Genomic DNA, 252,958 nt, shown 5'->3' on the forward strand with positions numbered 1-252,958 from the left:
AAAGGCATCCTCTGGCAACCCTATGAGGCTACACAGCACTTAAGTAGAGACTGGGAAACAGGTGGCATTTTCAGCTTGGAAGTCTGTGTTGGTGTTGTTTTGTTTTTTTGGTTTCTCTGTGTAGCCATGGCTGTCCTGGAGCTAGCTCTGTAGACCAGGCTGGTTTTGAACTCGAGATCAAAGCCCTGCCTGCCTCTGCCTTGCTGCCAGCTTGGAAGTTCTAACAGCCGATCCAACAGAGCAGCAGATAGCTATGCTGATCTCCACCACACCACTGAACACATTGTACCACAGAACACCATTGTACCACAGACAAGGGAGTCACCCTTACCAATGAGTGCTGCAAGGTGGGGATCCAGCTCAACACAGAACCTATTTGACTGCTAAGACACGGCCATAAAGAGTAGGTTCTGGCCCATGAGGGAAGCCCCTTTACTGGAGTCGGGAGCCAGATAGCAGGAGTACTAAGCACAGTAGGTGCCGAGCAAGAGAAAGCTGTGACAGTGTCTGGCTTGGTGGTGCACGCCTTTATCTCAGCAGAGCAGAGGCAGGAGGATCTCTGTCATCAAGATCAGCCTGGCCTACACAGTGAGTTTCAGAACAGCCAAGGCCACAGAATGAGACCCTGACTCAAAAACTCAACTCCTACTCCCCATGCCCTGAAAAGGCAGCAGCACTAAAGATTGCCACAGACTTGCTACTAACCCGAGGGTGAAAACACAGAGCCTCACATCGGGAGAATGACAGTTTCACAAATATAATACGCCAGGACACATTCTTGATTCCATGTATACAGGCCCACCCTTGTCACTGTAAGGAAGCCCTGATATTTTAGACAGAGTCTCCTTGTGTAGCCTAGGCTGGCCTTGAACTTGTGGCCATCTTCCTACTTCTGCCTCCTGATCACTGGGGTCACAGGTGTATGTCCCCATACCTGGCATTCCTGAATTCTTAATCTGTCAGTTTAAAAATAACCATCCTGTCCACCTAGAGAGCCTGTGCCTGGGTGGACACCATGCAGAGAGTGCTCGGAGCACAGGGCTGCAACGACCAAAGGAAGGGGTTTAGAAGTCTTCCCTCTCCTCTCCTGGCCTTCATCCCGAGTGCTGGAGAGCCAGCCCCTGGCTTCATAGCCACACCTATAATCCCACCCAAGTTTGTGGATTTTCTGACCGTGCTGTATGTGCCTTGACACACTCCTCCTGTGCTCCCCGGAGAGGACTGGGGCGACTTACCAGATTTGGATCTTCCGTGGGCAGCACTCGAGGCAATGGTGAGAGACTGGGGCTTTACAGGATCACCTGGGAGAGGAAACCCGCCAGTACTGGGAACCTGGATATAAGGACCCACAGCAGCGACCCGGCCGGATGTGCTCAGGGGTGACTGTGGTGATGATGTCCCATTCACACGGTTCAGCTGCAACGAGAATGAAACCAAGTCAAGATGAATTCAGTGAGAGACAGGCTGGGAAAGAGGGAATCACTCAGCTTAGAAGCTGAGTATAAGCTGGGAAGCCCCTTGTCTGAAAGACCAGCATGGCGAAGGGGAGTGAGCCTTCGGAGAACTTGACTTACGCTCAACACCTGCCCACTGGTGAGCACTGACAATCAAAAGCTGCGTGATACTAGCACAAGCTCTATAACCCGAGGACTGCCTCCCTTCACTCAGGGATGAGAGCCCCTGCTGTATGGACACCCGAGGACTGCCTCCCTTCACTCAGGGATGAGAGCCCCTGCAGTATGGACACCCGAGGACTGCCTCCCTTCACTCAGGGATGAGAGCCCCTGCTGTATGGACACCCGAGGACTGCCTCCCTTCACTCAGGGATGAGAGCCCCTGCTGTATGGACACCCGAGGACTGCCTCCCTTCACTCAGGGATGAGAGCCCCTGCTGTATGGACACCCGAGGACTGCCTCCCTTCACTCAGGGATGAGAGCCCCCTGTTGTATGCACAGATAAGCCTGCTTGTTCCCTGAGCATGCCTTCAAATCCTGTCACTTACTGTGCAGTCTCAGGCTAGTAACTTAGCCTCTCTGAGCCTCTGTGTCTGAATCTATAATTAGGATGAGAGCTACCGTAAGGATGCAGGGCAAGTGTTCAGGTGACACTCCAGTCCTGATAGGGACTCTGTATTTCTGAGAGAAGTTCTGCTTTTGTAAGAAAAGGTACAACTAAGCAGAAGTCACCCACCATGTGATACTGACCAAGATCAAAAGCAAGTCCAGCAGGATCCTAACTAGAGGACCACAGGCTCCTTATGGCTCCTTGCTAGGAAGGTTCTAAGTAGGGAAGCACAGATTCCTAACTGTGCACTTGACTCCACATGCTGGGAAAGGTTCAAGACCTTCACAAATGCTGAGAAGTATGGTGGAGCTCTTCCAGGAGAGCCACGGCTCTGCAAAAACACAGTCTTTCTCAAGATCCCTGAGACAGAATAACTTCTCTAGAAGCTATTTGTGCTCTTTCATTTTCAATCGTGTGTGTGTGTGTGTGTGTGTGTGTGTGTGTAAACATGTCACACAGCACATATGTAGAGGTCAGGGACAATTACTATAGGAATTGGTTCTTTGAGTCCACTGTACTCTGTGGGTCCTAGACTTGAACTTGTGTTGTCGGGCTTGGTGAAACATATCAGTCCTGTGATGGTTTGTTTTGTTTCCCCTTTGTTTGGGATGGTGGTGGTGTAGTTTCGTGCATCTTGGCTAAGCCACGGTACACAGATAGGTGCTCAAACAGTAATTAGGTAAGATTAACACTTAATCGACTCTGAGGCAGATGGCACTCTGTAAGATGGGTGGGTCTCACGCAGCCAGTGCAATGCCTTGAGAAAAACTGAGGTCCTCCAGAAAGAGGGGACTCTAGCAGCCAGCCTGGTACTTAAGCTCCCAGGTTCTCTGCGCCATGGGCGTCAGAGCTGCCGGCCTTATCAACACATAGGCCGGGCTGGAGAACTAACTGCCTTACAGGAGAGTACTGGCCGCTTTGCCAGTGAATCTGGATTTGATTCCCAGCATTCATGTTCAGTCCCAGAGAATCCGACACCGTCTTCTGGCCTCTGTGGGCACTGTGAGCATATGGCACAGACGTACATAGAATAAAAATCTGAAGCAGAAAGAACCCAATTCCTGAAGGTGTTTTCTTGTCCTCTTTCCCTCCCTTCTTTCTCCTTCTCCTCTCTGAATAACTCTCCCCACCACACAATCTTGCCTCTCATGGCTTCTGTGTTGTTAACCTTGAGAGAAAAACATCATCTGAAACTGTGGTTACTAAGTTACTGACCTGGGAACTCAGGTTTAACAAACAGGGCAGCTCTATGAGAACCACTGTTAAAGCCCAGTTCCTGTTTGCCACCTCCTTCAAATCCACCCGAAGTATGACGCCCACGCCCACCTCCTCAGAGTATCGGGGTCTGTCCCCTATCCGACTGGCTCAGTGTGCACATGGAGACTCAGGGCAGGGGAGATGCCTGGCGGGTGGGCACCTGCCCTGCTCTCCAACGTGAGGGCAGACTGCATGGCTCCTCCCTCAGCCCTAGGTGCCCATGACATCTGACGGTTGGGTGTGACATCCAGTTAGACACAGGGCACAGTGCTTGTTCTCACTCACACACTGAGAGGCAAAGAAGGTGAAGGACAGGCAGACCCTGGACCATGGTACAGCAAGTCGCTGTGTCTGAACTAAGCAGAAGACTAGAACCATTAGCAACTGTCAACTCTGGAGAACAGGGAAGACTACCAAATCCCTGTGAATATTCCTGTACTACTTCAGCTTTTGCTCAAAGTACTTACTATCTTTGAAATTTAGAATAGCAAGTATTTTTGAAAATGTAACTCTATATAGCATTTTTTTTTCTTATTTTTTGGAGCTGGGACTGAACTCAGGGCCTTGCGCTTGCTAGGCAAGAGCTCTACCACTGAGCTAAATCCCCAACCCCTCTATATAGCATTTTGATCAAGGTTGTTGTTTAGACATGATTTCCCCAGACTGGCCTCTAATTTACAAATCTCCTGCGTGCACCTCCTGAGAATTTCCACTCAGTATGTAGCAGTAGGTCCAGCAACAACTGGGGACATTCAGATGAAGCCCGCATGGCGGCTTAGCTCACAACCGCCTGCTCTTGCACGTGCCTGGATTTTCTTGCCGTAAAGGCGCTCACGAAGCTCGCTGATCCGCTTATCCATCATGGCCACCTCCATGTTGCGCTTGTTCAGGAGCTCCTTCTGCTGCTGGAGCTTGGAATTCTGCTCCTGATTAAGCTGGTTACGAATCTGCAAAGCAGAAAACACAAATCAACAGTTGCATTGGCTACGCCCTGTTGGGTGTCCAGTAGGTGGATCCTACATGGGTTCCACATGTGAGTCATTGTGTCTGTCCAGGGCCAGACTGCCCTGGCCACAGCATGGCGGTCATTCACACAGCCGCAAGGTACTCAGGCTCCATCAATCCAAACGACAAAGACTTTAAAAAGTGTAATCCCCGCTGGCTCAGTGGCACATGGAGACTCAGACATTCTAGAAAGCAGCCGTCAAGAGCTTTCAAGAACTGCATGTGCAGACGCACACCTTTGATCCCAGCACTCTGGAGGCAGAGGCAGGTGACTGACTTCCAGGTCACCTAGGCTACACAGTGAGATATCGTCTCCAAATTAAAATAAAAGTAATAAAACAAGAGGAGCTCCTGGTAGACAATTCATTTGTTTTTCAAAACTTAGCAACAGACCCGTGACCTTCCAGCAAAAGCCGTGATAAAGTGGCTGGTGAAGAAGGGTCTGAGGTCACTGGAAACACAAGCCAAACTGATAGTGACTAAGGCAGGGAAGGGAGCTCAGGCCTGCAATCCTAACACTAGGGGACAGAAGCAGGAGGACCTGGAATTTCAGGCTACCCTTGGCTACTTGCACACTAAGTTCTGGGCCTACACCGACCGTGTGAAACCCGTTCTCAATAAAGAAACGAACGAGCGCTTATAGTCTGTAGCCATTTCTGAGTGTACACTTGATTCTGCTGTGTAAGGAATGGGCAGTATAGAGCATTTTTAATCCCAGTACTTGGGAGGCAGGGGCAGCTGGATCTCTGTGAGTAGAGTCCTCCTGGTCTACAGAGAGTTCCAGGACAGTCAGGAAACACAGAGAAATCCGTCTCAAAAATATACCCTCCCCCAAAAACAACAACAACAACAACAACAAAAAACACCCCAAAGATTTTGTTCTATAAAATCACTCAAACAAAAGTGACTACAGTATTTCCCCTTCTCCCACACAGCAGATGCTGACCGCCAGGGTGCATTCAGTGTCACGGCTCCACTGACAGGTCTGCTTATGCTGATCGAGAAAACGATCGAGAACACAGTGCAGAGGTGAACTGGCCATTATGTGATGGCCAGGCCATTTCCATAATGACATAAGTTACAAATGCATAGGAACTAATTCCAAAATTCCTGGCTAAGGATAAATACATTTGCTGTGGTAAAGTAGTCCCTTTATTCGGGCTATACACTATTAGGGACAGCAAGGAAAGCTTACACGACAACCTCAGATCACTTAGTATTTTCTGTTTCTTGTTGGGCTGTTGTGACTTAGCTGTTTTGATAGGCAGTTATGGATGTCAGAGAAGAGAATGACAATTTTACATTTCTACTTTGGAGAATATTCAATTCCAAATTTTGATTCCTGGCAGAGTAATCTAGAAGCACAAGACTCTGTGCCTTTCAGTATTTATTGTGTTTTCCAACGAGAGCCCCCCACCCCCAAGTTGTTTCAGAAAACAGAATTTATAGATAGAATGTTTATTTTAATAAAGTGGAGTACTTTCTAAAGTAAAAACTATATTTATATTAGTTAAAATGTCAAATTCCTAGCCAGACATGGTATCACATGCCTTTAGTCCCAGCAGAGGCAGGGAGGCAGAGGCGGGTCCATCTCTGAGTTCCAGGCCAGCCTGGTCTACAAAGTGAGTTCCACGATATCCCAGGACTACACAGACAGACTCTGTGCTAAAAACAAACAGAAGGATGGAAAGAAGGGAGGGAGGAAGGAGGAAGAGTAGCCAAAAGAAAGGTCAATTCCCACTTCCAGGGAGATAAAGAAGGAGAAGGGGATGGAGGGAGGGGGAAGGAGTTGGCTTTGTGCTTGTGTCTGCAGAGACCACCTACCGCTGTGGCAGGCACCTCACGGGGAGCCAGTGCAGAGTAGCTTCTGTTTGCCTGAGTTCTGTTGCCGGGGACTGAACCCAGGGCCTGATAAATAATGGCAGGCAAGAACTCCACCACTGACCAACATCTCAGTCTCTGTTTCTTGAGACAGGATCTTACATATACGCAGATTGCCCATGTTCTTCTTGCCCAATTATGGACCAAAAATATGACAAACATCTTCAACTAGTCATCCTCCTCAAAGCTCATGCAGGACAAGGGCCAACAGCACTCTCTGAGTCCTGGGGCAGCCCCTGCAGCAGCTCTATCAGAATCCAGGAGGCACACCCCAGGGCACTGAATGAGGAACTTCAGCTATGGAAGTGACGGGAGGGTCACAAAGACAACCCTTAAGTCTAAGTATAGTGCTTACTTTGCTGACAGTCCTAGCCTAGCAAAGCTAGGAACTGAATGTGGGTCTTCTGCAAAAACAGTGAGTGCTTAAAAGCTCTGAACCATTTCTCCAAGGCCGGGAGGTAGAAATGTTGAAGGCTGAAATCTGACTGTTTTGTCTCCCCCTAAGTAAATCCAAAGCCCAAGCCTGCACCGAGAAGGTACTAGGAGTGAGCCTTTGGGGGTATTTACATGTAGGTGAGTCAGAACTACTATGAGGGTAGGATCTATGGATCTGTTTCCAGGCTCTGAACACCCACGACATCCTAAGGACTAAGTCAGAAGGAGAATATCTGTATTTAACCATCCCAGAACCGGGCTCTTACCTGCAGCTCTTGGTAGAGTCGTTTTAACTCCACTGCTGCTGGCCCTGTCAACCTGCCGTTGTATGACTGGAACCCATTCAGCTTTCCTTTCTTTAAATCTTCTAGTTGCTGACTGAGCTGATCGACTCGTAAGATGGCAGTCTGAACTTCCTGCTTCTTTTCCTGGAACATGGCGCTGAACCTTTCAATCTCAGCAGCTGTCATTACCAAAAGAGAAAGATGGTTATTTAAAGGACATACTCTGTTTTCATTTCTAGTCATTACATGCAATTCTGGTATTATTTAGTGCAAGCCTTGGATTAAAGAATATGCGTAAAAATAAAGTAATAAAGTTATATGTATAACCCAAAACAAGAGTTTTCCCTTCCAAGAGCCAGGGATGAAGGACTCTGGAACTAGATTTACTGTGCAGGAGTAACACCCAACGGGCTTTGAAATCCATGATGTGACTAGTCACAAAGTCAGTAACTATGCTCCTATTAGTAACTGAATACTCTTTCGGGGTATCAGTTCAAGAGCTAGTTTGGTCAAAACACTTAGAATCCGAGAGAGCAAGATAAAAGCTTTGTTGTGAGGGTCTTACCTATTGCTGTACCATTGAACGGGCATTAGCTCAACTGAGAGACAAACAGCACAAGCCCAGAGTCCACAGAAGCACCTGTGTGGCGTAACTGACCATTTGCTGGGATGAGGCCCTACTGCATGGTCTCTGCCTCTCACGGGCTGGGATTACAGGTATGTGCCACCATGCCTGGCTGTATGGTCATTTTAATGCATGGATGGAATTTAAGTAGTCAAACAAAACCAGACTACTCATTATAGCCCCTGGAGCAACCTGACACCGATCCATCACCACCATACCCCAAAGGGCCAGAGCTATTCCAAGACAAACCCAATGTCATAGATATGCAAAAATCACCATAGTTTATCAAATTTTAAGTTCGAGGAGACAGATGTGAACCTCCTGATTAACCAATACACATTTATCAAATTAGATTTATATTCTTCAGAACCCAGGAAACTGAATTCAAACAATACCATCCTAGAACACAATCTCATTTGGACTTCATCAGCTTTTTTCGGAGCAGAATATAGAGTTAAAGATGGCAGTTAACCCAGTGAGCTCCTTCCCTTTTGCTGCAGGTGAGAGTTCAGAATGTGTACGATGGCATCTGGTTGACACTGGGACTGCCAAGCCACTGGCCTGTCTGCCTTGCCCTATCCCGGGTGTGGGGCGCAGAGGCCCGTGCAGCACATACACAGATTGCCATTCATGATTTTGCTGTAGTCCACTTGTCCTCTCATGGCCCGGATCTTCTTCAGCTTGTTCTCCTGGGCTTCCACTCGTTCCTTCAGTTTCTGAAGCTTCTCATTCTCAGAAATGGACTGCTGCTGGCGGCGCTCCTGTTGCTTTAGGAAATGTAAACGCTGTTCCTAATAAAGAATGAAAAATCTAAGCTTTGCAAGTGGAAACTTGTGATTGCCTTTATACAGTAAAAACAAACAAAAAGCCTGAATGGACTCTACAGCATCCCTACTGAAGAACTCTGGAGCAGTCAGACCACACAAGCTGACGTTCCTGGACGTCCCTATGTGTGAGACAGTCTGAGCTGAGGGATCCCTAAGGCAGACCTGACTGATCTGCACGTCCAGCTCATCCTGGGGTCTCTGCCGAAGAAAGGGACTTAGGTCTGCTCCCACATTTCCCTCTGCATACACAGTGTCTGTCAAGTCCCACCAGCCTTGCTCCTGCTGTCTGCTTAGGGATCCCGACACTACAAAGTCCTTCAAGGATCCCAACTCAAGTTCCTAAATGGCCGAGTGTCCTACAGGGAAAGAAGGTCGAGAGATGAACCTTCGATCTGTACCTCACACTAGGCAATCAAGGGACCGTTTGCTTTCTTCATGGTGCCTTAAATGGTGAAACGTTTTAGAGAATAACAACCCTACAGTCAAATGCATGCAACACTTCTCACTAGTTTCTCTCCTCCTCATGTGAAAACATGCCTTAAAAGTGAGTCAGCAGTAAGTGTGTGGGGTCCCTCTGTGCACACAGCACCTGAGAGAGAAGAGGCTTACGCATGAATCCACAGGCTCTACTCACTACATTAGAGTACACTAAGGCGCAGAAATTCATGCTCAAGTATTTCAGACTGAACATTAACTTGTTATATTGTATAAAGAATCTACAAAGTTCTCTTCATTATGTGTGTGTGTGTGTGTGTGTGTGTGTATGTGTGTGTATGTATATGTGTGTGTGTATATGTGTGTGTGTATGTATGTATATGTGTGTGTGTGTGTGTGTGTGTGTGTGTGTGTATGCAAGAGCCCACAGAGGCCAGGAAAGGCACAGATCCTCTAGAGCTGGAGTTACAGGCAGCTGTGCGCTGTCTGATGGATGCTGGGAGATGAATGTGGGCCTCTGGGAAACAGCAGTTACCCTCACCTGCTCAGTTCTCTCTCCAGTCTACAGTACTGGGTTTTCTTTTTTATTCTTGAGGTCCAATAAGCTTTGAGACAACTCATTTTACAATGTGTGAGTATAAGTGGGTGGGTCCATGTGTGCCTTATGTGCAAGTAAAGGTCAGAGGAAAACCCACAGGATCCGGCTCTCCTTCGCCATCTGCATCCCAGAGACGGAGCTCAGGTCATCAGGAGGAGTTGTCTTGTTGGCCATCTTATTAAAGATGTATTTTCAAGACAGTACAATCAGTTCTCACTTACATAAAGCAGTCAGAACAGTGAACGAAACATTCAGTAAGTGAGAAAGACTAGACTAGTCACTTGCTGACTGAGTAACTCTACAGAGAGGACAGACAGGTCAGCCAGATGGGTAAGGCACTGATCCCCAAACCTAAACCTCGCTCCTCTCTTGGGACCCAGATGGTGGAAGGAGAGAAACAACTCAAGAATCTGTCCTTTCCCTCCACCTATGCCATGGCACGCATGCCACCAACACCTAAACACACATATAAAAGAGAAACACAAAATAGAGGCAATAAGCTAAGCTAGAATGTTCAGAGCCCTTTTGTTCTCTGAGAAAGGGATTCTCTGTGTAGCCCTGGCTGTCTTGGAACTTGACTCATAGATAAAGCTAACCTTGAACTCAGAGATCTGCCTGCCTCTGCCTCTGCCTCTCTGCCTCTCTGCCTCTGCCCCCCTTTCCCCCCTCTGCCTTTCTGCCTCTGCCCCCCTTTCCCCCCTCTGTCCCTCTCTGCCCCTGCCCCTGCCCCTGCCCCTCCCCCTGCCCCTGCCCCTGCCCCTGCCCCTGCCCCTGCCCCTGCCCCTGCCCCTGCCCCTAGAATACTGGAACTAAAGGTCAGCTGTTCAGGGGATTTCTTTAAAGTAGATTCATACACTTTAAAACATTTTTCAGCATGAATAGCCCCCATGAGGGATGGGTAGAAGCTCTGATTTTTTTCTAGTTGATTTTCAAAGCCTGATTAGACCATGATTTAGAAAAATCCCCAAACCCACTTTTGGGGTTTACCCACAAAAGCAGGACTTGGGGTAACAATGCCCTACACTGTAATAGCTCAGCATGCTCCATGTGGGAAAGCACTGGCGAGCCCTCTGTTACCCGGCTCTCAGTCTTCCAGGCTCTGCCAGAGCTGTCATCAGACTGCCAGTCTCCTCCAGGACAGTAAACCTACTACATGGCGGAGACCACACCAGGGACATTGCCACATTCTCTCTGCCATTCGGTTCGATCAGTCACTTCCCACTCTGTACGGCATGTGTACCGAAGGTTCTGATGCAACTCCAACATGGAGGGTCAGGCACGCGTGCCACTGCAGACGCGACAACACACACTGCTCACTGTCCTGTCACAGCCCCATCTCACCCATGACGGTCACCTCAACCTTAACGGCTGAAACCCACACTGTGAATTACGTCTCCTTGACTGTACCTTGGCAACCAGCATTTGCTGCTGACTCTCAATCTGCTGCTGCTGCCTGGCCGCCATGTCTTGAAGTTCTGAGAGGGTAAGTTCAACACGTGGGTTCCCAACCTGTAGAGAACAAGAGCACTCACTGGTACGTATCAGCCGCCTTCTGCGGAACGACCTTTCTCAGTGCCAGAATTCACACACAGCTCAGGTCTAGATAGGTGCCCAAAGAATTGGAAGAATAAAACTTAGTTTTTTCTGGACAAGAATTTATCTTATCTGGTAACTACTTTTATTAAAGGTAAATAACAAGTATATTTTTCTAAATACTATTTTTCTAATGCATAAATCTCAGATACTATATTTAATAAAAACTTAGTATTACACGACATTTGCCAGTGTGCGTAACTGAAGCTCCTCTGGTTTGAGGAGGGATTTATCAGGTTTTGTCTGGATTTATCAGGTGTATCTGAGCAAAGGAGGTGGCAAACAGTTAAAGACAACCGGAAGAGTAAACGTACAGACGACCCCACCCCCATTCACTCTCACCTGCTCTAGAGAAACTGAAACACAGATAGATTCCAAAATGCCAATATTCACTAAGAACCTTCTGTATGGCCCACCTGACAGACAGTGCATGTGATTGGCCCCACAGAGAAGGAAGAGGTGGAGCGCAGAACTGGCCGTGTACCCTTCCCACACGGGTGGGCAGGCCTCAGAGTGCTCACCAGGCAGCTGCCAGAGGCACTCCACCTCACGGGTGGGAAAGCAAGGGTGCAGCCAGCCTGCACTCTTACCCTTCACACAGAACACAGCTCACTAAGCCCCACCACAGGCAAGACGCCATCTCTCAGATGTGCTCCAGGCACTGTGCACATATCCTTCACATCTACGAGCTGGGTGTGAGGACCCAGGAGAGGGCCGTGGGAGAGGGAAGGATGGGTCCCAAGGAGGTAGCCCATAGAAGCAGCGGAGTTCCAGTCGAAAGGTCTGGTCTTCCTCTGAGCCCTTCCCTTCTAGCCAGGAAGGCTGTATTGTATGGCACCCCTCGGACCCTCACTACCTACTTCCTACTTGTACATTTACACACACACACACACACACACACACACACACACACACACACACACACACACGTGATCCCCTTTAACTTTTTAACCTCTTACGATTGTCTGTCTAATTTTGGAATTTGATCTTATGTGTATGACTCTTATGCCTGTCTGTCTGTCTGTGCATCCCACAGAGGCCCAAGGAGTCACAGAGTTGTGAGCAGCCGTGTGGGGGCTGGAACTGAATCTGGGTCCTCTGAAACAACAGGCTCTTAACTGCTGTGCCGTCTCTCCGGTTCCAGCCCAAATTCTACCAGCTCTGTCTCTTCCTAAGCTCTTAGGATTATCTGAGCTAACTTTAAGCTCCAGAAACAGACTCAAACCAAGAATTGTTCAACATTCTTATCTGAATATTATTCTTTTTTTATAAAGATTTATTTATTTTACATATGTAAGTATACTGTAGCTGTCTTCAGATACCCCAGAAGAAGGCATCGGATTCCATTACAGATGGTTGTGAGCCACCATGTGGTTGCTGGGATTTGAACTCAGGACCTCTGGAAGAGCAGTCAGTGCTCTTAACCGCTGAGCCATCTCTCCAGCCCTCTGAATATTATTCTTTTATCTAAAGATCCTGATGGAGCAATGTGGAGCCAGTCTCTTTAAAATTAGATATTTTACATTAATTAGTTAATTAATTAATTAGCACACATGCCATGGGCAGTCAGGATAATTTAAAGAGGCAGCTCTTTCCTTCCCACGTGCAGATGGAAGACGCTTTCCTCAAGCTCCTTTGCCCTCTAAGTCATCTTGCCAGTCCATAAAAATTAGGTACTTAAAGCTGTCAAGTGACAGAAGCTTCCTTCTTAACATAAGCATGTTCTACCAAAAATAAAGTTCCCCTGTACAGGCTCTGAAGAGCAAAATCAGCAGCTTCACTTAGTTGTGGACCTGCGCCCTACAGCACTGACTTGCCAGGCAGGATGTGCTTATTGGATCATACTGCAGACGGTCACAGGGCCATCCACTGCTTTCTGACTGGAGCTGAGGCCTGCTCTGTGGAGCGAGTTCATGCCTGCTATTTATAGCTTAGTCATAGGCCCTAGAGGATAAGCTAATACTGCTGTCTTGCTAATAGACATCCTGTGACCATCACCCTGCCTTCTAAATACTTAGGTTTATGCCCAGAGGTCTTCTCTCTCTCTCTCTTTCTTTTTTTTTTTTTTGAGGCGGGCTTCTCTGGGTAGTCCTGGCTGTCCTGGAACTTCCCCTGTAGGTCAGGCTGGCTTTGAACACACAGAGATGCACCTGCCTCTGTTGGTATTAAAGGCATGCGCCACCAACGCCTGGCCCCTTTTCTCCTTTTAAGTTTTGCCAGGCAATTCCTTCACAACAGCAGAGAATAAAACAATGCAGTCCCCAAAGCATCGCTTCCCTACATTCACCAGTCCTATTAAAAAAAGGCGATATTCTGCTGTTATCATTTTAGATATAAAAACCCACTGGTAGTTTACCCACCCAAGGGTAGAACTCTGAGCTGTGCGTGGGGCTCGGACACTCAGACCGACCTTTGGCAGTGTTTGGATCTTAGTGCTTCTGAGCTGTGCGTGGGGCTCGGACACTCAGACTGGCCTTTGGCAGTGTTTATCTTAGTGCTTCTGCTGTACTGGGCACAAAGTCTGTCTCCTGACTTGAAGCTCTCTTGTCTTGGCAACCCTATCCTAAAGATATGTTGTTGTTCTTGAAGTCCATGCTGAGTGCAACCTACCCACAGGACAAAGCACACAGAAGAACGTCTAAAGGACAGGTCTTCGCCTCACACCCGCAGGCTACCCCTCCTGTGGCTGCTGCTTTCCTTTCCCAGCCAAAGCGGCAGACATACACTGTTCCCACAGAAACACGTTTTCCATTGTGTCTCACATGTATGAAAACTGTTTTGTACTGAGGGACTGTTAAGATCCGAAAGCACATAGACAGGGAGGCAGACCGAGTCTAGATGATGGAGACGGTGAACTTGCTGGGCACTGCCTTCGGACTGTCCTGCAGATTCAAGATCAGATCAGGACATCTTACCAAAGCTATGGACCCGTCAGCCTCCCTGTTTTGGTTCAAACTGAGCAACCCTAAACTGAGGCAGGCAGACCTCCTTCAGAGACCCTGACAACTCCCAGTCCCCGAGGAGAGGCTGGGAGTGTGTAGTGTACTCACTCTCCCCTTAAGACCTTTCTTTTAGCGCATCTGCTGTCTGCTGTGTCTGAGGTCTGCCATTACCACTGCTGTTACCTGTGTGGTTCAGATTTTTCCTGCCTTTTAATCCTTAACTGGCAGAGAAGACAAACCCAATCAAGTCCCCTAGACAGTGACAGGAACTGTTTCAAGAAGACATTTAATCTAATGTGTGGTGAGCTCTAGTTGTCCCCAGAGTTGGCACACCTATACCTCAGTTTCAATTTATGCCAAATCTGCTCCCCTCCATCTCTGCAGAAGCCTCTGACCACTCCCCGGCCACCCCTGATGACACTCTGATGCAGCTAACTGAGCCACTGCTTACGTACTTTGGAACCTTGCTCGACTTCTGCTGTACTTAAAAAAAAAAAGATTTGGGCTGGAGAGATGGCTCAGCAGTTAAGAGCACTGCCTGCTCTTTCAAAGGTCCTGAGTTCAATGCCCTCTTCTGGTGTGTCTGAAGACAGCAACAGTGTCAGTCTACTCATGACATAAAAGAATACCTAAAGTAAAAATTAGTTTTTAAAAACATTTATTTATTATATATAAGTACACTGTAGCTGTCTTCAGATACACCAGAAGAGGGCATCAGATCCCATTACAGATGGTTGTGAGCTGCCATGTGGTTGCTGGGAATTGAACTCAGGACCTCGGGAAGAGCAGTCAGTGCTCTTAACCGCTGAGCCATCTCTCCAGCCCTCTGCTGTATTTTTCTACAACTGTTTTTTGTTTATATTTCTTTCTTCAAAACAACCTGGGAAATCTGAGCAGAAGTTTAGAAGTTACCTTCACCAAACATCTTGTGTTATGTGTCTGCCAAGCTAAAACAAGCAACGTAGGGTTGGTTTAAAAAGAATAAATTGAGAAATTCTAAGTTTGACTGGTAACTTAGAGCTTCTGAGTAATTCTTTAAACTGCACATTTTATACATTTTCATGCATGGACAACTCACAATAAAAACAAACAAAACCAAAAGAGGGGCTGAAGAGATGGCTCAGAAATTGGAAGCCCTTGTTCTTGTAGAAGACCTGGACTTAGTTCCCAGCGCTTACACGGTGGCTCACAACCGTTTGTAACTCTGGCTCCAGAGGATCGGATGCCCTCTTCTGGCCTCCATGAGCGTCAGGCACACATGTGGTGCACAAGCATACATGCATGCAAACCACTCATACACATAAAGCAATACAAAGGTATAGAGAGAATGTGAGCTAGACAGTCCACCCCCAGTGAGGACACCTATTATCCCAGCACACAGACCTCTATGAGTCGTTCTAGACAGCCCACCCCCAGTGAGGACACCTATCATCCCAGCACACAGACCTCTATGAGTCGTTCTAGACAGCCCACCCCCAGTGAGGACACCTATCATCCCAGCACACAGACCTCTATGAGTCGTTCTAGACAGCCCACCCCCAGTGAGGACACCTATTATCCCAGCACACAGACCTCTATGAGTCGTTCTAGACAGCCCACCCCCAGTGAGGACACCTATTATCCCAGCACACAGACCTCTATGAGTCGTTCTAGACAGCCCACTCCCAGTGAGGACACCTATATGCCAGCACACAGACCTCTATGAGTCGTTCTAGACAGCCCACCCCCAGTGAGGACACCTATCATCCCAGCACACAGACCTCTATGAGTCGTTCTAGACAGCCCACCCCCAGTGAGGACACCTATATGCCAGCACACAGACCTCTATGAGTCGTTCTAGGACAGTCAGGGCCGCACAGAAGGCCCTGCCGCAAAAACTCCGTACATATTGATTCTAATGAGAACCATAAGCAAAGTACCAGGCAAGGGAAATATTTCCAAGATCAGAGCTGACAGGACACCCAGGATTACACTCGTGGTAACCATCTAAATACAAGATCAAACATTTTAAATTTCTAGTTACTTTATTTTACGAATGTGAGTGTTTTCCCATTCTTAGAAGCGTCACTGAGTGAAGAGAGCCACCAACAGAGCCCTGGCCACGAAAGAAAGCCAAAACCCACCTTTGCCCTCAGGCTTTGCTCATCTTGGACATGGCGCCCTAGCATGGAGCCATTCTCACTCACTGCACAAAGAGTGGCTTCTCACTCAGGAGCACAGTGCTGTTTGTCAGCTCTGCAGATTACAGCACCTCCACGCCCACCCAGCAGTGCATCTGGGTTCCCACCACATCAAGCTTGTGCGTTCAAATGATTTTAGTTTGTATTTTCCTGAACATTAATGATGTTGACCACAATTCCATGTACTTAACAGGCCATTCGTGTATCTCCTTTGGTGCAGCCATGCCCGATTTTTAAAAACTAGGTTATTTCCCCTAACCAAGAAGCTATTTGCAATCGACACCCCCTGGCAAAGGAAGTCAGTTTTCTCCAACGGCGTCCCTTACTGGATATATCAACAGCTCTACAGGACGGGGTGCCCTGCAAACACAGTAAAAACTGCCGTGGATTTTGGTGGACTTTGTTTCACTTTGGCATTTTTGTCTTATTTTTTTGTTTGTTTTGTGGGTTTTTTCCTGTTTGTTAAGAGAGAGAATAAGAGAGTGCAAAGTCAGGTGGGCAGGATCTGGGAGGAGCTGGGGAGGGGAAAAAAGTGATAAAAATGTATAAAATTTTGAAATAAAAATAAAAACATGAATAAAAATTATTCAGTTTTCAGAGTTCTTTATATCTGTAGTACATAAGTTATTTGTCAAGCATATGAGTCTCAAGTATTTCCCCCTGGACTTTGTCTTTTTTTTTTTTTTTGTTATAATTATCAAGACCACCTCTATGCACTAAACAACCAGACAAAGCTGAGGACAGCTCACTGGCTGAACGTGTCTCTAAAGAACGAAAACGCGACACAGAGCAACAGAAATGTGAGAGCCAAGGAGAACAAAACAAGGTGGGAACCTAATCAAGACCTGGGAGGCAAAGGGGAGGAATTACTAAGAGAAGCTGATCCTCACAGCAGTAAGTCTGACAAAGTCAGAATAAAGTCATATGGCCTCACTCATAAACAGCGGACTATTTATTCCTAATTTCATTAAGTCCCAAAGCCACTAAATGCAAGTCAAGAGATTCCTGACACCACAGACTGTCCACCCACACGACGCAGGTGTTAAGCGGAGCATCAACACCCATGCAGAAGCGGCTGGGGACAGATGCTACCAAGCAAAGCCTGAGCCAGAAGTGACCTGGATGAGCGACCCAGTCAGCTGTGACAGGAACTGCAGGCAAGGGGGAGAAATAACAGGCATCTACCCACAAGAGGGCAGACTAAGCACAAGCTGCCGCAGAGGCAGGTAAACCCTGGCCTGGCCCCACCTCTATGCTCCTGCTACATCTCTATGCAGTAGCTAACGTCTAGGTTACTTTCCTCGACAAGTGTCATCTGACATGCACGAGCATGTCCTCAGTACCACACAGAAAATGAACACCGAGTGACCACACTAGTAACTGCTTCCACAGTCAATCTTGGCATCAATATTCAAGTGATCAAGTGTCAGGCAACTTAGGTGAAAGGAGAGTGTGTTTTTATCAAATGATAAAACAATGCAAAGGAATGAATTTGGATTTCTACCTATACCATACCCAAAAATTAACTCAAAATAGATCACAGACCTAGATCTGAGCTGCACTTGTAACAGCTAGAAGAGACAGACTGTACTAGCCTTGCAGCGTGCTGGACATATGTGAGTGCATAGGAGGTGGCTTTCTCAGCAGGGCTGGCTGAGGACATCCAGGACTCTACCAAGAACACGCTTTTCCATGCACTGTGTCCTTTCAAAGTGAGTCATACGTGCGAGCACTTTATGGAATCAAAGAGCCCATGATCGTCAGAGCCCCACACAGGGCACACAAGAGAGTAAACCAAGTATCTTTACAGCACAGTCAGCCAGCACCAAGACCAGCCTGTCTGTCTTGGTGTCTGTCCTGGTGACTTGCAGGCTGTAGAGAGAACTTCCCCAGCCCTTGCCTGAGCAGCCATGGGCATGACTCACAGCAGTTCAGTTCCTGCTGACTCCAACCCACGCGGCCTGTCTCCCTCACGGCTGCTATGCGGTCTGCTCCTTTTAGTCTCAGCTCACAAGCCGAACATCTAAGATGCAACTGCTCCATCCGGGTCACAGAAATCGTGGGGAAAACATTTCTAACATCTTGTTAATTTAAAAACACAGCTGGGGGCTGGGGAGACGGCTCAGCGGTTAGCGCACCGACTGCTCTTCCAGAGGTCCTGAGTTCAAATCCCAGCAACCACACGGTGGCTCACAACCATCTGTAATGGGATCTGATGCCCTCTTCTGGTGTGTCTGAACAGCTACAGTTTACTTATATATAATAAATGAATAAATCTTTAAAAAAATAAAAGTTTTTAAAAAAAGAATAAAAAGATTTATTAAAAAAATGCAGGTGAAAGTGCTCTGGAGACAATGCAGGGCTTTACACGGCCATGCAGGGCGGGTTAAAGGCGGGCAGGTGCTCGTTGTCAAGTCACAGACCGCCTATCGAGTCACAGACCGCCTTTGATGTGACGCTTGCAGCAGTTAGCCTTTTACACAGGGTCTCAGACCGTCCTCTAGTCACAAGCACTTATAAAGCTTACAACACACTTTTTAAAAAGTTATTTTATTTTTTATTTTACTCTGTGTGTCTGAGTGTTTTGTCTGCTTGTATGTCTGTGCACCACATGAATGCAGTTCCCTCAGAAGCCAGAAGAGCTGTGGATCCCCTGGAACTGGAGTTACAGATGGTTGCTAGCCTCCATGGGTGGTGGGAATTGAACCTAGATCCTAAGGAAAAGCAGCCAGTGGGTTTCAGGGATTGAACTCAGGTTGTCAGTCTTGGAGGCTGATGTCCTTACCTGTTGAAAATCCTTTTGAGTTCTAAGATTGATCATAATCTGAGCCCCAGGGATGGTAACGTAAATGAATGATAGATGGGATAATCTCCCCATAGGGCAGAAGCACAGAACTGACTCCCTGAGTTGTCCTCTGGCCTCCACATACTCTTATAGTGTGCACACCCGCGCGCGCACACACACACACACACACACACACACACACACACACACACAGAAACAGTCACATAAGAAATGTTTTAGAGCCACTTCACAGAATCACAATTACACCAAGCATCCACCCATCCATCCATCCATCCATCCATCATCTATCCATCTATTCTGAGACAGTCTCACTATACAGCCCAAGGTAGCTGAGAGCTTTACTGTGTAGCCTAGGATGAGCTTGAACTCAGACCATCTGCCTGCTACTTCCCAGGTGCTTGAAATGCAGGCCTGTGCTGCCATATCGAGCTGTGTCAGGAAATCCTAGAGTACGAGATGCCAGGTGTGGTACAGGCCTGTAAAACCAGTGCTCGGGAGATGAAAACAGGAGGAGCAGGAGGTGAGTGAAGATCATTCTTGGTTATATAGCAAGTTTGAGGTAAACCTGGGATACAGTGAGGCCTTGTCACAAAAGTAGGGTAAGAATGAATATGAAAGAGAGAGGGACAGAGGGAGGGAGGGAGGAAGGGAGGAAGGGAGGTTGGAAGAAACACAGAGACAGATAAGAAAGATTACAGACACACAGACAGATTGACTTCCTGAAACAGTTAAGAGGTCTCTGCATAACTCCTCCAGATTTAGAATTAAAAAAAGTTAGATGAGGACTGTGAAGTGATTGTTAGAGACTGGAGTGTAAGGAAGAGGAACATCCACCTTAACGCCGGCACATCTATGAGTGACAAATGAAATACGACATTGAAACCAAATAGAAAAAATTATGGGGCTGTGAAAATGGCTTGGTGGGTAAAGCACTTGCCACAGTGTGAGGACTTGAGTTTGAGCCCTCAGAACCCACACAAAAGCTAGTCTATGTAGAGCACAGCTGTAACCCCAGAGTTTCCTACAGAGAGCTAGGAGGGAGACAGGAGGATCCTGGGAAGCTGGCAGGCTAGCCTGCTGTATGCAGCAGGGGACGACAGAATAAAGACCAACACCTATAGCTGTCTTCTGACCTGTACAAATACGTATATGTATTGTGCACACACCACACATGTACTTACACACGTGTGCATGCACACACACATTTTGTCTAATAACAAACTAGAAATCTGTCTCTGTGGTAGTCTGAATGAGCATGGCTTCCCCACAGCTTCATTTATTTGAATGCTGGGTCCCTAGCTGGTGAAATGCTTTGGGAAGGATGAGAAGGTGTGGTCTTGTGGAAGGAGGTGTGACCTTGTTAGAGAAGTATGTCATTGGGGGTGGGCTTTAGGGTTTCAAAAGCCATTGCTAGGTGTGGTCCTACTCTCTCTGCCTCTAATTTGCAGGTCAGGAAGCAAGCTCTTAGCTAGTGCTCCAGCCACATGCTGCCACCATGCTCCTACCTTGATGGTCATGGACAGCCTCTAAAATTGTAAGCAAGCCCTCAAATAAATACTTTCTTTTGTAAGTTGCCTTCATTATGATGTCTCTTCACAACAGAAAAGTAACTAAGGCAGGTTCTACGATGGCTATCTATAAAACTTAACGGAACTATTACTGAGTTATTTCCCTGCTCCCTCTCTCGCCTCAGGTCTGTCTCTGTCTCAGACTCACAGAGAGCCACCTGTTTCTGCCTCTCAGTATCTCTATCTGAAGGGTGTACCACCATGCAGGGCTTCTCTCTTTCTCAAGACAGGTTCTCATCTATCCCAGATGGCTTTGAACTCACAGTACAGCCAAGGATGATCTTGAACTAATAACCCTCCTGTCTTTACCTCCTTGCTGCTGAAGTTATAGGCATATGACACCATTTTTGGCTTGTATGGTGGTAGAGATGGAACCAAGAACTTTATACATGCTAGGCAAATACTCTTAACAACTGAACTACAGCCTAGAACACTCTACTGACAAAGTCTAAAATGGTAACTACTGAGAATTCAAGTATATAATTATTGTCGACCTGACAATCTAAGCTATATACTGCTTAAAATTTAGAAAGAAGGAAACGATGGACTAGGAGGCTACTATCCTTTTTTTTTTTTTTTTTTTTGGTTCTTTTTTTCGGAGCTGAGGACCGAACCCAGGGCCTTGTGCTTCCTAGGCAAGCGCTCTACCACTGAGCTAAATCCCCAACCCCGCTACTATCCTTCTTTTACAAAGATGGGCATCATGTGATTCAAACAAGTTCAAAGAAGCAGAGATTTGGGGCTGGAGTGATGGCTCATCAATTAAGAGCACTTCCTGCTCTTGCAGGGGACCTGAATTTGGATCCCAATACTCACATGACAGCTAACGATTGTCTGAAACTTCGGTTTCAGGGGATCCAGAGCCCTCCTCTGGTGTCCACAGGCACTGGTCATGCACATGGTGCACATATATAGATAGATACATATATGCAGGCAAATCACTTATACATAAAATTGAGTCTTAGGAGGAAGAGGAGGCAGCGGAGGGGGCAATTCAGATTAGATCTCCCTTATCGAAAAGCTCAAAATCCAACACTTCCTAAAGTTGTAACATTACTTTAGGATTAGAGATAGTCGATCGATGAAGCCTAGGCAAGTATTTCCAATCTGAGAAGCCATGAGATCCGAAACCCTCTGAATAAGCGACTCTCAAACTGTGCATTCACAGCACAAAAACTGCATGTCAGTAACCTGCTGGAAGGGGAGAGGCAGCTGTAGCCAGTGTGCAAACCGTGCAGCAGTGTACAGCCAGGCCCCCTCTGGCCTTCTCGGCCAGGCCCCCTCTGGCCTTCTTACCATAATCACCAGCATCTAACAAGACCACACACACCTGCCCAAGGTTGAATGTCTAGTTAGTTGTAGAGCAGAAAGAAATAAACTAATCCTCTAGTCTTAAAATATTTGAAAAAGTTAAAACTAAAACCTCCAAAGATCAGGCTTAAATGTTCCCTATCCCCTCGTTCTCTCGATGCATGCAGTATTCCTAAGAACACGTGACGTAACAGCAACATCAAACCAACCGCCCAATGCCACAGAGTGCTGAGGGAGCCCCTCCTCTCCCTTCAACTGCTCAGACACGATCTCCCTCCACCTACCCTGTCCCTGGATCCTGGCACTAATCGGAGCATCAGCACCACAGAGATGGGGCCAGATGCTCCACCCAATGCTTTGTTTCAGTGCTGGGAAGGCAGACACAGGCCGACCTGTGCTCCCTGACTAGCCAGCTCAGCCTACTTGGAAACTTCCAGGCCAGTTAGAGATCTCAAAACCAAGGTGGACAGGTCCTCAGGAACACTGCAGTTGTCGTCTGACTTCCCTAGGCTCACGAACTCAAGTACCTGCATACACACAGGACCAGTACACACATACAGAACCAATTCACTTAGTCCCCACGACTTACCCCATTTTCAGTGTGCTTCTCTCCAGGAACATTCATAACGTTTCTCTGCGTTCTCTGCTCTTGGCTCTGACGGGCACCTAAAGAGATGAGAGGATGAAGCACACTGTGATAGTTCTTCCACTGTTAACTGGGTCAGAAACACCTCAAAAAAACACTGTGTGTCTAGGAAGGGGGATTGAGAAAGGTTTGACCGAGGTGGGAAGCCCGGGAAGACGCTCCCCGAAGGCCAGCACGCATGTTCTGCTTCCTGAGTGTGAGCAGTGCCTCACTCCTGACGCCACAGCCGGAGCAGCTCTCCCACCACGATGGACAGCTGTCATTTTCAACGGTAAGCCACAGGAAACATTGTCAGCTATCTTCTGGATTTTTATTTTATATTTTTGAGAGTTTCAAGGATAAGTACTAAACTTACTTCTAGATTTCAAACAATTGTCACCATTATTGTTTTTCTGAGACGAGGTCATGCTGTGTGGGCCTACACACGAGGGCAGTACTCATGAGGCCAGGAGAGGGAGGGCACTGGGGCCCTTGGAACTGGAGCTACAGGCAGTTGCTGCCTGGGTGTGGGGATGAATTCAGGTCCTCTGTAGAACAGTATGTGCTCTTATGCACTGAGAGGACTCTCCAGTCCCAAAAACATTTTTTGTCTTTTTTCAATTTTTTTTTATTTTCAAAAACATTTTTTATCTTATGTGCGCCCTTGGCCATGAGCACGCTCACTGCGAGTGTTCAGGGTCCAGAAGACCAGGGTTTCTCAGCAATGTACCTGATCTTTATTCTGGGAACTGAACTCAGGTCCTCTGGAACAAGAGCTGTTGAGTCATCTCTTTGGCTCTCGGCTATTATCCCCCCACCAGAAAAGAGAAAATAATAACAAATACGACTACCAACCCTTCGGTTTTTCACTTATTTGCATATTTATCAACAGTAAGTATAAAGTACCAGGCCAAGAAGTCCAAGACAGCACAGCTAAAAATGTTTTCCAATCAGTCTTTGCGTGTGTCGCTTCTTGAATTTTAATTACAAACGCACACGCGTCCTCAAGCATGAAATTGACTTGTTATCAAGTGTTTTAACTGGGGCTGGACAGGCAGGTCTGTGTTTATGAGCCCTGGCTGCTCTTCTGGAGACTCTGGGTTTAATTTCCCAACACCCACATGGTGGATCATAGACCTTGGTAACTACAAGTCCCAGGGGATCTGACACTCTTCTAATTCAGAAAGCACGGACACGTATGTGATGCAGACACAGATGTCGGCAAACATCCATACACATAAATAAGTAAATAAGATAAATATAAAAACAAACAAACAAACAAACAAAACAAACTGCGCTTTAAGTACTAGGCATGGTGGTACCTGCCTTTAAGTCCAATACTCAGAGACAGAGACAGGCGGATCTCTAGGAGTTTGAGGCCAGCCTGATCTACATATTAAGTTCCAGGCCAGCCAAGGCTACAGAGTGAAGCCTTGTCTCAAAAAACAACAAAAAAAGAGAACGTGTCAGGAGCTACCTAGGAAAGGCTAAAGACACGTGAGTGCGTTTCTGGAGATGCCCACTGTTCTGCATGGCTGTGGTGGGTGAGCTCTGAGATGTGGGTCCTCAGAGACTTCATCCCAGGACTGCTCCTTGCTGCCGATTTGCCCTTCCTGTTATTACAGCCTAAGGATGCCTGGGCATGAGCCACCCTACTGAGCAAATTCCCTGCAGATCAGCATGGAGATGAACTTTCGTGAATGAATGCTGTTTAGATAAATTAATGATTTTACAGAATTCCTGATTTGATTCAAATTTTAAGAAGAAAATTTAAGGAGATGGTTTTAGTTGTTTTGCCAGAAAGATGTAAATCAAGAATAGAGTGTCCTGGGGTTGGGGATTTAGCTCAGTGGTAGAGCGCTTACCTAGCATGCGCAAGGCCCTGGGTTCAGTCCCCAGCTCCGAAAAAAAAAAAAAAAAAGAAAAAAAAAAAAGAATAGAATGTCCTCCTCCCCCACCACCCCGTAGAACAGTAAGTAAAGGCTGCATAATAAGGAACACAATGAGTTTTCACAATTGCACTAAGAAGAGAAACAGGCTTGGGACAGACTTGTGATCAAGGAAAAACATTCATTCTAGGACAGGTCCAAGGATGAGGCCACAGGTGTGCACTATGAAAAAACTAGGCCACATGAAACTGTTGCTCTGAACTGATAATGAGCTTACAGAATCTTGAACTCAGTATCTACATCCTTCAGCGACTCCCCTTCTGTGTAACATTTCATCTGTGAGGTAACTTTATAAAGAACGTTTTCTGAGAAGGTATAAAAAGGCCAGATAAGAGTGTGGCATTTGGGGCTCAGCCCCATTCAACAAATGTATATATCTGTCTATATGTATGTATATACATACATATGTAGGTATATGTGTATGTATGCATGTAAGTATGCATGAACACTTGGAATTGATGAGGTGTTTGGCCTGACCAGAGTGTGTGTGTGTGTGTGTGTGTGTGTGAGAGAGAGAGAGAGAGAGAGAGAGAGAGAGAGAGAGAGAGAGAGTGTGCGCGCGCACGCGCATCTGTATCAACGATTTTCTTTCATTTACTTTCTTTTCTCTCTGGCTCATAAAAAGTTAATGAGTTCCAACGCTCTTGCCTGGCCAGTGAGCCCCTGAGTCAGAGGGAAAAGAAACCAGGGTTAATTAGTACAGTACAGTAAGAGAAAAGAATCCAGCACATATTAGCACAGAACATCAGGTTTCCTCTACTGAACACAAGTCCAGGCCTGGGCACAGGTGTCTTTAGTATTAGAGCTGCAGAGCACTTTACCATGTGGACATCCTGTAGCTCACAGTCCCTCGAGGTACAACGTGAGCCTCATTTTGTATAGATTCAGGAACAGCTTGAACGTAGAACTTCCACAGGAAGACTGTTGGGTTGAAAGGCCTTGTGCTCTTTTGTTTAAGATTAATTCATTTTATGTGTTCTGCATACAGGAATGTATGTAATTATGTATGTGCTTTGTGTTTAAGGAGGTTTTAAGAAAGCATAAGATTCCCAAGAACTGAAGTTAGAGATGGTTGTGAACCACCAGCCAGTGCTCAGAACCAAACTCAAGTTCACTGCAAGAAAGCCAGTGCTCTTAGCTGATGAGCCATCTCTCTCTGGCCCAGCTTTGTGCTTTGCCTACATGTATGTATGTATGTATGTATGTATGTATGTATGTATATATGTATGTATAAATGTGTGTGTGTATGCATGTGTGTGTGTGCGTGTACGTACGTACTTCTTTAGAAACAGGGTCTCTTGCTTCTCTACTAAACTTTCTTTTCATATAAATCTCTAAGACTTCCTACCTGGGAATGAAAATATACCCATCGATGTTGTCAGGATGCTTACTGCCATCGGTTTTTCTTTTCTTTCCGTTGTTTATTTTTTTGTTGTTTTGTTTTGTTGTTGCTGTAAGTGGTAATGGTGTTTTACTGTTTTTTGAGTTTTTTTGAGGGGGACAGTTCAAGACAGGGCTTCTCTGAGTACCTCTGGCTGCCCCCAAACTTACAGAGATCCCCCACCTCTGCCTCCTGAGGGCTGGGATTACAGGCATGAGCCTCCATGCCTGGCTGGTTTGTTTGGTTTTGTTTGTTTTGAAGACAGGGATTCACTATGTAGCCTTGGCTGGTCTGGAGCTCAGAGATCCACCTGCCAGGTCTCTTGAGTGCTGGGATTAAAGGTGTGTACCGCCATGCCTCGCTTTGTTTTTAAGTAGCATACTTGCTTGTCTTTATGGTATGATGTGATACTGAGAAAGGCCTGGTCCACTCTAAAATTAGAAACATCTCTCATAACCTTTTTATTACTTCAAGGTTTAATTTTAAAAACTGAACATTTGACACATGTGGTATTTATTAATATTAATACCTTCATACACTGCATGCCTACACATTATCATACCCAGTGCATCATCTTACCCACAATGCCCTGTGAGAAAGCGAGAGCCGGTGCCTACAGCTGTGACACACTCAAGTCTGCATCACAGAGGTCAAGGGCACGGGAATGCACATTCTCTGTCCTGACAATTTTGAGTCTTTTCTAAAATTAACGAATATGACCAAAGTTAAGAATTGAGGGAGGTTTTAGAAAGCATTTACCAACCTTGTTCACTGCTCTCAGTTGGAGAATCCTCATGGCGAAGAAAAAATTTTACCTCTTCCCTGCGAGGCCCCCACTTCTGTAGGTGCTCATACATCATGTGGTCACAGGGGATGGGACGCTCTAGGAGAAAAGACTACAGTTCACTCCAGAAACAAAGACAGGGACACCGTCAGTGCAGACCCCACGCTTGCTCTCCCACACTTGTCTCACTCCCCTCCCCCCCACGAATCCAAGAACATTACAAGCATCACTCTTTACTTTAATAAACAAGTAGAATTAATGAGAAATGAAGGACAACGGGGCAACGTACAAACACAATAATGCACAGCAAAGGAACTCCAGCATCCAAGAGGGGACAGTGCCCCGACTGCATCTCTGTCTCACTAGCTCTGTTTCCAATGAGGCTGCTGTGGGCCTTGGGTACTGCAATCTGCTCCTCTGTAGCACCACTGTTTTGGTTTTGTCTGAGGGCTGAACTCGGGGCCTCACATAAACAGGCAAGCAGTCTAACACTGAGCTAAATCCCCAACCCCCATATTATCTTTTTAAAAGACTCCTTTTATGTGTATGTGTCTAAGTATAGGCATGGGCAGGGGTACTCAGGTACCCATGGAGGCTGGAAAAGGGAACCGGATCCTCTAAAGCTGGAGTTAGAAGGAAGTTGTCAGCAACCTAACATGGGTGCCAGGAACTGAACACTGGGCTTCTGCAAAAGCAGCAAGCATTCCTAATTACTGAGAAATAATCTCTCAAGTTCCCACATCATATCTCTCAAAAATGTTTTATTCTGAAATATTAATAATTTTAAACTATTACATGCCATGTCTATACTCCCATCACTTGGGAGGCAGAGCTAAGAAGACAGCAAGTTTCAAGTCAGCCTTATGAATAGGTAGGTCCTGTCAGCCTGGGCTACCTAGTGAGATACTTTGTCAAGAGATTTTAGTCCACACTGTAGAATAACTGCCAAGGCAGTACTACATACCTTTATCTGAGTCTCCCTAATGTAGAGCTTTCAAAACCAAGCAGTTCGCACTGGCAGACCACTGTAGATTACTGGCTCTATCTGGATTTCAGCAGCTTCTCGCTAACACTTCCTTCCTGTATAGAATCTCATCCATGAGAGCATATGCAACTCCCTGGTCTCAGCACACACACACACACAACTACAAATAATTAAAAATATGAAACTTTCAAAGAATAAAGAGTATTTAACAATAACCTGTCTCTAAGAGTTGGGTACACATTTCCTTTGGACACCTCACACTCGTGGACGATGACTCTCTCGCTGCCCACCTCAGTTACCGGGCATATTTCCTCTAAGCATCACTTTCATATGCCGTTCCTATTTGAGATCTGCACAGCCGCTTTCTAGCTCCCTACGCTCCAGGACCTGTGTGCAGTGGATTTCTTCCTTGTCTTCTAGGTTCAACCCCTCTTTATTGTCTTGTTAGCTCTTACTTTGTCTTTTCAAGATGAGGTCTCATGCAGGTCCTAGGCTGGCCTCAAACTATGTGGAAGAAGGTAACCTTGAACTCCTGATCCTCCTGCCTTCACCTCAAGTGCCAGAATTATAGGAGACAGGCATGCACTAACACACCCAGCTTAAATTTCTTCTTTAATCATATTATCTTTGAGAATTTTCTCTGCCTGCTTGCTAACAAGTCTTTTAATATAAGAGCCAGGATTTTACCATTTTCAGTTTAATACTGTTTGTGGAGGACTTACCACATACGCCACATGCCATCTTCCTGATGTTATTAGGACAGAAAAGGGTTGTTGAACAGAAGCTGACGTATAGCTCTTTGGTAGAGTGTATACTGAGCATTTGTAAGGTCCTAAGTTCCATCCCCAGCACCATAAAATACAACATGACACACACCAAAAACAAAAACGTTAAAAACGGTTGCTGATGGGCCAACAAGATGAGTCAGGTGCTTGGCACCAAGTGTGACTCGAGTCTGATCCACAGAACCCCCATTACAGAAGGCTAGGACTCACAAGTACACACCACTGAGCTATCCCACTCACGGTTTCCTTTACATGAGCTGCCTTCTACCACAGATAACTGGAGCCACAGCAGTGTTTCCAACTGAGCCCCGAGCTGTATGTGGCTAGCACCGGACAGCCTGACATACCACTTCCTCTCCACACTTCGGCCAGGTGGCAGCCGCCCTCTCCAGGTTCCTTGCAGAATTCTACGACATCTCGACAGGTGGTTTCAGGTGTTATAGGAACTTCTGTTAAAATCTGTTCATTGTTGCTCAAGAACACGGTTAATATCATCTGTAGAGAAAAGATTAATAGCACAATTTAGGCTCCTCGTATAAAGAGCTTTCTACTTTAAACTTCCTGCTAGCAGACACAGCTCAGGCTGGAGAGATGGCCCAGTGGTCAAGAGCACTCCCAGCTCCCACACACCAGCTTCCAGCTGTCCGTAACTCCAGCCCCAGGGAACTCAATGCTCTCCTCAGCACTTCTGTGGGCACTGGCATGTGTGTTACACACACATACACATATAAAATTAGTTTTAAAAATCTAAAAAGGAAAACCATCACATAGTAGAGTGGTGAGAGAGCTAAGTAGAGAAGACCGCTGCCAAGCCAACAGCCAAAATCCAGCCTGAGTCTGACTGGGGACCGCAAGGTAAAAGGACGGACTCCAACATGGTCCTCTGACCGCCCTCATATCTGCACCCCAGGACATACACGCCCACACCAGCACCTCTCCCCCAGTACAAGTTAACTAAGCAAATAAAAAAACACACAATGCAAAGATAGAAACGAACAAGCTGACATCTCATAATCAACCCCATTTAAAAAGGAAAAAAAAAAAAAAGACGCAATGCTTCAAAACCAAGTAGGAAAAAGGCTACATTGTAAGTGAATGTTTCCCATGGGGGGGTGGGAACTGGACTCATTCTCTATCTCATGCATTGACAAAAGTCTCTTTTAGATCAAATGTTTCATTTTATTTTATTTTATCCACCCCCCCCCACCTGAGGACCGAACCCAGGGCCTTGTGCTTGGCAAGTGCTCTACCACTGAGCTAAATTCTGTATGTTTCCCCATACAGATTTCTTTGCGAAATCTCTTCGTTCCAAATGGGATGCACTTGTAGCAAAACTACATTTCAAGATATAGACCCAGGAAGCTTTTCCCATACAGAATGGCACTTTCTCGTCTTATTCTTTTCCTTCCAAGCCGGACGCTTTGTAGCAAGCTCACTTTTCAAGATAAATACACAGAAGCCTTTCCCAACCCCTCATTTTACTTTTAAATTAATATTTCTCTGCATGTGTGTGTTATGAATCTTTTTTTTTCTTTTTTTTTTTTTCCAGAGCTGGGGACCGAACCCAGGGCCTTGCGCGTGCTAGGCAAGCGCTCTACCACTGAGCTAAATCCCCAACCCCGTGTGTTATGAATCTTAATGTAAATACCTGATATGCAGGATATCTGATATGTGTCCCCCAAAGGGCCCATGACCCTCAGGTTGAGAACCTCTGCCCAGAAAACATTCCAAGGTTTTTTCATTAATCCTTCATCGACGTTCAGAAACAAGGGGGAGCAGGTATGGTGGTGCACATCTTTAATTTTAGCCATCTGGAGGCAGGGGCTCTGTGAGTTTGAGGTCAGTCCAGTCTATACTGCACATTTCAGGCCAGTCAGGGCCACACAGTAAAACTCTTGTCTCAACATCAAACACCAAGGCCAAGAGGACCTCTGGCAAATCGTCATGGAGAATAATCAGGGCACGGTAGCACACTTGCGGCTCCAGCACTGCAGAGGCAACAACTCCTGAACACTGGGGCTGTTGACCAAGCAACAGACTACATCTCTAAAAGCAAAGTGGCAGGGGTGGTGGTCCACACCTTTAGTCCCAGTCCCCAGGTGGCCAAGTGTGGTGGCACACGCCTTTAGTCCCAGTACTCACGCAGAGACAGAGGCAGAGGCAAAAGAACTTGTAAGCGTTCCAGGCCTGCCAGGACTGCACAGGGAGAGCCTGTGCAAACTACAAACAACAACAATTTAAAAGACGTAAAGAGGGCTGGAGGGATGGCTCAGCGGTTAAGAGCACTCTTCTAGAGGTCCTGAGTTCAATTCCCAGCAACCACATGGTGGCTCACAACCATCTGTAAAGAGATCCGATGCCCTCTTCTGGTGTGTCTGAAGACAGCCACAGTGTACTTGTATATAATAAATGAATAAATCTTAAAAAAAAAAAAGTAAAGATTGGACAGCACCTCAAAGAGCACCCCCTGGGTTCCCCTCCACACACACACACATGTATCCAAACACATGAATATACACAGCATATGCACCCCACACACAAACATACTTGACATACACATGAACATACATGTGCACAGACACAAAAATAGAAGTAGTATCTATAATCAAAAGACAGATACTATAAGTGTTAACAAGGATGTGGAAAATAGGAACCCTGCACACTCGTGGTGGACGTGTAGTGGTGTGGCTATTCTTAACAATGACGACACAGCAGTTTCTTACGATATGAGGCACAGATTAACCATGTGGTCCAGCAGTACCACTTCTCAGTATCCGCTGGGGGAAGTAACATCTGTCCTCACAAAGCACTCCACAGAAATGTTCATGGCGTCTTTGTTCATTCATAACAACTAAAGAAACAACTCTATCTTACAGAAGAAACAGTCTATCACCTATCAATAAAGAAAATGTCTTCCGTCACACAGACTATTGTTGGATAAATTCTGACCACATTATACAAGTGGAAGAGGCCAGAAACCAAACCAAACCAAAACAAAACCAACCAACCAAACAACCCCCAAAACAAAACCCAAAACAAGGCACACATAATGTATGACCCTGCTTATGTCTACAGCCATCGACTCTGCTGAGGTGAGAAGACTGGCTGCCGGGGTTGGACTGGATAGAGAAAGAGACAGAGTGCTCTAAGTGACGACAGGCTGTGGCTGTGGTTCTGCAGCTTTCTACCTGTGCTGAGGATTACTACACTGTTCACTTAAAGTTCACTTATTTATTTTTTGAGACAGGTTTTCACTATGTGCACGAGATTGGCTTCAAACTCAAGAGATCCACCTGCCTCTGATGGCATTGAAGGCCACCAAATATCTGGCTTAAAACAAGCAAAGTTTATGGCACATAAACTGTACCTCAGAAGCTGTTTTTATAAAGTGGACACTAGGGTTAGAGAGATGGCTCAGAGGTTAAGAGCACTGACTGCTCTTCTAGTGGTCCTGAGTTCAAATCCCAGCAACCACATGGTAGCTCACGACCATCTGTAATGGATCTGATGTGCTCTTCTGCTGTGTCTGAAGTTAGTTATAGTGTATATAATAAAGGCTTGATAAAAACCATTTTAAAAAAAGAAAGTGGACTTGACTTTCCGAAAGGGAACTCAATTCTTAGGTAGCACAAACCCCTGACTGAGACTCAAGCTCTCTCCCTAGTTGTGCGCTGACTTTGCTGACGCTGATGGGAAGGGCTTTCCTTCACCGCTGCCTCTCAGTTCCCGGAAGGAGCCTGGCAGACTCTGAGGAGGTTTCTTTTAGGGCAATGGCTCTGACTCTGCTCTGAGGAAGCTTTAGCTCTGTCCTACTTTCACTTCCTATGGAAAAGGAACTGCAGGATAGCAAAGATAAATGACCTGGAAGAATTTAGTATGTTTAATACGAAATTTTAGCTAGTGATAAGTAAGAAGCTCACAGAAACCATGGAAAGGATCCATCAAGGTGGGTACAGACAGCCATTTTGAAAGACCCTTAGCTCTTCCGTGCACCGGAGGACTGACTCTAAGCTCCTTCTGGGTCTGACATGTTATGTTACATCTCCGTGTACTTAAAATACCAGAAGTGTAGGCTGGAGATGGCTCAGTGGTTAAGAATATTGGGTGCTCTGGGGGTTGGGGATTTAGCTCAGTGGTAGAGCGCTTGCCTAGGAAGCGCAAGGCCCTGGGTTCGGTCCCCAGCTCCGGAAAAAAAAAAAAAGGATTGGGTGCTCTTGCAGAGGACCTGGGGTGAAGTCTCAGCACCCACATGGCATTTAACAACAGTCTGTGAAACTCCAGTACCAGGATATCCAACACCCTGTACTGGCCCTCTGAAGCCTCCTGCACATACATGGTACACATGCATACATACATGCAGGGAAACACTCATATACATAAAGTAAATAATGCTAAGAGATAAGAAGACAATATACTCAGTCTCTGGTCACATCACCACTGTCACTGCTGGAGCTCCGACCTCTGCAAAGCAGCCTGACTGGAGTCCGCTGCAGCTCGGCCATTAGGTACATTACTTCATCTACATAAACACTGCTCTGATGCTGGACTGGACCACTCCACTCAGCTCCTCAGAGCTGTGACAGCCCCTCCTGGCACTTACCAGAGCTCTCCCTCACCTGCCTGTCTAAAGGAGCCCCGTCTGTTATCTGACTCGTTCCCAGCTCAGGGAGCTGTTCAAATGCTTGTTTCATTTCCCGAGATCAGAGATCCCGGTCAGCCTTAGCTGTGTATCAGTATCTGGATCAGCACCAGACATAGGGCATGGACTACATAAGTCCCCACATTCTATGACTTTGAAGGACTTTTGAATCCCAAAGAATACATGTTTGTCTGACTTTTTATCTTCAAGATTTCTTCCCAAAAAAGATAAGAGAATCTTTACCCCTTTACCCATTGACTTAGTCCACATAACAGAAGGCAAGTATTATTGTGGAAGTCGGAAACCATGATTAATGTAAGAACATAATTCTTGGCAGATTCCTTCATAGCTAAACATCGGGATGCCTCCAGTCAAACCCCCTCCTCCCACAAGGTGGCGCTGTATGGCAATGGGGAGCAATGCCACCTTCAGAGGAAAATAACTCTAAACAAGAGGTAAGTTAGATGTGGCAATGCACTCAAGAAGTTGAGGCAGAAGGATCAGGAGTTCAAGGCTGGCCCCGACTCCATAGAGAATTTGAATCTAGCCTAGGCTACAAGAGTTCCATTTCATTTTTTAAAATAGATATAATTATAATTGGAAATTGATCACGTTTTAAAGGAAGAGTTGGCTTTAATAGAGTGATGAAAAAATGTCAAAATAAATACATCCTTAAGCCTGACAAATGCATATTAATTCCAAGCCTGGGGATTGTAGTTCAAAGGCAGGCTGATCTCCTGAGTTTGAGGAGCACCTGGTCTACAGAGCAAGTTGCAGACAGCCAGGGCTACAAAGAGAAGCCCTGTCTCAAAAAACACCACCACCACAACAACAAAAATCCTAAAAAGAAAATTAAAAGTCACATCTCAGACTGAGAAGATATCTGCAAAGTGTACAGGTTTCGAAGGACTTGTATCCTGAAACACAGACATCTCTTAACATTCAGTATGGGCACACTTCCAAAGGGGCGAACGACGTGAACACACACACATCCGAGCAGAGCTGACCTGTGAACGGCATCAACACCAGTCACAGGGAGCAGCATCAGAACAACGACACACTAGTCACTGTCCGTCAATCAGGTAAATGGCCCTCAAGAGTCTTGCCAACTCTGCTGTCACTGTTTCATTTATGGCCACAGGGCAAAAGGAACTAAGCACTAGAAAAGGCCATAGCCACTTTGGAAGACAGTACTAACTTTTAACAAAACAGGGATCCAGTCTAGCACTTAGAAGCTGATGATGTAGGAGGAGTGCTACAAGTTCAAGACTAGCCTGGACTCCACAGTTAAGTGTCAGGCCTGTCTAGGTACAGTGTGTCAAGGCCCATCCTAGGTACAGTGTCTCAAAACCTCTCCTCAGACACAAAAGACCACTTTTACCAGATGATGTTTATTTCCACACAAATGCTTTTAACAGTTCTCAGAAGTGCCGGAAATTTGGAAACAACCAAGATGCCATTAGTAGAGGAATGAATCAACAAACTATGACCTATTCAGACAGTGAAATACTATTCAGCAATAAAAGGATATATGCCATCAAACCAGAAAAAGACATGGACCTCTAACTATAAGCTGCTGGGTAAACTGGTCTGAAAGGCTATGTACACACTGAAGGGTTCCAACTCTATGAGATTCTAGAAAAGCAAAACAATAGAGTCAGGACCAGCTACAGGGTTGCAAGGGGCAACACGCTATTCTGAATGACACCAGAAGTATGGCACATTACACATCAGTCAGAACCCACAGAACCATCAAGAGTAAAGCACACATATATGCCAAGGACCTCAGTCAACCAAAACATGTCAACCCTGGTCCATCATTGTGACAGATGGACCGCAATGACAGTTAACAGGTGCTAGGTCTAAGGTGGGAGAAACAGGAAGCAGGGGAGGAAAATTTTGTTTCTGTTCCATTTTTCGTATACCTAAAATTGCTGTATTTAACTTATGGTATTTAACTTAAAATAACAATAGTATCCTGTAGCTTCAAGAGTTCGTGCAGACATGTGTGTGGTGTGTGTGTGTGTGTGTGTGTGTGTGTGTGTGTGTGTGTGTGTGTGGCAGAGGAGGGGTATATATAAGAACTGAGTCACTTAATAAATGTGACCCGTGTGGCCCATGGTCCAATACTTAGGGAAGTGTCAGGATGGTCCTATGAGCTCCAACAGTATAAACTAAAGGAAGGGTCGCTGCACTACAAAGTCCGTGTCCTCACTCGTTTCCAATCTCCTTAGTACAGTGCCAAGGGCTTTTCACATTCTTAATTTCTGTGCTTTCTCTGTGAAGACAGTTACTAGTTTTGACTTTACAGATTAGAAAAGGGGCTTAGAGAGGTTAAATAATGGGTTCAAGCCACGGAGCCCACAAAACTAGAGAGAGAACTTAATTCACTCTGCCTGACTCCAAAGCTAAGACACTCTGAACCCGTTCTCCAAACCAATTCCCTAGTGCTTCAAAATGAAAACAGAGAAAAGAAAAATCAGTGAAAGTTTTAATAAATAGTATCTTAATTGTATAATCTTTCATTGTTTGTTTACATTTCAATTAGCCAGGTTATACCTAGTGTTTTTATTCAAAAGTATCAATTGCAAACTGAGAGTTTTTTCCCATGTAATCGCTATACTGTGGAAGTAAGAACAAAGAATCATGGCATCTCCCCCAAGTAACCACAACAAAGGAATCGAAAAATTACTTGGCCTAAACCATACAAACTTTCTAATTAAATGTTCTTGGTTTTTCAAAAATTTCCATTAGGTATATACCAATAATTCTCAGGATAAGACTTCCTTGTCCTACACACTGATAAAACTCAAGAGAACTTATTCCTAATGCTTTTGTTGACACTAAAGACTGGGTCTCTATGCTGCCCAGGACGTCTCTGTCTTACTGGCAAAATCGACCCTCCTACCTTGACATTCTGAGAGGCAGACACCACAGGCAAGTACCCTAAGCCCAGCTCTGTGGCTATTGTGATGGTGCAGGGGACGGGATCAGGGCTTCCTGGGCTCGCAAACGTACTATCATTCTATCTACCCTGTCCCATATGCATTTTTATCTGTGTCACTCATACACTGAAGAACTACATATGTACATTTCATATAAGCCTGAACTCACACTATCATTTAAAACAGCCAAAAATAGAAATAGCCCAAGTTTACAAAGATAATTTAAATGTTTCCTTATATCTCTGTGTCTGACCCTGTGTGTGCATGCCTATGGAGGCCAGAAGGCAGGGACTGACTGATCCCATGGAGCAGGAATTAAAGGCAGCTGTGAGCCACCAGATGTGGGTATCATCTTCCTGAAGAGCAGTGAGCACTTTTAACTGCTGAGCCGTTTCTCCAGGCCCAAACTTATAAATGCCGAGGAACATGGAATATACTCTGAACTTAGATTACTACCTGGGCAGAAAAAGAAGTGAAGTGACTGTTACAGCACAAACGACCCTTGGAAAGAGAGCAAATAAAGTCAGATACAAACTGGCTGGTGGCAGTGGGGCACACCTCTGATGCCAGCACTTAGGAGGCAGGCGGGGCTCTTGAGTTGCCAGCCTGGGCTACAGACTGAGTTCCAGGACAGCCAGGGCTACCCTGAGAAACACTGCCTCAGAAAACAAAAATGAACAAAAAAAGAATAAGTCTATTCACATGAAATGCCTGGAGCAAACAACCCATAAAGACAGGAAGCAGACTAGTGCTTGCAGGAGCTGCCAGGATGAGAAGTAGCAACTGATAATTGCTAAGAAAATGGTCTTTTGGGGGAAATGAAGACACTAAACAGTTAGAAAGTCATAAGGATTGTACAACTGTGGATATTTATTAAAGCCCAGAACTATGTGATTATGTATCAACAAAACGTATTAAGACATCAGTTATGCCAATTTGATCTATTGGTATTCTTCCTCGATGAAGCGCCTTTCCCTATTATAACAGGGCATTGTACCACAGGCTCATGATCCCAGCAATCAGGAAACTAAGGCAAGGAGACTCCTGAGTTGAGGCCAGTCCAGGCTACACAGCTAGACTTTTCCTCAAACAACTAATTGTATTAATTATTTTTGTCTTTTTCTTCCTTCCTGGTAATATAACCTTATAGCAACACAAATCCTGCTCTGTCGTGTCTATAAACACAAAGACTCACATTAATCCTTTGGTTAGCAGGAACCCAGGGCTTAAAACAAAGACAGTTAGCTAAGGATACTCCTCAGAGGTGGAAACAAAGACAGTTAGCTAAGGATACTCCTCAGAGGTGGAAACAAAGACAGTTAGCTAAGGATACTCCTCAGAGGTGGAAACAAAGACAGTTAGCTAAGGATACTCCTCAGAGGTGGAAACAAAGACAGTTAGCTAAGGATACTCCTCAGAGGTGGAAACAAAGACAGTTAGCTAAGGATACTCCTCAGAGGTGGAATGCAGGACTGGTAGGCATGGAGGCATGGAGGCATGGAGGCCTACCACAAAAAAAAAAAAAAATTAGGAACCTTGAAGAATAATTTTTATAGAATCTGGTATATCACAGCAACACACAGATAGCATAAGTTCTAGAAGAAAAGTAAACCCAAAAAAACCCTCACCTCATCCCTTATTTTACAAGAGACTGCTAACTCTGTCCTTCAGGTGTGCACTGGCTCTTGAAAGTTGTACCACTTTGGATTTGCTTTATAAAGGTGTGAGTTACTGTTTTTAAATATTTCCCATCTTAAGAAACTCAGCAGGAGCACAGTGGAGCACATGTGTCAGTGCTGGGACACTTGTCTGTTGACATAGGAAATACCCAAGCAGATGACCTGGAGGTCCAACTACACTGGGAGCTACCGTGATAAGACACCATGAAATAAGGCAGACACACTGTTGTCAGAGTGGCCTGGGTAGTTTCACCTAATTAAGTGTGTTCTACAGGGACAGCCAGTGTGAGCAACCTTCAATGGCAGCTATGAACAGGGCCAAGAAAACAACTGGGAAAACAAAGACTGAACAGGAATTTACCAGGTACATTTGTGGCATGTGTTATATTAAAAGAGGAGACTGAAAAGATGGTTCAGGGGTTTAAGAACACTGGCTGTTCTTCCAGAAGATTTGGGCTGGATTCCCGACACCTACACTGCTCACAACATCCAGGGGATGCGATGACCTCTTCTGGCTCCCTCAGGCACTGCATAGACACAGCACACCAGCTTACATACAGGCAAGACACTCATGCAAAGAAAAAAAAAAAAAGAGCAAAAAGACAAGGAGCAGCAAGAGAGGTGGCCTTACATAAGCCTAATTATCACCTTTAACAGTAAAACCTGAGCCAGGCGGTGGTGGTGCACACCTTTAATCCCAGCACTTGGGAAGCAGAGACAGGCAGACATCTGAGTTTGAAGCCAGTCTGTTCTACAGAGCTAGTTCCAGGGCAGCCCTACACAGAGAAACAGGTCTTGGACAAAAACAAAACAACGAAAACACAAACGAACAAAACCAACTAACCAAACAAAAGCCCCAAGGACGTTAGCCGTTTACTAGTGTTAAAAAGCCATGCATTATCCCAGTGCTTACTGAAGGGTAGGTCTTCTTTTCTCACTGCGCTACATCATCAACTCTCCTAACAACTTTCTCGGCCAGTTTCTGGGGAGATCCATTCTACAGGTAGGCCGGACTGTCCAAAGCCACAAGAGAAGAACCAGAGAGCAGGAGCTAAGCCAGAGTTGGCTGCAGAGCACACGCTTCTGCTTGAGTTGTTCTGAAACTACATGACCATGGAGTCACGATCACTTCAGAACCCAATTAGACAAGTTCCTCATGTCCATGAAGCTGTACACTGTTTTACACAAAAGTTAGCAGATAGGAACATAAAGCCAAACTTCTCTAAATGAAAGAACTCACTTCATACATATAATATGCATGTAGCTTTGGAAAAAAAACACATTTTAAGTGTGACTATAAACAGTCAACGAGTAGAAGCATCAAAAATGAAAGCCCATGCTGCTTCAGACAAACTTCCTATTTAACAACAGCCATGAGAGTATCTTTGGTGCCTACAGACTCTAGCAAGGCTCCACCATCATGTCTTCAGTCTCGACAAGCTGCCCAGTCTGGCCTAGACATTGTACTCCTACCTCAGGCCCCGAAGCTGCTGGGAATACAGGCTTGTGCCCAACCAAGCAAGGGAATGGACCTGATCTGAGCCCTAAGGTCCTTATAAACCCATGCTAATTGGACATGGTGGTGCAAGCTTTTAATCCCACACGTAAGATGCAGAGGTAAGGAGATTGCTATGAGTTCAACAAAAATTCATGCATACTTGTGGAATTTTATCCTCATTCCTTTCAGTCTAATTTAATAAAACATACAGCTAATTTGAGTTTTCATCTCATTACACGGCTATAATCTTCCAAACAAGCTGCATCCTGAATGGTTAACTGCTGGATGTTGGTAGCCATCCTGGTGCCATCAACTGAGATAACAACTTGCCCCTCGGGGGTTGGGGATTTAGCTCAGTGGTAGAGCGCTTGCCTAGCAAGCGCAAGGCCCTGGGTTCGGTCCCCAGCTCCGAAAAAAAGAAAAAAAAAAAAAGGTCAGTAGAACCTCAGAGCCCAGGCATGGTGGTGTGTGCCCATAATCCCAACATGCAGGAGAAGGTGTTCAAAGCCAGTCTGGGCTACAGAAGACTCTGTTCTCTCACCAAAGTGAAATGCCTCACTGAAGAGGGTGACAGTAAACCTTGACTACAGTCTGAAAGAAGAGCACACAGAGGAGAAAGTGTAGCAGCCCTGAGGCAGAATGAAGGCCAGGCAAGAGTAAGATCCCTGAGGAGTCTACCTTGGCTGGAGCAGAAAACTCAGAAGAGAGAGGAAGATGGGCAGTAAGACGCTTGCCAGGCATTCCTAAGAGCCCGGTGGGAAGCCAGAAGGATGCTAAGACCAGCACATTTTGATAGACATCTCCCAGCTCATTCCAGCTGCTGTGCTGAGAACAGACCCATGCAGAACAAGCACAAATACAGTAACTCCTCAATAATCAACTAGTGTAAGAATCCAAGCAGAGCGCCAGGGTGCAGCAAGAGAAAGCAGCTGGAGAGACTGTGAAGGATGCTCTGACAACCTTGCTAATTGGCACAGATGTGGATTTAAAGAAAAGAGGGATGCGACAGGGCTTTAGTACTTTGGCTGCCAAGTCCCCAAAGCTGTCCCTTTCTTGCCCTAGCTGAACACCATGCTGTTTGGTTTTCCACCCAATGTCCTTCCAGAAAATGTGTTAAAATTATTTATCTATTATCGTTTGTATATACGTGTGTGAGGTGGCACTTCAGTGTTCGCCTACATGTAGGTCAGAGTACAATTCTGGGGAGTTGTAGCAAGCGATTTACCCCCTGGGTTACTCCCCCAGAGAGCAGGAGGGAACTGATGCCTTCCAGCTGTCCTTTGACTTACATACATGCTGTAGCAACTGAAAATGCACATGTGCACACACACAAATACAGTAACTAAATTTAAAATTATTATCACTTTATAAACAGAAATGTGAGAGCAGTTTTTGAAGGTTTTTTTTTTTTTCTTTTCTTTTTTTTCGGAGCTGGGGACCGAACCCAGGGCCTTGCGCTTGCTAGGCAAGCGTTCTACCACTGAGCTAAATCCTCAACCCCGTTTTTGAAGGTTCTTATGTTTCCTTCAAGTACCACAGCTAATTGTAACAGCTCAGAAAGGCTACCTTTGCTCCACTGAAGCCAACTGCTGGTAGGCTCTGACTAGCCGAGTGCCTGCCAGCGGTATAGAGCTTAACGACTAGGGAAGGGAGTGAGAGAGAGGGTAGCAAACCCTGCTTCAGCCCACTAAAGGGCTGCCCAGAGAAGCAAGAAAGGCTTACAGCTGTAAAAACGCCCTTCCTTTCCCATCACCCCAAGGTCAAGTCGCTCCTCTCTGAGTTATAATATATAACTCAGAGAAATCCTGCCACGCCTGGTGACAGACAGCACAAGCTGAAGAGGCGTGAGCTAAGGCCACCTTCCCTTGGTCTTATCTCTTTCTCAACAGTTTGTCTCTTCTGATCTCAAAAACAGTTCCTGTGCTATGATTGGCTCAGTACCCAGGATGTTCTCATAAGGATCCATATTCCAGCACAAAAATAAAGGTAGCATTCATACTAGCCCACTAAAAGGAGCGCACATTTTCAGCAGCAAATTTGAGACTATAGTATCTAGATGCTTCACTTTCTTTTCTTTTTTTCTTTCTTTTTCTTTGAGCTGAGGACCGAACCCAGGGCCTTGCGCTTGCTAGGCAAGCGCTCTACCGCTGAGCTAAATCCCCAACCCTGATGCTTCACTTTTTTTTTCCGCTATTCATTTTTTTTTTATTTATTTAATACTTAATAATAATTCTTTGGTTTCCGGGCAAACATCCCCCTCCCCCCTCCCCTTCCTTATGGGTGTTCCCCTCCCAACCCTCCCCCATTGCCGCCCTCCCCCCAACAGTCTAGTTCACTGGGGGTTCAGTCTTAGCAGGACCCAGGGCTTCCCCTTCCACTGGTGCTCTTACTAGGATATTCATTGCTACCTATGAGGTCAGAGTCCAGGGTCAGTCTATGTATAGTCTTTAGGTAGTGGCTTAGTCCCTGGAAGCTCTGGTTGCTTGGCATTGTTGTACATATGGGGTCTCGAGCCCCTTCAAGCTCTTCCAGTTCTTTCTCTGATTCCTTCAACGGGGGTCCTATTCTCAGTTCAGTGGTTTGCTGCTGGCATTCGCTTCTGTATTTGCTGTATTCTGGCTGTGTCTCTCAGGAGCGATCTACATCCGGCTCCTGTCGGTGATGCTTCACTTTCTTAAAACAGTGTTTTATGTGTAAAAGAAGAAACTTTTTTTTTTTTTGTAATTTGAGTTAGTGATCAAGTGATTGCTTCCTTCTCGACCCTTTTAAAGGTGTTCAATTCAACAAAGAAACAGTCTGAGGATTTAAATATAAACGCTTAGCTCTGCCATCAGATGTCAGAGCCAGACTAGCAACTATCTAACCAACACCCAGTCCTCAGTTTACAGATGAGGGGACAGAAACCCCGCCAGAGATCAACAAACTTTTCAGTAATAAACCAAGACTGAAATCTAGGTGCTTTGATTCTCAGCATAGCAAGCTGTTTCCTTTCTACATTTAGAGACTTAAATTACTCACTTCTTATATGCTAAAGCCTGTGAAATGTCTAGCACAAAAGCCCGGCATATAATATTATGTCAAGATGGGCCAGTGGCATGAACCTGTAGTCTCAGCACTAGGGAGGCAGAGGCAGGGCTCTGAGAGTTCTAGGTTACCCAGGGCCACATAGTGAGCCCATAAAAATAAAATAAAATAAACTAGAGAGGGAGAGAGGGGAAGGTAGGGAGGGTGGATGGAGGGGGGGTGGAGACACTACCTAGGTTTGATTCCCAACACCTGCATGGCAGTCCATAACTGTAAACTCCAGCTCTAAAGGATCTGCCATCCTCTTCTGGCCTCCACAGTCATTCCATGAATGTGGTGCAGAGATGCATGCAGAAATACCCATATACAGAAACATTTTCTTAAAAAGTTAAAGGTCACATTGGGCTCCAAGCAAGTCCCACAGTGAACAGAGCACTTGAGTGTGAGCCTCATCCCACAGTGAACAGAGCTAACTGTCCTGAAGCTTGGTCTCTGCCCTCCATATGCCTGTGCTCTCTCACACATACAAAATAAAAACCTGTCTCCCAGACTTCCTTAATGTGAAGGGAACAGGGCTCTATTTATGACATGCTGGAAAATGAGGCAGATCACATCAGCTCTCTCTTTTTTTTTTTTTTTTTTTTTCTTTTTTTTTTTTCGGAGCTGGGGACCGAACCCAGGGCCTTGCGCTTCCTAGGCAAGCGCTCCACATCAGCTCTTTTTAAAGGGAAATGTAAGCTTGAGGGGCTTGGGGCCCACTCTGGAACAGACTCTAAAGCTAAACACGGCTCCCCAAAGCCTATGATATGACACTGGTGGGCCTAGGTCCCAAGTAGCTTTAAAAACTTTAAAAAATCTTTATGTGTATGGATAACTGAACCAGGCACTCTTGTAAGATCAGCAACTGCTCTTAACTGCTGAGCCATCTCTCCAACCCTGTAAGATCTTTTAAGACAGGTACGACTTGGTAGGCCATTCAACCTCTCCAAGATAAAAATGGGCACCGTTGCTCTCCAAGAGAATGGGGCAGGAGGGATGAAGGGAGAAAGAAAGGGCGTGTTCTTGTGTGCTTGGCACTCAGCTGAGCTCAGGGTGGCATCTGGCCTATGCCACATGAAGGCAGCTAAGACACACAGCCTTGTCCCCACCTGATAACCTACACTTGGGGAACCAATTGGTCTAGGAAACCATCACCCCAACAGCCATTTCTGCCGTCAAGGGCCACATGTAGTCAAGGAGTCTCCCCCTCAGCTCCATCTCCAGTCATAGCCGGTACTAGCGCTGATCCAGGGGGTCAGATCTACTGCCGAGCACTAGCCACACAGAATGTTTCGGCCTGGGGTAAGAGGTTTCCTTTTCTTTTCAAACAGCCATCTGTGGTAGTATATCCTTATGATCCCCACGCTCACAAGGCTGAGGTAAGTTATCATGGATCTGAGGCCACCCTGAGCTACATACTAAGAAGACAAAGGCTGGGGCTAGCTCAGTGGTACAATGGTTGCCTGGCATGTACAAGACCCTGTGTTCAATCTCAGGCACACAGATAAGTATGTAAACGATAAATCAATGATGAAAAACACATTGATTTGTACATAATGTTTTGAAAGTGGCGAACAGAGGAAATGAAGTTTCTTTCACTTTTCACATTCAGTACATATTTCTCAGACCTGTCCTGCACCATACAATGTTCTTTTTATTTTAAATTACGAGGGCACACGAAGGAGGATGTTTAGCATTTAGCTAATGATACCCCGTAGGCATGCTCCCATTGAGTACACAGCTCTACTCTGTTTAGGCTACGTACTCTTTCTCTATGTGACCACATGGTAATTCATCAACAGGCACTATGACTTTATTTCACAAATGAGGAAATGAGTTCCAGAAGGTTATATAATTTGCCTAAAGGTCACACAGCTAGTATGTGGCCCAGACAGGTTTGAAGCCTGACTCTCGAGACTGCACTCTCAAACACTCCCGCCCAGTCACGTCTGTTCTGCCTCTACCACCAGGCTGAGACGCATCGAGAAAGTCTGCGCCAACCACTGTGAGAGCACACAGTAAGTCAGGTATTTGCTCCATGACAGTTTTGGGTTACTAGATTCATCTGGACCACTCAAACCTCTCTCAATGCCCTGTGACAGTTGACACACAAACAAAATGTCTGGAAATATGGATCCAACAACTAGCATAGAACTGCCTTTCACATGGCCAAAGCAGAGCCTCTTGGCCTTCGTAATTAGCCTGACACCACCACCTCGGGAGGAGCCTCACCCGAAATGTTCTTACACTTTTTGCTTTTTGTGAGACAGGGTTTCTCTGTGTAGCACTGGCTCTCCTGGAACTCACTCTGTAGACCAGGTTGGCTTCAAACTCAGAGCTGCCTCCAGAGTGCTGGGATTAGAGGCGGGTGCCGCTGTGCTCAGCTGGTGTGCTTACACTCTTCCTCGTTTGCAGAAGTCTACCCTCCAACCAATCCTGGCAGGATTATCTGTGGTCAATCACTGTATAACAAGATCAAAAGCCAAACTGATAAACTTGTGTGACATTTTCTAATCACTAGTAAAATGCATGTAAGCTTAGACCACACCAGGACCTGTAATATTTCAATGTCTGCTTGAGGCCCCGGATAGGAACCCCCAGTTCAAACCCTATGCGTCACACTCGGTAGAGTGCCCCACTTTGATTTGGGCCCTCTCTAGCACAAGATGTCTTTGAATATTGGCCAATAACATCAAACTATTAGAGGCGAAATCTCATGTGTGTGTGTTTTATTTTTTGTTTTACCACATGATAGGGTTTATCTGTAGTCTTGGCTGTCCTAGAACTTGCTATGTGGGTCAGGCTGCCTTGAACGTGGAGACTGGCCTGCCTCTGCCTCCCGATTGCTGGGACTAAAGGAGTACAGCATCACTGCCTAGCAGGAACAATTTCTTGATATTAACAATTAGTTTAGTCACCTTAAAAAAAGTTGGCAATACAGAAAATTTTACTTTTCAATTTAGTCATGGAATGTAACTTCTTTTGACTTTAACATTAAAAACATGAGTAGGGGCAAGAGAGAAAGAAGGCTCAGCAGGTAAGAGCATTTGCTGCATTTACACAAGATCTGAGTTCTACTGTAGAGACAACCTCGTACAAACTGTGTGGGAGCACACTTGTCAATTAAAAACAAAACAACAACAACAAACCATGGCCAATGAGCTGAGGCAGGAAATAGGAGGGGGCATTCTAGCAAAGAGAAAGGAATTCTGGGAAAGAGTCAGGCATGGGAGATGCACCCCAAACTCTGCAGGAGACAGTGGCATAAACCTGAGGAGAGGTAACTAGCCATGTGGAAGACATAAAATAGAATAAACAGGTTAAATAAATTAGGAGTTAGTCAGGGAACGAGTCAAAGTGTATGACCTAAGCATTTATTCAGATATAATTAAGTCTCAGAGTTGTTATTTCTGGGAACAAAGAGGCCGGGTAGAAAACCTTGCAGTTACATTCAATTCCCAGCACCCATGTTGGGCAGCTCACCACCACCTATAATTCCAACTCCAGAGTCTTCTAGACTCCCTGGGTACCATATACACATCAACCCCAACAACACACACAAGAATAAATATTTCAGAAAACAATTTCAAAATAAAACATGAACAGCTACTATTGCTACTATCTATCTATCTATCCATCCATCCATCCATCCATCCATCCATCCATCCATCCATCTATTTGGTTTCCTGAGATGGGTTTTCTGTGTAGCCCTGGCTGTCCATCCATCCATCCATCCATCCATCTATCTGGTTTCCTGAGATGGGTTTTCTGTGTAGCCCTGGCTGTCCATCCATCCATCCATCCATCTATCTGGTTTCCTGAGATGGGTTTTCTGTGTAGCCCTGGCTGTCCATCCATCCATCCATCCATCCATCCATCTATCTGGTTTCCTGAGATGGGTTCTCTGTGTAGCCCTGGCTGTCCATCCATCCATCCATCCATCTATTTGGTTTCCTGAGATGGGTTCTCTGTGTAGCCCTGGTTGTCCATCCATCCATCCATCCATCCATCCATCCATCTATCTGGTTTCCTGAGATGGGTTCTCTGTGTAGCCCTGGCTGTCCATCCATCCATCCATCCATCTATTTGGTTTCCTGAGATGGGTTCTCTGTGTAGCCCTGGCTGTCCATCCATCCATCCATCCATCCATCCATCCATCCATCCATCCATCCATCCATCTATCTGGTTTCCTGAGATGGGTTTTCTGTGTAGCCCTGGCTGTCCATCCATCCATCCATCCATCCATCCATCTATCTGGTTTCCTGAGATGGGTTCTCTGTGTAGCCCTGGCTGTCCAGGAACTCACTCTGTAGACCAGGCTGGCTTCCAACACACAGAGATCCACCTGCCTCCCAAGTGCTGGAATTAAAGCTACGCACCACCATGCCCTGCTATTGCCACTTTTCATTTTATTTATATACATATTTTAACTTTTATTTTTACTTGTTGTGAGTTTCACATCATGCACCCCAGTTCTGCTCATCTCCCCATCCCCTCATATCTGCCCTTTGCCCTTGCAATTCCCCTCCCCCCACAAGGAAAACATACAAAGAAACAGCAGCAGCAACAGCAGCAAAGCCTAGAAGACATCTCACTGTGGAGGCCGCAGTGTGTCAGTGTGTCCCACACTACACCCCTCTGTCCACACGTCTTCACTTGCAAATGCTCACTGCAATGAGTCATGGGTCTGGTTCGAGATAGATCTCTGGCTTCTGTTACACCAATATTGGATCCTCACCAGGACTCCTCCGGGTCATCCCATCGCTGCCCTGTGTCATAGGCATCCTGTAGCTTTAGGTCAGCAGCACTGGCCCTTGCACACTTCCCAACCGTTCACAGATGATACAGATTCTGGGGTGGGCCTGGGTAAAAGCCAAGTAGGACAGCGCGCCAGCTCTCCCTTATCTGCACCACCAGGGCGAGCTCTCCAGCACTGCTCCGGCAGGGCCACCCAACACTGACATCAGCAGGAGCAGGGTGAGCTCTCTGGTTCTCATGCCCTTGAGCCTGCTTACTCTCACCTATGCTTCCACAGCCCACCCTCCCAAGTGCTGCAAAAAGAAGCCAAAAGAGGGCATTAGAGTCCCCAGGAAATGGAGTTAATCGCTGAACCCTCTCTCCAGCCTCTACTGTTACTTTTTTTTTAAAAGGAACTTTATTTTATTTATTATTTTTTAATTTTTATTTGTGTGAGTACACTGTAGCTGCCTTCAGACACACCAGAAGAGGGCATCAGATCTCATTACAGATGGTTGTGAGCCACCGTGTGGTTGCTGGGAATTGAACTCAGGACCTCTGGAAGAGCAGTCAGTGCTCTTAACCACTGAGCCATCTCTCTGGCCCTTACTGTTACTTTGAAAAGTCCCACTCTCTCTCCCCTCCAACTTAGGCATCTATTTCTGGACATTCTCCAAAAGGACAGGAAACCAACAGGACCATAGGCTTTCCTCTATTAACAGAGCTATCTGAAGTATATTCAGTTACACAGGTAAACACTCATATAAAAAGATTAAGATCCAGCTACCAAGTTTCTTGTCACTTCCTGCAAAGCTTACCATACAGTAGGAGGAAACATCAACACTCACACAAAACAAACTGCTACTTTGTATGTACCTAAGTTGGGTACATTTGCAGGATCACTCTCTATTCATTTAGGAAATGTTACTGAGTCCAACCTGGCCCCGAGCCAGACTCTGGACATACAAGGTCAGAAAGACTGGCCAAGCCTCACTTCCTCACTGGACCTGAGACCGAAGAGAACAGAGAACTACAATGTGGAGCTGCTAAGTGCCATGGATCCCGTGGGGAGGAGCCAGACTCCAGGATCAGAAAAGCCTTCCCAAAGGAAGCAACAAGTAGGCTGGGCAGGAAAGGAGTTAGCTGTGGACAGGAATGGGGGACTGGACAGGCAGTGCTCCAGTTGACAGAGAGCAAAGAGCAGAGCCAGGCGGCAAGGAGTCTGCCAAGATGGCCTTATTAGGCACAGCAGCAGTCTGGATACACGGACCAGACAATCAACCCCACCATGACATGGTTATCCACCCTGCCTGTCTCACTCTGCAAAACAACACAGGGCCTCTTCTTGGTCTTCCTGACAAATGGTCATCTTTTTACTCTCTGATTTATTTCTGTTATTCTCTTGTAAAACTCAAAATAACTTAGTGTGTTAAAATATACTAATTGAAAAAAATTTAAAAAATGAGAACTGGAAAGTCTCCCCAGACACAGTAGGGCTAATAAAGTATTTCAGAGAGAAAGAGTAGCTTAATTATAACCGTACTGGCAATTAAAATGTTGATTAAATCATCCCTTCAAATTTTTTCGTATACCTTAATTAGAATCCTAAATCATTTAATCATTAATTATACTATTCCTCTAGTTGTTGGGTAGACTCAAATGTTGCAGCAAACAAGAAAATTAGTTACCCAAAGACACCAATTAAAAAAATCCTTATAAAAGGATAATGCAACCTTTTCTTCACCTGTGAAAACTTGTTTTGTAAGCCCTTATCTAAAACAATCTCCAAAGCAAAGCCATCTGAACTGAACTGACTGAAAAGCACTAAGCGCTCTGGAGCAGGCCTTAGTGCTTGCGATGCCAGACCTGTGGGCGCTTCACAGTGCAGCAGCGCTTCTCTCAGTGCTCCCTAACTCCACAAGGTTAGTCTGCAGTGCTCCCCATTCATCAGGAGACCGGGACAGGGAAAGTAACTAACTGACCCAAGATCACATTGCTGGGACATGAGAATCTTCCCCCAAATACGTGTTCCCTCATTATTTCACTGTCCTGATTAACAGTCTACAAACATCAAAGCCAATGTTAGCAGTGGAAAGCAACTATAATATCAAAGCCCTTCCAGGCCCAGCATGGTGGTACACGCCTTCAATCCTGGCACTCAGGAAGTAGAGGTAGGTAGATCTCTGTGTGAGGCTAGCCTCGTCTACAAAGCAAGTTCCAGGTACAAAAGAAAAAAAGAGAGAGAGAAAAACCCAAAGCTCTTCCATCAAATCCTTGAGGAATTAAACTGCAGGACTAATAGCATTCTCTGTACAGTTAGGGTTTTAGCCCTTTTACCTAAACCACACATGGCCGCTGAGAACTTAAGAACGTGGTAACATGAATTGAGATAGATTTTATGTGTAAAATATGGTCTAGAATTTGAGACTCAGTCTAGGAATTTAACATATCACTAACACTTTAATTCTGGATGTTGAAATGCTTTGATGATAGAAAGGGTTAACTGTACTGAGTTGTCTGACTGCTCTGCTCAGCTCCTGGACATGAACAATTAGAGCCGCAGCTCCATCGTGTTCTACTGCACACAGCAATCTAAAGAGCATCAGCTCTAGACATCACTGACAAGGTTTCCTCTTTTCTGATGACTCAGGCATCATAAGGAGCTTTAACTATGCCCTGCGTGACCTGTAATCATGCCTCAGGTACTAACAAGTCAGGCTGCCTCGTAGACCTCAGATTATAGCCTCCTGGCGTGCTGAAGCCGTGCCACTGTATGACTTCCAGGCAGAGATGGAGCCCTGCAACTCTCTGTACCTAGCTCCCTAACCCTGGGAGGCTAGGTAAACTGCAGTGGTGCCACACAAGAGTGAAGATCCTAAGAGAGTTTAAAGAACTTTGACAACCATACTGATGGCTCAGTCGTCCTCTGTCTTTACTTCAAGAGACTCCTTTCTCCAGCTTTAACTGGAAGACACTCAGTCTACCTTAAAAGCTTCAATAGTAAATTTAGATTGAAGACGGAAGGTACTGTAGAGGGCAGTGGTGAACAGTGTGACTGCAACTCCCTGCCTCCACCGAACTGGACAATCACATGGTGACTTTACCTTACCACAGTAATATACTTACATTTAAAGATCTTCCCAGTTTCATGTTTTCCTCAGAATCCAATTCAAGCTCAGGCACTGGTCAGGGTTAGCCCTCAGACTCTAATCTCTGCCTAAGTTCTCAGCTCCTCCTCCTTCCTCTAGTCTCCTGCTCCAGTCACTTTTCCTTGTCATAAATTTCAATTCTGACCCTGGTCCTCTCTGACTTGCAAACTTTCCACTTGTCAGTCCTGCTCTATCCCCTCCACCTTTTTCCTCGCCCTTCTAGAACTATCTCTGACCTCCCACATCAATCAACACAGAAGGCTGGAAGACAGTGGTGGCCAGCACGCTCCCCCCACCCCCCAGCAGCTGGTACTTTGAATCTTTCAAGTGGCACTTCTGTTTACATCCTACAGGATGAGCTCATTCAAGCAGGGCCAGACCCTGCACATAATTAGTATATCCCAATGCTGTTGAGCTCATTCAGTAAACAGGACTTTCTGAAGGCCACTGGGGCCTTGCAATGTCCTCAGCACCGAGGACACAAAGGAAAACAGACTCCTGCCCTCCTCAGTGCCCAGAGATAAACACCAGGCAGGCACTGGCCTGAAGGAAGTAAAAGGCACAGTGTGGGAGGGGTGTTTCCTCTGAGGCTGTCTGGGAGGTGCCGGCTACCGGCTCCTATCAGAACCCTGGTGAACTGCACTAGTCTGGGTCTGAGTTGGTCTGAATATATTAGAACACTAGCCAAGGCAGGCAAGCTTTCATTTCTAACAGAAATGTTCTCTAACTATGTTCTCTGTGTTTTATCAGTTAGGTAGATGTTACAGTCTCATTCCAGCTCCCTCAGCAGGAAGAGCGGAAGCACACTGTGAGTGGAGTCTCAACTCTGTCCTATCTCCACAATGGCTCCTGGTTACAACAACAAACGTAAGAGCAAATGTTTACTGAGTGCTTATCATGAATGCTGATACTCCAGCACCTGACAACCACACAGCCATCTTAAGAAACGTGTCAGTCATTAAACCTATTCCAAAGGCGAGGAAGATAAGGCACAAAGATGTTACATTATTTATCCAAGGCCTCAGAAAAGTGAGTGGCAAAGCCAGAATCAGAAGCTACCATGGCACTGAGGCCAGCTTATAACCACCATGCTGTGTGGCTTTATACTAGTATTCCTCCAATCAGAATCTGCGGTAGGAGGATGCAAGTTCAAGGCCGGCCTGAAATATATAATATCTCATATACATATGATGAATACATATGAAATACATATGATATACACACATATATGATATATTTCATGTATATGACAGTGTGTGTGTGTGTGTGTGTGTGTGTGTGTGTGTGTGTGTGTGTGTCGAGCAGTACTTCAATACCAAGAAGAAAGCGCTCTATCCAGCCGATCTGGGAAACTTGGGTCAGTCATCTCAAGAACCTGTGTACACTAGGAAGTGCAAGGTGAGGTATTCAGTGCAGTGGAGATGCCCAGGGAGCAACACTCACGTCCAACACACAGCACTAAAAGCCACTGAATCTGAAAGGAAAGACTTGTTTACCCTGCATTTAGACCTTCAGATTTAAGAGTAAGATATTTCTGGAGCAGCGAACATCTCAAACAGCCCAAAGAAAACACATCGTCCTCACAGCCCTTTACACTAACTGCTTCGCTTATGCTCCATCCTGAAGGGAAGACAAATCCAGCTGCTGAAGCAGTAAGCCTGTTACCCTCAACTCCTGTCACTGTTCCTCCTCTTGCACACACACATGCACTCACATCCATACAAGCACTACACAAATACTCACACATGCACTCACTCACATGTACTCACTCACATGCACTCACACTCACATGCACTCACACACAAGCTCTCTCACTCACACACACTCACTCACACGCACTCACTCACATGCACTCACACTCACATGCACTCACACACAAGCTCTCTCACTCACACGCACTCACATGCACTCACTCACATGCACTCACTCACATGCACTCACACACAAAAACTCTCACGTGCACTCACACACATGCACTCACACTTACAAGCACTCATCTTGTACCCTATCAGATTACCTTTACTAGTAATTGAAACTTCTTCTGGACAGTCTGAATTAACTGGTCTCTTAACTGATCTTGTTACTTTCATTTTTTCCAAGGTATTTTCTTGATTATTACATTTTGTTTATTTCTGTATGGTAGGTGGGGAAGAGGTTGTGTGAGTGCCACACTACAACTGCGGAAGCTGGTTCTCTCCTTCACCGTGAGGGTGTTAGGGATCACACTCAGGTCTTCAGGTGTGGTGGCAAGTGCCTTTGTCCTCTAAGCCTTCTCACTTGGCACTTGGTTTCTTTTTCTCCTTCTCCACACACCTACCCTCCACTGGCTCCAGAATTACTCTTCTATAGTTTCCCAGCCTTTTATCTAAGATCAAATACAGCACATATCCTTCTACAGTGGAAACCTGATGGTTGCCGCACTTCCTGAAAGTCAAACCCTGCTCCTACAGGCACCCACATACACCCACAACGCGTTGACAATGCCCTGTAGTTCACGTCTTCCTTCCTTCAGCAAGTGTTTACAGAGTACCAACTACATACCAATTGCCAGATTAGGGAGCGGCCAAACAGAAAATAAAACAGAGTATTCCCGCTCTCCTCTCCTGAAAGGCAGAAACGGAGCCACACAAAACTGTTAAGAGCTGCAACTGTAGCAGGTACAAGTCGAGCATCCTATCCAAAATCTGAAGTCCAAAGTTCTTCAAAATCTAAAACTGAACATCAGTATGAAACACAAGTAAAAGACTCCACACCTGACCCATGTGACAGACCTGTCGAAATAGTGGAACATTAAAAATATTTACAGAACCTCCTTCAGTCTACAGGTATGATGCATATGGAACAACAAATCGTGTGTTTAAACATGAGCTCAATACCCAAGTCTTATATGTAGAGAAACATTCTAAGATCCAGGGGAACAGGAGCTAACTCTGAGATGCAGTCAGAGGCACTCAGATAAGGACACACACTCACTGCAGGACAAAGAAGAATTAGGTAAACTATTCTGAAAAGAGATGGCTGCCACAGTGCTGCCTTGTCACACTCTAAGGTCGCTGATTTACACACACTCGAAGTGGCATATAAAGAATATTCCCTCTCACTACAGAAGAACCACCACCCACACAAGTTGGATGGCGCAGCAGGTTTCTACTGCTACGATACAATGCCACATCCAAAACCAACTTAGGGAGGAACTGGTTTAGTTAGCTTAAAGTTTAGAGTCCATCATGAAGGGAAGCAAAGATAGGCACTCAAGGCAGGAACCTGTAGGCAGGAACTGAAGCAGAATATCACGGAGGAATGTTACTTATTGGCTTGGTTTCCACAGCCTGCTCAGCCTGCTTTCGAACTTATAAAACTCAGGAGCACCTGCCCAGGACTGGCACCATCCACAGTGGGCTGGGCCCTCACACATCAACTGTTATTAAGAAAATGCACTGTAGGGGTTGGGGATTTAGCTCAGTGGTAGAGCGCTTGCCTAGGAAGCCCAAGGCCCTGGGTTCAGTCCCCAGCTCCGAAAAAAAAGAACCAAAAAAAAAAAAAAAGAAAAAGAAAAAAGAAAAAAGAAAATGCACTGCTGACTTGCCTACAGGCCAATCTAATGGAGGCATTTTTTAAAATTGAGGTTCCCTTTTCCCAGATGTCCCTAGTTGTGTCTAGTTTGTAAGAACTGACCAGCACAGCAGGTAAAAATCACTCACTGTGTAAGCCGAGGACCTAAGTGTGATGCCCAGAGCCCACTGGATGGAATGACCCTGGAAAGTTGTCCTGACTGCTTCATGTGCACTGTGGCATTTACATACTACAGAATCTCTCATATTTTCATTCATTCATTCTCTCTCTCTCTCTCTCTCTCTCTCTCTCTCTCTCTCTCTCTCACACACACACACACACACACACACACACGCTCGCTCACTCACACATTCATACACTTTAAAAAAAAAGAAAACCACTACAGCAGGCTGTATGTATGCTTCTGAGCATTTACTATGTGCCAGGTACCTTTTATGTAAGTTAGGAGATCCTCCAATCCTAAACTGTTACTGTTATCTTTAATTTAAGGAATAAAGAATCCAGGCATGGTGGCACACACCCTTGATCCCAGCATTTAGGAGGTAGAGGCAGGAGAATTTCTGTGAGTTCAAGGTTTACCCAAGACCCCCACATGCTTTCCTAACACATAAAGTCACCTTAGCAATGCCTGAAGCTTAGAACTACGTCAGATACATTAAGGAGAGCCTGCCCCATTTCTTATAACAAGAATGTCGGGGTTGGGGATTTAGCTCAGTGGTAGAGTGCTTGCCTAGCAAGCGCAAGGCCCTGGGTTCGGTCCCCAGCTCCGAAAAAAGGAAAAGAAAAAAAAAATTGTCCCTCTCCCTTCACTGATGCTGAAGACACTACTACAGTTACATCACCCCCCACCTCTGCACCCCTCATGAACACCAGCACTTTTCCACCCACCCCCCACCCCCGTCTCTTCCCTCATTCACTTTGCTCCAATCACAGGTCTCCCTGTGTGTCCAGCATACTAGGCACACTCCCACTATGGGGTCTTTGCATCTGTTTGAGCTATGATGGCGACAATCATGGCATATGCTATCAATCACAGCTGTGCCAAATCTTCAGTTACCATTTCCTTTAAACATACCAAAGTACCAACAGCACCTTGCACTGAAGTATACACTCATATTTAAGATTTCATTTATTAATCTTAACAAAACTACTTCTCGTTTTTCAGGGCTTTCATTGTTCTTCATGATTTCAGGCCTTTCATTGTTCCTCATGATGTCACCACACATTCTTATTTTATAAAATCTAGTAGCAGCAGCTTTTGCTTATCAATTAGTATGTACAACAGTCAGAAAGCTATCTTTGCAGCAAAATAAAGCAAGGCAATCAAGCCAAGAAAGTGTCACAATAGAACCTGATTATACTACTTTTTGGGCCCCAGAAGCACACAGTCTGTGAAATAACTATGGCAACAGCGCTCCAAGGCACCATACCCCACCACACTTTGCTGAACAACCGTTCTCCATCTGGGCAAACACACAAAGATGCATGCTGACACCCAGTTATGTAACGTTAACATAATAGCCCAGTGGTATTTTAAGCTCTTGTCGTGTTTAAAGTCCTCAGTAACTACAAAGCGAATATGCGGCCACACACTGAAGGAGGCTAAGAAAAGGAAGACACAAACATAATGCAAGGCAGAGAAAACTACCACTCCTTACCAAGGACACTCGCCCTAGGAGTCTTTTAATGCCAGGCCCTACTTGACATAAGCATAAAAGAACGAACCTTTTTGCCAGATCCCATTTAGCGGCACCTCTGGCAACATGCTTTGACTACGGCAATCTCCCTGGTTTCTGGCAAAAGGACCAGGAGCAGAGGTGTCTGAGTCAGATCCTTTGTCTTTAGACCTTGCCTCGCCACGTAGCTTGGAGAACTTGGCCAAGTTTCTTTACCTCTTAAGGCTCACTTTGCACACAGACAGCACACAGCAGAGCACACGAGGACAAACACCACTTGCTGAGAGCTCACTCTCACCAAACTCAATCGTAGGAAGCCACAGAGCTGCGAAGATTCTGGCCTGAAGTGGAGCCTGGAGAAGAAAGAGTTCTCCTCTTAAACTCTGTTGCATGTGCAGAAAAACCACACTGGTAGCTTTTATACAAAACATTTTTGGCCCAGTGAAGTGGGGCTTAGTGGTTCAGAAATGCATTATGTTTAGGTGATCTTGTATGTCTGATTCTATCTGGGGGGACTTGAGCGTTATTTACTTAGAGTATAAAGTCAGGCTTATTGAGCAATCAACTAAATGTGCCAGCATCACACACCCGAGTCCTCCCGTCTGCTCCATCGCACCTCCTTGACCTCCTTGACTCTTGCCATGCAAGAGTTAGGATGCCTAGGTCTTTATGTGGACAAAATGAATGTCGGCTTCAGGGAAGTTTCTGCTCTAAACCAACTACCAGGCCAACCACAAATGCTTGGAAATTACCAGCTCATTGGACATATGAGAGGCTAAGGTCACAAGCCATTATAAGTCAAAAGGTCACAACATTACCAAGTAGGGAGTTAGAATCCAAGTCTCTCACATTTACTATTCAGTGCTGTGTCGCCCGTGGGACAGTTGGTGGTTTATAAGAGACCTACTCTGTATCTTAAAATATTTCTACGTAAGGGAAAGAAACATTGAAAACCTGCAATGTTTGTTTAATAAATGCTAACTACCACAAGTGAGCGCTACCCATACCTTACAGTGAGCATGCTCAAAGGGCTCCAAGGGCGCATTCAGTGGAACCAGGTGGTCAGACGGGACAGTCAGGTGGAGGTTAAGGAGCGCCAGCATGACCATCACCACCGAAGCATCCTCCTCACACAGAACACACTTCAAAGCTGCATCACTTCCTGCTAGCCTCCTTTTGGAAGGGGAGAGCAGCCTCAGTCCCACTCCCTTGGTGTGTTCTATCCTCCAAAAGCTCTGCCAGCTCCCAAATGTCACTCTTTTCACAAGCATCTGCTCCGCAGTGTAGGTCAGGCTTCCCGTTTTCAACTAAAATTTTTATTTCCACTCAATTTGTCTAGATATGGCCTCGGTATTATCAGCCCAATTGGGTCCTGTGGCATTCTTTAAATACCCTCTTTCCCTTAGGCACACTAAGTTTTTGCTGTTTTTAACTTCTATGTGTGTTTGCCTTTATGTATGTCTGTGTATCACATTCATGTCTGGTGACCACAGAGGTCAGAAAAAGGTGCTGAATACTCTAGAACTGGGGTTTCAGTTGAGAGCCTCTACTTGGGTGCTGGGGCTCAAACCTGGTCCTCTGGAGCAAAAGCTAGTGCTCATAACAGATAAACCATCTCTCCGGCATCTTAGGCAAACATCTTGTGGGGGCAGTGGTAGAAAATGATTTTCTTTTTGTTTTCCTGAAAATAATTTTTCATACAGCATATTTTGATGGTGTCTCTCCTCCCCCAATTCCTCTCATTCCCCCTCCCTATCCATCCAACTTCGTTCTTTTTCTTTCAGACACAGACACAAGCAGAAGTCCACGAAAACACCATTGAGTTCATTTTGTATTAACTACTTCTGAGCATGGGACCTGCCCTGAAGTGTCACTGATACACCCAATGAGATTTCGTCCCTTTGCTAATGGTCATCAACTGCAGGTGGCTTGTCTGTTAGGGGTAAACCCTATGTCTCCACTTGCCCTTCTCAGTGCTGGGACCCTGTTGGGTTTGTGTTTACGTGGGTCTTACTGTCTCAGTTTCTATGTACATCAGGCCTGTAGTTTCTGGAAGACACCTTTTCCTGGTGTTATCTATCTCCTATGGCTCTTAGAATCTGTCTGTCTCCTCCTCCACATAGATCCCTGAGCCCTGAGGAGAAGGGTTTGACAAAACATCCCATTTAGGACTGGGTGCTCTTGTGTTGTTCTCTCTGCACACTCCCCAGTGTGGGCCTCTGTGCTCTCATCCACTACTGCAAATACAAGCGTCTCTGATGCAGGCTGAGTGCAGCCCTGACTTATGGCTATCACAGCATGCCATTTGGAGTCAGTTTTTGCTATGTTCCTTTAACAGAATAGCTTGTGAGCTGTCTAGCCTTAGGTTCTCAGCCACATTAGCAGTGTTAGGTATGGGCTTCACCTCATGGAAAGTGGCTGGTTACACTCCAAACATCTGTGCCACTGTTAGACCTGTAGATCTTGCAGGAGGGTCACTGTCATAGGTCTTGGGGACTGTAGCTAGGTACAGTAGCATGCAGAGCACCTTCCAGTTCCCTGAATGCTAGCCAGCAGGGGCAAAGCTTCTCATCAGGTATCGGCTCAACCGCTCCGCGCTCTAGAGCATTAGTGTTGCCTTCAGTGAGGGGCCCTACCACCATCGAGTAGTAGAGAGGAACCAATAGCCTTGGCAGCAGCCTATGACGTTTGGGGTTTCCGTGGAACTGCTTCCCCAACAACTAAACAAGATGTACCCACTGCTGGAACTGGAGTTACTTGGTGGCATAAGAGATCTAGTTGGGGCACTGTCTCCCCTATTATTTGGTGACTCTATTTAGAGTTCTTTCATATATGTGTATATTTCAGGAAGATTTTAAGAGTAGGTTCCCATGTGGTTTTTGAAATGGCCTTTAGTGTTAGTGGTCTCTCTCCATATTCCCTTCTTGACCCTCCTCTGCCTTCCCTCTCTCTAATCCTACTCTTCTAGTTTCCTGTCTTCCCACAACACTACACTCTAGTCCCCTTCCCTGGGGGAGCCTTTCCTCCTTCCATAGGCACCTGACTCTGTGGACTGCAGCACACATTGAAAGCTCCAGGTATAAGAGAAAACGTGAAATGTTTGTCTTTTGATATCTGGGTTACTTCATTTGGGATTTTTTTTTTTTAGCTCCATCCATTTACCTGCAGTTTTCAGAAAATAATTTTCCTTAACAGCTAAGTAAAAGTCCACTGTGTAAATGTCCGCAATGCATCCATTCATCAGCTGATGGGTACCTAGGCTGTCTCCAGTCGGGTTATTAGGAGTGGAGCAGCAGTGAACGTGACCGAGTGAGGCTGTGTAGTCCTCTGAGGTTATTAGGGAAAACATCTCTAAAGGGTCATCCATTGACAGAGAAGTAGTAATTAATGACGGGAACATAATATAACTCGTTTATAAGGGAAATTTTCAAATCCAACTTTAAAAAGAGGACGTTGCCAGGTGTCGTGTTACACTCCTTCAGTCCCAGGGTTCAGGAAGCAGGAGCAATCTCTGAGTTTGAGGCTATCCTGGTCTACAAAGCGAGTTCTATGCCAGCCAAGGCTACATGGTGAGACTTTTGTTTCAAAACAAACATCCCCCCCCACACACACACACAAAGTAGAAAGTCACAGTACTTTTTTTTAAGTTTTATTTTCTGACACAAGGTCTCTTGATGTAGCTCTGACAGACTTGGAACTATGTAGGCCAGTGTTGCCTTGAACTCACAGAGATTCTCCACTTCCACCTCCCAAGTGCAGGGATTAAAAGTGTGTGCCATCACATCAGCCCAAAGTCTTGGGACTTTACACAAACGAACAGATGTCTTTTACAAAGACTCTGTCTGATGGGAACTTGGCCACTCTTCACTGATTTTCAGCAGCTGAGATCCGGTGCAGTACACAACCATCTGGTCAGTTAAAAGTCACCAGAGACCATCAATACACCTGTAAGTCTCAAATCTGCATTGCCCAACCTGTTAACCACTACCTACCTATAGGGGACAATGTATCAGTCCACTTGAAGTGTATCAGTCCACTGGAAGTATGCTGTAAATGTATAGTTTCAAGGGATTCACACAAAGTTTAATTTAAAAAAAGGAACTTAGGAGGCAGAAACAGGCGGGTCTCTGAGTTTAGAGAACCTTCTAATCTAAAAGAACAGCCGAGGCTACACAGAAAGACTATCTTGAAAACAACAATATAAAGTCTACCATCATATTGATGACTTAAGGGGTCACTTTTTAAAACTATAGTTCAGGTGACCAGTGAGATGGTTCAGTGGGTGAAGGCATTGCTATCAAGCCTGACAACCTGAGTTTGATCCCAGAGACCCATCTGGTGGAAGGAGAGAACCTTCTTCTGTAAGTTATCTTCTGACCTGCATACTTAATGGTGGTACTGTGCATATACAATAAATAAATGTAATTTTAAAAGTATAATTCAGATAAACACAGTTAACAAAAGGGTATGAAGAGAAATATTTTGGTAATTTTTATAGGACCTAGGATATCTTATACTGCATTTAATCCCAATGGGTATTACATTTTATCTGACAGTCCTGCTGCTTTTTACAACCACAGAATAAGAACCGATCTTTCTTTGATTATTCACGGTGATGATCCACATCAAATATACAATAAAGCCAGAAAAATCACATCTATACTTTGGATACATAGTGTAAGATATCATTAAGAAAGAAAGATGTGTTCTTAAAAGTTGTATTAAATTTACAATCTCCACCTGTGTTAACAGAGGAAGGACTCAATCATACAAGTAGTATCTTTAAAGGTAAAGAAAACACAAAATAAAAGACATAAAAGAGGGATTAAGAAAAACACCATCGGGGTTGGGGATTTAGCTCAGTGGTAGAGCGCTTGCCTAGGAAGCGCAAGGCCCTGGGTTCAATCCCCAGCTCCGAAAAAAAGAACCAAAAAAAAAAAAAAAAAAAAAAAAAAAAAGAAAAACACCATCGGTTTCTCAAAGTCTCTTTAAACAAAAGCAGTTTTAAACTAATAAAAGATCTGCTTTAAAAAGCACTATTTGAGTTTTTAAAGTAAACATCCCATTCTGCTAAACAAACATTTTAAAAACAAAATTTGTTATTGTAGACTGGCAACTCCAATTGCATGGATAGAAGTAAAAATGTCTGAGCCACCATATGGAAAAGTAACCCAAGGTTCCTAACAGGACATTTATAATTAAACACCATACAATGAATCATAAAAACCTGCCAAACATTTGATAATCTTCAATATTATTATAGTGTGGGTGCATTGTCACGGTAACTTTCAGGACTTCACTGAAACGGCTTTCAAAATTCCAAAATACCACAATACCATCTCGACATTCAGCCAGTAAGAAAAAGGAGGAAATAAGGTATATCCTGTAGAGATTAAAATGACAAACTGAAAACCCAAATCTATATTTAAAATGTAGTACGGCATGGCATTCTGCTTAGCACTTCTTCAAAAACGTCCTGGTTGATCTTTAGGATCATACTTCAAATACTGATGAGTTCTTATCCCCATTTTAGAGGTAATTCAGGCTCAACTCTGTCAAGGACACAATGCTTAAAAGTTCCAGAACAATCGTTTGACCCCCAGCTCTGATGCTCACTTAATGCTCTTTCCACTAACAGACAAACGGTTAAAAACATGTTTAGAACTCAACAAGCCTAACACCAAAGGATTTAAGGATCAAGTAGGTCAAACCTTAAAACTCTAAAAACACCAGGGGTTGGAATCAGCTCAAAAGGGGGGAGAAGAGATTACCAAGAAACAGGCAATTATTTCAAGGGGGGAGGTGGCTTATAAACTAATCAGCTGGGTGCAGCATTGCAGAACGACAGTATTCAAGTAAAAACGCAGAGAGACATATTTCCCCCGTTTCACGTAGGCTTCAAATTTTTTCCCCTGTGGATCTGGGATATATAAACTCAGTGGTAAAGCACTGGCCTAGCCCTGCAAAGCCCAGGTTTGATCCCCAGCACTTCAAAGAGAAACGAACAACAAAAAAAGCATTGTGTGTTACTTTATTAGTCTGAGATTTTTACTGAGTAGGCACTCAAAAAACAAGACGTCCAACTGGGTGCAACCTATGTCACGTTTTGTTTTTTTTAAACATCAATTAACGTATATACTTCACAAAAAGCCCACTTTAAAGAAATGAGAATTCGGCGTCCACCGCGGCTTGTATCGCACGCAGGTAAAGGAAAAGGCAGGGAAGGTGGCAACCCCAAAGACGAACGTCTTCCTAGCCAAAAGCATCCTCAAGAGCAGGACAAAGGCTCCAGCGACACACAACCCGCTCAACCTTAAGGGCACAGGGACATCACGCCAGGTGGAGCAAATGTACCCACGGGGAAGCCTCGACAAGGAGACTCCTAAGATGGCTCTCTCAATCCACGCACGGCGTGCGTTCCACCCAGTGCAGGGGAAACGTGAATTCCGAGCGTGCGAACACCGCACCCGGGTGTCGCCGCGAGGAAACCGAGGCACGGGTCGCTGGCCCGGAGGGGCCGTCCGTATGCGCTGCAGCCCCGGGGCAGCCGACAGCCCCGCGGAGGCCGCTCGCCCGGTCCGCGACCCCGCCCACGCTCGCCCGCCTGCTGACAGCCGCCGCCCCCACCTGCCCCTGCGCCCGCCCGCCCTGCGCGCCCGCCCGCCGCTTCCTCTCTGCCCGGCCCGCCTCGTGCGGGCGCCGGGGAACGCGGCGCCGCCGCCCGCACCCACCGGCATCATCGCGGCGCCGTCCGCCGCGCCCGCGCCGCCTGACAGGACGCCTCTCCGGCCGCCTCACAGGCCGCGCACCCGCTGCGGCGCCCTGCGGCCCGGCTGCGGCGAGGCGGCAGCTGCGGAGAGCCGCGCAGCTCTCACTCGTCCTGTCGCGCCGCCCCGCGAGCCGCGTCGCCGTCCCTCAGCCGCCACCGCCGCCTCTGCTGAAACCGGCCGCCTTCCGCCACCCACTCGGCTCACCCCCGCAGGCTGCGGAGGCCCCGCCCTACGCGTCGCTCCCCCACCCGCCTACGCCACCCATGATTGGTCCGGTGGGGGAGGCGGGATAAAAGGGCGGGGCCTCTCCGCCGCGGCCAGGTGAGAGCGCGCTCGTGCGCGTCTGCGCTCTAGGAGGCGGGGGGAGGGGCGCGCTGCGGACGCCGGCCCCGCCCCCTCTCCTGCATACCAGCTAAGGGGGCGTTGGGGCTCCGAGGGACCTCCGAACCTGGAGTCTATGAGACTTCGGCTCAGAGTCACTTCGGACGAATAGGGAAGGGCAGAGAGGAAAGGGCGGCTGGGTCCGGCCCAGAGTCGCAATCGGAGAAGACTCGAACCTCAAGATCCGAGAGGCCAGTGGCGAGCTGGCTACAGACCAACTCTGACCGTAACATACCGCCCCTCATGTGTCCAGAGCTATGTAAGGCCACGGGCCAAAGCTATGAGGTGGGCACAGGGTGTCCCCGACGTGTCTACATCAGCCGATTGCAGACTGCTCAGTGCCCCGGGCCGAGCCGCAGGGACTTGGGTCTCTGCCCAGCTTCCACCGCGGACTGAGCCATTGAAACCTTCCTGGACAAGACACAGGCTCTGAGCCTCAGCCCTTCACATGATCCATCCCACGACTAAAGAAAGGGCCCATCCCGACCTGTGTCAGTATCCTTGGAGATCCAGCTGGAACGTCCCAGGGTAGGGTCCAGTCTGCAGCTTCAGGGCCCAGGTCTGTCTTCAGAACGTTGCTTCCTTTGTCATTCTTCCCTCCAGCCTGGGAGCCTTCGCGACAGAGGCTAGAGCAGGCCCCAGAGCAGACCCTCAGCAGAGGCTGCCGGGTGGGCAGGCACCCTTTCTGAGTACTCCAGGTTGCGCCATTTGCCTGAACTCTGACAGATGAGACGCAGCGGCTGATGAACTGCACCGGACTTAAACTTCCATGAGATTCCAGAAACATGAAGACCCGCTGGGTGGCCCCAAACACAGAAAGGGTAGATCACCTTGGGAAGTACCCAAGCTCTGGAGAGGGCAGCAGTTGTTGATCAGGGGCAGTGGATAGCCTGTCTGGTTAGCTGAGTGGCGGGAGGCTGCTGCTAAGTGGGGGCAGAGGGAGGGAGGAGGCCAGAGTTACACCAGCCCCCTTATGGGCAGCCACGCCTGCGCTTAAGAGGCCACGGGGGTTAGTGATTGAGAGCGTGGACTTTCCAGTTGAACAGACTCGGTTCCACGCCACTGCTTCTGACACACCCTCGCTGTGTGCTCTTAGGCGAGCACATCTCTGTCATAGGATGTGGTAGGATAATAGTACCTCTCTGGAGGAAGCTCAGGTGTGATGGATGAATACTTCCTGAAGTTTGTGGCATGTGCCAGCTGCCCTGTGAGTTCTGTAGTTACTTATCGTTAGAAAGCAGGCTTGGTGTGAAAATGTCCCCAGGGTTCTAAGGCTGAATACATATGGACCATGAATAGTCAGTCAGTGACACATCCTTTCTGGGAGCAGGATTCTGAGAGAGGAGGAAGTTCGGGGAATGAGTGATTTTTACACCAGATGTCAAGAGACCTGGGCCCCGATTCCAGCTCTGCTCCATTTCCTGCAAGGTCTCAGGTACCTCATACCCTGGGCCTTGCATTTCCCTTCTGAAGCAGAAGGCGGGTTAGAGTCTGAACCTCTGGGCCCTTCCAGTCCTGATGTACTAATGTCCACATGCTGGGTAGGGGGATATGCTGACCCACTTAGGCCGGACAAAAGACAAGCCCAGAAAACTGTTAACTCACTCTCCTAAGAGCATCTTGACTACAGGTAGGTCTGTTTTTGCACAGATTTGATCTCCAGAACCCATGTGGCTGCTCACAACTCTCTGTAACTCAGTTCCAAGGGACAATACCCTTTTCTGTCCTTTTCGGGCGGGCACACAGACATATACAGAAAAACAAATCTAAAGTTTTATTTATCTATGTGTAAGGTCTGTGTTACTGATGCACACATGCATACATTTATGTATAAGGTCTGTGAGTGTAGATGCACGCATTCATACATTTATGTATAAGGACTGTGTGCATTGATGCACACACACATACATTTGTGTATAAGATCTGTATTACTGATGCACACACACATACATTTTATGTATAAGGTCTGTGAGTGTAGATGCACACATGCATACATTTATGTATAAGGTCTGTGAGTGTAGATGCACGCATTCATACATTTATGTATAAGGACTGTGTGCATTGATGCACACACACACATACATTTGTGTATAAGATCTGTATTACTGATGCACACACACATACATTTTATGTATAAGGTCTGTGAGTGTAGATGCATACATGCATACATTTATGTATAAGGTCTGTGTGTGTGGATGCACACATGCATACATTTATGTATAAGGTCTGCAAGTGTAGATGCACACATGCATACATTTATGTATAAGGACTGTGTGCATTGATGCACACACACATACATTTGTGTATAAGATCTGTATTACTGATGCACACACACATACATTTTATGTATAAGGTCTGTGAGTGTAGATGCACGCATGCATACATTTATGTATAAGGTCTGTGTGTGTGGATGCACACATGCATACATTTATGTATAAGGTCTGCGAGTGTGGATGCACACATGCATACATTTATGTATAAGGTCTGTGTGTGTGGATGCACACATCCATACATTTATGTATAAGGTCTGTGTGTGTGGATGCACACATGCATACATTTTATGTATAGGGTCTGTGGGTATTGATGCATACATACATACATTTTACGTATAAGGTCTGTGAGTGTAGATGCACGCATGCATACACTTGTGTATAAGGTCTGTATTACTGATGCACACACACATAAGGTCTGTGTGTGTGGATGCACACACACATACATTTTTTCTAGAGGAACCTTCTGGGTCCTCTAGAAAAGCAGCAATTGAGGACTCTTCCGCCATGCTGCCGCCTTCCGTGGCACCTGCGAAGTTGTGATGCTGAAGCTCCTTGTAGGTCGCTGTGCTTGGCCTCTACTAGACTCCTGTGTGGTTCCACAATGCCTAAGAAAGCCGGTGCAACAAGCAAGGGTAAAAACCAAACCAAGGAACCAGAGACACCACCTCCCCCTACAGGGCCTGTAGCAACTGATTCTAAAGGCTTTGTCACCATAGCCATCCATGCCAAACCCGGCTCCAAACAGAATGCTGTGACAGATCTGAACACCGAGGCGGTTGGCGTGGCCATCGCGGCACCTCCGTCTGAGGGAGAGGCCAATGCGGAGCTCTGTCGGTACCTTTCCAAGGTCTTGGACCTCAGGAAGAGTGACGTGGTTCTGGACAAGGGCGGTAAATCTCGGGAAAAGGTGGTGAAGCTCTTGGCCTCTACAACTCCAGAGGAGGTCTTGGAGAAGCTGAGAACAGAAGCTGAAAAAAAATAAAGGCGAGAAATGGTGTGTACTTCCTTGTGGGCTCTCATGAGAGTAGCGGGGCCACGCAGGAAAATGTACATCGGTGCCTGGCCATGGAGAGAGGAATACATAGATGAAGTCAGACTAAATGAAAGGAGAAAATATAAATCTACAGACTCTCAAATCCCTCACTGTGGGAGCTGGGGAGACAGCTCAGTGGTGAAGAGCGTTTGCCGCTCTTCCGGGGATTCGGCTCAGCTCCCAGCACTGACACTGGAGGGCTCACACAAACTCCGGTTCCAGGATGTCGCCATTCTTTTCCTGGCCCCTGAGGCCACTGCAGACCTGTAGTTCATACATGTGCATTCCAGGCACACACACTAAGTAAACCTTTAAATCCCTGAGTGCAGACAGCCTGGAATATATCACTCTAACTTCATGGGATTACAACGGACCAGCTACTGTCCACGATGGAGCTCCTGATCTGCAGGCATTGGGAGATGAGCTGAAGATCACCGCACAGAGGATGACGGGAAACCAACTCCCCGGACTCCAAGTGAAGTGCTTCTAGCCTCGTAGCTCCCCACAGTGTTTCTGGAGTCCTGGGGTCTTCTGATCCTGTTTACAACTGGGAAAACCTTTTGTACTGCTTCTATTTTAAGGTTTTTTTAAATGCAAAAGTGTTTACTTTTTATCTTCTAATGATCATATAGAACATTTTGTGGAAAAGTAAATAATCATGGAGACGTGTAACTTATTGTCAGTTACTTTCAGAACCTTGTAAACTTTCAAATCTAGAAGTTCTTAGGAGTCTCCAAAGATCTTAAAAGAGTCAAGAGGTGTCTAGAGCAATGACCAGCAGTTAAGAGTGCTTACGCTCTTGGAGAGGACATGAGTTCAATTCCCAGCAACCCAACATGGAATGACTCACAACTGCCTGTAACTCCAGTTTCAAGAGATCCAATGCCTCTGGTCCGAGGGCACCCACACCCATGTATGCATACACAGACACATACCTGCAGAGATAGAGACAGACACATACATAATTGAAAATAACTTAACAAATAAAAAAATTGATAAAGAAAAAAAAAAAAAAGAAAAGAAAAGCAGCAATTACCCGTAACCGCTGAGCCATTTCTCCAGCACCCAAGCCTTTTACCTTTACCTGCAGAACTTATGGGCACAGTGTCTTCCAGGATTGCCTCCAGGCAGTATTTACCAGGCCAGGTTGGACAGCATGTCCTTTTGGTCCCAAAAGTCACACTAGTGTTCAAGTCCCATCTTCTTGTACCTCAAAAAAGACGTTTATAGTTGCCACCCTCTTCCCCCAGACTTTAGCATCCGCCAAGCTGCAACCATTTCCCACAGCACCTGGAACACACACACAGATTCACCACAAACCCTTTAGCATTTCCCATTATCTACACCAGGATCGGTTCATCAGAAGCCCCCCAGAATCACATTAATGGTAGATTGCAGGCATTGGGGGTTATAAGGTGTCCATATTGTTTAGAGATGTGTCCCAGCACGTGTGAGAGGTCTAGGCTACAGTTGGGTGTCAGAGGGACAGAACAAGGCAGTGAGGAGCAGCTGAGCTGTAACTGGTAAATTCTCAGTTCGTCTTAAGTCGGGGTGATGAGTCTGTGGGGTGTGCTGTACTCTCCTCTGTTCCGTACCTTTCTAGTATTGTGTACTAAAAATGGTTAAGTATCCTTCAAAGCAAATTAAAACTCCCTTGAGGAAAATTAGCATATACTCACATTTGCATAATGAAATTCAGGGAGGGTTCCACCGAACAGGAAGAATACAGGAATGCCTGCAGGTGAGGATGGGGACTGGGCATACCAGGGACAGATATAAGTCACACTTGGCACAATTAGGTGGCTTTTGTTTTTTTTTTGTTTTTGTTTTTGTTTTTTTTTTTTTTGGTTCTTTTTTTCAGAGCTGGGGACCGAACCCAGGGCCTTGCGCTTCCTAGGCAAGCGCTCTACCACTGAGCTAAATCCCCAACCCCGGCTTTTGTTTTTTAACTAAGTCTTATTTTCAGAACAGTTTTAGAGTTGAATATTTACACCACCTTTGCAGCCGCTCTCACACTTACAGGGTTTGCATTCCAATAAGCACGCCGACATGGAACATGTCATATGGGGAAGGTGTAGTCCGTGTACCTGTAAGCTATCGCCTCAGCGGTAATCAATAGATCCCCAGAGTACCACTTCCTGGTGATCGCACAGCTGACTGGGAGTTACGACTCTCCGGTTGTCCCAAGTCATTGCAATGTACCGATCCCAACACTAACTGCCCACACAAAGATCAAAGTCCAAAATGTGAAATATGGTTCCGACTGAGCTCACATCTCTCTTGCACCACCATAAACAGCCTTCAGTGAAGCCGCTGTAAGGTGTGGCCCTCTGTAGACTTTTCCTGCCCAGTTTCCTCTAATTATCACTATTATTCTGAGGGCGTGTCCATGTCTGTGTGAGTGCCTGTGGTATGTGAGAATGTGAAGTCCCATGGCTGATGTTGGGTATCAGCCTCAGTTGCTCCCCACCTTATTGCTCCTAATTATTTTTAAATTTTATTTTATGTGCATGGGTGTTCCCCCTCCATGTAGGTCTGCGCACGCATGTGTGGCTGTGCCCGTGGAAACCAGAAGAAGGCACGAGATCCTCAGACCTGGCGTTACAGATGGTTGTGAGCCATCAGGTGGGTGCTTTGACTTGAACCCAGGTCCTCTGGAAGAGCTCCTACCTGCTGAGTGGTCCCTCTAGTCTCCCATTTTAGTTTCTGAGACAAGGACTGGGACTGGGTCTGAAGCTCATTGGTTCTAATAGACTAGCTGGCCGTCAAGGGTCTGCCTGCCTCTGTCTCCCCAACACTGTGGCTGCAGGCGTATGAGTCTGTGCTGGCTTGGTTTACTTGGTTTTTGGTTTTGTTTTGTCTGTCCTGGAACTCACTCTGTCCACCATGGTGACTTTGAACTCAGAGATCCTCCTGCTTCTGCCTCCTGAGTCCTGCTGGGATTAAAGGTGTGTGTCACCACAGCCAGGCTCTGTGTCCTGGTTTTTACCTAGGTGTCCTAGTTTGCTTTCTGCTAACAGCCCGAAAAGTGTTTATTTCTGCTTAAAACCTTTTGAGTCCACCATGATGGGAAGTCAAGGCAGGAACTTAAACAAGAACCTGGAGGCAGGAACTAAAGCAGAGGCCATGGAGGAGTGCTGCATAGACTTACTCTCCATGGCTTGCTCAGCTTTCTTGTATGCTTCAGGGTCACTTGCCCAAGGTAGGGACCACCCACAGTGGGCTGGGCTCTCCCACATCAGTTAATAATCAAGAAAATGCTCACAGGCCAATCTGAGGGTCTTTTTCTCAACCGAGGTTTGTTCTTCCCACATGGCTCTAACCTGGGTCAAGTTAACAAAAGACTAATCGGGGCACGTTCTGTAGAAGGTTCCTCTTTGGCATGTATGAGATGTTTTTTTTTTTTTTCTCATGATCAGACTGAATTAGGGGTTTATTTCAAAGGAAGATCGTAGAAGCGGCTGCCACTCTTGTCATGTGATAGCAGGGCATAGACTGTCACCAAAATTTAGCCTTGGATGAGTTCATTTTTATCACTTGGTTGCCATGACATTTTGTTTGATTTTTTTTTTTTGAGTCAAACTGCATAGTAAGATAAATATTTTAAAAATTTAAGACATGCATAGCTTACTGTGGTTACCATGGGAAATACCACATACAGAACTGAGTAACTTAGACAGCAGAAATAGGCAGAAATAGTTTGAGAGGCTGGAAGTCCAAAGTCAAATTTAAAAGATGAAATCCAAGGCAGGGTGGGTTCTCCAAGGCCTACCTGTGGTCTTGCCAAAGGCTGACACTAGCTGTCTCTTCTAGAGTCTTCTGTGTGTTCACGTGCGTGTTACTTCTCTCTTTTTATAGGATGCCAGTCATAGTTGGACTGGGGCCCAGCCACAGAACCTCATTTAGCCTTAATTTCCTCGTCTTGCAACCACAGCCACATTCTGAGGTGTATTAAGGTGAGGACTTTTGTATCTGACTTGGGGGTAGGCACAGTGGAACTCATAAGACCTTTCTAAGCACAACCTCTTTGGGGGAGGTATTTTATTTTTTATTTTTGTCTTTTTTAAATTGGATTTTAAAAATTTATTTACATTTCAAATGTTATCTTCTTTCCCGGTTTCTTGTCCATAAGTTTCCTATCCCCTCCCCTTCCCCCTTCTCCTATAAGGGTGTTCCCCCACCCATCTACCCACCCCTTCCCACCTCCCAACTCTGACATTCCCCAACAATGGGGGGTCAAGCCTTGGCAGTACCAAGGGCTTCTCCTCCTATTGGGCCCAACAAGGCCATCCTCTGCTATATATGCAGCTGGAGCCATGGGTCAGTGCCTGGGAGACCTAGTTGGTTGGCATTCTTGTTCTTATGGGGTTGCAAGCCCCTTCAGCTTCTTTAATCCTTTCTATAACCCCTCCAATGTGGACCCTGTTCTCAGTTCTATGGTTGTCTGTGAGCATCCGCCTCTGTATTTGTCATGCTCTGGCAGAGCCTCTCAGGAGACAGCTATATCAGGCTCCTGTCAGCATGCACTTCTTGGCATCCCCAATAATGACTGGGTTTGGTGGCTGCATGTATATGGGCTGGATCCCCAGGTCGGGCAGGCTCTGAATGGCCGGTCCTTCAGTCTCTGCTTCAAACTGTCTCTGTATCTCCTCCTATGAATATTTTTGTTTCCCCTTCTAAGAAGGGGAAGAAGCATCCGCACTTTAGTCATCCTTCTTCTTGAGCTTCCTGTGGTCTGTAGATTGTATCTTGGGTAATCCGAGCTTTTGGGCTAATATCCACTTATCAGTGAGTGCATACCATGGGTGTGTTTTTGTGATTGGGTTACCTCACTAGTTCAGCTCTTCCCATTCCTCTCCCGTGACCCAGCAGTCCACAAGTGGCTACCCCATGCCCTCCCCCTTTCCTTTCCCAAGGAGACAGGCCCAAGATCATCTACCTCCCCGTGTGACCTAGCACGTGGCCAAGTCTCTGTCAGACCTCCCTTCCAGCTTCTGAGGGTAGATCTCACTCACTTTCCCAGACTGCTGACCTCAGGGTCACCCCATCATGACCTCCCTTAGACATGCCAACGTCCCCTTCCCTCCCAGGGCCCAAGAAGCCAATTCAGTCAACACGTGTCCTATGAGCTAGGCCCCAGTGGCCTAACTTCAAACAGGATAGATGAGGTTCTTGTCCTCACAGAGTGCATATTCCTGTCAGGGGAGAAGATGTTAAATGCTGGCAAATGTGCTTTAAAGTTATAAAACCAGATAATGTGACAGAGATGGCTGTTCTGCCAGTAGAAAGTAGCATCCGAGTCGGTAGCTGAATTCCTTCGACATAGCCTTGTGAAGTTCCAGTTGAGGAGGAGGGGGTGTGTAGTCAGGGCTGGGGAGCTCTATGGAGGGTCTGTGGAGCATGGTGAGCTCAGGTTTAAGTGTGTGGCCCAGTCTGGATGTGTCCTGAGGAGATTCCAAAGGAGTAGAGAGACCAGATTTATATTTTTCAGTGCCCAGGGACAGTTAAGAAGGCTAGCTGGCCTGCTTCAGGAATGGAGGAATACTAGGGTAGAGAAAGTGGAAAAGGAGGTGGGGAGTGGGGTAATTTAGGGTGTGGTTTGAATGGTGGGACTTGGGGAGGGTGGGAGAAAAGCTCAGGATGGCCCTAAGCTTCTGTTCAGTGCTGGGGGCCGAGCTGGGGGTAGCAGATGTAAAGGGAGGCTCAGTGATGACATCAGCATTGATACTTTGCAGGGCTGGCCTCTCCTTCCTTTGTCCAGCATAAGCCTGCACCTAAACCTGCCATCCTACCCACACTTCATCAGGAGCTAGCCTGGGCACTTCATCAGGAGCTAGCCTGGGCACTTCATCAGGAGCTAGCCTGGGCACTTCATCAGGAGCTAGCCTGGGCACTGGCCCCACCATGCTCACTTCACACGGGTTTCCTGCCCTTTCCCCTCAGCACGCTCCCCTCTGACTTCCAGTTTAATCTCCCTGTACCAGAAGTGGGCTCCTAAACAGGAAACCAAACCCAGCCCTGTAGTTGTAAACCCTGAACATCTACCACAGTCCCAAGACTGGGCGGCGGGCGGACCTGGGCTGGGAGAACAAAGCTCCTCAAACCCTGGGGATCCGGTCTCTTCCACCAAGGTGGACAGTAAGGCTACCTCATCAGCACCAAACCGGTCTGCTCCTGATCAGTGTGTGGTAGGGGTGGCAGAGGGACAAAGGCACCCTGGCTTCCAGGAAATTTTCACAGTAGCTGGCTGTGAACCAGACTTCTTCCTGTGGCCATTAAGAGTTCGTAGGAAGGAAGTCAGAGGCGCTGGCATTTTTGGGAGTTCACAGGCCCCAGGAGTGAATTGGTTGCTATCACTCTACACTAAATGGACTCTCCCGTTTGTAAAGTTGTCAAGTCTGTTTGTTGCTTTTTCAACCCGACCTAAGTTAGACTCAGCTAGGGAAAAGGAACCAGAGCTGGTTCCTCTTGATTGAGAAAATATTTTCATCAGATTTCCTATGGGCAGTCTACAGTGTGTTTTCTTGATTCATGTTTGATGTAGGTGGACCAGTCCACTGGGCGCGGGTCACCCCTGGGGAGGTAGTTCTGATTTGTATAAGAAATAAAAGACTAAGAAAGCCAGTAAGAAGCAAGTCAGCAAGAACAAGCCAGTAAGCAGTGTTCCTCCTCAGCCTCTTCAGTTCTCACCTTCAGGTTCCTGCCCTGACTTCCTTCAGTGAGGGACTATGATGTAGTTGGAAGCTGAAATAAGCCCTTTCCTCTCCAGGTTGCCTTCGGCCATGCTGTTTTAGCACAGCAGCAGAAACCCTAACTAAGGATGGCCATGGTATCGAGCTGGCCTCTGAATTTCTATCTCTAGACCCATAGAGAACTCATCAGAGAAGTGTCTTTGTGCAATAGAGAGGTTAATGAAGAAATTCACCTCTGATCAAAGCTCAGAGAATAAGTGTCAGTCATAAGTGAGACATGTGTATCACACGCATGTGCACATATACTCACACATGTTCACATACTTGCACACTCGCATGTACCTATGCACACGCATACACACACACACACACACACACACACACACACACACACACACACACACTTGCAGGGCTCAGTGACCATCTTGGAAGAACCAGAGGTTGGGACAAGACCGGAACAGTTGTACACACAGAAGCCCTGCACTCGTGAACCCACAGCAGCAGTGTTTGCCTGCACAAGACCTGTACAAGATCAAACCAGCCAACATTCAGAGGTGCTGTTGACAGTTGATGGCTTCTGCAAGAGACGATTTTCTTCAATTTAGATCCTGGTAGGATCAGACTCCACTGGGTGACCATACCCATGAGTGTGGGTAGTATGAATTGGACCTCGTGGGTTACTAAGAGGGATAGGCTGGTAAGGCAGGGGATAGATCTGGGAGGAGCTGGGGGAGGAGTGGGGAGTGGATGGAATCAAGATATATTGAATAAAGGTCTTAATTAGTAAAAATGTATCTTAAAGGGAAGAAGGGTTGGCATCAACAGGTGACTATCTTGAACATTCTGTAAGGGTCTCACGTATCCAGTGCTGACTCCAGGTGCCTGCACAGAGGAGTCTCTAACAAACGGCACAGCAAACTGCTGTCTCCACCAGAAAACAAACAAAATACTGCGGAAAGCCCACAAGCGCTTCTAAAGCTGAGTGTCAGCAGGGTATTCCTGCCAGGAGATGGCACACAAGGCTCGACACTCTAGAGGGGTTTAAGGACCTGCAAGCAGGCCTTCTGACACTGTCCCTCTGGGATGAGGGATTAAGCCTGAAGGCCAAAGCCCCTGGCAAGTGTTAGGATTTGCAAGGCCTGAGGCAGATGGAGCAGCGACCAGCTATTCTCCATAGCCAGGAAGACCCTGCCCCTCATCCAGGGCTGCAGAGCCGATACCTTTTTGGAACAGGGCTTAAACCAGCAGCCTAGGGACTGGTTCAGTTCTGCAGCTCTGTAGTACATACCCGACTCTCTCTCCCCAAGCCCAGTGCACAGGCTGGGCGTTCCCAGGTGCCAACAGCGCGCGCGCGCGCATGCGCGGGTGTGTATGTGGTATTCTGTAAGCTAAGGAACTATTATTCTCCGGCTCTTAGCCTCTCCACCCTGCCCTACCCCCGTGGGAGGAGAGAGGCCAGAGCTAGGCCTGGACGATGCTTTTACTAGTTCATGCCTTGGTTCTGACTTCTTCTGTACCCTGGTGCTAGATACCATCAGGGGCTATGCCCACGGGTGTGCTGGCCTCACCTGTGCCTCCTTTCCCCTCTATTCCAGGTTTCCCTAACTTTTTTTTTTCACTTCTGCCCTGAGCCGATACCAGGAACCTCTAGCTTCCGCTGTTATTCACAGTGCTCTCTCGTCAGTCGGGGTCCCTGTGGGAAACAGATGGCTTCCTGAGAACTAGGGAAATTCCAGGAACATTATTTACCAAGGAGAGGCTTATAGAAAGGGTGGGAGTGGGTGCCAAGAGAGGGGAGGGATCCCGGCCCTGTTTTGACAAGATCACTTCCACTCCTGGAGCTGGAGGACAGAGAGTGAGAAAGGGAGCTATCGAGGGAAAGCTAACCCTGAGAGGAAAGATGCAGATCCTCTGGGGTGATCCCTGGGAGAAGGCAGACCTCACTCTCCAGCCCAGTTCTGACCTCCTCCCACGGGGCAGTCGCTGAATACCAACTCAGTACTTGGATGCAGTCCAGGAGAGCGGTGAGGGATGGAGGCATCAGGACCTCTGCACGGTTTGCTCTTTGTGAGCTCCTGAGGGAGTCTTTTTGCCTCATAAGAGCAATTGCGAGTAACAGGGCTCCTTTGCTACAAGCAAACCACTGTGTCATCCATGCCTGTCACAGGGCATTCTGTCACGCAGAACCCACACATGTGGCAGTCTTGCCTAAGTGCTCCACTCCCCTCAAGCCACACTGCATGAATCCAACAGCCTTAGTCCAGTGGTCTGTCATTCTCTAGTGTTCATCCTCCCCTCCCCCTCCTCCTCCCCTCCCCTTTCCTCCCCCTCGAGTATACGGGAACCAAAGCAGAGCTGTAGTATTTTCTGTTATGTGACAAAATACCTTAGAAAAGTGACCTTAGGGGGCTGGAGAGATGGCTCAGTGGTTAAGAGCACTGACTACTCTTCCAGAGGTCCTGAGTTCAATTCCCAGCAACCACATGGTGGCTCACAACCATCTGTAATGGGATTCAATGCCCTCTTCTGGTGTGTCTGAAGACAGTGTACTCATAAACATAAAATAATAAATAAATAGATCTTTAAAAAAAAGAAAAGTGACCTTAAAGCAGCCAATTCTGTTTTTAAATTTTATTTATTGGAACTTATATGAAGCGCACTACCGTAGATCAAGCTGACCTTGAACTGGAGATCTACCTGCCTCTGGCTCTCCAGTGCTGGGACTAAAGACAGGCACCAACACACCCAGCCCAGTCTTTTATTTTGACGAACAATTTCAGGGTTTCAGTCCAGAGTCACTTGGCCTAGCTACTTGTGGGAAGGCAATAAATACATCATCGTGGGAGGGCTTAGTGGAGGTAGAGAGACACTGGGGAGGGAGCAGGCCGAGGTCCCAGGAACATGCGCCTATGACTTCCTTCCTCCAAGTAGGCCCAGCGAGTTCCTACTGCTGCTGCCTGCTTTCCCCAGCAGCTGAGGGCCGAGCCTTCACCACACAAGCATTCGAGGGACTTTCCAGATCCAAACGAGGCGCCGAGCCCGGTCGATAGCTCAAGAGTATTTGTCGTCAGTTCCCGCACGGACCGAATCTCTGCAACCCCAGAGGTCAAAGGTTGGAATCCTACCCCGAATTCAAGTCGTAGGGGAGCTTTTGGAAGGTGTTCAGGTTGTCGACCTCATGGGGGGTGGAAATACTGTCCTTAGAGAAGAAACCGGAGAGAAGCCAAGGAACCCTTGTGCAATGTGAGGGTTCAGAGAAAATTTGTTGTCTCCAAACTAGAAAGGAGGCCCTTGCCAGACTCGAACTCCGCCTTGATATTTAACGTCCCAGAATGCAGCACTGGGAGACTAACTCCCTGCTGTGCTTAATATACCCAGTTTATGGTACGTCTTTTCTTGTCCTGCGTTTTATTTGAGACTTTCTTGCTTTATAGCCCTTTTGGCTGGAGTTTGCCATATAGACCAGACTGGACTTGACCATCCTCCTGCCTCTGCTTCCTGAGCCCTGGGATTGTAGGCACGTGCCGCCACACCTAGCTGTCTTGTCTCGTCTCGTGTAATCCAGGCTAGATTTGATCTTCTAATTTCCCATCTCTGCCTTCCAAGTACTAGAGTATTAGAGATATATGCCGCCGCCATACCTGGCTGGGCCTCTATTTTAGCAGCCTAAACTAGGATACCCTGGCCCGCCCTACACATTCACAGTCCCCCAGATGTTGTGTAGAACACCACCGTGTGTCCTGGTCCTCAAAGCCCACCTTTCCCTGCCGTTAGCATTCAGAAGCACCAGGATGCTGGACGTCCTGTCCACGAGTTTTCATCTAGAGAATCAATCTACGTTTCCTGCAAGCTCCTCGGTGACTGAGACTCACCCTAGGTATCTCTGACCCATCCCTACGGTCGCACACCAGGACTGAGAGAGGCCAGCGCCAGAAGTGCTCTTCACAAAGGCTGCCGGGAGAGGGGAGATAGTTTGTTCTGCTTTTTCTTCACAACACTGGGAACCTAACATCTTATTCAAACGTTTATTAATTACATGTGCTGCTCCTTGCCCTGTTAGAGTGCAAGTGGCGGGAGAATGACGATGCCTTTATCCTCGGTCCTTAGAGCGGTACCCAGAGGGTAGAAGATGCTAAGCAGATGAATGAATGAATGAATGAATGAATGAATGAATGAATGAAGAGTGAATCACAGCTAAGGGGATTCCCCAGCACCCACACCCAGGAACCTTGGGGTGAAGCTGGGAGGTGGAAAAATGAAGAGAGATGAGGAGGCTCTGGTACTGGATTACCCCCTTCTCGGGGGACCTTTCCTTTAGGTTACTCCTGGCTCCCTAGCCTCTGACTGCATTGAGAGGAGCTACCAGCACTGCCCCATAACTGATGGCAACTGTTGCCAGTCCTCAGCCCACCCCTGCTTGTGTCCTTGCCAGTGTTTTGGGCTCTGCTTACCTTTGAGCTCCTAAATGGGGCACGCAGAACCCATCTCTCCTCAACTCTCCTTCGGCGTTTCCCAGCCTCCGGACACCTGCAATTCTGATCACTATTCTCCATGTCTCAGTGCCCACTGCTGCAGAGAGAAGTGGTGTAGGGGAAGGAAGCAGGCCAGATGCTGGCTTCCATCCCTGTTTTGTGGACTCTGGGTGAACACCCTGTCATAGCAACCTTGGCTCGGACTCTGGAGGACGGCGAGCATCCTTCCACTGACTGTCTTGTGCTGAAAGATGTCTCGAAGCTTCCGGGACCTGCCTTCAAGCCCTGGCTTGGCTGTTTATCTGGTCCTTTGGGGTTATTTTTCAGATTGTTGAATCAAGGCGACCTGAGAGCCCCTTGATTGCTTTTTTGTTTTTAGGTTGAGATTTAACATTGAATTAAATGTCATCTGCTAGCCCCAGGTGGTTGGGCAGATTTGACCTCATTTCCCGGTGACCCTAAGGAGTGTTTCCCTTTCACAGAGAGGAGATGGGTCTTTGGGAGGTACAAGCAGAGCTGGAAGGTCAGGTTCCAAACCTGGCTCTCAGTGCCTCCTGTCCTCCCCTTGTACACCTGTCACGTTGTTTTATGAGCCTGCTTAGGATCTGTTTTGTAATAACATGTAGCAAGAAGTTATCAAGCTGGAAGCCGAGGCAAGCATCTGTAATCTCAGCACTTAGGAGGCTAATGCAAGAAGATCACAGCGTCAGAGCCAGCCTGGTCCACACAGCAAGACCAAATCTCAAACAAGCAAACAAAAAAACAAAACCTAAGGAAAAAAGTTTCAAGCTATTTATATATTTCTCTTTGTCTTGGTTTGCCCATCTCTAAAGTAAGGGAATGGTAGTATCTACCTGGGGATTTTTGTCTTTGTCAGAATTTCATAAACTAAGAGGCATGGCCCATGGTGAGGAAGCATAGGCTTTGCTGTGTCCTGCACCTCAGGGAGGTCCTGGATCTCCAGCCTCACGCACGGATGCATAAAGGCAGCCTCCAGTGCTCAGCCGGGTGGCTTGACCTCGAGACGCCCCCACTAGCTGAATGACACTGTCTGCTTTCCCCGTCGCCCACACTCACTTCCCCTGCACAGCCAGCATGCTCAGGAACAAGGCGATCTGTCCCTTCTGCCAATGCCAGAGACGGCAGCTGGCCCTGCTGATGTCAGAGACACTGAGGCCAACTGTGGTAGCGGACGAGATGCTGAAGCAGCAAGCGTCGCTGAAGCCAGCCAGAGGGCACAGCACTGTCCTCTCAGGGACACCGAAGGGAAGCCACACAGCACTGCCAGCCCAGATGAGGATGGGTGAGGTAGCCAGTGTCCCGGGGGGCTTCAATGGAGGGCACAGCTCTACTGGGTTTAAACAGTGCCAGAGCCTCCTCTCTCTCTCTTGTCCTTCTTTCTCCCCTTCTCTGTCTCTCCCTCCTAAAGATAAACACACACACACACACACACACACACACACACACACTCATTTACACATTCACACTTACACACTTACATACTCACACACACATACTCACACTCACTCACACACTTATATACTCACACACAACACTCTCACATACACACTCACACTCACATTCGCACACACTCACTCACATACACTCACACACACATACACACACACTCTCACACACTCACTGGCATACTCACTCACCCATGAGATCACAGGGCATCACTTGCCTCGCTCTCCTCACTCTGTAGGTCCAGCTGGCCATCTCAAGGGCTGGAATTCTGAGCTGAGCAAGAAGGTGAAGCCCACCTAAGTACCATGTCCATCCCTCTGCTTCCTGACTTCACACACTCATCCAGCTCTGCTTCCTGACTGCGCATGCTCATCCTGTTCTGCTTCCGATTGCAGTCATTGTAGGGTCACACCCTCCTCACTGTGAACAACTGAACCCTGGGAGCCAAAATCAACCCTGCCTTCCTGGAGTTGCCTTTTGGGCAATTTGTCAGAACAACAAGAAAAGTAACTAACACTTGTTAATTCGTTACACACACACACACACACACACACACACACACACACACACATTTATGATATATATATATATATATGATTGTATATATAATTTGATTTTTAACACTATAAAACCTTCCAGTGAGAAACTACAGACTCACACCCATGGAGTCATGTGCCTCAGGAGGCTTTTTGAAACATTTTTTTAGGCTTTTTTTTTTTTTGGTTTGCTTTATCTTCATATCTCTACATCTTGTGTTTACTCTGTTCTTTCCTGGTTTCCCTATTTGAGATTTATTTATCCAGATACAAGCCTATGGCCTCAGCTACTCCAGAGACAAAGGGAGGATCATCTTTACCTCAAGGCCTACCCAGGTTCCAGAGCAAGTAAACTTAGCATGATCCTATCTAAAACAAAAAAAGTTTAAGGGACCATAGAGGGGCTGGAGAGAAGGCTCAGCAGTCAGGAGTGTACGTACTCCTCCTGCAGAGGACCTGATTCAGCTCTCAGCACTCACAGGCTAGAACTCCAGCTCCAGGGGCTCTGACACTTCTGTGTCAGTGGGCATCTGTATTCATGTGCACATAGAAGCACACATACATATTCACACAATTAAAAATAAATCTTAAGGGCTGGAGAGATGGCTCAGCGGTTAAGAGTACTGACTGCTCTTCCAGAGGTCCTGAGTTCAATTCCCAGCAACCACATGGTGGCTCACAACCATCTGTGATGGGATCTGAGGCCCTCTTCTGGTGTGTCTGAAGACAGCTTACAGTACAGTTATATACATTAAATATTAAATAAAATCTTAAGGAAGGAATTGGCTGCAGGGAGCTGGAGAGATGGTTAAACAGTCAAGAGTTCTTACCGCTCTTGCAGAGGACCCGGGATAAGTTCTCAGCACTTGAATGCTGGCTCACAGCTGTTCAGTTTTAGAGGCTCCAACACCCCCTTCTGACCTCCACTGGCACTGCACACACATGGCGTGCAGGCACACAGGCAGGCAGCACATTCCTACACATAAAATAAAAAATCGTGAGGGTATAACTGGGTGACACAGCTCTTGTCTGCTGTCTCAAGGCCATGGTTCCGTAAGAAGTACGGGTGTCGGGGGATGTGATTGGCTAGCTGCTGGAGAGAACTGAGTCCTTCCACTTGGCCTCTTCCGCAGACACATCTACCCCTTTATGTTTGGTTAAGGTGATGCCCAGATCCAGTACTGTGCACAGGAAACACTAGTCACTGCTGGTCCAAATTGTGATCAGGCTCTTTTGACGTAACATGTGTTTTGTTCATGCCGATCAGCAAGTCGATACACGGGTGATCAGTAAACAGGGTATACGGTCAGTGTTTCTAAGCCAGTGGCAGTAAACACCCCAACAACTAAAAGGAGGCCTTCCAGGCTGAGGTACCTTGTGCCTTTAATCTTGGCACTTGAGAGGCTTAAACAGGTGGATTGTCAAAAGTTCAAGGTTGCCTGGGGTACAGGCTACCAAACAATAACAAACAAAATATCACAACGAGAGTGAGACGGCCTTTGCAATAAATGAAGGCCCTCCCCACCGAAGGCAAGCTGAAACCTCCCTCAGAACAGTCCTTCTTTTCTTTAAAAAAAACCAAAAACCAAAAAACTCTCTCTCGAACCAGGCAGCCACAGCCGTGAACAACGCAGCAGTGGCCAAGGTTAAGGCTCGGCAACTGCGCGTCAAGAAGGAGGAGCTGATGAAACAAAACTGGACAGTCTGAAGGTGGAACTGTCCCAGTTTCCGGTCGCCAAAGTGACAGGCGGCGGCGCGTCCAAGCTCTCCATGATACGAGTCGAACGCAAACCCATCGCCTGTGTCCTCGCCATTATTAATCAGACTCAAAAGAAAAACCTCAGGAAACTCTACAAGGGAAAGGAGTACAAGACCCTGGACCTGCGGTCCATGAAGACTAGAGATACACGCCGGCTCGCCCAAGAATACTAGAGCCGTGCGCCGCCAGCTCGCCAAGCACCAAGAGAAGCTGAAGACCAAGAAACAGCCGCGGAAGGAGCTGATGTACCCACTGCGCCAGTACGCAGTCAAGGTCTGAAACGACAGCGACAGTAAAGTGCAAGACTGAAGGGAAAAAAACCTCACTTATTCATTTGTGTGTGGGTAGGTGTGCGGGTTGGGATGGCACACGTACGAGGGCATGCTTGTGGAGGTCAGAGAACATCTTTGTGGGACTCTGTTTTCTCCTTCGACCGTGTGAGGGTCTCGTGGATCAAACTCAGGCTGTTTGGCAGTAAGTGCCTTTACCTACTGAGCCACGTTGCCAGCCCTGTAGCTGTTTCTGATTGATAAAGAAAGCTACCAGGGTTGGGGATTTAGCTCAGTGGTAGAGCGCTTGCCTAGCAAGCGCAAGGCCTGGGTTCGGTCCCCAGCTCCGAAAAAAAGAAAAAAAAAAAAGAAAGAAAGAAAAGAAAGAAAGAAAAAGAAAGCTACCTCTTGCTTGAGGTTGCTTTCCTTGGTGTTGTTTTGTTTATTGCTTATTTCGTTTCAAGACAGGGCCTGCCCTGGACCCTGGAGCTTTCCATGAAATCCAGACTGGTCCTGACTTCCCAACCCTCCGGTCTCAGCTTGCTGAATGCTGTGGTTACAGAAGTGAGCCACCATGCCTGTCTACTTTGTATCCTACAGTCTGGAGACTGAGACCAGTTAGTTGTAGAGGTAAACATCTGTAAGGATCTCCCTGAAGTCGGCTATTCAAAAGGCAGCGGTTGCAGGAATTGGTGCTGGCTGCCCGGGAGAGAAGACCGAGCTAGTGTTTTTATTGGTATCGTTGTTGTTTTTTATTAGGAGTCTGGTTACAACCTTCCAAGACAAAAGACGCAAACCTAATAAAGGACTTGTACCCAGAGCATATAAAGAAGACTTGTAACTCGATAATAAGACAAAAACAACCCAATAAAAGGTGAGCAAAAAAGCACAAGGCCCTGGGTTCGGTCCCCAGCTCCGAAAAAAAGAACCAAAAAAAAAAAAAAAAAAGGTGAGCAAAAAAAATCTTGAACCTGTGCTAGCAGAGATAGCAACCCATGACAGCTGAGCTCAGAACATCGTCCTCACTGTTGCAGTTCAGGCCGGAGTGACTAAGACGTCCACAGTCACGAGCCAGTGAGGATGCTGAGCCCCTGGAGCTCTCAGACGGGGACAGGCTCATCCCTGTCACAAGCAGTCAGGTCCATTCTTATATTAAGTCACGGGCTTCTGTATTGTGTCCTGCTGCTGCTCCCTCAACCCTTGGGCAGTAAACCATTTACAGTCATACCTCTAGGCTCACAGCATCTCGGGCCATAATAATACTCCTAAATTGGAAATAACCTAACCTGATAGTCATTGAACCGATGAGCGAGAGCTGGGTGTGGTGGTTCATGCCTGTAATCCCAGCTCTTGAGAGGCAGAGGTAGGAAGCTTGCCACCAACCTCAGGGGAACAGAGGCTATTCAGGGAGACTCCATCTTACAAAGAAGACTGGGGCGATGGCTCATTGGTCTGAGCACTTGTCCTGCGAGCAGGAGGTCTTGAGTGTGACTCTCCATAACCCATACAAACGGGATTTGGTAGGGATGCATAACCCCAGATGTTGTAGGGAGATGTGGCAGGGAGGTAGAAGAATTCCAGAACTTCTCCAGCCAGAGCTGTAGCCCAGTGGTAGAATGCTTGCCCTAGGTCTGACCCCGCCTAGAGGAGGGGCAGCTGGGGAGCTGGCTCTGGACATACAGTGCTATGATCTCGACCTCTTGGAAACTGAGTCAGGACCTCGAGTTCAAGACCTTCCTGAAGTACAGGGCACGATCAAGGTCGGCAACTTAGATATTTTCTCGTACTTTTTAGTAAAGAAGGCCTGAGGTGCTGGCGAGATGGCTTGATGGGTTCAGGTACTTGCTTCTAAGTCTGTCTGTGGGACCCACAGGGTGGAAGGAGAGAACTGACCTCCACACACAGAACATGGAATGCCCCCCACCCCCATAAATAAATGTAATCAAAATAAAGTAAAAGGATGAGGTCTGGCTCAGTAATCAAGTGCTTGCCTAATGTGCCTAAGACCCTAGGCCCAATCCCCAGTTCCAAATAAGCCAAAGGCAGGAGGGGAACCTTACCTTCCGTCGGTATCAAATATACTGAACTAGGAAACGCTTCCCTTTCTCACACGCCGCTCCCTCTCCCGGATCCTAACAGATCTGACGTTTAACGTCACTTACATGCTTGCCATGAACATACAACTTTGATCAGTGCCCAAGGTGCAGGCACAAACCCCAGTGGCCAAGAACCCCTCCTCCAGGGCAGGAAAGCCCGCCTGGTTCTCCCTGCTGGGGATTGCACTCTAAGTGTCTGGACAGGAAGTGGGTCGGATGGGGTTGACTGCCACATCACGAGTGCATTGGCCGCCTTGTCGCTCTGTCAGCCTAGAGTAGAAGAACCAAGTCCATGTCCTATTCTGAGAAGACGTAGAGCACATAGGTCTGTCCCTGGCCTTCTGACTCGTGCCCAGGATCACTGAGCAGTGGCTGGCTAGGCTACATGTGTATCTCTGATGGGGCCTTGGGTACCAGCTAGCTGTCAGGGGAACAGCTTACTGGACAGGGGACTGGGAGTGTGTGTGTGGCAGAAGTGGTAAGAGAAGGCATCTGTGATTCAAGCTCTCACCCCAAGTGCATACACACTGAGGATCCACTGGGCTTCGCTTACGGAGATGAGAGTGTTAAGAGCATGAAGTGTAGCTGTTCAGCCCGTGCCTGAGGCACTCTTTAGCCGGTGCCTTATCCCTCCACACTGGTATGTATACAAAGGCCGCCTGACCTGTAGTCAGACAATGACCCATATGAGGAAGACTGAGTGGAATCCCTCCTTCTGAGCCAAGAATGCTGCACCCGCTCCTCTTTGGCTATACCCTCTGCCCTTTGTCTTGTCCTTGGATTAGCCTTCCAGGTGGCCAAGGTGGCATGTTAGCTCTGGGATAGTTGAGTGTGGAGGCCAGCATGTCTGCAGCATCCAAGACAGACCAGTATCCTAAAGATGAGGGAGCGAAGGAGGTACAGGCCCTATTGTCAGACCTGCTGGGCTCACCCAGCTTCCTCTCTGAAAGTGTTCCAGTTCCCCATGAGGCATCTCTTCTCCACCTCTGTACACAGAGACCCACTGGAGCAGGTTATCTCTTCCCGTCCAGTCTAACCAGGCCCCCTGCCCTTTTCTCAGCCCTTCTTCTGCCTTTCAAAGACAGTTTGGTAGCTGTTTGTTCTCCCATGCCTGTATGTCTGTTTGTCTGTCACCCGTGTGTCAGGAGGTCAGGAGAGGGTGTTGGATCCTCTGGGACTGCAGTTAAAGACAGTTGTGGACTTCGATGTGGGTGCTGGGAATCAAACCCAGGTCCCCTAGGAAGAGCAGTCAGTGTCTTTAACAGCACAGCTATCTCTCCAGCCCCAGTTTGTTTGCTTTAACTTGGGAAACTCTATTTGCTACCCCAGAGGAAGACACTATAGTTGGTATCCCAGCCGTTTAGGACAGTGACCAGAATCAGAGAGGTTAAGCAACTTGTTTGAGACCACAGGGCTGAAGTGGGGGTGGAACCCAGGCTGCTGACCACAGAACCTTGGGTTCTAACAGCTCACATTTCTGTGGCTTAGTATGTCCCGATTCCTGATTGTGGTAGAGTGCCTGCCCTAGCAAGCCTTCGGTGGAAATGCCGTTAGTGTTTTCTGTAATTAGGCCTCTGGGGTGACTCTGAGCTACCTGCCAAATGCTCCGGGGGGCTCTTGACAGGAGCTTGGAACCTGCTCCTCCTTCCTGGAACCTTCTAAAAACAATGCTGTCTCTGAGGAAGCAACCTGGAAGAGGTGGGTACCTCAGAGAGGATGGGGGCTGCTCCATCAGCCTGCACACTGAGCACGGGCTGCAGAGGGCCTCACAGGGAACCCTGGGAACATGATAGGATTGTGATAGGACTGAGCTTCTTCCCTGGGTCACATGACATCCAGTCTCCAAAGCCCAGGGAGGCACTGCAGTGCCCAAGGAGGCCAACGCTCTGACGTGGCTTGAAGGATAGCCAGGAAGCCAGCCTCAGGGGGACACTGCAAAGCATTCCTGTTGGAAGCCTGGGCACCCCTCCTCCCACCTTGTGACTTTCTTAGAGGCTGTGTGAACACGTCAGGTAGTTCTGGCGTGTACTTGGTCGGATGTGCTACCCGAGTCTTCCTCCTCTGCCCTGTGAGCTCCCTGTAGCCTCTGGGTGGGTACACTCAGTCACACAGCCACAGGGGCCTGGAGATGCCCCACAGCTGCTATTTAAGGCCACACAGCTGCCCCAGGGTTCCTTTATCTGTGCTTATGGTTCCCCTATCAAACAAGCTGGCTTGAGGCCAATGGTGCAGTTCGTGCCAGGCAGTGGGGGGTGGGCTGGGGACTCACTTGAGCTCGGCTGGAAGCTCCAGCACTGGGCCTGCTGGCCAGGGAGGAACGATCTGTCTGCTGGCTATCAGAGCAAGCACTTCTCCTGGAGGGGCCTCGGCCTCCATTAGCTAGCAATGAGGAGAGACTCATAGTGGCACTGGCTCTTTTGTATGCTGCCCCCATCTTTGTCCCTCTGGCCCTCTTGGCCATCAGTCATGGGCTTGGTTGTAGCTAGGTCACCCTGCAGCCTCAGGAGGGTTAGTTCCACAGGCAAAGGAAGTGGTACTTGGATCTCTTTTCCCCGACACCAGTGGCTCATAACCTTTCTCATGCTGGGACCTTTAATGCATTTCCTCATGTTGTGTGACACCCACCCCAACCATAAAGTTATTTTTGTCGTTACTTTGTGATTGAAGTTTTTCTGCTGGTATTATCTGTGTTTTCTGCTGGTCTTAGGCAACCCCTATGAAAGGGTTGTTTGACCCAAAGGGGTCGGGACCCACAGGTTGGGAGCCATAGCTCTACACCCTACCACCCTGCCCAACTCCACTGCCAGGGTCCGAGCCCCTGAGGAATGCAGGTTTGGAAGGGATCTGTTCTGTTCCTTGCTGTCCCTGCCACTGGCTTCTGGTCCCTACTCTGGCTGTCAGGGCTGGTCCAGCCTATTCCAAGCGTCCCCTGTCACATCCTCGACAGCCCCAGTCTTGGTTCCTGCTGTCGATGACTTGCTCTCTGGTCTCGTTATTATTATCAACTTGGCCTTCAAGGCCAAGCTTAGGCACCCCCTTCCTTAAGCTGCTCCTGGGCTACCGTGTCTGTCTGTCTGTCCGGCCTACTCCAAACAGTGCTGGCCGGAGGGGAAGGGCTAGAGTTTAGGGCAACCGGCTTAGGGCGGAAAGGCAAGTCACGAAGGGGCTTCACCCTCAGGAAAGCCTGTACTATCTCAAGGTTCCAGGTGGGGACAGCTGACTGCCAAAGGCTGCAGCAGGGAGGCGTTTCCACACCTCACCCACCTGGCCCCTCAGGGCCTACGCTCCTACCTCACTAGCGGTGACTTACACAACTCTGAGCCCCAGTCAGTTCATTTGTAGACCGAGACAAGGAGACTAGTGCCAGACAGCAGGCTACAGCATGTCAGGCCCCTACTTCACACGGATTGGTAGCTGCTACAAATGACAGCCTGGTTCAGTCATCCAGACAGCGCCTGGGGGAGAGGAGATTGAAGCAACCACAGTTCTGTACTGCTACACTCTTCAAGTGTGTGTGTGCATGTGTGTGTGTCTGTGTGTCTGTGTGTGTATATGTGTGTGTGTGTCTGTGTGTGTGTGTGTCTGTGTGTGTGTCTGTGTGTGTGTGTCTGTGTGTGTGTTTGTTTGTATATGTGTGTGTCTGTGTGTATATATGTGTGTGTCTGTGTGTGTGTCTGTATGTGTGCATGTGTACATATATGTGCATATGTTTGTATATGCATGTATTTATATGTGTGTATATATGAATGTGTGTTTGTATGTGTATGTGTGTGCATGTGTGTGTTTATATGTGTGTATGTGTGCATGTGTGTATATGTGTGCATATGTGTGTATATGTATATGTGTGTGTCTTGTGTGTGTGTCTGTGCATGTGTGTGTATGTTGTACGTGTGTGTGTCTTGTGTGTGTGTCTGTGCATGTGTGTGTATGTTGTATGTGTGTGTGTCTGTATGTGTATATGTGTGTGTATATGTTTGTATATGTGTGTATCTTTATGTGTGTGCACATGTGTGTGTCTGTGCATGTGGGTCTGTGTGTATATGTGTGTGTCTGTGTGTCTGTGTGTATGTGTATGTGTGTGTGTTTACAGGTATATGTGACTGTGCATGTACTGGTGGCAGCCAGAGGAGAACCCTAGGTGTCCTGCTCTGACACTTTTCACCTTATCCCTTTGAGGCAAGGCTTCTCACTGCCCTGGAGCCAGGCTGTAAGCTCCTGTGGTCCTCTTGTCTCTGCTCCCCTCCTCCAAGGCCTCCTCCAAGGCCAGAGCTATAGGTGTGTGTGCAGCTCTACTGGCTGTATTTTTCTTCACATGGGTGCTAACATCTGAACTCAGGCCCTCATGTTTAGCAGTGCCTTAGGCTTTTGTTACTGCAATAGAACACCTTGACCAAAAGCAACCTGAGGAGGAAGAGGTTTATTTTGGCTTAAAACTGTCAGCGCTGGGGTATCACTGGGGTAAGCCAGGAGGACATCCAGAAGCTGGTGCAGAGGCCACGGAGGAGCTCTGCTCACTGCTCCTTCCCATTGCTTACTCCGCCTGCTTCCTTGCAGCATGCAGGACCACCAACCCAGAGGGCACTGCCACAGCAAGGCACATCAATCATCAATCAATCCCATAGGCCATTCCGGTGGGGGCTTTTTCTCAAATGAAGTTCCTTATTTTAAATGACTCTATACAGCAGGCGGTGGTGGTACACACCTATAATCCCAGCACTCGGGAGGCAGAGGCAGGTGGAGTTCTGAGTTTGAGACCAGCCTGGTCTACAGAGTGAATTACAGGATAGCCAGGGCTACCCTGTATGGGGAGAAGATGAGGAGTAGCCAGCACAAGCCATAAAGACTCCTATCCACTGAGCCATCTCTTCAACCCCAAGGACCAATTTTGATGTCCTTACTAACTCCTCCAGTCCCCACTGTCACAGTGTGGCTTCCTGCACATGTCTGTCCTTCCCCTTTACCTCTCTGGGTCCCTTCAAGGTCTCAATACTCAGCACTGTGCAGGGGTGAGGGTGAGGCTAGGGAGGACAAGACTCAGGGAGGCCAGGAGGCTAGACCAATAGCACAGGGGTTGGGGATGGGGGTGTGTGGGGGGAAGCATCAGCAGGCACCAAGCCAGGCTAGGCGCCTCAATCTAGGTCTTTGGTTTAATCACAGTTGAGATCTGGATTTCTGGAAGACTCCTGGAAGCTACCAATACAGGTGAGATTCTGGGGCAGCATGGGAAGCATCTGGAGGACACAACTGTGTGCCCTGCAGCTGGATCCTCATGGAATTCAGCTGTCCAGGTGACTCAAATAGCCTGGGCACCGGGCCACAGTGGGGCTGTCGCCACAGATGGCTTCTGGGAAGTCCAGCAACACTGCTTTGGCTGAGCATCTCGGGAAAGTATGTGTGCGTGTGTGCGTGCGTGCATGCATGCGTGAGTGTGCGTGTTTGTGTGTGTGTATGTGAGTGTATATGTTTGTGTATGTGCGCATGTGTGTGCGCATGTGTGTATATGTGCTTGTATGTGTGTGTCTGCATGTGTGTATGTGTGTATGTGTGTGGGGGGGGGAGGCTGTGCCCCATCCCTGGGCATCATGGTATGTCCTAGGTGTACGCCAGACCCCTTCAGCTTTCCCGTGACTCCGTGACCCTGACCCTATGCAGTATCACCTTACTTCTTGCCAAGCATGGGGCTGTACCCCCGTATACTGCTGTCATTCCCCGGGTTTTCTGTCTAGTTTCCACTCTTTCTGAATGTCTACACAGCGTCCTGCCCAAAACCCAGATCAGATCAGGCCATGCTGCAACCCTCTGGCTCCCGATTGCCTGCCGGATAAGGTCTGACCTTCTTTCTGCTCCTTCCTGGCTCTTTGTCTCTGCTTCTAATGCCTGAACATCAAGAGAAGGGGTCACAGCAGAAGGCTGAGCTTTCTCTAGATGTAGGACTTCTAAGGCTCGCTCTCCCTCCCTCCCCCCTCCCTCACTGCCTGCTTGACCCCCTTCACAGTGAGCTCACCTCCCTTTCCTGCCTGCCTCCACTGGGACTGACCTCAGAAGATCACTTGAATCTGGCCTGGTCAGACAGACAAGTATGTGGGACAGCGAGTTGGGCCTCTAACCTCTGTAAATGGAATCTCAGGCCTGTCCTGGATCAACACTCCAAGGTCACTGAAGCTACTGTTTGTCCCTTAACCCACTCCATGCTTAGCTCTAACCATCCCCAGGGACCTGACCATTTGTGAGTTGGCAAGGGTTGGTCAGTTGGGTTCCTGCTGCACTCAGAACCCTGTCACATGCTCTACACCTCAGAACCTCTGACATCCGCCATGTTGAACTCTGTCCATGAAATCCTGTGCTGCCCCCTCCACTCCCCAGAACCACATCACCTGCCATGTTTCAGTCCTGGGTCACCCTGTGCCCAGTAGTCCGCTCTTCTTGTCACACATGGCTGGACTTCCTAGCTTACCCTCCTCGAGCTTGCAGCTGGCTCTGACTATATGCTATGTGCTATGGTCAGGCCTCCTTCCTGACCATGCCACCCCTGGACACTAGCTGGTCAGTGGAACCAGCTGTCAATGAAGCAAAATCCCCAGGTGCGTGCCGGGAAGCCACTGCGATGGCCATAGTTATTCCTATGTAATGTTAGCAGCTGTCCACCAGTCTTTCTTTCTGCTTTAGAAATCAGATGCAGGGTTCTGAGTCTCCTCACTGACAAGGGGAGCCAGGTGGTAAACAGGGCTTGCGGTGTGTGTGGAAGGAGCCCTCAAAGGAGCCTCTAAGGTTCCTGGGATACCACTTCCTAAATACCGGGGAAGTGGAAGGAGTTATGGGGGGCACTCCAGGCCAAAGGTCTTGCACCCTAGTTTCCTAGGGTCTGTATCGGTGGGCGGCTTTTCTGGACTCAGACCTGGAACTTGGCCTCCATGGGTGTGGCTAGTAATACCTTCAGAGGTGTGGCACCATCTCCAGGCTTCCCCCTCCTGAGTGTAATAGGCCCTCCTGTCCGACCACTTCCTTCCTGTGGCCTTCAGCTCCATCCCACATTACCCCGTTCCTCCCCTCCTGAGTGTAATAGGCCCTCCTGTCCGACCACTTCCTTCCTGTGGCCTTCAGCTCCATCCCACATTACCCCGTTCCTCCTCTCTCACAGCTACCCCTTCAGCTCTGATCCCATGTGCTGGACTGGAAGTCAATGAACAATACGGAGAGCTTGGGCTTTTCTTGGGGCACCTGACACCTTTTCCAGGACCCAAGTGGAGTAGGGTCACCAAATAACCTACCTGAGCTTTCTGGCTTTCCTCTCCTATCTGTCTCTACCCTCCTTGCAGCCCATCACCCCACCCTCCCTCAGCAATTCACTCCCTCTCCCTTAGGAAGGGACTCAGTTTACCTTCACCTCTACAGTGGCACTTTGTCCCTGGACACAGAAGCCCCTCAGGCTAGGCTTCAGGTTTTTAATGGAAGATGGCCGAATGTGGTGGGTAGTGCCCTGCTCGTAAGTGCAACTCTGCGGTCACCAGGTGAACCTCCGATTAGAGTATCCCGACAAGCATCTCCACAGTAGACACTACCAATCCAGCCCAGTTCAGCCCTTCATCTACAGGACCCAGGACTACTCTTTCACAGCGAGGAGTCAAGGAGTTCCCTGCTAGGGACCTGCGAATGGGTGGAGCCTGCGGGAGGGAAGCCAGGACCGCAGCCCTGGCCTGTCTATTCTTTCCTGCAGACTACACCAGGGATGGCCAGACTTTACTTAGGGAGAAAGAAAGCACAGCCCGTGTTGGAAACTCTCCACCAGCCTCTGCCAGTTCTCAATGGGAAGACAGGACTGCTGGGGCCGCAAGCACTGGTCCAGGGAGCATCTAGGACATGCAAATTAGGGTACTCTGGAAAGAAAGACTGGTGGACAGCTGCAAACCCAATACACGAGAAGGTGAGCCCTTTTCTGAATGTACACTCTGATTCAGCCGACGTTTAACTAATGTATGCTGTCCTTTGACCTTTAATATTTTTTTTTACAGTTACATTAGGGTTGGGGGTGGGGGGAGGATCAACAAAACCAAAGTGTGTATGAAAATGCTATAATGAAATCCAGGGGCTGGTGAAAGGTTGTGGGGTTAAGATGCCTGCAGCCAAGCCGGACTCCCAGAGTTCAATCCCCAGTGACCTACGTGGAAGGAAGAACTGACTTTCAGAAATTATTGGCCTTTGGCCAGGTGCAGTAGAGCTTTAATCCTAGCACTCAGGAGGCAGAGGCAGGAGGGTCTCTGTGAGTTCAAGGCCAGCCTGGTCTACTTAGTTTATTCTAGGACAGCCAGGGATACATAGTGAGAACCTGTCCAGGGGTAGGGGGGAGGAGGGATGGGGAGGGGAGGGAGATTTTATCAAAGACAGAAACAAGCAAACCCACTATAGTTTATAGCACCATTTATATAAGTTATCCAGAAGAGACGAATTCACAGAGACAGAGAGTGGGTTAGCAGGTGCTGAGAACCGTGTGGAAAGGGCACACCTGAGTGCTGACGGGTGTGGCAGACGCTTCTTTCACACCATGAAAATGGTGGCATTAGGTAGTAGTGACAGATTGTGCGATCTTGTGATATAATAAAAATGGCCCAGTTTTACACTTTGGGTATAGTTTTGCAACTGGGAATACAGCTTAGTGGTAGAGTGTGTGCTTAGCAATCTTGAAGTTCCAACTTTGCCCCCCACAATCAAAATAAGGAACCGACAAATGCATCATGGTGGTGTACACTTCTAACCCCAGGTCTCAGGAGGCAGAGGTTCCAGAGTTTAAGGTTATCCTTGGCTACAGAGCAAGCTCAAGAGTAGTTAGACTGAGTAAGACCATTCTTTAAAAACAAACATGTAGAATGAATGAATGAATGAATGAATGAATGAATGATACCTAAGAAAGGAATGTGCCTTATGTCTTAAAAGCTGTATGTTGGTTCATCTTTCATGTCCCAGCTTCTACCTGTCCATGGTCAGCCCCGAATATTGACCATGAACCCTGTCCACCATCAAGCTACAATCAAACACCAAGACACGGCAGGAGGTTAAGGCTGGAGAACGACCTTGCAAAGGAGCAGACCTCTCCGTTCATGCCTGTAATACAAGGTGATTACAGTTCACTGGGACTGAGTCCACAATGAAGCAGCATTTACCCCCCTAAGGGTTGGGCGTGCACCACCACAGTAGGATTCCTTATGACCTTGAGGTCAGTAGTACTGTCCCCATATTATAGATGAGGAAACTGAGGCTAAGTGACATCCTATAACAAAGTCTTTGACATGGTGGCTCATGCCTGTAACCCCCGAACTCAGGAGACATAGATAAGAAGGTATTTGTGAGTTCCAAAGTTGATTGGCTCTACATGGCGAGGTCCCAGCCAGCTACAGAGTGAGAATCTGCCTCAAACAGCACAACAATGGGAGCTGGAGAGATGGCTAAATGGTTAAGAGCACTTACTGCTCCTCTAGAGGACCCAGACTCTGTTCCCTAGCACCCACAGGTGGCTCCAGACTGTTGTAACTCCATTTCTAGGGCATCCATGCCTCTTCTGAACTCTGAGGGCTCCTGAACACATGTTGTGCACATGCACACACTTTGGCACACACATGTGCATACACACATTCACATAAAACAAATATTTTCTTTTAAAGCCAAACTCAAGAGAGCTGGTTCCTTTGGTAGAATGCTTGCCTAGACTCCACAAAGCCCTTTGCAGCTCAGAGCAGGGAGAGCATTACTTTAATCCTGCACTAGAGAGATAAAGACAGTGGGATCAGAAGTTCAAGGTTACCCTCGGCTACGTAGGGAGTTCTAGACCAGCCTGGGTTACACAGACCCCCTGTCTCAAATAGCTAACACGTAGCAGACTTGGCAAGGAAGCCAGACCTTTCTGTCTGGAAACTACATGGGGTGGGGGGAGGGGACATCCTCCCATGATTCAAGTCACCCCCATGTTTCCACCTTCCTTTCCTCCCTTGCTTCTCTTCCCACACCCCTTTCTCCAGGGTCGCATGTAACCTATACTGGCCATATCCTTCTGTGGCCAGTGATGGATGCCTTTGAACTCCTGCTGCGGTTTCTCCAGTTTGTGATGACAAGTGCACACCACACCCGGCTTCCACATTTGTTTTCTGCAACAGCCATAGGTTTCTTTATGTCTCCAGCTCTTTTGACACCCAGAGAGCTTTCTTGAGAAGACCCTTTCGTGCAGGGGAAGATGGCAGCAGCAGGACCTGTCTCTCAGCTTCCGGAACCTTCACCATGACCTCAGGCAGGTGCAAACGGGTGGCAGCCATGGCCTGTTCTACAAAACACAAAGGGAAACCTGTTTTTCCTCATCAAGGGTGCTGGAATTAGACAGTGTTTGGCTTTCCCTTGATGGAGGATGGTCCCCTATTCCCATTGGGCAGGAACCAGTTCCTGTTAGGCAGGGCTGCCTGGGCCCCTGCCAGGACCTTGGGGGAGGGGTCTCTTTTCTGGGTCGCTCCGGAGTTCTGTTCCTTGGGAGACATCGGAGGTTTAATCATTAATGGGCACGTTTACCTTCGGTTGCAGGCTGGAATTGGGATCCGTTCCCAGGAGCAATTATCTCTGACACATTATTTTGTGTAAAATCACTTTTCGCTGATAAAGCTGAAATAAAAAGGGGTCCATTACCCAGTGCTGGCCTCTTGGTGTCTGGGGTTCCCTGGGACCTCACCAAGGAGCAAGCTTTCAGGAGCTGTGAAAAAGCTTCTAGAAAACACGCCGAAAAGTTGGCCCAGCATTAGGAGGGGCCTGATGTGTTTTCAGATTCTCCACGTGTCACCCCCATCTGCGGTTTCTGGGCTTGCCAGAGTGTTCTGGAGGCACGCCCACTTCGGGGAGATCTACCTGAGGCCAGGGAAAATCGATGACTTGCACACCCTATTCCGGGGTCCTGCATGAGAGCAGTGTGTTCCACCCCCAGCCCCGCCCTCCAAGCCCGGGCTGGGTCCAGGCACTAAGGGGAGGAGGGGCGTCCTTGGTGCTTCAGTGCATGGGTCTGCAGGCGGGGTTGCTAAAGCGCAGCCGCTCACCTCAACCAGAGCTTGGACTCCCTCTCCATTGCCTTTCCCCTTCCCTGACCTTCAAGTCAACTCTCTGAAAGCCCACCCATTCCCGGGGAGAGCCCCATCGGGTCACCAATTCCCTGGGAGAGCCTCTTCGGGCCCAGCCACTACAACTGTTCCTGCTGTTGTAATATTTGGGTGGGGGATGCATAGAGAGACTCTCGTGGGAAGGGAATGGTCGGTCTCCTGCCTTTTTTTTTTTTTTATAAGCTCTTTTCTTCCACCCTGGGTTCCCAGGGTCCCTTCTTGACATTCTCTTATATCAGCCCTGCCTTGGAGCTCATCCGCCCTCTGTGACTCCCTTCAGTAGTGACTTCCCTACTGAGGCATCGCACCCTTCGCCTTCAGCTGGCCACCTTCCCTCGATACCCACATTTCTTTGCCCTCAGCCTTGGGAACCTCAGAGTGTGTGAGCCTTCACAGTCTTGCTGCTAATTCTTCCCTGGGGTTTTTCTGGATGTGAATGTTCCCATTGCAGAGCCGGCTTGCACCGGCTTAGGTACTACAGTGCATACTCCTGAGACTCGGGAGAGCGGGTCAGTGGTGGTCCAGCTTGGAGGCTACTCAGCTAAAAGTGCTCAGAAAAGGCCAAAGACCTGGAGCCATACTGAGGTTAGCCAAGCTAAGGACCTGGGCCACGGCCAGCTGCTGCCTGTTTTTCCCTCAGTAGCCCCAGGGCCTCCTTCTATGGCGCTTCTGTGACTGAGCTTCATTTCCTGATTTTTTGTGAGGCTTGGGCCTCTGTGACCTTTGGGGCCTGCCAGGCCCCACCCTCCACCTGCCCCCACATACTCTTCGATAGCCCGATGCACTCAGAAACGCCAACCAGCCTCAGGGGAAGAGCTGACCAGGGGTGCTGACTGGCACAGCTGTGTGTGGAGCTTGCCCACAGTTAGTAGAATCCAGGAAATTGAGGCAGATTAAGGTAGAGGACCCCAGGGATTTGCAATCCCATTTCCACCCTGTGGAGGTCCTGGGCCCATTCTGGCCCCTGCTAAGAAACCCTGCCCCACTGCCCTGTGACGAACTGTGCCTGCATGGTGTTCCGGAGACATGGTTTCCCTGGGAGCAAGCCTTCTGAGTCCTTCTGAGCGGCCCCTCATTGTACCCTGCCACATCCACATTCCTGGCCGGGCACAGTGTTTGCCCAGCTAGTCTCCCTTGCCCTGTGTCTTTTTGACATGAGGTTTCATGTAGCTCAGGCTGGCCTGGCATTCCCTGTGTAAACAAAGAGGGCCTAAACCTCTGGCCTCCCTGCCTCCACCTCCCAAGTGTTAGAATCACACTGCCTCCAGCTTCCTTCCTAAGACCCTAGCGGACTTGATGGGTTAGTGAGTATGTGCTCTGAGAGTCAGGCTTGTTTTAAAGTGAGATGGATATTTAACAGCTATGTCCACACGGACCACAGAGGTGTGTCCCAGCACACACTCAGCAATTCCACGCCTTCCAGAGCAAGCTGAGCGTGGGCTCCAGAGGTGGCGGTGGGGGCGGTGATGGGGGCGGGCAGGCGCTGCTGTCTCCTCCCTGAGGGTCACCATTGAGAACACAGCATAGATGCACATCTTCCCAACCAATAGACTGTGTTATCTCCAGTATGCATGGGAGAGGCAGGTGATGGTTTCCAGATGTTCAGGGAGCGGCCTCCCATCCCCAGCCTGGCTCCTCCTACATACTTTAAGTGCGTGCCAGATGGTAATGTCTGGATTCTAGGGTGGGATAGACTGGCCTGGGTGAGGTCTCCAGGGTCCTGCAAACACCTGTGTGTGGGCTTGTGAGGACCAGCAGTAGAGGGTCTAGTCTGACCTCGGCACTTACATCTGAGGACAAGCCTGCTGTAGCCCAGCTCTGTAAAAAGGGACAGGGACAGAGTGAGAGAATGAGGGCGGGAAGGTGACTTTGTGAGCAGGAGGCTGTCAGGGCCTTGGTCAGCCCTTCCCTGAGCATCCAATGGTTCTTGGACATTGCAGGTATAAACCAGGCCTGCCCTGACCCACGTCTCTGTCTCCTGAGACCAGTAGCTCATTAGCTACTCAGATAAACTAATTGTTCGGAGGCTTGTTGGCGTGCACAGACACACTCCAGGCCCCACCTCTGACTCTTCATCCTACAGATAGGAAAACCAAGGCCCAGAGAGGGGAGTGGTTAACTTAGGGACACAGGGTGCTGGCAGAAGGACTAGGGCCACCCCCACAGAGGGAGGGCAGGCTTGGCCTTGAAAGTCTGGCCTGGCCCGGAGCCAGCGTGGGCTGGGGGAGTTGAGGGCGTTGTTTCTTCTTTGAGTCTTAATTCCTAAAAGACACCCACTTGCAGGACCCAGCCTCATAGCATTGCTGGAGATGAAAGACAAACAGACACACACAGAGAGAGAGAGAGAGAGAGAGAGAGAGAGAGAGAGAGAGAGAGAGAGGAGACAGGACACCTCCTCAACTAACATTTGTTGAACCTTTACCCCTTACCTTTGGGTACTTCCCTGACTCTTTGGGGTTATCCTCAGATCTCGAATCGAAGTAAAGACGCTTTCCAGCTAGGTGGGCTTTGGCTACCCTCCAGAGCTCAGATGTCATGTCCTTGTCTCTGAGGTCAGCCCTGGCCACTAGAGCAGGGCATCTGCCTGGCAGGACAGAGCCTCTTGCCCCGAGGTACATGCTCACTGCCTTCTGGGACACACCCAGAGCCTTGTTCTTAGTGTTGGCACCAGGCTATGCCTTCTCATGCACATGAGAGCACAGAGACAGGCGCTGGGAGCCCCAGCCACAACTCTGGCTTTTTCTCTGTGGATCTTCCTGCTCCACGCCTGCAAGGGTGCCCGAGAGGGTTCCTTCCCAGATTCAGAGGGTCAGAGGTTGCCTCTCAGCACCTGTGGGATGTCTTCATACCCCTCAGTCTCTGAGTCTCATGCCCTCCCCCAGGCCTTGAATAGCAAGCTGGCATTCAGAACAATCGAGCCAGGGTTCCCAGGAAGCTTTACAACATCATGGGCCACCATTCTAGAATCTCCTGATGAAGTTTTATCTCAGAGACACAGAGAAGCCAGTAAGGATGGGCCCACCTCATAACACATTCCCAATTTTCCTTTGACTCCAACAGTCCTTCACCTCCCAACTTCTCCTCTCCCCAAGTAGCTGGACCCAGTGTCAACCTCACTTGGGTGTCCTCAGGCCCACTATAAGGTTCCCGGGAGCACCTTAGGGCTTCCTGTGGTCAACTCTGTGGCTGACGATGCTGACCTTGAAATCGGTCTCAGTCACAGCGCTCTCTGTGGGCTTCTCCGAGGCCAGCATGCCAGCCAATGGAGGTAGCCTGCCTGTACCCTCGATTCCTGTGCTCCTGGGCTTCTATTCCCATTCACCATTAGCTGTCTGTCTTTGACAGAGTGCTTGGTGTGGAGATGAGAAATCCTTCCATTTCTTCCATTCAGGGCTTCCAGACATCCCAATCTTCCTACTGAGGTGACTCCAATGACCTGGCAGGGCACCCCACCCCCACCGGTTTCAATTAATTAGTCCTGTGTGGGTCAGGAGCCCAGGGACCACCCTAGAGACAGGGTCATCTGCATTGCTGTTGTCAAGATCATATTGGATTTATTTTCCATTTGTAGAATGAAGCAGTGCCTCACTTCATAAAATAAAACTTACAAATGGGCCAAGTGCCCCGTGTCTTTGGATGTAAGTAAGGAGGAAGTCCGACAGAACAGACACAAACCCCAGAGTCAGAGTGCTAGCTCAAAGCTATATTTCCTGTAAAGGAGACAGGGATAGGGAGCGATGACACATCACCAATCGGTCAGCTTCCAGTCACTAAGGTTAGGTGACAGGTGGTTTGGGGTTGGCAAACTCTGGCACTGAGTTACAAGATTGAGCGCCTCCCTGGCGATTTTCACCCTGCTTTCCCAATGGCTTTCTAGATTTCATACTTAACCACAGAAAGATGACTATGTCAATATTACACATTTATAAACATTTTCCTCAGAAAATACATTTATTTTCTCCTGATATCACACATATATCTACACACCCTGCAATGGTCGTCCCGTGCTCCCTGAGAAGTCCTCCTGCCTTCCTAAGGTGGCCCCTTGAGCCTGACGATCCCCTCCCTTCAGCTGATAGGTGTTTCTGGAGCTGGTGTCGATGCTGCTCTTTGAAGGAACCATAACTGCATTCTACCATAGCCAGGGCCCATTGAGGGGAGGCTCTCCACAAACTCCAGTGAGCTGGGGCGGTTAAATTCCTGCCCCAGACTGGAAGTGAGAGACAGCCCAACTGGGATGCAAGCGTGGGTTCTGAACCTGAAGTCCAGGCCCTGAGATTTAGGTTTGGGGGCAGTTTTCTGTTTAAGATTTTTGGGGCTTGGGATTTAGCTCAGTGGTAGAGCGCTTACCTAGGAAGCGCAAGGCCCTGGGTTCGGTCCCCAGCTCCGAAAAAAAAAAAAAAAAAAAGAACCAAAAAAAAAAAGATTTTTATTTGTGCGTGTGCGTGTCCAAGAGCGCATGTGTTCTCGCATATGCACACATACGACTGAAAGTACTCATGGAGGCCAAAAGAAATGGTCAAAGCTGGGTATTGCTGGCGCATGCCTTTAGTCCCAGCACCCGGGAGGCAGGCGAATCTCTGAGTTCTAGGCTAGCCTGGTCTACAGAGTGAGTTCCAGGATGGGTGGGCTACACAGAGACCCTGTGTCAAACAAACAGACAGACAAACAGACAACAACAACAACAAAACCACACACACACACACACACACACACACACACACACACACACAAAAGACAGAGAAGAAAAAGAACTTTTTGTATTCCCTAGAGTAGCAAGTAGTTGTAAACCACCCAATGAGGGTACTGGGCACTAAACTTGGGTCCTCTCCAAGAGTAGGACTTGCTTGCCCTTAACTGCCAAGCCATCTCTCCACCCTTGGTGGGTGGTTTGTTTGTTTTTCTATGCAGGGTTACACCCTTGTAGCCCATGCTGACCCTTGGTCCTTGTAGCCCTTGCTGGCCCAGAACTCACTACTCACAGTAACTTCCCTGCTGGGTGCCTGAATTATAGGCACTCTAGAACACTCTACAGAAAAGGCTGAGCAGCTTCCCTCCAGTTTCTCAGACCTTTCTCCTCCCCTAGCTCCTTCTGGTCAGGTGGAGTGTCAGTCAATGAGCTGGAAGTGGGAGGAAGACTCAGAGTATCCCGGTCGGCCTTCCTGCTCAGCCCTGACAAGCGGTGGCACCCCAAGGCTACCCTGCAGCAAGATGAGTCCCTCTGGGACCATGAAGGAACCACACACGTCGCCCTGTTCAGAGAGTAGAACAGGTTCAGATGAGCGCTGTGGCCTCTGGCATCTCCAGAAAAACTCCAGGCTTCATGACAACAGCTTTTACCTAGAACTGGAAAAGAAGCTGGAAGTGTGCATGAACAACTGGCGCTCCAGCTAGTCTGAGCAGCAATGGAGCCCCCACCGCAGGAGGCTGGGCTTGCATACTCCTGAAGCCGGCTTCGGTTCTGCTGAGCCTCCTTCCCTCTGCTGTGGGCCACAGAGACCTTCCAGACTGGGCACCTTGGTGATTCAGTCACCAGTCAGTCCTAGACTAAAGAGCTGAAACTGGCCCTACAAGGCAGACCTGGGTTTTGAGGACCTGAGCCCTCTTTCTGGGCCTCCTAAGGCCCCTGTGTCCCGGTAGGGCCTGCCTTGGGGAAGCACAAGGAATTGGCTTTAGAACCAGCAGGTGAGGAAAAGCCAGGTCTAACTGACCTCCTAATTAGGATGACTTGAGCCTCCAATCCATGACAGCTGCTGGGGACAGAGAGCACAATTACAGCTCCAGTCTCCTGCCCTCTTCTGCTGGAGGCGTTCTTCCTCCGTCTGTCTGTCAACCATTTCTTTTTGGCCAGCACGGTTGGGGGTGGGGCTCATGGATACTGTGGCTACAGCAACATCTGTGTTCTCTCCCCAAGCTGAAGCCACATTGCTCTTCTGGTCCATCGGAGACCCGGCTTTCCTTCCTCCAGCCTTGGTCTGCCTACCTGGCATTGGGTTGGCTTCCCTTCAGGCTGATCCCTCATTAAACAGCCACGCCCCCTGAAAGTTCCATTTTCCTGGTCACTCACTGGGAAACCCAGTTCCTATCCTACCTTCGTGAGAGAATGGGGAGCCGAGCTGTGCAAACTGTGGAGGCCCCACTCTGCAGGAAGAAGGTCTCCCTAGGATCCAGCAGCAGATGCCTCTGCCACTCCTGACAGCCTGACCCTGGCCATGCTCATCCTGCTTGCAAGGACTCATGAGTCCGTCCTCTCCCAGCCCCACCTAGATGAGGCTACAGATGAGCCAGGCTCAGCGATGACCCCAGGAGCAGAAGGAAGTCCTGAGTCACCCTGACCGGGAGAAGGAAGTGGTTATCACCAGAACCAGCACTACCAAAGCCCAGGAAGCTAGAGTGTGACATCACAGCGGTGATGTCACCAGCCAGCAGGGACAGGAAGCATCTGCCAGCTCCCCAGCAGCCAGCCCTGTGCTTGCTTCTCCGTTCATCTCTGTCCCTCTGTCTACTGTGTGTGCTGCGGTCTACCTTGAGCACCATGGTTGAGGGCCTTGTCTAGTCCAGTAGGACAGTGTGTGGTTCAGAGCTGGCAGGCAGCGCCTGGGCGCCTAGGAGGCGGGGCTGAGCTTAGGACCGCCCTCGGGAAAGGCCTCAGGAGCTGTTATTGGTGTCTGCTTTGGGGCTTTGCAGGGCTGTGAGCCAGGAAAGATTCCATTATGAACTGTAAGCTTTTGTGAATGTGGAAGGTTTGTAACTAGTTAGGCATTCTTTTCCTCGTCCCGCCTCCGCCCCCCAACCCTGCTACAGGCACAATGGAGGTGGCTCTGGTCTCAGAGGTCCTTGAGAAGCCAGGCTCCCAGACCAGAACCAGGGTTGAGCAAACAAGTTCCAGGGGATATGAGGGATGGGACCTGATGAAAGCCCAGCCGGGTCCGCGGGCACGTACAGTTGGTCCTTTCCACGGAGTTCTCAGATGTGTCACCATTGCACCCTGGTCTATCCCTGCATGCTCCTCTGTGTTCAGAGAAGAGAGGAGGAGGAGGCGGCTGAAGAGGAGTAGCCAGGGCTGCCACTTAGTGGAGCTTGGAATGAGGGCTGCCCTGAGGTCTGACCTGCTTCCACGGCTAGGGCATACCAAGGACAGACAGCACAGGAAGCAGGCTTTGCTCTTCCTTCCGGCAGAGGCAGCCTCCTACAGCCTCACTGTGGTTGAGGACCCCTATCACAGGACGGTATGCAGGGACTGAGTGCCCCCTCAGTCTGTCCCTCGAGGCCCACGTGCAAGCCATCAGGAGTCTTCATCCCAGGGCTCTGCTTTGGGATACATCAGGTCTCCAGAGCGACCTGAAACACAGGGATCTGGAAGTGTGCCCAGCCCTCGCTCCCACCCCTACATCCCACACAGGAAGCATCTGGGGAAACAAGATAAGCAGCATGCCGGGTGGTCACAGCAGCTGGGGGTGGGGGAGGGCAGGCCGGCTGGGTCAGCAGCTCTCTTGTCCAGCTCCTACCCAGACCTACTCTACAGTTCACAGCGAGGCTCCCAAGGAGTGTGTTGTGGATGGACTTCAGTTGGGAGAAAGACTGTGGTTCATGGCATTTATCTCTGCCAGGGTCTTAGAGGAGTTGTGACTTCAGTGAATTATGATTGGGCAAGTCATCCCCATCACGAGGTGGTAAGGACAACAACATCGCCCACACACATCCATGCTTAAAGGACTTTATCATGAGCCCACATCACCTCTATAACCAAAAAAATAACAAGGCACTTCAAAACCAATAAAGTGACAGTCCCCAAGCCCAGCGGGCTGCAGATGATATCTTGTCAGGGCAGAGTTGAACTCACACTCGGGTCAGGGTCCAGATGCTCCAGGCCACCAGCCTCACAAGGGTTGTGACCTTGGTGACCAGTCTCATAGCCCTTCAGGGAGGCTGCCTGGTGACTCAGCCTCTTTCTACAACCCTGTAAATAGCCAGAGTTCATCCACACTGAAGCTGTGCGAAACTGCCTCCACCAGGAAGGGCAGTTTTTTTTTTTTTTTTTTTGGTTCTTTTTTTTCGGAGCTGGGGACCGAACCCAGGGCCTTGCGCTTCCTAGGCAAGCGCTCTACCACTGAGCTAAATCCCCAACCCCAGGAAGGGCAGTTTTAACTGGCCCAGAACCCCACAAAGCCCCAAAGCAGACACAGCTCCTGAGGCCTTTCCCGAGGGCGGTCCTAAGCTCAGCCCCGCCTCCTAGGCGCCCAGGCGCTGCCTGCCAACTCTGAACCACACACTGTCCTACTGGACTAGACAAGGCCCTCAACCATGGTGCTCAGGGTAGACCGCAGCACACACAGTAGACAGAGGGACAGAGATGAACGGAGAAGCAAGCACAGGGCTGGCTGCTGGGGAGCTGGCAGATGCTTCCTGTCCCTGCTGGCTGGTGACATCACCGCTGTGATGTCACACTCTAGCTTCCTGGGCTTTGGTAGTGCTGGTTCTGGTGATAACCACTTCCTTCTCCCGGTCAGGGTGACTCAGGACTTCCTTCTGCTCCTGGGGTCATCGCTGAGCCTGGCTCATCTGTAGCCTCATCTAGGTGGGGCTGGGAGAGGACGGACTCATGAGTCCTTGCAAGCAGGATGAGCATGGCCAGGGTCAGGCTGTCAGGAGTGGCAGAGGTATCTGCTGCTGGCTCCTAGGGAGACCTTCTTCCTGCAGAGTGGGGCCTCCAGTTTGCACAGCTCGGCTCCCCATTCTCTCTCCTGGATTGCCCCAGCAGCAGGGTTTAATCTCTCTCCCTGATCTTAAGTTGAACTTCCGTTTCACCTCATGCACTTCACCTATCCCAGAGTGTTGTGTCCCAAGGGACATGGGTCACCTAAGTTCACTGTCATATGGTCATACACTGCCTTGCTGATTGATATTGCCACCTCATCTGCAGTTGAGGATCGCTCGCCCTTGACTGGACCCAGGAATAGTGCTGACTTTTATCTTTCTGCCCCATGGGCATGAGGTCCAGGCTGGGGTGGGAGGCAGTGTCTGGAGAGTGGAAGCAACCAGGGGGACTTTAGCTGGCACCAGGAGACCACCTACAGCGAGACTTCCTTTTTTCCTGGCTACCTCTGACCTAGGCACTGGTGTTCTACTGCCCTCTTGGGGACATGTCTGCCTTTGGGCTCCACCTGTCTGCTACTTGGTATCCCTCCTGTCTCCAGGCAGCTTAGACCTTTGCCTTCTGGTGGGGCCATGGCAAGCCTCGGGGTGCCAAGGTGGCACCCTCCAAAGCCACCTTGGCGCTCTCCTTCACATGTGACCATGCTGTTGCCCCTTTTCAACTGCAGTCTTTCCTCAGCTTCCTCAGCCCTGGAGTCACTGGGCAGCAGGCGAGGTTTTCTGGGAGGGTGGCCCTGGAACTCACTTTTCATGGTGCTCTCCCCGGAAGGACATGCCATCGTAGTCACAGTGGGATCTCCAGGACTAAGGTGACAGGTGTGGGGAGGTCACCGAAGCCCATGGGTGAGTGAGGACGCTGGGCTGTGGGGTCTGACCTGGGGTAGTCTCTGTGTTTGCTGGTTATGCCTACAGGAAAGGGGTAGGTGGTGGATGCACTTGGCTGGCTTAGACGTCAGAGAATTTGGACCTGGAGGAGGAAGGGTTGGGCAGGGCATATTGGAAAGGCCCATATCCCCATTAGGGGAGTCTGCCTGTGGGCCTTGGAAAGGCGCCACAGTCAGCACTGCACGCAGGAAGGGTCCTTTAAGCGCCGAGGCCATGAGTGTGCGGCAGGTGAGTCAGTGTGCTCGACTCCTTTGGTTTTGCTGAGGATTTTACCATCGTGTTAACTTTGATCTGACACGTCTTTTCTACTGATGGAAACTTCCCTAGTGTTTAGCATGGAAAACGTGAAAGCTGGTTGGGGGGGGGGGGCTTCGCAATGCAGAAGAAATATTTGCTGGAGCCCTGGCATTCAGAAACCCCCGTAGGGCCAGAGTCTCTCCAGACCCCGCTGGGGAGGAATCCGCTGACAGAGAGGCTAGCCTGAGGTCAGCCTGAGGTCAGCATGCAGGCTGTGCTGTGTGCACTCCTTAAGTGGATCGGTGATCTTGTCCGGGGGTCTTAGAGATGAGAGGCGCTAGGGTAGCAGTAAGGTGGCTTTATCAGACTCTAAAGGCGTCAGTCTCTCTACAGACGTGCAATAGGATGCTACTCTGCACTTTATTATTTAAAATTGAGTGGGAAGCCAGGCATGATGGTGCTTAGCATAATGCTGGCACTGGGGAGGTTGAGGCTGAAGAACAGCCATGAGTTAGATGACATAGGGGACATACAAACGACCCAGGCTCCTCATAGGGAGACCCTACCTGAAAAATAGCAACAACAAAAAAGTCAGTACAATGAGGAAATAAAGCCACACAGTAATTCTTGAGCACAGTTTCGTAGGAACTGAAGCGTAGCCCAGATAGTTAAAGTTCTTTTTGACAAGTCCCGTCTGATCTTGGCCCCTACTCAGCGTGTACTCTCCATTTTGTTTTTGGGTCCGTTTTGCATTATTTACACATGCGGGTAGGTGGTTCGGTTGGTGCTGTTTGTTTTTATATAGGTTCTCACTGCGTAGTCCTGGAACTCACCCTGGAGACCAGGCAGGAATCGAACTCACAGAGATCCTCCTGCCTCTGCCTCCTGAGTGCTGGGATTAAAGGCCTGTGCCATGGTGTCTGGAAATACATGCTGGTTTTACATCACGGTGTCACTGTGCATACAGCCCACCTCTGCAGGTCTCTCTCGGAGCTCTTACTGCTTCAGTATGTAGGAACTGACTTTCGGACCTGCCCCTGCTGCAAAGGGCCTCATCTACAGCTGTGTCCCTCACGGCAATTATGTCCCCATTCATCTGTGAGCAGGTTGGGGCTCTTCGAGGGTGGATTGATTTGCTCAGGTTCTGGGAGAGGACTGGGGGGAGCAAGGGTGGCTGGCAAGCAAGGAGTGGTGACCAGGGCTCCAGCCACAGGGCAGCAAGGAATGCTGGGAAATGTCCTGACTCCAGCAGTGTTAGGTTGGGGGACAGAGGTGACGAATAAGCCCTCTGGGACCTGCAGGAGTTATTGAGGTCCAATATCTGGCCACAAGTTCTCTCTCCCAGGCATCAGGCTCCTCTGCTGGCCTGGCTGGATCTGCAGAGCTGGGCCCTGCCCTCCAGGACATCCACTCTGACCCACTTCCATGCCGGCTGCTCCCAGGTGTTCTCACTCCTACGGGGAAATGCCAATCCTCCCACCTCAGCAGCTTGGAGCAGCCTCTGTACCTGATGCCTGTCCCCTAGTACCTAGGTCAGGACCAGGCATGTGCTGGTACAGAAAGGTCAGGCTGGGTGGGTGGGTGAGGGTGTGGCATGCAGTGTGGCCCACCTTGATCAAGGGGCCAGTGTGGTAATTAGGGCAGGCATCTATCAGAAGAGGAGTGGCGCTGGGGATGTTCACCTGCGTCCTAAGCCCGGCTTCTTCTGACTCAAGGCTGCTCTACCATTTGCGAGCCTGAAATAGCTAAAACCCGGCATCTGCCAGATCACAGTCTTACTCCATTCTTCTGAAATGGGCCTCCCTCAGCTGCCCTGCCTCAGCCATTCCTGGCGTTTGGCTGACTCAGGCTAAGGCCATCCCCAGCACCGTACAGTGCTCTGGGCCTGGCTCCCCAGGGCTGACTCCATTGACCACCTTGTTTCAGTCTCCTTGGAGACCACTAGGCACACAAAGCTACGAGAGCGCAGTGGTAAGGGCGCCGATGCCAGCAGGCCCAGGCTCTCCTCTCCTTGGGGCATCCACACACTGCTGGATCTCCAGAGAGGAGGTGTCCCCCGCCCTCAGAGCTCTGGTGTGGGCCTGGGCCTGAGGGTTCCTTGTAACCCTGATCCTCTGCTCAGTGGACCACAGGGCTGGCCAGGCCAGCTGTACTCCCACAAGCCTTTTTCTTCATTTTAAAGAAAATTTTGTCACAGCAGAATTTTATAACCCAAATCACATTTCTTCACTCAGCTCTCAATTCTGTTACTTAAAGCAGGACTGCCACCCTAAGCCGTCTCACAGTAAAGGATTGTAAAGCTAAAGAAAGGAGACGCCTTAATTTTGTATTTTGCTAAAAATTCTTCCCACAGGGCCTTTAAAACCCTTTGTTTTTATATTTTGCTATTTGTATATGTTTTTATTTATTTCCTTGGGCGGGGAGGGAGGGAGAGAGAGTCAGAGAGAGAGAAAGAGAGAGAGAGAGAGAGAGAGAGAGAGAGAGAGAGAGAGAGAGAGAAGACTGTACAAGTCACTGTGTAGGAGTGGAGCTCAGAGGACAACTTCTGGGGACTGGACTGGGTGCCTGGGAGGACTGGTTCTCCCCTTACACCGTGTGAGCCTCAAGGCTCGACCTCAGGTTGTTGGGCTTGGCTGCAGGCACCCTCACCTCCTGAGCCAGCTCAGCAACCATTTGTCCATTGTTGTTTTAAATCAGGTAATTTAGGGTCAGCACTGTTCACTAGATGCTGGCGTTTGCTCAGTACATAAATGAGGTTCAAGGATTATTTCTTCTTCATTTTATATTTTTAAAATTTCTCGCAATATTAATATTGTGAAATATTCCACATTGTTGAATGTTTAGATATTTTTCTTCGGTGAAGCATGCGTTTATTGTCATGGCCCAGTTGGAACTCTGTGCTCTGCTGGCTGTTATCTGAGCAGCTATGAGCTTGGTGGCCTTGCTGTGTGGTTACAGTTCCACTGTCCTTAGAGCAAAGAGGCCGGCAGGAGAATGGATCATACGAAGGGGATCAAAGGTATGGGCCTCCAACATGGCTGTGGTTCTGCCAGCAAGAACAGGGTGTGTGGCTTGAATCAGAGGTGACAGCTGCCAATCAGTGTTTGCTTTTGCTTTTGAGGCAGGTGCCAACGTGGAAGCCAACAGGTTTACATATGACCTCATATGTAAACAACTGGCTATTTCAGGGTAGCTTGTGGCTAAGCACTAAGTTGCTGCTGAGTATTTTAGACTCTGTAGTGATACGGGGCACAGTGAGTGGGGACGACAGTGCAGACAGCAGCAGCAGCAGCAGCAGCCACTGAGAACAGGGACATGTTCAGCCATGTACTTGCTGAGGTGACCCAGGGAATTCGTGAAGAAGCTATGCAGATAGCACTGGGCCTTTCTGGGACTAAATGAGCTCAGTCAGGAGCCCCGAAGAGTCCAACTAGGAATCCGTCTTAGCTGAGGATGTTAGAAGGATCATTCTGCATGGTTTTGGGTTTGTGCGCAGTTGCTAGGAAATAGCCTGAAGGAGACGCCACCTGGGGAGTTGATGATGGGGTCAAGGCCAGTGCAGACACCTGCCATTCTCTCTGTGTATCACTAGTAAGGCGAGTCTGGCATTCTTTTCAACACCAAACTAAAGCTACATACACAGGCTTAGAAACACTCCATGGTACCAGCGGTGGTGTGTGAGCGTTTGATCTTATGTATGTGGTGCTGGTGGAGATCAGAAGAGTGTATCAGATGCCTCTGGGCTGGAGTTATGGACAGTCGTGAGCCGCCACGTGGGTCCTGGAAACAGGGTCCTCTGCAAGAACAAGTGCTCTTGACCACTGAGATTCCTCCAGCCCTCCCACAGGCTTCTTCGTGTGACAAAGATGACCTGAGCTCTGCTTCCTGGGTCAGGCAGACCTGGGGCCCAGAGGAAGAAGGATGGTGGGCCTTTTTGATGTTTGGGCCTTTGTCCCTGCCTGCATTGTCTCAGTCCAATCTGATCTCAGCCTTTAGGGGAACATTTGAAAACACTGTTTTGGAAAGAAGTCAAGCTTCTGCGTGGAGCTTTTTCAGAGAAGGACCAGAACTTGTGAGGAGGCTCCGTGTAGCCACCGCCGGATGGCACATCTTGTCTTCTGTATTCTCCATAGTGCTCCTTTCTGTCCTATTTGAAGCCACCAAGGAGTTTCCTGTGGACAATTACCAGATCCATTCCAGGGGCTGAACTCTAGGCTGGGTCCCAGAATAGAAGTGCTTGAATGGCGTTCTCTCAGAGACTTGGAGGAGCAGCCAAGGCTGAGCCCTGGGACATTGAGGGACCCCAGGGGAGGTGGAAGAGATGAGCTTACCTGGGCCATTAAAGGACATCAGTATCTTTCCTCCAGGTTCCTTCCATAGAAGAAGCTGCTACCAGGAGGGGACGAATCCCTGGCGTTCCCTCCCACCCCCCTGTAGATCTTGGCAGGGAGAGAGCAGCACCTTCCTGACTCCTTGATGTACCAGCCCTGTCAGCCCCACCCCCACCGGTGAGCGGAAAGGCCTGTGGGACATGCCCATCTGCAATGGTTAACTGAGAGATCGTGGGGATAAACGCTCCCTAGGCCTCGGCCAGCTGGATCCTGTGATCCCGAGCCTGGTGCCGGCGCGGTCAGCACACAAAGATGCTTTGTTCATGTACTCGAATAAACACTCCCCCTGGATACTTACTCCCAGCTCAAATGTAATATGGGGTGTAAGTTACTCTTTAACAGTCAATTGGATACTGGCTGTTGAGTTCTGAACTGATTTCCTGGAGGGAAGGGATGGCCATGCCAGCCCAGGGGATGACCAGCCTAGGAGCGCCCATGGCTGGCCATCACCAGGACCCTGAGAGCAGACACAGTGGCTACTGAAGTCTTCTCCAAGAGGCAGGGGAAACTGTGTAATGGAGGCTCAGCAAAGGGGGTGTTTATTTTGCCCAGGCATGGAGCCTGTCTGTCCATTCCCCTGCATCCACACCAGATCCTCGGGAGAAAGTGGTCATCGTGTGCTTTGAGTGGGATTGGGTTGCACAGTGCCATCATGACCAGCCCCAAGTTCCACTCCCACCATTTGCTATCCCCACCCATGTCCAAGCCTGGTCTTCTAGATCAGGGTAAATGGCTGGCATACCATGGCCTGTCAACCTTTAGAGAGTAAATAAAACCGCACCGGAGTGAGGAGTGGTAACTTCTGGCAGAGTCCCTGTCTAGCTTGTGGCAGGCCCTGGGTTCCATCTCCGATGTCACAGATATCAGTGAATAGGCACTGCACACGGTTTCACATGTCAAACTTTATAAATCTAGGCGAGGACGGTGGGCAGAGATTGTGTGAGGATTCACCGGGAGGAAAGGCAGTCATCTCCCTCCCTGCTTCCTGATCTGATTGGACCATGGGAGGCCTCTGCTCCAGGGGAGCTTGTCCACGGCTTGCTAGGGACCATCGCTTGGTACAGAAAGATGAGCAAGGCTATGGGCTTGACCCTGTGTGGGTATTTGGACCAGAAAGGGAAGAGGGGATCACTTGGCAGAAGGACCATGTGATTCAGTGTCACGTGGGTGTCATGGAGGTCCCTGCACAATGCCACCCTCTGTGGCCTCAGGAGGGTACAGGAGGGCATCAGGAGAAAGACTCAGGAAGAGGTGTGGGAGGAAGAGAGTCAGAAGGCCTCAGAGCAACAGAGAGCTGTCCTTTCCTTGACCTGTGTGCTGGTTCGAATGAGAACGGTCTCCATGTGTTCATAGATTTGAATGTTTGGTTCTTGGAAAGGTGAGAAGGTGTGGCCTTGGAGGAGGAGGTGTGTCACAGGAGTTGGCTTTGAGGTTTCAAAGGCCCATGCTGGGCACAGTCTCCACCTCTCTCCCTCCATCTTGCAGATAAGAGACACGCCCTTAGCAATTGCTCCTGCAGTGGGCCTACCTGCCACCATGACTCTCAGACTGTAAGCAAGCCCCCGGCCAAATGCCTTCTTCTAAAGCTTATCTTGCCCGTGGTGTCTCATTACAGCAATAGAAAAGTGACAGAAACAGCCCGCTTGGAGTCAGTGGCCAGCCATGGTACTTAGGCCCAGGATCCTGTGCCCTGTCAGTAGATCTGGGCTCTGTGAGCTTGAGAGACATTGTCTCGGGACGGATACTGTAGGCCCCGGCTTCCTTCATGCTTCCTCACACTTCTGGCTGCTTTCAGCGATGGGTGTGGAAATAAAGAAGGGCAGGAAGGGAGCCGGAGGCTGCTGTGTGAACAAGAGAGCCTAGAGGCAGCCTGCTCCCTACCTGTGGAGACTTGGGCTGACCTGTATTGACTCAAATGCTGAGTGTTAGAGGATCTAACAGATTTGGGTGGGCAAGAAGGGGAGGGCTAGCCTGAATCCAGGCTCTGAAGAGAGTGGAACCTGCCTTTGGTGGCTGCTCTTGGTGGTCAACTCATCTGGAAGTAACTAGAACTCAAGCAGCTGGGTACATCTGATTTTTAAAAATTAAATCATTGCAAGTGGGAAGACCCACCTTAAATCCAGATCTTCCGAGGTGGGAAGAGCCATCTTTAACCTGGGCCTCGCCTTCTGCTGGCAGAAGATGAAGGCAAAGGACATGGAAGAGAGAAGCCTGTTCTTTTGCCTGCTTGCCTTCGCTCTGCCTGGCAAGCCCGTCCCTCCACTGGCCCCCAGAGCCCACTTCTTTAGGATTCCGGTGTACACTGAAGACCAGCTGAGTCAGCCTTGTGGACTGAACTGGATTCTTAGACCTTCTGCTGGGAGACAGCCATTGTTGGACTCGCTGGACAAGACACAGCCTATAAGCCACTCTAGTAAAACATAAATATGTATAAATACACACACACGCACACACACACACACACACACACTCATTCTATCAGTTCTGTTCCTCTAGAGAACCCTACTACACTGCCTGAGGGGTCAGGTCAGCATGAGACAGTGGTGGTGGGTGTGGATACAGGGCATTCTGACCAGTAGTGACACTAAGTGTATCTTTATTTATTTATTTATTTATTTTTGGTCTTTTTTTCGGAGCTGGGGACCGAACCCAGGGCCTTGTGCTTCCTAGGCAAGCGCTCTACCTCTGAGCTAAATCCCCAGCCCCGTGTATCTTTATTTTATGTGCATGTGTGCATGTGTGCATGAGGGAGAAAGAGAGGACCTGTCTAAAAATCCTCAGATGTTCATAAAAGGTGGAGTTCGGTGGCTGGAGATAGGACTTAGTGGTTAAGAGGGCCCGGGTTTGATTCCCAGCACCCGCATGGCAGTTCACGGCTGTCTAGATTTCCAGTTCCAGGGGATCCAACATGCTCTTCTGGGCTTTGTGCAACACCTGGTACACAGACGCACAGTATAAAAATTCCAACAATCTCTGAAAGGAAGATGTGGTGTTGCATAGAAGCGCACACCTTTCCCCTTGGGCTTTCTCTCTAGTTGACTGAAGAATTGATGCAATGAACCAGGCAGCGGTGCATGTCTTTAATCCCCACACCTGCAGAGGCAGGTGGATCTCTATGAGTTCAAAGCCAGCCTGGTCTACAGAATGAGCTCCTGTAAAGCCAGGGCTACACAGAGAAACCCTGCCTTTAAAACCCAGGGGGAAAAAATCGGTGCCGTGGCAGTGCTATGTGAATAGCGTCTGTCCTGACCTGTGTAGGCTGTAACAGGCTAAGGCTGCGTGTGTGTTCAACGCAGATGCGCTTTTTTCAGATACTTTAAATTTGCTATTGGTTGGATGTTTGGCTATGGGATTCATAGATATTGAGAACTGCCTACTTTTTTTTTTTTTTTTTTTTTTTTGGTTCTTTTTTTCGGAGCTGGGGACCGAACCCAGGGCCTTGCGCTGAGAGCTGCCTACATTTTTGAATCTGTGTATTGGGAGTTGGAAAAGCATGTGTGTCCGGAGGAGGCACGGTGTTAGGGAGGAAGGCAGAAGAACCTCTCACAGTAAATGTAATTCCGCAAAAGTCAAGGCCCAAGGGAGCCCAGCACGATGGCCTCTGAGCAGAGAGGGGAGAGAGGATCGCCGGCCCAAGTCTCCGGAATGTTCTCCTTGAATACTAGCCACTGTCACCTAGCCCTTGTGCGCAGGGACACAGTAAGTAGGTGGAGGGATAGGGTGGGAAGGCAGGATGGATGTCTGGATGCACAGCCCTGGTTCTGGGGATGTTGCCTTCAGGAGGTCTGGAGGCTGGGGCTAGAGAGGGACAGACACTCTGTAGAAGAGTGGACACTGTATTAGGAAAGCTGCTCTGAGCAAGTCTACAGCTGGTGAGGCCTCGCTTCAGGCTTCCTTCACGGGCATGTCCTTAGAACTCAAGGGCTCCTGTGTGCATGTCATCTCCCCAGAGGCTCTGCAGGGTGGAGCATTGGACCCACTCAGGCCCAGAGCAGCAGGTCTGCCCTCTGCCCCAGGACCCCACTGGGGAATAGCTACTGGCCAGCACCGATCAGCTCGGACCTGCAAACAATCCCCAGAGACAGTGTGAGGGAAACAGCTCTCCTGTGCCAGGTCCTGTGGCTGGAGAGGCAGCCTGCTGTGGAGTCAGGAGAAGCCCAGTACCTGTGAGTTGGTAAATGCTGCCCAGTGGGCTTGGGGAGCCCTGCTAGGGGATGGTTGTAAGGCAGCAGAGCCTCTGCAGACGGGGCGAGTCTCACACTCACTCGCTGGCTGGGCAGATGCAAGGAAGGTCACCGGTGCCAGTTTCAGTAGAACAGCCATTTGGCTACCAGGCCAGAGTGGGGACAAAAACACAAGGTCCCACTCTGTCTCTTTTCAAAAGGGCAAGAGAGCCTGCATTTCTATAGCAGAGTGACTTCATTGTGGCTGCAAGAAACTGAGCCTGCTAGGACAGGTAGTGTCTCTGTGTGGCTCCTCACTGTCCCCACAGCAGTCTCTTTGTGGGGCAGGAGAGAGGGTGGCCTCCTGCCAGTCTCCTAGATACTTGAGGACACTAATAGTCCATCATGTTGTCCCCAAGCCTTGGTTTGGGGCTATCGCGTCACCCGAAGACAGGTGGGTGGGAAGGGCACCAGTGAAACCCATGTGTGGCAGGGAGTCCTCTGCTTGTTTCTGTCTTCCTCATTCAGAAGGCATCCAGAGCCCTAGGGTGGACTATCGGGTGGCTCCCACATGGTGCCAATCTGGGCAGGGGTGGGGCTTTTGATCCATGTATTATTGGGAGAATGGTGGCCTGTCCCCATGTAGGCATGGGTGGACAGGCCGCCCTGCAGGAGCATGAAACTGTGAGTTCTAAGCCCTGGTTCTGCAGGGAGAAAACCTCACTAACTTTCTGACCCTCCCTCCTGTGTTTCTGCCCAGCGTGGCCTGAAAGCAATGGACAGTTGACCATGGACTGAAACTTTGAGACTATGAGCCCCAAACAAGTTCTCTTTAAAGTTGACTTTTCTCAGTTATGTTGTGACAGAGGCAAACACTAACAAAGTTCTTTTTAAACTTATTATTTTGAGACTCTCTCTCTATAGTCCTGGCTGTCCTGGCACTTGCCACATAGACCAGGCTGGCCTCAAACTCACAGAGCCTCTTCTGCCCCTTGCCTTCTGAGTGCCGGCATGAAAGGCACACGCCACCTCGTCTAAAGGCACAGACCATGCCTCGTCTAACGGTTTGAAACTGCAACTTCGAATTGTTTAATAGACATAGGGCCATCGAGGCTATTTTTTCTGTTTTTATCACTTGTGTGCGCGCTAAGAGAACAACTCCTAAGAGTCGGTTTGCTCCCTCCACCATGTGGGTGCTGTGGATGAACTCAGGCCTGTGGGGCTTCCAGGCAAGTACCTTTGCCAGCTGAGCCATCTTGCCAACCTTCCTTTTCCTTGGTGTGAACTCTGGAATGATGTTTGCTTACGTGGGATTTGACCAATTCTTCTATCCTGTAGCATTTATTGGCACAGAGGTGTTGATGGCATTCTCTTGTTGTCCTTTCGATCTGTATGTGTCCAGTTACTGAGGACTGAAGCCAGGTCTTGGGCAGGCCACTCCTGTCACAGAGCCCCACCCTAGTCCTTGTCCCGTGAATGTCTGTGGAATCTGTATTGACATCGTCCATTTCAGACTCTGTCTTCTCTGTCAGTCTGTCTAGGGGTTTACTCATGTATTAATTCATCTTCTCAGTGAACTGGCATTATGCTCATCAACTTTGCTCCATTGCTTTTCTGACTTCAATCTCACTGGAATAGATTGTTACCTTTTGCTTTCTTAGTTACACTTTCTTTCTTTCTTTCTTTCTTTCTTTCTTTCTTTCTTTCTTTCTTTCTTTCTTTCTTTTTCTTTATTTTTTGAGACAGGGTTTCTCTGTGTAGCCCTGGCTGTCTTGGAACTCACTGTGTAGACCATGCTGGCCCTGAACTCAAGAGATCCGCCCGCCTCTGCCTCCTGAATGCTGGGATTTAAAGGCGTGCACCACCATGCCCGGCCATACTTTTTCTATTTTTTTTTTTTCCTCTTTTTGAGACAGAGTTTCACTATTTGGCCTTACTGGCCTAGAACTTATTAGACGAGGCTATCCTCAAACTCACAGATCTGCCTGCCCTGCAGTGCTGAGATCAAAGGTGTGAGCCACTATGCCTGGCTCTACAGTTGTTTGTTTATAATTTGCCTGTGTAGTTTCTATAGCAGGCTCAGAGTCTCTGTGCCTCAGTCTCTAGCCCACCTGGGGTTGTTTGACTTTATTCTCCCTCACCCAATGGGTTCATTAACAGTCTTGGAATTCAGTTCTCTGAGGCTTGTTGTCTCTGGACTTCTTAGCCCTGGAGCACAAATTAAATCAAGTTTCTCCCTGGCAGGAGAAGGTGCCACATTCTCGGGCCACATTCTCCGCACTGGGCCAGATCTTGTACACGATGTGGCCTGTGGAGCGGGAAGCCCCAGCTTCATTCCCTTGCACGCTGTCTTGCCAGGAGCTAGGAGACGTACTGATGGGGGTGGGAGCGCTGCTCAGGCAGGCCCAACCTGTGCCCTCCCTGCTGCGTTTCCCAAGCAGTTGGCTGGGGCTCTGGATGCACACCACACTTGGCTATGGTTCTGCTTAGTTGCTGTGCCCGCCCACTCGATGACACTTATCGGAAAACCAGAATGCAGGGGCTGAAGGAACAGCTCATCAGAACGCTTACTGCCTTTTTAGAGGGCCTGAGTTTGGTTTCAGTACCTATACTGTGTAACTCCCAACTCCAGTCCCATGTCCTCTTCTGGCCTCTGAGGGCACACGAACACAGTGCTGAGGGCACAGTTGTCACCTAAGCTCTAGGCCAACAAGGCCACTGTGGCGACTAGTTTGGCTACATTCTGGCTCCACCTACAGGGCACTTTTGGAAACCCTGGTGGACTCAAAGTGTATTCTCCATTTTACAAACACAAATGGAGTCTGGACAGGCACGTTTTAAGATTTTCTTTTTTTGTTGTTAATGTTGTTTTTTAAAAACATGCTCTCACTGTGTAAACAAGGCTTATAATTGCCCTGCCTCTGCTCAGGAGTGCTCAGACAAGGGGCCTGTGTCCCCGCTCCCAGTGTGCTACAGACAACAGGCAGCCCCAATGGACTCGCTCTCAGTTTTCTAATGGAAGGACCACTTAGTAGTAATGGGGGAAGAACAGCTGCCAGCATGTGTGTGGAGAGCAATTCCAAGGCAGATGCAAGCAGCTACCTCTCTAGATGGGCTCAGGCTCCCTGAATCCTTCCTGCCCTGGCACTTGATAGCCCCAACAACACTAAGCCACAGAGCAGATGGCCACTGTCCATGAACTGTGAAGCAACTGCCAAGTGGCTGGTGGTAGTCAAGGCAGGGCTTCAAGTCTGTTTTTAGTGTGACTGGCATCAAGCACATCTCAAAGAACTTAGAAATATTAACTTGTCAAGCTCTTCCCCAGGCCAGTGTAAAGACACACAGGTGCCCAAGTCCACACTAATGGCCTTTAGGTGATTCCAGTTCGGACTGAGAAGAGTTGGTGCAAACCACCAGTTTTGTTTTTTATTTTAAAAAATATTTATTTTATGTATATGAGTATACTGTAGCTGTCCTTAGACACACACCAGAAGAGGGCACTGGATCCCATTACAGATGGTTGTGAGCCACCATGTAGTTGCTCGGAATTGAACTCAGGACCTCTGGAAGAACAGTCAGTGCTCTTAACCGCTGAGCCATCTCTCCAGCCCCTTTATTGTTGTTTTGAGTTAGGTTCTGACCATGAAACTCTGGCTGGCTTGAAATTCAGTAACGTAGAACTTAAACTCAGGAGATCTGCTTCCAGAGCTGCACTGGATAGTTTATGTCAACTTGAGCCAAGCTAGGTCATCTGAGAGGAATAAACTTAACTGAAAAATGGGTTGTAGGCAGCCATAGGGTGTTTTCTTAATAAGTGATTGATGTCGATGGGTGATGCCTCTTCTCAGCTGGTGGTTCTAGGTGCTTTAAGAAAGCAGGTGGTGGTTGGGGGGTGCGTGGGGGGAGGCAGATGTGGTTGTGCAAGTCTTTAATCCCAGCACTTGGGAGGCAGAGGCAGGCGATCTCCATGAGCTCAAGGCCAGCCTGGTCTACAATGCAAGATAGACAGGATTTGTTACAGAGAAACCCTGTTCTTAAAACAAAACAAAAAGACAGAAAGGGGGTTGGGGGCTGGAAGACAGCTCAGCAGTTAAAAACACTGCAGAGGACCAGGGTTCAATTCTCAGTATCCCCACAGTGGCTCACAGCCATCTAACTCCAGTTCCAGGGTCTTCTGATGCCCTCACACAAACATACATGTAGCACCAAAGCACATAAGAGAAATTAAAAAAAAAAAAAACCAACTGGGGTTGGGGATTTAGCTCAGTGGTAGAGCGCTTGCCTAGCAAGCGCAAGGCCCTGGGTTCGGTCCTCAGCTCCGGGGAGCCGGGGCGGAGAAACCAACCAAGCAAGCAAGCTGAGGGAGCGGGCCAGTAAGCAGCACCTTCCATGGCCTCTGCATCAGCTCCCGCCTCCAGGTTCCTGCCTTGGTTCCCCATAATGAACTGTGATTCAGAACATGTAACACAAATCAAGCTTCTTCCTCCCCGAGTTGGACATGGTGTTCATCATACCAACAGTAAGTAACCCTAGGACAGGAGCTATGGAATTAGAGGTGTACACCACCCCTCCTAAATGTGTGTGAAGTAGTCCAGCTTAGCCTCAAATTCATTGTCATTGAAAGACTCGGAACTCTTTACCCTCTTGCCTCAACCTCCCAAGAGCTGAGACCACAGGTACAAGGTACCATGCCTTCTCTGTGAGACAAGGTCAAAATCCATAGGATAAGCTGTTCTATAAAAGGGGCTGTTTGCCCCCTCCACCCTTCTCTTGCTTTCCCCTTCTTGCTACCGCTCTGTCTGTCTCCCCCTTGGCCAGCCTCTACTTCTCTCTCTTTCTAATGTCCTCTTAACTCCCTTCCCCATGCCCTGAATAAACTCTATTCTATAGTATCCCACTGTATGGCTGGTTCCTCAGGGGGCAGGGATGCCTCAGCGTCAGATGCACTGCCTTTCTCCATACTTTACCACGCGTCCACAAAACATAGTCCCTCTCCATCTTTTCGTAAACACAGATGTGGCTACAGGTGTGCAACAGCTCACTGTGTTTTCTCACATTGCTTATTTCGCCCTCTGGTTAATTACTTGGAAATAATTTGCCCAGAGCTTATGTCTACCATGTGCGCTAAGGCTTATCTTCCCATTAAAAAAAAAGGTGTGCAAACGAAGTGGAAGTCCGAGAACTTCCAGGAGCAGGCTTTCTTCTTTCCCCACACAGAGGCCCTGGGAGTCAAACTCAGGTTACCAGGTTTGAGGACAAGCACCCTTACCCTGCTCATACATGTACTGGACAATGGGTATGCTATATGCATATGGAGCCCAAACAGGAGCCAGAGCCAACAGGTACCTGTGAGCTGCTCGAAGTGGGTCCCAGGAACCAAACTTGGGTCCCCTGCAAGAGCAGCGAGCGGTCTTAACCACGCAGCTGTCTTTCCGCTCTTTTCTATGTATTTTCTAAACTCTCTTTTTTCAGACAGGGCTTTCAGTGTTCAAGCTGGCCTTCAACTCCTGACCTTGGGATCCTCCTCACTTCAGCTGGAATTAGTGGTGTGTTTTCCCCTTACCTTATTGATCCTAGTAAAAAACTCAAGTTATCCTTTAAATAATTAACATCTTCTTTCCCAAAATATGAAAACAAGACAGAGAGGTCAGATGATAGGCAGAAGCAAAACCATTTGGCAAATAATTATTGAATATTATTAGTTAATAATATCAAAGTTAACACTAGATCCTGATGTCCAATCTTAGGGCAGCAAACACTGCTTCTTGGTCCTCAGGATCCCTAAGGAAGTCGTCTCAGAGGTTCTGATGGAGCCGGCCGCTTTACCAAGGATTTATTCAGGGGAGCAGACAGTGGTATTCACAGGGAGTGGTGCTTCTCAGACACATTTATTAATGCCACATTGTAAACGGTACTTAGGTAACTGTACAGTGATGTTCCATGTTCCCATCTACACAGCTTGCTTAAGTTCAGCTGACGTATTCATCCTGAGTGGACTGGGGGAGCAGTTAGTGATGGCCATGGGCATGCGCAGGACTGCAGCCTTTCAAGGGGAGGAACAAAGCAATACAGTTTAGGAAGAGAGAGCAGAATGTATCCTGTTGTTTGAAGTAAAAGCCAGAAGAAACTGCAAATATTCATTTTAATGCTACAAAAAGCATGGGGGACAGGCATGGTGTGCACACCTTTAATCCCAATGCTTGGGAGGCAGAGGCAGGGGGATTTCTGAGACTCTGACTCAAAACCAAGCCCTAGTCCCCCCCAATCCAACCAAACAAACCCCCACCAGAATGGGGATGGGGCCACTTCAGTGTAAAACACACAGCCAGTTCCAGCTTGTGCAAGTGCTGCTGATACAGCTAGCTGTTCACCTGGAGGAGCGGAGAGCTCTCCTCAGAGCTCAGGAAGTCAGTCCTGGGCCCCAATGACACCAGAGAAACAGGACAGACAGACACCCAGTGCCAGAGCACACATTTTGTAGCTACTTTCCTTCAAAATTACATGGAAACCCCAGGAGTTTCAGTCGCTTCCATGCCTAGCTAGCCTGTGCCTTCCTGGTGGCCCCAGTTACCCCCTTTCTCTGCCACTGCCAGAAGTGTTACTTGGCCCAAAGGGCTGCACGTGGTTTTCTTTTTAACTTTTGAGACACAGGGTTTCTCTGTGTAGCCCTAGCTTCTTGGACCTCAGAGATCCACCTGTTTCTACCTCCCCTGTCCTGGGATTGAAGGTCAGCTGCAAACTTGTTGGTTTTTATTTAATATTTCCATTGTACCTGACAACCACTGAACCAGGAGTCAGTTTTTTTTGTTTTTTTGTTTTGGTTCTTTTTTTCGGAGCTGGGGACCAAACCCAGGGCCTTGTGCTTCCTAGGTAAGCGCTCTACCGCTGAGCTAAATCCCCAGCCCCCAGGAGTCAGTTTTAAGTCAGGATTCATGTAACTTGCTTTGAAAAGCTACGATCGTCTTTTTCACCCCTCAACCATCCCCCAAAAGCAGAAATCTTACCTTTCAGAGCTTTACTTCTTTTATCTAAAACAGAAAGGAGAAATTAGTCACACCAGCGCCCTACAGAAGTGCCGCCAGTCAATCGAACAGTCTAAAGCTACATGTGACCGCAGGCTTCACAGCCTGGGCAAGCATTTCAGCATGCTGTCAGAGGAATGCCTGCGTCACGGGCATTCCTTTCTTCCAAACCCACACACAAAGCAGGCGATCTCCCACAGTGGGTGCCCACGCCCATGCCTCACCCTGTCCTCACTGGCCGTCCTCCCCTTCCCACCAGTTTCTTCCAGCCGGCTACAGCTGGTTTACTTCCATGTTGGGCATTTATGTGTGTGTTGAGTCGACTGTACATGAGGAAAACATGTAATATTAATCTTTTTTAGTCTGGATCATCTCAGTTGGCAGGATAATCTTTACTTCTACTGCGAACATTCTATTTTAATGGCTGGATGCTCTCCCAAGCAGGGCTATTGCCGCTGCTTTACTCTCTGTTTTCTTTGTTTGTTGATGAGCATCTAAGGTCGCAGTTGTGGGCCAGCCAGGTGGCTCAGTGGGTAGAGGTGTTTCCACACAAGCCTGATGACTCAAGTTCCCTCTCTGGGGTCACACCTCTGCACCGGCGCTAGGGCATGTGTGCCCACGCATACATCCCGTATATTTACATGCACAGGGAAAATAACCATAACTGAAAAACTCAGAGTTCCTTAGTAGATAAAATTGTGATTCTTGGGGTTGGGGATTTAGCTCAGCGGTAGAGCGCTTGCCTAGCGAGCGCAAGGCCCTGGGTTCGGTCCCCAGCCCCGGAAAAAAAAAAAAAAAAAGAAATTTAAAAATAAAATAAAATAAAAAAAAAATTGTGATTCTTTTCCCCCTCTGAAAACATTTCCCCCTGCTAAATGCAAAGAAATAAAAATATAACCTACCAGCACTCCTGATTTTATAAACGATGAGGGACATCAACCCCACTCCTACCCAAATTTCCTGGTAAACCTGGGTATAGTAGGGTTTCATGGGGACCCAGACCTTCTTAATAAAGCTTTGAAGCATCTGAAATAAAAGAAATGGGGAACAATAAGGTGAGGCTGCCTTGTGCCCGGCTGACAGGTACTTTCCTCATTGCTACCTGACAAGAGAGCTATTCTAGTCCCCACAGGCTCTGCGGGGCTCTCTGAACTCCTGACACCCCTCCAGCATTTTGCTGGCAGGCTGGTGCCCCACCCTCCCCTGCCCACCAAGCCTCTCGGCCACTAAAGGTGGTCCAGAGCCACACATCACCCTTTTGACCTTGGGTAGAAGAACTCCTTTCCACATCATTAGTGTTTCAAGTCCAAACCGATAGAAACACAAACCGTGCTCAGGTGTGGTCATTTCCATAGGCAGTGAATTCGGAAACCAGCTAAACTAATCCACTTTAACCTCCAGGAGCTCAGTCCTGAGCTTGTCAGACAAATGCAGAACAAACAGTATGACAGCCCTCAAAGGAATGTTTCCAGTTACTGTTACAGTTTGCTACAGATTCCAAACTAGATGGCTTTGAGACATTTGATGAATTTGATACTAGTCAATCCAACATTTGCAACACTGGAAAACTGACATACTGTTGTGGAAAACCAGAGAAAGTGTTCATTGACATAAAACAGTATGATATTCTTTTAGTACCAGCTTGATTTAGTCAAATGGCTGCCCTTGAATTATTGAAACCTGGACCATATTCACTCAGCAAAAACTGAAGGGCACAAGTGCCAGTTGAAGGAAGAGGCAAGGGAGAGCCAGGCTACGAGGAGGAAGGCGGCTGCTGTCTTCACTCACTCATTTACACTACCTCAGGTGCGTGACTGGGATAATAAAAGAGCTGCACTCCACGAGAGTCTAGGATTCTTGCATTAGTACAAGCGAGTATACACATCGTGTCAGGAGTGCTTGCTGGACAGAATGCTACTGTTGAACTAGGGAAGCAGGGAAGATGTGCAAGTCCCTGTCCCAGAACCCTTGAGGTGGCTTACCACCACCTGTAATGTAGCCCCAGTTCCAGGGAGCCTTTTGACCTCCAGGGGTACCTGACAATACAGACTGCATATTCACACCGTTTGACATATTTCTATACTGCGCCCCAAAGCTACCGATGACCCAAACGAGACTAGATCGAATCAGATCTGGCCCATAGTCTGATTACTACAAGAACCAACCTGCCTCTACGGCCTCGCTTCCTGCTCTTTCCTCTGGGAAAGAACTTGAGTGGAGGAAAGGCCTGAAGGCTAGCCAGTCTGTTGAGGGTTAGCCTGTAGAGTGGGCTATTATCTTATCCTAGGTGGTGCGCCTGTCCTGAAATCTCCTTCTAGTAGAGCATCTAAATGCTCTAGCACGACTGTCCTGTCATTAGGAGGCAGCCTCTGGAAAGGCTGAAGGAACCCAAGTCACCAAGTAGGTGGACAGGCATCTTTGTGGGACAGGTAAGGACTGAGAGTACTGTAGGGGACCAGTAGGTTAGAATCCTTGGGGCCTAGTTCTGTCTTGACTTTAGGAATTCTCTAAACTTTGTCAGGTCTCTCTGTCAAACATGGACCTCCTACTTGCTCCACAGACTCTTGAAATATAAAGGACCCTAGCGGGGAGGGTGGCAGCACAAGCCTTTAATCCCAGCAAATCAAGCACTCAGAAGAGAGGGGCTACCTCTGTGAGTTCAAAGCCAGCCTGGTCTATACGATAGCCAGGGCTAAACAACGAGAACCTGTCTCAAAAACCAAAACAAAACGTCACCCCCGCCCCCCCCAACAACAAAATGGATCCAGAATGGTACCTGGTGCACAGTGAGCACTCAGTAAGTGATCAAATCAGTAACAAGGAATTGCTACAGAAACTCACTAGAAGGCAGCAATTCCTAGGCCACTGGGATTCTAAGAAAGTACTTAGAGAGGTTTCATCTCATAGGCTGAGGAGAAGTGTTAAGCTATATCAAGGCCAGCACGGTATCAGTGCCTGACTTTAATCCTAACCCTTGGAAGGTAGAGGCAGGCAGGTGGATCTTTCTCAGTTCAAAGCCAGCCTGGTTTATCTGCAAAGGGAGTTCTAGGACAGTCAGGGCCACTACACAGAAACCTTATCTTGACCTCCCCACACCCTGAAAAAGATGTGGGTATCACAGGAAAGTCTAGAAATGGTAAAGAGAAGGGTGTAAAGGGATGCCAGTGACCTTGGTATTCTGTTCAGGATCGAGGGATCCTGGCACTGTGTCCTTATTCTAAACTGCCACAGGTCCCCACACAGTGGAGGCCTGTTGGCCAGTACATTCACACACACCCCCTTTTGTCTCTTGCTCCTGGACTTCCCGTCGGTCAGTGTGGTTGTATTTGACCACACAAGTGACCTGTTCCCAGTATTCAGTAAGGCCTCTACTCTTCCCACCTAAGTCTCTCTGAGCAACCGAAATTTCCAGTTGCTAGTTTTACACCAGATTCAATAAAAGATCATCCTACTCGAAGGTCAAGTGGCTCCCTATGTCTGCAGAGTTTGTGAAAATTATAGTAATAGCAAGCTATTACCTGGCAGTACACTGGAAAGAGGGGACACGCAACAGTCTGAGGTTTATAATGTGGTTTTATACAGATTCAAACATTCGCTTTGCCAAAGCCTAACTTGGAAGAAAACTTGGTATAATGGAAAGAACCTTGAAGTGATGTTTCGTGGCTTGGATTCTAGCTGCATCCCCAACTAGCTGAGTAACTTGAGTAGGTAACAAGATGCTCACAGTTGATGGTGAGCATGCTTTTTTGCCAAAGTCCATAGTTAACAAAGGTCCATCCTGTGTCAGCACAAGGACATAGTCCTGGCGGAGAGGACCTCCACTAAAACCTAACTCCTGGGCTACTTCTCTGTGAGGATCATACTAGAGTTCCCATTCCTCCACGTCTTGTGGAATAATCCCTCTTTCAGCATAGCGATTTGATGTTTGAGCACACCCTCGCAGATTCTTACTAGTCCAAGGGATTGACAACAGCCCCTCCCCCCAGACAATCAGGAAGACTAACTCCAGAAACACTTTTGTAGTGTGGAGAACTGAACACCGTGCACATCGCTGCCCTCTGCGTGAGTGAGCCCCGGACACCCTCGCACTCGGGCACTCCCTCCATCACAGTCCGGGGGAACCCCGTGGACCCTCCTTGAAGTTGGCGGCGTAGGGGCTGACCCAAGGTCAGTGTGGATCGCAGAGTCCCTCGCTTGCGTTCCGCGACCTACTTGGGCCCCACCGCACCAGGTCCCGGCCCCACTTCAGTCCCCGCGGTTGGGAACACACAAAAAAGCCCAGACCCCGCTCTTACCTCAGCGGGATCAAGGCCACACTAGATTCCGCGACAGAATGGGAAAGGTCACAGAGCACGCAGGCGCCGCGCGGAGCCTGCTGGGAAAGCGGAAGGAGCGGATACGCTAGACGCCCGCTGTGGGGTCTTTCGCGCCTGCGCACCACAGCGCCCCCGGTGGTCTCCCCGGTGTTGCAAGCTTGGGTGGGGGTTAATCAAAACCTAGAGGAGCTGGGAGAAGAAGCCATCTGTGTTTCTATGTGTTATAAAACTGACCAGATTTCCCAGGGTTTGTAGGTTTCCGGTTACACATGACTTTCAGTGCTGAAACCAGGACAGTAGATAATCCGGACAAATTGAGTTTAAAGAAAACAAAAAGCCCTTTTTGCATGGTTTATGCCTTTAATCCTAGCCCTCAGGAGACAGAAGCAGCAGGATTGTCATAAATTTGACTTTCACGCCAGCCTGAAAATCTAAACCAAAAGCCGCGTGTGTTGGCGGACGCCTTTTAACCCAGCACTCAGAAGGCAGAGGCAGGCAGATCTCTTGAGTTCAAGCCTAGTCTCTCTTAGTGAGTTCCAGGACAGCCAGAGAGCTACACAGTGAGAACCTGTCTCAAAAAACCAAAAACCAAAACAAAATCAAACCAGGCATAATGGCTCAGGTCTTTAATTCCAGCACAAGGTGGAGGCAGAGGCACAGGGTAGAGAGTGGGACTGTGGGTCTATTGACCCACAAGCTGTGGCCTGGGCTACTTAGTGAGATTCTCAGAGTCCCCCATCCCCAAACAAACAAAAAGAGCAAAACAACAACGAAAAAGGAAACCCTCTTGAAAAAAAATTTTTTTTTTTGGAGACAGGTTTTTCTGTAACTTGTTACATAGACCAGGCTGGCTCAAATTCAGAGACTTGCCTGCCTCTGCCTCCTGTCTACTGGGATTAGAGGCGTGCACCGCTTTGCCAGGAGTTTGGCATTTCTTGCCATTTTCTTCTGCATTGCTACTTTTTGCTCTACATGTTTGGTTGAGCAGCCGTTCTGTGAGTAGTAATTATCCTTTAAAAACGTAAAGTGATGCAGACTGACTTCTGCAGGAGCTCTAGGGATCGAACCTAAGGGTTTGTTTTCTTTTTGCTTTTGTGTTTGTTTGTTTGTTTTTTAAGTAAGTGTGCTAGCCAGGTGTGTGGTGATATAATCCTAGCACTTGGGAAGTAGAGGTAGATGACCAGGGTTTGAAGAGCACCCCGGGACCCCATTTTTAAAAAAATGAAACCGAAACAAATGAACAAAAAAATGTTCTTGCCTTTTTTTTTTTTGGTTTTAAAAAAGATTTTCTAGGTGTATGAGTGTTTTGCTCACATCTATGTCTGTGTACCAAGTATGTGCCTGTTCACTCTGGGAAGTTAGAAGAGGGCGCTGGATACCCCGCAACTGGGATTATGGATGGTTTTGTTCTACCACACTGGTGCTGGGATTTGAACCTGCGTCCTTCGGAAGAGCGACAAATGCGATGAATCACTAAGGCATCTCTTCAGCCCCAGACTTCTGTTTAAGAAACGACTAAAATCGGGGCTGGGGATTTAGCTCAGTGGTAGAGCGCTTACCTAGGAAGCGCAAGGCCCTGGGTTCGGTCCCCAGCTCCGAAAAAAAGAACCAAAAAAAAAAAAAAAAAAAAAAAAAAAAAAAAAAAAAAGAAACGACTAAAATCTGAACGGACACTGAAAAGAGAAAGCCACCTACTGGATTAAAACAAATTAGGCATGTTTAGTAATTACTGAGGCAGAACTCAGAAGAAACTAATCAGGAACACAGATAAACAAGAGCAGACAAAGCTCTCACAGAGAAAGCAAACCGACCTGCCTCAGCCCAGGGCAGCTGGCACTGTTCTCCTCCCTCCTTTTCTTTTTCTTTTTTCCCCTAACAAATATTATCATGTGGATGAGAGTGGGGAGCAATCCCAAGGGCCCTGTCGTCCATGTGGAGGTCCCAGGATCAAGTTGTCAGGCACCTTTACCCACGGAACTGTCTAGCTAACTCCTACTTTGTTCTTTTAGTTTAAAATCACTATTATTTTATGCCTAAGTGTCTTGCCTGTGTATTTTATGCCTATGTATAAGTATGGCCTCACACTCATGACAATTCTCCTGCTTCAGTCTCTAGTGCTAGAATTACAGGGGTAAGCCACTCCAGTTTTTTTCTCTTGTGGTGCTCAGGGTGAATCTGGGACCTAGAACAAGATATAAATTCTATAACTGAGCTTTACCCTTGACCCTACAGCTAACTGGGTCTAAGAAATCAATAGGGAATAGGGTAGAAATATTTGAAGAGCTGATAGCTGACTGAGAATTTTCTAAAAGGGATATAAAAATTATTTGAGGCTCAAAAAAGTCTTAGTGAATCCAAGCGGACAGAGAAATGAAAGGACTGAAAGCCACAAGATAAAACTAAAGACTAGGGCTGGGGTTGTAGCTCAATGGAAGAGCGTTTGCTTAGCATGTGTGAGTCCCAGCACTGCTAAACGAAAAGGTCCTAATACCTAATAATGATGTTAAATAGCCGTCCCTCTAGAATTCTCTTTATAGGGAAACCAGCAATTAGTAAAGGAGAAATGTAGTTTTGAACAAATTGAGAATAAGGGAATAATTACTAACAGATCTACGGTGAATTCATTCGGGCCAGAGGAAAATGAGCTCAGATGGAGGGGTGGGGAAGGCAGAAGGGCGATGAGCAGTGGCCACAGTCCCACTCTGAAGGGGAAAAGAGCTTTGGGTCAAATGAAGCCATGTATGACAGTTGGGAAGTTGGCTATTTCAGGGCATCGGTCCTGCAGGTTTCTGAGGTCTCTGAGGACCAAAACTTTTCATTATAGAAGTAACATTTGCCCTTTCTTGCTAGAAATCCCTCATGTGCACAATGGGATTTTCCCAGAGGCTGTGGGACTTGTGATGTCATATAGTCTTAACGCAGAGTCAGAAAAGCTGCCCTCTTCCATCCAGTTGGACACTAAGGGCCTGGTGAAGATTTCTAAGTGTCCCCCCTGGGGCTGGAAAGAGGATTCAGCAGTTAAGAGCAGCGGTTGCTCCAAGAGAACCAGAGTGTGGTTCCCAGAAGGCATGTTGGGAAGTTCACAGCAGCCTCTTTCTCCAGCTCCAGGAGGATCTACTGCCCTCTACTGGCCCCTATGGGCACTGCACCCACCCATAGCCTACACGCTTACATACCTGGAAATAAAAATGTAAACTTTTAATTTATATAAAATTTATATAAAAGTTTAAAAATTTAAGTGTTACTCTTCTATTTTTGGTTGTGAGCCTTGCCTTTAACGGCTGAGCCCTCTCTCCAGCCCTTAAGTGTTACTCTTATGTGTGAGCCTTTTGGAAAATATAGTGATTTTCATAAAATAATAATGCCTGACATCAAGTGAGTTTTTAATTGCTATTTTTAAAATTATTTATTTATTTTATGTACACAAGTAAGCTGTATCTGTCTTCAGATACACCAGAAGTAGGCGTCGGATCCCATTACAGATGGTTGTGAGCCACCATGTGGTTGCTGGGACTTGAACTCAGGACCTCTGGAAGAATAGTTGGTACTCTTTAACTGCTAAGCCATCTCTCCAGCCCCCTCAATATTGTCTTACTTTGATCTCTGTCCGTGCAATAAAATATTCTGATTAAAGGAATTTGGAAAGGAAAGGATTTACACTTACACTTAAAAGGGTCTCAGCTTACATTTAAAAGTCACGATCTATCACTGAGGGAAGTCAAGGCAGGGACTACAGGCAGGAGTTGAGCCAGGAATCGTGGAAAAAGAATCCTCGTCTCCACCTGTCTAGGAATAGTGTCACCCACAGTGGGCTGGATCCTCCCATATCATTTATCAATCAAGACAAACTCTGACAGACATGGCCGCAAGCCAATCTGATCTGGGCAGTCCCTCAATCAAGACTTCTATAGATAACTCTGAGCTGTGCCACACTGACAGCCGAAAACCATTTGGATGAATACATAAAACTTCTAGGTTGTAATTCCTTGCAGATAGATATAAACAATACACAAAAGCTCTTTAGGGTCTTCAGTCCCTATTAAGAATATAAAGAGAGGGGTTGGGGATTTAGCTCAGTGGTGGAGCGGCTTGCCTAGCAAGCTCAAGGTCCTGGGTTCGGTCCCCAACTCTGAAAAAAAGAAAAGAAAAGAAAAAAAAAATATAAAGAGAGTTTTGAGGGCTAACTCAGGTTTAAGATGTATTTCAGAAAGAATATTTCTTTTTGATTTTTTTTTTTTTGAGATAATCTCTTACTCTGTTGCTCAGGCTGGCAAACTGTTTTGGGTTCCCGAATGCAAGGATTATGGTTGTGAACTACCGGGAAGAGCATCATAGAAAGCTACTTGAAGGACAAAAACCAACAGGTTTTTAATGTAATGTCAAGTCCAAAACACTTGTAAATCATCTAAAATTTCAAAACGTAACGGGCTATCCCAGCAGATTCATTCAAAGCGCCTAATGTTTTGAGGCTAAAATGTGGGCGAATCTTAAGCGGTTTCTCTTGCTTTACGGAGAGTGCAGTTTAGCAGATCATTCACTGTGAAGTGTTGTTAGCTGTTTGTAATCTCCCAGGACCTCAAGCCACTCCGTGAATAAGCCAAATCTGCCCCAAAGGCCAAGACCCAAGAGCTACCCAAAAGTCTTCGCATGACCTAGAGCTTACAAGCCACTTAAAGAATTGCCTGATCTTTCCGGCCATGCGAGAGGGGAACAGCAGGAGCTACCCTACTTTGAGGCAATGACACCCTGGTTCAGTGACCGCTCTGGTGCCCCCTTTGGAATAAAGTTACAATCTCTATGGTTTGTGCTTCTGCTCCGGCTGAAGTCAGTCCCTGTGGGACTCTAGGCCAGGCTGGCAGCAGGGATGCAGTAAATATTTTCTTAAGTTATTTGTTCGTTCTTCTCTCGTATATTACATCCAGACTGCAGTTTCTGCTCTTCCTCCCCAGTCCCGTGTCTCGGCTCCCCCTCCTCCTTTCAGAAAAGGGGAGGCCTCCCAGGGATATCAACCAAGCATGGCGTACCAAGTGAGTCCAGTAAATATTATCGGCAAGCTGGTTTCCATAAACACTTGCCTGTCCAGGTCACCTGACTCCCGCTCACAGGCCTCGTGAGTGCTCTGGACACGAGGCCCCCACGTGCACGCAGGGCCCGGCCCCACCCTCCTCTTTGCGTGGCACAGTCTGATTGGATGGCCTCAGTGAGGGGTGGGGGGTAGGGGCTTCTGGAACGGTCGTTGTGGGAGGCCGGGAGGGCCGTGCCCTAAAGGCTTTGCCACCATTGGAGTCAGGCAGTTGAGGCAGCTCTTGGGCACCGAGGATGTTGCGCAAGCTCACGGTCGACCAGATAAATGACTGGTTCACCATAGGCAAGACGGTGACCAATGTGGAGCTGCTGGGCTTGCCGCCTGCCTTCCCTGCGGAGGCGCCCCGGGAGGAGGTCCAGCGCTCGGAGGAGGTCCCCAGCGAGGCCCCTACGGCCCAGGCCCAGGATCCAGTTAAGGCCACAGCACTGGCCAGACCAGCTTCAGCCTTTGGAAGGTAGGGAGCCCAGGAAGGTCTTTCAAGCCGATGAAGAGTCCTCAGTAAATAGGTGCTCTCCTAGGTTTTTGCAAAAAGCTGAGCATCCCAAGAATTTGGTAATTTGTTTAATTCCCAGCCTGGTTTTTTGTTGTTGTTGTTTTGTTTTGTTTTGGTCTTTGTTTGTTTTGAACAAACAGAGTCCTGTATAGCCCAGCCTGACCTCAACTTACGCCTCCGTGGATAACCGTGAATTCTTCAGCCTCTGGCCTCCACTTTCCCAAGTCCTGAGATTGCAGGGGTATATCCGCAGTCCCAGGTTCATAGACTGCCTTAAAAATTTCATTGCAGGGGTTGGGGATTTAGCTCAGTGGTAGAGCGCTTGCCTTGCAAGCACAAGGCCCTGGGTTCGGTACCCAGCTCCGAAAAAAAAAAAAAAAAAAAGAAAAACATTTCATTGCAAGGATTCAGTGTGCGTGTGTGCGCGTGTGCCAGAATTCTTTGTCAGAGTAGGCGCTTGTACCATGTCGGCTCCTGGGAATTGAACTCAGGTCGTCAGGATTGCTGGTAAGCACCGTCAGCTCCGGCGTCTCACTGATGCAGACTCTGCCTACTCTCCTATCTAACGGTTTGTTTTATTTTTGAGGTGTGTATGTGGGGGGGAGAGAAACTCTCTAGTGCTGGTGTTGGAGGTCATTATGAGCCACGTGACCTGGGTGCTGGGAATGGAACTTGGGTCCTCTGCAAAACCATCACTGCACACAACTAACCCCTGGTCCCCCTCACCCACCTGGACTTCCCAGGTCACCAAAATGCTCTCTTCCCTTCTGCTCTTGGCCCTGTTGTTAAGGTACATACATCGGTGTGGGTCTTTCCCCTCCTGGTATCACTGGCACTGAAAATCACCATGCTCCACCTGTTTTCACTCCTCCTTCACTTTCGACAACCAATGATTTTTGTTTGTTTGTTTCCCTTCTCCAGAATGTCATGTTGTCGAAGCCCCACAGTCTGTAGCCCTCCGACACGGGCTGCTTCCACCCAGTTATGTGAAGTTGAAGTCCCACACCTTTATGGTGGTTTAGTGTGGGCTGAGACCCCACCGGCTGAGTGTAACGCACTTACCTGCTGACCCACCTCACATCTGGGTTGTTCTGGCAGTTGTGGCCGAGGCTGCTGCAGATGTGTGTGTGAAGGTCTTTGTGAAGATGTTAGCTTTCAGTACATCTACATTTCAGTAGCTCAATAGCAAGGAGTTGGAATGCTGGCACCTTGTTCAGGTTTAGTATTTTACGTTTATGTGTCTGTGGGTGCACTGGCTGGTTCTGGCTGGTTCTGTTTGTCAGTTTGACACAAGCTGGAGTTATCTCTGAGAAAGGAGCCTCCCTTGAGGAAATGCCTCCATGAGACCCAAAGGCATTTTCTCAATTAGTGATCAAGAGGGGAGGACCCAGCCCATTGTGGGTGGTGCCATCCCTGGGCTGGTGGTCTTGGGTTCTATAAGAGAGCAAGCTGAGCAAGACAGGGGAAGCAAGCCAGTAACATCCCTCCATGGCCTCTGCATCAGCTCCTGCTTCCTGCCCTGCTTGAGTTCCAGTCCTGACTTCCTTTGGTGATGAACAGCAATGTGGAAGTGTAGGCTGAATAAACCCTTTCCCCCCCACCTGGCTTCTTGGTCATGATGTTAGTTCAGGACTAGGAACCCTGACTAAGACAGTGGATATGAGGTGTATGTGTGTAGGTGCCCATAGAGACCAACAGAGGGAGCCAGATCCCTGGAATTGGGAGTTGCAGGCAGTTATAAGCTACCCAGTGTGGGTACTGGGAGCTGAACTCTGGTTCTTTGGAAGAGTGTCAAGTACTTTTAACCACAAAGGCATCTCTCCGGATGCATTAACCTTTCACTTCTCACTGTCTTCGGTTACGTATGAAGGTGGTGCAAATTGGGCTGGAGGATACCTACTGTTTAGAAGAGACCTGGCTGTCCTGAGTAGAACTCAGCACAGTGTGTAGTACCCCCAGCTTGGGGCACCTCTGCTCCCACCCTAAATCCAGACCCCTCTGCAGTTGAGAGGCCTTTTGTTTTCAACAAAATAGTGAAACAGTGTTTTACTGTTTTGCCCAATTTGATCTTGAACTGAGCAAAAGTGACCCTCCTGCCAAAACCTGCAAGGCTCTGGGGTTACAGGTATCACCCCGATTCAAATGTCTCTTTAATTTTTAAATTAATTTATTATTCTGTATTTCTATGATATATAGGGGCATGTGTACGTGTGGAGGTCAAAGGCGACTTTCAGGAGTCACTTACTGCCTTGTGCCTTGTGACTCAGGGTTTCTCTGGTTTCTCTTTACTTCATGTTAGCCGTCTGGAGAGCCCCTGGACAGTCCTCCTGTCTGCCTCACCTCACTGTGGAGTGCTGGTACAGACAAGTGCCAGTTCACTGGGTTCTAAGGGTAGGACTCAGGTCGCCAGGCTTGTGTGGTGAGTGCTCTTCCTCCTGAGCCCTCTTGCTGGCAGTGTTTTAAGTTCTAGAAGTTACTCTTGTTAGCCTTGCTTTCAGGCCTTTGCAGGGTCAAGCACAACCTTTAGCTCTTTGGTAATCGTGCTTTTCAGAGGAACCCAGGGGACATAGAGGGCTACTTTGTGTAGGCTTGGTTCCATAGCCTCTACTTAAGGGTCTACAATCACTTTAGGCTTCCCTGCAGAAATGTAATGTTTTAATTCACTTATTTTGATATTGGAACTTAAATATTTGTTAACCTTGTCAGAAACTAAGCTTATAGATTCAACTGTCATTTCCATTGCTAAGATGCAACTTTTTAAACTCTTAAATTCTTTATGGATTAAGACTCAATAAGTCAAAGGTAGGTTTGCAGAGCAGTGGAATGAGAAAGGGTGAGCAGGCCATTAGAGTTAGACTCGGTACACAAGTATGCAGTGCGGTGCTCGCAACATGTCGTAGTCATGCAACTGTGTAATTTAATCCTACAGCAACTCCTTAATGTTACTGGACTTTTATCAGTTAATCGTCTAATGACTTTGTAAAGGGGAAAAATGGGTTTGGATGGCAAAGTGACCTGCCTAATTTCCTGTGGCAGTAGTGTGGTCAGGCAGAGTGACTTCACAAGGATGTGTGCTGAAACCTGTGAACATGCATTGATACATGGAAAAATTTATGTGTGTGAGTGTTTTGCTGCATATATGTGTTTGCAGCATGTGGGTACCTGGTATCTAAGGAGGCGGGAATGGGGTGTTGGGTTCCATGGAACTCGAGTTATAAATGGGTATATGCAGCTAAGTGGCTGATGGGAATCAAACCTGGGTCCTCTGGAAGAGCAGCCAGTGCTCTTAGCCTCTGAAGCATCTGTGCAGTCCTGGGAAAAGGATTTTGCTGGCATAATTAAGGTTAGGATCTTACATTTGTTTACTATGGGTGTGCATACATCCACACACATGCACGTGCATTTTTATGGTATGCGTGCCACAGCATGCACATGGAGGCCAGAGGATAATGCACAGGACTCCGTTCTCTCCTTGTATTATGTGGGTTCTGGGGATTAAATTCAGGTTGTCAGGGACTGAATGCAAGCATCTTTACCTTCTGAGCCATCTTGTTGGCCACAGAATAATAATAATAATAATTATTATTATTATTTAGTTTTTAGAATTTTTTATTCTTTTTAAAAATTAGATATTTTGGGGCTGGGGATTTAGCTCAGTGGTAGAGCGCTTACCTAGGAAGCGCAAGGCCCTGGGTTCGGTCCCCAGCTCTGAAAAAAAGAACCAAAAAAAAAAATTAGATATTTTTATTTACATTTCTTTTTTTAATTTTATTTTTTGTTAGATATATTTATTTACCTTTCAAATGTTATTCCCTTTCCTGGTTTCCTGTCCATAAGCCCCTCCAACCCTCCCCCTCCCCCATTCAGATGTTTCCCTCATCTACCTCCCTTACCTGCCCCCCTACTTTCCCCTGCACTGGGGGTCCAACCTTGGCAGGACCAAGGGCTTCCCCTTCCACTGGTGCTCTTACTAGGCTATTCATTGCTACCTATGAGCCCTGGGTCAGTCCATGTATAGTCTTTCGGTAGTGGCTTAGTCCCTGGAAGCTCTGGTTGGTTGCCATTGTTGTTTTTTTTTTTCCCCACAGCTAGCATTTTATTCAGATAGCAGTCTCATTCATTATACATGGTCCAAGATAAGAACTCAAATCAGAAGTTAAAGATTGGTCTTCAAACATCATAGCCGACAATGCCACGTTTGCCTATGATCGCTCCGATGTAAAGCCACATCCACACCTCAGTGGCCACCAAGCCATTCAGCACAGCTTCTTTCACTGTAAGGTGTTTGATGCTACCAGCTTTGGCACTGTGAATTATTTTTTTTCATGCTCTGAATAGCTGTAGGGATTTCACCAGGGGTTGGGGGAACCAGCTCAACCTTGGCGCAGTGCCAAAGTGTGGCCAATCGAGGCTTCAAGTAAGTCATGGCAGCAGCCACCATCGACGGTGCCTTCTCCACAAAGTTACGGATGAACTTGGCCATGGTCTAACGTGGAAGGTTCGTCTCCCCGAACCACCGGCTGAATGGCATTATTGTTCTTAATGGGGTTGCAAGCCCCTTCAGCTCTTTCAATCCTTCCTCTAATTCCCCCCAAGGGGGTCCCGTTCTCAGTTCAGTGGTTTGCTGCTAGCACTGACCTCTGGATTTGACATGCTCTGGATGTGTCTCTCAGGAGAGATCTATATCAGGTCCCTTTCGGCATGCATTTTTTAGCTTCATCCATCTTATCTAGTTTTGGTGGCTGTATATATATATATGCACCACATGTGGGGCAGGCTCTGAATGGCTATTCCTTCAGTCTCTGCTCTAAACTTTGCCTCCATATCACCTCCTATGGATATTTTTTCCCCTTTTAAGAAGGAATGGGAGCATCTGCATTTTGGTCATCCTTCTTCTTGAGCTTTCTGTAGTCTGTGGATTGTATCTTGTGTAGTTCCAGGTTTTGGGCTAAGATCCACTTATCAATGAATGCATACCAAGTGTGTTTTTCTGTGATTGGGTTACCTCACTCAGGATGATATTTTCCAGTTCATTCCATTTGCCTATGAATTTCATGAAGTCATTGTTTTTAATAGCTGAGTAGTATTCCATTGTGTAGATGTACCACATTTTCTGAATCCATTCCTCTGTTGAAGGGCATCTGGGTTATTTCCAGCTTCTGGCTATTATAAATAAGGCTGCTATGAACATAGTGGAGCATGTGTCTTTTTTATATGTTGGGGCATCTTTTGAGTACATGCCCAAGAGAGGTATAGCTGGGTCCTCAGGTAGTGGAATGTCCAATTTTCTGAGGAACCTCCAGACTGATTTCCAGAATGGTTGTACCAGTTTGCAGTCCCACCGACAATGGAGGAGTGTTCCTCTTTCTCCACATCCTCGCCAGCATCTGCTGTCACCTGATTTTTTTTTTTAATCTTAGCCATTCTGACTGGTGTGAGGTGGAATTTCAGGGATGTTTTTGATTTGCATTTCCCTGGACTAAGGATGTTAAACATTTCTTTAGGTGCTTTTCGGCCATTCGATATTTCTTAGCTGAGAATGTTTTGTTTAGCTCTGTACCCCATTTTTAATAGGGTTATTTGGCTCTCCAGAGTCTAACTTCTTGAGTTCTTTTGGATATTATATTTTAGCTATTAGCCCTCTATCAGATGTAGGATTGGTAAAGATCTTTTCCCAATCTGTTGGTTGCAGTTTTGTCCTATTGACAGTGTCCTTTGCCTTACAGAAGTTTTGCAGTTTCATGAGGTCCCATTTGTTGATGCTTGGTCTTAGAGCATAAGCCATTCATGTTTTGTTCAGGAAATTTTCCCCAGTGCCCGTGTGTTTGAGACTCTTCCTCACTTTTTCTTCTATTAGTTTGAGTGCATCTGGTTTGGTGTGGAGGTCCTTGATCCACTTGGACTTAAGCTTTGTACAGGGTGATAAGCATGGATCGATCTGCATTCTTCTACATGCTGACCTCCAGTTGAACCAGCACCATTTGCTGAAAATGCTATCTTTCTTCCACTGGGTGGTTTTAGCTCCTTTGTCAAAGATCAAGTGCCCATAGGTGTGTGGGTTCATTTCTGGGTCTTCAATTCTATTCCACCAATCTATCTCTCTGTCTCTGTACCAATACCATGGAGTTTTTATGACTATTGCTCTGTAATACTGCTTGAGGTCAGGGATGGTGATTCCCCCAAAAGTTCTTTTATTGTTGAGGCTAGGTTTTTTTTGTTATTCCAAATGAATTTGCAAATTGCTCTATCTCTTTAAAGAGTTGAGTAGGAATTTTGATGGGGATTACATTGAATCTGTAGATTGCTTTTGGCAAAATGGCCATCTTTACTATATTAATCCTGACAATCCATGAGCGTGGGAGATCTTTCCATCTTCAGAGATCTTCCTCAATTTCTTTCTTCAGAGATGTGAAGTTCTTGTCATACAGATCTTTCACTTGCTTGGTTAAAGTCACACTGAAGTTTTTTATATTATTTGTGACTATTGTGAAGGGTGTCATTTCCCTAATTTCTTTCTCAGCCTGTTTATCCTTTGAGTAGAGGAAGGCTACTGATTTGTTTGAGTTAATTTTATACCCTGACACTTTGCTGAAGTTGTTTATCAGGTTAAGTAATTCTCTGGTGGAACTTTGGGGTCACTTAAGTACACTTTCATATCATCTGCATATAGTGGTATTTTGATTTCTTCCCTTCCAATTTGTATCCCTTTGACCTCCTTTCACTGTCTGATTGCTCTGGCTAGGACTTTGAGAAGTATATTGAATAAGTAGGAGAGAGTGGGCAGCCTTGCCTAGTCCCTGATTTTAGTGGGATTGCTTCAAGTTTCTCTCCATTTAGTTTAATGTTAGCTACTGGTTTGCTGTGTATGGCTTTTACTATGTTTAGATAAGGACCTTGAATTCCTATTCTTTCCAGGACTTTTATCATGAAGGGGTGTTGAATTTTGTCAAATGCTTTCTCAGCATCTAATGAAATGATCATGTGGTTTTGTTCTTTCAGTTTGTTTATATAATGGATCACGTTGATGGTTTTCCGTATATTAAACCATCCCTGCATGCCTGGGATGAAGCCTACTTAATCATGGTAGATGATTGTTTTGATGTGTTCTTGGATTCGGTTTGCCAGAATTTTATTGAGTATTTTTGCGTCGATATTCATAAGGGAAATTGGTCTGAAGTTCTCTTTCTTTGTTGGGTCTTTGTGTGGTTTAGGTATAAGAGTAATTGTGGCTTCATAGAAGGAATTCGGTAGTGCTCCGTCTGTTTCTACTTTGTGGAATAGTTTGGACAGTATTGGTGTGAGGTATTCTGTGGAGGTCTGATAAAAATATGGAACGCTTCACGAATTTGCGTGTCATCCTTGCACAGGGGCCATGCTAATCTTTTCTGTATTGTTCCAATTTTAGTGTATGTGCTGCCAAAGCGAGCCCCACAGACTTATTTTTAATTGGACTTGAAGAAAGCAACTCATCCTCCATGATATCAGTGTGCCATTGACAGATGGCCACTGGACTCCCAGCGTTTGACTGTTTCCTGGGTCTCCAGCCTGAACCTTTCCGTACATATACTTTGGTGTTTCTCTAAGAATCTCTACCACATCAAGCAAGAGCGTGTTTAGACTAGTTAGTAGTTGAGGGGAGGGGAGAATGACAGTTGTATTTTTTTTTAGATAAATACATCTTTCTTCCCCAGCCTCCCAATTCTGGGACTAAAGGCCTGAGTCCTCAAAGCTGGGCAAGTGCTTCCTTCTCTTCTGAGCCTCTGGGTTGAACCTAGCGCTCACGCATGCCAGCCAAGCCCAAAGCTGAGCCCCAGCTCAGCCTTGAGTATGCATAGGATAGAGGCACCCACTTTACAGCAGGGTCAGAAACGGGATATGAGCAAGTTCCAGGTTGCCATGGGTGGCACAGAGGTCTCTGTCTGAGCCAAAAGGAAGAGAACCCCTGACAGAACTGGTATGAGGGGTTCCACAGAATTGATTTGGACACAACTTTGACATGCCTGTCAGCTGTCAATGTAGTGAGTCTGTCTGAGAGAAGTTGGGCCCGAGCTACATCCTTTTGGGGTCAGGATTCTGAGCCCAGTGTGACAAGAACACTCAGCCCGGGGATGGTACGGTAGGTCTTGTGGGGAGCAGAGATAGAGCAGACAGCCCTACAGCTTGGTCTCAGTGTCTGCAGTTGAGAAGTTGGTAAGGTGGATTGAGAAAAAAGAGATTTTTGTGGGGGTGGGTGGGTGCAGAGGGTTAGGAAGTCATGCAGTGAGGCCACCTCTACCCTGCCCATGCATCTCTGCATCCTGCTCCTGATCTCTGCCTCCCACCCATGCATCTCTGCCTCCCACCCATGCACCTCTGCATCCCACCCATGCACCTCTGCATCCTACTCATGCACCTCTGCACCCCACCCACGCATCTCTGCACTCTGCCCACACATCTCTACACCCATGCATCTCTGCATCCCACCCACGCATCTCTGCACTCTGCCCACGCATCTCTACACCCATGCATCTCTGCATCCCACCCATGCATCTCTGCATCCTACTCATGCACCTCTGCATCCCACCCACGCATCTCTGCCTCCCACCTATGCACCTCTGCATCCCACCCACACATCTCTGCCCCCTACCCATGCATCTCTGCACCCCACCCACGCATCTCTGCATTCTGCCCACACATCTCTTTGCATATATATTTTGGGAGTCCTCCATGTGCTGTTTCCCACAGGAGAGCTTACCAAGGGCAGAACTGTCACAGAGTTCGTGCATTCGCTACAGCCTCTGGCATACAGTAGACACTCAGGGGTTTGAGTGAACGAATGAAATGCCCTGCTACACCAGTTCTTCATTCTAGACAGGAGAGCTGCCCCTGTATATAATGGGAGCATGACTGCTCCAAGGTGTGGTTGAAGGGAAAGTTTTTATTGTAGATAGGAGGGAGAGAACAGGCAGAGGCATCTGGAAGAGTCCAGAGCAGGGAGAGAAAGTAGATTGAACATGGCCAGCAGAGTGGACCGGGCCATGCCAGGAGCCAGGGAAGGAGGTAAGGGAGAGAGCCTTGAGAGCCGGGTTATGTGGAGACAAGAAGCCAGGGCAGGGGAAGCCCACGATCTGGAGGAGTTTAGGGCAGGGGGAAAACAGGGTGCTGAGGAGAGCCACAGGTACTGAGTGAGGCTGGGGGCCAGCGTGCACTTTGGTATGCTAATGGGTACCACAGACAGACACTTGTCCCTTTTGACAGATGAGGAATGGTTCCTCTGGGCTAGCGGAGTGAGTGCTGCAGTTGGAAGCAGGAGTGGGGGTGGGGGGTGGGGTTGGTGGGATGGGGAGGGGTGCATGGGGTAAGGGGTGAGGGGGAAGGTGTAGGGAGGTGGGGGTTGTGGGGGGTGGGGGGTTTTCCCTCGGACCTGACAGCTCTCTGATTCACCCCTGCTTTGCCTGACTTTTTTTTTTTTTTTTTTTTTTTTTGGTTCTTTTTTTTTTTTCCGGAGCTGGGGACCGAACCCAGGGCCTTGCGCTTCCTAGGTAAGCGCCCTACCACTGAGCTAAATCCCCAGCCCCTGCCTGACTCTTAAGGTATACCTTACTCTCCAGGCAGGTGGGCGGGCGGATGGCTGACACTCCCCTCAAGACTGATTTGAGGATAAGTAAGTGTGCAGAACAATGAGAGCAGAAATGAGGATTATCCTGGCAACTCACCATGTGTGCGTGCATGTGTGCGTGCATGTGTGCGTGCATGTGTGCGTGCATGTGTGCGTGTGTGTTTCCAGAGTAAGACATTACCTCCTGGAAGTAGCCATGTCTCTTGCTTATGTTACTGCAAGAACCTTCCGTCTTTGATCTGGCTTCTCATGATTTTTCTGTTCTAGCACCTAGAGGAATGTCTGGCATGAGGCCAATGCTCAGTTACTATCTATAGAATGAGCACATTCTCACACCAACACTCACACTGAGGTTGAACACACAGGTGACTTTCCTGGGTACATTGCTATTGGACACAACTGGAATGCTTAATTGTGGCCACCCAGTACTTGCCTGAATTACTGTGATCTCCTGCTGCTGTCTGCTGTTGTTTTTCTGTGCTGAAGGCTCCTTGTACTCCTCCCTTCTCTTCTGTATGGAGTGCTCCCCTCCTGGGTTCTCCTGTGATGTCTTCCTGTTCACACCTCTGCTTAGAGAAGATCCTGTCATCTCCATAACTGAAGACTTCCTCCTAATTTCTCCTTAGTTTTGTCCTTTTTCCTTCTTCAGGAGCCCCCCCCCCTTTTTTTTCTTTTTTCTTTTTTTTTTCCCGGAGCTGGGGACCGAACCCAGGGACTTGCGCTTGCTAGGCAAGCGCTCTACCACTGAGCTAAATCCCCAACCCCCAGGAGCTCCCTTTTGTTGTTATTTGTGTTAGCCAAAGGCCAGCCTTGCCAGTCATCTTTGTACCTGTGTGTTTTTGCCTTTGATCTGCCCCGATCCTGAGGGAACCTGAGCGATTATGAGACCCTGTTTGTATACAGGGTGGGTGGACCTGCACCCACTGACACAGAACATGGGAGTTGCTGAAGAACTTGAAGGATCGTGCTCTCTCTCTCTCTCTCTCTCTCTCTCTCTCTCTCTGTGTGTGTGTGTATGTGTGTGTGTGTGTGTTTTAGACAAAGTTTGGTTTGTGTGTTTGTGTGCATGCTATATGATAAATGTGTGGAGGTGTGTGCACGTATAGATGTGGAGGCCAGTACAACTCATGGGAGTCAATTCTCTTTCTCTTTTCTGGGTTCCAGGGATAACACTCAGTTTGTCAGGCTTGGTGGCAAGTGCTGAGCCATCTCACCCTCCCGCCCTTTTTTATGTTTATATGTTTATTGAAGATGGTTTCTTACTGGCCTAGATCTCACCAAGTAGACTAGGCTAGCTGGCCAGCAAATCCCAGGGATCCACTGACTCTGGGTTTAGAGCTCCTGCTACCACACTCAGCTGTTTTATGCAGATTCTGGGTATCAAACTCAAGGCCTCAGTGGAAGTGCTTCACCGACCTAGCTGTTGGCTTGCTCCCCGCCCCTTGGATTTTATTCTTTTAGGAAACAAACAGCCTCCTGCGATGTTGGCTTTGAACGTGTTGGTGTTATGCTTCCTGTACGCATGCAGGGGGACTTGTCAGATAGGCAACTGCTGTTTGCATCTGGACTGCAGGAGGGAGCTGGGGGGCCGGTGTGACAGGCAGCGTGTTGATTCCAGCTCTGCTAGTTACCTTGCATTTGGCAAGGCACTGAGCTGGCCTGAGCAGTTTGCTCCTTTGTCAAGTGAGAATAACATCTCAGATGTACAAGGTTTGGATTAAATGAGGGTTATGCACAGCATCAGGAATGTAGAATTACTTCAGCATTGCTAGGTAGACTCGTCAGGCTTGGTAACAGCTTTGAAGGTCTGTTGTGTAAAGTACTGAGCAGCTGTTGTTCTGTGGGGACTTGTTTTCTCTATTCCCCGGCCACTGTGCCCATACCATTGACAATAAAATGTGCCTGAAGCACCTTACACACACGCGGTTGAACGTGCGCACACACACATGCACATACACACACACACACACACACACACACACACACACATTTAACCTCAATTCCTTTGCTAAATTTAGGTATTTCAAACAGCTTGAGGTATAAAAACCTGGATGTGTCTAACCATGATTAAAAATCAGATTGTTGGCAGTTCTCATGAGCTGCTGTGAGGTTCTGTTGGATTTGAGTCAGAACTCAGAAAGAGCGTAAGACATTTTCTTTCTCTTCTTTGTTTTGATGTTAACCAGAGCCTTAAGTAGACCTTTTCTGGTGCTCTGGGTTTCCTTATCATCCATTTGTCACACACCAGCTTGCCTGCTGCCTCATGACTGCCCTCTGTGCCTCGCTTAAAGGGCACGAGTCTTAACCTCCTACCTATGACTAGTGAGGTTCTCTCAGGAACAGTTGGGAAAGCGAACACTGCCAGTGCTTTTAAATTGAAGATCATTTCCACACTCATGGACCCTCTCCCTTGTTCCCACAAAGGGTGACATCACGTAATGGAGGCAGATTTCATGTCAGTTGCATTGTAGGGAGAAGCTCACATTAATCATTTATTCTACACATCGGCTCTCTTAGAATAAAAGCCAAGATTAATTATTTCACAAAGAGTCTGTCATACTTCATAGTAAATTTCTTTAGTTCTGTGACATGTTTGGGGTATAAGAAACTTCAGACATTTGGACAGTATTTTAGTTAAAAGCATATTTTCATTAAAATGTTGACTATTTCCAGTGGTTAGAAAACAGTACTGCTTAGAGAGGCTGGAGGCACAGGAATTTTAACTAAACCCTGACGCTGTAGCAGAGAAACCCGGGGTCATGCGACAGTTTCTTCCCGTCAGTGCTGAGGGGCATGACTCTGAGGTGCTCTTGCTAACTCCTTAGCTCGGCGGGTGATAATACGGCAGGTTCCATGCTCTGTGTGAACATGATGGAAACCTGTTCTTGGCATTTCTGTCTACATAACTTGAAATCGTGGGTATCTCATCTTTGTCTGGCCCCTCAGAGCTTTCACCTGGGAGCGCAGGGGAACAGGTGCTGTCAGAGTCCCACAGGCCAGCATGAAGACCCCCTCTGTCAGGGCTGCTGAGGAAGTCTTTCAGAACTTGCTTGAAGATGTAGACAATTTCCCAGGGAAGTACATCATTTTCTGCCAAAAGTTCTCGAAATCTACGGGGGACACAGGGATGAGTATTTAGAAATTTCTCTTGTACCCCATTTCCCAAACGCTGCTTACTTATGTAACTGTGTCCTAGACACTTACCTTTTTAGTAACAGAAAAGTGTTATAATTAGGCTTTTAGTGAAAAAACTTTGTAATTAAAGTAAATTTCTACCAGTAAGCTGTCCAGAGGTGTGTAGGATTTTCCGGATAGGCATCCGGACATGTTAAAGAGTTTATGTAATGCGGCAGTTTTTAGTCTACAGCTCACACACACCGCAAGACCGTGAAGAACATAGTACTTTACCTGCTGAGAACAGTTCCGGTTTGACAAGGTTGTACTTGTGAGCAAAGAACTTCCAGTTGTCTTTGCTCGGTAGCTGGGATTGTGCGAGGAGTCTGGTAGCTTCTCAGCCAGTTGTAGTCTACACCTGTCCTCTTCACCTTCTGTTCATCTTCGATCTCGTTCATTAACCTCTCACGCTCCCTGAGATGCCACTTTAACTCCCGAAGCAGAGTCTTTGTCACCGCCTCCGAGCCAGTGTGGCGTGCTTGTTTGTCGGAATAAGGTTTTGGCCATTTCACCCAGCTAAAAAATGGCATTTTTAGGCTGTAGAGATATTAGATGTTTACTTGCATAAATTTTTATGGTTCTTTTCTGTAAATATTTTTTTCTTTACTATTGCCAGAAAAGTAAATGAATTTTTTTCACTGGTAAAACATGCAGGTCAAAATAAGATTAGAATGTGGATTAAATTCTTTCAATTTCTAACTAGGTCAGTGCTAAACCCAAGCTTTGAAAATACCTAGATAAAATCTAAGCAGAAATGAAATAAAATCATAATAATACAAACTGAACTATTTCTGAAAATAACACTCGCTAATAGAAGTTTTTAGGGGCTCTGAAACACCATTGTCTTGAACAGTGCTGTCCACGAGCACTGACTTAGAACAGAAAGCGTGAGCTTACCTGCCGAGACAGAGGTCTGCTGTGGGAATGTTGCCGGAGTTTGCCCAAGTTGGGGACGAAGCCGTGTTTCTCTCAGGTGGGTCTCATTCTCCTGGGGGTGTCCCCCAGGGAAGGAATGTCTCCTCGTTTGCCCACTGGAACTGTGTTTGAAACAAACAACTTTGTGTGTTAGGAGTGAGGCTCAGTCGTCTTCACTGGAGAGACATTTATGTATATATAACCTTCCATCTTCATGAGTCAGAGAACTGTCTGCCTTTTGACTGTAGCTTATTTTCTTTGAAAAAGACGCTGACAGCTACGCATGCTGATCCCAAATGCATGTTGCAACGTCTCTAGGAATGGAGTGAAAGGCAGGCGTCTGAGGCACCACAGATGCTCTCGCTGCCGAGGAGGAGTGCCGAGTGGTGTGACGCTCTGCTGTGCGTAGCTGTGGGTCACAGTTCCAAGCCGCATTTTTATGCCTGTGGAGCTCTAAAAATAACCTCACTGCTGCTTTTATTCTTCTGCTAACTGTGAGGCAATTTGGAAGCCAGGTCACTGTCCCTCCTAGTGAAAAAATAGATGAGACTTGGCTGTATGCAAACGCACCCTCTGTGAAAGCTTGGAGTAAGGGAGTGAACCGGGCAGAGCGTGCTGGCACAAGTCATGTGGGAGCTTAGCAAATGTTATCTTCTGCATCCACTTATTGTCTATAAAATAGCAAATCTGGGTATTGAAGCAGGGTGACATGCTGGAGGGTACTAAAGCACCTAGGTAGAAACAGCGTGAATTTGACCGTCTGTGTTCATGGTGGTGAGACAGCAGTGGGTCACCAGTGAAGGGAGAGCTGTGAAGAAGAACAAAGTTAGAAACAGAACTGCACCGAGTGAGATCAGGCATGGGCAGAACCCCATCCCAGAAACCCCCACTGGGGGTGTGGAGGAAGGAGAGCCAGAGTCAGGGTCACCACACTACGTATAGATTCAAGTCTCAGAGGTGCAGTTACAACCCTGCTTAGGGGACACTTCTGGCCCTGGGCTTTGCTGTACATTTTTTCTATTTAGATGTTTGTCTTGTAAAACAGTGGCTCGCTTATAAAAGGTCTTTAGCTTCTTAGTTTCTGTTGGGCGATGACATTATGTAGCTTTTCCTTTTATAACCTTTATCTCTTCTGTTGCTTTTCTTCCCAGTGAGCTAAGAATAATAGACATTGTTCCCATCAGACCTGTGTGCCATGTATGATCAAGAGTGACAGGTGTGGTCAGGCTGGAGTTACTGTGATGTCTGGGAAAGGCCAGACGTCAGGCTTCCTTATCCTCAGTGAGAGGCGCTCATATTACATTGCCTGCAGTAGTGGGAGAAAGGAGGGAGTGACGTTTATTGTGACAAGGTGTCCTTCCAAATTAAAACCAAAGTTGTACTAAGTCATGCCACTTTTCCCTTTGAACAACTTTGTTCCTCTTCAAACTCTTCCTTTCTCTGAAGTGGTAACTAAAATATCATATGTATTGGAGAAGGAGAGCAAACCTGAATTCTACTCAGGTCCTCTGCAGTCTTTGCGTTGCTTCCCCATCCCCAGCTCTCCCTGTTGACCCACTGCAATGCTGAGCAGACCAGTGCTGCACTGCTGGGCTCCTGGCCTGCCCCTCAGTTTTGTTCTATTTTGAGACAGGGTCTCAGCACAAGGTCCTGGCTGTCCTGGAATTCACGATGTTGACCAGGCTGATGTCAAACTTAGAGATTCGCCTGCTCCTGCTCCTGCCTCCTGAGTGTTGGGATAGAGCACGCACACCATGCTGGCCCTCCCACCCCACCCCAGATTTGGAAACACCGACTGCTCACTCAATGCCTAATCTTTGTTTTGTTTGTAGCTGCTGTCTGGTCAGGTTTTGTTTCTTCGTTTTTGTTGGTATGTATGTATGTATGTATGTATGTATGTATGTATGTATGTATGTATTTTTGCTTGACTCATTTCTGTTTCTTCAACACCTTTTCCTGGATCCCACTCTTGTTTGAACTTACTCTGTTTCCCTCTTCCTCTAGCTCAGCTAGGTCTCTTACATCTGCTGGTGCTCAGTTGCTCAACAGATGCTTACTGATGTCTCCTGTGATCTGAGGCTTAGGACTAGGGTGACTCAGTCACTAGACAGGTCCTCTTCCTGCTGTCATGGGGCTGCCCTCCTAGGGGAAGATGAATGTGTGAATGAGATAATTACAAGTCGTCTGTGTTATTTAGCATTCATGCCCTGATTCCTTCAAGTCAGATGAGGGGTTCAGGCAAGGACTTTGTGGTTAGGATAATTCCCTTGAACAGGATTTGTGTGATGGTTCTTGAGTCAAGGTCTCACTGTGTAGCCCTTGCTGGCCTTAGATTTCCTGTACTCCTGCCTCAGCCTCAGGTGGATTACTGGCATAGGCCACAACACCTAGCCTTTGAGCAGACTTTAATGGCCTTAAAGGACTTCCTGAGCCTTCGTTCTCTCTACCCAGCCTACTAGGTGTCTCCATCTGCGGCAGTGCTCACGCCTGGACGTCTCAGGGCTTTCGTTCCCACCTCAGTCCGCACCAACCCTCTGGTTTGAACTTACTGCACACACATGTTATCTGGTGCTTGGTTTGTGCTACTTAACTAAATTTCATTTTTCTCCTTTCTCATGAAATTGTTAAGACTGAAGCAGAGACTAAATACCATTCTCTTTACATCTCTCCTACTACCCTGGAGTTAGAGAACATATTTGTTGGCAAGAGAAGCACTTCTCTTTTTAAATTAATTTTTGTTTATCAGGTAAACCCAGCTTATCGTGAGAGCTTGTCAGCTGTGCAGTAAATTTAGTAAATGGGTCACTTCGGCTGCACCGGCACCTCCTTAGCTATGGCGCACGGAAGACTTGAAACAGCTGGGCCGTTCTCTGAGTGACGGTTGTTGTCTCGTTTACTTGTTTTTTTCTTTTTTCTTTTGTGTAGATGGATCTTTGCCTGCATGCATGTGTGCACATATGTGCCCTGCTGCAGAGCCCAAACGAAGGGCATCGGATCTCCTGGGGCTGGAGTTAAGATGGCTGTGAACCACCAATGGGGTGCTGGGAATCAAAGCTGGGCCTCTGGCAGAGTTAACAGCCAGTGTGGGAAGGGAAAGTGGATGACCAGGCTGGCCTCAAACTCACAGAGATCTAGCTGCTTTGCCTCCTGTGCTGCATCCATGCCCGGCTCCCTTGCTACTCTAAGACAGAGTCAGTTCCCATGCCCGGGGTGAGTTTGGTTGGAGATGGTAGAAGAAATAAGTGGGAAACCTTGGTCTGATGGACTCTGGGTCTTGGATATCTCACCATCTGCTGAGCTGTAGCTCAGAGCTGGGAAGCAGGCCTTAGCAGAGATTGGATATCCTGAGGATGAAGTTCAAACTTGCCCCAAGGAAGCTGATGCCCCTAATCAGTAGGAAGTAGTAAAAGAACCCACAAAGTAGCAAAAAGATAGCTACACTCTGGGACCTCAGGGCCATTTTCCCCTAACAGCCAAACAGCCTAGTCTACCTCCTTCAGATGTTCCCCAGATGCCACCCCTGTTGGCTGACACTGTGACTCTCCATGTCCCATCTCTCCGACACAGGCTCCCCTGTGCTCCTTTATGACGTACTTTTATTTTACTCATTAAAAAAAGATTTTATGCCAGGTAGTGGTGCACGCCTTTAGTCCCAGCACTAAGGAGGCAGAGGCAGGGAGATCCCTCTCAGTTCAAGGCCAGCCTGGTCTACAGAGTGAGTTCCAGGACAGCCAGGGATACACAAAGAAACGCTGTCTCAGAAAGCAAAAAACCAAACCAATCCAAACAAAACAAAACCCCCCAAAACCAAAACACAAAATCAAAAGTACCAAGCAAAAAAGATTTTTTTTCTTATCCGTTTGTTTTAAGACGAGATGTTCTATAGATGTCTGTTAAATCCATTTGGTTCATAATGTTTCTCCATGTCTCTGTTTAGTTTCTGTTTCCACGATCTGTCCATTGATAAGAGTGTGGTGTTGAAGTCTCCTACTGTTATTGTGTGAGGTGCAATGTGTGATTTGAGCTTCAGTAAGGTTTCTTTTATGATGTAGGTGCCTTGCATTTGGAGCATAGATATTTAGGATTGAGAGTTCATCTTGGTGGATTTTTCCTTTGATGAGTATGCAGTGTCCTTCCTTATATTTTTTGTTAACTTTTGGTTGAAAGTTGATTTTATTCAATATGAGAATGGCTATTCCAGCTTGTTTCTTGGGACCATTTGCTTGGAAATTTTTTTCACAGCCTTTTTACTCTGAGGAAGTGTCTGTCTTTGTCACTGAGGTATGTTTCCTGTATGCAGCAAAATGCTGGGTTCTGTTATGTATCCAGTCTGTTAGTCTATGTCTTTTGATTGGGGAATTGAGTCCATTGATGTTGAGCGATATTAGGGACCAATGATTGTTGTTTCCTATAATTTTTGTTTTTAGAGGTGGAATTATGTGTGGCTATTTTCTTTTGGGTTTGTTGAAAGAAGCTTACTTTCTTGCTTTTTCTAGGGTATAGTTTCCCTCCTTGTGTTGGAGTTTTCCATCTATTATCCTTTGTAGGACTGGATTTGTAGAAAGATATTGTGTAAATTTGGTTTTGTCATGGAATATCTTGGTTTCTCCATCTATGTTAATTGAGAGTTTTGCAGGATACAGTAACCTGGGCTGGCATTTGTGTTCTCTTAGGGTCTGTATGACATCTGTCCAGGATCTTCTGGCTTTCATAGTCTCTGGCGAGAAGTTTGGTGTAATTCTGATAGGTCTGCCTTTATATGTCACTTGACCTTTTTCCCTTACTGCTTTTAATATTCTTTCTTTGTTTTAAGCATTTGGTGTTTTGACTATTATGTGACGGGAGGAATGTCTCTTCTGGTCCAATCTATTTAGAGTTCTGTAGGCTTCTTGTATGTTTATGGGCATCTCTTTCTTTAGGTTAGGGATGTTTTCTTGTATGGTTTTGTTGAAGATATTTACTGGCCCAGTAGGGTGGGAATCATCACTAATTTTCATTAGGTTTGGTCTTCTCATTGTGTTCTGGATTTCCTGGATGTTTTGGGTTAGGAGCTTTTTGCATTTTACGTTATCTGTGACGATTGTGTTGATGTTTTCTGTGGTATCTTCTGCCCCTGAGATTCTCTCTTCTATCTCTTGTATTCTGTTGATGATGCTTGCATCTACAACTCCTGATCTCTTTCCTAGGTTTTCTATCTCCAGGGTTGTCCCCCTTTGTGATTTCTTTATTGTTTCTATTTCCATTTTTAGATCCTTCACCTGTTTGGTTGTATTTTTCTGTAATTCTTTAAGGGACTTTTGTGTTTCCTCTTTAAGGGCTTCTACTTGTTGACCTGTGTTGTCCTGTATTTCTTTTTTTTGGGGGGGGGGTTCTTTTTTCTCGGAGCTGGGGACCGAACCCAGGGCCTTGCGCTTCCTAGGCAAGCGCTCTACCACTGAGCTAAATCCCCAACCGCGTCCTGTATTTCTTTAAGGGAGTTATTTATGTCCTTCTTAAAGTCCTCTAACATCATCATGAGGTGTGATTTTTAAATCAGAATCTTGCTTTTCCAGTGTGTTTGGATATCCAGGGCTTGCTGTGGTGGGACACCTGAGCTCTGATGATGCCAAGTGGCCTTGGTTTCTGTTGCTTAGATTCTTGCCCTTGTCTCTCACCATCTGGTTATCTCTGGTGTTAGCTGGTCTTTCTGTCTTGATGTCTCTGACCATCCTGTAAGTCTGTGTGTCAGCACACTTGGAAGACCAGCTCTCTCCCAGTGGGATTTGGGTACAGAGGGCTGTGGCACAGGGCCAGCTCTGGGCGCAGACCACAAAAGAGATTTTTGAAAACAATGTTATGTATGAATTCGAGTGTCTGCATAGAATGTTCATCGTGCTTTGGTACTCCTGAGGCCAGGATAAGGGCTAAATCTCCTGAGATCGGAGAAACAGGCAGTTGTGAACCATCATATGGGGGCTGGGAACTAAACCCAGGTCCTCCCAAGAGTAACAAGTGCCCTTAACCACGGAGTCATCTTCCCGTGAGTCACCTCTGTCGTGCCTTCTAATTCTCTCTCTCTCCCTACACTGCAAGCTCCATGAGGAAGGTGTAGAGGAGCCTGCTCCTCCTAGATGTTCAGAAGATGCCAGTGTGGAGGCAGACCGCAGTAGTTTGGTGACTGAACTGATGAGCAGAACATCAGTAATGGAAGAATGCAGATAGAAGTTTTGAATCAGGCAGAGGTAGACGAGTGCCGCTCAAACCAGTACACTGAATGTTTTCCGGAGAAATGCGCAATGGGTGATGCTTATGAAGCCTGTCTCCCCTGCAGTTATGGGATCATGACCTGCATCACATTAGGGAACCAGGCCTAACGTACTTGAGTCTGCAGGAGCTGGTGGAGCTGATGGGGTGGATATTGGAGCCCAAATAGAATAGAATCAGGTGCCTCAAATAGCTGAGGTCAGAAAAATGATGTCCCAGGTCAACAAATGAGAGTGAGCGAGAGAGACCCTTCATGTCCCTTGTCACACTTACGTGGGTAGGTGCTTTTCTACCCGTGGTTCATTGAGATAAATGGGCTGAAGCATTTGACTTTAGGGTTTAAGTGACAGGTAAGCTCGATGTCACAGTGTGGCTTCATTTGATAGAAATGACACATATTGGCCACTTCCTGGGTTCCAGGGGATCCCAGCTTCTCTCATTCATAAGCTTCGAGGGAGGGAGATGTACGCATCTTGGACACCCTTCCCCAGTGTCCTGGACACAACACGAGTGCATTGTTGTACTGTTGGGGCCTTTGCACTGAAGCCCACAGCCTTGCCGACAGACTTCTCTGGAGAAGTCAAAGTGCTAGAGATGACCACTCTGTGTCATCAGCAGGGTCCTGTCTGTTGGTCCATCTCCCATGGGCGGAGCTAAGGTGACCATCAGAGCTTTCATTAGCTTCCATGATGTGAGAGTTTTCAAACTAAGTCACTAACAGATGCTGGTCATGGGACCAGTTGACCAGAAATACTTCTCCAACTTACCCCTTCCTGTCAGAGTACTTATCTCCACTTAGCTGCTCAACGTTCCCCAGGTCACCATATACCACGTGCTTCAGGCCCAGGGGCTTAGTGAGCCTGCCCCTACTTTTCCTGCCATGCTTCCTTCTCTGTGCTGATGCGGTCTCAGATGATGCTGCCTCCAAAGCTCCAAAGGTCCCTGCTGAGGCCTCTTCCTAGCACGCAGGATCACCCAGGTCACACACCATTCTCAGGACCACGGCCCTGAGCACTCGGGTGTTTGTCCAGTCACAGACGTGGTCAGGGTTGTCCTTGCAGACCTTGAGCCCCAACTTCCCTGGGCTCCCAGAAAACTCATGCCAGTTCCTCTGCTCAAAGTCTTTCCATGACTTCTCCTTTTAGGGAACATAAATGAAAAACAAACGAACCCAACCGTCTTCGCCATGACGTCATGCCCCTACTCTATTTTTTTCCCTTTTGAGACAGGGTTTCATTATGTAGCCCTGGCTGGCCTGTGTAGACCAGGCTGGCCTTGAATTTACCCAGCTGGAGATATTTTTCAGGCCATCTATGCATCCCTTAGCTGAATCAGGTTGGCACATAAAATTAACATAACAGTTAAGTCTCAGACTTAAACTCATGTAGTGTACTATAGTCTCTGATATTGGATATCAGTTAGTCACAGATAACTAAGCAATTATATTTGATAGAATGATATATGTGCCATATTGATGTTTTATTATATATAATGCTATTATATATGCATAATGCTATGTTCGGTTAATGCTCTGGGCATTTAAAATCTGTTACTGTGATTAGAAGCTGTGACATCCTGAAGACAGCACATATTAAGGATGAACTATACTTTTTAGCTTGGCCCTAAGATTGTTGAACACTTTTATAGGTTTTAACTGTATATGTCGTGAAAGGTCACCATCTTATCCTGGGATTCTTGTTTTACTTTTTGTTTTTGGATTTAAAAATGCTTTTTATTATGGCTAAACTATACGTGTGTGTGGGGGGGTGTGTGTGTGCACATGAGTGTCGACGGCCAAGGAGGACAGGCTTCAGGCAGGCCTGAGCCAGACTTAAGACACTTGTGAGCTGCCCAGTGTGAGCGCTGGCAGTTGAACTGGGTTCATCCTTTGCTGGAGCAGTAGTTCTCTTAACTTGAGACCATCTCTTTTGAGACAGTGTCCTGTTGTAGTTCAGACTGGTCCGGACCTTACTATGTAGGCCAAGCTGGCTTGAACTTGAACTCTTGCAGCCTTAGCTTCCTGAGCCGGAGGTCACAGCATTCCCTGGCAAGCTTAGCTCTGTGTCCCTAGTCAGTGGATGCTTTGTTTCTGGGGTGGCATTTTCACAAGCCTTTAGCTTAGCTTGCTGTGCGGTCTCTGTCGTTTGAGACAATGCCCTCCAAGTGGCAGGTGCTCTATAAGTGTTTGTGTATTGAGTGGGTTCTTCTATACACGCTTGCGCATGTGGCTTTATGTGTGCAGATTTGCAGGTTCTAGGGAAGATGGTGAGGCCATAGGGGAAGCAGGCTTTAAGGTCTTAGTGTATCTGCAGCTTGTCCTGTGTCAGCGTGGATGGTCAGATCACCCACTCCTCTTCCTCTGCGAGGACTTGCTCTTTTTGTCAACTTAGTTTACTAAAAAACAATTTGTATTGCTTTTTAAATTTTATTTTTATTTGTATGCATATGGGTGTATTGTTAGTATGTATGATGTAAGTCTGCACCAATTTTGTGCCTTGTGCTTGTGGAGATCAGAAAAGGACATCAGATCCCCCAAACTGGAGTTAAAAGTGGTTGTAAGCCATCGTGTGTGGGTGCTGGGCACTGAAACCTGCTCCTCAACGGCCAGGTCTCCTCACTGCCAGGCCACACCCTCTTCCCAGCACCACAGCTTTCATCGTTGCTGTTCCTCTCCATATGGTAATTAAATAAGAGCATTCCCCTGACTTCCATAGAATAAGTCAGGAGGTCTCTGTGCAGACCAAGACCGTGCTGACTTTGTAACTGTTCTTTGCAGGTCGCTCAGCCAGAGGAGCTCAGAAGTAGAGTATATTAACAAATACAGACAGCTTGAAGCACAAGAACTTGATATTTATGGCCAAGATCAGCCACCCAGTGGGCCAGGTAAGCAGGTGTCCTTAAATACCTTATATACAGTGCATGTATTGTTTATGTATTAAAAGCTCATATTTCCAAAAGTTTAAGAAATACAGTATTGTGGTCAAAATAAAACAAACAAACAAATAAAAAAAAACCCTCAACAACTTACATGGCTTCTTAATTCAAAAGTTGGGGGGGGGTGAGTATATAGTAGATTATAAAGTGTTAGTTTTTATCTTAAATATAGAGCCTAAATACCCCGTTCTCTGAAGGTTGAATCATTATTTAATCCCCTAAATTACTATTAAGAATACTTAAGGGGTTGGGGATTTAACTCAGTGGTAGAGCGCTTGCCTAACAAGCGCAAGGCCCTGGGTTCTGTCCCCAGCTCCAGAAAAAAAAGAAAAAAAAAGAATACTTAAAATGTTTCTTTAGGGGGGTTGGGGATTTAACTCAGTGGCAGAGGCAAGCGCAAGACCCTAGGTTTGGTCCCCCGCTCCAAAAAAATAAAGAACAACAACAACAAAAATGTTTCTTTAGCTGGGTTTGGATGTGGTAGGGCTCACTTAATATTGGCACTTATGAGGCTGAGGTGAGGGCTCAGCCTTTGAACCTTTGATTTTGAGCCAGTTTGGTCTGCAAATCGAGTTACCCAGCAAGTCCCCTGTCTCTAAAAACAAACCGGCATAACTTAGGAGGGGGCTGAGAAGATGGTGCAGTCGGTGAAGTGTCTGTTGCCTATGAGCAAGGATCTGAGTTTGGATCTCACCCATCCACATAAAAGCTTGGTGTGGTGCGTGCACTTGTGGTCCCAAGACTGCTAGAGCAGGGGCTGGCAGAGCCTGGCAGCATACTGGGATAAGTACACTCATGGGTTGGGCTCCAGTCTCTCCGAGAGACTCTGTCTCACAAACTGAGATGGGGAGCAAGTGAGGGAGACATGAGGCATAGATCCCTGGCCTCCACATGCGTGTGAACATGTGACCATTGCACTTATTATCACACACAAACACACCTACGAGAACACGTGAATGTACATAGACCACACACACACACACCCTTAACAAGAGCACATGAATGTACATATACCACATACACATGCAAAGACTAGATTTTTAAAACATTAAAGCATAATTTCGAAGAGTAGAAATATATGAAATAAAAAGTAAAAGATCTTAAAAAAAAAAAACCTTTTTTTGAGACAGGGTTTCCCTCTGTAGCCCTGGCTGATCTGAAATTCCCTGTGTAGGTCAGACTGGTCTAAGAGTCACAGATCAATCCACAGCGTCCTGAGTTGGGTGGATTCGCTGGTGCAGACTGTTCTCCCTTTGCAGGGTGCACTGGTGAGCGCCTGGGCTAAGTTGCTGCTAAGTTGTTTTCTTTGTGGTGAGCCCTCTCCCTCCTGTGGAGGAGGCTCCTCCTCGGAGGGGCTGGCCTGTGCCCACCTAGCGTGAAGCTCTGACTGCGCTCCTGCCCCATTTACTTACACTCCAGTCGTGACAGTTACGGACACATCTCCTTATTTGCCTTTAGCCATTTTAATAATTAGGAAGTACAGGCTGCCCAGTAGTACTCCATTAACCCCTAGCCCTGCATCCATACGAGCCTCCTAATGACACAGATTGCTGTGTTCTGTGTCTCCTGGGAATGCAGGCATTACTGTGCGCATTCTTTGATTTAGCGTTGTGTTTGAACTTTGTTTGAGGTCGGGTACTGTATTTTATTTCTTGTCATTTCTTACTCACCTCAAGGCAGCAGCCGCCTTTGGTGCTTTGCCGTCTTCTGTGTTCTCGCTGGCTTCAGTGGCGTCTTCTGCTGCCTCATCTCCCCTCTGGGCCTTTAAGGGGCTCTGCATGGCTGCTCCCTTTGGGTTGGATACTGTCCTAGCTGCATTTCTCTTGCTGTGACCATCGCCCTTACCAAGAGAAACAGGGCAGGAAAGAGTTTATTTGGGTTTTACCTCCAGGTTTCAGCCCTTAGCTGAGGATGCAAAGGTAGATTAGCTTTTCTAGCAAGAATTTACTCCATGCACTTGGACTGGAAAGGAGAGACTCTGTACTGAGCATGGGAAGGAGAGACTCTGTACTGAGCATGCAGCTGTAGCCTCTGGCTCCCGCTCAGGGAGTTTATGGCATGACTAGGACGTGTACAGCTCACGTTGATTCATTCTTGCACTATGCTGTGGCCACAGGCTGCTTTCGTTGACAGGAGCCCTTGAGGCTCCCACAGCTGGATACAGTTTGAGGAGCTAAGCAAGCGATAGAGAAACGGAAATCACAGGTGTTTGTTATCTTTCAAGCAGTCAAGTGGCTAATGTGCAGAGAATAGTCACAACTTAGTCCTCTGAGCATCTCACGCTTACAGTGATGAGGGAAGGGGCTTAATGAGCAGACAGACACTCCTGATAATGAGTTCCGAAAGATAGATCTGCAGTAAACCAAATCTGAATGACCTTTCTCTACTGCATAGAACTCGCAGAGTTTCTAGGAAGTCCAGTTAGTATGCTAGTGACTTTAAAGTTATATTTGAAGCAATGCTCTTCAGCTAAATTCTTCCTGTGTAACTTAATGTTTCCTAAGCAAGCTTATTAGTAATCTCATCTCTTATACTCAGGTGTTATAATACTCACCTATAATATGAGTGTAAAATTTATTATTATTTTTTATTGTTTAAAGAGAAACCAAGGTAGGAAGCCTACCCTAGTCCTTTCACAGCCACTGTTAGGAGCATCGAGCACACAGTGCACTCGGATGCCTGCCTGTCCCTGCTGTGCAGCCAGCTTTCTTCACACTGATGCAGTTCAGGGCCGCCCACCTCGGTCGGCCATCAGGACACCCCTCCACAGACATTCCCGGAGCCAGTCTGATCAAGACAGTTCCTTGGTGGAGACTTCCTCCTCAGGTGGCAGGGTTGTGGTAGAGTGACATTAGAACTTCCTGTCACAGAAAAATGATCATACTTGTGTTCATCAGAGCAGTTTGGATGTCCTGGAAATCTCACAAGGTCAGGCAGAGAGGAGACGCTCCTGGGGCTCCTGGCCTCATGAAGTCCTTACAAAGCTCTATACCTTGGTGGCCCTGGTCCTGTTGTGGAGAGCAGGAAGAAATGCTCCCAGAAGAAATGACCTGACACTTAGCTCCTGAACACACGGCAAAGAAGCCAGAACTGAGTGGAGTGGAGACTCTGTTAGAGGGTCTGACTGTCTGCCCCTAGGATTTGATGTGTGCCTTCTCACTGTGGGTGGCTGTGTGGCCCTCACTGAGGGACAAGACATGCAACCAAGAGTTGGGCTGAAGAGTCAGGGCAGGATGAGTGCAGCCCTGGTGTCCTTGTCTTCCTCCGAGTGGTCTGGGTGGCAGGCCCTCCTTACAGGTCTGAGTGGTCTGGGTGGCAGGCCCTCCTTAAGGGCCCTTGGCAACCTTTGCTATGGGAAGCCGAGGTACCAGAGGGACTTGCCTACTAAAGGAAGGCATTACAGTGGGTACTGGACATGCTGGGGGCATCTTTCGAGATGGCCTCTGGTTTGGCAGGGGAATTGGATCAAAGAGGAAAGAAGCAACCCAGGTACTGATCTAATGGAGTGGACAGACTCTCAGCTTCTAGGAAGAAGGCGGTGTTGGGGGGGATGGAGGGTGTCTCTATGTAAGCCAGTGTTAGAAAGGACTTTGGTGCTCTTATTTCAAGAATGAAGGAGAGAGAGCAGTGTGTATCTGAGGAGAAGAGCTAAGAGGAACTCCCCTGTGTGGATGTTCCAGTGTGCAAATGCCTACATGATAACACAGCTATTTCTAGCTTGGTGTCTGTTTACAATGAAATCATGAGTTCACTTTGATACTTCTGTTTCCAGACCAAATACTATGTTACATTCAGTTACTGCACAATAGAGTAATAGAATACTGTTATAAAATATTACTGAGTTTGGGGTGGCATTGATGTTATTTCACTTGTAGGTATTCAAGGATGTGTTTCTGTGTAGAAAATGTAAGGATATGTATCAAATTCCATATACTACATTAGACTAATTTTTCATATTTAAAAGTAACTGATTTCCTAGAGATGGAAACTGAGTAGGTAGGTGGTGTCTTCACAACAGGGCAGTCCTGCCTTCAGCTGTGGCCTCTCATGGCCTTTGCTTTTACCTGGCTGTGTTCAGTTGTCCTGGAAGCTGTCGTCAGGCAGTCAGCAGAAGCTGCAGCGAGCTCTTCTTAGGAGTGGGGAGGTATTTTAAAAGTATTTTATTTTAATTGTGTGTATCTGTCTGTTGTGAATGTGTGTGTGTGTTGTGTGTCTGTGTTTGTTGTGTGAGTGTGTGTGAGTGTGTGTCTGTTGTGTGAGTGTCTACACTTGAGTGCTGGTGTTCATAGAGACCAGAAGTATTGAATCCTAGAGCAGGGTCTGGGGAGCTGTGAACCACCTGATAGTGGGAACTGAGTGGGAACAAGAGCTGTGTGTGCTGAGCCGCCTCTCTGGGGTGTGGGGACATTTTTACTTTTTTTTTTTTTTTTCAGAGCTGAGGACCGAACCCAGGGCCTTGCGCTTGCTAGGCGAGCGCTCTACCACCCAACCTGTGTGGGGACATTTTTAATGGTTGTTTCATCCCCTCTAAGCTTTTCTTCTGATCCTGTAAGAGAAAAAAGCCTTTGTGCAGTGCTGAGGAGAGAAACAGGTCGCCTCTTTCAAGCTGCGCTCAGTTTGAATATAGAACTTCACTCCACCCTTGGGGAAAGCAATACATAATTTTTTTTGAAGATTAAGTTTTGTATTTAAGATATAAGTCCAGTATTTTAGTTTAGTTTTTTAAATATGGATAGATCTAGATTGTGTTGTTTTGGTTTTGGAGACTGTCTGGTCACGTAACTGGCTAGGCTAGCTTGCACTCACAGTGACCCGCCTGTCCACCTCCCGAGAGCTGGGATTAAAGGCATGGTAGTGCCTCTGTCCTAGCTGGATGGGCAGTGTCTAGGTTCTAAGGCAAACTCTATGCTCTTGGGGCAGCCAGGTGACAGGCTTTAGCTGTGGAAGTCCGTTACATCCGGTGACCTCTGAACTTGTGTCAGATTTTAGCTTGCTTGATGATTTGAGACAGGAAGCAGTGTCTGTGGCTCCCGCTCCCTCGGTTTCTAGGAGTTTTTCAGTGTCTGGATAACAAAGAAAGTGGGAATGGAGAACGGTGTGCTCTGAGGTTGCAGTGTTTTATTTTCATCTCCTAGACTTCCGTTTGTCACATGTCATCTGTTGGCTTGCCTTAAATTATTGTTGATGCTTTTTCTTTCTGTTCTGTTTATACAAATCCATCAGCCACACAGCTGTGAGCATTTCTGCTCCCTGCTTTTCTGTCCACCCCGGGGCAGTGTCAGTGAAGACAAGGCTTGTTCTGGGTTGGGTCTGCTTTAGCCAGTGACCTAAAACTGTCAGGTGATATCTTGTGCTGCGTGGAGAAAGGCTATGGTTTAGACACTGTGCCAAGGGCTTTTGGGTTTTTCTTTCTTGTAAATGTTCTGTTTTTAAGTAGCAACCTTCAAAATGGATGTAGTCAAGTTCTGTCACATCCGTGTTATCAGAGCAGCAAGGTTCCTTTAGCAACATTGTGAACTAGGCTCAAGGTTTCTTAACAGAAATATAGACCTGCTCCCTTTCCTGCTGTCCTGAGAGTCCTCGCTCTCCAACCTTGGACGCTTGTCCTTCAGACACTCTTCCTTGGCTGCTCGCTTGCTCCTCTGCCCTCACTGTGTCTGCCCGCACAGCTGTGGTGGCTTCTTCCTTTCCTGACCACAGGAAAGCTTCAAAGCTTGGGGACATAGGTGTCATGGTTTCCAGCTCAGGTTCTTCCAGAACCTCACTGCCTGGTCTGTGAGGATGACAGGATTCCGTTGTCTTCATTTTTTTTTTTTTGGTATGGTTTAACGTTTAGAAAAAAAAAGAAACGTGAGGGCAAAGCAGTGTTGGCGCAGTGTGTGGACATGTGTGTGTTCATAAGCAGTGTTGGCGGTGTGTGGACGTGCGTGCGTTCATGCCTGTGATCCCAGTATTCAGGAGATGGATGCAGGAGAATGGTTCAAGGTCATCTTTAGCTACACAGAGAGTTCACGGCCAGTTTGGGCTGCACGAGGTCCAGTCTCAAAAATACAAACAAACACATCATACCTACCCCGAACCGACCAACCAAAGGACTGAAATAACAACAAACAAACCCACATCATACACATCATACCTACCCCGAACCAACCGACCAAACGACTGAAATAACAACAAACAAACCCACATCATACACATCATACCTACCCCGAACCAACCGACCAACCAAACGACTGAAATAACAACAAACAAACCCACATCATACACATCATACCTACCCCGAACCAACCGACCAACCGACTGAAATAACAAACAAACAAAAAACCCCAACCTGGCCCATACCAGAGAAGCTGGGGTTGGGGGAGAGTGTGTGGGAGGACCGAGGTTTGATCTCTAATGTCACGCCCCAAAATTTAAATGTGTGAGTGTGTGCATATATAAAAAACTGTGGGGTTGGGGATTTAGCTCAGTGGTAGAGCACTTGCCTAGCAAGTGCAAGGCCCTGGGTTCAGTCCCCAGCTCCGAAAAAAAGAACCAAAAAAAAAAAAAACTGTGTGCAATGTCCTGAGTTTGATTCCCAGCACCACAAAATTAAGAAAAGTAACACTTTAGTCACACACTGTTAGACTAATTGTGAAAGAAAGCTTAAGCACATGTTTTTAGGGTGAGAATGGGAAGCTGATGTAGGTACAGGAAAGGATGAGAAAGAGAGGGACCATGGAGGCAGAGGCGTTGAGCATCATGTTTATCTGCAAAGGTGGCATGCAGGAGCTCCAGAGTTTTGGTTTTTGCCACGTGGTGACCTGAGGCAGTTCAGAATTGAAGGCTGGCCAGAGCGGTGCAGCGCTTTACAAGGAAGTGTTAAATAGGATCAGACAGACAGCAAAGCAAATACAGTTAGCACAGCAAACAAACCTGTTTCACCACACCCATGGCTGTAAGTTGTGTTTACCTGTCACCATTATCAATTAGCAAGGGATGTACACTCACCACCTGTATACACCACCGGAATCCCACATTACTGAGCCGCTGTTGAAACAATCAGGTGCTGAATACTGTGTGTGTCAGGTCTGTTGACCTAGGAGGCAGTGCCGGCCAACAGTATTGATGGCTGGGATGGAAGGCCATCTTGCTTGCTTGGCTACATCATTAATAGTGGACCCACCAGGGGGGAAGGACTGTCAGCCGTACAGAATGTTTAGCACAGGTGTAGGGGTGTGTCTCTCTGTCTGTGTGTGTACACGTGACAAGACATAGACACAGATTAGATAGGTCTTTGGCTTGTTTACTTATTTTTCACCTACAAAATAACTTTTTGTCTGACTGCAGGTCTGAGGTCACCATTGGCTAAGATAAGTAATGTGGCATGCATCCCAGAGACAACTTACAAATATCCTGATTTGCCTATAAATCGGTGTAAAGAAGAGGTAAAATTTTCCTACTATAATTTTGCCATTGAGTAAAGCATGACAGTATTGGTAACGAGGGGATTAATGTGCACACGCCAGAAGACGAGCCAGCATTGCCCGTAACACAAAGCACCTCCAAGGAGCCTGGGCTAACCCTGTGTGTGCCTTGCTCAGACGCACCACAGGCTTCCACACCTGTAATCCGTCACACTGGAAACCAACAGTAGTAGCTCTCCTTTCCTGTCTGGTGCAGCGCTTGTGTAAGGAGCACACAGCCAGGTGTAGCTGTGGAGAAGGAGGGGGCTGGGTGGCTGCTGCTCGCTTCCTGCCTGATGGCTGACTTATAAGCATGCACATACCCTCTCATGACCTGTGTCAAGCCGCCTGGAGGAGCAGGACGGTTAGATGGTTGACAGTTATATGTTGTTAAGCATGGTTAAAAGTAAGTAAATTTAAACCATTGCTTATTGTAGTGTAAAAAGAGTTGTAGATAAAATAGGAAGTGTTCCAGATTTCATTTTTATTTGCTGCAGATTAAATCATGCTTTTATGGAGTAGATATACTTTATTTATCATAGATTTTGAAATCCACATTCATTTGTGTTTGCTGACTACTGCTGATTGTCAGAAGAGTGACTAGGATTTTATAATGCTGCACACACACTGTAAGGGACGGTGTACCGCACACACACTGTGAGGGATAGTCGCTACTTACTCAGAATTCATCTGACAGACTTGAAATGAAAGTCTGAAGTCATGTGACTATACTGACAGGCTTTTTAGTAGAAATGTGTTCAGTCTCCTTATAAAATAATAGACTTAGGTCCACGTGTGAAAGCCTGAGACTTGTGGAGTCTGGGACGCCGCAGGTTGCCTGAGTCACGCCACCAGAATGCAGTAATGAAGCCAGGTTTCAGCCCTGTGGGGACAGCTTTGGTGGCAGAGGTGGCTTTGGTGACAGAAGTGGTAGAGGAGGAGGCCGAGGAGGGAGAGAAGGTTTTGGCGGTGGACAAGGAAGCTTTGGCGATGGAGATCGAGGTCGAGGTGGAGGAGGTGGTGGCTTCAGGGGATGAGGAAGTGGAGGTGGACAAGGTGGAGGCTTCCAGTCTGGGGGCAGCTGGGGTCAAGGTGGTTGCCCGGCAGGCAAGACAGTACCAAGCTTGGAACCCCTTCTGCTCCAGGCTGGCTACAGCAATCATGGCTGGCGTAGACCAGATCCACATCAAGCCGAGGGCCAAGGTGCTCTCTACCTTGGGGCAGCCACAGGCACCACCGTCTCCACATCTCTGACACTGTCGGCTGGGAAGGTCTGGTCTATGCAGTTGAGTTCTCCCACCGCTCTGGCTGTGACCTCATCAACTTGGCCAAGAAGAGGACCAACATTATTCCTGTAATCGAAGATGCTCGGCACCCACACAAATACTGCATGCTTATTGCGATGGTGGCCAAGCCAGACCAAACCCGAATTGTGGCCCTGAATGCCCACACCTTCCTGCGGAATGGAGGACACTTTGTGATTTCCATTAAGGCCAACTGCATTGACTCCTTGGCCTCAGCAGAAGCTGTGTCTGCATCTGAAGTGAAAACCATGCAGCCAGAGAACGTGGAGCCCCAGGAGCAGTTGACGCTAGAGCCCCGTGAACGAGACCACACTGTGGTTAGGTGTACAGGCCACCTCCCAAGGCAAAGAACTGAAACTCGGCTGTCTGGATTGAAGAAATGTGTGTTGTTGCTACTGTTGCACGTGTGGCTTTTGACTTTTTGCAGGGAATTCTTTGTTTTTCTATTAAAAGACTCATCTGTCAAAAAAAATAGAACCATAGAAATCAAGTTGGAGAGTTTCTTTCTTTTTCTAAAGAAGAAATTGAGACATGGAGTCCTGGTGGCTTTGGCCTGGTTTCCATAGCTGTCAACAGTTATACACAGGGTGTGCTGGTGTGCTGGTGTGGTGGCGTGCTGGTGTGCTGGTGTGCTGGCGTGCTGGTGTGGTGGCGTGGTGGCGTGGTGGCGTGGTGGTGTGGTGGTGTGGTGGCGTGGTGGTGTGCTGGTGTGCTGGTGTGGTGGTGTGGTGGCGTGGTGGCGTGGTGGTGTGGTGGCGTGCTGGCGTGGTGGTGTGCTGGTGTGGTGGTGTGGTGGCGTGGTGGTGTGGTGGTGTGGTGGCGTGGTGGTGTGGTGGTGTGGTGGCGTGGTGGTGTGCTGGTGTGCTGGTGTGCTGGTGTGGTGGTGTGCTGGTGTGGTGGCATGGTGGTGTGCTGGCGTGGTGGTGTGCTGGCGTGGTGGCGTGGTGGCGTGGTGGCATGGTGGCGTGCTGGCGTGGTGGCGTGCTGGCGTGGTGGTGTGCTGGCGTGGTGGTGTGCTGGCGTGGTGGTGTGCTGGCGTGGTGGCGTGCTGGCGTGGTGGCGTGCTGGCGTGGTGGCGTGGTGGCGTGGTGGCGTGGTGGCGTGCTGGCGTGGTGGTGTGCTGGCGTGGTGGTGTGCTGGCGTGGTGGTGTGCTGGCGTGGTGGTGTGCTGGCGTGGTGGCGTGGTGGCGTGGTGGTGTGGTGGCGTGGTGGTGTGCTGGCGTGGTGGTGTGCTGGTGTGCTGGCGTGGTGGTGTGCTGGCGTGGTGGTGTGCTGGCGTGGTGGCGTGGTGGCGTGGTGGTGTGCTGGTGTGGTGGCATGGTGGTGTGCTGGCGTGGTGGTGTGCTGGCGTGGTGGTGTGGTGGCGTGGTGGCGTGGTGGCGTGGTGGTGTGGTGGCACCCATTGTAATTCCGGGTCTTGGGAGGCAGAAGGGTCACACAGCTACATCATGTGACCTGGTTTCATAAACCAGCCATCCAGTTGACACCCCAGTTATCGCTGTAGAGCTGATCTTTTTTGTGGTGTTAAGGTGGTGGACTACTCCTTTTAGGGCGAGCCGGGCTGAGAGTCTTCTCAAGACGGATAGTGCTTTACCTTGTTGTCTAATCCGCGCCGATGGTGAAATGCAGATTTTTTAAATTTCAGGTTATTTCCTTGATAGAAAGCAATTCTGTGGTGATCATACACGGTGCCACAGGGAGCGGCAAGAGCACACAGCTTCCACAGTACGTCCTGGACCACTACACACAGCGCTCTGCCTTCTGCAACATCGTAGTCACCCAGCCACGGAAAATAGGGGCCAGCAGCATTGCCAGGTGGATCAGTAAGGAGCGCTCCTGGACTCTGGGTGGCTTGGTAGGCTATCAGGTGAGACACACAGAGAAAGTGAACGTCCTCTTCTTGTTAATCTTTTACTCTATGTAAGTTGATGTCAGTGTATAACTATTTTCTACTGGGAATTAAACACCAGAACTATGCTAATTAAAAAGTATTAAAAGTAAAATTCTTGAAAAGAATTCTAAATCCCTCCTGTAGTTGAATAGGAGAGAAGGGCGAGTTCTCAGACCAGTGCTTTTTATTATTTGGTTTTTATTTAGACCCTTGTAACATATAAGCTCTTGTCACATAAAAATACCGCAGACAGCCTCATTGCATAAGCTAATCCTTGCCCAGAATGGAAGGAAGAAAGAGTGCATTGGAGAACCTGACTTTTCATTGGCCCCTAGGTATCTTCTGAAATACAGTAACTTATTTTGTTCCTACCTTAGGGACATTTATTTGGGTAGCTCAGTGGGAGCCAATGAAACCTGTACTTTTCCTTCCCTCTCTTTTCCTTCAACTTCAGGTAGGGCTGGAGAAAACAGCAACAGAAGACACTCGGCTGATTTACATGACCACTGGAGTCCTGCTTCAGAAGATCGTTAGTGCCAAGAGCTTGATGGAGTTCACGCACGTCTTCATTGATGAGGTGAGCGCACTGCTGCCTGGGCACGACCTGATTTCCAGGCGCTGTAGGCTGCTGGCCTGTGTCCTCGCAACAAGGTCCGTTCTGGTCTTTGTATACCTGTGAGGGTGAGTGATCTGTTTTGTTCTTTGTTTCTCAAAATGCAGGTGGGATGTTGATGACCAGGAAAGGGTGTAGAGCAGAGAGCCATGGGCAGGTTGCAGCCGCAGATCAGACCTGGCACAGGCTTTCTGTGAGGCTTCACTAGAGCACTCTCCCTCACTTGTGACCTTGTGGTTTGATTGCCTCTGGCCTGCACCTCAGCAGGGTACAGTAGTTGCAGGGGATGCTCACCAGCCTGGTGGAGAGCTATCCGTGGCACATGTGGAGGCCACTGACTGCCTACCCAGTCAAGGATGGCAGTAGCTTGAAAACCATGGGCTGCGGCTGTAGTTTAGTCTCAGAGCGCTGGCCTAGCATGTGAGAGGCTCTGAGTTAAACCCCAGCACTGCAGGGAAAGCGTAAATAAAGGTAAGACATGCTACTCTTCTCTGAAAAGGGCCTTCTGGATTCTGCTCTGTGTCTGTGAGGCACGAGACATCAGGGACAGAAGCAGAACTAGCTACAGTGTGAAGCTTTGTCATTTTTGAGATTTAGTGGCTGTTTCCCTCCATTTCAGGGAGCGTCTGGATATAGTCCTGCTGTCCCAGTGTGCTGTCACGTGTCCTAACCTAACTGGGCTTCCTTTGAAACAGGTGCTGCCCCCACTACTTTACGTGGGACAGACAGGATGGTATGGATGGAGCAGTTATGGATCCCTGGGTGGCTCAGTCCGGAGCTGCATTTGAATGGACTGGGAGGCAGCTGCCACCCCATGTGTGCTCCTTGGTGACCCTGTTGAAGTTCTGCCTGCTTGCCCTAGGCTCTGAGCTAGCTTGCTTTGGTTCACCAGCTTCTGACTGGCCAGCCTCTTATCTATTCTGTGAGCCTCAGTCCTTTGCAGGCATACAGTTTTTTTGAAACCTACTTTTAATAAGGGTTCAACTTCTCCTGTAGCCCACCACCAAGGAGAGGCAGTGGAAGAGAAAAGTTCTCAGGGTGTGGGGGAAGTGGACCTGTTAGCAATAGTTCTTTGGGGGTAAACTCGATCTTCTTTGGCAGTCATTCAGTCCCATAGCAAACACCAAACACAGCTCAGTGGCTGCAGCTCAGTCCTCTAGGCAGGCAGACAGTAGGCAGGAACCAGCAACTGTAGTTCAATCCTGAAGAAACTGCCAGGCTTGCCAGCCAGCCTGAGGTGAGGCTGCAGAAGCGGCAACTACCACAGGAACCTTGAGGGCAGTTCTTGGGTGAGCTTCTCTCAGTATCGGAATCATCACAAGTTGAGCTCAACATTGCTATGTAAGATGAACCAATACATGCCTGTTAGTTAAGAATAGTGAGCAGAGCCAACCTGGCCAGGGGTCAGTGCTCCTCTCCCACTGTCAGTGGGATCACATTTATACCCTTCTTCAAGCCTCCTTTCACATGCCTGCTATATCCGATCCTTTCACCTATGTGCCCCAGCACCATTATCTGACATAACTGACTTTCCAAGGAACTAGAACTTTCCACTCCAGTTCTTTCTGTCATGCAGCGTGACTTGCAGTTCCACCAGCAGTGTTGGGCTGGTTCATCTTCAGCCCCACACTTGCTGGAATGACAAACCACCAGAGAGGCGTCAGCAGCAACTGGGCAGCAGTGTTGCTGTTATGCGGGCGGGTGTCAGGGAACCGAGCATTGCTCTGCCCTAATGCCAGGGGGTCCCAAAGAGAAACATTGAGGGTGACAGTGACCCACGTGCTATCCTCTGGCTTGTGGGCAGATGCTATTTTCGTACTCTTAGGCTGGAGTCCCTGAAGACCTGTACTGAGCTGAGAAACCTAGTTTAGTTGAACGTCTGGGGCGTGAAGGTCCTCTTTACCTCTCATCAGGTGACACGTGCCTCTTTCTGTAAAACTCCTCCCATTCCATGTGTGTGGTGTGCCTGTGGATATGCATGTTTCAGTGTGTGTTGGCACATGTATGTGTAGGTGCACGTGCATATACATGCTCATACATATGGAAGGTCAAGGTTGATATCTGGAAGCCTCTTTGGTCCCCTTTTTCACCTTACTTGTTGAGATGAGTCTTTGAATCAAGCCAGAGCTCGCCTAGATGACTAGCAGCTTCCTCTGAGGGTCTTCTGTCTCCACCATCTGGTGCTGGAATTATGTATGTACACGGATTGCTTGTACAGTCTTGCCTGCCCTGACGTGCATTCTTGATGTCATGGAGGATGCCCTCTTTTTCTGTAGGTGCACGAACGAACTGAAGAGATGGATTTCCTGCTCTTGGTAGTCCGTAAACTCCTGAGGACAAACTCACGTTTTGTGAAGGTAAATTTTTAGATTTCATTCTGTTTCTTCCCTTTTAACAGTTGGATATTGTCCTGGTTGGGTTTTGTTAATGTGGTACAAACCTAGATATATCTGGCAAAGTGACTTTTAACTGAGAAAATGCCTTTATAAGATTGGCCTTGCCCAGTGGTAGTGGCATACTCTTAATCCCAGCACTTGGGAGGTAGAAGCAGGTGGATCTCTGTGAGTTCAAGACCAGCCTGGTCTACAGTGAGAGTTCCAGGACAGTCGTGGGTGTACGAAGAACCCCACTCCCCACAAAGAGAAAGTTTTGCCTGTAGGCAAGGCCGTGGGGCGTGATTTCTGTGGAAGTACCCCGTCTACTGTGGGGGCGTCATTTCTGAGTAATTGTTTTTGAGTGATACAAGAAGCAGGCTGAGTAAACCGTGGGGAACAAGTCAGAAATCAGCATTTTCCCATGGTCTCTGTGTCAGTGTCTACAACCAGGTCTCTTCCTTGAGCTCCTGCCCTGACTTCCCTCGGTGATAGTTCTGACCTAAGAGTTGTAAGATGAAATAAACCCTTTCCTTCCAAGTCGCTATTGGTCATGGTGTTCACCACAGCAGCAGAAACCCTGCCTAAGACAGACAGAGTCTCCTGGACTCCGTTGTCAGGTGTCCTACTCCAGGTCCTGCCTGGTGGGAGGCCCAGGACTTCTTTATACTGTTTTAATTTAGATGATACCCAAGGAAAAAAATCAAGATAGTCTAAAACTCAATGGGGGCCGGCCCTTACTAAAGAGAAATGGAGGAGGAGTGGATGGGGAGGGGCAGAGAGGAATTGTGGGAGAGGGGCCGTGAGGAGAAACGGGATGTGTGGTCAGGATGTAACAAAATAGTAAATCAAAAGGCCTCAGTAGATCGTACATGATGGGAGGGTGCAGCAGGTGGGCCAGAGCTCTGAGGTGGTTGGCACTGCTCACAGCTGGGCTCTCTTTCCTGCAGGTGATCCTCATGTCTGCCACCATCAACTGCAAGCAGTTTGCAGACTACTTTGCTGTTCCTGTTCAGAACAAGATGAACCCTGCATATGTGTTTGAGGTGGAAGGCAAGCCCCACACTATCGAACAGTATTACCTTAATGATTTGGGGCACATTTATCACAGTGGGGTATGTTGAGATACATTGCTTCTTTTATAGTGAATGGACTTTGGTTTCTGGCAAGTTGAATTCCCCAGGTATAGTTGGGAAGCTCTTTTAGAACCTGTTAGCAGACACATGGGAGCAAGGGGGGAGGAAAAGACTGGGCTTTTGTTACAGCTGTGATCTGGCAAATACCCACACCATCCGACCCCATAGAAACCCTTGAGACGAGCGTCATGCCTCGCTCATGCTGAAAACCAAGGCCTCGGGTCTCAGTCCCTGTGAAACTGTGGGTTCACTGAAGGATGGGTGATTGCATTTGAGACAGAACTCTGATTAGGTGTACATTTTCTAGTGACAATGAAGACTGGGGACATATGTAGACTTGGAAGTCTCGGAAGTCTAACCCTGAAGTATGATGCACTTCCTGTCCCATCCTCTGGGTCTGTGTTCACTGAGAAAGTGCTTCTGTAGCCACATGAGGCCCTGAGTTGCACCACAGCTCAGGAACAAAAGCGAGAATGAGTGAAAACTTGCCTTAGTCCTCTCCTCTTCTGGTCTCTACCTGTCAGGCCTTCCTGCCCTTCCCATGGTACACTGCTCTCTTGCTCAGCTCTGGGTTCTGCCAGGCAGATGTGGGAGCTTTCCGTTGCAGGGAGGGTGGGCTCTCTGCACACAGTGCTTGCCCAGCTCTCCACATGTATGCATGCTGTTCCTCCATGGAGGGGCTAGAGAGAGTGCTGCAGTGACCAGCTCTGCTGCATGCTTCTGTGCCCACCAGATTGCATGTCTTGTAGAACACCACATCTCAGCCGCAGCAATGCTGTGTGACGGGGATAGAAACATTACAAGATGTTTCTTCTTGTCCTTGTCTCTCCATTATCACAATCAACAATGTCCTAGACAGTGCCACATGTTGACACTTCTATGTGGACCATGCCTTCCTGGAACCTCTGAGCCTGGAAAGAGATTGCTGGGACAGAGAATACATGTGCTTGCAATTAACAAAGGGAGCCCAGTTGATCAGAATAGGGGCTGAGTTTCTGTTGAAGATATTCGTAGTGTTGACAAGTGGGCTCTGCTACCGTGAGGGCTGCTTAGGTTCACCTGGCCTCACCATCACACAGTTCTTTGTGGATGCATTGAAAGAAGGGTAAGGCCAGCTGTGGGCATCCGTCCTGTGAGGGCCCCTGGTTGGCCTGGGAGCCAGGGCCCTTTGGGTGAAGGTGTGTTCTGTTCCCTTCTGAAGGCACCTAGGTGTTCTATTGCTCGTCACATGACCTATCTTTGGTGTCTAGAAGGCACATAGTAAATATCAAACACGACTGTACAGCCCTAACTGCATACGGGTTTTTGTGTGGGCACTGGGGGAGGGTGCTGGGGATGGAACTTAGGCCCTTGTATAGCTAAGCCATGCTCTCATTCCCAGAGCCCATCAATTCTGTCAGTGATGAAGGTGGCGTTTATAATGTTCAACTCTCTGCACCCAAATCTGGTAGGGGAGAGAGCTGGGCTCTCAGAAGTGCGGACAATCTTGAGAGCTCAGAGGAGACAACTACTTCTGACCCAAGAGCAACCTGACTAGTGCCCTCTGTGCCCTCTGGGCACAGGGACCTAGGAGCAGTCAGGGGTAGTACCCTTCAGCTTCTGCCTGCCCCGAGAGCCAAAAGCTAGTCGCCAGGAGCACCTACACACCTGATAGCAGAGGTAAGACCAACTCTTCTGCTCCAAGAGACCTGCCTGGAGGCTTCAGGTCACACAAACCCAGGAGCAGCTCTCTGTTCCCAGATCCAGCTGAAAGAAAAGAGGTCTACAGGAGTGCTGACACACAGGCTTACAGGAGGGTCAAGCCACTGTCAAAGACTGCAAGACCAGCAAACACCAAAGATAACCAAATGGCAAGAGGCAAGTATAGGAACCTAAGCAACAGAAACCAAGACTACTTGGCATCATCAGAGCCCAGTTCTCCCACCAAAGCAAATGCTGGATATCCAAACACACTGGAAAAGCAAGATTTGGGTTTAAAATCACATCTCATGATGATGATCAAGGACTTTAGAAAGGACATAAATAACTCCCTTAAAAAATACAGGACAACACAGGTAAATAAGTAAAAGCCCTTAAAGAGGAAACCCAAAAATAATCCCTTAAATAATTATAGAAAAATACAATGAAACAGGTGAAGGAATTGAACAAAAACCATACAGGATTTAAAAATGGAAATAGAAACAATAAAGAAATCACGAAGGGAGACAACCCTGGAGATAGAAAACTTAGGAAAGAGATCAGGAGTCTTGGATGCAAAGCATCCCCAACAGAATACAAGAGATAGAAGAGAGAATCTCAGGGGCAGAAGATACCATAGAAAACATCAACACAATCATCACAGATAATGTAAAATGCAAAAAGCTCCTTACCCAAAACATCCAGGAAATCCAGGACACAATGAGAAGAGCAAACCTAAAGAAAATAGGTATAGAAGAGAATGAAGACCCCCACCTTACAGGACCAGTAAATATCTTCAACAAAATTATAGAAGAAAACTTCCCTGACCTAAAGAAAGAGATGCCCATAAACATACAAGAAGCCTACAGAACTCCAAATAGATTGGACCAGAAAAGAAATTCCTCTCATCACATAATAATCAAAACACCAAATGCACAGAACAAAGAATATTAAAAGCAGTAAGGGGAAAAAGGTCAAGTAACATTTGTAATGTTCAACATGAAGAGACAGTGTTTTCAAGTCCAATCTCATCATTGTTCCTCCTGTTAGTGCCATCTTAAGCTCCCAGCATGCCTTTCTGCCTGCCTGCCTCCCTCTCTCTCTCTCTCTCTCTCTCTCTCTCTCTCTCTCTCTCTCTCTTTCTCTCTCTCTCTGTGCTTGACCACAGCTTGTCTGGATTTCTCTGTACAGCCCTGGCTGTCCTAGACCTCTCTCCATAGACCAGGCTGGCCATGAACTCACAGCGATCCACCTGCCTCTAGCTCCCCAGTGCTGGGATTAAAGGTGTGTGCCAACACTGCCTGATGCTCATCTTTCCTTGTTCATGTATGGACACAGTTGGGTTTCTTTCCCCTTCAGAAACATCCTCCTCAGTCCCAGGTTTCCCTGCAGCCCCTCCCAGCCTCTGCCTTGGGTCAGGGTGGGGATGTGATCTCTGCTTCTCCAGTTCCCAGTTTTCTCTTCTCCCGTGTGACTCCACTGACCCCACTTAGCCCAGCCTGTGTTTCCCATGCTCCTCTGCTCCTGTCACCACGTAGCAAGGTCAGCCTTAAGCTAACGTGGCTTCTCAGGGAACTGACACTGTCAGCCAGTCACTGTCTTTAGTCCCCAATGGTCTCCTGGTTTTTCTGATACCAACCTTAGGTGTTCCTTTCAAGGTCCTGTGGAGAACCTCCTTAAGCCTTTGTGTTAACTTGTTTTCTCTTTCAAGAATTCCCTTAGCAAAGGTCTCCCAGTGCAGTGTACACTCTGGTGGAATTGTGCAGAGACTGTTCATGATGCATAAGCCAGGCTCAGAGTACATCGTCCCACCCGTGTGGCGTCCCACCCTCTGTGCAGTGTCGCACCCTGTGCGATGTCCCACCCCGTGTGGCGTCCCGCCCCCTGTGCGGTGTCCCGCTCTCTGTGCGGTGTCCTACCCTATTGTAGATTGTGTTGCTGCATTTCTTCTGAGGCAGAATCTCATGTAGCCAGGCTAGCCTCAGTCTTGCTGTATAGGCAAGGTTGACCTAGAACCCCTGCTCCTCCTGCCTCTACTGTCCCAAATGCTGGTACTCGTGTGTGCCACTGTGCCCAGTGCACATCAGTTTTCACGCACTCCCTTTAGGTCTTTAGTCCCCTTAACCCAGATACCCATCTGTCCTGCCACCATTTGGTTCCCACTCTTGGAGGTGTACCCAATCTCTTGATGCATGTATTTTCCCAAGAACTCATTCCTTGTTTTTTGGAACTCCCTGGCCAGACTGGACATGTCATTTTGGGGGCAGGTGTAGGAATCGGAGCTTCCTTCTTGGGCATGATTATGGCAGAAGGACTGTTGCAGGCGACTGGTGCTTCCTTCACACCACGCTCTGTGGCAGTGAGCTTGTGCAATCACTTGGCTCAGAATATAGGAGATGTGGGCCTCTCCCGTCCCTCTAGTCCCAACAGACATCAGTTCACAACCAATCACGCCCTGTTGTCAGAGTTTGTTAGAAGTATACCTAGGACCCCAGTGACCCGAGGCTCAGGTGCTAAAGCATTCCTCTCATTACGTGAGAACCTGAGTTTACTCCACAGGCACGGTAGTTTACTGTCGTACTTGTCAACACTGGGGAGCTGGAGACAGCCAGCTCCCTAGAGATTCTTGGCCAAACACCAACCAGCAGCAGTTCAGAGGGCTTGGGTTCTAGAACTCAGCAGTTCCTGTGGCTCAGCCACATGCTTCCCCTGCGTGGCTTGTCTACAGCAACTTGTGGGTGGTTTGTTGGGGTTTGTGGAGTACATATCTTTTCTTCATTTCTATTTTTGAGTAATGCATTACAGACTATCAGTCACTGTTAGGATAGAGGAGGGGATTACAGTATATCAGGGATGACTGGATTAGACATGCTTTGTCTAATAGAAGTAAGGTTGCCATAGCCATACTAGAGTCGTAGTATTGCTGGGAATGTTATTTGGATACCAGCTGACGTAATTTACTCTAAGTAGTAGCTGGAAGATTATCTCCATATATAACTAACTTCTGACCCCTGAAGACCCCTTTCTGCACGTCTGTGACAATGTGATGTGTGCTGTCTCGTAGGTTATGTCAATCTAGTCATTAAACAACATGCTTTCCTTCTCCTGGTGGGAAACACAGAAAGGCTTTAACTGGAGTCTGTAAGAACTGTGTTGTAGGGGTTGGGAAATACTGTGTAGCTGTGGTCTCACCTCCTTCAGAGCCTTGTGCATAGACGGCCTGCTGGCCCGACTGCGTGAGGTTGGTGCCCAGTGTCGTTTAGAGGACCCCAAGGGAAATTCTAAGCCACTAGGCCAATTTGGGTTTGTTTAATGTTCAAAGTAGTCTAGCAGTTTTCTAAGCCTTGGCAGACAGCTGCCATGTCACGTGGTCTTCTTAGGGCCCACTGGGAGACATGGAACTGCCCTTTGCTGGTAGCTCCTGTGTGTAGGTGTTGGGATGGCGGTGCTCTTAGGGGCAGGGATTTGATACCCTGGAAGGGCTCTGAGTAGGGAATAGGAAGTGACTCCTGAGTTCCCTACGCCCCTGATGCAGTTTAATGGTAAAAGTCGTCTCTGCTTGAGCTCTCGGGCTCCATCGGTATTGCTGTTGACTTCAGCCTCGTGCACCCCCGGGTCCCGGGCAGTGACCCCTTGCCCCCAAGTGCTCAAGGGTGGCTATGAGTGGAATCGTTAGTACTCATCATCACTTCACTTAGGTCTCATAGGCTCAAGGCGAGCTGCACTTTTCTCTATGTAGTTGCCCCGTTCGTCTTGTTTTTTCAGCTCCCCCCCTACCGTCTGGAGGAGCCAGTGATAACGAAGGACGTCTATGAAGTTGCCGTCTCCCTCATCCAGATGTTCGATGACCTGGACATGAAGGAGAGTGGGTAAGAGTCCCTCCAGCTACAACTCTGTGTGTGTAACTCGAGGCACTGGGCACTTGGTGGAGATGACATAGTGTTTTTACAGTGTAAGGTAATAGCTGTAGACACTGGGGCTTGAGCAGGTCCTCCCGCCTTCCGGTGCTGGGATTTCAGGTGTGTGTGTTCTGCCTGCCACACGTGGCTGTGGACGGACACCTTTGCCCCAGTCAAAGCCCTGCTGAGTGCAGCATGAAGACTGCTGTTTGCTTTAAGCATTGAGCCAGAGTGGAGTGAGCCGGGCGTAGGAGTCGCACAGCTCCCTCTGCTTGCCTTTGTTTCTTTGTTTCAGGGTTATTTTTGACAACCCATAGGCAATTCAGATGTTTGTTCTGTTAGCTTTTTTTTTTTTTTTTTGAGTTTTTGAGTTTTTCCTTTTAGGATAGTTTAGGTTCTAAGTGCTGGTCTGCATCTCATAAGGGGCATTTGTGATTTTAGAAACAGAGGATGGTAATGTGCATTCCCCTCCCCTAGTAACCAAGCTAGGTGGCTGGGGTGACATGTTTCCTGTAGCCCTTGGGATGCCCCTGAGTTAATCCTTGTCAAATCTGAACTTCTTACCTTGGATGACATCATTCTTTCCAAACTCTGCCCTCTAAGACTGTGGGTAAATGTTCTCAGCTTTTATTTGGGTAAAAAGTTATTTTATTTGTTTCATCCTTTGTTTAAAAATAATCTAATCAACAGATAAAAACTTTTGTTGGGGAGGTGGCTCAGTTGGTAAAGTGCTTGGTTTGCAGGACTTGAGTTTGATCCCCAGACACTACAGGGAAGAAAGACAGGCATGATGGTGTGCGCTTGCCGTCCACTGGGAAGAGGCGGGCGGGCGGGCGGGCCTGAGGTCAGGCAGGACAGAGAGAGGCCCCATCTCAGAAGACAGTGGACAGAACTCTTGAGGCTGAAACCCAGCGTTGCTGCTCACACCTTCCTGTCTCACCTCCTCGCATGCTCCCTCCCTCCTCTCCCTCCCTCTGTCCCTCCCTCTGCGCCTCCCTCCCACATTTCCTTCCTTCTTCCCTTCTTCCTGTCTCCTTCCTCTTCCTTTCCCCTCCTCTCTCCCTACTCCTGCATGCACACATTCCCCCACACATGTACACACACACACATGCATACATTAAACCTCGTGTCTTTACTGTATATAGCATGACTTGAAGTGTGCAGGCATCGGATGGACTCAGTAGTTGGTGCTCCAGGCACTGGCTCTCACCCTCATGTGCGTACACTGTTGGTGGCTGCAGGCTGGCCTTTTCTCACCTGAAGTGCTTGACCAGGATGCTTTGTACATTGAAGTGTTCTCACAGACTTCAATGGCTGAATCCATAAACACCCCAAACTCAAAAAACATTTTGCATCTCAAAGTTAGGTGTCAGACATTGGCGTTGTTCAGATTTTGGATTTTCAGCACAGGAGTACGCAGCTTGTGTGAGGTCTAGGTTCTTAGTTGCTCCCTGCACTTTACTTTTCTAACTCTGTACACAGTGTTTGTGTGCTAAGCATGTAGCAAAATGCATCTTTTTATTTTTTTAGCACTCTTTCTAAATGTGCTGCCATTTTCCCCTAACCTTCTAGCTTGTGTTACCATAGTGATAAAGCTCCTTTTTAATTAATTTTTGTTTATATGAGTATACCATAGCTGTCTTCAGACACACCAGAAGAAGTCATCGGATCCCATCACAGATGGTTGTGAGCCACCATGTGGTTGCTGGGATTTGAACTCAGGACCTCTGAGAGAGTAGTCAGTGCTCTCAAATGCTGAGCCATCTCTCCAGCCCCTTAATTTTTTTAAATTAATTTTGATAAAGCTCCTTTTTATCTCATTGCTCCCCTCAGGTAAATGTATCTTTTTGCTCTGGCTGACTCTTAGATGTAGGTTTTGTCTTTGATAACCTACAGCCTCAGACCTGGGAGAAGGTGTGGGTTTCTTTGGTTCCTGTGCTTGTGATTGAGTGGGCTCGGTGAGTCTCAACACAAGTGTTAAATGCTGCCCAACAGCCTTTCTTCCTACACATGGCTGCTTGTCTGGGTCCTTAGTATATGTGCATGTTCTCAGTTTTCTTTGTTCTGTATACCCTAAGATTGTTCCACAAGGAAGAACTCCTCTTCATGCTCATTAAGTACTTTACCCATCAAGCCATCTCCTTGGCTCCGACTTTTTTTTGTTTGTTTGTTCTTTTTTTTTTTTTTTTTTTTTTTTGGAGCTGGGGACCGAACCCAGGGCCTTGTGCTTCCTAGGCAAGCACTCTACCACTGAGCTAAATCCCCAACCCCCCCTTTTTTTTAAAAGATTTATTTATTTTATTTATAGATGGTTGCAAGCCACCATGTGGTTGCTGGGATTTGAACTCAGGACCTCTGGAAGAGCAGTCAGTGCTCTTAACCACTGAGCCATCTCTCCAGCCCTGGCTCCGACCTTTTTTTTTTTTTTTTGGTTCTTTTTTTTTTTTTCCGGAGCTGGGGACCGAACCCAGGGCCTTGTGCTTCCTAGGCAAGCGCTCTACCACTGAGCTAAATCCCCAACCCCTGGCTCCGACTTTTTAATTATTGAATAGTATTCCGTTGTCTCCACTGACCAGGGTTTATCTGTTTACCTACTCCCTGACATCCGGATTGTCTCTAAGTCTCAAACTATGAATAGAGCTGCTAGAAACACTTGCGTGCTGGCTTTATGTAGACCTGGCATCCAGTTCACTGGACAAGTTCTAAGGGGCACAGGTGCTGGCGTCCATGTGGAGAGCACTTGGTTTTTGAAGGAACCATTAGCCCACCATGCACTGTGGCTGAGCACTTGGCTTGGATGGATGCTTCGCCAGCTCTCTGTGTGTGGTCTGGGTTTTGCTCTCAGAGTGGGTGTGGTGCTATCTCACTGCTGCTTCCACAGAGGCTCGTCATGTCTTTGCCCGTTTTTCAATCCAGTTCTCTGTTGTTTTTGTTTGTTTGAGACAAGGTATCACTAAATAGTACTGGTTGACCTGGACCTTGCTCTGTAGACCAGGGTGGCCTAGAACTCACAGATCTGCCTCCGGAGTGCTGGGATGGAGAGTATGAGCCACCATACCTGGCCTTGTTGTCTTCAATCTTAGTTTAAGTATTCTGGATGTATTTGAATAACAGTTCTTTCTGTCAGAAGAACTCTTTGCAATGTCTTTTCATTTATGAGGCTTGTTGTCTTATTAAAGGATTGATGGATTTTTGTTAATTTCAGTCAATTTTTTTGTGCCCCAGTTGTCCTAAATATAGTGAGTTGGAACCTTCTTGGGATGTCTGTTAGGTCCTTGGGCTGGACCCACCTATCCTTGGGCACTTGTTTCTGGCCATTCACCAGTTTTAACCATGCTCCATAGTAGGAACCACGCGCTCTTCCAGGGAGTCCAGCTCTGCAGGGAGTCATGTGAACCTGCCTGTAACTTCGTTAGTGGTTTGTCACCATGCGTAGGCATGTCCACTGGTTGTAGCTGGAAGTGAGTGAATGAGTAATGTGTGCCTTTGTACATGTGTGTGCATGTACGTGTGTGCATGAGTGTGTGTGTGGGGCGTGGCTGGAGGACAACCCTGGGGATCATCCTGAGGATTGCAGTCCAGCTCCTTTGAGACAAGGTTTCTCATTGGCCTGATGCTCACACCAGTTAGGTCAGACTACTTGGCAGTCAAGCCCGAGGCGTCTTTTTCTCTCCCTCCTCAGAACTGGAATCACAGTCATACGTACCCAACAAGGTTCTGAGGACTGAACGAGTGAGGCAAGTGAGCATCATGGCCACGGATGTGTTCCCAGCCACCATTACTCATATTAATAAAGATTATTACTGTGTGTGTGTGTGTGTGTGTGTGTGCGCGCGTGTGCGCACACGCACACACACAAGTGGCAGTCAGAGGACACATGTGTGGAGTCATTTCTCTGCTTTCACATTTATGTGTGTTCAGGGATGAACTCAGGCTTTCAGGCCAGCATGTCCACCCACAGAGACAGCTCACTGGCCCAAGTCCTTAGTTTTGAAATGAGATTTTTTTTATGTCCTTAGATTGATTTTGAACTGGGCTCAACCAGTGTCCTACCTCACCCTCCCAGATACTTGATACTACAGGTGTGCAGCGCCATGCTAGGCTTGGAGATTTTTTATTTACTATTTATTTTTAAATATATTTCTTTTATGTGTGTATGTGCATGTGTGTGTATTTTGTGTGTGTGTGTGTATGTATGTTGTGTGCATGCATACATGAGTGCATGTGGAGCCAGAGGACAACTTTGTATTTTATTGGGAACATCTCCACCTCCTTTGTAGACCGGTTCTCACTGGCCTAGGGCTCACAACAGTGCGAGCCTTGCTGGTCAGTGAGTCCTGGGTCCGTCTGTCTGCCTCTGCCCACAGTGCTGGGATTGTAAGCACATGTTGTCACCACACCTTGCATGTTTCTGTGAGGGCTAGAGACTAACTCAGGTCTCATGATTGGGAGGCAGGGGCTTTTCCAACTAAGCTCCTCACTAGCTCCTTGTGAATATCATTTAAAACCAGTCCCTAGGGATTGGGGATTTAGCTCAGTGGTAGAGCGCTTGCCTAGGAAAAAAACAGTCCCTATGTAGTGCAGGCTGAACCTGTACAGGCTAGTCTTGAACGCCATACATTTTCTTACAGTCACTTTTGTGATCGAATCTCCATAAATTTTGGATAAACACTGCTTTTTTCAAAAATCATTGTTTATTTTTAGCTTTTAATAATTCATTTTTTAATTCATTTTACATCCCGATACAGCCCCACTTCAGTTCTACCCTTACAAGTCTCTCTCCCAATTGCTCCCTCTCCTCAGAGAAGGGGAAGCCCCCCTTGCCTGGGTATCACCCCACCCTGGGACATCTTAATCTCAGCAGCACTGGGCCCTTCCTCCCCCTCTGAGGCTCAAGCCAGGCAGCCCAGGTAGGGGAAAGGATCCAAGGCAGGGAACAGAGACCCAGACAGCATCTGATCCGTTTGTTAGGGGACTCATATGAAGCTCCACACTTGCACAGATGTGTAGGGGCTTAGGACCAGCCCTGAATGCTCCCTCTTTGGTGGTTCAGTCTCTGTGAGCCCCCATGGGCTCAGGGTAGTTGACTCTGTAGGTCTCTTGTGGTGTCCTCGCTCTGTCCAGTTTCCTCAGTCCTATCCCTCAGTCTTCCACAAGATTCCCCGAGCTCTGCCTCCTGTTTGGCGGTGGTCTCTGCGTCTGCTGCTGGATGAAGGAGCCTCCCAGCGGTCAGCTGTGTTAGGCTCCTGTCTACACGTGTAGCAGTGTCATTAATAGAGTCGGGGTTGGCTTTCTTACATGGGATGGGCCTCAGGTTGGGGCAGTCATTGTTCGGCCATTCCCTCAGCCTCTGCGCCATCCTTATCCCTGCATATCTTGTGGGTGGGACACATTTTGGGTTGAAGGTTTTGTGGGTGAATTGATGTCTTCCTCCCTCCTCTGGAAATCCTCCCTGGCCCACAGGAGGTGGCCACTTCAGCCTTTATAGCCCCCTCTGGTAGGGATCTCAACTAGGGTCACCCCCATAGAGTCCCTATATCCTCTCCTCCTGGCCCCCGGTCCCAGGTCTCTAGCTAGTCCTAGTGATGCCCACTCCACCAATTTCCATTCTCACTTCCAGCCCTCTCCCACCCCCTCCCCACACCTCACCATCCCTGTCCTCTCCTTGCCTCCTCTCCCACCCAGTTCCCTCTCTCCATCCACATCCATGACTGTTATAGTTTCTCCTCTGAGTGTGGTTGGGGCATCCTCTCTTGGTACCCACTTACTGCCCAGGGTCTTACTTGGGTCTGTGGATTGTAGCATGGCTGTCCTGCACTTTCTGGCTAAGGTCTACTTATAGCTGAGCACATACCATGTGCGTCTCTCTGACTCTGGGTCACCTCACTCGGGATGGGATTCTCGAGTTCCATGCATTTGCTTACAAATTTCATGATCTCTTTATTTTCAGTAGCTGACTAGTATTCCATTGTGTGAATGAACCACATTTTCTTTATCCATTCTTTAGTTGAGGGACATCTAAGTTGTTTCCAGTTTCTGGCTACTACAAATAAAGCTGCTATTAACATAAGTGTCCCTGTGCTATACTGGGATATCTTTTGGGTATATGCCTGGGAGTGGTATAGCCAAATCTTGGGGTAGGAGAACTGTCAGTTGATTTCCAGAGTGGGTGTGCAAGTCTGCATTTCCATAAGTCAGATTTCATCTAACATTTTCCCTTTGAGCCAATGGTTGTTTCCTCCTGGTGCTGGTATTGAACCCAGGTCTTTGTACGCGTTAAGCATATGCCTTAGTCACTGTACCTCCAGCCCACTTTTATACATTGGTATTGATCTCGAATCCTGCAACTTGTTGACCCTGTTAGAATCCACCTCCCAATCAGTCTCAATCTCTCTCTGTGTGTCTCTGTCTCTGTGTGTCTCTGTGTGTCTCTGTCTCTGTCTCTCTGTCTCTCTGTCTCTGTGTGTCTCTATCTTTCTGTCTCTGTGTGTCTCTGTCTCTGTGTGTCTCTGTCTCTCTGTTTCTGTGTGTCTCTGTCTCTCTGTCTCTGTGTGTCTCTGTCTCTGTCTCTCTGTCTCTCTCTCTGTGTATAGTGTGTGTGTGTATAGTGTGTGTGTGTGTGTGTGTGTGTGTGTGTGTGTGTGTGTGTGTGTGTGTGTGTGTTCTGCTTGCACCTTGGGTGCTGTCCCTCAGGCACCGTCCACCATTTGGAACAATGTCTTTTGCTGGTCTAGAACTCACTGACTAGGCTCTGCTAGGCTGGTTGGCCAGTAAGCCCCAGAGATCTGTTGTTTCCTCCTCCCAGTGCTGGATGACAGCCTTTCCATGTGGGTTAGCTTCTCCTCCATGGAGGTTGCTGTTCCCAGATGACAGCCTGGCTTGCCCTTCTTGGACTTTTATATGGCTGCCTCCTTCATGCTCCTGTCATCTCTCTGAGCAGCCATTTCATACACAGCTCTACAATCTTTTTATGTGTATCTGAGTGTTTTGCCTGTATGCATGACTGTGCTGTTCCACATGTGTGCCTGGTGCCCATGGAGGCTAGAATAGCACTTCAGGTCCCTGGAACTAGAGTTCTTATAAGTAACCGTGTTAATGTTGGAAGTTGAACCTGGATCCCCTGGAAGAGAAACCAGTACTTTTTACTTTTTAACAATCGAGACATCGCTCCAGTGCCAGCTCCATGCCCTTTGCCTTGTCTTTTGGTCTTGTTGCCGAGCTGACAGGGTCCTTCCTTCTTCATGCACTTTCTAATCTGTCTCTCTAGCCAGGGGATTGGCTGCAGAGCAGTGCAGGGTCCTGTGTCCGTTCCTGCTGTCCCTAGACTCATAGAGGAAGGCATGGAATGCAGGGAGGGCCCACAGATCTGTGGAGGAGAAAAATTCTATTTCATACAGAAATATCCCTGGTAGTAAGAAGTGCATCTGTACGCACCCTTTGTAGTAATAATCTGGGCCTTAATGAAGTCTGCTTATAGTTAGTTATTTTAAGGTTTGTATCTTGGGTTCTGGATTATAGTATCTAAATTTGCAGGAAAACTTTTGCAGATGGTGTCGTAAGGGCAAGCACAGTGGGAATGAAGAACTCTGGCCTTTTGCCTGGTTGGCCTCTCTGCCCGCCTCAGTCTTGGTGTGAGCTTAAGAGAGTCACCTGACAGGATCTGCAAGAGTTTTCACCAACAAAGCCAGTAACATCAGGGTCTCACGCAGCAGGGGCTCTGCCAGCCTTGATTCAAACTTGTTCACCTCACATTTTGACAGGAACAAGACCTGGTCCGGGGCCCAGTTTGTGTCGGAGCGGAGCAGCGTGCTGGTGTTTCTGCCAGGTGTGAATGTCATGATTTTGTGACTGGAATTTTAATACTCTGGACATCACCTTTTGAACAGTGGTGTCATGCTGCCTGTTCTCTTAGACATGGGAGCATGAGCAGCCGTGGCTCAGGTTGGCTTGTCCGTAACCTTTGCAGTGCTGCAGAGCGTTCTAGTAAGGAAGAGTACCTTTAAAGCAGGCTTGTCAGCTTCGAGATTTCGGGTAAGATGTTTTGCTTTGTTAAGAACTTTCCTTTGATGGTCATGAATGTGAAGTGATGTCCTGAGTTTGCAGTGGGGCATTCTTACTTCGAGCAAAGCAGGAAGCCCTGCTCATCCCCAGCAGTCTCTGATGCTGAGGAAAATGGGCTCCTCCTGCACCTTTCTGAAGAGTCCCAACTGTGTCGAGTGACACCTTGTCAAAATGACTTCATGGAGTAGTGCAGTTTGATGAAATTATAACGATATTCACATATGTTGTTGCCGAGAGGTAATATACACAGAACATGTGAGTATCTGTGCACTGGTGATGGGAACAAGAGAAGCTTAATTTTGGGATGTACCATATGAGGTTCAGATCCTGGTCACATTTTGCTCACTGAATAGATTGATTTTATGCACAGAACCAACCCCTAGCTGGCAGCATCTGTGTGTATTTGTCACATGACTTCTGAGTCCACAGACCCAGGAAAAAGCAGCAGCAGGCGATGGTGCTCCTCACATCCTCACATCCTCACATCCTCACATCCTCACATCCTCACATCCTCACATCCTCACATCCTCACATCCTCACATGAGGTAAACACAGCCCAGCAAGGGTCTCCAAGGCACATCTGCCTTCAGCTCTGTGGCTTTCTGTTACATACAAATCTAAATCAAGTCTGGCCTATTATGTTTATGGGTTTCATGAATTGACTTGTTTCGAGCAGATATGAATTAGTTTTTTCAGGGCTGCTACAACAAGGCATTGCAAATTGGATGTGCAAAACAAGAGTGGTGTGTTTCCCTGCTGTTAGAATGCTTAGGCATTCTGGAAGCAGTTGTGAGGAGACATGCTCCCTCTCAGGCACAGGCTCTGCCTAGCTCCAGATAGCTGGCCTCAGGCCTGGGGGTTTTGTTTGTGGTTCCACTTGCATGGCTGTCACATGACAGCCCCTGGTTCTTCCCTCTTTTTATGAGACCAACCGTCCTATTGGATGAATGTCCCAACTGACTACACTAGGACCGTGTTGTAGCTACTGTATGTGCAATGGCTGATTCTGAGTCAGGTTGCTCACATTCTTAGTTATTGGAGTTGAGTCTAAAATTGTTTTTGGGAGACGCAGCTGAACATGTAAAAGATTGAAATATTGATAATCCACACGAGGCACAGTGCAGATGCAGATGCTGTCAGCCAGTACACATTTTTTTTTTTTTTTGGTTCTTTTTTTTTCGGAGCTGGGGACCGAACCCAGGGCCTTGCGCTTCCTAGGTAAGCGGCCAGTACACATTTTTAAACCTACGGAAAAGGACCAAATCCTTAAAGTATTATTACTGGTTTTATATTCTTGGGATCTAACCCAACTCCCCATTCAGAACCCACCACTGAGTTACACTCCAGTCCATTTGTTTTTTTGTTTGTTTTTGGTTTTGAGACACAACTTTAATGTAGTCTTGCCTGGTCTGGAGCTGTCTGTGTGTCTGTCTGGCTGAGAATGGATGTTATCTTGCTTCTGCCTCCCAGGTCCTAAGATTTAAGACTGGAGTTACCTATCTAGTTTAAAAACTTCTTTTTGATTAGCAACATTTTGTATATTCATTGGAGGAAATTTGGAAAACAGGAGGGAAAAGAAGTTACTTATGTGGCCAACACTCGTCAGTACTGTTCTGACAAGAAAAACACTGAAAGAATGTCTGTGTTTTAAAATAACTAAGTCATTACTAGTCAATGTCATGGTGCATTTGTCCTAATTTTGGTACAAAAGATGATGGAGTCAAATCAAACTGGTAAGGCTGTCTTTGAAAAAGTTATTTTATCTTGAAATTAACCTAATAAAGGAAGCAAAAGACTTGCTCAATAAAAAATTTAAGACACAGAAAAAAGAAATGGAAGAAGGTACCAGAAGATGGAAATACCTCCCTTGCTCAAGGATTGGCAGGATTAATGCTGTAGAAATGTCATTCTACCCAAAGCTACCTACAGAGTTAGTGCAGTCCTCATCTAAATTCCAGTGCAATTCCTCACAGAATCATTTCACAATTCATATGGAAATACAAAAGACCAGGCAGGATATCTAAAACAATCCTGAACAACAAAAACTGCTGGAGAAAGTATTAGGCCTGATTTTCAGTTGTTAGAGAGCCATAGAATAAAAACAGCATGGTACTGGTATAAAAATACTGAGGACCGGGTTGGGGATTTAGCTCAGTGGTAGAGCGCTTGCCTAGCAAATGCAAGGCCCTGGGTTCGGTCCCCAGCTCCGGAAAAAAATACTGAGGACCCACCTATGAGCTCACACTTACCCCTGTAGTCACCTATGAGCTCACACTCACCCCTGCAGTCACCTATGAGCTCACACTCACCCCTGCAGTCACCTATGAGCTCACACTCACCCCTGCAGTCACCTATGAGCTCACACTCACCCCTGCAGTCACCTATGAGCTCACTCACCCCTGCAGTCACACTCACCCCTGCAGTCACCTATGAGCTCACACTCACCCCTGCAGTCACCTATGAGCTCACACTCATCCCTGCAGTCACCTATGAGCTCACACTCACCCCTGCAGTCACCTATGAGCTCACACTCATCCCTGCAGTCACCTATGAGCTCACACTCACCCCTGCAGTCACCTATGAGCTCACACTCACCCCTGCAGTCACCTATGAGCTTGAACTCACTCCTACAGTCACCGGGTCCTTGACAAGAGACCAAAACTACACATTGGAGAGAAGACAGCATTTTGAGCAAATGGGGCTGGTCAGACTAGATCCCATGTAAAGAACAGAACTAGATCTTATCTCACACCCTGTACAAAAGTCAATTCCAAGTGGATCAGGCACCATAGCCTAGTATCTGATAGAGAAGGCGGGGACACACTCACCTTACAGGTACAGGAAGGACTTTCTGAACAGGACCTCAGGAGTGCAGGCATTGAGGCCAACAACAGCAAGTGGACACCATTGTTCACATGAAGGCGCAGCTTACAGGGTGAGAATACATCTGCCCAAGGGTCGGTTACCTAGAGTCTATAAAGAACTCCGAAAACTAAGCAGCAAGAAGACAACCCGGTTAAAAACCAGGGCGAGGAAACAGAGTTCTTACAGTGAGACAGTGGCCAAGGAAAATGTTTAAATTTAGGGTTTATTTTTATGTATGTAAGTGGTGTTACCTGTATGTATGTCTGTCACTGCGTGCATTGCCTGGTACCTGTGGACAGCAGAGAGGGCGTCAGAACCCCTGGAGTTGGAGTTACAGATAGACTCTGAGCTAAGAGCAGCAGGCACCATTAACTGCTCAACCGTCTCTTCAAGCCAGCTGATAAATATTAAAAAAAATTAGTCATCAGGGAAATTCACATTAAAACTACTTTGAGAATTCAACTTACTGCAAACAAATGGCTAAGATCAAAGAAAACCAACAGACCCTAAAGATGGCAGGTGTGGTGCCATGGGCGTGGCTATGTGCGGTGGGCATGGCTGTGTGCGGTGGGCGTGGCTATGTGCTGAGGCCTGAAGGGCTGCTGTCTTCCTACAGACATTCACTCCTCCGTGTGCATTGCTGCTCTAGCTACAATAGCCAAGGCATGATATCCATCAACGGACGGGCAGTGAAAACGTCACAGACACAGTGGGACATTGTTCAGCTGAAAAGAAGGATGAGACTAGTAACTTGCAGGTTAAATTGGTAGCGCTGAAGACAATCATTCTGTGAGGTGAAACCGGAAAGACAAACGGCATGTTCTTTCTTGCGGACACAGTCTTCAGCTCTTTAGACATGTGCATTTACTTAGTTTTGAGACAGGGTCTCACTGTGTAGACCAGACTGACCTTGAAATCACAGAGCTTCTCCTATATCTGCCTTCCAAGTGCTGGGATTGCCAAGTGCTGGGTGCAGTTGCTGCCCCCACCCCCACCCCCTCCGTGTAATTTAACTCGAAGTACTTATACAAGTCAGGAACCTTGTAAGGAACCATGGTGGGTGTCACATTTCAAGACTGGACAGATAGACAAAACCCATAGGGGACTAACAGGAGTAATGAAACAGGATGTGTTAAATAATGTGACAGGTTGGGGATAGGGCAGAGATGGGGGTCTAGGGAGGTCTGACTAACACTAAAGAGCTTTGGAAATGCCATATAGAAACCTACTAGCATGTACGATTCCTATCTATAAACGCAGTTTAAATGGTGTTACCCTATGATTGGGCAGCGACTCCCCATAAACCACAACTAGGTTACCAAGTGGACAGCTCCATGCCAGGCATAGGTCACTTCCTTTTGAGTTGTTGGTCAGTGTGGCTCCCACACATTGCAGGCCTTGCCATTGCTCTGGGTTCCCTCCAGAACTTGTGGTAAGACCCCCGGTGCTAATGTATGTGCTCATAGGACATGGAGAAATCAACAGATACAGACCCAGAAGGTTTACCTCCTTCTGGTTAGTTTAATGGTGCTGGAAGGTTCTGTATGTGCTAACTGGGGAGAACGATGACAGTCTCACCCAGCTGTGAACTCTGATCTACAATAGCAGTGGCTGGCAGCATCCACCTACTGGTACAGTAGTGGCAGGCATAGGTGTTATGGGAGCAATGAACTACTTTTTTTGAGGGATTAAAAGCCCATTGGACACGGTGGAATTCATAGCTGTTACTGGGCCAAAACCTGGAGGCTGCTGAGGTCATGGCCACCAGGGAGAACCTAATAGCAGCAAATCTGCTAAATGGTTGTAATAAGAAACTGTCCCCTAAGTCCTTCTCTTTATATCCATGTATTAGTCTCTCAACACTCAGGAGAGGAGCATCTTTTTGTAGTAGGTGGTGATTTAATATAGGCCCATAATTAATGATTGTGCAGAGAATGAAAGTCTATGGAGTGCTTAGCTCTAAATGGTGCACTGTCCCCCCACCCCCGTGGGCTCAGTGACCGTTATGGAGGGGCAGAGAGATTGTTAAGAGCCAGAGGGAGGGGTTGGGGATTTAGCTCAGTGGTAGAGCGCTTGCCTAGGAAGCGCAAGGCCCTGGGTTCGGTCCCCAGCTCCGAAAAAAAGAACCAAAAAAAAAAAAAAAGAGCCAGAGGGAGCAGATGTGTGGAGAAACAGCATTGCTGGAACGTGCCAGTGCGGTTACAGAAGTGAACTCACAGTGGCCATGACTGCATGCACCATAGCCTGCACAAGGAAGAGCGAGACAAATCCCAGTGTGGGGTAGGCTGGGCGTGGGGCTTAGGAAGCTCCACCCCATCCAGGAGCTATGGAAATCGGTGGCTACTGGGAAGAGGGGAATCACTGGTTTTCAAGGATATGGCTCCCTGTGCTCCAGAAGACAAGTCTCCCACCCATGAACATTCAGGCAGCACCGAGTGACCTCTGGGCTGTGTGTGTGCGAGTGTGTGTGTGTGTGTGTGTGTGAGTGAGTGAGAGTGTGTGTGAGTGTGTGTGAGTGTGTATATGTGTGTGAGTGTGTGTATATGTGTGAGTGTGTGTGTGAGTGTGTATATGTGTGTGTATGCTGTGTGTGTGCTGTGTGTGAGTGTGTATGTGTGTGTGTGAGTGTGTGTGTGAGTGTGTGTGCGAGTGTGAGTGTGTGTGCGAGTGTGTGCGTGAGTGTGTGTGTATATGTGTGTGTGAGTGTGTGTATATGTGTGTGCTGTGTGTGTGAGTGTGTGTATATGTGTGTGCTGTGTGTGTGCGAGTGTGTGTATATGTGTGTGTGCTGTGTGTGTGAGTGTGTGTGTGCTGTGTGTGTGAGTGTGTGTGTGAGTGTTGTGTGTGTGTGTGCTGTGTGTGTATGTGTGTGTGTGTGCTGTGTGTGTGTATGTGTGGTGTGTTTGGGTGTGTGTGTGTAGTGTGTGTGAATGTGTGTGCTGTGTGTGTATGTGTGTGATGTGTGTGGTGTGTATGTGCATGGTGTGTGTATGTGGTGTGTATGTGCATGGTGTGTGTATGTGGTGTGTATGTGCATGGTGTGTGTATGTGGTGTATGTGTGTGTGGTGTGTATGTGGTGTGTGTGTATGTGTGTGTATGTGTGTGGTGTGTGTGTGTGTGTGTGTGTGTGTTCAAGGGGCACATGAAGGTATGAAGGTAGGAGAGAGAGATGGTTTGGCATTAGTGGGAGGGAGCACTAGAAATGTGGGGTCCATTTCATCGAAGCACATTAGGTAAAGGCATGAATTCTCAAACAATAGAAACAGTCTGCAGAGCAGAGCACTGAAACCCCAGACATGCCCACCGGCCCAGCCTCCGTGCTGCACGCACTTAGCCACACCTCACCATCCGTTGGTAAATCTTATTATCTGGGCTTCTGCTCTGGAAGATGAGCTGTTGGGGGGCAGGGGCTTCATTCTGTTGACTGTTCATTTGCAGGGTACGGCACAGTACATGCAGCAGGCCTAAGAGCTTCTCTGTTGAGTACACAAAAAATAAGGACCCTTAAAAATACGTTACCACTTTACTCTGAAGATCAGTTATTAGCAATAAACTCACGTTTGCTTCCCTCCCCTAGGTCTGGGTGAGATCAATTATATGCATGAGCTTCTCACAAACATGATTCACAAAAGGTATGTGTAAGTGGGAGCCTTTGTTTTGGCTTTTAGAGCATTGTGCTGCTTACACCTTACATAATCTAATTACCTCACTGAATTGTTACTTGCATCTGCCTTGTGTCATGTGACATTTTATTTTAGTGCTTTGTTTCTTAGGTTACAGGTCTATCCACTCCATTCCAGTGTGACTTTAGAAGAACAGAATAATGTATTTTTAAGTCCAGTCCCTGGGTACAGAAAGGTAGGAGGCTGAGAAGATGAGGTGTGAGACACGTTCACCCTTACTGGAGAAGGACTGGTGTTTGAGCCTCTCTCCCATTGTCACCAGGCCATGATGTGTTGATGGGAATCTGTGACTTTCATGTTGTGAGTTATTTTGCAAATCAGTTACCTGAAAGATAGGGTTTTTTGTTTTGAGACAGAGCACCATCTCCTTGTACATCCTCCTGAGTTCTGAGATTATAGGTACATTCTACCATGCCTGGCAAAACTAAGAGTTTTGTGTATTTGATTTCCTGACCCCAGGGCCTTGCTGCTAGGGAGTTTGCTGCCTTGGGAGTGATGACCTTGTGGGAAGCTGAGGCCTCAATCATCTGGAGGCGTCAGCTCTTTCGGATTCTCCTCACAGCTCCCTGGGAGGATCAAAGTCTGGGACCCGGAGCTTTCGGTCAAATCTCGGATATTCTTGAGGATGTTTGGAATCTTTAGGCAAACTAGACTTTGGATACTACTCTAGGATGCTCACACTGACAACCCGTGCTCTGAATTCTACCTGCTTTTGCTTTTTGGCTCTTGGCAAGTCCACAGTCCCTCCACTAACAATTTCGAACTAGGTTCATGAACAAACCCTTGGCCGTGTCACAAATGCTTCTTTTAAGCACCACTTATGCTGTGTGTGCCTGGCTTCCATGTGGTGGGAGCTTCTTGATGAGTTGTGGCCTGCATAAAGTGCGAAGATGGCTAATTTGTCATTCTGAGCCAGTGTCTAGACTGATATTCAGCCTCAAGACCCTTTTCTAACTGGGGTATACATCAACCTGTTTTGTTTGATGCTCCACAGATTATCCTGTCAACCAACATTGCAGAGAGTTCTGTCACAGTTCCTGATGTCAAATATGGTAAGGCCTTTTTCTGCTCACTTCTCCCTGTAAAGAGGAACCCACAGGCTTTTTTGACCTCTGAGGTCTGCTCTCCCCTCCCCATGCTCGGAAGAGACTCAGAGAGAAGGTCACAAAGTCCAGTCTCTTATCTTGGCTCATCACTGTTTCCTCTGAGCATAAGTTTTCTGTAGCAAGGGGAGGTAGCTGGAAGGAAGCCATGACAACTCCATCGCCTGGTTCTTTGTATATATGTATTTAGCGCTCTCTCTCTCTCTCTCTCTCTCTCTCTCTCTCTCTCTCTCTAGTCTATATGCATTTAGCTTGCTAACACTGTGTGTGTGTAGTCTGTATGCATTTAGCTTGCTAACACGTGTGTGTGTGTTTGTGTGTGTGTGTGTGTGTGTGTGTGTGTGTAGTCTGTATGCATTTAGCTTGCTAACTCTTGAGTCGTTAACTCTCAAGGAACCTGTAACCATGGCTACAGTGCCCCTGTGAGGAAGACTGTATATGTTGACTACAGGCTGCTGGGAGAGAGTTAGCAGATGAATTATAGTCCCATGTAGAGGAGACAATGTTATATAGGAAAATCGGGAAGGAAGCGCTAGTGTTGGGGGAGAGATGCTTGGGATGGGGCATGTCTTCGTAGGCGGCCATTGCTGTGATAGAACACTGTGATCAAAAGCAGCTTGGGAGAAGAGGGTTTATTTGGCTTCCACATCACAGTCCCCCTCAATGGAGATGCAGGCAGCATTGTTCTTGCTTGACATCACCAAGAACTGTGTTAGACTGGTAGTGGGAGGTGACTGTGGGCTTGGGTGAGGAGGGGTGGTGGCACAGCCTGAGAAGGGCAGGGTCTGCCCTCTGTCTCCAAGGACAACTCCTCCATGCACAGGAGGTAGGTGCTGACCAGAGGGAAGCTCCTTCACCTGCCTCACAGATTCTCCTTGAAGTAAGAATCGAGCTGACTTGTAACACTCACTGCTAGACAGACAGATAGATAGACAGAGACAGACAAGAACACAGAATCTGAACCCAGACAGCCCAGCACATGCGCCTGCCATCCCTCCCTCCAGTATAACGACATTTTGGAGTAACTGTAATCTTTTGGGTGCATCCAGACAGGTCTTTATGACAATTTGGTCCTTAGGTCCAAAGACTTCAGTTCTGATCTAGAAAGAGACCTTGGTTTCCCGTTGCGAGAGATGACGGGCAGTCGGCACGCTCGCAGGGGTGTCTGCAAGCACGCGGCCTCCAGCAGCTGCACAGTCCCTCTGGCTATCATAATCCTACCTGGCTGTGTGCTCACACTTGTTTTTATGGCAGTTATAGATTTTTGCCTGACCCGAACTCTGGTTTGTGATGAAGATACAAATTATCAGAGTCTGCGGCTAAGCTGGGCCTCGAAGACCAGCTGTGACCAGAGAAAAGGTAAGGTGTTTGTGGCAGACACCCTGAGGCCTCAGTGATCACGCAGTGCACAGGGGTCCCCCTGAGAGCTCTGTTTTAGTGTTTTCTCACTCACTCAGGTTTCTCCTTTACTGGGGCAGGTTTTAAGCTGAAGCACCAGTATCTTGGTTCTCAGTCACCCTTGGCTCCATGTTTTCTCTTGTGCTGTCTTAGTCAGCTCTGAAGGGACAGATAGCCTGTTGTCTCAGCAGCTATCATGTCTTCTGTAGTACTTTAAACTTGTATGATCCACTCAAGTGGGCCTCTTGAATGATTTTGACAGACTTGTCTTGGACTGTCTCTAAACCTGGTGTTTGTAGGGTTTTTTCCCTAGTGAGTCCCACAGAGGACTCATGGGTTGGTGTGCCAAATTAAAGGGATAGGGACCTTTGGGGGATAGACACTTTGTCCACAGAAGTGAGTCCATGACATGCCAGGCCCAGATGTTGCCTTCTCCTGTAGCAGGAATTGGCTTCAGGGGGACAGCATCTGTGGTGTGTCCTGAGAGATGGCTTGACTTTATGGAGAGCCTCCTGAAGGAGGTAGGCAGAAGGCCAAAGAATTCCTCTGGGAAATTACTGCCTCAATATCAAACACTTATGTGCATAAACCAAGTAACTGGCATGCTCCTGCCTCAGTGCAGACACTGGTTTTCAGTGTGTTCTTTCAGTTAGCTTTCATAAGGGGTGTGAGGTGAGCATGTGGTATTCTGAGACTCGGGGAAGTAGCAATAGCAACTGCACAAGGTTCTTCTCCTCAGGTGGGCTGAGGTTTGACCCAGAATCTGGCTTCAGGCCTCCTGACGGCTGTACTCCCTCTCTCCTCTCCTGAAGTCCCTTGTCAGAGAGGACCAGGAGATGATGAAGGCGCCATTGTAGCCTGGCTGCCAAGGGTTTCATCAGTGAAAGTCATCCAGTGTGGCCAGTCTGCATCTCCATAGTGTATGAGCCGCTCCCCCTTCCTTGGGAGCAGAAGCCATCACTGGATGCCTCATACCGTCTCGTGTGACTTTTGACTTGCAATTTCCTAATGGTACCTAAGGTTAAGTAGCACTCACTCCTCATGCTTGCCTACTATCTGCTCCTCAGCCACCCCGTCTCTGTCTCTGCTTCTTAAGATTTATTTGTTTGTTTATGTATTTATTTATTTGCTTAATGTTTAAGGCCTTCTATGTAGCATTAGCTGACATGGAGCTCACTGTGTAGCCTGGGTGGTTTTGAACTTGAGAGTGAACCTACTGTCTCTTCCCCCAAACACTGGAATTAAAGCTGTGGGCCGCCGACAACCACTTATTTCACAGGCATCTATTTTTCCTCAGCCTTCTCCAGGGTCTTCTGTAGAGAACAGGTTTTAAGCGTTGGTGAGGAGCAATGGGTCAGGTTTTGCTGTAAGGATCATGCAAGAATTCTTCATGTAGCTTTTGGTCGTGAAGCTTTTCCCTTGTGTCTCTTACAGAAGTTTTATCATTTCTATTTTAAACTTACGTCCATCCCCTGTCCCGCATTGACATCCACTAGAGTCAGCTGTCCAGGGCGAACTTTGGATTGAGGTTACTTCCACACTTGTGCATGTGTAGTGGCTCTGCAGACAAACCCTCCTGTGGCCTTATGTCTGTTCTTTCATGAGAAGGTCATGCAGATGTGGCCACAACAGGAGATACAGGAGAGGCTTGGGAAGATGAAAACCCTTATAAACAGACACAGGAGGTACAGCCTGTGCTACATAGAAGATACCCTGAGTCGATGAGCAGGGGAGAGCGAGGTTGAGACCTTGCCTTCATTGGATTTTATGATAGAGTGCTGAGGCAGGGGGACAGCTCAAGACTGGCTAGTTTGAATGACTCCAGAGGCCTGGGTAGTGGGGTGGTTCCTGGTTGGTACTTGGCCCCGGTGTTATCTCCACGGAGTAATATTGCCTCCTGGTCAGTTAGTTCCCTTGAACCTTGTAGTTTTCCGTAAAGACTTAGTTTGCTTGGGAGATTACCTTGAGACCTACATAGGCAATCCTCTTGTGCTCAGGGTATGAGGAGAGAAACTGAAGGAACACACTCACAGGAGCTGGAGTGAGGCAGGAGAGGTCCAGTTCCCCTCGGCCTTTTCTGACCCACTTGTGGGCCTCCATTTTTCCCTTTTGAGATAGGCTCTCACTGTGTAGCCCAGCCACACCTGGAAGCCATTTTGTGACCCGGCCTGCTCCCACCCTAACTTAGATTCCCTTGCCTTGGTGCCCTGAGTGCTAGAATTATGGGTGTGGGATTATGGGTGTGCACTGGGGTTATGGGTGTGCACTCTTTTGCTGTTGTTTTGGGGGCTTTGACTTTTTTTTTTTTAGTCAGAATCTCTCTTATGTAGTAGCTCTGGCTGTCCTGGAACACACTTTGTAAATCAGGCTGGCCTTGAACTCACAGAGAACGTTCTGGCTATTGATTAAAGGATTAAAGGCCAGCACCACCACATCTGGCTTGTTTATTTAAGGTTTGTATCCATTAAGGACACTCCTCACTTTTTTTCTTGTAAGATTTGCTTCCACTCCACAATAGTAATTGTCACACACAAAAGGAGCACTTTGTGTCATCGTCTTCTTGGGCGGAACCTGGCTCTGAGCTCTAGCACATATAGTTCTTAGTTAATATCAAGTGGCTATGTTGAAGGATGTCTTGTAGGTGGACACAGCAGCAGGGACATCCTGGGCAGGAAATGTGTATCATTCAAAGTAATATGGTTTCTAGTGCATTGCGACCAGTTTGTTTTCTTTGGACATTTACACTAGATCTTTTTAAACATTGGCTATGGAATAGAAAGCAGCACTCAATCTTAATTTAACTGTTTAAGACAATTTTACTCATGATAATATTAGAGTAAGATAGTTTGTTGTTACTGACCTAGTGTGGTAGAAGATAAAAGTTTTTCGTGATCAGTGTTTAATGGTTGCTTTACATTTCTCTCCACACTGATATTAAAGTAATCATTACCAAATGGAGTTGAGCCTCTTTTGCAGGCCGTGCTGGACGAGTGTCTAAAGGATATTGCTACAGGCTGATCCACAGGGACTTCTGGGACAGCGCCATCCCTGACCACGTTGTTCCTGAGATGTTGGTAATGAAGTCTGTTCATTGTCCGTGTTAGCTTCTTGTATACATGTTGTTTTGTTTTTTACTCTGTTCTGACCCTTATACTATTGATACCCCCTTCCCTCCCTCCCCACTTCCCTCCCTCCCAACCACTTCGTTCATTCGTTTGTTCGTTCGTTCGTTCCTTCCTTCCTTCCTCTCTTTCTTTCTCTCTCTCATTCTTGAGTACTTTCTGCTATTCTTAGCTGTGTGTCATTCCTCAGGAGTTCAGCAAGTAGGCCAGGCTGGCTGGCTAGTGAGCCCACCCCAAGGATTTACCAGTCTGCGTGCATGGCGAGAGCACCTCCACACAGATGTGGAAACTAGAGAACTTGTTGGGGGTTCTGACCTTGGCCATGTGGATTGTTCTCAAGCTTAGGTTATTAGGTGGCAGGACTTCACCTGTCAAATCGTCTGTCTCACTGTTCCAGCCTATCCCTGCTCGTGATTATTTTATCTGTCGTGGACGGGTTTTCTTTGCCTCCAGGCGTGAGGTGCCTGCAGAGGTCAGAAGAGGAAGCTGGGTCCTCTGGAGCCAGCATTTCAGGTGGTTCTTACCCACCATGTCATGGCTGGGGACCAAATCCTGGTCCTGGAAGAGCAGCCAGTGCTCTTAACCACCAAGCCACCCCAGTCATCCTGTTCTTCCTTGGTAATCGGGGGAATGCTGCCCTGTGTCCTTGGCCCTGTAACACTGTTTGCTTTTGCACACCAGCTTCTTGGTTCCTTTATGAGTGACCATGGGTTGGCCTTTGCCTTCCTAACTCCACCCTCTTCATCCCCTTAGGTCTTTTCTGCTTCCTTCTTTCCTGCTTTTGACTTTTTCTTCTTTTCTTCTTTTTGGAGACAGGGTTTTTCTATGGCCTGTGCTGGTTTCAAACTCAAATCCTTTTGCCTCCCCCTGGCCCCAGGGGTTGGATCGCAAGCACGAACCATTATGCCATGCTGGTCCCTCCTCCACTTCCTGTTTTGTTTTCAGTCCGGGTCCGGTAGCAGCACTGTTCTTGAACCTGCGTCCCCTGCCTCCATCTCCCACGCGCTGCTGGGATTGTGGTGTGCTGCCGTGCCCAGCGTCCTTCTGTCCTGTCTTCTTCCCTACCCCTCTCTGCCGTTCTCCATCTCTACTGCTTCTCTTTCCCTCCTCTGTTTTGCACAGGTCTGTCCTATGAATAGGAGGTGGTTTCGTATCATCTCCCTATTGAAATTCTGTTCTTTTCAGCGCTGTCCGCTGGGAAGCACCGTATTGAAGGTGAAGTTGCTCGACATGGGTGAACCTAGAGCTCTGCTGGCAACCGCGCTGTCTCCACCCAGCCTGAGTGACATCGAGCGCACCATTCTTCTGTTGAAGGAGGTGGGACCTGTGCTGCTACTTAGCGGTGGGGAGCTAAGGCTTTTACACTGGGGGAGCCTGACTTTCCTAGTCCATTACAACACTCATCCTGTGACTCCAGCCCCAGGCCAGGCCTGTCCTTCAGCTCCCCTCCTTGTGTTTCCGAAGCCCACTGCCTCTCCATCCTTAGGCCCATCCTGAGAAGCATCCGGCGCTGCTCAGTCACCCCCAGCCTGCTCTGCTCTTTCTCTAGCTTTGTCTCCACCTCGTCCTCACCCTCCTGCCCACCACTGCTTGAGACTCTCTTCCCATCTGCTCTCCTTGGCCCACTCTTGACTCAGGCTCTGCTCTTATGACTTCCCCCACTGGCCCTGAGAGCAGCTGTGTCCCCCACAGATGTGCTTTGTCATGTAGGTGTGCTCAGTGTGTGCCGCGTTTGCTAAGCTTGGGACTGGCTGGGCCTGTGGAAGTGTCCTTGCCTGTTATTTCCCAGTGACATCATGCTCTGAAATACACGGAGTGTGTTGGAGCCATGGTCTTCGCAGGTTACCTTAGCTGTCTCAGAACCTCATTCTCCAGAAGCTGGAGTGCACTGCCTGTGCACTTCTGCCTTAAGAATAGTGGAGTGTGGCTATGCCAGCACTTGTTAACGGCACTGACTTGTTTCATAAGGTTGGAGCACTGGCAGTTAGTGGGCAGAGAGAGGACGAAAACCCTCATGATGGTGAATTGACCTTCCTGGGAAGAGTGCTGGCACAGCTCCCTGTCAGTCAGCAGCTGGGTAAACTCATTGTGCTGGGACATGTATTTGGGTGCCTGGATGAGTGTCTCATCATAGGTAAGTGTGGGGACAGGTGAGGGGACAGTGTGGACAGTATGTGCTGGCGTGTGCTGGCAGGCTTCATCCTCTGTTTCCTGTCTTTAGCGGCAGCTCTTTCTCTGAAGAACTTTTTCACGATGCCTTTTCGACAGCATCTGGATGGATATAGGTACTGAACGTTGTCCCTGTGGGGTCACCTTCCTAGGGCACTAGGTGACACTTATCAATGTGTTTGCAGGAACAAAGTGCACTTCTCAGGAAGTAGCAGGAGTGACTGCCTGGCACTTGTGGAGGCGTTCAGGGTGAGTGCCTCCCTCTGGAGGTGGAGGTGCCACCAAGGCACCAGTGTGTTCTCCCCCCGGCTGTGAGTGGATAGAGGTTTCCTCTCACTGTGTTGCTAAGGGCGTCTAGTGGCCCTCACAGAGTAGCGATTCCTGGAGGGAGTGGTGGGTAGGTGTCTGAGGCAGTTTCCTGAGGCTGATTAAAACATTAAATGTGTAAATTCTCTGTGTTTAGCCATGTGTTGACATTGGAATTAGATTCAACTCACTCGTGAGTTATTTTGAAACTGTGATCTTGTTGTTTCAGGCCTGGCAGGCTTGCAGACAGCGAGGAGAGCTGCGGCATCCCAAGGTTAGTCCTGTTTCCTCCTTAGTGTCTCAACTGACGGCTGGTAGTGCTCAGAATCCCCCAACTCTGTCTCAGCTTGGTCTGTGCACTGTGATGGCATTACGTACGGCCTGTGATCACTGCAGGCAGTTGCCTTGTGCTGTCCTCTTGGAGGGGCAGCAGGCGTGTGAGTGACCTGGCCCTCCTGTTTGTGGAAAGCAAGCTGTCAGCTAGCAGAGTGGTGTTCTATACCTCAGCTCTGCCTCACACTGCCGTCCGGCCTGCTGGCTTTAGGCTAAACAAGTTGGCTCAGGATTAAGGACACTGTAGCCTTTGCTACTTTCTCTGCATTTGGATAAAAGTCTTAACAGGAACCTAATTCAGTAGCCTGGATTTCTTCTATTTTTCATATAAAGCTTTTTCTTCTAAACTAATTAGGTTCCAAAGACCTTTGGTAGGCATGTCTGTGAGCATAGCCTTGAGTCACCCCTGCGTAGTGCGTGTAGTTTGGCTCTTGTATTTCCAGATTCAGTGTGGTGCTGGCCTCTTCCGGAGGACGCCCTGTGTGTGGCCACTCATGTGCAGTGTTGAGCATTGCATAGGCTGAGTGCTGCTTGTCGAGGCTCTGGACGAGACGTGTATTATAGTAGCAGATCAGCGTCTGACTTTCTGGCCTCATGTTGGATATTGTATGTGTTTAAAGGATGAACTTGACTGGGGACGGCTGAATTACATTCAAATAAAGAGAATCAGAGAGGTAAGCTATAAATTCTTTGACTTGGTTGATGAAAATAAACTGATTTTTAAAAATGGCTATTAAGCAGCCCAGGGGCATGGTGGCACACACCTTTAATCCCAGCACTTGGGAGGGAGGGGCAGGAGGATCTCTGTGTTCAAGGCCAGCCTAGTCTACAGTTTGAGTTCTAAGACAGCCAGGGCTACACAGAGAAACCCTGTCTCAACCTTGAAGGGGTAAAGGACCTTACAGTGTGACAGCTGCTTAATTCTATAAATCTCTCCCTAAATGTCACTGTATGATGAACACATGTAATCTTGGAGGCTACCTTTGTAGTAATTTCTCAAGATAAGCCTGTGGGCTTTTCATTATTCCCTGATTAACATAAGTACGCACATTATGGACTTTGTGCTTCTGATTCACTCCTTGATGAGGCTTTGGGGTTCCTGAGTTCTGACTTCAGTGTTCTCTCCAGGTGTTCTGCAGATTTATAGTGTGACTGGCCTGAGGGTAGTGTGTGTTTGTGGGAGAGTGTGCACATGTGTAGCTTGTGCTACAGGATCAGAACAAACAGAATTAATATCTGTCTATCTTTCATCTACTTGTCTGTCCATCTGTCTGTCTGTCCATCTGTCCGTCTCTCTATCTGAGACTTATTAGAATGTAGTGCAGCTAATACAGCCATGGTTCCCTACCAAGAACAATTCAGTAGTTATGTAATCCACAAAGATGGATGTCTCAGCTGGTCTTCAGTATGTGCAGAATGCCTAAGAAGTAGTCTTTAATGCCAGTGAAGGGCTCAACTTGTTGCTAGCAAGCAGATAGAGAGAGAAGAGCTTCCTTCTTTCACATCTTTTTATAGGTTGCCAGTAGATAGTGTGGCCTAGATCTTCCCATCTCAAAAACTATGGATTAAAGGTTTATCTTCTTATCTCAAAGATGCAGATTAGAAGTGGGTCTTCCCACTTCAAATGATTTAATTAAGAAAAGTATTCTTCACAGGTGTCCCCAGCCATCTGGGTTTTAGTCAATTCCAGATGTAGTCAAGTTGACAACGAAGAAGAGCTGTCACATAGCTCAGGTTAGATTTTGGCACTAAATTAGATTAGACGATAGTTGTAGGATGAGCTTCTTTCCAGGTCCAGGAATAGCTTTGGTAACCATTTAATAATTGAAAATATTTATTTTGTTAGGCCTCACATATAATACTGTGAGGTAAGAATTGAACCTCCTCTTGAATGAGACTCACAGAGATGGTGATCGATGCAATAACAAGAGGAGTTTAATTCCCGCATGCTGGGGTCCTCCCACTTCAAGGGGAGACGACCCCAAGCAGACTCTGACAGTTGGAGACTAGGCAGGGTATTATTGATGGAGCAAAGTGACCTCCAAGCTGACTGGTGATCAGTGGACTGTTCTGGACTTTCCAGGGGGCATGGTTGGGAGTCACAGGTGTCTCTGACAGCTTGGTTTGCAGTTGCTCCAGGAGGTAACTACTCCAGGGAAGGGAGGGTCTTAGTGCTTGGACTTTCCCAGAGCCTTAGATTGACCCCAACTCTGGCTCTTTCAATACCATTTATTACCAGTGCCTCTTGGGGGATTTTTTTCTCCCCAAAGAAAGTTCTCCCTAGTAGCCTTGGCTAGCCTAGAACTCACAATCCCTGTGCTTCAATGTCTTAGAGACTGTGAAGAGACACCCCGACCAAGGCAACTTTATAAAGGACAACATTTAATTGGGGCTGGCTTATAGTTTTAGAGGTTCAGTCCATTACCATCATGGCAGGAACCATGGTAGCATGCAGGCAGGTATGGTGCAGGAGGAGCGGAGTCCTACATCTTGAACCAAATGCAGTCAAGAGTAGATGGTCTTCCATAGGCAACCGTCTCTTCTGCCCTGGATGGAGCTTGAGCATTAGGGACCCTCAAAACCCACCTACACAGTGACACCCTTCCTCCAACAAGGCCATACCTCATCTAACAAGGGCAAGTAATGCCACTTCCATAGGTCAAGCATATTCAAACCACCACATTTGGCCTCCTGAGTTCTGAGACTATAGGTGTGTGACACCATAACCAGCTAAGGGACGTGTGTGTGTGTGTGCATGTGCACATGCGCGCGCGCGCACGTGTGAGTATGCGTGTGTGTGTGTGTGTATGTGTGTATGCGCACACATTTATTTAAAGGTTTTTGTACACTATATTGTGATGGTATTCCCTTTCCTCCCTCAAGTCCTCCAGGATCCTCTCCACCTCCCAACCCACTGAACTTCATGTTCTTTCTCTCTCTTAAAAGAAAAAATAAGAGAAGAGCAAAAAACAAACAAACAAACAAACAAACACAAAAGATAAAACCCAACAAATCATGCCATCAACAAAAAGCACACAGAAAGACATGGGGTTCATGTGTATTTGCTTGTTTGCTTGAAAGACAGGGCCTTTCTGTGTAGCCCTGGCTAGCCAGTAACGTGCTTTGTAGACCAGGCTGGCCTTGAACTCACAGAAGCTACCTGTCTTTGCCTTCTAAGTGCTAGGATTAAAAGCGCATACCACCTTGCCCAGCTTTGGAGTTCGTTTTGTGTTATGAACTACCCCTTTGTATGAGGCCTGTCCTGGAGTGTGGCTGACACACCCAGTGTCAATCCTTTGGAGAAACAGATTTCCCACTCCTGGCAGGTCTCAGTTAGAGAGAGCTTCTTGGTTAGGGTGGCATTCTGTCCACTTTTCCTTCACTCTGCTGGAATTTTGTGCAGGTCGTATGTGTGCTGACATGGTGACTTAGTGCCTAACCCTGCTGTGTCTGGGAGACGCCGTTTCCTTAGTGTCACGCACCATACTTGGCTCTTGCAGTCTTTCAGCCTCATCTTCCACACAGATTCATGAAAGGAAGGACTGTGCTCCCAGGTCTCTCCCTCTCTCCACATGGTCCAGTCGTGGGTCTGTGGTAATTACCATCTCCTGCAAGAAGGAGCTTCCCTGATGAGGGCCCAGCCTGGCACTTCTGTGTTGGTGCAGCAGTGTGTCTTTCTGTGTTGGTGCAGCAGTGTGTCCTTCTGTGTTGGTGCAGCAGTGTGTCCTTCTGTGTTGGTGCAGCAGTGTGTCCTTCTGTGTTGGTGTAGCAGTGTGTCCTTCTGTATTTGTGCAGCAGTGTGTCCTTCTGTGTTGGTGCAGCAGTGTGTCCTTCTGTGTTGGTGTAGCAGTGTGTCCTTCTGTATTTGTGCAGCAGTGTGTCCTTCTGTGTTGGTGCAGCAGTGTGTCCTTAGAACTCATTTTATTGTCACCTTCACTTAGCAGAACTACAGTGGTTTCCCCTAGGCCTGTCTGGTCTCAGGCTCTTGCCCTCATGAGCATAGTCAGGTGTGGGTCCCATCTCACAAAGAAGGCCCTAAAGCCTCTCGAAAAGGAGATGGTTCCTCCTGTAACCCCTGTGCCACTAGTGCACCAGTGTGTTTGCAGGCGGCTTGCTGTTGTATAGGGCAGGTCACCAGGTTGGTAGCTGAAGAGTGAGGATCCCTTCTCTCCTCTGGTAGCCCAGACAGCGCCTTTCAGCACCATGGGCACTAGTCAGTAAGGGTGAAGCTTCTAGGTGATCACCACCTCTCTCTCTCCATGAGGACACTTCATAAGTGTGTCATAGGTAACAGGGCTTTACCATCAGGTTAGGAAGGGTAACCAATGGCCTTAGCAGTATCCTGTGATGATTTTGGGAGGAGCTCTGGGGGACCACTTCAGCCAGCGACTCAACGAACATAACCCATTTCTGGCCCTGGATTTCACTCGTTAGCAGATGCTGTTTGGTCAGGACATTGTCTCTCGTTATATGGCAACTCAGTTTAGATTTCTCTGACACAGGAGAAGCTTCTGGAATGGAGGTTTCCACACAGCTTTTCAGAGGGCCCTTCGTGTTAGTTCTCCTCTCTCCTCTGTAACCCTCCTGTTTAGCTTCCTCCCACCCCCATCGGTTTATAGCCCTGCACTCCCATTTCCCCTTCCTTGGAAGATCCCATCCTTCACAAGCGACCTAACCTCTGCATGCTCTAGATGAAGCTCCCTTACCTAAAGCATGGAAGCCAAGTCCACATTTGAGAGGAGCTAAGGTCCAACGTCTGTCTTTCTGGGTGTTGCTTACCTCATTCTGGATTATCGTATCTAGTACATCTGTTTACCTGAAAATTTCATTTTTCTTAGCAGCTAAATAGTGTTCCACTGTGTAAATGTACCACATTTTCATTATCCATCAGTTGGCTTCTCTGGAACTGGAGTTACAAATGGTTATGTGTGTGCAAGCATGTGCACTCACACACTAGTGATTTAGCCTAGGGTTTTGAACATATTAAGTATAACTTGGTATGTTAATATGTCTTACTGGGTTATATTCCTTTCAGTTTATCATAGCATTTTTCCTCTGTTGTTTTATGGTTTTTGCTTTTAAATTTTTTTTTTTGGTTCTTTTTTTCGGAGCTGGGGACCGAACCCAGGGCCTTGCGCTTCCTAGGTAAGCGCTCTACCACTGAGCTAAATCCCCAGCCCCTGCTTTTAAATTTTTATTGAGATACTTTTGTGATGACTTAAAGTTGTTTATTTTCATACATATGTATATATATACGTAATGTGTGTATGTATGTATGTATGTATGTATGTATGTATGTATATGTTGCTCTTTAGTATTTTGCCTGCACCTATGCCTATGTCTGTGTGAGGGTGCCAGGCTCCCTAGAAGTGGAGTTAAAGACGGTGATTTTAATGACAGAGCCATCTCTCCAGTCCTGCATTTTAAAAAATTGACACTGTGAATGAAAACGTTATAAGGGAACCCCTCATCTAACTCTGGCTGGCCTCAAACTCACTGTGTAGGCTAAATGACACAAGGTTGCAACTGTAGTTTGAATCACAAACATAAGCTGAGGCTCTGGGGCAGGACGGGCCATCTGCTGCTCCGTGTTATCCTGTCTCCCCCGCCCCTCCCCCACCCTTCCTCATTAGTGTGGAGTAAGATGACTCCTAGTGTCGGGCACTCACCTAACCTCCCTGTGGTGTGCATTTGTCTTTACGACTTGGAGTGACATCCATGCTTTGAGGCATCAGATTTCCATGTGCCCTTTAGGTGGCTGAGTTATATGAAGAATTGAAGAATAGAATCTCACAGTTCAACATGTTTGTGGATCCTCGCCATCCTGTCTTGGATCAGGAGTATCCATATAAGCAGCGCTTCATCCTGCAGGTGTGCTGGGCTTCCCTTTAGTGAGCTATTCATCCACCTTCTTCCTTCCCTCCCTCCTTCCCTCCCTTCGTCCCTCCCCTTCCCTCCTTCTCTCTCTGTCTCTGTCTTTCTGTCTCTCTGTCTCTCTGTCTGTCTCTGTCTCTCTCTGTCTCTGTCTCTCTCTCTCTCTCTCTCTCTCTGAGATAGAGTCGTATTGTGTAACCTTGGATGGCCAGGAACTCACCAGGTAGACCAGGCTAGCCTTGAATTAACAAGAGATCTCCCTGCCTCTGCTTTCTGAGTGCTGGGGTTGAAGGTGTGGACCACCACACCCGTCTCCATCGGGTCTGATTCAGGCTGTGGTTGTGTTTATCCTCTCTGCTGTTGGTGCCAGCTGCGCCTTTGCAATCTGGGTTCCACCGTGGTTCCACACGCTTGGAACCAGGATCCCTTCCTTGTTTACCCTCCTCCTGGCATTGTTAGGATCTCAGCCTGCTTTTTCTCAGTGAGCTTGTGCTGCCACAGTGGCAGCATTAGGGCCTTTAGCTGTAAAGTCCAGAGCACTACATGTGCTCTACTGTCGCTGTGTGGTAGTGGGACGCTTTTAACTCTGGGTCATGAAGCAGGTGACTAGCTGTGGGGAGAAACCTTCCAAGAACTTTGTAGAGCTGTGTCTTGCACATGAACAGTGCTTCTGTTGCAGACCTGCAGTGTATTGTCCTTGTGTTGTCTTAGTTACTGTCAGAAACACCAAGACCAAGGCCTACAGAAAGAAGTGTTTGCTGAGGGCTTATACTTCGGAGGATGAGTTCATGGCCATCATGGTTGGGAGCACGGAAGGAGGAAGGCCTGCAGGCATGGTGTTTGAGCAGTGGCTAGGGGCTTACATCTGATTCACAACATGAAGCAGAGACAGTGAATGGTGTGGGCCTTTTAAAACCTAAAGCCCACCCATAGTGAAACACTCCCCCAATGAATCCACACCTCCAAATTCTTCCCAAACAGTTCTACCAGCTGGGAGCAAATATTCAAATCTACGATCCCATGGAGGCCGTTCTCAGTCAAACCACCACATGCATACAGAGCAGGGTGGACACCTGTAAACCAGGCCTGTGCGTGGGGCACTGCTAGTTCTTTTGTGGATGGGAAATTAACACATGGCCAGGGAGGATCTTCTGTGGGTGTGCGCTATGTAGGCAGACCTTACTGAAGAGAGGGTTTGGCAGGTTGCCTTCCGGATGTGACCATCAGGTGTCAGCTGCTGTTCAGCTGGAGAATCCCCACTGAAGGGCTGGCTCTCCACTTGTCAGTGAGGTTGGATGAGGGTGGAGAGCAGCCTCGTGTACTGTCGAGTCCACATTGGCCCATTCTCAGAAGTGTTCTAGCTATTCTGAAGAAGAGATGTGGGAAGTACGGCTGTCATGGTGGAGGGTCACGGGGTGTTTGACAGGGGTAGTTCACGTAGCACATGTGCATGTTACAGTTTGTGGGGGTGCTCTGGGAGGCCATGAGAGCATGGCGGGAAGAGGCCTTGACGCATGCTTCTTTTGCAGGTTGTACTGGCTGGTGCTTTTTATCCGAATTACTTTACTTTTGGACAGCCAGACGAGGAGATGGCAGTAAGGGAGCTGGCAGGCAGAGACCCAAAGACAACAGTCGTGGTAGGTGACCTGTAGGAAGTGGTCCCAAGAGAATAGTGTGAATGTGGTGTCCAGATGGACGCCTCTAGCGCAGCTGGAGCAGAGGGCTATCTGTGCTCAGTAAGCGCTGTGCAGATCTCTCCGAGTGAGCACTAGGCTGGCTAGCCTTTCAGAGACCTGCCTGCGTACAGCGTCTTCATATTTATAGGCCTCGTGTTACAGAGAGGCCTTGAGAATTAGTATATTCAGGGCAGTGCTGCCTTGAACATGTGCTATTTTCAAGGACTTAAGGCCCTTGAGAGTAAATTGTTAATTGACAATTTAATGGTACACACAATAAAGCGTTAGTGGTTGGCAGCCTACTGTTGTAAGTAGCAGTGATCCCCCTTCCCTGACACCCAACGTAACAACTTAGAGGATATAAAGTTCAGGTTTGAAGGCCCTCAGAGTCTGCCCTAGAGGGTACAACCTAGGGAGAGTGTGTGCGCAGTGCTAGGGAGCTGTGTAAGCAGCGCAAACTAGAGATGAGACGATGGGAGGAGATCCGACCCGAGCCCAGGCACTGGCTGCTGGTTTATGGGTCATTTGCTTACACCCCAGCAGTAACACATGACAACTGGAATTGCATACTTGAGCACTGGGCTTTCCTTAGACTCCTTGCTTGCGTTGGGGCAGTGAAGGCACTCAGTAAAGCAGCTCCTGGCATGCAGTAAGTGCTGAGCTTTTGCTCGCCGAGGTTTGGGTGTGTTACACTGCTTTACAGTTTCGGAGAGTCTGAAGATTGGCCAAGACAGAGCCACAGACTGGGACACTTGAAGGCTGCCTGTGTGAGCTCCTGTGGCACCAAGGACTACTTGTTGGCTTTTCATTACTTCTCTTTTTGGAGGAAGCTCTTTGGTTAGCTTCTTCTGCACTCTTCCTGCTGTCTGTCCTTCAGCCGTGTGCAGTGGACAGGCCCCACAGGAGCCGGCTCAGACACACTTCTCAGCCCCTGAGGGGGAACAGCCTCTGAGGTGACCAGTCCATGTCCCCTAATTCCTTTCCCATCACTCTGTCAGAAGGGTGATGTCTCAGGAAGCTGCAGTTAGCATGATTATTTTAAAGTAACAAAATGAAAGCAAAACAAAAATTACTTTTACTGCATTCAGCTGTTGAACTGTTTCACCAAAGGAAAAGCCAGCCTTCAAGTCATGCACTTTTGTTAAAACATGGTTATGATTGAAAGGCATGTGGTTGTCAGGTGCACAGATAGGTCAAGTCTGCCGTGTACTTGTATGGGCTGAGCTTACAAATGAGGGCGGCCTGGGCTGCCAGGTCCTTACTGACTGTGTTCCCTTCCAGCTGAAGCACATCCCCCCCTATGGATTTCTTTACTACAAGCAACTGCAGTCTCTCTTCAGACAGTGCGGTCAAGTCAAATCCATTGTGTTTGATGGCGCAAAGTAAGTACAGTCGCCTTTTGTGGTCCGCTGCAAGTCCTAAGGCGTGGCCAGCTTCCGTGTCACAGAGCCTTTTCCCAGGCTGCATGTATGTAGAAGTGTGTCTGTGAGGCTGCCGGACTGGCTCTCAGATGCGCTGTGGCAGACCTCTAATGGGAGTTGTCCTTTCCCGCCACACCACCGTATGACCTAAAAGAAGTGTGCTGGGGGCCTGGGCTGTATGCACTTGTCCTGTTCTTTAGCACCCACCCCAGATTTCCACGGCAAGTCATTAATCTAGCTCTTCGTGGTTGTGGGGATTCCCCAAAGGGCAGCGTTTATCTGTGTACTTCTTTAACACAAAAGCGACTTTGTCATAAGTGACTTTGGAAGACACAGAGTACGGAAGCTCTGTTAATCTGGCCCTATTTCATTAGCAGGTCAGTAACAAATGGATAATTAAAAGAATCACCAAGTGCTTTTGTTCCTGAAAGTAAATGCTTATGTACACAAGATTACAGTTTTTAAATTAATAGAAATTTTCCCCAGAGCTAAGGGTTGGGCCTAGAGCCTCGTTTGTGTTTTCCTTATAATTTTGGCTTTTTGCTCACAATGGAAACATCACGCCAATATTTCAGAAGAAAACAACTATGTTCTTTTGGGTTCTGTCAGGACCAGTTAGAGATATAAGAGACCAATCGGAGTAATGGCTGCTCTCCTCCTCACAGAGCAGCCTGCCCCGTAGGAGCCATGAGTGTGGAGGGGGGCAAGGCGGCACCTGGCAGTGTGCAGGGTGGGACGCTGTCAGTATTACTCACTAACACCCTAGGAGTTGTCTTCCAGAGTCTTGGCACCCCACTGTGCTGTAAGTTTGATGTGTCTGCGTCACAGTTGCAGCCTTAAGTAGTTTAAACAGGAATCCTGCTCTGTGCTGGGATTGTGAAAGTTAGGATCCTTAGCTGAGACTTGCCTGTGAACTGTGTCGTTTCTACACTGTGCTGTGCAAGGGTGAGGCTTGACTTCACTGATTTGTAACTTTCTTCCCTCAGCAAATAATCGGTCTTTAAATCAACCAATATTTCTACTGACTAATTAGAACAAAGAGTTACTACCATTTTAAGAAGTATGCAGTGAGAAGTTTTTCCTAACCTTCAGAGAAATTAATGTCTTGTTACTTATTATATATTATTAATTCATGTTTTAATTCACATTTTATGGAACAGAGCCTTTGTGGAGTTTTCACGGAATCCGACAGAAAGATTTAAGACCCTCCCTGCTGTGAACTTGGCAGTCAAGATGTCCCAGTTAAAAGTGTCCCTTGAGCTCAGTATCCATGCCGCAGAGGAGATCGAGGGGAAGGTGCAAGGCGGGTCGGTGTCAAAGCTCAGGAACACAAGGTATTTCCAGATGATTCCACCAGCATCCCTGTTCCCAAATATGCTCTCTCCAGACTGTTGGAGCAGCTGTAGCTGGTGCTGGCCTGGCTTCCCAGTAGCTGGCGCTGTCCTTGACTCCTGACATCATCTCTCTCCCCATGGCTGTCCTGGGGCTGTTACCCATTTATCCTTAGTGCTTTCATCTGCTTAATGGAGATGATGCCACTGTGAAGCCATGAAGGACTCGGTGATCTTTTAGATTTTCAGTTTAGATTGTACATTAGCCCTGTGCTTCTCTCCTTTCTTCCTTCTGAGGTTAATGAATTGCATTTTGAGAATTCTTTTTTGTTACTGTTGTTAGTAGGCTCTAAGGGAGGTACATTTGGGCCCTGGTTCTTGGCAGTGCCAGCTACTGAGCGGTCATCCTCACATCCTGGGTGCAGGCTAATGGGATGCGGATCTTTTCTTGGACACAAGTTAAATATTGTCCAGTACTTAGAGCAGATTCTTCCCTTAGTGCCACATAGGCAGAAGTCTCCTTTTTTTTTCTTTTCTTTTTTGCGGAGCTGGGGACCGAACCCAGGGCCTTGCACTTGCTAGGCAGCCGCTCTACCACTGAGCTAAATCCCCAACCCCGCAGAAGTCTCCCTTTTAAATCTCTGTTTGAGTCATGGTTTCACTACGTAGCCTTGACTGGCCTCAACTTCAAACTCACAGAGATCCATGCCCGGCTTTGTTAGTTTTTTATCTCTTATTCTGTGTAATGTGAGATTCCAGAATGGGTCTGTGGATATAGGCAGCTGGTGAGGGAGACACAGGCACCACCAGTGCGTCCCTGCGTCCCTGCGTCCCGATGTCCCGACGTCCTGAGGGTGGTGCTGTGGGTTCGCTCTGCTCGGTTGTTTGCTGCATGCGGCTCGCGAGCTCTTAGAAAGCCGCGTGGCTGTGAAGGCCAGTGGCTGGTAAGCAGCTCTGTAACCATCTGAACAAGATCACTCAGTGAACCTGGAGCTCATCCATTTTGGTTGGGCAGGCCTGCCCCGCGTGCCTCAGGGAGCTGCCTGCATCTACGCCCCAGCCACTGCCGAGGCTGCAGTGTGCCTCTGCCTCTTTCCATGGGTTTGACCCAGGAGGACTCAGGTCCTCATGCCTGTGCCAGGCACAGTATTTACCAGCAGAGCCCTTCCTCAGCCCAGGTTTTGTTCTGACCGTTGGGAGAAGGGTGGGTTTAGCCTTCGAAGATCCCTGTCTGTCTTTGTCCGAGCCCGACTGCTGACATTTGTGCCTGGTGCAGTCTGTGACTGCAAACATTGATCGAAAGAAACAAGGAGGAGCTGGGTCTCCTCCCATTCTTTCCCTTATTTTAGGATAAAAGTATCAAGAGGAAATTTTATGTTCACTAACTTTACTCTCACAGCCTGTAACATGCTGTCTTTCTGCTCTAAGAAGTGAATGGTATTTCTAGGGCCTGTCTGATAATCATTTATTCTATGTTACCATTGTATTGAGCTGAGTACGGACTCTTTTAAAATAGGTTTTCTTTTTCTTTTCTTTTTGGTGGGGGTTATTTATTTATTTTTATTGGATTTTTTATTTATTTACATTTCAAATGTTATTCCTTTCCCAGTTTCCTGTCTATAAACCCCCATCCCATCATCCTTCTCCTTTCTTCTATGAGGGTGTTCCCCTACCCATCCACCCACCCCTTCCCACCTCCCCACCCTGACGTGTAAGTTCTCTATCTGCATGTACACCTGCAGGCCAGAAGAGGGCAGTGGATCTCATTACACATGGTTGTGAGCCACCATGTGGTTGCTGGGAATTGAACTCAGGACCTCTGGAAGAGCAGTCAGTGCTCTTAACCGCTGAGCCATCTCTAAAGTCAAGGTCTCCCATAACCTGAGCTAGCCTCACTCAGATGATCTTGACCAATTTCTGCTCTTTGTACCTTAAAAATATGTGTGTGTGTGTGTGTGTGTGTGTGTGTGTGTGTGTGTGTGTGTGTGTGTTTCTCTGTGTAGCCCTGGGTCTCCTAGAACTCCAAGTTAGCCTGGCCTAGAACTCAGAGACCCGCCTACCTCTACTTCCCGAGTGCTGGGAATAAAGATATGTACCACCACTGCTCCGCCCGCCTGTCATTTTAATTGTGCATTTGTGTGTGTGTGTGCGTGTGCATGTGCGTGCGTGCGTGTGTGTGTGTGTGTGTGTGTGTGTGTGTGTGTGTGTGTGTGTGTATGTGGACATGTATGGGTGCCTGTGAAGGAAGCGTAGAGGCCTTGGTGCCTCCTGGAGGTGGAGTTGTGGACAGTGGTAAGTTGCATGACAAGGCGCCAGGTGAACTACAGTCCTTTGGAAGAGCCTTCAGCATTGTTCTTACCACCAAGCTGTCGCTCCAGCCCCTCTTTCTTTTTCTGAGTTCTGGGACCACAGCATGCACTGCCCAGCTTTATGCTGTGCTGAGGTCGCACCCAAGGCTTTGTACAGACAGAATTCTTTGTTTTTTGAAATGAAAAATGCAGAAAGGATTGCAGGCCCTAGATTTAGAGTGTATGTTCTTGAAAGCAGATACTCTTGTCTTTTAGGGTGTATTCCTGGAGGAAAGTGGACAATTAGTAGGGTGTGCATGGCTTCCAGGACAGCCAAGGAAGTCACCAAATGTTCTCTTTTGCAGTGAGATCAAACTTAACCTTTCTGGTTAGTTCTCTTTCCTGTTTCTGTAACGAGTACCTGAGACGATCAGCTTGCAAGAGGAAAGGCTAATTTGGCCTCAGAAGTTTTAGAATGAGATTGGCTGGTCCTGTTAGTTTGGGCCTGGGCTCCACCTCCCCAAGACCTACTACATAGGCCTTTGGGGGGCGATAGTGGCAGAAATGTTAGAGTAGTTCAGGTGGTAATTCACATTCGGAAATAAAACCACTTAATTCTTATGTTCTTTTTTCCCGTTATTTAGGGTGAATGTGGACTTCCAGAAGCAGACAGTAGACCCCATGCAAGTGTCATTCAACACCCTGGACAGACCCCGGACAGTAGCAGATCTCCTCCTGACAGTTGATGTCACTGAGGTGAGAGTCTCACTAGGTCCCTAGAGCCTTTTCCACACGACTATGCTTGCCAAGGCAGAATGTAGACAAAAGGAAAGCAAGACTTTATTCTTGAATCAAAATTAAAGTATTTAACATGCTAAAATATCCAGCTGTGGAGGCACACACCTTTAATCCCAGAGGCAGAGGCAGAGGCAGGGGCAGGGGCAGGGACAGGGGCAGGGGCAGGGGCACAGGGAGGCAGAGAGGCAGAGAGGCAGAGAGGCAGAGAGGCAGAGAGGCAGAGAGGCAGATCACTGTGCATTTGAGGCTACCCTTGTCTTCATAGAGAGTTCTAAGCAAGCCAGCACTACACCCTGAGACATTATCTCAAAAGAAAAAAAAAAAAAACCTAAACACTTGACAAGATAAAACTTAAAAAGTTTGTTGCCATGACATATGCTACGAAATTGTTTACAGCAACAAAACGGATGCTGAAATGTTATTTGGATATTTGTTTATTTCTTTCAAGTAACTTGAATAGACTCAGGGATGAGGCTCAGTAGTGGAGTTCCTGTCTCGCATCTGTGAGGCCCTGGGTTCCAACACCAGCACAAAAGATACATAAGCAAGTGTGCTTATTTTCTAGTTATTCTCCAGCTACACTTGATTGGGTGATTTCATGTAGAAATCTGGAATCCAAGCCAGTGGGAAGGCTGCTGACCGTGACTCCTGTGGCCTGAAAAGCCATGGCGAAGCTGCTCGGAGGGTCTTACAATGTTGGCTTTCCTCTGCCAGACCTCACATGCTGTTCTCACCTAGACTCAGGAGGCCCCTGGTGTTGACTTCTCTGTACTCAATCCAGAGCGTGGGCCACGGAGTCCCCTCAGAGGGCAGCGCGTGGTTCATGCACTTGTTGCTGTTTGCTGACAAGAAGCTCCTCGTCTGCTTCACAGACTGTTGGGGCCTGAGGAGGACACTGACACAGAAATGAGCCTCTTGGTGGGCCTTATATATGCCCACACTCTTCTCCTGCAGGTGGCCTCATGTGTCCACACTCTTCTCCTGCAGGTGGCCTTATGTGTCCACACTCTTCTCCTGCAGGTGGCCTTATGTGTGTCCACACTCTTCTCCTGCAGGTGGCCTTATGTGTGTCCACACTCTTCTCCTGCAGGTGGCCTTATGTGTGCCCACACTCTTCTCCTGCAGGTGGCCTTATGTGTGTCCACACTCTTCTCCTGCAGGTGGCCTTATGTGTCCACACTCTTCTCCTGCAGGTGGCCTTATGTGTGTCCACACTCTTCTCCTGCAGGTGGCCTTATGTGTGTCCACACTCTTCTCCTGCAGGTGGCCTTATGTGTGTCCACACTCTTCTCCTGCAGGTGGCCTTATGTGTCCACACTCTTCTCCTGCAGGTGGCCTTATGTGTGCCCACACTCTTCTCCTGCAGGTGGCCTCATGTGTCCACACTCTTCTCCGGCAGGTGGCCTCATGTGTCCACACTCTTCTCCTGCAGGTGGCCTTACGTGTGCCCACACTCTTCTCCTGCAGGTGGCCTTATGTGTGCCCACACTCTTCTCCTGCAGGTGGCCTTATGTGTGCCCACACTCTTCTCCTGCAGGTGGCCTTATGTGTGTCCACACTCTTCTCCTGCAGGTGGCCTTATGTGTGTCCACACTCTTCTCCTGCAGGTGGCCTTATGTGTCCACACTCTTCTCCTGCAGGTGGCCTTATGTGTCCACACTCTTCTCCTGCAGGTGGCCTTATGTGTCCACACTCTTCTCCTGCAAGTGGCCTTATGTGTCCACACTCTTCTCCTGCAGGTGGCCTTATGTGCCCACACTCTTCTCCTGCAGGTGGCCTTATGTGTGTCCACACTCTTCTCCTGCAGGTGGCCTTATGTGTGCCCACACTCTTCTCCTGCAGGTGGCCTTATGTGCCCACACTCTTCTCCTGCAGGTGGTAGAAGTGGGGCACTTCTGGGGGTACAGGATCGACGAGAGGAACGCAGAGCTGCTGAGACAACTGACTGCTGAGATAAACCGCCTAGAGCTGGTTCCTCTGCCTATCCACCCGCATCCGGACTTGGTCTGCCTGGCACCTTTCACTGATTACAACAAGGAGAGCTACTTTAGAGCTCAAATTCTTTATGTTTCGGGAAATTCTGCTGAGGTATGCTTTTCTGTTAACGGGAAAGAAAAGAAGCCTAGAAATTCATAGAAAATCTTGGGACTGGAGAGATGGTTCAGTGGTTAGAGCACCAGCTGCTCTTTCTAGAGGACGCAGGTTCAATTCCCAGCATCCACATGGAGGCCCACAACCATTTGTAGCTCCAGCCTTCATGGACAGTGTATACATGTAGTGCACATACATATGAAAAGTGTATACATGTAGTGCATATACATATGAAAAGTGGAAAATCTGCCTTGTCAAAGGTGGGGAGGAAACAGTGGCGCACCCCTTAAATCCCAGCACTGGGGGGCAGCGGCCAGCCTGATCTACATGGTGTGTTTCAGAACAGCCAAGGTTATGCACATAGAGATACCCTGTCTTAAAGAAACCATAAATAAAGACAGACAAACGAATAAATAAATGAAGCAGAGAAATAGAGAGTGGTTCCTGTAAGAATGCAAATGTAAGAGACCCTGGAGTGTGTGAGAACCGCTTCCCACTCTCCCCACCCCCAAAAGAAAGTAACAGCCTAGACAAAGCCATCGAAGAGAACTCTTGAGCATTGAAGTGTAGCTCTTCACAGTTGATGGCTTCTAGCAGGGTGGGGAAGGACTCAGTTTCCATTACGGGCTGGCTACTGGGCATACCATGCTCCAGTGAGCGTCTGGGCAACACGGATCAGACGTGGTACTTTTTTTCTTCTTTTCTTTTGTTTTGGAGGAGGTCACAATAGTGGGAGGTGAACCTGGGAGGACTGGGAAGTGAATGTGATTGGGGTGCAGTATGTGAAATTTCCAAATAGTAACAGGATTCTGACGGTGGGTTTGAATTCGCATTTCCTGGGAATTCCATGAGAATATAGAGAACTTTCTTTGCGTGTGGACTGAGTCCCTTGAAGGTAGTTGTAGAACTAGAGAAGGCCACTGCATCCCCACTGTGCTGCACAGAGAACCCTGTAGAGACTCTTGTTTCCTTTATCTTGTAGGTATTCTTTGTAGACTATGGGAATAGGTCTCATGTAGACCTAGATCTCCTGAGGGAGATCCCCTGTCAGCTTTTGGAGCTTCCATTTCAGGTAAGGCTGAGAAAAGGCTGGGCAATGAGGATTGGACACCAAAGGAAACTGGCTAGAGGTCACCATGGCCAGCTGAAGTCCATAACAGACAAGGACAACTCACACTAGCCAAATTTGGTATCTACTCTTAAAAGTCACACCATCATAGCTATCGCTGCCACATTAGTCTTGGAGAAAATCAGAATGCATGGAGGATCTGACTTTGGGCAAGAGAAAATTGTTTTAATTCATTGGTGCTGTCTTAGTTACTGCTGTGTTGCTGAGAAGAGACCAAGGCCGCCTGTAAAGGAAAGCATTTAACTGGGGCTGGCTTACAGCATCAGAGACAGAGAACATGGTGGCCAGCAGGTGTGGTGCTGGAGAAGGAGCTGAGAGCTGCATGGTGTGAGCTTTTGAACCCCACTTCCTCTGACAAGACCACACACGATTGGAAATCTTCCTATCAAAACAAGTTCCACTCCACGATCAAGTGTGCACATACATGAGCTCCACTCCATGATGGTCAAGTGCACATACATGAGCTCCACTCCATGATGATCAAATATGCACATACATGAGCTCCACTCCATGATGATCAAATATGCACATACATGAGCTCCACTCCATGATGATCAAATATGCACATACATGAGCTCCACTCCATGATGGTCAAGTGTGCACATACATGAGCTCCACTCCATGATGGTCAAGTGCACATACATGAGCTCCACTCCATGATGGTCAAGTACACATACATGAGCTCTACTCCATGATGATCAAATATGCACATACATGAGCTCCACTCCATGATGGTCAAGTGCACATACATGAGCTCCACTCCATGATGATCAAGTGTGCACATACATGAGCTCCACTCCATGATGATCAAATATGCACATACATGAGCTCCACTCCATGATGATCAAATATGCACATACATGAGCTCCACTCCATGATGGTCAAGTGTGCACATACATGAGCTCCACTCCATGATGGTCAAGTGCACATACATGAGCTCCACTCCATGATGGTCAAGTACACATACATGAGCTCTACTCCATGATGATCAAATATGCACATACATGAGCTCCACTCCATGATGGTCAAGTGCACATACATGAGCTCCACTCCATGATGGTCAAGTGCACATACATGAGCTCCACTCCATGATGGTCAAGTGCACATACATGAGCTCCACTCCATGATGATCAAATATGCACATACATGAGCTCCACTCCATGATGGTCAAGTGCACATACATGAGCTCTACTCCATGATGATCAAGTGTGCACATACATGAGCTCCACTCCATGATGATCAAATGTGCACATACATGAGCTCCACTCCATGATGATCAAGTGTGCACATACATGAGCCTGTGTGGTCTGTTCTCACTCAGACCACCGCAGCCTCTTCTGGTGCTGTTTGCTTTGCCCAGTCTCTGTTAGCACGAGGTGTAGCTTGAGACCTAGATGCACATACTCCTTCCCAAAGAGCACGCTCAAGTTCACTGTAAAACAGTGCAGTGGATGACAAAGGAAGTCAGTCTGTGGCGCTGGCACGCTGCCATCCTAGCCTGGGTGGCGAGGAACACAGGGATCTCCTGAGCTCAGGACAGCCTGGTCTGCGTAGTGAGTCTCTCCAAAGCAAACAAATGCATAATTTTAAAAATAAAAAAGGGAAGCCACGTTTGGTTAGCTTTCAGACTTTTCTAGGAGTGCTGATTAACAAAGTCACATTTCAGGAGAATTTATCGCTAGTGTTTGTGTACTTAAGAAACTTTCTTTCAGAATGCTTTTTCTTCTGTCCCAGGCTTTGGAATTCAAGATTTGCAAAATGCGACCATCAGCAAAGTCTCTCATCTGTGGAGAGCACTGGAGTGGAGGCGCCAATGGGCGGTTTGCCGCCCTGGTCAGCGGCTGCCCTCTCCTGGTGAAGGTGTTCTCCATTGTACACAGCGTCCTGCACGTGGACGTGTACCGATACTCGGGCGCCCAGGATGCCGTCAACATCAGAGACGTTCTCATCAGGGAGGGCTATGCTGAGCTTGCAGAGGAGTCCTATGAGTCCAAAGTATGAACCCTGATTGTTTGTGGAGCACATGTATGTGCTAGCGAGGCCGGGAGGGGACAGAGTGGAGCACTGTTCTTCCTTTGTGTGGTGTGTAGGCACAGGGTTGGTGATGCATGGGGTTGTTCATCGTTTGGTCTTCTGAACATGTAAACCAGTGGTGACCCCAACCATATATAACATTATTCTCATTGCTGCTTCATAACTAATCTCACTACTGTTATGGTCACAGTGTAAATATCTGACATGCATGCAGATGGTCTTAGGCAACCCCTGTGAAGGGGTTATTCAACGCCTAAAGGCTCCCGTCCTACAGGCTGAAGACCACTGATCTAAGGTGTCTCCTTATTTCTTGGGGACTGCATTATGGTGGGTGCATGCTATTTTGGCAGCTTCCTGTCAATTATTTTTGTTTTACAAATGAAAATTAACTTGAAAATATTGTATATTTCAGTCTTAACTTTTTAATGGACTAAAACTTATTTCCATAATGGAAGTACTCAATAAGCAAGTCGTATATATTAAGCATTTCAAAGTTTTTTTAACTTCTTTTTAAACTTTTTTATTTGCAAATATTCAAAACTTAAAATATAATTACACCATTTCCCTTGCAGTTCTTCCATACTTGCCCGCCCTCCTCTCATATTCATGGCCTCTGTGTGTTTACTGTTGCATAGGAATATGAATGCATTAGTGTATAAGCACATTTAGCGTTGCCTATAAGTGTATGCTGTCAGGACTGATGACTGTGTAGAGAACCAATTAGAGGCGTTTCCCTGTCTCAAGAATTATGAGTCCCGTAACTCTTCGTCCAGAGGTGGAGCCCTGTGAGCTTCCTCCCCACACCTCAGCGTGGCAGTTGTGTGGCTGCTCCTCAGACCTTCTTTAGGCAGCTGCATTGTGGGGCTTCCTGGTTGTAGTTTTCCTCTCATTTCTAGGAGTTGCAACTTTAAGGCAGATTTCCTGGCCCCCTGGTCTTTCCATCTGGTCTCCTCAATGTCCCCACGCCTAAGGGGTGGGGTGTGTCAAGTCGTGCCAGCTGGGCTGGTGACGTCTCTGTGTTTTGACCAGTTGTGACTTTCTAAAATGACCTGCAAAGAGGTGCCTTGTTGATGAGATGCGAGAGTGGTAGTTAGCTGTGGAAATGTGGTTTAAAATGAAGGTAGGGCATATACTAGTTTAATGAAGTACTTTACTGTATCCCTTGCAACTTGGGTCTGGAAACCTGACTGGACTGGTGAGGGAATGAGACCAGGACAGACACATAGACACATGTTCAGAGAGTTGTGGTCAGACAGGCTGTGCTGTGCACTTGGACGAAGTGTCACCAACCACCACAGCAGCAGCAGGGACCTCAGCCTCCCTGCAGAGCAGGTCTGTGGGTGAGCGTCTCCAGCTGCAAACACCCAGGAGGAGCTGCAGCACCAGTTTGTACACACATTGGTCACTCATTTGTAAACACCGGTTCTTGCACACATTAGACCCAGACCAGAAGAGGACGCTGCAGGTTTTCACTTGGTCTCGGGTCCTTCTCTAAGTCCTGCCACCTCACTAACTGTGGGACCGCGGCCAGGTTTCCAGTACCAGACATACGTTCCTTCTGGTTAAGTGGGCCTTAGGTCCAATTAGACAGCTACTGATTACCATTGAGACATGACCTACTAAAGCAGCTGCTTTTAATGTGTATTAGTTCTTTTCTTCTTAAAACATAAACTGTTCTTTCTCTAAAATCTTATTATGTTGGAAAAATATAGTTAGTCGTTGTTTTTGTTTGAATTTTAAATGAACTTGATAAAGCAGTGTCCCTGCGAATTCATGGCCTTCAGATAAGAACAGGATTGTATCTATGAAATGTTTCCATATGCGGTTCATACTTTTGCTTTAATTATTGCCTTTGACACAATAAATATTTCTTGTTCTGATCAGCAAAGCTATGAAGTCCTCAAGGGTTTCTTTGCTAAGTCAGTGGACACCATGCCGGATGGCTCTGTGTCCTCTCCTATGAAGGACGACGAGAAGCATCTCATCCAGATTCTGTTGGAGAGCTTTGCTTCCAATCGGCTGGGTGCTCCAAACTGCAAGGTAACCTGTAAGACCCTTCTTAGCTCTTGCTTGCTCTGCACTGTTTGCATGTTGGCTTTCCTCCTTCCCGGTGGTTTCCTCTTGAGTCCTCTCTCTTGCCCTCTCCCCTCCCTTTCTCTTTCTAGTATGTCGTGTTGGGGATCAACTTGCTAGACAAGCTCTGCCTCTGCCTGTTCCTCAGTGCAGAATTCCTTCTTTCCTTTATTCTTCTCTTGAGACAGCCTTGTCAGGTTGCTCAAGTGGGCCTAGAACCCATAATCCTCCTGCCTCAGTTTTCTGAGTGCTGAGAGGATAGGAATGTGCCAGCACTGTGATGTAATTGTAAAGTGTGAGCTGACTTTGGGACTGCACCATTTATACTGAGTGGCATATTGTGGATTGGTAACACATATTTTGTGTATGCAGGCTGTCCTCCACGGGCCTTTTAATCCTTATGAGCTGAAGTGTCATAGTCTGACCAGAATATCCAAGTTCAGGTATGGCTAAACTAATTTTCTTAACAAGTGTTTTCTGTTTCTTTATCTGTGGACCTTATGAGAGACTTAGCTGACTTTGTATGTGAGCTGCAAGACTGTTTTAGCATGTCCCAGACACCTCTTCTCCCTTGACAACAATGGACAGACTCTTGCATGTCTTCTGTTCTGGTTATAGCTGTCACTCAGCAGGCAATGAGCTCCCTCTGTGCCTGGTCTGCTGAGGGACCTGTTTGCTGGGACAGCTATGATCTGGGAAACAGTGGTGAACAGGCACAGCTGTCATTTTCACTAACACCATATGTTGAATGGTGACAGAAAAATTAGTGACAGTGGTCTTGACAGGGGTCTGGGATACATGGAAGCATCGGGGGTCCTGACTAAACTTCCAAGTCCACACTTGAGGCTTCCAAGAACCTTCTAAGTCCCAAAGACCACAGAACACTTGCTATGGTATAGTGTGTGGAATAGAGGGTGAAGATTGATGGGTTCCCGTGATGGTGGCATAGGACTAGATTGGAGAATTTGTATTCATGAGAGCTTTGAGTAAGCTTAAGTACAATTGGAGACTTGGGTGGAGGGAGAAGGGGCTGCGGTTTCATAAGTCTCATTTCAAGAGCATCCAAACATAGTTGAAAAGCTTTAACCTTGTGCATTTTGTAAGGACCACTCTGGGCAAGCACTAGCTTCTCTGAATTCTTCTGGGGACTAGGAATAGGTGTCCTGATAGCAATGCAGATGCTTGGGCCTTGTGCAGGCCTTTTGAATGGCCTTGAGGAGGCCTGCATGGACAGGACATCTATGATAAGTGTGCTGGCTTCTTGGTAAGAGCAGACCTGTGAGGCTGGTTCCCAGTGTAACCTGAGAGAAGAGGTGTAGACACAGGCAACTTCATGAGCACTCTTAGAAGCGGGACAAGGTTAGAGGCAGTGGCGGCAGACAACATGCAGGTGGCTCAGAGGCAGTGAGGTGATGAGGCAGCCTGGATGGGCCACACCGAGACCACTCTGCTGGAAGGCAGTCAGAGGCTTCAAGGGCTAGAGGGCCTGACAGAGCAGGGGTAGAAAGGCAGGTTTGAGAGCTGATGTAGATGGTGCCTAAGGCAGGGACAGGAAGGGTGCGGACTGACTCGGAGAGGAGCCCAGGGCCTGTGTGCCTCACAGGCTTGCCTGTGCCACCCTCTTCTGAAGTTCACTATGGGCTGCAATGCTCCGTCGCCTGGCCAGGGGGCAGCAGCCTGTGCCCTGCTTCTTCCCAGATGTGTGTGGATTGAGAAGGAGAGCATCAATTCTGTGGTCATCAGCGACAGCCCTGCCGACCTGCACCAGAGGATGCTGGTTGCAGCTTCACTCTCAGTTAACGAGACTGGTAAGGAGATGGCTTCTGTCTCTGTTATCTCTCCTTCTCCTTTGCCTAGAGTAGTGGTGAATTTCTGCATGTGTATTCACTCTTTCAGCTGTTGTCTCTTTTAAGAAAATGTGTGTGCGTGTGTGCGTACGTGTGTGTGCGTGCATGTGTGCATGTGTGTGTGTGTGCGCGTGCATGCGTCCGTGCAGGTGTGTGTGTGCATGCATGTGTGCGTGCGTGCATGCGTGTGTGCGCGTGTGTGCGCGCGTGTGTGCATGCGTGCATGCGTGTGCGTGCGTGCGTGTGTGCATGTATGTGTATGTGCGTGCGTGCATGCGTGCGTGTGCGTGTGTGTGCGTGCGTGCATGTGTGCGTGCGTGCATGCATGTGCGTGTGTGTGCGTGCGTGCGTGTGTACCACATGTGCACAGGAGCCATGGAAGTCAGAAGAGTATGAGATCACCTAGAAGCGGGGTTATAGATGATTATGAGCCATCCTGTAGGTGCTGGGAGTGAACCTGGGTCCTGTGCTGGAGCAGTGAGCACTCTCTCCAACGGAGCCATCTCTCCAACTCTCCCTGTTTCCTGAGGGCAGTGGCTAAGGCGAATTTAAGAAACAAAGTATTACTACTTTTTGTTTTATACAAGGATGTGGGAATTAAATGATTATTGTTTCTTCGTGCCTGTCTGCCAAGTTCTTGGCTCTAGGCAGTTCTGTAAGAGGTAGCAAGAGACTGCAGTAAACAGGAGCTCAGTGGGTTATCTCTTCAGGGTAAATGCCTAAGCATGGCCATGAGTCTGTCTGTTGGGTGCGCAGGAGCCAAGGGCAGGACCCGGTGGTCAGATGTGTGTACAGATGAGCCACTGGATTGGGAGGGATGACTAAGCTGTGTGTGCTGGTTCTCTTCTGTGTGGCAGGGTCCACCATGCTCCTGAGAGAGACTTCCCTGATGCCTCACATCCCAGGCCTCCCCGCACTCCTCAGCATGCTGTTCGCACCGGTGATGGAGTTAAGGTGGGCGTGGGCTTCTGCGTGCAGAGAATCCAGCGGGAGTGGGGGGAGAAAAGAGCAGAAAGCACCCAGGGAGGAGTCGGGATGTGGCCCGTCCCACGCTGTGAGCTTTGTGCTTCAGGGTGATTCTGCATTGCCTACTGCTCACAGCCCCTACTTAGGAGACGTCAGCTTCCTATGCTTTAGTTCTGTGGTGGCGCCTCAGTAACGCTTGTTCGGTTTCTCTGGTTAGTGATGCCGGCAAGCTTCAGGCTGCTGTGGTCGTGTAGCGGCCCTGAGTGTCATGGCCACCACACCGCCCTGTGCTGTGGTACTCAGAGGCCCACTGTGATTTGCATTTCCACTGTGGGCATTTTCAGCTGGGACGCTGCTGTGTAAATCTGCAGTGTGTACCACAGCGCGGACGGCACTGCTCTGCAGAGCCTTTGGACCATGAGGCCTGCTGCAGTGTGAACACCCCGATGCTGCTCTCCCTGTCTTCACCCTGTCTCAGTGAGGGCTTTACTGTGAGCAGACACCATGACCAAGGCAACTCCTATAAGGACAACATTGAATTGGGCTTTCAGGTTCAGAGGTTCAGTCCATTATCATCAAGTCGGGAACATGGCAGCATCCAGGCAGGCATGGTGCAGGAGGAGCTGAGAGTTCTACATCTTCCTCTGAAGGCTGCTAGTGGATGACTGACTTCCAGGCAGCTAGGGTGAGGGTCTTAAGCCCACGCCCACAGTGACACACCTACTCCAACAAAGGTCACGCCTCCTAATAGTGCCACTCCCTAGGCCAGGAAGAGATCTGTTTGGTTTTGTCTCCTGGGCTGGGTAGGATCTTGCCTCAAAATCCCTTAATCTGTTATCTCCTAGAACATAGACTTCAGTTCCATTTCACTTTCTGGTGCCCCTCTAATACTTGGACCATATATTTTATATTTTTTTCCTGTCTAAGCTTGCTATAGCTCAAAATGCTCTTCATGAGGCTTAACCAGAGAACTGAGACTTCCTTTGTCAGTGCAATTAGTCTGAGTCTCTTCACCTTAGCCTCAGGCAGACTCCTCAGACAAGGGCAAAAACTAGCCACATTCTTCACCAAAATACCACAAAAACAGTCTCTAGGCCACATATGAAATTCTCCAGTGAAACCTCTTGGGCCAGGTCTACACAGTTCAAATCACTCTGAGCAACAAATTCTTCCACATCCCTACTAGGACGGCCCATTAAGCACCACTTAAAGCACTCTGCCGCTTTCCAAAGCCAAAGTCCCCAAATCCACGGCCTATCACAGCAATACTCCATTCCTGGTACCAACTTCTGTCTCAGTCAAGGTTCTCTAGAGTCACAGAACTCATGGGCAGTCTCTGTATAGTAAGGGACTTGGTTACTGACTTACAGTCTGTAGTCCACCTCCCCAGCAATGGTCAGCAGCAGCTGTGAATGGAAGTCCAAGTTGCTTCACAAGTCAAGCAGGTGAAGAAGAGAGTTCTACATCTTCATCTGAAGGCTGCTAGTGGAAGACTAACCTTTAGGAAGCTAGGAGTAGGGCCTTAAAGCCCACGCCCACAGTGACACAGCTCCCCCAACAAGGCCACACCTCCAAATAGTGCCACTTCCTGAGCCAAGCATATACAAACTATCACACCCACAGAGGACCTGCGCTCCCCTGAAACTGAACCTGGATAACCTCCCTTGCTCAGGTCACTTCAATCAGGATCTTCTCATAGTGACAAAAGAGTTACACACAGGCGTTTTAGGTGTGGCCCCACTGTCAAGAGAGGAGCATCCGCTCTTGGGTTTTGATTTATTCAAAGAGCAGCTCAAACAGTTGTAAAGGAGCAGGCAGCATTACAGGCTATCTTAGGGCTTGGTTGCTGTGAAGAGACACCATGACTAAGGCAACTCTTAGAAAGAGAAACTGGAGGTGGCTTACAATTTCAGACGTTTACTCCACTACCACCATGGCAGGAGAATGACAACATCTAGGCAGACGTGATGCTGAAGGAGCTGAGAGTTCTATAGCTTGATCTATGGGGGACCGTGTGCCACACTGGGCGTACCATGCCCACAGTGCCACACCTACTCCAACAAGGCCACACTTCCTGATAATGCCACTTCCTATGGTGCAAGCATTCAAACCCGAGTCTGTGGGGACCATATTTATTCAAAACACACTAACTAGAAAAACAACATGTGACATGAAATTAGAAACATGGCATCCTGTTGTCTATAGGCTGTGAATGAGAGTTGAAGCTCTTTGGTGGCCAGGGGCCAATGAGGAACCCTGTCAGCCTCTCTCCCATGGGAACTAGCAAGCAGAGAGGTGAACTCCTCAATAGACCATAGTTCTCTATCCAACACAGATGTTCCCTCAGAGACGTCAGTGCAGAGCCTGTGATGGGAAGGAAGGCCACAGTGCAGTGAGGCCCACATCGCCTTGCTCACTGCCTTAGCTAGGGTTACCGTTGCTGCGATGAGACGTGGGGAATTTCCACATCACTGTGCACTTTGGGGGAAGTTGGATCCTGAACTCAGGAGTTGAGGCAGAGGCCATGCACCAGCGCTGCTCACTGGCTTGCTCAGCCTGCTTTCTTCTAGAACCCAGGACCCCCAGCCCAGGGACGGCTGCACCCGCCCATCAATCACTAAACAAGAAAATGCCCTGAGTCTCATGGAGGCATTTTCTCAGTTGAGGGTCCTTCCTCTCTGGTGACTTCAGCTGTGACAAGGTGACATAAAACCAGCCAGGACAGTCACTATGATGATATGGCTGGGGAAACAGCTGAGAGGATGTCAGAGTCCTGAGCCCACATAGATGCAGCTCTGTTCTGAGGTCTGTGGTAAGGCAGAAAATTGGGATGGAGAGTGGCAGAGCACAAGGCGGTAAGTAGGCAGAGGGAAGGGCGGCACCCGGGTCCCAGTACTCTTCAAGAACGTGCTTTCAGAGATTTCTCCTACAAGGACCCCCACCTCCCCACAGACTACAGCCATCAAACTAAAACTCTGGGGCAGACTTGGGATTCAAACCACAACGAACTGCTTGTATTAGCTTTAACTAAGTAACCCATAAGGCAGAACAGAGGTATGATGACACACACCTGTAAAGCCTAAGGGTTGAGAGGTTGATGCAGGAGGATTGTGAGCTCAGAGCTAACCTTAAGCTGAATAGCAATCTGGTCTGCGTTATTGATCAAGAGATGTATGTGTATATGCATGTATGCATGCATATATGCATGCATGTGTATGCATGCATGTATGTATTGTGTATGTGTGTATGCATACATGCATGTATGTGTGTATATATGTGTGTATGTGTGTATGTATGTATGTATGTATGTATGTATGTATGTATAATAACAACATTTGAACAACCAGCACGTGCCTGGGGGTCAGGTGCATTACTGTTCTAATAAAACTGATAAATAGGGGCTGGAGAAATGGCTCAGCAGTTAAGAGCATTCCTAGCAACCACATGGTGACTCACAACCATCTGTAGTGGGATCTGATGCCCTCTTCTGGCCTGCAGTGTGAATAAAGATAGGATACTCATATACATAAAATAAACAAAAAATCTTTTAAAAAACTTGATAGTCACTCCTGGTTTCTTATTACCTCTGTTCTAAAAAGGTTTTATATAAATTGAAATCATAGTAAAGTACATTAATATTGTAGAGGCATAGAATTTAAAGAAACATTTTTAATTTTTAGTGTATTTAAGAAAAATATTTTTACTTATATTAATTTATTTTCTATCATGTATATGAATGTTTTTGCCAGCACTCATGTATGTACACCATGTGCAAACCTGACATCAGACAAGGTCAGAAGAAGACGTAAGATGCCCTGGAACTGGAATTAAAATTGTAGCCATGTGAGTGTTAGGGACAGAACTCCGGTCCTTTGCAAAGCAGGAAATGCTCTCACCTGCTGAGCCATCTCTCCAGCCCATCTTATTGCATTTATATGTATTTTGCATGTGTGCGTCACAGTGCACTACATATGGAGGTCAGTGGACAACTTGCAGGACTTTGTTCTCTCCTTCATCATGTGGGTTCCTGGGATTGAACTCAGGTCGTTAGGCTTGGCAGCACGCGCCATTATCCACAGTCCTGACACACCTTCGTGACTGCTTATAAAGCAGATAACTCAAAATCTAGTTTAAAAGTCTGAATTCCAGTTTCTAGTCCTCAAGTTTACTCACACACAGGGTCCCCTTCACTTTTAGTACGCTGATGAAGGAGACGTCTCATTTCCTCATCGCTCCAGAGAGAATGGAAAGCCCAGCACAGCACTAAGGACTAGAGAGTTGGCTCAGTGGTTAGAAGCACTGGCTACTTTTCTGGAGGTTCCCAGCACCAACATGGCAGCTCACAAACATCTGTAAATCCTTCTGTTAGAGATGAGGGCGCCAGACATGCATGTGGTGTACATACAGACATGCATGCGGTGCACATACAGACATGCATGCGGTGCACATACAGACATGCATGCGGTGCACATACAGACATGCATGCGGTGCACATACAGACATGCATGCGGTGCACATACAGACATGCATGCGGTGCACATACAGACATGCATGCGGTGCACATACAGACATGCATGCGGTGCACATACAGACATGCATGCGGTGCACATACAGACATGCATGCGGTGCACATACAGACATGCATGCGGTGCACATACAGACATGCATGCGGTGCACATACAGACATGCATGCGGTGCACATACAGACATGCATGCGGTGCACATACAGACATGCATGCGGTGCACATACAGACATGCATGCGGTGCACATACAGACATGCATGCGGTGCACATACAGACATGCATGCGGTGCACATACAGACATGCATGCGGTGCACATACAGACATGCATGCGGTGCACATACAGACATGCATGCGGTGCACATACAGACATGCATGCGGTGCACATACAGACATGCATGCGGTGCACATACAGACATGCATGCGGTGCACATACAGACATGCAGGCAAACACCCATACACATGAAGTAGAAATCTGAACAAGAAACCCGACCTTGTTAATATGAATTGATGTTTTTAAATCAAAGTCCAATCATTCAATTTCAAGAACTGGAAACTGAGGAGCCAGATGCTGGGGTGAAAGCCTCCGATGCAGAGAGGCAGAGAAAGCATGGGCTGTCGACCTTCCTCAGCTGATGCCCCAGAAGGAAAGAGCCTGTTCTCTCTGTCCACGCTGTCTTAAACGCTCTTCCAACCGCAAGCCCCTCCCTTCTACTTCCTGTGCATCTCTCTGCCCATCCTCCTGACTTCCTCTTACTCCGTTTTTTCCCTGTGTTCACGCCCTGTTGCTTGTTCTGCCTCTTGGCCTGTGGTTGACTTTATTTAACCCTGTTTACAACAAACAGAAAGCTCTGAGGTGAAAGGTGTGTGCTAGGACTGAGCCACACCACACCTAGAAACAGGCCTTTCCAGAGACTGTATCACAGTGATCAACTGTCCTACAGCAAAGAATATTAAATTATCTCCCTTATGGTGATAGCTAATCTGAATTTCTGTGTAAAGACCGAGGAATCACATAGTTTGGTTACAGTACTGGTGCTAGAAAAAACACCAGGTCACTTTACCAGTCACATAGCTTACCTTGAAACAGTGGCTTAGTTTAACTTTTCTAAATGCCTTTCAGAGTTGACCGTGAAGGAAAGTGTTACACTGGGGTGCTTTGTGGTTTGGGGTGGAATTCAACTACGGAGGCCCCTATACTGCCAGAGCATGACATTGAGCTGGCCTTTGATGTGTGCTTCAACGTGGAGGACATCGTTGAGGTAAGTGTGCAGTACTTGTCATGGACTCTTCCCGCCTCCTTGCTTTTGCACCCATGTGACTTATTATGAACCACAGGCTGTCTGTGGTGATACATTTGCCTGCCACCCAAGGTGGCCTCTGCCAGTGCAGATGGACCACTCCTCATCCAGCTTGTTCTGTGGTGCTCCACGGCCTGCACTCTCCTCTCCTCCACTGTCTCCTGGTGCATGGACCTCACTATGAGCCCCTCCTTGCTCGTTACATAGGGAGGTAAAGAAACAACTTTCCCCACTCGGCAGAGCAGCCACCTGAGGTATGCCAGACCCGCCGAGTGCACCCGTGCGGCCAGGGCCAGCTTTTAGAGTATGCCAATGAAGTGAGCCGGTGCTAATTAAAAAGGTTTATTCTTCTGTTTTTGTTTCTGTATTTCCTTATTCTAGCAATTCATGTCGGTTTGCATTTACAAAAACAAGGAAAAGAAAACTGAAAATACCTTTTTCTAAAAATACCTTGAGAAATGCCACTTTCTCAGGAAAGGGGACACATCTCAGAAGTTCCAGGATAGAGTTGTCCAGCTGTGTGAGGACTGGGAGGGAGGAGCACTCGAGTCACAGGGTCCTGACTACTGGGACAGGGGCTGGCAGTGTCCTCTGTGCCTTCCCGTGGAGACTTAAGGCGACCAGGGCGGAGGCTCCACCGTTGAGAGGCTTCGCCCCTCTTAAAGTATTGCTGTGCTCACAGACTTAAGTGCAAAATGGAGAATAGACATTCTAGAAACAGATAGGTCCCATGTGTAAATTTGTGTTTGGTGCAAGGCTTGTGGGTGTAAACCAGAGGCTGTGTCCGTGAAGGGCTGATTGGCACTGCACAAGGTCCTGGTAGGACCATGAGGGAAAGCTGCACACTAGGCAAAGGTCTATTCCGTGCCTGGTCGATCGTGTCATGGTGTATTAGCCAGCCTCATAGTCACCAATAAACTGAAGATAGGACGGAATCGAACAGATGAGAGACTGTGCGGCTGGCAAGGGTCCTTGCACTTCCCAGTCCTCAGTGCCGACAGAGACTGCCTGAGGCAGGGCAGGCAGACGGGCAGCAGAGGGGCTACCCTCTAGGGCTGGTCTCTTACCAGATCAAACCTGGGTCTACTGGTGCTGAGAGGAGCCAAGAGTGCGGCACCTGCACAGCAGGAAAGAGTGAGCCACTGGGCCTGGCTTGAGCTTTGGGAACCACAGTGCCTACCCCTGTGACATATTTTTCCCAACAAATCCCCACCTCCTAATACAGCCACTCTCTATGAGCCCGTGGGAACCACTTTCATCCAAACCACCACACTCATCCTGCTTTCTTACAGAGCCCAGGACTGGCAGCCCAGGGAAGGCACCACCCGCAGTGAGCTGGGCCCTACCTGATCAGTCACTAATGAAGAAAAATGCTTACAGTTTTTGGATCTTATGGAGGCACTTTCTCAGTTGAGGGTCCCTCTTTTCAGAGGACTAGTTTGTGTGTCTAGTTGACATGGGACTAGCCAGAATTGACCTCTTGTCAACCTGACACACAAATGCATCACTATTCAGCCACACCTCTCTTTTCTTACTCATCCCAAGAACTCACATTAGAAATGTAAATAATTTTAAAACTTCCAAGGTCTTTACAAATTCAAGACACATAAAAATTTCAGTTTCTTTATCTATTCTCTCTAATAATCCAAAATCTCTTTTTAAAAGGTCAAAGTCTTTTACCTGTGGGTTTCGGTAAAAATCAAAATTAAATACCTTCTTCAACAGGGAAGAACAAGGCACAATCGTAATCTGAACCAAGCAGAACCAAATTGCAACAGTGTAATAACTCAGTGTCCAGTTGTCTGGGGTTTGCTCACAGTCTTCCCGACTTCTCCCGCTCTGCTCTCTGCAGCACACACAGCTTGTCTCCCAGGCTGCAGCTGGCTCCACTCCACTGCTGCTCTTGGTGGTCATCCATGGTGCTGGCATCTGCAAAACGCTGGGGTTTTCTCCTACAACTGAGCTGCACCTTCACCATGGCCTCTCCTGGCTGTTAGCAGTGCCAAGCCTCAGCTGTCTTGACCGCTTCGTGCTCTCAGAACCAGCTCCACACAAGTGACTTTCACACTGCTGAGTTCAGCTGCAGCACAAGGCACAACTTTGATCGTATCTGGAACACAGCGCCTGTGTGCTGACTCAGAAAACACTTCCCAGAAGACTTCACCTCAGTGATACTGGTCTCTTCTCAATCACTAATTTCTTAGCTCCAGCTGACCAGCATCAACTGTCCCAGTAATGGACATGTCTACTTCAGTGTTGCCTCTTATTGATTATGACTGACTATTCAGTCCCAGCCGACCAGAATGAAATAATCTCAATTCAGGATAGCAAGTGGCTCAGATAGTCTGAATTTCATTTTGAAACTTCACAAGCCAGGCCTCTATCCTTTGCACACAAGCCAGGCCTTCATCCTGTGTACTGGTCTCAACATTCTTATCTTCTAAGCTCCCACAAAACATCCCCCTGAACTCTCAACACTCAGTGGCCAGGAGAGAGCATCGATGAAGGTGCAGCCTCAGTGACAGTTGGAGGCCCAGGACAGAAGGGCTCAGGCAAAGAAGTTGCAGCAGAAGACCCCAGTGTTTTGCAGATGCCAGCACCATGGATGGGCACCAAGAACAGCGGCAGCAGTGGAGCGGGGCCAGCTATAGCCTGGGAGACAAGCTGTGTGTGCTGCAGAGGGCAGAGCTGGAGAAGTGACTCAAGGTCCTTGGAAGGGCCCAGAAGATGGTAAATGAATCCCAGATAACTTTGGCTGTAAGTTCCACAGTCCTTCCATAGTCCTGTCCCAAACACAGGTCTGTCACAGCAATACCCCACTCCTGGTACCAATTTGTCTTAGTTAGGATTACTATTGCTGTGACAAAACATCATGACCCAAAAGCAAGTTGGGGAGGAAAGGGTTTATTCAGCTTACACTTCCACATTGCTGTGTATCACCAAAGGAAGTCAGGACAGGAACTCAAGCAGGAACCTGGAGGCAGGAGCTGAGGCCATGGAGGTTGCTGCTTACTGGCTTGTTCAGCCTGCTTTCTTAGAGGACCCAGGACTACCAACCCAGGGATTGTACCACCCACAGTGGGCTGGGCCCTCCCCCATCAATCACTAATTTACAAAAAAATGCCCTACAGCTGGATCTTCTGGAGGCTTTAGTTGCGGTTTCCTTCTTTCAGATAGCTCTAGCTTGTCTGTCAGATTAATATTAGTCAAGCCAGCGCAGGGTGTGTCCTATGTGAGCCTGTTGAGAAGACGTTCTGTACAGGAAGCAGATGAGTAGTTGCCAAGAGGTAGGGAAGTGAATAACCGCACTGGGGGGAGGGGGCACCTAGGAGCTTGACATTAAAAAGATGAAGGCAGAAGACACACAGGATGCATTTGCCCCATCTCTATGTGTCCCCAAATGGTAGGCTTTAGTGTATGAAATACACACCACAGAGGGTGTCAGGTCTCCCAGCATGGAGGGAATCCATGTGTGGAAAAGGACAGTCAGCACAACTATGGCAATGCATACTCATGTCAAAGGAGTAAAAAGAAAAGGAGCTTGGAAAGGGAGGGAGAGGAAGCTCCATGTGAACACTGTCCTGTAGTTGGTAGCTTTGGGGTTAGGGAGACACAAGTCAACAGGTCTGAAGCCATTTTCCATATGATTGGGTTGGCTACAGAAGGGGAGAGATGTGGCTTTGGGAACCAAAGGGGAGTTACACATAAGCAAGTAGGGCTAGCATGACCCCTGTGGTGCCGGATTAGAGCCTGAGATGCATGTGAACTCATAGTCAGTGCTGTAGAGCCAGGTAAGTACAGAAACAGTTACAGGCCTTTTACTGATGGCCCCCTGTCCACCATAGTGTCCAGCTATGGGACAGCTGCTGGGAAGTAGCTGTTCTGGGGCAGCAAACATGGTGACGCTTAGCATGGTCCCTGATGGAATTACCCAAGTTGGGAACCAGACCTCCTTGAAGAAACTACTTACTCTGGGGACAGAGCAGGAAATCTAGGTGCCTAGAGCATCTTGTAGCACCAGGCAGGAAGGATGCTTATAAAGCACACAGGGATAAGACGCATCCAAGGACGTAAAGGCCAGGGAGTGGGCGAGCTGAATGGTTACATTGGGTTTACATATATGAAAGTAAATATACTGAATTATAACCCAGTTAACCCAGGGATTAAAATGTCCATGTGTCTAGGAAGAAAAATGATTGAATAATTGGTTGGGAAAGCAGTTATCCCTTACAAAGTCACTCCCAGGTCAAGTGGGTTCTATGGTCTCTGAGGACACAGGAGCCTTGATGAACTAGGAGTAGGCAAGCCAGGAGGCCTGTAGAGTCCCCAGCCAAGCACCATGGCCACACCTTCTGGTGCTCAGGCCTACCTATGGAGTGTGAGGAGAGAACAGTGTCTCCCTTCTGGACAATGATAAACTCAAACTGGGGAGCTACAAAAAACCCCAACCAGAGCACTTCTAAGTTGCCAAAGTCTCGTAAAGCAAGAAAAGGCTAGGAAGCCATCGTACACCAGAGAAGGCGTGGTAAGCTCAGTGTGGTTCTTGGACCTGGGCCCTAGAGGAGAAGTGGGATGCTAAGAGAAGACGGGTCCACTCTAAGAATCCAGACTTGTAGCCATGGCACCGAGTTGGTTTCTTAGCTGTAACAAATGCAGGAGAGATTGGCTACGGCTTATGGGACCTAATCACTCTTCAGTGTTCTCTCTGTTCTAAGTCTAGATTCTTGACTGACGCTAGTCACAGACACAGCGTAAATGCTGTGGCCTGTTTGCTGTGGGGGGAAATGCAGCTGGTGTAGTCATGTGTGTCGCTGTTCATTTACAGATTAATATTCTCAGGGCTGCTATCAACAAGCTAGCGTGTGATGGGCCACATGGACCCAAGTATCTTGGGCCTGAGAGAATTGCTCAGTTGCAGGAGAATGCACGTCAGAAACTTCTAGGGTAAGTATGGTAACATACTGCTAAGGTATACAGTAGGCAATATACAACCTATGTGTGCGTGCACGTCTAGTTATTTTGATGTCTGGATGTTCTGAATAATTTAGGAGATGTGACAGGTAAGTTACTTAAAGTTTGGTTCCAGGACTGAGGCACCTCTGAAGGCATTGGATGTGGGTGTCATGTCTGTATCGTTTGGGGTTTGGGAAAGGCAGAATAATCATCCATCATCCATGTAAGCAACTTGGGGGAAACACGGTAAAAAGATCATTCCATATAGTAGGGCGCAGGGACAGGGACTGCAGAGAATAATGTTATATCCCGACCCCTAGTCACACACTGGTACTGCGTACAGGTGGAGAGAAGTGGAGTCTGTTACTTGGAGGCTAGGTGGTCCCTTGACAATCCTTCCCTTGTAGCTTTCATCTCTCACTGGTGTTTCCATTCCCAACAAGAGTTCGGAGGGCAAGGGGTAGCCTTCGGTGCCCGCAGTGGACTGCCTCTGCTTCCCAAGTGCTGGGACTATAGGAGTGTGCCAAAATAAACCTGGTTCTCTCTCTCTCTCTCTCTCTCTCTCTCTCTCTCTCTCTCTCTCTCTCTCTCTCTCTCGTAGCTTGAATCGAGATTTACTATATATAAATCACTCAGATATGGCCATGGGACCCTGTGACCCCCTGTGGCACTGTCACCCCAGCCCCAACCAGACACTGATGCTGACTTAATGGGCAGATTTGTTTTAAACAAACGATTTTTTTAAGTTGGAGAACTAGTAAGGTTAATAGAGGTTACTTTCAAGAATACAGGCAACTTAAAACCAAAAATAAAAAAAGAATACACACAACTTGCAGGCAACTGCACAATTAAAATAATTTTTCTAATATTTTTATTTAAAACAAATTTTAAATTTAAATATAGTTGATCATATTTTCTCTCCAAGTCCTTCCAGATCCTCCCCCACCCCCTACCCACCCAACTAAGTTCTTTCTCCAAACAGTGACAACCCAGTATAGCAGCAAAACTCCCCACCGTCAAACAAAATAAAATCATGCCCTCCAAAAAGACAGCCACAAACCCACCCAGATGCAACCAGTAAAACCACACGAAGCTCTGCAGTCTGTTTCTTGTCGTTCAGCTGCCTCTAAACGTGAGGCCTGTCCTGGGGTGGCCGACATTCCCAGGAACCCTTTACTGGGGAAACTGACTTCCCTCTCCCAGCCGCTGTGAGTCACAGCTCAGCTGTTCATCTCATTCATTCGTTCATTCTAAAATAGAACAGAATAAATAAATTGAGTTGGGCAGGACAAACCAACAGAAGGCACACCAGTCAGAGGCACACTCAGTCTTACTCAGGACTCCTAATTGTAGTCTACTAAGATCAGTGCCTTGTTCAGCATCATCATGGAAACCCCCTCCTGGAGCAGATGGCGGCACACCCAGAGACCATAGGCAAATACCACACAGTGCGGGAAACCTTGGAACGTTCACTGAGCCCTAAATGGTTGTCTCCATCAAATCCCTCCCCTGGGTGCTCAGGAACCCTCAGAAGAGGAAGAGGAGAGAGAGTGAGAGTCAGTAGGGAAGGGGGACCCGAGAAAACAAGGGCTCAAAATCAACATGACGCAGACGGAGGGGGCAGCATGTGCAGGGCCAGCATGGGTCTGCACCAGGTCCTCTGTGTGTGTGCCATGGCTCCCAGCTTACTGTTTTCACAGGAGTCGAGAATGAGTGAACCTCTGGTTGTTTTCCCCCCTAGGTGCTCGACTACCGAGTCTCAAGTCACCCAAGCAATGGGTTATGTCTCGTGGAGTGGGCCTAAAGTCAGATGTTGGTTGGTTACTCCCACAAGCTTGTGCCACCATTGCCCTGCATATGGTGTAGGCCACAGGTTGTAGATCAAGGAGTTTGTGTTGGTTGTGTTTGTCTCTCTATGGTAGTGTACAGAGTACCTTCGTGTACAAAGTTGCTGGAGCACCGGGGCAAAAGCTCTATGTGGACACCAGCCCTGTAACAACTCCATATTTAGTGTGGGCATTGTATTCAGCAGTGGGGCCTTGCCATCAGTTTGTGGAGATCAACAACCTGGGTTGTTTGGTGATTCCCATGGAGCCCCGTTGACCCACAACTCAACTGCGTGTAACCCAATCCTGGTGCTAGAAACTTTGTGAGGTGACAAGAGATGACCTGGCTCCCCCATTATTTGGCAGTTTCATTTAGATAACCTTCATGTATGTATGCATTATGTATGTATATATGTATGCATTATATATATGTGTATGCATGTATGTATGTATATATGTATGCATTATATATGTGTGTATGCATGTATGTATGCATTATATATCTATGTATGCATGCATTATGTGTGTATATTTACATGTACTTTATATTTATTTTCGGAGCTGGGGACCGAACCCAGGGCCTTGCAGTTGCTAGGCAAGCGCTCTACCACTGAGCTAAATCCCCAATCCCCTACTTTATATTTATGATATATATTTATATGTATACATTTTAAAAGACGTTTCTACTGTATTGTTTCCATACTACCCTCAAATGCCCTTTAATTTTAGCTGTCTCTCTTCAAATCCCCTTCCCACAACACTTCCCTGTCTTCCCTACTTGATGCCCCCACTCCAGCCCCTCTCCAACAGCATCTCTCTGTTCTGTCTCCCTTCCCTAACCAGATCTGTCTGTCTCATCTGGTCCTTTGTTCTGTTCCTACCCTCTGTGGTGCTGTGGACTGTTGCTTAGTTCTCATTGACTTAAGAGCTAATATCCACATATAAGAGAACACATATCTTATGTGTCTCTACGTCTGGGACACCTCACTCAGGATGACTTTTTTGAGTTCCATCCATTTGCCTGTAAATTTTATGATGTCATTTTTTCAATAGCAAAGACATACTCTATTGTATAAACATAGCTGTGCTTTCTTATCCAGCCTTCTGTTGCGGGTGTCTAGGTTGTTTCTGATTTCTGGCTATTAAGAATAGAGTAGCAGCTGAGATGTTTGAGCGGATGTGCTTACAGTGGAAAGAGTCATCCTTTGCTGGATGACCAGGAGTGGTATAGCTGGGTCAGTTCTCATCTTCCTGAGGAAACCTCATTGTGAGTGCCCGTTGCGAGTGGCTGTATGTGTTTGCACTCCCACAGTGGATGTGCGTCCCCGTCACTCCATTCTCCTCAGCATGAGCTGTCACCTGTTCTGTTGATCTGAGCCGTTCTGATGGTCGTAGGATGGCATCTCAAAGTACTTTTGGTTTGCATCTCTGATGGCTAAGGATGTTGAACATTTATGTTTCTCAGCCATTCGAGTTCCTCACTGAGAATTCTGTTTAGATCTGTGCCCCATTTTTAAAATTGGTTTGGTTTGTTTTTTTGTTCTCTAGCTTCTTGACTTTATATATTTTGGATATTAGCTCCCTATCAGATGTGTAGTTGGTGAAAATCTTGTTCCATTCGATAGGCTGCCTCCATGTCTGGATGATGGTGTCTTCTGCTGCGGAAGCTTCTCAATTTTGTGAGGTCCACTTCTTAGCGTTGTTCGGTGTCTGTGCTAATCGAGTGTTTTCCTGGCCAGTGGGGTCAAGGCTGCTGCCCACCTTCTCCCCCATCAGGTTCAGTGTGTCTGGAATTACGATGGAGTTGGGTCTGTGCATCTGTTTGGATTCGTCTACACGCACACGTCGTTTTACAGGATTCATTTGTTGAAGATGCTTTCTTTCTCCAGTGTGTATTTTTGGCCTCTTTATCAAAAATCATATGTCCATAGGTTTGCGGACTTAGTTTGGGTCTTGAGTTCTATTCCTTTCATCAACATGTCTGGTTTTGTGCCAGTGTTATGCTTTTTTTAGTTTTTTGCTTGTTTGTCTCTTACTAAAGCTTTGTAGAACAGCTTGGATTTCGGGGTAGCGATGTCTCCAGCAGGGCTCTGTATTCAGGACTGTGTTAGCTAGCATGTGTGTGTGTGTGTGTGTGTGTGTGTGTGTGTGTGTGTGTGTGTGCGCGTGCATGCGTGCGTGCGCGCGCGTGTGTGTGTGTGTGTGTGTGTGTGTGTGTGTGTGTGTGTGTGTGTGTGTTTCTCCATAGAGAGCTGTAAATTTCTTTTCCAAAATTTGGGAAGAATTGCATTGGAATTTTGAAAGGGATTGCACTCAATCTAAAGTTTACTTTTGGTAAGATGGCCATGTGTTTAGTTACGGGAGATCTTTCCATCTGCTGTTACCTTCTTCAATTTCTTTCTTCAGTGACTTTTCTTATACAGGTCTTTTTCACTAACTTGGAGTTACCACTTGCTGGAGTTCACTTAGAGTTACCCCAGATATTTTATTTTATTTGAAGCTATTGTGAAAGGTATTGTTTCTCTGATTTCTTTCTCAGACCATTTGTCATTTGTGTATATAGAGGGCCATTCATTTTTGTCAGTTAATTTTGTATAAAGCTATTCAGTTGAAAGATTTTTTAGCTGTAGGAATTTCCCAGGGGAATTTTTAGGGTCATTAGTGTATACTACCTGCAAATAAAGATACTTTGACTTCTTCCTTTCCAATTTGTATCCCCTTGATCTCCTTCAGTTGTCTTATTCCTCTAGCTAAGACTTCAAGTACTACAGAGACTAGGTTTGGAAAGAGTGAACAACCTTGTCATCGTCATCTTCTTTCTTTCTTTTCTTTTCTCCTCCTCTTCCTCTTCCTCCTCCTCCTCCTCTTCCTCCTCTTCCTCTTCCTCCTCTTCCTCCTCCTCCTCCTCTTCTTCCTCCTCCTGATTTTAGTAGAACTTTGAGTTTCTCTCCATTTAAATTTGTGCTGTCTATGGATTTGCTGTAAACTGCCTTTATTATGCTGAGGTATATCCTGTATGTCTAATCTCTCCAGGACTTTTACCATGAAGAGATGTTGAATTTTGTCAAAAGCCTTTTCTACATCGAATGAGACGATCATATCTTTTTTGTCTTTTAGTGTGTTTATATGGCAGATTACATTTATTGATTTAAGTACGTTGATCTATACCTGCCTCTCTGGGATGAAACTTACTTGATCATGGTGAATGATCTTTTTAATGTGTTCTTGAATTCAGTTTGCAATTGAGTATTTTTGCATCTATGTTTGTAAGGGAAGTAAGTCTGTGATTCTCTTTCTTTCTTGAGTCTTTATGTAGTTTAGGTATCATGGTGACTGTGGCTTGTAAAATGAATTAGGTAGTGTCCATTCTGTTTCTGTTTGTGGAATAATTTAAAGAGTATTGGCATTGCTCTTTGAAAGTCTGGTAGAATTCTGCCCAAAACCCACCCATCTGGCCCTGTCTTTTTTTTTTTTTTTTTTTTTTTGGTTGGAATGTTTTTGATGACTACTTCGATTTCACTAAGGATTATAGGTCTTTTTTTTAAGATTTATTTTTATTTATATGAGTATACTGCAGCTGTCTTCAGACACAGCAGAAGAGTGCATGGGATCCCTTTACAGATGTCCAGTGATTCTCTGGAGTTACTCAGTGTCTGTTGTTATATTCCCCCTTTCATTTCTGGTTTTATTAATTTGGATATTCTTCCTCTGACTTTTAGTTAATTTGGATAAAAAACTTTTTATTGATTTTTTTTATCAGTTTCACATCATGCTCATCTCCCTGTCCCCTCATATCTACCCTTTGCCCTTGCAGCCTCTCCCTCAAAATAAAAGTTAAAAAATACACAAAAACAAACAAAAAAACAAAGCGTAGAAAACATCTCGTCATGGAAGCTGTAGTGTGTCACAGTGTGTCCCACAGTGTATCCCTGTGTCCACACATCTTCACTTGCAAATGAGCCATCGGTATGGTCTCTGTGGCACCATCAATACTGGATCCTCATCTGAACTCCTTCAGTTATCTTGTTGTTGCCCTGTGTCATGGAGATCCTGTAGCTTCGGATCAGCAGGACCGGCCCATTCACCCTTCACAACCATCCACAGGAGGCCTTCGCCTTCATTCCAGCTCCACGGGGTAGTGGTCTGATAGGATGTAGGAGGCCATCTCAGTTTTCTTATGCCGATGAGACTTTTTATCTGTCACCTGTTGTCTGCGTTCAGTGTTGTCAGTTTCAGAGAAAGTTCCATGAGGTGCAGAGAGCAAGGTATATTCTTCTTATGTTTGGGTAAAAATGTTTGTAAATATGTCAGGTCCACTTGGCCTGTAACTTCACTTAGCTTCAACATTTCTCTGTCTAGTGTTGTCTGGATGACCACTTGATTGGCGAGAGTCAGGGTATTGAAGCCCCCCACTGTCGGTGTGTGAGGAGTTAAGTATTGGAGTTGTTTGCTTTACAAATGTGGGTGCCCTTATGTCTGAGGCATAGGTGTTAGGAATTGCCGTTTGCCTACCTGCTTCCCTGGCTGGAGGGAGAGTCCTGGGCCTCACAGAGCCTCACAGAGCCTCACAGAGCCCAGGGCCACAGCCCAGGGACTACACTGCCCACAGCGGCCTGAGCCCTCCTCTCATCAACCATCAATTTTTAAAAAATGCCCTTTCGCCACATCTGATGGAGACATTTTCTTTTTCTTTTTTTAAAAAGATATATACATATATATACGTATATATATATATATATATATATATATATATATATATATATATATCGTATTTATATGAGTACACTGTAGCTGTCTTCAGACACACCAGAAGAAGGCATCGGATCCCATTATAGATGGTTGTGAGCCACCGTGTGGTTTCTGGGATTTGAACTCGGGACCTCTGGAAGAGCAGTCAGTGCTCTTAACCACTGAGCCATCTCTCCAACCCTGGAGACATTTTCTTAATTGATGTTCCTCCTTTCAGATAGCTCCAGTATGTTGGGTTGACATAAACTAGCCAACACACACACACACACACACACACACACACACACACACACACACACACACTAAAACCCTGTGTCTGTGTCTATGCCCAGTGTGCCCTCATTAGCCCTGCTGACAACAGTCTTCTACCCTACCTGTCTGTCTAAGAATGGTATAGGGCCTAGCAGAGGTGGCACACAGCTTCAATCCCAGCGCTCCGGAGGAGACGCAGGAGGAGGATCTCTGTGAGTTTGATGCCAGCCTGTTCTACAGAGTGAGTTCCAGGCCAACCAGGCTATAGAGAGAAACCCTGTTCCCTCCTCAAAAACCACGGTCCAGGGTGTGAAGGGCCCAGACGCCCTCAGCCTAAGCCGTATGCCTTGGCTGTATGGCACTGGCAAACTCTATACTACAAGGCGGGTGGGTTCTTCTGTACCCAAATCGCAGAGGCATTCGCAGGCCAAGTTATATCGGCTACTCAAGGCACCCACTGGCCATTCAGACTGACCCCTGTCCCGAGCTGGCCTTCTCTTCCTGTCTCCTGGGAGAATCCTTGTTCCGGTCAATTTTTATATTTTTCTTAGTTACTCCAAGATGACACCAGTGTCTGGGTGCTCAGACTCAGGCTCTGGACATAGACCCCGTCTGGACACTGCCTGCTCCAGGGCTACTTACTGGAGGGGAATTATGCTGACATTGGAACAATTCTGTAAAACTAATGGATTTTGTGGTGTGTTAGCCACACCCCAGTAAATTCTGTAGAACCCCAAGTTCCTCTGCCCTTGAGCTGCAGCTCTTGCTCCACCACAGTTAGCACCCACAGCTTCTGTGCAGCCGGACCTGCCTTCTCTGTGCTGGTCTCCTCCGTATCTCTGAGCCTTTGCTCCTTGTGTCCACAGCATCAGTGATCGGTCAGTCTGCACAGAAAGCCTTGCTGGGATGGGACAGGGTGTGGTGGATTTAGGGGAAGTCTGCACCCTAATGGACGATAATGCAGGACTGTTAGACGGTCTTCCATTTCTCTGTTGTGCATGTGTTCACCTGTGTGTGTGTGTGTGTGTCTGTGTGTCTGTGTGTCTGTGTGTCTGTGTCTGTGTGTGTCTGTGTCTGCGTGTGCATGTGCGTGTGTCTGTGTGTGTGTGTGTGTGACTGTGTCTGTGTCTGTGTGTGTCTGTGTGTGTCTGTGTGTGTGTCTGTGTGTGCATGTGCGTGTGTGCTCCTGCTGTGGCCTCAGGGTCCAGCCCCGAGTTGGTCCTTCCCTCCCCTCCTGAGGCAGACTCTGGGCTGACCCTGGGCCTGCCAGGCTTGCTTGTTCATGCAGGTGACTGGGCTGCAGGAGTGGGCGTGTCACACACCCAGCTTACATGATCGATCCCTGTGGGTTTCAACCCCAGTTCCCATGCTTGCAGAGCAAAGGCCTTTATCCACGAGCATTTCCCAGCCCCTCTCCTTTCACCGTGCGCTGCTTTAGTTGTTAGTATGCAGACCCTGGGCTTTGCATAATTATTTTTGAGTGTGTTCGTCCCTTGATGACCTGCGAATAAAGTTGGTTTAGTTTTGATTTGTTCACTTCTAGAAAATGATGTCATATGGAGTTAACGTGACTGGTTAGTTTTAGTGGGCTTTCAGGATTTGCTACGTACATCATTATCGTTGTCATGAGATAGCTTTTTGTCTCCAGCAGAAGTAGTGTTTTAAGGTCCGTTTCCTCTGATACTGGCATAACTACTCTTGCTCCCTGGGTTGATATTTGCATGGTGTATTCTACCTGTAACCTATTTGCTTAGAAACTTACTGACATTTTTAATCTATTAGACTTCTCGTTTGACAAGTTTATACAAATGTATAGTATATTCTGTTTGCTTTCGTTATCCTCTCTCTTCCCTCCACACCACTGCAGTCCTGTCTCTCCCTCCTACCCACCATACCTGTCCTCTCTGTGTGGTGGTCCGCTGATTTCAACCAAGCTGTTGGTGTAGCTGCATGTTTGTGTAGCTGCATGTTTGTGTAGCTGCATGTTTGTGTACCTGCATGTTTGTGTACCTGCATGTTTGTGTGCCTGCATGTTTGTGTACCTGCATGTTTGTGTGCCTGCATGTTTGTGTACCTGCATGTTGGTGTAGCTGCATGTTTGTGTAGCTGCATGTTTGTGTAGCTGCATGTTTGTGTGCCTGCATGTTTGTGTACCTGCATGTTGGTGTAGCTGCATGTTTGTGTACCTGCATGTTTGTGTACCTGCATGTTTGTGTGCCTGCATGTTTGTGTGCCTGCATGTTTGTGTGCCTGCATGTTGGTGTGCCTGCATGTTGGTGTACCTGCATGTTGGTGTACCTGCATGTTGGTGTACCTGCATGTTGGTGTACCTGCATGTTGGTGTAGCTGCATGTTGCTGTACCTGCATGTTTGTGTGCCTGCATGTTGGTGTACCTGCATGCTTGTGTACCTGCATGTTTGTGTGCCTGCATGTTTGTGTGCCTGCATGCTTGTGTACCTGCATGTTTGTGTGCCTGCATGTTTGTGTACCTGCATGTTGGTGTACCTGCATGTTGGTGTAGCTGCATGTTGGTGTACCTGCATGTTGGTGTACCTGCATGTTGGTGTACCTGCATGTTGGTGTACCTGCATGTTGGTGTACCTGCATGTTTGTGTGCCTGCATGTTTGTGTGCCTGCATGTTTGTGTGCCTGCATGTTGGTGTACCTGCATGTTTGTGTACCTGCATGCTTGTGTACCTGCATGTTTGTGTGACTGCATGTTTGTGTACCTGCATGTTTGTGTGACTGCATGTTTGGAACTGTCAGCCAGGGCCTGACAGGCCCACCATTGAGGACTCAGCTGAAAACAGTGACTGCCCATAGGGGTGGGCGTGACCCTCCAAGACCATGAGTGACTCTGCAGCCTAGTCTTGTGCAGGCAGCGCCACTGCTGTGAGATCATGCTGGAAGAGTCGCGTAGGGCCCTGAAGATAGAGCTTCACAGCTCTTCTCCCCGTTTCTCCCAGATACGTGTTTTCTGAGCCGTAGAAGGTGTGGTGTAGATGTCCTGTTAGGGGAGCGCTGAGCTCTGCCCTGTTTCTGCTCGTGAAGATGACATCACACATCTGTTCTGTACTCTTGCTTCGTTCAGAGTCTGTGAGCAGGGGCCCCTTCATAACCACTGCCCTGCTCTCTGACGTGGGGACCGCTTTTCTCCACATCCTGTAGATTGTGCCTTTCACATCGTGTTTGATCTTTTAAAAGTAATATCTGGGAAATTCCCATTTCAATATTTTACTTCGTTCTCATAGAATTCCTGTTTTTATATAGTTTTCCATTTTAAAGTTAGTTAATTGATTTTTCTTTGATCTCATAGTTTTCTATTTTGTTTTGTTTTTTGTTTGTTTGTTTGTTTGTAGTTGTTTCTATCAGGTTTTAAGTCTTTCAGTGTAGTTCGCTGTAATTCTGAGGATGTATCTGCCATGGCTGCTTTGAAGTGCTGATCCATCACCTGCATTTGCTCACTGAGTGTCTGTCCCTGCCCTGTTTTCTGGACAGAGCTGTGTTCTTGTCTCCTGACTTGTGTGTTCCCTGACTAGCGTGTCTCCTGACTGACCTGCATGTTTCCTGACCTGCATGTTTCCTGACTAGCGTGTCCCCTGACTGACTAGCGTGTCCCCTGACTGACTAGCGTGTCCCCTGACTGACTAGCGTGTCCCCTGACTGACTAGTGTGTCCCCTGACTGACTAGTGTGTCCCCTGACTGACTAGTGTGTCCCCTGACTGACTAGCGTGTCCCCTGACTGACTAGCGTGTCCCCTGACTGACTAGTGTGTCCCCTGACTGACTAGCGTGTCCCCTGACTGACTAGCGTGTCCCCTGACTGACTAGCGTGTCCCCTGACTGACTAGCGTGTCCCCTGACTGACTAGTGTGTCTCCTGACTGACTAGTGTGTCTCCTGACTGACTAGCGTGTCCCCTGACTGACTAGTGTGTCCCCTGACTGACTAGTGTGTCCCCTGACTGACTAGTGTGTCTCCTGACTGACTAGTGTGTCTCCTGACTGACTAGTGTGTCTCCTGACTGACTAGCGTGTCCCCTGACTGACTAGTGTGTCTCCTGACTGACTAGTGTGTCCCCTGACTGACTAGCGTGTCCCCTGACTGACTAGTGTGTCCCCTGACTGACTAGTGTGTCCCCTGACTGACTAGCGTGTCCCCTGACTGACTAGTGTGTCTCCTGACTGACTAGCGTGTCTCCTGACTGACTAGTGTGTCTCCTGACTGACTAGCGTGTCCCCTGACTGACTAGTGTGTCCCCTGACTGACTAGCGTGTCCCCTGACTGACTAGTGTGTCTCCTGACTGACTAGCGTGTCCCCTGACTGACTAGTGTGTCTCCTGACTGACTAGTGTGTCCCCTGACTGACTAGTGTGTCTCCTGACTGACTAGCATGTCTCCTGACTAGCAAACGTTTTAGGTGATTAACATTATAACCCCCTGGTGTCTGTAATCCTCTACTTCTCTGTTTTTAAATGAACGGTAAATTAAATGTTATAACTATAGGAATTTTCATACTTTGAAACTTATCATAGTTTTAATTCTGGGACATTATAGTCTTTAATACACAGACACCTTTCTTTAAAGATCATCCTACTGTTTTTTTGAGTGCTAATGAATAAGTAAAGTAACTGCTCCTCAGCTTAGACTGAGGCAGGGGATGAGACGTTTGCGACTAGCCTGGACTACAGAGTAAATCTGAGGTCAACCTGAGCTACAAAGCCTTGTCTTAAAAAACAGTGCACAATAAGCCAGCAGCAAAACCTCTGGTTTTCTCTTTTAAAATGTAGCTTGTTCTGTCGGTTGAAACCACGAGAGAAGATTACTCCTCAGTGGCATGAGAAACCCTACGAGTGGAACCAGGTACGTGGGACTGGGTGCCTGCAGGACCAGCAGTTGATGGAGGGTGGACATGGGCTCTGCCCAGGACAGCAAGGGTGACAGGACAGGCTCGCTCTCTCGGGCAGAGTAGGCAGCCGTGGGGCAGACAGGCATTGCTGAGTGGCCTCTGGGAGAGGCACGTGTGAGTTTGCTCCTTCAGACTCCAGACCGGCAGCATTTGGTAATTGCTGAACACTGCCTTGCCCTTCCTTCTCCCACACCCCCACCCCCACCCCACTGCCTTAGTTTTGGTGGCTGGATGTTGTGTGTCTGCTGGGCCATTGTAGCAAGGCACAGGAGGCAGCCGCTGGCCCGCCTTGCTGTTCTGGGGCTGGACCTCAGAGATGGTGTGCCACAGGGCTGGCCCCTGCAGCAGGATTAGCATTTCTCTGCAAGGCTTAGAGTTGTTGGGAGTGAGTTGCTCCAGAGTAGGGAGCAGAGGGGTTGTTCTCAGCTCTAGCATTAGAACCAGGTATGTCTTTGTGAGCCAGCCTTTGCTATCTTTAGGGCTATCACTGGACAAGCTGCCATTGCAGACTTCGGCATGGAACCCTGAGCTTGCGGTGCAGGGCCCATGAAGTTGGCCGCATACTGGAAAGTCATGGGAAGTAGAGCTGTACTTGAGAGTTAGTGCGCTTTAGAAAACTTTGTTTTAAATAAGTGCCCCCAAGTCACTGCTCCCACACACACACACACACGTGTGTGGGAGATTTCTCAGTGAGAGTTACCCCAGTATTAAACATCAGTCTTGAAGTGTTTGATGGGGGCAGCAAAATGGTTTAGCTTGATTAGTCACCTTAGAGTCACATGGTGACAGGAGAGCTCCATCTGTCTCAGGCTGCCCTCTAACCTTACACGTGTGCTGTGGCACACGCACAAATGCATGTGCACACACAAATGAAATTTCAAAACCCCACAATGTGTATTAAAGTGGATGACCAGGTATGTGGGGTGAATTGTGAAAGTGGAGAAGCATCTGCAAATAGTTTTGTAAAATGGAAAGAACACTTGTCTGTCTTATATGTCCATATCTGTGAGCACATAGTTTTCTGAATTTGGTGTCTAGACTGGTTTCATCCAGAGCCTGACTTGCTGCTTCTCCTCTCTGCATGACTAGGTGGACCCAAGGCTGGTCATCGAGCAGGCTGAGCGGGAGGGCGGCCCAGGGAAGAGCACTTGCCTGTACCAGCTGCACACGCCTGTGGTGCTCAGCCCCTGAGACGCTGGTCCCCAGCTGCCCTCCCTGTGGGCAGTGGCAGAGGTCTTCCTGCAGCTGCTTCCTACCCCTGCTACCCTCAGGGGCTTCTCCTTCTTGCTGCCTTTGCTCAGAGTGGAGAGTGGTGCTTCTGTTTGGGTGGGAAAAATCAGAAAGTCTAATCTTCTCCAGAAATGGGGGTCGTGGTATTAAATACTTTGCAAAAAGTTGTTCTGAAAGAAGATTTTGTATTCTTCTTTAAATATATGAGGGTAAATCTAAGTAGTCAGTCCCAGAAGAAAAGGTTCCAGAATGTGTTTGTATGCCTCTCCTGTCACAGTTTAGCTGTTGTGCAGGAGAGAGCCAGACACATGTGAACCCCACCCCCAGTGTGTGTGTGCGTGCACATGTCGGTGCAGGCGTGTGTGTGTGTGTGTGTGTGTGTGTGTGTGTGTGTGTGTGTGCTTGCGCGCGCACGCGCGCGCATTTTCTGATGTTCCTTTTTCTTCATTGAAAAGATGTGGTTTTGGTAAAACTTGAGCTTTCTGTGTTTGGGACTTGTGGTTAAATTAAACCTCTTGGCCTGTGTTTTGGAAATTAGGAGATGTGACCCGACAACTGGCATATCTGCAAGACAATAAAGGCATTGACGTTGTGTTCTGATGAGTTTCTCAGAGATCATTATTGTGTTAGTCACTGTTCCACTGCTGTGATGAGACTTGCATAGCCAAGGCTGTTACAGGAGACAGCAGTTAGCTGGAGCTGGCTTACAGTTTCAGAGGCTTAGTCCATTATCATCATGGAGGGGAGCATAGCGGCAGACATGGCAGGCATAGTGCTGGAGAGGAGCTGGGAGCTGTATTTTCAAGCAGAGAGAGGGAGGCTGGGTTTGGCATAGGATTTTGAAACTTGAAAGCCCACCCCCAGTGATACACAGGCCACAGAGGCCACTCTCTGATGACAAAGCATTCTTACTCACACCACCACCGTTATGGATGTCATTCTCAAACGATTTTAGTTTATAAAGCTGGTGAAGAGAGCACGGACATCTTTAAAGACCCATCTCATTAGCAGTACTGTCTCCGTCCCTCTGAGACAGAAGAAAACAGGTGGAGAGAACCAGCTGCGGGGGTTCATGCCTGTGAGGTTCCAGCACACAGACTGACTGAGGCACAGAGCTGAGAGAGAGTTGAGGGCAGCCTTAGTGGCCTCAGCCACAATCAGCCCAGAACCGCCAAGAATTCACAGAGGCGACTGACTGGGAGCTGCTGGTGTCTGACTGTGAAGGGGAACTGGAGAAAACTGTCTGAGAATAGTGTGGTGGAGGATGGGGACGGTGTAGCCCAGTGCCAGTGGCACTCACTGCAGAGAGCTGAGGTGGAGGTAAAGGGAGCACAGACTGGAGATCCAGAACCTGCAGTGTGCCACTAGGGGCTATCCATACTTCCCAGCATGCACCACAGCGGTGGGAGCGGCTGCCGTGGAAACCAAGGGCAACTGAGCAGTCAGGATGACTGTGGCCCAAGTCACTCTGACCAGTCCCTAGCAGGGCCACAAGGCCGAGAGGAAAGAGTGAACAAACTGCGACCTGTTTTCTTCCCGACCTGCACAGTGTGGATGTCACCAAGTGACATGTCAGCCTCCCTGGTAAAGGAAGCTTTTTAAACTTACAATCTTCTTGGCAATGCCTGCTTTGTTTGTATGTATATACCATTCAGTTTTTCCTTTTTGTAATGTTTTTACATTATTTCATGTATGTAACATACACGTGCCACAGTGCACACATGGAGGTCTTTTCCTTCCACTCTGTGGGGTCTGAGGCTAGAACTCAGGATGTCAGCCTTGACAGCAATTGCCTTTGCCCGCCGGGGGACCCCTCCAGCCTTGCTTTTCTTTATTCCTAATACTTTTCTATTTCCCTTTTTCTTTTTTGTAGGTGGCTATTCTTTACTTCCCCCTTTACAAATTTTTACTTTTAATATCTTTTAAAAATAATTACTTATTTATTTTATTCATATGAGTACACTGTAGCTATCTTCAGACACACCAGAAGAGGGCATCAGATCTCATTACAGATGGTTGTGAGCCACCATGTGGTTGCTGGGATTTGAACTCAGGACCTCTGGAAGAGCAGTCAGTGCTCTTAACCACTGAGCCATCTCTAGCACCGGTTTTCTACTTGTATTGACATTTCTTTTTATCTAGCTGTTTTTGCTCCCTTTTCATGTGTTTTATGGTGGCGACGTGTTGGTGCTTATTGTGTCTATACATGCGGGTTTTTGGGGATTGCGCTTGTTGCCACTGTTTTCCGCCTGACAGGAGCCAGCCTTGGCCCTCAGGTGTGGGACAGATGCACTTTCAGGCAGGTTGAGAGAGACTGCTCAACCCTGGTCCCACGCAGACGCTGGTAGGTTCTTCAATTTGAAGAATAATGGAGCCGAAAGCACCACTCACAGCCTGGCCCGACAAGGCATGGACCTTCAGAGGGCCTGGAGCCTGCTTCCATCGCCTTTCCTCGGCAGCAGTTAAGAAACGACATCTGTCCCTGCACCTAGACAGACCTCAGCATGCACAGGTTGCTTCCTTAGCCTTTCAGACCGCGCGTTGCTGACAGGACTAGAAGAGTAACCGTGGATGGCGACCCCAAACACTAACACTTAGAACCTACCTTCCTGGATTTTCAGAGGCTCCCCGCTTTCATGAGACCTCGGGAGAAAGTGCGTCACGTAGGTTCCAATCGATACCTTGTACATTGGGTCATACCCTAACCACAGTCACAGAAGCCAAAACCACACTAAGATGCTCTAACCCTCGAGGACAGCTGGCTCCCCAGGAAGGCGCTTCCATGGCATTGAGGTTTTCTTCCTCAACATGCAGAGACCATGACAGAGGGACGTCCGTGACTCCTTTGAAAAATCATAATTGCGAAGATATCAAAATGAAATGCTGGACAAGAATTCAGAAGGAAGTTTATTAAAACTTACTTTAAAGATGATAAAAATAACTGAGTGGGTTGGGCGAGCAGGGTGTGAGAGAGCATTAGAGTCTGGAAAGAGAAAAATGCTCACACAGAGTGAGCAGAAGAGTGGATGCCAAGCCACATTCCGATCACAGTGGGAATCCACAGCACAGCGAGCCGAGCCGGGAACATCACTGACAAACCAAGCCATGGCTTAGGAGGAGCCGAGGAAACCTGCTTGGTGAAGTAAGAGAAATTTTCTTTTTTTTTTTTTTGCCAATTTAAATAGTTTTATTATTCCATGTTACTTGTTTTGGGTCCCTGTGGAACAATGCTATACCCTCTACTTTGACTTAATCGACCTCTTCAATGGTGGGGCCTGAAGAAGCACCACCAGATGGAGGAGCTCCTCCACCAGGGAAGCCACCAGGCATTCCTCCAGGCATGCCACCAGCACTCTGGTACAGCTTGATGATGATAGGGTTGCAGACCTTCTCCAGTTCTTTCTGCTGATGCTCAAATTCTTCCTTCTCCGCAGTCTGGTTCTTATCCAGCCAGCTGATGATTTCATTGCACTTGTCAAGAATACGCTGGGAAAATATGGACCTACAGGTCACGGCGTTTAGAACTCATAGACATGGTAGGAAAAAAAGAACTTAATACATCATAGTTAAGCTTTCAAAAAATATAAAGACTATTTAAAATACAAGAGAAAGGGGTTGGGGATTTAGCTCAGTGGTAGAGCGCTTGCCTAGCAAGCGCAAGGCCCTGGGTTCGATCCCCAGCTCCAAAAAAAAAGAGAAGAAAAAAAATATAAAGACTATTTAAAATGCAAGAGAAAAACTGAGCAGTTTTTCTCAAAACAAACCCAGCAGAATAACAACAGCAGGTTTCCCAGCAGAAACTGCAGAGACCAGGAAAGCACGGAACGATGTTAAACCCCCAGAATTACTGCCAAAATAGGGAGCTGTATCCAGCCCATCCTCCAACATGAGGGTGAATGAAGACCTAAGATAACCAAGTGGAGTCGGGATCACTAGGCCAGCGTTCCAAAAGACATGAGAGGAATTCCACACCACAAGAGAGCAAGCCCAGTATAATCACGAGAGCGTAAGAAAGGAGAAGAGTAAGCAAGCAAATGTGGGCTAGGAAACCATTAACCCAGTACGTTACAAACCTCTGAGGTGAATACAGGAGAGAGAAATGTCACTGAAGCTCATCATAGGTAGCAAAATGACAGGAAATGTGTCATGGCCCTGAAGTGAGTCTTAATTCTCCACAGAGCCAATCGTGTGCTGTTTGCAAGGAACCTCACTGTCAGTGGACGAGGTGGCTGCAGGGTGGGTGGGTGACGACAGCTCTTGCCTTGCAAGCCTGATGGCCTGAGCAATCCCTGGAACCCATGGAAGAAAGAGGGAGAAAACTGAGTCCTTGAAGGTGTCCTCTGACCTCCGCATGTGCCACAGTGTATATGGAACTCATGCCATGAACACAAGATTAAGGTTTTAAAGCCAACCTCACTGTCAGAAACACAGACTGGAAGGATAGAGAGTGATGTTCCAAGCAAATGAAAGCAGCAAGCACATCTCATAGAGGAGATTAGAAGAGAAAAAGACCACACAATAATAAAGACACCCACCAAGAACACACGACAGGTGTAAAGATCTATGCCCCAAACCTCTGAAGTTAGTGAAGCAAACCACTGGGCATAGAGAGGCCCCCAGCAGCAGCAGCAGCAGCAGCAGCAGCAGCAGCAGCTTCCTTCCCCCACTCAAACCCATAGATGTGTCTTCTGCAATCAGATTGCAGAGGTCAGCTCTACACTGTAGACATCTGAGACATCTAAAGGTTACATAACTCTCTGTTTTAATCAGATCATGGGCATTTTCCCACACAATAGACTAGGTCATAAAACAAGCATTTAACAACAAAACATTTAGAAGTTCCTTGCTGCCATGGGCCTGGAAAGATGACTCGGTAGTTAAGAGCATACACTGCTCTTGGAGAGGACCAGCGTTTGTTTTCCAGCACCCATGTTAGACAGCTCACAACAAGGGCACATGATGTCTCCCTGTGGTCTCCATGGACACACATACACACCTGCATATTCCCCCATAGGTGCAAATGTAATAATCTAAGAAACGTCTCTTGTATTTTATCAGATATAATGGGATTAAACTAGAAATCAGCAAGAGAATCCACAGAACAAACACAGGATCACTGAATAGTATACTTTGGAAAAATGGTTGTTGAAGAAATTGGGGGTAGAATTGAAAAACTAATAGAATCAAATGAGAATAGAAACATGAAATGCCATAACCCGTGGGATACAGCAGCATGGGCTCCATTTGCTGTGTCACCACCTCCTAGGACTGATTCCTCTTGTCCAGCAGGGACCCTAGAATTGTGCTTCCCAGCCGCCAGCAGCAGGTGGCAGTCCCAAGCTAGTAACGCACATCCTTTTCTGCCCTGCTCAGCCCTGCTCAGCCTTGCAGGGGAGGCCACAGAGACTGGGCCGCCAAGGGCCCCAGGGCCAGTGCAGTCTGCCTGATGCGTTTTGTTGAGCGGTATGCACACTGGCCACCCGGTCAGCAGGATGGAGCACAGTAGACATACACAGCAGTTTCTTAGTCACACTTGGGAAATGGATAGCTATCTAGTAGTACCAAAAGGAACAAATAAAACAACAGCACGGGGGGTTGGGGATTTAGCTCAGTGGTAGAGCACTTGCCTAGCAACCGCAAGGCCCTGGGTTCGGTCCCCAGCTCCGAAAAAAAAGAAAAAAAAAAAAAAACAACAACAGCACGGTCCCTGCTGCTATCTTGATGTTTTCTGCAGTTGTCCCCATCCTAAGTAATTTCACAGTTTCCCTTCCGGTCACTGGGAGAAGCAGACGCTGTCCCAGTCCTCCACACACCCTGCACCCTTCCCACCCACCGGCAGCACATCAATCTTGTAGACAAAAAGGACATCCTGCCCAATGATGTTGACTTGGTAAATACCAGTTCTCTTTCTGTAAAAAAATTAAGTAATGTAGTTTAATTGTACAGTAGACATTTATGATGTTAATACTTCGATTGTACAGTAGACATTTATGACATTGATTCAGAAGGTAGCTGCTTTTGTTCCACGTGTGTAATTCTGTGTTCATACATTTTAAAATAATCGTGATCTTAGTAGAGTATCTACATGCTCTTAAGGAACCTGGAAAGTAGCCTAAGGCAAATGCTTGGCTCTCAGGCTCTGGCCCAGGCTCTTCGAGGGTGGGCTCTGCTTCCATCTACACATTCCTTCAACAAGCACCTCCTGGCCAGTTGCTGTGTTCCAGGCAGAACTGGGGACCCTGGAAATCAGGGGTGAACATAGTACACACTGTCTCTGTGTCCTGTGGAAGCTCGCTGTGCTGTGCAGAGTCCCATAGCAGATGAATTAGGCAACGGTGGGGGAAAGCCAGGGAAGTAGAGAGCACTCTAACCCACGCTTCTGTCACACAGCCTGTCAATGAGCAGCCCTGCTGGTGTGACTGTTTGGAGCTATCCAGGGGGAGAAAGTTCTGCAAGCACAGAACTCAGGCAAATGAACAAACTCCAGACAGGAGTTTGTCTGGTCCTGCATAGAGGTAGGCACAGGAGAGCCCTTCTGAGGGGACATTGGCAGAATCCTCATCTGGGCCAAGTGCAGATGGCCTGGAGAGCTGAGGGATGTGACCAAGCTACGAGTGGGACTGTTCAGAGGGTTTTTTGTTGGTAGTGGAAACTCTGAAAGAATTTAGTAAGAAAACTTCCTACCTCAGTGACCTATGGAAATGCAGCTGCTTTGTGGGCAGAGTGCAGAATCATCACACAAATTCCCCAGGGCAGATGCTGGTGGCCAGTGGAAGCCACCAGAGGAGGCAGGATGGCTGGAGTAGGCAGGAACAAGAAGTCAGGAGAGCCCTCAGTGACACTGATGTGATGAGCTAAACCGTGCCCTGCAGCCCTGCTGTCCTCCAGAAATGGGATGCCTAAGGGGTTCCTGTTGACATGATTAAGTGAAGGACCGTCACGGCTTATGGTTTAGCTGGTGACTGTGTCCTTGTAAGAGACCCATGAAGGGGAAGTTAACAAAAACAACGCTGTGAGCCACTGGAGGCTATCACCGGCCTGGCTCCGAGACTCCGGAGGAACCACAAGAATTGGTTTCTGTTGTGAAAATCCCATAGCCTGTAGTAATGATAGTGTCTTCATCCCCTTTCTGTTGCTATGATAAAAACACCTCGGGGAGAGGTTTGGTTTAGCTCACAGTTCAAGGGACAGTCCACCATGGCTGGGAAGTCAAAGCCGTGGGAGCTCGAAGGAGCTGGTCACAGTGGACCCGCTCTCAGGAAGCAAAGAGGCGGATGGTGCACACTGGCCCGCCCACCTCTTTCTCCACTTACACAGCCTGGGATCCCCTGCCCAGGGATGGTCCTATCTACAGTTAAGGTGGATCTCCCCATACCAGTCACCAAAATCTAGACAATCCCCTATAGCACGCACAGGAGCCCATTTCCCAGGTGGGTCCAGGTTCCCTAGAGTTGACATATTCATCACAGTTGCCATGGTCCCCAAAGAGGATCCAGCCGGCATCTTCTGTGTCCCCCTGACCGGTGGACGGCATATTCTGTGTCCCCCTGAGAGGTGGACGGCATCTTCTGTGTCCCCCTGAGAGGTGGACGGCATCTTCTGTGTCCCCCTGACCGGTGGACGGCATCTTCTGTGTCCCCCTGAGAGGTGGACGGCATCTTCTGTGTCCCCCTGAGAGGTGGACGGCATCTTCTGTGTCCCCCTGAGAGGTGGACGGCATCTTCTGTGTCCCCCTGAGAGGTGGACGGCATCTTCTGTGTCACACTGAGAGGTGGACGGCATCTTCTGTGTCACACTGAGAGGTGGACGGCATCTTCTGTGTCCCCCTGAGAGGTGGACGGCATCTTCTGTGTCCCCCTGAGAGGTGGACGGCATCTTCTGTGTCCCCCTGAGAGGTGGACGGCATCTTCTGTGTCCCCCTGAGAGGTGGACGGCATCTTCTGTGTCACACTGAGAGGTGGACGGCATCTTCTGTGTCACACTGAGAGGTGGACGGCATCTTCTGTGTCCCCCTGAGAGGTGGACGGCATCTTCTGTGTCCCCCTGAGAGGTGGACGGCATCTTCTGTGTCCCCCTGAGAGGTGGACGGCATCTTCTGTGTCACACTGAGAGGTGGACGGCATCTTCTGTGTCACACTGAGAGGTGGACGGCATCTTCTGTGTCACACTGAGAGGTGGACGGCATCTTCTGTGTCACACTGAGAGGTGGACGGCATCTTCTGTGTCCCCCTGAGAGGTGGACGGCATCTTCTGTGTCCCCCTGAGAGGTGGACGGCATCTTCTGTGTCCCCCTGAGAGGTGGACGGCATCTTCTGTGTCCCCCTGAGAGGTGAACACAGATGGAGCTTTCCTTTTGTCTTTTTGCTTTTTAACTTTTTGTTACCTCTTTATGAGTTTTCCAACATGCACCCTAATCCCACTCACTCCCTGTCCCCTCACACCTGCCAGCCACCTTTGCAGACATCTTCCAACAGAGGAAAAGAATCTTGTGGAAGCCACACCGCAGACAAGAGGCAGGGCCAGCTCTTGCACACTCACACCCTCAGGGTCAGGCCACCCCTAACCCCCACACCCCAGGTCAGCTCTGTGTTGCAGGGTCTGCTCTGGTGACCTCGGGGCTGGCTCTCCTGCCTGCTGTAGGTGGCAAGGGTTGAGAAAGGAACATGTCCCTCGCCCATGTCACAGATCAGCAGACAAGTGGCAGTACAGTCACCTCTCCCATTCACAGCCTCGGGGCCAGCTTGCCCAAGCCTCCAGCACCAGGGTCAGCTCTACTGTGCTCCAGGCAAGGTGCAAGACCTGTTCTCCTGAGTGCTACAGCTGGTGAAGGGCAGGGCCTGCTCTCATGTCCCCAGGGCCAGGTCTGCCTGCCTGCCACAGGTGGTAAGGGGTGAGGGGCAGGAGGGTATCTCTTTCTGGTCCACACCACAGCAGGGAAATGAATGGTAAGTCCAGCTCTCAGACCAGGGACATCACCTGGCTTTTGGTTACAGATCCCTGCTGCTACAGAGTCATGGACCGAGACGTGACCAGGACCCCAACATAGTCTCAGGGGGCATCACCGGCTACTCACATCGGGCTGTCCCTCACTAACCTCGAGTCTGCAGTTCTGCCTCCTCATCGTGCCCACACCCCTCTGTTTCTCTTTCACTTCTCCACCACTCACTGGCTCCTTTCAGTGCCACCCAGAGTCTGTATGTCTGGGATCATCTCAGAAGTGGTCTCAGGAGTGCTATGCCTTGCTCGAGCATTATGGCATCAGGTAGGGGTTATCCCAAGCATGCTCTACCAGGCCTGCACTGCGCTGGACTGGTGTTCATCTCGGGCCAGCTCCCTGTCTAGTTCCCATAGCAGCAGCCTGGCATCCTTTCCACTCCATGTGCTGTCAGCCCTTTCTATTAGTGTCACACTAAAAGAGAAACCTGATACAAAGCCAAGTCTTGTCAGGATATCCCTCGTCCTGGGCTCTGTCTGGATCCAGCAAGGTTTCAAAATCCACTCCTGCTGTGCCTAGTTGCTGTGGTCATACTGGGTACTCTACTGAGACCGTGCAGCCTCACTCTCTGTGGCGATGTACGTTGCTTTCAGGTTGGTTAGTACTTACACATAATTGCTAATCTCTGTAGAGAGGTATTTGATTCTTCTTGGGTGAAGAGCATAGGAGGAGACACTCACTGGAATGTCTTACGTGATCTCCAGAGTGCAGCCCTCGTGTCTGCACACAGCTGTGCTGGGTCTTTGCTGCACACGCCCACAGCAGCTGGTGCTGGAAGGCTCGGAGTCTTATTCCCTCATCAAATCCTGAGTGGCAGCGCCACTGTGAATTCCGTTAGCATTGCTCTGGGGACACTGGTGATGTGCATCTTTTTCTCGGTTTCAAGTCTTCCCTTATTGTCGGCGCCAGCACCGACACGGTACCGAGAATCGGGCGAAAGCCTGTGGGATGAAAGAAGCACACACACACAGGTTATTCGTGTCAAGCCAGAAGAGGAAGAGAGCTTCTGGTTTCTTTATTGACCAAACTATATATCCAAAGAACACCACTTAGCAG

At 47.9% G+C, this 252,958-nt stretch overlaps 4 protein-coding genes, 4 long non-coding RNA genes, 1 other non-coding gene and 3 pseudogenes across 17 annotated transcripts in view; 6 read left to right on the forward strand and 6 right to left on the reverse strand.

Annotated features, from left to right (window-relative positions):
- Ppp1r13b (protein phosphatase 1, regulatory subunit 13B) overlaps positions 1 to 63,331 on the reverse strand; it is a 73,373-nt gene extending 10,042 nt beyond the window's left edge. For 2 of the 6 annotated variants that reach the window (XM_087553561.1, XM_087553560.1), the window contains exons 1-9: positions 62,919 to 63,331; positions 28,669 to 28,816; positions 26,531 to 26,650; positions 22,402 to 22,478; positions 10,820 to 10,921; positions 8,169 to 8,343; positions 6,910 to 7,106; positions 4,129 to 4,269; positions 1,236 to 1,416 (exon numbers count right to left, since the gene is read on the reverse strand). In XM_087553561.1, coding sequence (XP_087409687.1) covers positions 1,236 to 1,416; positions 4,129 to 4,269; positions 6,910 to 7,106; positions 8,169 to 8,343; positions 10,820 to 10,921; positions 22,402 to 22,478; positions 26,531 to 26,650; positions 28,669 to 28,816; positions 62,919 to 63,218 — 1,441 coding nt within the window. In that variant the 5' untranslated portion in view covers positions 63,219 to 63,331. 6 annotated transcript variants of the gene reach the window in all.
- On the forward strand, positions 62,429 to 74,983 carry LOC148005484 (uncharacterized). Its single transcript, XR_015623396.1, has 4 exons — positions 62,429 to 64,061; positions 68,271 to 68,362; positions 69,596 to 69,693; positions 72,507 to 74,983. It is a non-coding gene; the product is annotated as an uncharacterized LOC148005484 (long non-coding RNA).
- Positions 65,159 to 66,752, forward strand: C1h15orf40-ps2 (similar to human chromosome 15 open reading frame 40, pseudogene 2; annotated as a pseudogene).
- A 5,422-nt stretch (positions 74,984 to 80,405) lies between the features above and the next one.
- LOC134479260 (uncharacterized) lies at positions 80,406 to 81,806 on the forward strand. Its single transcript, XR_015623401.1, has 3 exons — positions 80,406 to 81,007; positions 81,397 to 81,562; positions 81,692 to 81,806. It is a non-coding gene; the product is annotated as an uncharacterized LOC134479260 (long non-coding RNA).
- Positions 81,807 to 85,042: 3,236 nt separating this feature from the next.
- On the forward strand, positions 85,043 to 93,686 carry LOC102548399 (uncharacterized). Its single transcript, NR_110711.1, is given in 4 exon segments — positions 85,043 to 85,118; positions 91,987 to 92,136; positions 93,036 to 93,301; positions 93,586 to 93,686. It is a non-coding gene; the product is annotated as an uncharacterized LOC102548399 (long non-coding RNA).
- LOC148005485 (uncharacterized) lies at positions 93,213 to 100,498 on the reverse strand. The gene is made up of 3 exons (XR_015623402.1): positions 100,240 to 100,498; positions 93,574 to 93,663; positions 93,213 to 93,334 (listed from the first exon to the last, which is right to left on the reverse strand). It is a non-coding gene; the product is annotated as an uncharacterized LOC148005485 (long non-coding RNA).
- A 17,636-nt stretch (positions 100,499 to 118,134) lies between these two features.
- Positions 118,135 to 123,877, reverse strand: Atp5mj (ATP synthase membrane subunit j). Its single transcript, NM_001402160.1, has 4 exons — positions 123,797 to 123,877; positions 120,404 to 120,527; positions 119,484 to 119,507; positions 118,135 to 118,522 (listed from the first exon to the last, which is right to left on the reverse strand). Exons 2-4 carry the CDS (start codon positions 120,525 to 120,527, stop codon positions 118,488 to 118,490), a joined length of 183 nt encoding a protein of 60 aa, NP_001389089.1. The 5' UTR covers positions 123,797 to 123,877; the 3' UTR covers positions 118,135 to 118,487.
- Positions 123,878 to 129,052: 5,175 nt separating this feature from the next.
- On the forward strand, positions 129,053 to 243,507 carry Tdrd9 (tudor domain containing 9). Of its 4 annotated transcripts, none has more exon segments than NM_001419577.1 (36): positions 129,053 to 129,357; positions 152,103 to 152,209; positions 159,590 to 159,687; positions 162,655 to 162,876; positions 163,355 to 163,477; positions 165,790 to 165,870; positions 166,836 to 167,000; positions 172,464 to 172,567; positions 180,358 to 180,422; positions 187,102 to 187,156; positions 187,298 to 187,382; positions 188,202 to 188,259; positions 189,565 to 189,669; positions 192,685 to 192,782; positions 194,016 to 194,147; positions 194,799 to 194,964; positions 195,052 to 195,115; positions 195,185 to 195,248; positions 195,535 to 195,579; positions 196,259 to 196,312; positions 201,393 to 201,509; positions 203,042 to 203,149; positions 204,470 to 204,570; positions 205,770 to 205,943; positions 208,873 to 208,984; positions 210,902 to 211,114; positions 212,100 to 212,189; positions 213,981 to 214,241; positions 216,165 to 216,320; positions 216,726 to 216,796; positions 218,052 to 218,161; positions 219,058 to 219,154; positions 224,811 to 224,949; positions 229,814 to 229,932; positions 241,559 to 241,631; positions 242,767 to 243,507. In NM_001419577.1, coding segments are annotated over 36 exon segments (4,155 nt in total). In that variant the 5' UTR covers positions 129,053 to 129,136; the 3' UTR covers positions 242,869 to 243,507.
- Atp5mg-ps4 (ATP synthase membrane subunit g, pseudogene 4) lies at positions 133,514 to 133,923 on the reverse strand (annotated as a pseudogene).
- LOC120093285 (U6 spliceosomal RNA) lies at positions 136,719 to 136,825 on the reverse strand. The gene has a single exon (XR_015623639.1). It is a non-coding gene; the product is annotated as a U6 spliceosomal RNA (small nuclear RNA).
- Rd3l (RD3 like) lies at positions 141,553 to 143,457 on the reverse strand. Its single transcript, NM_001134560.1, is given in 3 exon segments — positions 141,553 to 142,104; positions 142,403 to 142,705; positions 143,066 to 143,457. Coding segments are annotated over 2 exon segments (585 nt in total). The 5' UTR covers positions 142,699 to 142,705; positions 143,066 to 143,457; the 3' UTR covers positions 141,553 to 141,815.
- Fbl-ps3 (fibrillarin, pseudogene 3) lies at positions 160,555 to 161,432 on the forward strand (annotated as a pseudogene).
- Positions 243,508 to 252,958: the final 9,451 nt, after the last annotated feature.

The sequence above is a fragment of the Rattus norvegicus genome, chromosome 6 (genome assembly GCF_021556685.1).
Source record: "Rattus norvegicus strain SHRSP/BbbUtx chromosome 6, alternate assembly SHRSP_T2T, whole genome shotgun sequence".
Lineage (NCBI taxonomy): Eukaryota > Metazoa > Chordata > Mammalia > Rodentia > Muridae > Rattus > Rattus norvegicus.

What these genes read in the sequence shown, in the direction of transcription:
- Tdrd9 (XM_087552944.1), top strand. Translation starts at nt 129,137, where the DNA reads ATGTTGCGCAAGCTCACGGTCGACCAGATAAATGACTGGTTCACCATA. An exon ending in AAATAAAGAGAATCAGAGAG is followed by an intron (nt 196,313 to 203,041) that starts GTAAGCTATAAA and finishes CTTCTTTTGCAG; the next exon opens with GTTGTACTGGCTGGTGCTTT. An exon ending in TGGGTGCTCCAAACTGCAAG is followed by an intron (nt 216,321 to 216,725) that starts GTAACCTGTAAG and finishes TTGTGTATGCAG; the next exon opens with GCTGTCCTCCACGGGCCTTT.
- Atp5mj (NM_001402160.1), bottom strand. Translation starts at nt 120,527, where the DNA reads ATGCTTCAAAGCTTTATTAAGAAGGTCTGGGTCCCCATGAAACCCTAC. An exon ending in TTATAAAATCAGGAGTGCTG is followed by an intron (nt 119,508 to 120,403) that starts GTAGGTTATATT and finishes TTTCTGTTTTAG; the next exon opens with ATAAAAGAAGTAAAGCTCTG. An exon ending in AAGAAGTAAAGCTCTGAAAG is followed by an intron (nt 118,523 to 119,483) that starts GTAAGATTTCTG and finishes TCCCCTTGAAAG; the next exon opens with GCTGCAGTCCTGCGCATGCC.